Source organism: Balearica regulorum, chromosome 1, assembly GCF_011004875.1.
Source record: "Balearica regulorum gibbericeps isolate bBalReg1 chromosome 1, bBalReg1.pri, whole genome shotgun sequence".
In the NCBI taxonomy this organism is placed as follows: domain Eukaryota; kingdom Metazoa; phylum Chordata; class Aves; order Gruiformes; family Gruidae; genus Balearica; species Balearica regulorum.
In genome coordinates this window covers 63,855,063-64,063,509 of record NC_046184.1, presented here as the reverse complement: position 1 = coordinate 64,063,509, position 208,447 = coordinate 63,855,063, and the positions used below count along the sequence as shown (strand labels likewise).

The 208,447-nt window shown below is 43.4% G+C and overlaps 6 protein-coding genes and 1 long non-coding RNA gene across 14 annotated transcripts; 5 read left to right on the top strand and 2 right to left on the bottom strand.

Annotated features, from left to right (window-relative positions):
- The first annotated feature begins 6,987 nt into the window (after positions 1 to 6,987).
- Positions 6,988 to 12,503, top strand: MRPS33 (mitochondrial ribosomal protein S33). 2 transcript variants are annotated; one of them, XM_075755425.1, is made up of 3 exons: positions 6,988 to 7,086; positions 9,706 to 9,961; positions 11,699 to 12,503. In XM_075755425.1, the coding sequence occupies exons 2-3, from the start codon at positions 9,747 to 9,749 to the stop codon at positions 11,802 to 11,804; spliced, it is 321 nt and encodes a 106-aa protein (XP_075611540.1). In that variant the 5' UTR covers positions 6,988 to 7,086; positions 9,706 to 9,746; the 3' UTR covers positions 11,805 to 12,503. The 2 variants fall into 2 exon arrangements, with proteins under 2 accessions (XP_075611540.1, XP_075611532.1); XM_075755417.1 differs by lacking the exon at positions 6,988 to 7,086 and adding an exon at positions 7,107 to 9,617.
- Positions 12,504 to 25,013: 12,510 nt separating this feature from the next.
- On the top strand, positions 25,014 to 113,800 carry BRAF (B-Raf proto-oncogene, serine/threonine kinase). The gene is made up of 19 exons (XM_075755461.1): positions 25,014 to 25,339; positions 41,517 to 41,618; positions 51,940 to 52,203; positions 68,888 to 68,991; positions 69,715 to 69,817; positions 71,142 to 71,290; positions 72,411 to 72,530; positions 81,030 to 81,189; positions 82,801 to 82,837; positions 87,037 to 87,173; positions 87,865 to 87,982; positions 88,697 to 88,781; positions 91,067 to 91,243; positions 92,737 to 92,783; positions 93,329 to 93,447; positions 94,225 to 94,356; positions 97,060 to 97,194; positions 98,084 to 98,237; positions 105,762 to 113,800. Exons 1-19 carry the CDS (start codon positions 25,196 to 25,198, stop codon positions 105,782 to 105,784), a joined length of 2,310 nt encoding a protein of 769 aa, XP_075611576.1. The 5' UTR covers positions 25,014 to 25,195; the 3' UTR covers positions 105,785 to 113,800.
- Positions 113,801 to 115,141: 1,341 nt separating this feature from the next.
- Positions 115,142 to 115,749, bottom strand: NDUFB2 (NADH:ubiquinone oxidoreductase subunit B2). The gene is made up of 3 exons (XM_075755602.1): positions 115,602 to 115,749; positions 115,364 to 115,508; positions 115,142 to 115,286 (listed from the first exon to the last, which is right to left on the bottom strand). The coding sequence occupies exons 1-3, from the start codon at positions 115,670 to 115,672 to the stop codon at positions 115,212 to 115,214; spliced, it is 291 nt and encodes a 96-aa protein (XP_075611717.1). The 5' UTR covers positions 115,673 to 115,749; the 3' UTR covers positions 115,142 to 115,211.
- A 453-nt stretch (positions 115,750 to 116,202) lies between these two features.
- LOC142602135 (uncharacterized) lies at positions 116,203 to 128,131 on the top strand. 2 transcript variants are annotated; one of them, XM_075755395.1, is made up of 11 exons: positions 116,203 to 116,447; positions 116,687 to 117,040; positions 118,956 to 119,047; positions 119,256 to 119,427; positions 120,551 to 120,779; positions 121,373 to 121,941; positions 122,857 to 122,998; positions 124,166 to 124,401; positions 125,993 to 126,156; positions 126,873 to 127,122; positions 127,436 to 128,131. In XM_075755395.1, the coding sequence occupies exons 1-11, from the start codon at positions 116,328 to 116,330 to the stop codon at positions 127,658 to 127,660; spliced, it is 2,553 nt and encodes an 850-aa protein (XP_075611510.1). In that variant the 5' UTR covers positions 116,203 to 116,327; the 3' UTR covers positions 127,661 to 128,131. The 2 variants fall into 2 exon arrangements, with proteins under 2 accessions (XP_075611510.1, XP_075611520.1); XM_075755405.1 differs by lacking the exon at positions 127,436 to 128,131 and having other exon boundaries at positions 125,993 to 126,200; positions 126,873 to 126,975.
- Positions 128,132 to 128,549: 418 nt separating this feature from the next.
- Positions 128,550 to 139,854, bottom strand: ADCK2 (aarF domain containing kinase 2). Its single transcript, XM_010301291.2, has 8 exons — positions 138,900 to 139,854; positions 138,041 to 138,187; positions 136,379 to 136,507; positions 135,627 to 135,722; positions 133,349 to 133,600; positions 131,767 to 131,895; positions 131,084 to 131,137; positions 128,550 to 129,864 (listed from the first exon to the last, which is right to left on the bottom strand). Exons 1-8 carry the CDS (start codon positions 139,812 to 139,814, stop codon positions 129,721 to 129,723), a joined length of 1,866 nt encoding a protein of 621 aa, XP_010299593.2. The 5' UTR covers positions 139,815 to 139,854; the 3' UTR covers positions 128,550 to 129,720.
- LOC142602130 (uncharacterized) lies at positions 129,860 to 138,524 on the top strand. Of its 3 annotated transcripts, none has more exons than XR_012835859.1 (4): positions 129,860 to 130,077; positions 132,915 to 133,678; positions 134,439 to 134,603; positions 138,441 to 138,524. It is a non-coding gene; the product is annotated as an uncharacterized LOC142602130 (long non-coding RNA). The 3 variants fall into 3 exon arrangements; XR_012835853.1 differs by lacking the exon at positions 138,441 to 138,524 and adding an exon at positions 135,252 to 136,418; XR_012835842.1 differs by lacking the exon at positions 138,441 to 138,524 and having other exon boundaries at positions 134,439 to 136,418.
- Positions 139,855 to 141,648: 1,794 nt separating the features above from the next.
- On the top strand, positions 141,649 to 202,664 carry DENND2A (DENN domain containing 2A). 4 transcript variants are annotated; one of them, XM_075755433.1, is made up of 20 exons: positions 141,649 to 141,803; positions 165,679 to 165,777; positions 167,505 to 168,716; positions 169,779 to 169,906; positions 173,208 to 173,329; positions 175,707 to 175,904; positions 178,841 to 178,934; positions 180,199 to 180,249; positions 183,224 to 183,411; positions 184,121 to 184,230; positions 184,442 to 184,511; positions 185,147 to 185,224; positions 185,726 to 185,866; positions 188,052 to 188,200; positions 196,456 to 196,633; positions 197,440 to 197,481; positions 198,819 to 198,936; positions 199,575 to 199,814; positions 200,942 to 201,028; positions 201,938 to 202,664. In XM_075755433.1, exons 2-20 carry the CDS (start codon positions 165,707 to 165,709, stop codon positions 201,967 to 201,969), a joined length of 3,309 nt encoding a protein of 1,102 aa, XP_075611548.1. In that variant the 5' UTR covers positions 141,649 to 141,803; positions 165,679 to 165,706; the 3' UTR covers positions 201,970 to 202,664. The 4 variants fall into 4 exon arrangements, 3 of the variants coding, with proteins under 3 accessions (XP_075611548.1, XP_075611559.1, XP_075611554.1); XM_075755439.1 differs by lacking the exon at positions 141,649 to 141,803 and adding an exon at positions 146,384 to 146,606; XM_075755444.1 differs by lacking the exon at positions 185,147 to 185,224.
- Positions 202,665 to 208,447: the final 5,783 nt, after the last annotated feature.

The window sequence follows — 208,447 nt, the reverse complement described above, 5'->3', positions numbered from 1 at the left end:
GACAGATCGGGCTCTTAGCTATTATTGACTTAATTCTTCCTGTCATTCCTACGCACACTATAAATGTTTTCAAATTTGTAACCATAGCATCTACACCCCAATGCGTCTGCTCATGTTGCTCTTTTGCAAGTTCCAACATAATTTGTGGGGTCACTATTACCTGATTTTCTGGTGTTACCCACCATCCTTCTACATTTTGGGATGCCTTTAAATGCTCTGCCAATTGTTCGTCTAATTTACCATATCTTACTTTTACATTTGGAATTTTTACCTGTTTTACTGGTACCAGTGCAAGGATACCTCGTTCTGCAGCCTCTTTTGCAGCTTTATCCGCCAACCGATTACCTATATTAACAGCCGTCTGACCAAATTGATGAGCTTTGCAATGCATTACGGCCACTTCCTTTGGTTTTTGCACATCTTGTAGGAGCTGAAGAATTTCCTCCTTATGTCTTATAGGTGATCCTTGGGCTGATAACAGCCCTCTTTCTTTCCATATGGCTCCATGAGCCTGGATCACACCAAATGCATATTTGGAATCAGTCCATATGTTTACTCTTTTCCCTTCGGCCATTCGTAAGGCCTGCTTCAGCGCCACCAATTCTGCTTTCTGTGCTGATGCATTTGCAGGTAGTGTCCCTGACTCCAATATCTTGTCGATGGTGACAACAGCATACCCGGCCATTCGCCTTCCTTCTTGCACAAAACTGCTTCCATCTGTGAACAGTTCCAGATCAGGATTCTTCAAGGGTTTGTCCTTCAGGTCCGGTCTGCTGGAATAAACTTGTTCAATGGTTAACAGACAGTCATGTTCCAATTTCTCAGCAGGATTTTCTGTTGACAGAAACATTGCTGGATTTACAGTTGCTGTGGTTTTTAATTCCACATCATCTTGTTCCAATAGGACAACCTGGTATTTCAACATTCTGCTAGGGGATAACCAGTGACCCCCCTTTTGTTCTAAGACAGTTATTACCATATGCGGTACATATACCACTATCTTTTGGCCCATAGTCAATTTTCGGGCTTCCTGAATCAGCAGCACCGTTGCTGCCACGGCACGCAGACATCCCGGCCATCCTTTACTCACTGTGTCAAGTTGTTTGGAGAAGTACCCCACCGGTCGCTTCCAAGATCCCAGCCGTTGCGCCAGCACTCCAAGGGCCAGATGTTGCCTTTCGTGTACAAACAGCTCAAAAGGTTTGGTTAGATCAGGTAGACCCAGTGCAGGGGCCGTCATCAATGCCTTTTTGAGTTCTTTAAATGATTTATGGCATTCAGGTGTCCAAGTCAGGTATTGGTCTTCAGACTCCCCCAGGTATATATGAAGCCCTGAAAGAATCTAAAGACCAACACCCAACCTAGAATCCAGAGTCGGCACCATCCAATCATTCCCAAAAAGGCTCTCAGTTCCTTTAGACTGTTAGGTTCGGGAATCTGACAAATGGCTTCTTTTCTTTCATTTCCCAATTGTCTCTGTCCTTGTGATATCTCGAATCCCAAGTAAATCACCGTTTCTTTCCCTATCTGAGCCTTGTCTCTGGAGACTCTATATCCTCCCTGGCCCAGGAAATTCAATAAACTGATAGTCATTTCAAAACATGTTTCTTTACTTTCTGCTGCTATCAGGATGTCATCCACATACTGTAGTAATATGCCTCCTCCTTGATTCTGTTTCTTCCACATTTCTAATTCCTTTGCCAATTGGTTTCCAAATATTGTAGGGCTATTTTTAAATCCTTGTGGAAGTACAGTTCATGTTAATTGCGTTTTCCTTCCTGTAGTGGGACTTTCCCATTCAAAGGCAAATATGCCTTGACTTTTTGTATCCAGAGGTATGCAAAAGAAGGCATCCTTTAAATCCAGCACAGTAAACCATTTATGTTCCTCCCTCAGAGATGTCAGCAAGGTATATGGATTGGCCACTACTGGGTGTATATCTTGAACTATCTGATTTATGGCCCTTAAATCCTGAACTATTCGATATTCCCTGCCTCCTGATTTCCTTACTGGTAATATAGGGGTATTGTATTCTAATTCACATTCTACTAACAGCCCATATTCTAAAAATTTTGTGATTAATTCCTCTAGCCCCTTTCGGGCTTCCCATTTGAGAGGGTACTGTTTTTGTCTTACCGGCTTGGCTCCAGGTTTTAAAGTCACCTTTACCGGTTCTGCCAGTTTGGATCGTCCCGGAACTCCACTTGCCCATACCAGGGGGGTAACTGCATTGTCCACTACTTCTGAAATCTGTTCCTCCTTGGGGGAATCCTGTAACATAAACACTCTCGCCTCTATAGCTTTTGATTCTGGTATTAGTAATCTAATTTCTCCATCTTTAAAAATAATTTGTGCCTCTAATTTGCTTAATAAATCCCGCCCCAATAAAGGCAATGGACATTCGGGCATATATAAAAATTGATGTGTTATCCACTGTTTTCCTAATTTAAATTGTAATGGTTTCAGAAAAGGCCGGTTCTCCCTCTGCCCCGTCGCACCAACAACCTCTACTGATTTATGGCTGAGCTTTGCTTTACATGTGTTCAATACCGAATATGTAGCCCCCGTATCTACTAAAAATTCCATTTCTTCATTCCCTAGCTTTAATGTAACCAGGGGCTCAGCTAGGGTTGACTCCCCCAGTCCTCTTCATGATTCATTATCCAAAGTCATCAATTTAATGGCCTGAAGCGTTGGATCTAATCCCCCAGCTTTGGGGCAATCCTTTTTCCAATGCCCACGCTCCTTGCAGATAGCACATTGGTCCCCTGCTAATCTGGAGACCACCCTTCTCCTTCCAAGCCCCCGATCAACAACGTTCATTCCTCGTCCCCTTCCCATGCCTCCTTTATTATTTTCAGTCAGAATGGCCAGAATTTTCCCATCCCTTCGCATTTGTCTAACTTCTTTTTCCTTTTCCCTGTTGTTATACACAGTCCAGGCGATTTCAAGCATTTTGCCTAAGTCTCTGGACTCAGCCCCTTCCAATTTCTGAAGCTTTTTCCTTATGTCTGGGGCTGATTGTCCCATAAATATAGAGGCCAATTGTGAAGCTTCCTCGGGTTTTTCTGGGTCCAGATTAGTATATTTTCTAGCAGTCACCTTCAGCCTTTCCATAAAGGCCGAAGGGGATTCGTTTAGTTCTTGTCTTACTTCATATAATTTAGACCAATTAATTGCTTTTGGCATTGCATGTCTAACGCCAAATAAAATCCACTTCTGGTACCTAGTCAACATTCCTCTGGGCCCCGGCTGATTAGGGTCCCATTCAGGGTTTGTGGATGGAAAATTCTGGTCCACCGACCCTTGTATATTTCCGTTAGCATGGGCTCCTTCTACTTGTTTTCGGGCTGTATTTAATACCATTTTCTTTTCAGTGTCTTCCATAAATGTATCCAATATTACTTGCAAATCTTCCCAATCAGGATTTTGGGTTCTAATTATTGTTTCCATTACTTTGGCAACTCTTTCTGGGTCATCCCGATAGGTGCCTGCAGTTTCTTTCCATGCTCTTAAATCGGTTATGGAGAAGGGGACTTTCACCATTACCGGACCCTCGTTGCCAACAGCCTGTCGAAGAGGGGCCTGGAGGGGAGTTAATCCATTTCCTCCCCCTCTTCCCCTTGTTCTCCCAGCAATTGGGCTAAATCCTTCTGCCTCCTCTTCCATAGGAGGGGCGGAAGCATTATTGGCCCCCAAATTTTGACCCCCTTGATCATTTCCTAACCTTCTACGAGGCGCAACTAACAATTCAACATCATCATCTTCAAATTTACATTTAAAACACCGTTTACCACTATCACAAGATGAGCAACCTGTTTTTAAATCTTTACCAGGTTCCTGCCCCTTTAATGCCATTACCGTAGAACTAGATGAAACCAATTCACATTGCCTTTGCCATTCCGGATGGTTTCGCAGGGTGAAAAACAAACCCACATATGCCACTTCATTCCATTTACCTTCCCTCTTACAAAATAACATTAGTTGCAAAATTGTGTTATATTGCAATGTCCCGTTTTCCGGCCACTTTTCCCCATTCTCTACAGTGGCCACCAGTGATTACAATATTCAATCAACTGTTTCCGAGTCAAAGGATCAATGTTTCCCAGATCTTTCCAATGTTCCAAAATACATCCCAGTGGTGTTTTTCGTGGGATTGGTTTCTTACTCGGAAAAGTACCCATCTCCCAGGGACTTAATGGTTGTGGTTGTGCACTATCACAAGCACTTAGTCAGAGGGACCCCAACCCGTGTTAGAGCTCCCGCAGGGATTTCCCCTGCCACTGGAAATCCCAGGGATTTCTCCTGCCACCAGAAATCCCAATCTTGGAGGCTTCCCCTCCCCAGTGGGCCCTGCTCCACAGGCTTTTGCCTAGCAGAGACTTTTACCTGAGACGTCTCCCCAGCCCAACTCTGCGCAGCTTTCACCGCGCCTTACGAGCAGGCCTCCCGTGCTCCTAGTGTGGGCCTGTCCCAATGCGGGCCTGTCCCGGAGAGCCACGGGGCTCCTTGAATAAGGCCTTCAACTTGTGCTCTTGGTGCGGGCCTGTCCCGCCACGATGGTAAGAGCAAATATTCAAAAAAACAATATTCAAATCAAATAAGAATGCCTTTACCTCTCCCAGGGGTCTTGCTCAGAGCTCTTCGGTCCGGGGATCGGAGGTTCTCCCCGAGAATTCCCCAGTGCCGGCTGGAGAACCTGCGATCCCACGGATCCGTCGAGGTTCAAAAGCAGAGTCCCATCTGGGTTGCCAGAAACTGTCACCGAAATCCAGGAATAAACCTCGTAACACCAATGTAGTGTTAAAAGGCAGGCATTCTTTATTGCAGCGCTGGATGCACAGGGGATAGTTCCACCCAACGTGCACACCTAGCCTACCAACATGCACATATTTATATTCTCGATACACACATAGTTACAATTACATCACATAGTTACATAGTTACTTCATTATGATTGGTGTAAAACTTTCTCGCTTTGCTTTTAAAGCTATAGACTTAAAGAAATTCAGAGAGCATGCCCAGTGAGGGGTGGTTGTACCTTGGAGGTGGGTAGCTTTTAGCATGGAGGTGTGTTTTGGTATTATAATGAGATTATAATGAACAAAGTTCACTCAAAGGACATGATTTTGACAGAAAATGAAATATTACTTGGCTCATGTACCAACCACGCAGTTTATCAGCTCCATGATACATACCAACCACGCAGTTTATCAGCTCCATGGTACCACCAAGCTCTCAGGTTCTCATTCCTAAAATGTTTTTCTCATTCCTTACTACTGCTAATGATCTCATCACCTTGATCCCATCACCATGGTTAAAAAGTTAAACACATCGGTTACACTGAGACAGTAACTTGTCCCAGTTAACCCTATTTAGGAGGGATGGAGATGGCTATAGAGAATCAGACTACTTATTCCTCCAACATGCAAAAAGTTTGTTCAATTTGGTGCTGTATGAGGAAAAAGCCCCAAATAGCCAGCAGCTGTGTCTCATTAGAGTTTCTAAAACTTATTTTCTGTAATAGAAGGTATTCTAATCTATATGCAATTAAGTATTTGGAAACTCATAATGTTTAAACTGTTTAACCATGGGACAAAAAGGTGGTGGTTGCTTAGGAGCCAGCAATCACAACTTGATTATAATAAGCAAAAAAGGACAATCCCAGCCAGGGAAATACTCTCCTACACACACAGACACATTTCAAGAAGACTATCTCTGTCAAGACAAGAGAAATTATGAGAAAAATATGACTCAAAAATACAGATAAAAGTGCAAATGAGAATTCTTATAATCGTACTGCATAGTCTACAAGTCATGATTACATAATTAACAAAATGGACAATTTTGGCTGAGCAGCAGGATGAATGAAACACTCAGAAGTTAAAAACATAGTATAGAATAATGTGAAAAGGCAAAAATATAGGAAAAATGTTCTGGGGTATAAAAAAAGACTACAGAAAACGCATGAGTGATGCAACTACAGACAGTAAAGTGGGGAGTGCAGCAATGCCGATGTGTAGCACTATATAGAGATGGTAAAATAGCACAGAAGTGGCAGAAATGGTAAAAACTTCTATTGCCTCCTTAAAAAGATTTAAAGAGGAGGCACTTCACTATGTAAAAAAATTCTAAAAAGCAGCACTTTTCAGTCCATTAGTAAGAAATGAAGATGGTAGACAACATCTACTAGACCAAATTTTTTAAAATTAGGGTATCTAGGGAACTTTTGCATAACAATCCTTGAAGAACTGGCAAAAGAAATCTTAGGAATGTTAATTTTAATAAATCTTCAAATATGAAGGAAATTACAGAAGATCATGCCAATGTTCAAAAAGGGCAAGAGAGGTGGCTGGGGTGCGCAGGGAAGCGTGGAAAAAAGGAATAAAAAAATTAATCAAGGAAAGACAAAAGAATAACAATGTATTTAACACTAGTTAATACACACTCGTAGAAAACAGATCCAGCCAGCCAAACCCCGTTTCATTCTTTGATGTCATGACACGTTTGGCTTATAAATGTAATCACATAATTGTTATGTACTCAGATGTTTGCACAGAGCCTGATTTAGCATCCACTGGCACTGATTAAAAGTCTGCATAAACCGAACACCGGGAAAGCTGAGGTGAAGTGGGCTGGGGAAGGGCCGGTGGAGCCGGAGAAGCGGTAGGAGGCCCGGTGCTCGGCCTCACGCCTCTGGGGTTTCCCGCTGCTCCCCTGGCCCCCACCTCGGTCCAGGTTTGGGGGGGAGGGTGAATGATCACGAAGAGCGGTCAGAGGACCTGCCTCGCCTCCGAGCACCCCGACAAAATGCCTCTTTTTGCGGAGGAAGAGGAGACAGGTCGGCTCAGGCAGGCGGGGCCTGGCGGCACTGAGGAGCCGGCTGGGCGAAGCCGGCCCGTTCCGCGCCCTGCCCTGCCCTGCCCTGCCCTGCCGTTCCGCTCCGCTCCGCTCCGTTCCCGCCCCGCCCCTCACAGGCCCTGACGCCACCCGCCGCGACGCGTGGGCGGGGAAGGCACCGCGCATGCGCAGCGGCGACCGCCCTGCCCGCCGCCGTCCGGGCCTGCTGCGCCGCTCCTCCCGCGGGTCAGCCTCGGGTGCTGCCAGGGGTCGGGCCGGGTGGGGGGTGAGCGGCGGCCGGGGGCACGGCTGCCCGCTCTTGCCGTTCTTGGAGGGTGGGGGAGCGGGGCCCAGGGCTGTGTGCAGCGCCCCGGAAGGGGGGAAATGGGCTCCGGGCGTTCGCCCTGTGGGGTTCGGTCTGTGCCGCCTTCCGGGCCGGGATCTCGGGCCCGCTGGGGCTGCCCGGCGGGTAACGCGGGCCGCTGTCACCGGGAGCCGTTGGCTGCGGTTACCCCGAAGCGCAGTTGCAGCCCGCGGGTGTGTTTCCACGCCTGCCCCTCTGGAGGGAAGTGAGGCCGCGGAGCTGGAGGGGACGGGGCTTTGCAGGAGGGCTGCGCTGGGCCGTGCCTGGCTCAGTGTCCCTCTGGCCGGGCGGTGCTCCAGGGCAGCCATCTCTTCCCCGTGTCGTCGTGGAAAAATCAAAAGTAATTCTGGAAACAGAAAGCTCTTCTGGCATATGCCAAGTGAGAAGGAAGAGATCTGAGACGAGCTAGTGGATCAGGAAGAAAAAACCCAGCCTAGGACAGGGAAGCAAGGCTTTGAGTAGCGATGAGGAGTGGGGAACAGGTGAAGAAGCAGCACTGCGTGGTGGTGTCGGTGTGGTAATTCCCCATAGGTCATCCTGAAAATGCCATCGCTGTAAGCGACAAGAACAAAACTGTGGTGGTAGCATCTCACAGAAGTGGAGGTCACCCTAAAGTAGGCTTTGGATAGCTCTGGCACTTGGTAGTTTGTAGCCTTTGCCTTTCTCATCTCTCAGACCGTCTTAGACTGGCGAGGATTAACAGAGGTCTCCAGCCTTCGCTTGGGCTATTTAGATTACTTTATTGATTCTGAAGTGAAAAGCAGGTCCCTCAGACGACTGGTTTGCATTGTTTAGGAGTTAAAAGTATTTTCATTTTAAGGCAGCAGTTGGGGAAGATTAAGCAACCTTTGTGTTTGAGTTGAGTCTGCTGATACATTGAGAGTGGTGATGTGATGAAGAGTTTTGGGGACAATTTGTTGCTTTATCTTTGAATGTAGGATTTAGGACTGACTGTGTTGAAATGGATGATTTATCAAGACTTAGTGGTTGTTCCCCCATGTAATAGATGCTCAGGTTGTAGTGCTATCCTGTGATCATTTCAGAGCTTGTATCTTCTCACACCAGGACTGCTGCCTTAACTTGAGGTCTCTGACACTTTGCCTTCTCTTTTGTTACTCTTTCCATTATGCTCTTTGACTTGGATTACTTGTATTATTTTCATGCTTGATTTTTTTCCTGCTTCCTCTCTAGTGCTTTGCTAACAGGAATAAATCAAAGTAGGCGGTTGTAAATCAGGTCTTCCAGTGGGCAGATGTGTGTAAGTGAGGTTGTGAATGCTTCAGATTTGTGTTATTAAACAACAGGCTGCCTGTTATACAAAAATGGATTCTGTCCTGTCCTGCTGATTACTCTTGTCCATGCTTCATGTTCTTTAATTTTTTTATGCTCATCTTCTGGAATCAGCTGTGTAATACTACTTAAAACAAGAATTTTAAACTTTAACATAAGTGTAGTGCACTTGAACGAAGCCCACAATTTCTCTGGAGCTTATGTCATCACTTACTCAAAAAGGCATAGTACAGACAACGTACAGCTTCATGTACAGGATCATGGGACTCTTGTTCATTACATCCCATTCTGCAAAGAAAAAGTAAAGGTGCAAAGAAGAGGAAAAAATGGGAAGGGATAGGAAAGCTGAGAGAAAACCCTTCTCTACACTCCTTTGATGGTGTGGATGTTGTCTCTGGTGGCTGTTAACAATGGTTTTGTCCTCAGAGCATTTTTGTTGCACAGGTGTCTTTAGGTGGGAGATGTCTGAAAGAGAATGGGAAGCTGCTGATGTAAGATTTTCTTGGAAAAAAGAATCTAGCATGGGGGAATGATTTCTGTCTTAAAAAAGAATAGATATCAGGAGAGACTGAAAAGAGAATGGAGAAAAAGCTGATGGAAATGATCAAGGGAAGGGAGTTGTGATGGGAAAAATCTGTGTGATTCATACAGAGAAACATGATTTATTTTATTTATTTTTACAGTTAATAGGCCATTTTTGCTAGATGGACTATAATAATGTTCACACAATGTTTTAAATAGGGTGAGAAATTTTCATGAGAAAAACTTCCAAGTTGCTTCCTCAATATGTTTTAAGTGGTGTCTCACCTGGTGCTTGTGTGGAAGTCAGAGGCACCACAGTGGACAGCATTTTTGGCAGAGTTTACAATGTAGCTGTTTCTGTGACTGGAGTTTAAAGGTAGCCTTAAGCAAGCTGAGTGGGATCCACTAATAAACTAGCCATGGTAAATTATGGTTCAGCGTAGGTACTTTTATAGTCTGTATTGCTGTCTGGAGTGTCCTAGTTAGGCTGCTAATTGTACCTGAAGTAGTGTAGACATTCTTTATGTGCAGGATTATGTACTAAGAATTAGATTGATTTCGTGCAAGGACTGCATGACTTCAAATGTGTGATCAGTGTATGGTGAGTTGTTTTGCTTGCCTTAATTCTAGGATAGCTTGCAATACTCGGTCCTCTTAGAGTTGTGGCTCTTCCGTGTTTCCTTTTGCAGGAAGGTCCATCTGTCTATGTGTGCCTGCTCTTCCTTGGGAGATGTCCAATGTTTCCAGTTACGCCCTTCGAATGGCCCGGCTGAGTGCTCAGATATTCGGAGAAGTTGTCAGGCCAACAGACTCAAAATCTATGAAAGTAGTGAAGTTATTCAGTGAGCAGCCTTTGGCCAAGAAGAAGGAGGTCTACAGCTGGTATCCCCCTCACAACACCTACTACGCCCTCATGAAGAAACTCCGTTACTTTGGTCTCTACAGGTAATCTCTGTGCTTAGGGGATGGGAGCCGGACTGGAGATGGGAAAGGGGTGGGTGTGAGTTTTGTTACAATTTTTTTCCTCAAGGGAAAGAGTAACATACTAAAAGGTTTAGTTCAGAATATGAAATAAGCACTTGATTGTTGCACCGAGGGCAAGGAGAGTAAAATAAGTGATTACTGTCTAAGTAACTTTTCCCATAATTAGAACCTCTTGTGAGAAAAACTTTAGGTGTAGTTATGGGCAACCAGTTATTTAAGAAACAATTCTTGCTTTGGCTTCATGGGGGAGGGAAGAGAGCTTTCTTTTAGGCAAGAGATGGGTTTGTAGTTCTGAATATGGCAAATGAATGTGCTACAAAAAGGTGATGTTACCTTAACACAAAAATTGGCGCTAAGACGGTCTTACTGTATTCCTCAATCATTCAACAGCTAGTAAGTGAAACTTAGAAGAGAAGGAAAGTCTGTATTAGGCTGGAGGGGCTTTTTAATCCTTCAAAATAAATTAAGTTAAATTAAATTCAAATGTGGTTTAAATAGCCTTGTTAATTCCAGATTCATCCAAACTAGTTGTCTGATTCCTAAATGAATTGCTGCAGTCACGAGTAGGAAAAATTGTACTGGTAAAGAACATCAGCAGGAGTCACATGCAATCTTCTGACTTCAGGTAGCACTAAAGAAATGCCTTAAAAGTGAGGCTGCTAACCCTGTAAAGTCAAAACAGATTAATTTCTATTGCTAGTATCACAGTACTAACCATCAAGGATTGCATCCAGAATCCTTTTGATTTAGGTGGGCATGCAAACACTTTAGAGTAGCTGTTTGTTGACACAGAAAGCCGCAATGATATGATAGCTTTCTTTACTCTTCTCCTTCCCCTCCTTATCTCAAGTTCCTTCTCTACCTGCTCTGTATACAGAGAGCTTCTAGAGGATCAGGTTTGCTGGTCAGAAATATGTAATGAAGTGTTGTAGACTGAAAGGGCCTGATAATAAAAAGAAACAAAAAGCTTGAGAGTTTAGAAAAGTTGTATTTAAAAATAGCAGTGCAGCAATCTTAGAGCACTTAGGATGCAGTTGTGACTTCTGAAAAATATCTTCACGCTGAAAAATACAGGGACAGAGATTAAAGAGAATTTATTAGAACATTACTGAGGATTCATTATCTCTGCCAGCCTCTTTATCCTCCTTCCTGTTTTATTCTCCTATTAAGATTCTACCAGTAGCTGATGCTTTCTTCATAACTCATTCTTGAAGTCACCTGAGAGCCGTGTCATGTACTGTAATTACTGCTCAGCATGCTCCTGTGTTCTTAGAAGCTAATGACCTGAACTTAGTATCTAGCACAGAAACACAATGTGCTATTGCCAGACTGCTGAGCCAGATGAGAAGGAGGAAATTCTCCTTGTCTCTTGCTGATTTTTATATTTTACTGCTCATTTAAACACAGTGGATCAATAAATGCAATGGAAATTATATATATATGCATGCACCATTTGTTGCTGAAAAGGGCAACCTTGTTAGTTCTGAAAGTACCAGAGGAAATCTTTCATGTTATTCTGTCCAAAATTATTGCTAGCAGTAACACTGAGTACATTACAGTGAGTTTCAGTATGGACTTCACTGTTAAAAAAAGTTTTGAGGGTTTTTTTCTTTTTCATTATCATACAATTCAAAGAACCTTTCACACCTAGGTATTGCAAGATATACAGCAAACTTTTTTCTTTCTTCCCCCATCTAGGGATGAGCATCAGGACTTTAAGGAGGAGATGAGGCGATTGAAAAAGCTCCGTGGGAAGGAAAAACCAAAGAAGGGGGAAGGAAAGAGAGCTCTCAAGAAGAAGTAGTGCCACTTGGACAATATAATGAACTACTCTGGAAATGCTGGAGAGCAGCTGTAACCCAGGCTTTCTGCTCCCAGCTGGAGAGGGGTTGGCATGTGAGCTGCGTGTGGCGCACAAGAAACACACTATGAAATACTGGCGTCCATCTTTGGGTCTTTGTGGGTTTTCTTGTTTTTTAATTTCTGTAGTTTGAATATACCGTAGCACGTTAGTTTGTCAGAGCCCTCTCTTACCCAAGTAGTAAAAACCATAGTAAAAAAACCAAGTGCTCCGTGTTTTTCTTGCGATCACCTATAGGTGTTTCAGTTTTTCTGGATCCGGAAAATTGTTTGGTTTTCATTGTCTGTGTTACTTTCTTGGATTAAGATCAACACTGTTTTGCATGTGGCCACAAAAAAAATGAAGGTTTCCTGCTTCTGCTGCTGCTTGTCATCTGGCCTATTATAATGAGTTTCACTTCAGGAAGCTTTAGTGTTAATTTTTTTGAAGTTACTGTTAGAGTCTATTGTTCTGCATTTTGCACTCGACAATGCTTCATAGTCCTTTGCCCAGTCACAGCACTCTTATTGTACCCAGAATATTTAGATACTGCAACAGAAGAGGTTGAAATACAAAGGCTCAAACTGTTTTCCAGTTTGAGACCCCCTTCTAATTAAACTACGATATTTGTTTACTGTAATAAGAGGATTTTGAATTTATTTTCATTGCTTGGAGGACATGTATGAAGTACTTCATAAGGTGCCAAACAGTTTTACTGGTATTCAGTATGTGGTTTTATCACTAGGCTCCTGCAGTGTTGCTAATATTAATGGTTGTGTTGCATCTACCATTCTTACCTGTCAGTCTCGTTCAGGGAACAGAACGTGCAGAATGCAGCTGTGCTGCTCTGCCTGGCCATGTATGCATCTTCCCTGTATGTGCCCTGAAACGTCATCTTTTTAATTTCCAGACCATGTAAGCTTAGAGGAACATCCTTGAGGTAGTAAAGGAGAGCTATTAAAAATGTAGAGTGACTGGAGCAGAAAGTATTGGCACAGTTAGCTTGAGGTACGCTTGATTTTGCTTACAGAGGCATTCTGAAGTAGGGAGCAGTACTAACCTACTGACACTTCTAAACCAAGCTTGTTTAAATTTTAAGTGTATTTGAAGGGATCTGATAATTGAAATCAATGGATCTACAGAAATTTGTAACAGCTCAACAACTGTACTTCACCAAGGTTAGTAATTGAAGAGGTGCTGATTATATGAAAGATGTTTCTGGTGAGCTGTGTAGTTCTTGTTCAGTATCCTTACTGAGTGTTACCTGCTTTTCTAACCTCTGAGAAGCTGACTTTTAGGAGATCTGCAGTGTTGCGGGAGAAGCACCCGAGTTCTTACCATAGCCAACAAAATAGGAGTTAGTAAAATATATGTCTGCTCTGTACTGTAGTAGTAAGTTTCTCTCTTATTCTGATTTAAAATCCTTTTAGTAACTAACAACTTTCGGTCAACTCTAATGTGCCTATGGCATTTTAATGTTCTGTGTGTTGTCTATGGGTTGTGACTTGCCTGGTATTGAAGTACAGACAGCCTGCGATGGGCCCTCTGAGAAGTACTCGGTTCCTAGGACACGTGCGTGCAGCCAGGGGAAGCAGTCTGATTCCCTTGAACTCCTCTTTGGGAAGAAGAGCAGCATAGAGTCAGGTACCAGGTAGGAGAGGGAACTGCCCGAGTAGGAAGGTCGCTGCTGCCTGATGCTGTGTTTCTGGCTTTGTGAGTGATGAAGTTGCTCAGCTGCTTGCTTTGGTGGAGAGAAAGGCCAGTTCTGAACCTCTTCAGCAGAATTACTGCAGCAGCTTTGGACAGCTAGTGATGGCAGTTACAACATCTTTGTCAGCAAGAGCTTGATGTCTTCTAAAATTAAACCAAAGATCAATAAAAATGTTTCCCCTGCAATTTAAGATGAAAAATCAACAGCATCTTTTTTTTATGCCTGTGAAACACTTAAAGCTTTGAAAGTATAAACATGCAAGAGAAAGAAAGTGTGCACGCATCAAAAAGTGAATTATTGTCTCCTGCTCCAGTAAAAAACTTTGTGTGTGTGTGGAGACCTGGTTATGAGTATATGTATAATGATATATACATACTTAGACAGCATGATTGGCCATGGTTATGTTTCCGAATTCACATTTAACCTACTTAAGGACTGAGTATCTTCAGAGCCTACTGAGGGCAATGAAGGCTACAGGTATTCTGTATTTCAGTGTGTCACCTTGCTAGACACAGACATGGGCTCGGCAGTGTAATATCAGATAATTAGGCTTGGGGATTGGATCTTTCTTTTCTGCTCTAAGCCACCTAGTTGTTTATGGATATTGAGAGGTTCTTGTCATGAACAGTAAAGTGAAAGGCTTGTTTGGCTAGTCACCTATAATGATCCCCTTTGTCTGCAACCTGGCCGGAGTAAACCTGCTCTAGAATCAAAGCATCGTCCTGGGAACGTACTTGGGGAAGATACTTAGAGCAGCGTATCCAAACAGGGAGAGAAACCGATGGAAGTGCCTGTGAAGTAAGCAGATGTGAAACAAATGGACTGAATTATTGATTTTCATCTTTTCTCTGCAGTGCTTACAAAAGTGAAGTGGATGGATTGAAAAACTACAACTTTTAAAAAGCAGTGTAAGTACAAGAAAGGTTCATCTGCCTAATTTTTCTTCATCTTCTGTAGTACTCATTTGCTAGAACTAGGTCTTCTCAAAAATGGTTGTTTTCCCCTTCCCTGAGACTTCACCATAAAATAATGATGATTCAGCCATTTTTGGAGTTTATCCTACTATTAGAATAATCCATTGCTTGCTGGGAGTGTTAGTGTAACTATTTTGTTCCGGAAAATACAGCTTTTCCCACTCCACAGCTGGGATAGAAATAGGCACTTTCCTACCTCCCTTCTACACCATGCTCTATCATTTAGGAATAGATATTGCCTGAAGATGACTATTTTTTTGTGAATCACGGGGTCTAGATGAATTGGAAGTCAATCCTGAACACATCATGCCAGGTATTAACACAGCATGTGCATTTAGGAGGGTGGGGAGAGGCTCAGCCATATTGTGAGGGGTAAGGATGGGAACACATGCTTTCTGCAGCTATCAGTGTAGTGGCGCATCTACATTTATCTACATGTACATTTTATCTACAAATAATCCAGTTCAATTAGATTTTTATTTTGGGCTTTCCCCTCACAATGATTCATTTCACCATTCAAGCCCTGCTGTGTTTTGTCACAAAGTTCAGTCTTTCACTGAAGGTGCAAGCTGACTGTCCTCAGCAGATGTTTAGATGGGTGTTTTAATTCTTGATTGGAATAAATCCAGTTAGCTGATCTCCAAGGGACTGAGAGGCAAAACCCTAAACTCTTCCCAGTCCTGAAAAGCTTTATTAATTGCCACTGCTTCCTTATTTTACAGTGCTTTAACTATGTCTGTCTTTAATTATATTGTGGTATAATATAGTCGTAGCTGCTGAGTACTGCCTTCATTATCACAAGTTATTTTGTAAACAGGCTGACCCAGTTGTATACAGTTGTATATTTTATAGATTCTATGCAGGTATTGCTAGAACCTCTTAGTGTTGGAAGTCCTGCAGACAGGCTGAAGTTTTCTTGCATGTAACTGTACTTTGTAATGGGGGGGGGGGGGGGGGGGGGGGGGGAAGCAGTCTTGCTTTCTGGCAAATGTTAAAGTATAGATACATGTGTTTTGCCTGTGAAAGCATTAACTTGAAAAAAAATTTCTCCTAGGGTGGAAAGAGTTTATTCTGTTTATTAAAGCAATGCACTGAGTTTACACGGGTCAGCAAAATCTTACTTGTCTTACTTGCCTGCATTTCCTCAAGAGTAAAATTAGAATAATGATCACTTAGCGAATAGTGTCATGAGGGTAAGCTGCTTCTATGATGGGAATTTACCCCAGGAGAACCTTGTGTAAAGAGCAGCTTAGTCTGGCCGTGGCAGGACTTGTACCTCTGTGTATTTCAGAGCTTTATTTCAGGGAGATGATTGTTTGAAAAGGTTTGAAATAAGCTGTGGTAAGTTACTGTGGTCACTGTTCTGGTTTAGATGTTGGAGAGTTCAAATGCTGGAAAAAAAAAAATCTTGATTTGGTCAGAAATTAAACAAATCACATATATTTCTTAAACTGTAAATATTTTTGAAATTTAAACATATCGGTGTACATATTCCTCTACCATTTTGAGTTTGAAGGCCATTTTAGGATCATTTTAAAAAAACCCCTACAATCAACATAGTATATGTGTTTTGGAAAAGCTTTACAAATCTTAAAGGCTGCTTTGATGAGGGAAAGACTGTGTTGGGGGGGGGGGTTTGTAGGGTTTTTTCCTCTTCTTTTAAAGCACAAAGGATAGTATGCAAAGAAAACAAGTGCTATGGGGATCTCAGATCAATTCCTTCAAACTCAGTTCTCTGTAGCTGTTTGCTTGTGACACTTCTTGTACGATCCCTTGGGAGTAGATCCTGGAAACAAAATCCTCCAAGGGGACGCGCTCTCTGTTCGTTATCTTGATATTGAGATGTGCAAGAGCAGAAACTCTTCCAGGGGCAGCTTTGTTGCTCTGCACTGTCCAAACAACATTGGAAAACTCAAGAGTTCTAATTTATTATTTTTTTTAAAAAGGATTTATTGGGCATATATGAGGAAGCAGAAATGAAAGCAATAACCTTATCATAAATCCTAGAGGTAAAACTTAAATGATGCGTATGCGCCAGATATTTAGAATGGATCTTTCTGTGCCTGCACAGCTGGGGTAGCATGAAGAAAGAATTTTAGTCTCTTCACTTTCCTCACTTTTCTCGTCCTTTTCCTCAAGTGTAATAATAATGTCTTGAGTACAGAGAAGAAGGAACAGACACGAAAACATCTGAAAGAATTTGCTCGTGAAGGTTCAGTGACAGCAGAGCACAGCAACAGTATGTCTAAATGGTGAGGAGCGTGACTGTAAATAGATATTAGCGGGCTATAAGCACCACATTGGCTGAGAAATTATTTAGAGTTGTCTGTGGGGATAAATATGAAATCAACTGGCTAATTTTCATGACACCAAAGTGTCTTTATAAATACTGTGTTGAATTGTTCTGGGTAGAATACTGGGGAAAATTCCACAAAGTGAAATATTTAGAAAAATTGAGAAGCCTCCCAAGAAGTGGGTTCAGCTTCTGTTGTCTGAGTCAGGCAGAGCTAGACTGAGCCAAGTGTTCTAAAACAGAGCACTGGGACCACTTCTCTCCTGGAAGAGGAGGAGGCAGACTGGATGACTTCATACATTTTCTCACATCATAGCTAGGTCTGTGAAAACAAATCTCACCAAGAGCTAAAAAAGGATTTTTATATCCATTAGGTTTTCTGTCTATGCTTGAAAGTACTTTACTTCATCCCAGGGCTCCTAAAGCTGTTTGTAAATATTTCATGGAGTTCAGAGGGTCTCTCCCACTTTAGTTGTTGTTTCTGCGAGTCTGATGTTTGCCTCCTGGGCTGTTTCAGTAAATAGGCTTTTAATGGTATTAGGAACAAAAACCACCTGAGCTCCAGAAAGTCTAAAAAACCATTATACTGCCACATGCAATGGTGTCTCACTGCAAATGTGTAATTATAAATGCATCTCATTCCTCAGTTTCCACTGCAGGCTTGCCTGGGTAAAAATGAATGGGGTTGCTTGGCCCCTGACTTTCAAAAGTAGATGTCTAAAATGTGATTCCAGATTCAAGCACCTACAGCAGTGGTCTAACTTTAGAAGCTGTATGAATATTGAATATCTCCAAATGGTATCAATGAGACTTACCTCTGAAAAAGGGCTAGGTAAATCCTATGCCAGCACACGGGGTTGTAGTCCCCTCTAGCCTTTGAACAGTAGCGGTCTCTTCAGGACAGGACTGATGAAACGATACCTCTCCAAGAGACTCTGTCATGCCTACGCATGCAATAGCTCCTTCCCCAGTGATATTTGGTGTTGGTCAGAATAATATTGAGAAATGTTGCACCTTATCCATCTCTAATTTCTATACTTGCTTGCAAAGGAGGTTGTGTGTGACAGGCAGCATCAAACTGCTGCTCCGGAGGTTTCTGGGGGAGCAGCAGGCAATGACAGAGATCATCTGGAAGGTGTGAGGGTATTGCATTCGGTATTGAGCTGCCTAGTTTACAGAGATGCTTATTATATATTTTGGGTATTTTTAAAATTATTTCTGAGATGTCAGAGTTTATGCTGGCTTTTTATTTAAGTAAAAAAAGAGATGGTTGCGGTTCAGCTGATGTTACTTATGTTCAGTTTGTAGGTATTGGAGCACCTACACGAAGGCTCCAACCTGAAGCAGTGTTCAGCTGTTTTGTCTGAACTGCCACACTTATGTCAGAGAGCAGCCCGTGAACGAGGCAGTGCAGATGCCACCTAGACAGATGACGTTTCTTGCATGAGCGGACGGGAGGGGATTGATAGCAGGCTGCGTGTGAGGCAGCATGTGTTATTTCTTGGCTATGTGTCCTGGGTCTGTTTTGGTGCAACTGACATGCAGGCAAGCGTTGTTCACAGGCTCTAAACTTTGCAAATGCTTTTTGAATGTTCGGCTAGGGAATGTCAGAGTTATTACTGACAACTAGAAAGTAACACCGCAGCTTCTTTATTTTTCTGCTTTTGCACTTCGTCATTCTGCTTATATACTGTGATGTTTGCCAAAATACTGCTCTGATGCCCAGCACCAATACAGCCAACAGTGTGATGTGTCTCTGTATCTTCAAACTCGAGTTGTTTGATAGTATCATCAAGTTTATTAATAAACATTAATGCCCTCTGAGGACAGACAGTGGGGTATTGACTGGGCATGCAAACCACTTTAAAATAAAATAAAACAAAGATCTAAGCTGGAGCCTTGCAGAATTCCCCCCCAGAGGACGGTAACAGAAATTGTGTTCGTTTACCAAAACAAATGTGTCTTCTGGAGAGAGAAGTCATATCATAGTGAAAAGAAATAACCGTGTCTGCAGCATAACTGCAAGCTTCAAGCAATCCACAGCATCAAAAACATGGAGAGGCCATTGAGCACTGCACCAGAAATTTTACCTTTGGCCAAGCGCGTGCTCGCAGGACCGATGAGAACGTAGCAGTGTGGTTTGGAAACCGTCCCATTCCCACATGCTTGGCAGGCGGCTTGCCTTTGTACGAGAGACTAAATGTCTGTGAGGCTTGCGTTGTCTCAGTGGTAGTGAGGATTAAAAGACAAGGATGGATGATGAACCGCAATACCGACTCTGTCAGCAAAAGACACTTATGTTTAAATACGTAAGATATGTATATTGCAATCTAAGCATTCATTTAAAAAGGTTATCCATCCTATTTGACCTATCACCAAAGAACAGTAACTCTTAAAACTCCAGCAATGTGGGGTATTTCCCTGAAAAACCATGATCGGTCACCGCGTTCTCTCTGTCCCATGTCAAAGCTGCTGTTTCTCTATTTGATTCATATTATTGATTTAGTCTTTTTGGACTCTTAAAGTTTCCTTACTCCAGGCCAATACCAACCGTAATGGACTTTTTTTGCTCAGTGAAGAGGCTAGAAACTGAAAGGTGCAGTTACTAACTACACTTTTATTAGATCAGAGATGTAGAGAGTTAACAACCTGTCTGTAAAGTGCTGGAGAATCAAATTACAGCAGGTATTCAGGCCAGGCGAAGCTCAGCTAGCCTGGGTATTTTGAAGGAAAATCCTAAGACTGGAACATAATTTAACAGTCATTTTCTGAACAGCAAAATAATGTGTTTGACGTGGAATCCTTTCCTGCCTGTTCTTGTAACTCACTCAATCGCGTTAGCAGATTTTTGTGCCAAAATGGGACGGTTTTGAGTTATGAAATGCGATTGTTCACACTGGAATAATAATGCTAGGAATCTAAAATGATTTAGTTCTTAAAGCTGATCAGCTTATTGCTATCCAACACAAAGGACTCGGAAATCAGATATCTGAACATGTTAAAGCAATGATGAGGGATGCTAAAGTAACAGGAGGGTCTTGACTAATTCTCTCAAATGTGAGATTTGGTCCCAGTTTCAGTAAAGTACATCAGGCAGGAAAACCAGTGCTCCTTGCTCCTTTGTTTCTCTATTTTCGTCTGCTTCTCGTTTCCTAGGAGAGTCGCGTCTTCCTTCCCCTGGCTACTTCCACTATTTTCTCTCTCCATCTAATCTTTTGCCCCATCCCTCCCTTCCTTTTCCACTGGCTGTTACTTCTATTCTCTTAAAGACAGTTTCAGGACTCATGCTTTCTCCTGATGGTCCCATATATGTCACATCTGTCAGTGTTTCCGCTACTGTTCAATAAAACATGTAGTTTTCTCGGCTTCTCGTGCTAGTATGAAAGTGAAGGCAGGAAGCCAGCAGAGAGAGATGCTAGACCTCGAAGTCACTACTCAGAGAAGGAAGCACTTTGTTCTTGTGATGCCAAACAACGGGCAGGGTATGGAACAGACTGAAATGTAAAGTTGCTCCCATAACCCAGTCCCATCACCTTTGCTGCTTTCCGCCTCCCATAGATTGCCTCCAAAGGAAAATGTTTTGCTTTTTACTTTCTGAAGGTCTGGGCTGTGGTTTAGGAGAGGAGAGCAACAGTTTTATAAATAATGACTCTAAAATAAATTATGCTTCAGTCAAATGAAAACTATGTAAATATTTCCAATACCTTTATCAGAAAATCCAGAATATGCTATTATTTACATAAAAGAAAGCTTGTTAGATCATTTTGATGGTAGAATGAAAATTGAGTCAAGAATGTGGTAGATTCATATTTTCTTCTTTTTTCCCTAGCTCCTTTTTTTTCCTAGTCTCCACCCATCCTCATCGCTTCTGCTCGTGTACTTAACTCAAAGGCAAAGATCTATGAAGTCTCCATAAACTGAAAAAAGATACGGATGAGATTGTTCAAATCACCAAAAAGTTCAAATCACCACCTGAATATTGCCTAATTTGTCACTGAAGGTATGAATGTTTGAGGTTCAGCCGTGTCACAGAATAGTAAATCTCCCGAACTAGAAGTTCTCAAGAAGCTACCAAAGGAAAAAAATACTTATGATCTGTACAGAAATAGTTTAAAGGAAAAATAAAAAAAAATTTAAAAAAGCAGCCTTGTTTTCTCTATTGCCTCACATTGGAGCAATCAGTGATCCCTAGAAATATGAAAAGATGTATAGCATATTTTAAAGTGAGTGGGATAATACACCTATAAAAAGGTGCTAAAGAGAAGTGTGTGTGTGGGGGGGAAATCTGTGTTCTTTCCTCAAAAAAATATCTTCAATATTCTTTTCCTGGAAAGCAAATTAATTTTCTTAAGTATGTATTATTCTGACTGGTAATCAGAAAATGACTGAACTCTGGACAACAGCCTAATTTTTGTTCTGCTTCACATTTTCTGGCCAAGATTACAGGGAACATGACTGTTGTCATTAATATCTGTGTTCCACGATCTATATTTCTGCTGTTAAGATTAAGAATTAATCTCATATATAAACAGTACCATTGCCTTAGGTACATAAAGTTGTGCACTTTTACTTCATACTACAGCATTTAAAAGTGACGTGTGTATTTTAACATGCTTTAGAAGATCTGTAATTATTTTCTCATGATGCAGAATTTAATTCAGCATTTTCAAATGTACATGGGCCAAGCGCAAACACTACAGTGTATGGGGCAAAGACTGGTTTTCAGTGTGTGAAAAGGCTCATACCAATGTGCAAATTGGGTAATTTTTTTGGTTAAGAAACTGGAAGGTTTTGTTATACCAATTAACTGAGAAGGCTGGCTTTTTGCTGCTTTTTTTTGTGTGTGTGTGTGTGATACTGTCTTCTGTTTAAAGAATATCAAATTAGATTTATACTAAGTTTAATATCTCTTTTTGGACATACTCATTTTGGAGCATCTCAGTAAGATTAATTCTTTTTTGGAGGTAAAGGATAAAGTGATCAAATGCTCGCAATGAGACAGTTGCTTTCAGGTAGCCATCTAATTTTTTATTGACACATTGAAACATGGGTCTCTGGAAGTTCAGGCACTGATTAGATCAGATAGATAGATGTTCTGTGGTGGGCAATGTAGCTGAAGAGTCTTTTTGTCTTTTAACAGCTGGACTTGTTTTCTGATCTGAATTAAAATTAAAAAATTCTGAGGAGGATTAAACCCCAGTGCATAACTAAGAGTTTGATGGGACGTGGCAGGTTGTGCATTTACAAGTATGCATTACCTGCTGCCATACCAGATAAACTGGCTGTGCCGCATTGTAGGAATCAACCAGCCAGTGCCCCACGGATCTGATAGCAGAAACCAGCCTTTCACGTCTAGGTTATAAGGTTAATTTTGACCTATGTTGATAATGAAAGCTAGTCTCTGTAAAAAATGTTGTTGGTATCAATTTTTTGCAGATAGGATTTCAGATCACCAAGAAATAGTTACAGTTAACTATTTTATCTTCCATCATGATAGATTAAGCAGAGAGATCAAAGACCATGTGAAGGAGTAGGAAATGCCATTTATCCCTAAGTGTGGATTCCCTCAAATAAAAGGAAAGTATAGCATAAATAGTAGATTTGTCTCGTTCATATACAAATATCTTTTTAAATAGTATTCTGGTTTTTATTTAAAAAAAACCCAAACAAAACAGTGTACCACCTATCTCATGTATTTTGGGTGGTAACTTTGCTGTGTTCCCAGTTTTGGTCATCAGTTGTCAATATTAGAGTTTAGAATTGCAACTCTCCAGGTGGTACAGCAAATGTAATAACAAAAGCTAGCAAATACTTTTTATATGAATGCAAATCTTCTGAAAAAATCAGCAGCTCAAGAACAAAGGCATGCAAGATTAATAAAAGCATTGGGAAAGGTATTGCAAGTTGCAGATTAATAGCAGCCTACTAATTCCACTGCTAGAGCTATGCCCTGTACATGAACTGCTTGGGGAATAAAACAGGGGCTATGACTATGTTCTGTACATTGAGACTAAATTATCCCTTGGTATTAAGTCCATTTGTTTCAGTGACGTTTCTCTGTTAGTTAACCCATATTCCTCTGTTGGGTTTCCGTTAACATCAACAGGCGGTGTGCTGGGAGAGCCATCTCATACTGCTGCTGCCACCTTTTCCTTCAAAGATCAGGGACATTTGTCCCAGCGTTTAGTCCTCAGCATGTGTGTTACTTTCCAGAGCCTGTGTGCACTTTTCACTCCCATTACACATTCCCATCACATAGCAGGAATTGCTGATAATTATCCTCTTCATTAATGTGGCTATTAAGAGAGAAATCTCTACACTTGGCGAGCTGCTTAATTTGTACATTTGATTCTTATGTATTTGCGCAGCTTTTTTGTTGACTGCACTGCAGGCCACCAGTCGTAGGAAAATCTAGGCTCCTATCTCAGGAAAGCACAGCTTGTCAGATAATGAATTAAAATCCATTTAAATATTAACTAGATTATTTTGCTTATTTCTCATTTACATTCAGGAGGTGTTTAATACCACATAGCTCTCTGCAGGAAAGACCTTCAGCTAAATTCAAGCCCCAAGTTCCTTCCCTCCATACCACGGGGTCTGTTATTCCTGACTCCATCTTGGTTTTGCTGTCTCCATACACTAAATTGATGTTGCATTTACTTAACAGTTATCGAACTGAATTTGAAACACTTTTACACACTGATGGCCCCAGTGTGACAGGTAAAATATAAACCTCAAATCTATCATCAGGATCCTTACATTAAGATGATTGTATGGTTACGTCTTCACAACTCAAGTGAAACAAAGATAAGGATGTTTGCACACAGATGTTTCAACTTAGTACTTTAATTGACTACCGTAAAATCTATCAGGCTGTGATAGAACACCCTTTACTTTCTACAAAATCCTGCTGCTGTTCTGATACGTTAGCTTTTCTTTGCAATGCTTTAAAACACTGTTACCAATTTGGTATTTATCATAAAGACCTTTTCAGCAAGAAAGCAACTTAAAACACTTGATTTAACAAACACTTTATGCGTGTAAGCAGCATTTCAATGGCTGTGGCAGACAAGGATGTGACACAGCTCCGTTTTTACTTTAAAGGGGAGCATGCTGCCACTTTGGGGGAAGATGGCCGCCGGCACTGGGGACATGGAGGGAGAAGGCTTTGGGGGGCAGCGGTGGCTGCTGGATCCAGCTCCTCCTTGTTTCTGAGACGGAGGGAGCGGTGTTTCCCAGTGCACCCTACCCGCCCACCCACCTGCCTACCCACCTGCCCACCCACCTGCCCACCCACCTGCCTACCTACCACCTTGGTTTCTCTGTCATTTGCACCAGAGGACCGAGGCCCACGGCAGGTCCAGCTGCGTGAGCCCACCTCTTTCCCTGGCCCCAGGCAGGCTGTCGGGGAAGGTGTGCACGTCCCGTCACGCAGCCGAGGCGCAGACAGGGCGGACGCTCATATTCAGAAACTGGGATCTGCTCCCGAACCTGCAGATTGGACAAAGCTGGCCAAAGGATGGGAGAGAAGTGTTACCAAGGAGAAGGAAGGGGTCCCAATTTCTGCTGAGCTCACGACCAAAGCCTTCCCCCGCCTGAAGCACCCCATGTAAATAAGGCACCAGCTTGCAGCAGCTCAAGGCCTAATTGCCGTCAATGGAAAAAATAAGGATGTTTTATCACTTCCAACAATCATTTATTTTAGGTGTAACTAGAGTAGGCGTAACATTTTCTGATAAAAATGTGATATTTTTTGGAAGTACCTCTATCACTGTTGCATGGTATATGTTTACAAAGATTCATCTTAAAGCCCCAGTTGTTAGTCAAATGATGTCAGACCGGTCCAGGGTCTGGGGGGCCCCTTCCTCCTTTGCCTATTCACCTATTCACCGCACTCCTGTTCCAGCACACCGTTAGCCCACACAGTACGTAAGATCCCATTTGCTTCCGACTTCAATCCTGCCGGCGCCTCACCCCCGGGTTTGTTCCACCGGCACTTTGCGGGGCTCCCCGCGCTGCGCCGCCGTCTGCGCTTCCGCGCCGCCAGGGGTCGCTGCGGCGGCGGGGGGCGGGGCCGCGGCGAGGGAGGCGGGGCCCGAGCCCACGTTCGAGTTCCCAGGGCGACGGGTGGTCGCGCCGTGACGTCAGGGTATTTCCCGGTGACGTCAGGCGGCTCATGCGCAGTGGCCGCGGCGGCGATTCTGGGTGACGTCACAGGCCGGGCGTGACGTGCCGGTGGCGCGGGCCGCTGGGAGCTGGCCGGGAACTGAGCTCGCCCCCCTCCCCCCCTCCCACTACGGGTCGCGGCTGGGGGCGTCCCGGCGGCGGGGACGCGGCTCCCCCCTCCCCCTCCCTCGCCCCAGCGCTTCGATCCAAGATGGCGGCGCTGAGCAGCGGCAGCAGCGCGGAGGGGGCCTCGCTCTTCAACGGGGACATGGAGCCCGAGCCGCCGCCGCCCGCGCTCGGCGCCTGCTACGCGGGGGGCAGCGGCGGCAGCGGTGACCCGGCCATCCCGGAGGAGGTGAGGCCACACGGTGGCTGCGGCGGCCACCCGCCCCCCGCCGCCGCCGATCGCGCCCCCGCCCCCTCCGGTCGGCCCGCAACCGGGGGCCGCCGGCGGGCCCGGACGGGGCGGCGGCGGCGGCGGCACGGGGTTCGCCGGGGCCCCGCGGGGGAGGGTGAGGTGCGGACCCGGCGACGGCGGCGGGGATCCCCGCTCCGGGGAGGCCCTGGCCTCCTCCCCCCACCTCCAGCGGCGGGGGCGCCGCTCGCTCCAGCCGCCGCCAGTGATGCAGTGGCGGGGCAGGGAGGCTCCGCGCCTCGCCGCGGCCTCGCTCCCGCCGCGCACCCCCCCCGGCGCCCGCGGGCAGCGCCCGGGCCCGCTCTGTCCCGGGGGCGGCCCGTGTCGCCGTGAGGAGGCGGCGCCCCCGGACCCGCGAGGCCGGGGCTTCCCCCGCCCCGCCGCGCTCCGGCTGGGGAGGGGTGGCGGGTCGAGGTCTGGTTTCGAACGAGCCCACGTCCGTGCCCCTGCTGTCACGCGTGCTGTTACCTGGTGGCTGCGGCCGGCAGAGCTTTTGCGTGTGAGGGGGAGGTTGTAATCGGTTTCCCCTGATGGTTTTGAAACACTTGAAATGTATTTTAAAACTGGGGTTGGGTACGGTTCCTTTTGTGGGTGTTGGCCTGGCTCACTGGTTCTGTACGAGGAGCTTGAGAAAATGCTAACGGACAGGGCACTGTGCAGGCGTTGAGGATGTCAGGCCTCTGGATGGTGTCTCTTTTACATACTTCCTGTGTTTTGGGGCATATTACTTAACTTCCCAATCCCACGGAGAGCGAGCGGTACTACCTGTTTTGCTAGGGTTAAAGTATAAGTTGCTAACACTTCCGAAATGTTTTCGGAAGGTGGAATAAAATGGTTTGTAACAACACAAGGTATTTTGCAGATTCGAATACTGTAGGCATGGAAGTCAGAAAGAATTGCCAAATGCCATGCAGCGAGTCTGTTCTGGAGGTAAATACAGATGCCAGAAGCTCTGCCTTCTTGTTCTGAGCGTTAGTTGCTAAAGATTATTTCAGCTGAGCTTTGCTGAGCGTGTCTGCGTAATCGGTACAGGACCCCTCATCTGTGAGCAGAGTCTCTTGGCCCTGCGAGGTGCCGAGCCCACCAGGTAACGGCTCCTCGCTGCTCTGGGGGTAGAGCTTCAGGCAGGAAAAATGAGCTGGCTTGGATCATCAGCTCACAGAGGGGTCCAGTTTGACTCCCAACTCACCAGAAAAAGACTATCTTTTGATCCATTTTATGTATTAATAGCATAGTGGATCATAGTGGAATTAATGAGCTGAGAAGTTTCACAAGTACTAGAGCTCATGGTGGGTGGATGGCCAGAAAGGAGAAATAGGGAAGGAATCTGTTCCTGTTGATACTGGTGAGAGGTGAGATTGGTCCCTTCATCTTAAGCAGCTCCTGACTTACTTGCTGAAGGAAGGCAAAACTCAGCAGTATACATGTATTTTACACCTAACCAGCATGATGATTAAATGCTTTGAGTAATGCAAGTCCGGTCTTAACTTTCCTGAGTAAGGAGAAACTCGACACGTTGAGAAACCTAAATACCTAAAGAGTGGGGTTAAACGAATGGTTTCTTTCAGTAGCAAAATGAGGTTAAATGCTTCTTGCTGACCTTTATCACCCAGATTGTGCTGGTGCGACTGTGCATGGAACTGAGTTACTCAGTTATTTCTGCCATGAAAAAAAGAAATCTCTGTGGAATTATTTCAATAACTGGTTTATATTGTGGCCCTAGAAACAGTAACAGCAGTACAGCTGAGTTGGGTAAATAAACTGCAGTGGGAGAGACAGGAGAGGGGAAAGCAGTGGCAGGAGGCAAGAATTTTTTTAAAAATCAATTTTCATACCAAGGAGAGTGTTTGTGAAACTACCATAACTCACTTGAACTTCAGAAATGTGTTAGTCTGTGTCAGTCACTAGATTTGACTCCAAATGCTAAACTACATAGTGTAGCTTCATCCTGGATATCTTGCATCCTATGCGGGAGAGATAGAAGCAGTCTGGTGTCTGGAACACCTGCCAACCAGAGAGTTTGGTACGTTGCAAGTATGGGTGTGTATATTCAAGGTTAGGAGGTATGGGGGAGTATTCTTGTATTATTTAAAGGCAAGCTTCTTATACATTGGAAATACTGAAACATATATGTCTAAGGCAGAGCTGGTGCTAGAATTTTTATTTTCTGATGTGGTTTTGTTCTTTAGTTAGCTAGTTCTTCCTCAAGTCGTAAGTAATTAAATTTTGTTTAAGTACAACTATTACTTCATCTAAACCTGTACTTTTAATAAAGTTCAAGATCAAAAAATTGCTGATATAGTTAAAATGGAAACTATCCTTATTAGTAAAACAAGCCAACCTAAAGTGTAGTGCAAATTCAAAGTGACATAAGTCAGAGAAATACTGAAGTGCTTCTAACTGACTCATGGTTCTAATGTAAGTGCATGTTCTAGTGTTTTGTTTCATTCCTTCAAGACAAGGTAAATCTAAGCTTTAAAAGTAACCTTGCTGTGGAAGCCTGCCAAGGAGCATAACCTCACTTATTATACCTGGAAAGGTTTTAGTTCCCTATAATCTTTCAGGAAATGCAGTCCTGATTTCCAGAAGGAAAAACTTCAGTTGTATACTCAGTTTCTACTTTTAAAGGGGGCAGGGGCAGACAACAGGAATCTCTGACAGACCTCGAAGTAGTCTTACATAAACTTCTAAATTGGAGTCCTCTGGTAAAGGAGGTGTTCTGTATCAAGAATGTAATTGAGTGCTCTGTGTTGGTTATGACTACATCAGTGTCACCAATTCAGGGGTTGGGGTTTTGAAAAGCAAATGTTAGAGCCATATTGTTCAACTCATGGCCAGTTTTTAATCAAATAATGAATTTAGTGCATTAGAAGTTGCCTCAGTAGCCTAACTACTGATAGTAAAAATCTTCTAATAAGTCATTACATAAGAGTATATTAACTGCTAAAGCTTTTTTCTTTCTGTATTACGGTTCAAGATCAGTAAGAGTAGTTGCCTGTGCACTCATGTAGTACATTTCAGAAATAGGTACTTTTTGGAGGCATGAGGATTTGAAAAGGGTAGGGGCAAGTTAATTGAACAGGAATTTTGCTCACTGTTCAGTTTCTGGTGTCGGGAGGCGTAGGATGAGTGCTGGCGTCCGGAGGCACGTAGGTTGGCTTCTTCCCCAGGATGAATTCTCGGGACAAGAGTTTGTTTGGATGGAAGGTTTTCAGAGTATTACAGGGTTGTTGATATAGTAAGGAGTGTGTGACAGCTGGGAGGAAAGGCTCTGTTCTTGTTGCTGGAGATTATTTACACCAATATTAAATAATTCAAATGGGATTTTCTGTACTCAGAGCTTTGTGCTCTGAACTGCTCTTTGAAAGATGAAAATGACTTTGAAGGTTGTGAAGTGAGAGCCTGAGCTGTTGGATGGATGGTCAATCGTTTTCTAGGCAACAATGCTGGAATTTATTCTGTGTGAATATTAGTTATGTATTTAGAAACCTTAATCTTATAAAACAGAAGAAGAAGAAGAAGAAGATTCATAGAATGAAAAGGTGCCTCTAACCTTATACTAAATAGTGGGTTCTCAAAGTAACATAGATTCACAGAGAAAAACTGAGATTATTTTTGTTGCTATAACATTTAGGCAACCTGTCATGCTGGGAATTAGAATAACTTTCCTTTTAAGTTTCTATTTCTCTGAAGAGTTTACAATTAAATGTGCTACTTAGTTGGAAAGTTGAAACGATATAAGCATTTTTTTTTTTTCCTTCATTGCTCTTGTAGTTTTGGGAATAGATTTGATGTTGAATCTCAATTTTGTTTCATTGCATTTGTGTTCAGTGCTTGAGCTAACTTTATAGTCTGTGAATGACATCCTGTTTAATTGTGAGGACAAGTTAAACTTTAACTACAAGATGCTTCATATCCAGCTAATATTCTGCAGGAGTATATCTCAAAAGATGAGTGAAATAATTATTTTGTTTTGCACAGTGTAGGAAAGGTCTTAGCGGAATACAATGTCTGACTTAGGGTCACAGCTTTAAGAAATACATGGTCTCGCAGGGGAGAGTCTAGAGAAGGATAATAAGGGTGATCTGAAGTCTAGAAGATCAGAGCTTTGAAGAAAGAGTGGAAAAAATTGAGGTTATTAAAAAAAAAAAAAGAAATGGAAGTTGTGAAATCTGATACAAAGAAGAATGCAAATAACTTGTTCTCCAGGCTCATGGAGATTACTGCCAGAAGTAGGGAGTTGAAGTGGTAGCAGAGGAGATAGTTTCATGTTACTATTAGACTTTTTCTTTATGGCTAGGTATAGTGAAGCATGAAAATAGACTTTCTTAACTTATTTATAAAATACTCATTAATAGATTCTGTCACTTCCATAGGCAAACATATGTCAGGAGTGATGGGGAAAAGTTGATCCAGGTGTAAAGACAATGACTTTGATGAAAAGCCTAAGGAAAAAAGACAAGAGGTTATGATTTACTTGTGGCAAGGTAGATCGAACGTTAGAACATGACTTTGAAATACTTGAGTTTAATGGGGATATTAAAGAGGTTTCTGCTCATGAGGTTTTTCTCAAACAGCTCTGTCCTCTGGTAGCTTGTTTGGTTATGCAAAACTTTGTACAGTTGTAGCTGCTTCTGAAAAGTTTTGATGTCTCAGGAGGCTTTTTTCTTGTCTCTGTGGATATCCACAGACTGGTTGGATACAAAGTGTTTGGTACTGAGTTTTTTGTTAATTTATGTTGTTACTTAAGCCACTAATGCTATTTCCATTTATACTTGTTAAACTCAAAGAAGTCTTGTTTTTAAAGCTGTTCTATTAATATCCTTCTTGACAGCTGGTTTTAGCCAGGAAAGGCAATTCCTTTGTTGCATGTAGTTAAAAATACTGTAGACCAAATGAGATTTAGTTTTTATGGAGATATCTTTTGATGGTAGCTATTTTTTAAAACAAACTGAAAAAAACCCTTATTTCCTTAAAGCTCCGATATTCCACATTATTATTTTGTTACAAATCTATAGTTCAGTCTAATTATTGTATCTATAGAAAATTTGACTGCATGAAGGATTTTGGAGGGAATTTCAATTAGTAGGAAATAAAATTATTTTTGTCCTTCCAAAGGAAACAAAAGAGGGTTTCAAATGATCATGAAATCAATAATTCTCTTCCAGTCTAGCCTTACATAGAAGCTACTTCAGGGTTAACAATTTTTTATACACTCTTTTTGGCCAGGGGTAAGTTTTATGTAAGTTTTATTTTCAGTTTGAACAAGTCACTTGCGAAGGGCGGTGTAATGTACAATATAGTAGAAATGCTCTGTCATAACTGTAGTCCCCAACGGTTAATGCTGCTCCCTATCACGGCAGTTACACTGAAGTCAATCAAATGGTGCCCTGCCATCCAGAGGGGAGGTTTTGCTGTTTGTTATACCCTGTATTGGGTTGCTCAGCCAGATCTACTCCCTTAGTACCATGTAGGTCCTTTCCTAAGATGATTCAACTCAACGCTGGAGAAAATTGGCATCATTTTTGCTGGGTTAGTTCTCTGCAAGCTCAGTAAACTGAATCTCCTCAACATGGCGCCTGATGAACTCCAAGACTCTTGTGAGGTAGGAGACAGAAGGAATGTAGTTAGGGAGAGTAGTAGTATGGTGGGGTTCCAGTTCCTTCCCCCACTTTTTTCCTTTTAAGATGGTCTTTGTCCCATGAAATTGCACTGGCCTTCATTTTTTTTTTTTTTTAATATTCAAATGAGAAGTCTTGTTCAGCCAAGGCTTCCTGAGCTGGACTTGCCAGGTTTAGATCCTGACACATTAGATCTTTATGGTCTTGAGCTTCCCATGCTGGGTTGTAACAATCTCACTTCATCTCTGTGAATTGCTTCTGACCATACCTTTCACAGAAATATGATTCTGTGCCATAGTTTTGCCAGTATGCCAGGGACATGAAGGTCCTCTATGAGCTTCTTGTATAGTAAGTATACTTTTCCAACAGCTTTGATCAGGTGAGAGTTCTGGGTACGGTATTTAGTTTTTTGAAGTGTGAGATTTTTTTTGTCATTTTCAACTGTTCACACATCTGTGTGTGTGTGAACACAGCTACTTTCTCATCACTAGTGCAGGATTCAGAAGTAAGTATGCAATATACGTGTTTCCTTGCTTCAGCTTTTTTGTTCCAGTTGCTCTTGGGCTTTTTGGGCGTACAATGGAATCCTCTTAATCTTCCCTCCTGCGCACAGCTTCTTTCCAAAATGATGAAATATGTATTTATGCAGCTGATTTCCTCTTCTGTGACCACTGCTAAAGTTAAACAAGGCTGCTTGATGCAGAATTACATGCATTTTCTTTTTTCCTGTTTAAACTCCTTGCTGCAAGTGTTTGTCTTTTTGCTCCACCTTTTTGAGCATTTGTGTGTTTTGAAGGAGCTGCAACAGTGCCCTTCTTTATTCTGTTTCTGATGACATTTAACGAATGTGGACCTTAGCAAAAAAGGGTGAAACAGGCCAAGATCTAATTTTAAACCATTTCCATTGTCTGAAGGTGCTGTCAGTTCAGGCAGGAGTTTTTGGGGAACAGTGCTGCCAGCTATCATCCCACTGTAACACACCCAACTCACCTGAACATTAAAGATCAGAAAATAGAACCTCTGCTCTGTTGAAAATGGAGTTTGTCATGCAGTGCTCGGTATCGGATGAATTCTTCGCACTATCAGTATTGAATTCGGAGGTCATAGGAGTGTGTTTGGGCACTGAAGGAAGCTTTTATTTTTATAAGGTTCTGATCAGGTAAAATATTTTCTGTGGGTTCTCCCAGTACACCTGCACAAAATCTAGTGTGAAAAGGCAATTAAATTTCTACATGAAGAGTAGAAGTAGTAAACGTTCTTTAAAATTTTTTATAAGTAAGGTTGTAAATGAACAAAATGTACTTACTGTTTAAAAATGTGTTGTGTAACTAATTGGCTAGGAATTTTTTTTTGGCCACAAAAATGGGAATACCAGCTCTAATATCTTCATTTGTTGGGTAGTGAGGTCCCTTAAACAGCATAGTAATTACTAAAGCTGCTGCTAAGTGCACTGATAAGTAGTAAATACTTTTCAAATGCAATTACATTGTGTTTGGTCAACATTTTTTTGAGGGTAGGCATTTGTGAAGTTTGAGTAGTGTGTCTAGTTTTTTTATCTCTCTAGTACTAGTTATTGACTAATGGTGTTTGAAAAGCACTATAAAAGCAACATGAAATAAAATATATCATTATGACTATAAGAAGTTGGTAGTATCTAGGTGTTTGGAACTGGATGGTTGTATATTGGTGCCTCAGTCTTTGAACTGCTTTTGTAAATTTATTTATTAAATCTTAATAGGTCAAACATTCTCTCTAATTAGTTGTAAGTAATGTAGATTTAAATGTGAGTCTTTAGCATCATCTGAGGTAGCTTTCAGAACGGATTTCTTTAATATCCGTATAATTTTGCTAGAATACAATTTGTAAGTGCTAATAAAGTCTCTTGTGACATTTTTAAGCTTATGTACATCATTGAAAATTGATGTAACTTTTTCCAGTCTCTGGATTCAGTATTTATAGGGTATAAGTCTTGAAGCAGATTTTATGTACTAAATAGTTCTCCAATTTGATTAGCTGAAGTTTGAGTCAAATAAAAATATCTTTTTCAACAGGTTTGATTTTGGAGGGGGGTGTGTGTCAGTTTTCTAAACTAGATGGTAGTTTTCAGCATCTTCCATGGTAGCTGTTGTATCTTGGTTTGGATTTATTTTTTTTTTTAAACTCACCTAAGTCTACAATGAGTGGCAAGGAGCCAGTTCTGCCTTTTAAATTATTTCCGTTTTTATATTGGTACTAGGGTTACTAAGGCAGCATGGTCTGCTGAGTAGAATGTAGACTGCCATTTGGGAGAATGCGGTTTCTGTGGCAGTTTCTATTTGTTACTGTTTTCTGTGATTGGGAGCAAATTACTTGTGTTTTACAAATAAAAAAACCAAGTACATTTGCTCTGTTTCAGATTTTGAGACCTATTTGTGATAAAAATGGGGTACCTTAGTTACTTTATTGGATCAGAGGTATTTCTGAACAAACAGAATATGTTTGTACTTGACTAACAATTCCAGCTGTCTCTTATATTTTCTAACCAGCTGGTACAAAACACATGCACAGTGTAGTAATAGTTTAGTGGTGGAATATTGCAAAGTTTATAACAAATTATTTTATGGATTGATAACATGAACATTTAAATAGATACTGATTATCTTTTCTGGATAGTCTAATTAATTGTGTGCTCTGGCAAAGAGAGAGCAGAATAAGTTCTGTAGTTCAGCTGAGACTGAGTTTATTTGTTTTGTCACTTTAATTAATGTGACCCAAGCTGTACAAGAGCTCTGCTCAACTAGCATTTGCTTCTTAGAGGCAATTATTGTAATTAGCTGGTTGGCTGCTTGCTTTCCATCACAAATATGACTTGTCTTTAGTTTAAGATGTGCGGAGAAATAAAATCTGGTGCATGTATGATAGTCTGTTTTTAAACTTCATTGTTATATGGATTTAAAGCTTGTTGAGAGTCTCTGGTAGTTACATCTCTAAAGCAAAATTACATTCTTAAATAACTTAGGAAATCTGGATAGGGTTTTTTTTCTTTTCTTTTTTTTTTTTAAACCCATGACAGTCTAGGGAGAAGTTGTTAAATTCATAAATTTAAATACAGTGAATTGTACCAGAGCTTGATCTGTGCGTGATCCTTATGACTACTGAATTAGTACCAAAGTGAATGAAAGGGACTAGTAGTAATGCAACACAAAAGCCTCAAGGAATGTGGAATTAAAGATTTAGTTAGATCAAAGAAAGCCATGTAACTGGTGGTTAATGATTTAAATTAAGGATACAGACACCTCTTACTTCTCACACTCTGCTGTTCTACTGTGGTAGAAAACATTTGTTAACTTTCCTTTTTATAGTGCTTGGAGGCAAATTCTACTTAGCAGCAAGCAGCAAAGATGGCAGGTGATGGAAAAAGTGGGGGAATGAAAGAGAACTGAAACTTAAACAGGAAGGCTGCTGCTTCATGGTAGCCAGAATCCATCCAACTGTGGGCTGTAGAGAGGAAAGGTGACTTTTTCCACCGGCTCAGGTGGTCATTGGGTCCCTTGCCAAGCTGTTTCAGCACACTAGGCTGGCAGAAAACTAACCTTGACAAAGAGAACAATTTTCTGCTTGTGTCGTGTACTGAAATGGTTCAGCCAAAGGTTTTCTCTGGACAAAGAGTAAGGAAGGGAGCAGCGGTAAATGGCCAGAGACAATATGGTGGTCGCACCCTCCTCCTAGGTTGGTGTAAGCTGCAAAGCAGCCACTGCCCAAGGCTCTTGGTGACTTTGTTCTTATAGAAAAACTTCTGGGTTATGTTACAAGGCTAGACTTCACTGAGTTTTATCCATTACAATTTATCATTGTATTTAAAAAGGCTTATAAGGAAGGAATGTTTGAAGTCTGAATTTCTTTCGTTAAAGAGGAGGCAACTTAAGAGGCGAAGGCCTTACAGACTGAAAGGTTGTTTATTCTGCTTTACAAGTAGAGCTGAATGATGAGCAATTAATTTTGTGTTTAGAATTAAACAAAGGAAAAAACAGCGATGACTTTCAGTTGCAGCTGATGGTTTGCAAATAAATGAGAGATGCAGGAATATTAAGTAAAAACTAAGTGTTAGTAATGCTAGGATTATGTGTGATAGAAATCCTCCCGTAAAGAAAGCAAGTCTTTATAGAATGTGTTTGCCTTAGAATCACAGAGTTTGTCTTCCACTTATTTTTTCAGTAGAGTTTCTGCTGCTAAGTCCTTAAGGATGATAGTCTGATACTTGAGCGTTAACTTGATCAGATGTTTCCTACGTTTTTGGAGTAGGGAGGGAGTTGTTGGGTTTTGGTGGGGTTTTTTTGCTTAACAGGAACAGTGTCACAACAGACACTGCATTACTAGTTGTGGGGGTTAAGAATTGACCTTTCCTTTCTAAAAAATTTTACCTGTTAATTGGAGAATGGTTTTAATCTTGAAGCCTTTTTAATATTTTACTAACTGCTGTGCTTACAGCAGATGCCTGCTGATCACATTACTGTATTAGCTGACCCAGTTATGATCCTAGTCATCAGACAGGATGGTATAAAAAATGTTGTACCTTTTCTTGAGGATTTTCCTTCTTGAACATACGGTTATACATCTTCACCCAGGCCATTCTTCTTCAATCTAGAAAGATATGTTCATAGACTTTCGTGGAAAAAGAGATACCAGATCCTTTTTCTTTTGGCTACAGTAACTTCTGTAGATACTGTTGTCTGTAACTTATTTACAATTCTGTTGTAAATTTTACCAGACTCATTCTGAACTGTCTAGCTAGCTGACAATGAAAATACACTGTCAAAGTTTGTGTATCAGACATCATAAAGGAGCTGTGATAAAAATGATTCACCAACATTAATAAAAAGTTGAGGAAGATAAACTAGGAAAGGCAGTTTCAATGTGGATGTTCATATTGTTTGTGTAAACTCTTATGGGAAACCCATTGCACGCTGATTTCAATTCAGTAAAGTTTTTCAACTGTTATTAAATAAAGTATGAAAAATACTAATAAGTTTAACTACACTGTTGAAAATATGGTAAGCCTGAAGAGTTAGCAGAGAGTAGGAAAAATGCAAAAATTAACACAGTGGATGTGCGAGTTGAAATAAACTTCCACTGAGAGAGGGAGAAGAGCTCGAGCTTGAAGTATAGGATGAAGGAATGGACTGTCCTTCCTGCTGTATGTGCGTGTTCCAGTGAATGACTGCAGAAAATGAAAAGCAAGCTTTGTAAGGGGCAAGAAAAGGACTAGCACCATTTAAGGTTGATGCAGGGGAAAACTGTCTCAGGAAAAGATACCAAAATGTGAGGAAGAGGTAACAGTGATTTTCAGCAAAGAAACTGGGAAAATGCAAACTCTGCTTCTTGACATGTGAATGCTGAGATGAGGTGCTGAGTTATTAACCCCAGTTCATATGTCCTCTTGCCTCTCTTTCACTTTTAACACTTCACTTCCAAGTTATTAAGACATTAGTTCAACTAAGAACAATCTCACACACGACAGCTTTCTAAAGCATTTTCTGACAAAACGGATCCTAGCTCAGTGGACCAAACAACTGAATTGATTGTGTAAAAAAGAAGCCTGAAGGGACTGATTATAATAGTATTGGATAGGTATTGATGATTTTGTCCTCCTTATAAAACAGTTTCCAAATAAAATACTTTTTTATCTAGTTGGTTCTATCAGAGTACCCTCCATCATCACCAAGTATGATAATCCAAATGCAGGAATGCAGGACATACTGTGCCTGGACAAATAATGTTTTTTTTTTTCTTTACAGAATAGATTTAAACTTTGGATGTCTTCTACCAAATGTGAATTGTAGATCTTAGAGTTGGCATGTGCCACAAGATTTTGCGTACTGATGGCAGGTGCAAAAAGTATAAAAGTTAGTTTGGTTTGTGCTGTCTCAGGCACCGCATATTTTGACAAGCAGCAAAGGACGCGAAAATAACGTTGTGGCTTATAGTCTCGCGTTTGTGGAGCCATAGTCTTTCCTGAACAGAATGGATTTAGGCTTTTACTGTATCTGACTTGCCTCTGGCTTGAAATAGGTCATCATCTTTATTACATTGCAAGGGAGTGCTTATTTGCAAAATTAATGCACAATTATCCACAATAGGCAGATACAAGTTGATATATTCCAGTATATCTGGAATATTTCCAGTCTTCTGGCTGCCTGTGTCCATGTTAGCATGCGTCAGCTTCCTTGTGTCAGCAGCACTAAAAGGAGAATCAAATCTCATCTCTTGTGATAGAGAATAACCTTAACCTAATGCTACCAGATAAGACAGAAAAAATTATTTGAGGCTTTTTTTGGAAAAATGATAAGGTTATCTAAGCTGTAAAGGTTTCATTGCTTTCTCGTGGAACTACAATGAAATGGTGTGTCTCAAACAACCATGCTGCTTCCTGTGGGAAAGGACAGGACTTGCATGTAGACAGTACTAGGTGCATTACAGACTTACTTCAGAATACATTAAGATTTCTAGCAACTGTCTCTTAGGCTGGCATCAATTTTGGTATTTCTGCACGATACTTGGCAATTGTGGTTTTATGATTTCCTACAGATGGGGAGTTTCATAAGTGTAGTGGAGTGCTCATAAAAGTAACAAAAAATAGGTCTTTCTTAATGACCAGCAGGCTTCTGCAGTTTTCTTTTATTTCTAGAGAAAGTGTGAATACAATGTGGATAAAGGGATTACTGCAATATCTCAAGGAAGGAATGGTATTAGTGTGTATGCATTTAGCTTGAAAAACGTTTGTTCTGGTGTCTAGGAACAAGCTCTTTGGTCCACAACTGATAGCTAAAAGGATTGTCTATTTCATGTTTTTGCTGTCTCTGTTAGGTAGTTCTTTGCTGCTGTCTTGGAATGTACATGCTGACGGGGCATGAGATGCTTACTAAAATCCTAGGCAATTTTTGGACACTTAAGTTTTATCTGGACAGTTGAAAAAACCCTGTACGTCTGTGAGTGCTACTGAACTCCAGAGATTTAATTCTTAAGAACCTAGTGTTTCAGGTTTTTTCCACAAAGATGATGGGGATTTGTCTTGGCTCAGTCTGTAAAACTGGGCACATGATGCAAACTTAGCTGAACAAACAAGTATGAGAGGAGAAAAGACAGGCTGAAGTTGCTGGCTCTGCTGGCTGTGTAAATGCAACAAGTATGGTGTATTTTTTGTGAGGTAGAAGCTGTGGATACTGTGGTGTGTAGAAGCAGAAGTTTTTGAGTTGCATGAGGTCGTTTGCACAGAGCACCAGTTCCGAATTCCAGCTAGGAAAAGACTCAAGTTCCTTCAATTGAATTGTTGTAGTCATAGATGCTGTGTAGTAGGATGCAGTGTACTTGCACAGGGGTTGATTCTCACGTTAAGGGATGCTTTGAACTGCAAAAACCTGTATGTAAGCATATTCACTGATATAGGAAACCAGAAGGATGTCTTCTATAAGTAAAAATAAGTAGAAGTTGCTGCTTAAAGGGAAATTGTGAAGCTTGGAAATTTGCCATGGCATATGTGTTCTTGTGCCTACTTCATTAGGGATAGAATATGCTAGTCAATACTAGATTTGTGAAAGGTTTTTTTTGCTTGTCAGAAGATTTTTGATGAATATGGCACACAAAATAGGTTTTCCATTTTTATGAGCAACAAGTAATTATGGTTGACTTTGATAAATTTCTTTCTTCCTTCAGCACACTTTTACCTGTGGGAATAGCCTTTCTAAGATGATAGAAATCCATATTCAGTTTTCCTGTAAAATTCTCTTGTGGAAAGGCTCTTGGTTTAGTGCACAGATGTATAGTAGGTAGTTCAGGGCACCGTTTTCAGCTCCTCTGAGCAGTGTTGTTTTCCACTAGACTTCAGCTTCTTCAGGTGATGACATTTTTGCCATAGCCTGGCAGCTGGCGGTAGGTTTCAAAATTTTTTATTCATTAGTCACTCAGTTTTCGTTCTTGTCATGATATAACTTAGCAGGAAGATTTCTGCCCTTGTTAAAGGCTGTTTGATTCACTTACAAACATCTCCTAAATAGTATGCTTCTGTTGTGAATGTTGCTGTTGTTTGGTTATATTTGTTATTCTATATCTTTACTGTAAGAGAAGAGAGAAGCAAGGTTGTAGTTATGGCACAAAATAGAAAATAACATATGAGCAAGGAAGTTATTAATTGTGAATCTTAAAAAAAAAAAAAAAAAAAAAGGAAACTCATCTGACAGAGGTTCCTGCTACTCAGCACTGGTGAGGCCACACCTGGAGGGCTGGGTCGAGTTCTGGGCTCCCCAGTACAAGAGAGACGTGGACATACTGGAGAGAGTCCAGTGAAGGGCCATAAAGATGATTAAGGGTCAGTGAAAGAAAGATGGAGCCAGGCTCTTTTTTAAGGTGCCCAGTGACAGGAGCAGAGGCAGTGGGCACAAAATGAAACACAGGAGGTTCCCTCTGAACATCAAGAAGCACTTTTTTAATGTGAGGGTGACGGTGCACTAGCACAGGTTGCCCAGGGAGGTTGTGGAGTCTCCATCCTTGGACATATTCAAAAGCCATCTGGACATGGGCAACCTGCTTGAGCAGGGGGTTTGACTGGATAACCTCCAGAGGTCCCTTCCAACGTCAACCCCTCTGCTGTTCTGGGTTACTGCGCCAGTGAAGCATCTTCCCTCTCCACCTCCCCTATTGCCAGGCATTTAAGTATAGTAAATGGTTGTATATTGGCTGTGGTACAGTACAGGTTTGAGGAAAATTGCCAGAATGACCAAATAATAGAAGTTATGTTAAATACCGATGAAACCTGCTTTTGAAGGTAAACCTGAGGTGATTCCTTAATTTGCCAAGAATTTTCTGTATATGCACCCAGGCTAACAGCATGTTACCAGTTACACAGTAACTAAACATCCTGAATATCTTATGTTCAACACGTTAATTGAAATAGTATTCATTCAAGCTTGTTCTTTTCACCAACCATACAACTAGCTCTTGCCCTCTTGGGAAAAAACTAGCAAAATACTGAAATCCTCTTTGCTACTGGTTGGCAGTCCTAGCTTCAATGTGATAAATTGATTGCAAGTTGAGAAGCAAGCTGACTTTCACAGTTACCTCAAAGGAATCTACATGCAGAATACTTGAGTAGCAGGCTCTGTTTGGTGTCCCCTCTCTCTTTGTAGTTTGGATTGCTTATTCCTGAGCAAACTATTTTTGCTTGACTGTAGCTTCTTGACAAAATCTTTCTTCTGGTATCTGTTCTAAAACTTGGGCTAGAAATAAATCAATTATTAGTTTACTTTAGGAAATTACTGGCAAATAACTGATGTCTAGAATTAGAAGGGGTAAATAAGGTGGCGTGCAAAATGTGAATTCTGTATTTTAGAGTTTGTTCCTTTGTAAACATCTCAAGTTATGTAGTAAAATTTATTTTGATCCAACTTGGATTGGAACCTGTTATTGGTGCCTACTTCAGAATATGATGTTATTTGCACCTTCTTTTCAAAGAGGAAGGTTGTCACAATTTGTAAATCCAGACCTGGTCTTGAGGCTGTATATATTATAATTTGTGAAATGGATAAAAGTTAAACTGAAAAAAGTAACAGGAATCTTTAAAATCCCTTTGGAACAAGCACTGTGTATAATAATTTCTCTCATCCTGGGTCTAATAACTCTGACATAATCATTTTTTCCTGATAAATAGTCTGAATAACAGTACCTATGAATAATTCTCATTTTCCTCCCTCTTCCCCTGCTATAAATTTCTGATTTTGGTTGGACTAATATAGCTTCTTAAATCAGTGTAGCATTATTGCTTTAAGTGTTTGGGTTTGTGCTTTGCCTTTTTTAGGTATAAATTAGGATTCATAATACTGTTCACCTACAATAGTCTCAAAGTCCTAAAACTGACTCTTTCAAGATTTTGTGAAGAATGAGTAACAACCTGAGTTGTTTCTTAGTAGAGTGCAGTAAGTTTCCTCTGTGCACTAGAGGTAGATGTCTTTTTCACATCATGTCCAAGGTCTCTAAGAAAACTTGCAGGGTAGACAGAGTACAGAAGTCAGTATAGAAGGTGGTCGTTAAGCACCTTTATCAAGACATCCTAATCTCTTGCAAACACTAGGTCTAGGTTTTGTGAATGTTGTTTACACAGATCGCTTAAGGTTTGATAGTGAAGGAGTTCTTCCAAATTTTGTAGTACTGTACAAATTGGGTTGCAAAGTCTTGCAAGGAAAACACTTCATATGGTTTTGATAAACTTGAAAAATAGCTGTTCTTAAGTTTTTTTTATTCAATGGCTCGTTAATTTTAAAACCAAACTTAATTTTCTGTTTATCTCAGAAGTATGCCATGTCTTACTGACAGTGGCTGAACACGATAGCTATGTTTCCTCTTTTACTGATAACTAAAATACTTTTATTATGGACTTCTGTTATTAAATATCAATAAAATATATTTTGTTTTAGAATAGATTCTCTAGGTTCCTTTGGGTTATAAAAATCTTTAATTGTCTGTTTCAGGTGTGGAATATCAAACAGATGATTAAATTAACACAAGAACATATAGAGGCACTGCTAGACAAATTTGGAGGAGAGCATAACCCACCGTCTATATATTTAGAGGTAAGTTTACATTTAAATGAATGTTGGTATATTAATGGTGCGTTATCTTAATCTTATCTAAAGCATCTTACGTTTAAGCTGAGAATACCTGTAGTAAAAGAGAATATTCTCCTTGTGTGTTAGAAACTTAACTCTTTCCCTGGAGATGGAAAGGAACTGTACGGGATTCCTGATACGCATCAGTAGGGGAAGATCAGTGGCATGGTCTGATAGTTATGTTGGTGCAACTGAAAGAGAAAACATTCTTTTTAGTTACAGGAGGGGGGGTACGTGTGGAAGATGGTGTGTGTTTAATATAAAAAGGCATGCTCCATTGTTAAAAGCAAATATACCCACATACATGTGAAAACATCTTATAAGACTAACATTGCCTTTAAAGCAGTTGACTTCACTTTTTTCTCTTTGAAAAAATAATAATGTAGAATTCAAAAAAATGGTATTAGTAGAAGGGAACGTCATGAACAAATACATAAAAATTGTAGGGTGGAGTAATATTTTTTTAAGCTGTGTTTAATTTGTAAACTAACTACAAATTACATTTCTGTATTCTTTCATCACTCCAGAATCATAAAGTTGTGTTGACATAAGACCATTAGGAGCATAAAAAAAGACTGCATGCATAAGTTCTGTCTGTTGGGAATCAAATGGGTATTGCTTGCTCCAAACCCTGCCCTTTTCTTGGTTCTCTCAAGTATTGAAATAACTGGAGGTCAACCAGACTTCTTCTGTAGTCTTTTAAATTGTAATTGCTGCCTAAAGGCACTGGGTAATTAAAAGTAAAGATCTCATTATTTGAGGTACTTCTAGTTTTTATCTTAATATGTCAGAGCAGGGCACTAGCTTGATTATACAAATGTTGACATAACGTCCTTAACAATTAAGGTCAAATGAGGTCCTCTATAGTTGCTTTACTTATTGCTGATGTGAAATGGGAGTATTGAATGAGAGCTAATCACTATTTTATACCACTGAATGGTATATAAACACACCTCTGTTTTCACATGAACGGGTTCATTCCATATGTCTGGATTTAATACTGCCACGTGTGTTGGTTTCATTAGACTATGTATCAAATTGCAATAGTAATGAATTTGATGTGTACTAAGCCTGGATTTCAGGTAGTGAAATCGTTAGTTCATTACAGCCATTTGTCACTTGCTTGTATCTAAATTAAAACTGAGATTCCTACATTGGAAGCTTTTTGGTTATTCTGTAGTTCATTGATAGGGAAGAGGGCATATATACTACGTAATCATTTCCTAGTATATATTTATGACTGCAAAGAGTAAGTGTGAAATAGTTGGTGACTGCCAGCCACGAAGCTTCAAGTAGGTTTGCAAGTTGCACGGTTCCATGTGCCGCTGGGATGAAACTGCAACTTGGGCTCATCAGCATGGCAGAGAAGCCCTGCAAGGTGGAGCAGGGTGTTCCTCTGCTGCAGAGAGTTCTGCTGGGTCATGATCTTGTGACAAGTAGCGCTGGTACTGACTAGGGAACAGTAAAGCCATTGGGAGGAAGGTGGAAGTGACTGAGATTCTGCTTTTTCAGTTGAGTTATCCCATGAGACAGCAGTTCTGTGAAAAGAGCCCACCATCATTAAAATGAAAAGCCTTGCTTTTCCCAGCTCTTTGCTGTGTGGTTCTTCCCCTTCTTTTGTTCAAGTACTTACAGTACCAGTAGTGGCTGAGCCACTTCCAGTCACTAACCTGGAAAGAAAATATTCTGGTTTTGTTGGATTAGTTTGCCATCTAGGTAGTAGTTTGAACTTGGTCATCATGATGTCCAGTGAGCCCCAAAGCTGTGGTTAAGTTTAGGGAAGGGGAAGAACTTGCAGCTCTGAGCCAAGAACCTGGAAAATGGGATGAGAGAGGAGAGGAACTTTCTCCTCGGATGGTCATTAGCTTAGATTAGATCATCCTCAGATGAATTGACTGAAGTGAATAGGATTAAATGCTGCAAACCTGTCATTTGTTTAGTGTGTAGATTTCCTGAGGTAGAACTAAAGTGTGAGGGAAAGAAGAAGAAGAAATATGTTACAGAGTACCTGTTGCAGTCACAAGCAAGATTACTGTCTACCCTTGACTATTCAACCCAGCAGCAGTTGTCTGGTGCATCCTTTCTGTGCATTTCCCACCTTTTTGGCTGCTTTTGCTTTGGTCAAGAACAGGAGTTGCTTTCTATTGTCAAAATTTACTTTGCAGTAATTTATCTGAAACTAATCTGTCACTAATGTCTGCTAATGTTTTGACTTTCTGTATTCCTCCACCTGTCAGAAAAAGGGCCAGAATAACCCTGGTTGCAGCATGAAAGGACAAAACTATAAAAAGCTGTGATAATGTGTGGAAGAACATGTTTGCTTCTAGGAAATGTGGAACTAAGAAAATACAATCTTTGTGATAGGAATAAAAAGAACAGGAGAGTATGTGGAATGCGTGTGGGTAGCTGAAGTGGTTCAATAGGTAACTCATCTGTCTGACATCCATTAGAAATAGCAATCTCCCTACGTACAGGGCCGCTGTGCAATATTGGGCCTGTTGCTCAGTTCCGTACCTGAGCATCATCACTGACTTCTATGCATGACTCCTCTTTCCCCTCAAGCTTTTACATCTAGGCTACGTGTAGGTCTTGATGCTCTGGTGTGTATACTATCTCCAGAGTGCTTGAACAGGAAGGTAATGTAACCTATACTCTGTCCATCCTCTTCTGATTTTTATATTTTGATTGTTTTGCTGAAGTCTCATTTCTGACTGTAAAGTGCAATATTGCCCTGCTTTTACCCAGAATCTATATGGGTAATTTTGCTCGTCTGTTACTTGGACCGCATCACCCTTCCCTCTGTTTCCTTCCACTGCTCTGATCTCTTCAAATCTTCCGTAAAATGTTAGCAACTCTTAAGGGCTTCTGTAGATTGTGCCTGTTGATCATAGCTTTCTTGAGTGCTATTAGCAAGCATGTTGTTCTTTTAGCAAAAGTTGGAATTAGCTAAAGCTAATTGCTAGATGAGTACCTGCAAATGAACACTTTTGCTTTCACCCATATTGCCTTTCACTGTTGTAAACATCTAGTTTGTTATTGTAATGCTCTGTGCAAAACCGTGGCTTTTTGTATACCTCTGAAAAGCTTGACAGCTATCCATCCATCTTCTGGTGTGTAGAGTTTCAGTACAATAGGATTTGTTTGGTTCTTTTGTACTTCTGTCTGCCTTTATATCTTTTGTTTCTTATGAACCCTCTATGCTGGCTCCTGGCCTGCGTTGGAGCTGCCTCTGTAGACTTGTCGAAGTTGTGGTTGAACCTGGCGACACAATCACATTTCAATTAAAAGTAGAAAGGAAGGTTTTGGGGGAGCAGAAACATGCATAGGAAAGCTGAAGAATGGAACAAGAGAATTAATTCTGAATATTGAGCATTCAAAGGATGTAGTAAAATTATTTGTGCGTTAAATATAAAACATACACCTCACAGATAGGAATTTATACTTTACAGTTGCTCAAGAAAATAGAAGCTAACAAGCTTCTGTTTCTGTGCTCATCTGAGAGTAAGAAGACAAAACGTTTTTCTTGTGGTAGACTATTTTAAAAAATTCTGATGGGGTTTCAATGCATTTTACATCAAAAGAACTTTAAAACTGACAGCTATTGTCACAGCCATCATTTTGGGATTCATCAATTGCCTAAGAAAGAGGAACAGATTTCTTGAAATATCAAAAGTGATTGACCGTGCTATGTTGAATTCAGCATATATTTAATTATTCCTGCAAGAGGGGGTACTCAGATTCAGGGGTGTCTCCCTGCCTTGATCCATCACTCCTTAGTGTCGATCTTAAAAAGGTGACTGTAGAGCCTGGGCAGGCTATTTTGTCTGCAGCTGCCTGGGAGTGGAAAATGTAACGTGAAGCTGGAGGGCAGCAGGTAGCTTCTCTCTGTCCTCTCAGGGCAGGAAAGGAGACCAAAGCTGCACAGAGACTTCTGAGTGTGTATATAAGATACAGGGGGAGGAAACAATGAACAGAAGAAAGAAAAGAACGTTTGTCCTTAACCACACAATTTTCTTCTAATTGCTGTAACTCATAATAGCTTCGGGAATCTTATCAATGTTCTTTAATATGATTACAAGAAAAACTTTTCTGTTTGTTCCATCTGGAAGAAATAATAAATGTAGTAAACAATGGCTGTATTAAAATCTAAAAATGTCTTGTAGCTAAAATTCTTCCTTAGGTAATCCTAGTTCTTAACTTCTTCCGTCCCTTGTTTGTGAGCATGCATCTCAGATCTAACAGACTCCTGGAAATCACTGTCAAATATTTACAATAACTGCTTGACTCAGTAGATGTAGAAATATCACTAATAGCATTTTTCTTCTGGAAAAGAAGCTGCAGGAGCTCTTTGGTTGATCTTACCACAATTTTTGGAAGCACTCTGTATCACAGCAGCTGAAAACATCAATGGTTTTTGTCTTCCCACATGATTTCTTAGTGCATTATATCTGTCCTTGAAGTGCTGTTTCCCAAAATATACAGTTTGTGATTCACTGTGGAAAAACCCTTTTCTTAAAGTTTAAGCATTGCAAATATTGGAAATCTTTACAGCAAAGTTGTCTAATATCAGGATACTGGGGCAAGCTGGGATTCAGTTAGCAAAAATGGTTAAAATATGCAGTTGTGTATTCTTCTATAATGGCCATCAAAATTAAGTGATGAAAAGGATAACAAAAATCTGTGCATTTCAACTTAGTGTTGGCAACAAATGCTCTTTACAAACTGAAATGGGTTGTATAGATCGAGACTGGCCAAAAGCAGTCAGCTCAAACTTAGAAAGGAGAGATCGTGTTTAAATGACTTAATCAGATTTGTTAGCCTTTGTAGACTCTTAATGACTGTTCAGGGAGGACTTACCTATTTAAACTTCCAAAATGCATTGTGTCCCCTTCTTGCCTCGTAGTTATGCGTACAATATTATCTATGAACACGTCATCTGTGAGAATTTGATTGAACGGTATTAGCCCATTCACATGTAAACAGTTCTACCTGTGGTGTGAAGCTGCATCCTGGACCTGTACGTTATTTCAGTTACCGGTACAAGAGTAAGCTGCCTGCTTTTTTTTTTTGTTTTCATACAGACTCCACACGAAATAAAACAGTATACAGATGCATAGATAGAATGATAGTGGTATCAAAATAAATTTTAAAATTCAATCAGCTTTCTAGTACTGTCTTGAAGGAATCATCCTCTTTCCTACTCCTACTCTTGGAAGCGATTTAAAATGAGAATCATGGGGGTAGAGGTATGTTTGTCTCCAACTACTGTGATTTATTTATTTCCCCTAGCTTTCTTTTTTCCTGAACTATTAAACATATTTTATTCAGGGGCCTTGCTGTTGCCATTTTTGAGAGTTTGACTGTTGAATTTGAGGAGAGTATTTAATTCCTTATTCCTGTATATCTGAAGAATCCACGTAGGAGGTCAAATTAATTAATTAAAGAAGATTACCTCTTTGCTGATCTAAAGTATGCTTATTGCAACAGCAGGCAGATGCAGTTTGAAATGGATCTTAGTGCTGAATCTCAGGTTATTTCAGACTGGATTTGGGATTCCAGGGAAATGTGAACTCTGGGTGTAGGCACTGGGAAACATGGTGGTTCTCTGGGGAAATTCAGATTAATTTTTACCAGGCTCCTAACAGATGCTGATCAAATATGTTGGACCAAAACTGGAGTGTCTAAAGTTAGACTAAGTACAGATTTAGGAGTCTTACTAAATGAAGAAATCCTGACGTACGTTACTGTCTATCTTCAGCTCCCATTTAACTTAGTGGGATTTGCATTTGATCAACAGCCTAAAAGGTCAGACATCTTTTAAATAGAAACACAATCTCAATTTCAAAGACCAGGAAACTGTAGTTTAGGCTTTTAAGAGTCTTACAATGTATGGATATTATCTAAAATTGAGGAAGGGAGAGAGCATGGTAGAAACAGTTAATCTGCTTGTTTAGACTGGGTTTCTTACCAGATGTGGTAGGGGGCAGGGAGAAGGAGATACCATATTTTGCTACTTATTTTTGTCCTGAATTATTTTTTTTTTAAAATATTTAACTTGTTCCTTTTTGTTTCTTAGATTTTATTACTAGAATGTATAGCATGGTTATGGCCCAAGAAAGCAAATATCAAATATAAAAGATATTTAATACAAAAATGCACATATTTTTGAGAAAATCCCATGTCATCATCTTGTCAACAGAACTCTGTTGGAGCGTCTGTGTAACATCATGCAAACTTTGTTGACTTCTGAGGTCAGTTTTTATTTTGTCAACAGGTTGCAACATTTAAGAAGTAACTTTAACTCTGCTGTTCCTGAATCAGCAGCAGTTGTATTATGGCACATATATACATTGTATATAAACATGCCAACTTTGGATGGACTTGGCAGCTTACCAGGCCTTTATACATTTTTTTTAGTTGAAGCCTCAGGAGTGTTTTCACATGTGTGATACTATAGTATATGATATGCGGACATAGTGATATGCAATATAATTAAAATTGACTTTTTTCTATTTTAGATAGCCATAGAATTATGCCATAGAATTATATGTAGATTGACAAGAAGTGCCCATTTGAATCTAATAGTCAGCTTTTCAAATATATATGTTCCTCTAACTTTGCGAAATACTGTAAATTCACATTAAATCAGGAGACCCATAGTGATAGAACAAACAGATAAATTTGTTGAGGATAATATGTGTTATTTTTGGCAACTAACAAACAAGCTGGAGGAGTTGAAGAACAGAAGCCTCATGAGAAGCAGCAGCACGACAACAAAGACGAATGCAGCATCTTGCACCTGTGACAAGGTGGTTGCCCATCAGTGCGGGCAGCTGGCTGGGTAGCAGCTCTGCAGGAAGAGTACCAGGGAACGCTGGTGAGCAGTAAGCTGAGCTGTCAAGTTGCTCACCCTCACGGTAAGAGCAGCAAACTGCAGACTGGGCTGCGTTAGCAAGCGCGTAGCCAGCATGAAGAAGGACCTGTCTACTCGCTAGTTGTGTGACTGCATTGGAGTGGTGTTTAGCGTGGAGAAGAGTAGGCTAAGGAGGAATCTGGAGGTTCTGGCAACCTAAAGAGAGGGCTGGACTCTTCAGGCATGCACAGCAAAAAGGGAAGAGGCAATGTCACAAATAGCATCAAGTGAATTTCATAAGAGAAAATTCTTCATCATGGGAGTGGTTTTTGAGCCCTGGAACTGGTTGCACAGAGGTTGTAGAGTCTCCATCCTTCAAGACTTTCAACACTTGCTTTGGCAAAGCCCTGAGCAACCTGATTGAACTTAAAAATTAGCTCTGAGTTAAACAAATGTTTGGACCAGGTGACTTCCAACCTTTTTCTTATTTTTCTTTTTTCTCCCGTGATTGTATATCAAGCTGAAAGCAAGATTTAAGGTTTTTTTGTAGAACATTACTCGCTTCTTAATAGGAATATGTAAACTTAATGGATTTCTTTCTAGATTTCATAAACTTTTCCTTCTGAAATGCCTTTAAAATCCTTAATTTAATTAATTGCTTGAATGTTCAGCTTAATCTTCTTTATGCTGAACAAACTTAATTTTAAATTTTTGTTTGTTTTTGAAAAACAATGTTAGAAATCAACCTTATAGTTGACCCAGAGGGCCTTGGCTGACTTGCATGAACAGCTATACAAACCTTCCTGTCTGCTAATATGGTCTTGCAGGCCTCTGTAGATAGGGCAACTCTGTGGCATAATCTTTCTTTTAGGTAGAAATACTTGCCATAGGTCAGCTTTGCTGTTGTAATACGCTTTCAGTGTAACTCCATGGGATAATTCTAGGTCTTGACATGGTGCTGTTGGCTGTGTAAGGTCTGTGGGTGCTAGTCATCAGCCAAAACCGATGTCTTACCAAAGTACTTAATTTTTGTGACAATGAGATTTTATTGGAGTTATTCTGTTTCTGCTGCATGTACTGTTGTTCCTTCTGTATAAAAAGAATTTATTTTTTAAGAGAAAAATGTATTTAAAGTCTACTGATGCATTTCCAATTCAGTTATGTTTTATTATGGAATCTTCTGCTGTGACAGTAAGTAACAGTATAACACTTGAGAGCTTTTGTCTCCATAAAAAAGAGAGCTTTTCATTGAGAATTTGATGGTATAGAACCCAAAGCCAGCAACAGCTCCAAGCTTTCCATGCTCATTGTTTATTCTCTTAAGATAAATCATTTGACTTTGAGTTTGCATTAGTGACAGATTAAGCTGCCAGTGTAAACATTGTAGGATTGAGTATTTTGAAAGATGTGTGTAATTTTGTGAAGGAACTAAGCCCGCAAGTATCCGGAAGCAATGTAATGTTGCATGTGTTCAAATAATATTTTGCAATGTTCATGAGAAAAGGAAGTAAGTATTTAGAAAAGTATTGGTGAAATGGTAACAGTTTATGATTCTTAACTTTTGTTTACTGAAAATAATTCTTGACGCATGGAGCTTTTACTGGAATTTACATGAAAAGTTGATCCTGGAAGTAGGAGACACACACTTGTGTTACTGCACAGTCAAAAAATGCCATTATTTATATTTGGGTAACCTTTGAATTTACTTTTGACAGTAGAATTGGGCTAGAGTGAAAATATTTTAAGTCTCCAAGTTTGAGGTCTATTCATGAAACTCTAGGCATCATGAGTTTTTAAAAGAAATAATAAGTAGTTCTCAGTTTCCTGCAACTTAGGTCCATTTATTAAAAATGGAACCCATAAAATTTAAATTTGAATTTGTGATGTTCACTACCATTCTTTAAACTGCTTTTTCTTTCTTAGTCCTCACTGTCAAATTATCATTGTCTTTGTTAACACTGGGGGGATGATGACACCAATTTTGAGCATAGGTCCATCCTGGATGCTAAACCTTCATAAAAAGGGAGGGGCCAACCACTGTTTATTTGACAAAACCAGCCTGGGTTCAGCCAACCTGAACATACAACCTGGAGAAATGAATTCATAGTAAAATGTATTTGTGGCAGCACTACTGAATGCTAGTTATTTCTTCTCATTTTTTTTCTTTTTTTTTTTTCTCCACATGTAGACCCTGCAGACTTCTTGGTCGGTTCAGTTCTCCTAGAACTTTAATTAGCAACACGTTATGCACAGAAAATTTGATGAAAGCAACTTAATAAAATAAAATTTAAAAAAGTATCCTTCCCTAACATAAATATCCTTTGCGGCATTGAAAATTTATGCAGCTTGGCATACATCTTGGTCTTGCTAGAGAGCTAAGTAGAAAGTTCTGTTCCCTATTGCTTAGATGTTAGGTTTGTTAGATCTTTGTCTCTTCTTGTCTGTAAAGGTCTAACGCATCCTTGGTTAACACTGATGTGCTTATGTAGCATGAAACACATGTTCCTTAACTAATTCAGATTTTTGAAGATACTCTGTACTAATTTGTACGCTGAAGAAATAATTCTCATACTTGGATACAGATAAAAATTTTCTTGTTATGAAGACAAAGTTGATGGAAACAAACTTTAAACAAAAATATATACTGATTACATATTTGTATTAAAGAGCTTGGCAATAATGTTTGACTTGGCTACATTTAATAAAGACTTAATGGGCAAATTTAATGTTATGGAATTTTTTTGTTTAAGAAACTTGGTCAATGCGTAATCAGGTTTTACATAAACTTGGAAAATCAGATTAGTTTCATACAGATGTTAAATTCTTTCAAAGGATCACTTTTACATGTTTATGGATGACTTTGTAACAGGGCAAACTTAGTTGTGTTCTAACTGAAATAAAGTTTTTGTACTTTCTGGTATGAAAGGATAGTGCCAGAGGTGAAAGATGGTGAACAATGAGCTAGGTGAGTTGTCAGATACAGATGGTGAAAAGCAGATTTTAGCTTTCTCTAAATTATTGCATTAGATGTGTTTAGCTGTCATTCTAACAGAATGATAAATTTAGCTGTAGCACAGTAATTCGGCAATGCAGCTGACAACATTTGTTAAAGATTGATGTCTTCTTTAAAGTAGTTTTGAATTAGACTATTTAGTGCAGGTGCTTTGAAACTGTGATTTATGGTTTCTTTTATCCACTTATCCATTTAATCTATTAAAAATTAGTTGTTGGTTCAGAATGTTTAACATAATGAATTGAAAGCCGTTTTTTTCTTTGTGTCCTACTGAAAAATTTGACCAGACCATTTTGTTCATTTTCCTGGGAAATTTGAATTAGTTCAGAATATGTTTTGTTTCATGTTAATTCTGAACTTAGATTTCTGGTTTTGTCTGAGGCTACTACATCATTAAAACAGCCGCTCTTCCTTCACAGGCTTATGAAGAGTACACCAGCAAACTAGATGCTCTACAGCAGAGAGAACAGCAGTTATTGGAATCCATGGGGAATGGAATGGATTTCTCTGTCTCCAGTTCAGCTTCAACAGACACAGTTGCATCATCTTCCTCCTCTAGCCTCTCTGTAGCACCTTCATCCCTTTCGGTTTATCAAAACCCTGCTGATATGTCACGGAATAACCCGAAGTCTCCACAGAAGCCTATTGTTAGAGTCTTCCTGCCTAACAAGCAAAGGACTGTGGTGAGTCAGTTTCTATTCACATACTTGTAACCTCAATATTTCCTGTATCTCTCTCCCTCTGTATGCAAAAGTTAATTTAGGAGTTGAAAAAATACCTGTGTGGAGGTCAACAGGGTGGCATGATCACTATTTGTGCTCTGCCGCACTCAGCTTTGATACGTTGAGTGTTTTCAACAGGATTAACACAAAGATGTCCATTATAGCAATAATAGAGAATACAAAAAGTTCATGAGTTTTATAACAATGAAGATACCTCAAGAAATATTTTTCTTGAGTCAGTTTTCTTAGATGATGAGTAATCTAGCATTTTACAATCATTAGGAGGGGGCAGGAAGCTGTGTTTCTTGTATTATACAAAATTATTGATTAGTTTAACAGAACAAGATTGGGGAAGGTAAGCGTTTTCCATGTTGTCAAAGTTACTAGCAGCAGTTAATGCTTTAGAGCAAGTAGCAGCCTTCTGCAGCTAGGGAGGGCTGCAGAGAATTGCTTGGGTTTGGGGTTTTTTTTCCCTTTTCTTCCCCACTCACTGCAGTGAGTGTTTCATGTTCGGACCCTGACGCTGTTAGGCCCTGTGTAGAGAACTGGCTAGGGGAGGGACATGGTTGCTGTTGGGAGGAGCAAGAAGTGTTGCCTGCAAACTACTCAAAAAGTAGTGTTTATCAGTTTTGGCAGTTATAGTGATTCCTGGAGTCATGGAAGAAGAGTTAACTTTTTGCTGGCTGTTTAATTGTCTGTTATAGGCAGAATTTTTTTGTCAGTTAAAAGCTGCCAACTGAAGAGCCTTGATATGTGCTTTAGAATAATACACTGCAAATTGTGGTACATGAAATTACTGACAAGCCATAGTCTAGGCTCTGTTTTGCAAGGCAGTGCATGCTCCTCACTTGGAAGGGGAGCTGTGGTTCCAGCAAAAATGGGAAATAAATGCATAGCACAGCCAGTGTCCCTGTGAAACCAATGCTTTTCGTAACAGTCGGTCAGGTATTGGCTGTCACTGCACTGTGACTGCCTCTGGAAATTGAATTGCTGACAAAGAGAAGAAAACATAAACTGAGTAGTGCTGGGCACTGGGACGTGTTCTTTCACTTCCTCTGCTGCCTGCCTTCCACCCCCCCCCTAACAAAAGAGAACGTAAGACTTATAGTGAGAACAATAGATTAGAGGCCAGTTGTGTTCACCTGATTTTTTAAAAATATTGCTTAATTATTAAAGATACCGCTAAAGATTGAAAGCACTCTTTGGGTTTCAACCTAGAGAATGGGGGTTTAATGTAAACTATGATCACTGTGCAGATGTACAGTGTTAAGCAAGGTGACTTTGTCTGCCAGTGAGGTGTGGCTAGGCACATCGAACTGCCCACATTGTGAAGTTTGGAGAGACGGTAACTGGATTTTGGAGAGACTCTGTTTTCCTTATGCATTCTGTCCCACGCTGTGTGGCTATTGTAGCCATAGCCCCTGTGATGGGCCTGTCCCACAAGCTGGTTTTGTTTCTTTCCTACAATGGGCCACAGTATATCGCTTCCTGCATTGTTCTGTTGCATTTCCTTTTCTGTCTCTCCTGTGTATTATCTCATCCTATTCTCTAAGCCATATAATATATTTCTACTCTTATTCTTTTCTCCTCATCTGCAGTATTCCTCTTCTGCTCCTTTCCCTCTCTTCTTTTTTCACCTCTTCCTCAATCCATTTATCAGAGGTGCGGTAAGGCTTTTCTCAAGTCTGAGCTCTGTTTTGCTTTTGAAGGAATCATTTTATATAAAGAATAGTTTAGAATTATGAAATATACTACATCAAACTTTTAGGCAAGAATGAATTATTATTTTTTTTTAATGTTCGAATGTGTGTATTTCACCAAGTTTAAGTTCTTTCTGAATATGCAAATCTGATTACAAGCTAGGAAAAAGAGGCAACTGAATTTCAGTGTGAATCAGATGATACAATTTTGGGCTCATCTGAGACATGGTTTTGTGCATGTTGCTGTTCTATTCTAATCAAAGTAAACCAGATTGTCTTCAACCAGTGCATCTTTAAGTTCTTAACTAACAGTAATAGATCAGCGTGGTATGGTCAAAAGCATGCGTGAGACTGTGTGCTTTCCTGGACTAGTATTTCTTCTCACTTTTATCCCTAGGAATGTTGTAATTCTGTGGTATCAGTCATGCTCATTAGGAGCTTGCAGATTTAACCGGAGAGATTAAGTTCAAGAGTGCCAGCTTGTCTGTTGCCATGTCCCACAAGTTAACTTTCTAGCTTGAGGACGTGCTGTGATTTCATGAGGGAATTGTAGCGCTTAGCAGTAATACTTAGTGACTGGTGGCAAGGCAAGAGGAGTTTCTTCCAGCACTGAATCTAGATGCTTCTTCCTGGCTATAGGAGGCAAATGTCGTTTAAGTTGGGTGCAGTCAGGGAAAGGCTCTCGCTCCTGTCCGCAGCTGGACATTTGCCTCAGGAAAATCTATAGTCTTGTGCTGTGGTAATTAAAAAGTGGTACAAACAAAAGAGTGGGAGACAAGCTAGTGGTGGAGGGAAGATGCAAGTCTCTTCAGTCTGAAATCCGGTGTGTGTCTGTAGATGCACTTACATAAAGGAACAAACAGATCATAGAATCTTAATGGTGGAGAAGACCTCTAAGATCATCAAGTCCAACCGTCGACCCAACACCACCATGTCTACTAAACCATGTCCCAAAGTGTCTATGCGTTTTTTGAATGCCTCTGGGGATGGTGACTCCACCACCTCTCTGGGCAGCCTGTTCCAATGCCTGACCACTCTTTTGGTGAAGAAATTTTTCCTAATATCCAATCTAAACCTCCCCTGGTGCAACTTGAGGCCCTTTCCTCTTGTCCTTTTGCTAGTTACTTGGGAGAAGAGACCAACACCCACCTGGCTACAACCTCCTTTTAAGGCAGTTGTAGAGAACAATAAGGTCTCCCCTCAGCCTCCTCTTCTCCAGGCTAAACAACCCCAGTTCCCTCAGCTGCTCCTCATAAGACTTGTGCTGCAGTCCCTTGACCAGGTTTGTTGCCCTTCTTTGGACATGCTCCAGCACCTCAATGGCCTTCTTGTAGTGAGGGGCCCAGAGCTGAACACAGTATTCTAGGTGTGACCTCACCAGTGCTGAGTACAGGGGGATGATCACTTCCCTAGTCCTGCTGGCCACCCTATTCCCGATACAAGCCAGGATGCTGTTGGCCACCTGGGCACACTGCTGGCTCAAATGCCGCAGGTGCAGGGAGGCATGAACTACACATATGGGATTGCTGGCTGGAAGCACAGGTTGACAGGATTTGGCTTCATATGCTGTATAGCAAGGTGGAGGTCAGCTCCAGTTCTGCTAGGAGATCCGGTTCTGGTTGAACTTACTATTCTAAATAAGTAATTGGAAATACATATTCAGGTCTGGTCAGCAGATACTGCAAATTAATGGTTCAGCTTTGACTCAGGGAGAGAGCTGACTTCTCTTTACTTCAGTTTTACACACTGCTTGGATCTAGTTGCATTACTAAGTTGAACTTTTTTTTAATAGACCTAATAAATTATCTCTGGTTTAGAGCTGGGAAATGGTGCTTATAGGAACTCTGAGTGTTGAGGTTATCGGCCTTGGAGCTGAAGTTCATTTCTCTGAAACTTGAAACAGTGCTCGTGTTATTAAGAAAATCAGGAATTTCTTGTATGGCGACTCTTAGTGTAGTTACTCTGTTTTCAATATTTATTGATCCTACATGTATTCTTTTGAAAACTAAGGAAATTCCAGAAGCAAACCCAGTTCAGAAGGAATTGGATATCACAATAATGTTTTCAGTCTCTACCTTCAACCACAGACCTACTTCAGGAAGAGAGAAATCTTGTCGGATCCTAAGGGAGTCTTTGTTTATTTTTATCTGGGAATGCAATGTCAGTCTTCAACTGACTTAAAGTGCCTGGAATTAAGTTGATGATGGAGAGCCAATATCCTTATTTATCTTTGATCATACTCTGAAGCAGTCCCAAGTACTACAACATCTTTCTGCTATTTGTTTAGAGCTGTTAAAATGCGGGGGGAGGGGGAAGGGATATGCTTACCTTTTTGACTAGCAACTACCTTGTTACTTGAGTTGCTACGTTTTTTATTAGTAGTATTGTTTGTGTGTAGGATCAAATAAATACATCTGTTTGAGTTGGGTCCAATTAGAGATATAATGTGAGGAAACTAATGCGGTACAAAGAAATGAGACTGTGTTGATCAGTGTAATTGACTTTGGTGCATAGGTAGCATAGCTGATGTCAAGTTTCCTTGTATGTGTCAAGTGAGTGTTGGACAAAGTTCTGTCCTAATGTAGGAAAAGGTGTGAAGGTCCTTCCTTGAATGCCTAGCCAGTAAGTGGCAGAGCCTACTGCTGCTGGTCAATTAGCAGTTGAAGTCAGCATCTTGATTCAGCTGGTGACACAGCAGGGTTAGAATGTAACTTTTTTTGAAAGCAAAACCAAGTAGCTGGCTTGGTTAGTTGGAGGGGAGTCAATTAATAGGTAGTGTCAGAAAGAGAAGATTGTTTTCTTCTGCAGTTGGACTGGGAAGGGAAGAAGAGAAGTTTCCTTCTCTGAACAACCTCCTAGAAAAAACAGCAGATTGCTTGCTGTTCTCTAGTGGGGAAAAAAATACTTATCCCCAGTAATGCAGAGAGATAAATATCTGAAATACATATACTTTCTTCTTCCTCAGTGGCATGGTTCAACTGGCAAGTTAAATGTCCTTTGGAGAAGCATTTTGCGTAGATGTGACCAGGATAAGTCTGTGCGTGTGAATTTTTGTTTTGTTCTAGGCCAGAGAAAAGGATGGTGAAATAAAAAAAAGTGCAGGATGGTAAAAGTCAACCTGACATGGTCAGTTGTTTTGTAGAACAAATTGATGAGGCTTATCCAAACTGTGGGTGGGAAAATTTAGGGAAAAATTAGTTTAAAGCTTGTTTGGGTTAGGAATCTAAACGGCTGTGGAGTGTATAGTGACAAAACCCCTAATTAAGGGAGAGCTTTTGGATAGGAGAGGGAGGTAAGAACTCTGACTTTGAGCTGGCTGCTGGAAGTCTGAGAGATTGTTAGATGCTGAGACTTGGTTTTGGTAGAAGGGAGGTAGTTTTGAATGGGAAGTGGATAATAGTGTGTCGGCATAAAAGCATAGGTTTTATTTACCGGTGAGATTTCTGAGAGAATGTGTGGAGCCCGAAGACAATACAGGCCTGTGGGATCCTTAGATAATTGTGTTGTGGATTAGGAATTTTTTTTTTCCAAATTATATGATTCTATGATTGAAGGTGCAAGCAGAGGGAGAAAAACAGAAGACAACACTCATAAAAATGAAAGGAAGGAGACGCGTAGCTGGTTGTTGGGGAGGGGTAGTAATTCAAGGAGAATGAAGATTAACACTTGATCCAGAGGTATGGGAAGAAGTCATTAAGGATCTCAGCAGGGTAACTTCAGTTTAATGTAAGAGGCAGAAGACAGTGGAAAAAGTTTAAAATGAACTGAAGATGACTAGTTCTAGGCAATGAGCATAAACAGCTTTATATTAGTGTAAAGATTACAGGGATATCGTATTTGCATATAGGACAAGATTTAAGCATTTTGGGGGGATTGTTTCCAGTTATGTGATTTTTATTTTTTTCTTTAAGGTTTGGGGGTTGGTTGTTTTTTGAGCACCTGGGTGAAGTACTTTTTGCATGGTTTTGGAACTGCCATTTTTAAACTGGACTGTTCCAATTTTTGCCTTCCTCTGTAAAAGCTGACAAAATAGCTACAATTATTTAGGAATTTCACCTATTAGATTGCTTGGTTAGTGTAGACCTTAAGACATTAGTAAGACTTTTTAGACAGGTTTCCTGTGGCACATCAGTTGTGGCTGGTCCCTTGCAGGAAAGTGTTCCAAGACCTTGAATGGAATAAATGTTTTGTGGATGTATCTGGAGTATCGCTCTGTCACAATGAAAGAGTAAAAGAATAGGGCAGGCATGTGTATTTTCCCTATGTCATCTTCCAAATTTGAGCTATTTGTCACTTGAGAATTTCATGAGTTTAAGCATTTTCTATTTGGAAACCCTCCGTCCAGTATCCACTAAACCCACACTATGGATACTAGAAATTTGTGTCTTGTGGTAAGGAATTCCACAGGCATGGTTATATGTGGTGTGAGTAATCATATTCTGTGTTGGTCTTTAAATCTGCCACATGCTGTTCCTCTCTATATTGGAGGAAATAAAGGCTTCTGAGAAAAGCCATTTAATATAAGGCCTGGTACAAAATCAAATAGCTAAAACTAGTAATAACTGTGCAGAGGGACAATATTAGGAGGTTTCTGATGTTGTAGTGAAGTCTAGTAGGAAAGAAGAGAATGTGGTAGGGGAGCTTCTAACTCAAGTACTTGATGAACAGCATCATATAACTTGCTTATATTAGCAGCCCTGAATGATTTTGATTACCCAAGAAATCTCTTCCAGCCAAGTACTTGCAGTGAGGGAAGAAACAATCTGAAAGCAGATGAGCAGTCCTGAATGATGGTATGCTGGAGTGTGGAAAGTTAGAAAAAAAATTGTGTTTAGGTGTAAGAAATGATGGGCAGTTAAAAGACATCAGGTGGTGATGGTTCTTGCTCTGAAACTGTATGTAGCCTGTTGCTGTCTGCCACACACTGCTAGGTTTGCTTTGTGTCTTCTGGCCTTCTTGGTGGAGTGGCTGTAAGAGTGGTAAGGAATCCCTGCTGCTCTGATCAGTGAGTTTACAGAGGGTCCTCCTGCAGATCCAGTGCCTGCTCTCTTTCTGTGAGCGTGAACAAGGAGTAGATTTGGTCACTCTGAATTTCATTTCTGTCCATAGTGATCTGAGTAGTTACAGTGAAACTGGGGGGGGGGAAAACCCCCCAAAAACCCAAACAAACAAAAAACCCCCGAAAGACAAGAGTTAGCAGATGCTGTTCCTGCTTTGGGAAAGCTTGGTGGCCTCCAAGTACTTTAGCTGTGTGTTTTCACCCGCCATGAGTTCTGAAAACTTCCTATGGCAGCTTCTAAACCAAAAGTAACACTTTGGTTAGAAAAAAAGGTTCCCTTCCTTCTATGTTCAACTATAGAAGCTTGTGTGGTTTTTGGTTGTTCTTTGTTTTGCTTTTTTTGAAGTTTAAGAGTAATTAGAGGTGATTTGTGCAAAAACTCAGCGTGAATTTGGGCCACTAAAGCTCCCTTCCATTTTGTAATGTTTGTATCCTTCGTGTAGGTGCCATAGTTACATATGTATTAGAAAGTTAATGAAAGTTCTCAAAATGCAAATGTGAGACTGCATTTTTAAAAGGGAGAATTTGTATTTGTGAGATCTGCAGAAACTAAACAGGATTGTGAATGCTGTGCATAGGGACAGCTCTTATTTTAGGTTTCTCACTAATGTCACACCTTGGTTAATTAGTACATCTGCCTTTTAATTAGACAAGCAATCATGTGGTCTTCTGTACTCATGAAGGCTGGAAGAATCAGATACTTCTTACCTTACCTAAACTCTTAGCATAAATTAATTCATCACGCACGCATAACTGGGATCCTTCAAATGTTCTGTTTTTAAAAATGATACTAGATGTGTTTCTTTTGACTTAAGATTTGCATCTTGCTTTCTGCAGTTTATGCTGTGAGTTTGTGCCTCAAGCTTACCAAGTACTGAGCACTGGGTTTCTACAGGCATTCAAGCTGTCCTACCGGTTTCACCTGTCAAGTATAAGGAAAATTCAGAGAAGGGATGTTGAGGCAGCTGAATAAACTAGTTTCTTGCTTTTAACTACCTGATTTAACATGATTAGTTTTTTCTAATCAAAACCAATTAAATTCTTGTGTCATAACAATCGTGCAGCAGAAATGGAGTTTGTTTGTAGCCTATGCCAATGGATGCTTGCTGAATGTATCTGAATGTTTTGGAATTTTATGCATCATATGAACAGACTGGTAGAATGAAGTTCCAGTAAACTTTGCTTGATACATTTATTTATATATTTATTAAATATTTGTATTGTCAAGGAGAACTATTGGCCTACCTATCCTGTTGTTGAAAGGCAAAATCAAATTAGAGACTAAATTACCAGTTCTCATTGGGAATAAATTTAACCATGAAAGACCTCTTCTAGGCTGTCAGTAAGCAAACAAAATGTTGCTACATCAGAGGAGTTGTACAATGAAATAGATTTTACAGCTACCACGAGTAAGTCCTTCATGCCTTGGAAAGCCGAAGAATGTGTCTTTGGGAGGTGTTTAGTGAAGCAAGGTGAGCAGCAGTGTTACAGCAGACTGTACTGGGGGTCTGGCTTGAGCAGAGTTAATTTTGTTCACAGCAACTCATATAGTGCTGCGTTTTAGTCTGGTGACCAAAACGGTGCTGATAACACAGCAGCGTGGTAGCTCTTGCTGAGCAGTGCTTGCACAGGGTCAAGGCCTTCCCTGTTTCCCAGTGCTTCTCCCAGCAAGTAGGCTGGGGAGGGGGCACAGTGGGGACAGCTGACCCCAGCTGAGTGAAGGGATATTCCATGCCATATAGCATCATCCTCCGCAATAAAATGGAGGGGAGTTTTTTCCAAAGCTTGGGGATTTGCTGGGCATCAATCTGCTGGTGGTGAGTGATTGCTTCTGCATCACTAGGAATTTTTTTTCCCTTCTTTTTTTTTCCCCTTCATTTCTTAAATTGTCTTTATCTCGACCCGGGAGTTTTCTTGCTTTTGTTCTTCCAATTCTCTTCCCCTGTCCTGCTGGCGGCGGAGTGAGCAAGCAGCTGGGTGGTGCTCAGCTACTTGCTGGGGTTAACCCACCACCCAGGTTAAACTCAATGTTGGATGAATTGGTGTTGAAAGGAGAATAATTTAATCTACTTCAGTTTTATTGACACAGAGTCTTAAATTGCAAAGTCAAACAATATTGAAAACTTGCATTATAAAATTGATGGCTTGTCATCTGGAATGCCTCGCGCAGCATTGATCACTGCTTTTTAAGAGTATTCCTCAAATAAGGAGAGCTTAGTGATTTCTTACTTCAAGAGATGGAAAGTCTGTCTGTTGAAAGTAATGATTGATAGAGGAAAATATTGTTTGGTGTGTGTTTCCTTTACCTCATGATGTGCTAGGCAGGCACTCGATGAAATGGAATGCAAGTCACAAATTTGAAAATAATCAGAAGAAATATTTTAATTCCATATCTAGTAAGCCATACGTAAATTCATGGCTGCTTTTGTTGTTTAAGCAAACTAACCAATCAAAGCTTTAATATTTGTTGAGAATGTGTATACTACCTGGAAATGAAAGTATCCATTAGGTTTTAGGATCAATTGCAACAGCTTAGAGAGGGATGTGAATTCTAGCCCTTCTGCAGTACGGTTTCTTGCTCTGCTGCCTTTAAAGCATTTGGAGTGTGACCATCTTGAGACAGGATGCTACACAGGTGGACTCTGGGTCTGACCTGTTAGATTTATTTAAACTATTTTGTAACTTAAATTTCTAATGCGTTTGGGTTTTGGTTTGGAGAGCAGCCAGCTGACTCTTTCATCACTTGAACACAAACCTCAAAGTCCTGGGTTTTGATTCCCATATAGTGGTGATGAATACTTTTCTAGATGAACATTTCTCTCAAGTCTGAAGTCTAAAGCCGTATTTTCCAAACTTTTTTTTTATTAATAGGTCACTGTTGTGTCATCTTCACAACTTCTGGCACTGGTATTCACCCTAACTAAAATTTTAAGATGGTGATCTCACTGTCTGCCATCACCTCACAAATGATCAGTGCTTTTCCGAACACAGTTTGGGAGCTGTCCCTCCAAAGCTTGAAAAATATAACAGGGAGGCTGCTGTTGACTGGGCACAGCAGGTTTGATCCAGTGTGGTTTAGTGATGGTATACTCTTGAGCAAATATTTCTGTATTGACATAAGTCAGACCATTGTGTTCTACAAATGGGTACCCCTTACTTGCATTGGAGATGCGAGTTGGTGCTGGTAACTGATGTCTTTGCAAATTAAATGGGATGCATTTGATGGAATGGTAACAGCTTTGTAAACTGCGTAAACTCTGTTCAACTTCCCTTGGAAACAAGATGTAGTGCAATGGAATTGTCTTACTGATGTGCTACGTTTAGAATGTATATTCTTAAATGCTGCTTTCTTCTGGAAGTTGGTCGGAGCATCATGCCCTAAAATCCAGAAGAGCTGTGTCTGAAAGCAGTGTTCTTCATGTTATAGAGAACGTGATGATGTTCAGTATCATCTTATGTCCTCTTCTTCATGTTATAGAGGATGGGATGTTCAGTATCATCTTAGATCCTCTTTGCCACAAAGGGTTTAATTTTATTTGTTAGTGCTGTAAGAGGTAGCTGATTTGGTTAAACATTTGTCCTTCATACCTAAGATGAGAAACTAAATGTGGATCTTGGGTTTTCTGATAAAAATCCAAACACAACACATGGGAAGGCAAAACCAGTTATTTGGCGAAAAGATAGCTTAGCTTATTTGTCTCCAACAGATTCTGTGAGCATGTTGCTGGAATTTTTTTAGTCATGTAGGTATCGGGGGGGGGGGAAGTGTGATCTTTCAGGGTGTATGTGTTGAGATAACTAAATCAGTACTTTGAAGTGATATTTCAAAATCCATGCTACTTGGAATATTCTTGTTATTGTACCCAGTATTCTGTTTAACTGTTTGGAGTTTTTCTGAAGCCTTAAAGCACGTTACATGTTTCTTACATAAATACATAAAACTTCGCTAAAGTGAGCCGATTTACAGTTGTAGACTAAGGGGAAAAATGGAACCAACTAACAAGTTTGGAGAAGTATAATGTGAGTTATTCAGAGCTGTCCAGCCTCTCCACTTTCAGAGAATACCTTTACATTGATTTTGAAGTGCTTGTCAGTCTCTTTATTGCTGTAAAATATTGGAAACTGCATTGGTGTAAGGAAGCATTTTTAACTTACTGAGGCTATGCCTGTTTCTGCTCTCATGTTAGAAAAATGATGTAAGAGTTATTTAAGGATGTAGCCCTGAATTTCTTACTGAATCGGGAATGACCTGGTTTACAGAAATAAATGATTTATTATGCATTGCTTAAATGCTTATGGCTGCAGTACTAAATATATATCAGCAATTTTGTTATGAATACTTACTGTCCATAGAAATAGTTTACGTGAATAAAAGAAATGAGAAAATTAAGTGCTATGGTTCTGTTTAATCTGTCTAGGTAGTAACACTCTGCTTTGACAATTTTTGGAATAACTTTCATTTGTTTGCAAATGTGAAGTCCCAAGGAAAGTTGACCATGTGTTTTCCTGAGTCACTACTTGCCTGATTCAAGATGCACAAGTAAATTACTTTCTCTGGTGTATTACTACATCTGGCAGTCTGTATTGGCAGGTTCTGCACTATTCTTTAGTATTTTATAGGCCATAGTCTTTCATGCTCTTTGCATTTGAAAATTGTTTGCTGACTCAACTTTCAAATTGTTATAAAAACCTAAACCATTTCTGATCAAGAAGTCTTAGGTATATGAGTAACCTAAAAAGAAAACCCTTAGCAATCAAAATTTGGAAACAGATCCACTAATTCAGTAGCATGAATTTCTAGGTGGTAACTGTTGTGAAACATATTTAGATTCTCTTGGCTACAAGACAGAGGAATCAAAAGGTAACAGGTAGACGTGGACAAAATGAGTTTGAAATAATATTAAGTATTCTTTGTTTCAATCAAATGCAAACTTTGTTCAATTTACTGTATTACAGTCTTAAGGGTGCATATTTTGGAGCAGATCAGAAATTTTCTCACAGGGAACCCATTTTGTCAAAAAATGCTGATGTGATTAAGTTAAAATGCTCTGTGGGAATCCTGTCAAAACTCTTGATGGAATTCATAAACCCACTTTGGTGCCTGCCTGCCTGCTGTGCTGGAGCTGCCCCCCTGGCAGGTGGCCCGGGGGCTCCGCGGGTTGGGGGGCTGCACCATGCCGGGGCTTCTGCTCCCTGCACTCCCAGGCTGCCAGGGCTGCACGCACGCCCTCTGGCTGGGGGTGAGTAGGAAGCTGTTCTGAAACTCCTACTTCAGAGAGCCTGTTTGTTAGCTGGAAAAAAAAGAATCTGCTTTGATTTTTTTCTTAAGATTGAGTCGCTCTCCAAATCACTTTCTTGGAGCAGGACTTTAACTTTGCCATAATTCCAGTGTGAGAAGAGGATGGGGGGTGGGGGAAGAGGTTTAGAGGGGAATGCTTTGCAGGGTGAGGTTTCTGCTTTATAGCAGGTGTTGGTAGGGACTGAAGGAGGGGGCTGAAGGGCTACATGCACAGATGGTGATAGACCATGCTGTACCAGTCTGGGAAAGTGATTAATCAATACTACAGGGATTTATTCTAGTATTTAGTTCTTTTAACGTAGCCTTCTGTTTCTCTGCTTAGGAGTTCTGTAAGAGAATGTTCTAAATGTGATGCTGATTCAGGATCTTGGTGATTTTAAGAGAAATCAAAACAGTTCCCTAACTGTTTTTTAGCTGGATCTTTTTGCAAATGGCAGTGAAGAGAACAAATGTTCTATCCATGTTTCTAATTGCAAGTTGCATAAATATGGCTCAGATTTTAATGAAAGGGACTTAGGGAAGTAATACTGAGGAATAGCAAACAATAAGTGAACAAGATGCTTAATGCACATTTTTCACAGTCCTATTGCATTTGCGTTGTTGTAGGCAACCTTTATTCTGATACTTTCCAAGTTTTGAGAACTTGCCTTTCTGACATTATTGATCTCTTGAAGCTTGTAACTTCATAAATCTTGCTTTCAGCAAAATTAAAAAGAAAACAAAAATTTAAAATCACCTGAAGTGGCATTATTTACATCAGTGTAATTCATGGTTCCTGATGCACATCTTTGCATCATGAGGTACTGGAGGATGTTGTCACCCTTTAGGGAGGATTAGTGCTGGAGGGAGAAAATGTCTTCCAATGAGCACAAGGCTCCTTCCCTTTTTCTTTTCATCTCTTCTTTAATGTTAGTCAACTTTTTCCACTGCTTGGCTTTTCCTCCTTGTCCTGTTCCGTTCCCTCACCCAGGTCTAGATTTTACTACCCTGGTTTCTTTTAATAATTACTACCTTGAAGTTTTCTGCCTAAGCTAGAACCTCTCCCCCCTCTATGCTGAGTTCTAGTGCTTCCCTTAGGCACTCCCTTCCCCCTGGTGCTCCTTGACCAAAATAAGCCGTTTTTTCTTGTAATCACAGCATGAAAGCTTCTTGTTCAGGATGTGCTTCCATTGCCTCCCCAGCTGTTTTAACCACTTCTTCCCTACATGGTAGTTTCCATCATTACCTTTGTTTCCTGCCCTCTTCCTCATTTAGCTCTTAGGTCTGTCTTCCCTCTGGCCAGCTTGGCTGTTTCCCACCAACCTCCTGATGGCGATGCCCTCTCCCAGTATACACAGGCTTTGCCTGGTCAGTTCTTAAGTTTGTCTTAAGAAGGACAAGGAACTACTGGAGAGAGTCCAGTGGAGGTCTACAAAGAAGATTAGGGGACTGGAGCATCTCTTGTATGAGGAAAGGCTGAGAGAGGTGGGTCTGTTTAGCCTGGAGAAGGGAAGCCTGAGAGGGGATCTCATCAATGCTTATAAATATGTAAAGGGCAGGTGTCAGGAGGATGGGGCCAGACTCTTTTCAGTGGTGCCTGGCAACAGGCACAAACTGGATCACAGGAAGTTCCATCTCAACATGAGGAAAAAACTTCTTTACTGTGAGGGTGACAGAGCACTGGAAGAGGCTGCCCAGAGAGGTTGTGGAGTCTCCTTCTCTGGAGATGTTCAAAACCCACCTGGTCGCGATCCTGTGCAACCTGCTGTAGGTGATCCTGCTTTAGCAGGGGGGTTGGACTAGATGATCTCCAGAGGTCCCTTCCAACCCCTGCCAGCCTGATTCTGTGATTGTCCTGCCTTTCTCCTCCCATTTCTCCTTCATGCCCAACCACTTTCCTGGCTCTCTTCATTTCCTGCCCTCCCCTGCCTCCACTGTCTGTCTGTCACCCTCTTAGTGTTTGAATTTCTTCTTGCACTGTGGTTATCAGTGGTGAAGTAGCTGAGGTTGGTGGAAAGGTAGATCTGAAGTGTCTGTGGGGGCTCTACCTCAATCCAGTGGGAGCTGTACTTAGGGCAAAAATAACCTTGAGCTGAAAAACACTTGCTCGCTCCATGGAAATGGTGAAATGGCTCATGATTAGAACTGACATGTGTGGGAGGTTGGAACACACCTCTGAAATTCTCAGAGGTTTTAGTCAAATTCTTAAAAATATTTACTCTTTATTTGTAAATATATATGTTGGAGGTAGGGCGAACTTGTCACCTGACACTGAGAGGACAGACAGTTTCTTTTAGGGATCATTAGCAGAATGATAATGGCACTAAATTGTAGCTACAATTAAAGCTTTATTTTCTTAAGAGGATATTATGATTAGTATAGCACAGAATTTATGATTAGAATCGCACAGGATTTCTGCAAGCAGAATCAACATTGTACATTTTGTAAGTAGCATAATACTGAATTTATAATGCAACTTATGATTTCTAATCACCTGGACCCTCTGCAGATCGGGCCAAATCTTTAATACCTGGTGTGTCAATATAAAAATCAAAATCTAGCCTCGAAGTTCATATAAAAGGAGTCACTCCCTCAATCCTGGGAGGAAGCAGAGGACAGTGGAGGCCTCCCTGGCCACTGGTGTGTCCCGGGTCTCACTGTCCAGCAGAAGCTCTGGTCCAGGTTCCCCCCTTAGGACTGGTAACTGCGTGGTTTTACAGGCTGTGTGCTGTCACGCTTCCCTGTTCTGTGGCAGGGCCATTACCAACCACGTAGGGTCTGGCTGCCCGGGACCTTCAAGGCTGGCAAGGGAGGGAGTAATCGGCCTGGCGCCCAGGAACCTTGAGGCTGGTAGGGAGGGGAAGAAATGTTTGGTTAGTCTACTTGGTTCACAGGACCTTCAGGGTCTGATAACAAGGGGAAAGAGAACAAATACATGACCCACTCAGTCACAAAGAATGGCTGCTCACCTCATAAAATGGTGCTAGTTATGCTAACCACACTGCCAGGGATCGGAAGCAGGGGGTACTGGTCACAAAATGACCCTATGAACAGTTGGTTTCAATGTGAACAGTTAGTTTGGTAGAGACTTAAACAATAGAGGACTGAGTTTTACAATGGGAAGTTGTTGACAATAGTGATGATAATAGATGCTCCCAGGATCCCTCTTGATACCAGTGACAGGTATTAGTAACAATTAAGGATGTTTTTATGCTGGAGGAATGACTGTAAGTGATTGAAAGCCAGGGTGCTTCTAGGATGGGAAGAAGTTACTTAGATTATTAAAAGATGCATTAAGAAGTAATGGAATGCATAGAAAAGTAGTCACTTAAGGCTGAACGTCAAGATTGTAAAGCAGAATGCTGTAGGATGTTTTTTCCAAGGAATTAGTAGAAACTATAATTTCTAAATGTTTATGTGTTGACCAGATGAAACGCACAAATATCTTGTAAGAAGTGCTTTCATATTAATGGGAGGAATATTGTAAAGCAAAATACTCCTTTTATTTGTCTTCTGAGAGAGCACGTGTTTGAGTTCTAGAAATGCAATATATAGCATAACCTCAAGTGGTGTTCACAAAGCTACTTGAAATAGGTTGCTGCTTTTCACTGTCATCCTTAAGTAGGACATAGGACCTAGACCATAGTCTGTGGGATTTTCTTTTGATTAATGTTTGGGGTGCTGTCTGTGATTATATATGTCCCAGTGTGTATTCCACCCAAAGTGTTACATCTTTTCACTATTTAGTTCTAGAAATAGTAAGTGGATGATACCACCCTAACTACACTTAATGACTAGATTATGTGTTGTTCTGGTTTTATGGCTTGACACTACACACTGTTAAATCACAGGTATGCCTAGAGATGATGTACTTATATGCCTACAGTTAGAATAGAGTAGAGGCAAGGAAAATATCTTTACTTGGCATAGTTTACAGTTCTTTAGCTAGTTTCAGTGTGCTTCTCCATTCTTCCTGTCCTGTTAGATATTTAAACTTTTCAAATACTGAAATTGAAGAGGGGAATACGTTTTTCAAATAGGAAGTGTCTGCAGAGTCGCAAATATAGGTTGAAGGGAGAGATGATGGTCTGCCTGACTCAGATGATTGTTTTATTTTCCTTGTTTACATGCTTATCTTCTATTTTAGAAATAGAAAATAAAATGTTTCCATTTTATCATGTTTTTTTGAGTGCAGTCCAAGTTCTTTAATTTTAATTCCACTTGGCATGTTGCCCCACTTAATTTTACAGCTTGGTCTGAACTTTCTATAGATGTATATAGTTGTTAGCTATCTGTGTGCTGTGTCTCGACTTTCTTCAAGATGAAGAAAGTTGGAATGTCACTTTTAGAGTTGGGTCAAGATTTCATTCCAAATGTTAATAGAAACGTAGATCTTGTTCTCTCTTCTAGCTGAGCTAGATTGCTTATGTGCTATTCACCAATAAAATTTTCCGCATTACAAAAAAGATTTTGAAAAACTCTTACCTAGCATTCAATAAAGCATTGTGAAAAGTGGGTTTTAGCACTTGAGACGCAAAATGTTTGCATTGATTTGGGGAGATAAATTGGAACTTGTTTTAATTAATTTCTTTTACATTTGACCTCTAGGTTCCAGCAAGATGTGGAGTGACAGTCCGAGACAGCCTAAAGAAAGCTCTGATGATGAGAGGTCTTATTCCAGAGTGCTGTGCTGTTTACAGAATACAAGATGGGTATGGTTTGTGTGTTTATGGTGTTTGCTCTTAGAATATCTTCTCAGACTTAATCAGTATGGCTGATTCTATCCAACATTTTGGAAGTTGTTTTCAAAGTTCAGAAAGATACAATACTTTTCACTAAAACAATTTGTGCCTTGAAGACCTGCCTAGAAAGAATGGCAAACTCCTAGAAAAAGATTTAATCGCTTCAAGAACAGGCATAATATAGAGCAATATGAGCTTACAGACTGCTGGCAAAACACTCGATAATCAAACTTGTCCTAACCAAACAAGCATTAAATAGGTTTCGTTAACTTTTTGATTTTGACTTGGTTATAGTGTGTTCTTAACTGAATGTAGTTCCTGTGGGGAAAAAACATTGAGTTTCAAGTCCTAAGAAGTTTGTAGATTATCTTACTGCACAAAATTAGCCATCTCTTTGGAACTCTTATGGAACAGGTGCTTTCACAGGCACTCTGTTTGATTAGAAGGTATCTGTCACCTTAGAATCAAGGAATCAGCCACTATTGGAACTGATTGAAAAAGTCCATTTCTTTCACATGGTGTGTCCAGGGGAGGTGTGCTTTCCTTGGTATGTACTGCTCATAAAATTTCCTACAGTTAGAGACTGGGTAGCAAACCCCCACAGCGCAACTTTCCACCTGATCTCCCATCTTCAGCAGGACACTTGCAAGGGTTTGTGCGCTGATACTAACGAAGGGCTTATTTACTCTTTAGAGAGAAGAAACCAATTGGCTGGGACACTGACATTTCCTGGCTCACGGGAGAGGAGTTGCATGTGGAGGTCTTGGAAAATGTGCCACTCACAACACATAATTTTGTACGTACAGTTTTTTTATGAAATGTGGAGTAGGGTTAAATCAACTTTGTACTTTCAAATTCAAATTAACAACTTTGAATAATATTTTGTATCTGTGGGATGTGGTGGGGGTTGCAAAAGAAGTTTTTCATCACAATAGATTGAGTGAATTAGATAGAATTGTAATTGAAATAAGTGATGTTAGAGTACTTGATCGCCCTTAAAACTTTCACGTTTGGATGGAAGACACCCTCTAAAATCTATAAATGTAGGGGGGTTAAATCAGCACTGCATTGCAGAGCTGTGATAATAATCTACTATTTTTGTATTGCTGTATCTATAAAATGTATTCTGGGCCTCCCTGCTGGCTCTGCAGCAGCAATTAACTAATGAACTAACTATTCCCAGAGCGGTGCTGACATCATCAATGATGCTAGTGCACAAATATGTTTTTGACCTGATAAGGCACCAAGTAAATGGAAGCTGCTAAGCAGAATACATCTAAATGGTTCCAGCTACATACAAAATCCTGGAAATAATGGTTGTCACATTGAGAAGAAAGACCTTTTATTTAAATAAAAAATCAAAATTCTATTTGCAAGCTTCTTAAACTATTTTACTCAAATGAGCTAGTTTGGCTGTGGCTGGTTAGATGACAGTCTAGTAGGCTTAATTTGTCTTTTTTTTTTTCCTTGTGAAATTTTGTTTGTTACATGTAGTAATACAACTAGAATGTGTTTTTATGCGAAGTATTGCTAAATTTGAAACTAGAAATGAAACTAGATCATCCTCCCCGCTAACAGGGGATAATATATGTTCACGTTTTTGTGCTTTTAAATGCTTCTGAGTTTCAGTAGTCAAAATTACAACTATATATGTAACCATACATAGAAGACATATATATATATATATATATATATAAAAGCCATATATGTATTTCCAGTCCTAGGAGTGTCAGATAGAAATGTCATTTGGCTCCTGGAAAAATTAGAAGATGAGATAATCTTTCAGCAGCTTTTGTTTTTATAGCTTGTATCCAATTAAACACTGAATGTTTGTCTCTGGCATGATAATAGTACACTGTTTCGCTTCAGATTTTTTGCTGTTTTTCTTAGTGCTAATGAAGTGAAACATTAATTCCAATAAATAGTTGAAAGAAAATTTTAATGCATAAAGACTATTTCAAAAAGGAGACAACATTTTATGTAAATGTTTGATATATAAACTGTAGGTCCAGCATCAAAAAAGAGGCTTGTAAGTGTATTTGAGGGAGGTAGAAATCATATAGTCCATCTTAGGCTTACAGGAGGACTTTATTTGATTATGATTATTTTTGACAATGTAGGTACGAAAAACATTCTTCACATTAGCATTCTGCGACTTTTGTCGAAAGCTGCTTTTCCAGGGATTCCGGTGCCAGACATGTGGCTACAAATTTCACCAGCGCTGTAGTACAGAAGTGCCACTGATGTGTGTTAATTATGACCAACTTGAGTAAGTAATCACAATTGGTTTTAAAGTTGAGTCTTTTATTAAGCTTACAGCTGTCAGTGATTTTTGTATGTTAAATCTGTAATGCAAGAAGTCAGAGGAGGTGCCTGAAAAAAATACAGGAGTTCAACTGTTCTTGTGAGACTGCATAATTCATATTCTTTCTGTGCTAGCTCAGACAACCAGTTCATATTTTTTGCTGGACTATGAAATGCTTTCTTTGAAGCATGAATGGGGTGGCTGAGCACTTGACTCTGAGACAGACTTCTCATTGTTCACAGTTGTTATTCTTAATCAAAACTGGTTCTTTATTATGTGATGGCTAGGGCCCTGTTTAAATGTTTAGATGTGGGTTTATTCTTTTCGACCTGAAGAGAATGTTAAGAGACACTAGTATAATATGGTGAAACTGGAGTTGGTTTTACAGTGATTGAAAATAAATTCATTGGTGAGTTTGCCTAGGTAAGAAACATAGAACAGAATATCCTAAACAGTCATGTGTTCCTGAATTTAATTATTGATTTATTTGTGTAAGTCTTTGATGTAGGTTAAGGATCTGGTGTAAACTGGCTCTGTGTTCTATTTGATCAGTTTCAGCAGAGGCTATTAAGTCTATTTAAAAATAGACTTTCATGTAAGGAATCATTTAAAATGCTAGTTTTCCCCCCAAGAATAAATTTAATTTCTGCTTATGTTTGTATTTGTAGCTGTTTCCTTGGGCATCTCTAGAGTTTTTGCTCAGGGCTTATGGATAGCATAGTTCTATCCATTTGGCATTTGGTTCTTGGCATTGCATCAGTGCAAACATTAAAAGAAGTTTGTGTACTCAATATATAGGTATAAATTGTGCATTCTTGAGAAACCAGATGTTTGCAATTTCAATTACAAGATTAAAAAATTACTTTCTGCAAAAGTATGTTTAGGGCATGATCTTTTGATCCTTTGTCAAGTGAATAATATTTTTAACAAATCTTGCAGATTAATGTGTTTAGTGTAGTCTTTATTCTACAATTTAGAATTTGATCAGTGAGGGGTTGGGTTTTTTCAATCTTAATGTGTTATATTGTGAAGCTTCTGTTTTTTGCACAAGTTAGGTTGGTTTTGTTTTGTTCTTGCCTCACAGTTTGCTGTTTGTGTCCAAGTTCTTTGAACATCACCCCATACCACAGGAGGAGGCCTCCTTAGGAGAGACCACCCCAGCATCTGGATCGTACCCCTCAGTGCCCCCCTCAGATTCTGTTGGGTATGACCTTATTCCTGCTGTTTAATAACATAACATTTCAATACTGTATGCTTAGAAACACTCAAAATATTGCTTTGCAACTCTTTACATTTTTGTAATCTGGCTTGTCAAGCAAATATATCCACCTATGCGTAACTTCAAAGAAGTGAATGTTTTCATTCACATGAATGATATAAATTAGTAATGAACCTAAGTTAAACGTATGCATAAGTGTCTGTAGAATTGGGGCCGTAGCTGTTAACTGAGTTCTTCTGCATGGTAGCTTAGACATGGTCTAAACTGGAAAGATTTTATACTTAATGCGAACCAAAACTATATCCTCATATTCTTTTAGTTTGTGTTGTCAAACTACAATTTATTTGCCTTGAAGTGGCATACCTCTGTTTCAGAATAAGCCACGCCGCTATAAGATTGGTGTAAACAGATGCCAATTCCAGGTTCATAATACTGCTTTAACAGCTTTTCCATGTAAACATTGCTTTAGTATCCTCCAGACCAGCTGTCTTCCTCCTATTTAGATGTTGAGATATACCAATAGCATGTTTGCTGCAGATCCAGGTTTTGTAAAATTAGACTTCTAAAACTGACCACAGCCTCCATCCCCTGTATTTCCAACAAAGATTCTGGACCATCTCTCTGTGAAGAGATAAGTGATCATGTTTAGATTGTGTTCCCGGTAGCTAAGAGATCACCGACACCACCCAGCACTAGATAGTTGAACAAATCTCCAGGAAAGAATAACTCAAGGATGTGTATCAAAGTCAAGAAACCTGATAACGGATTTATTAAGAACACCAAATACAAAAGTCTTCAGAAAAACATTCCTAGGACATGTGCTGCATTGCGATGAACTGAATTTGGCAGAGAGGCTCTCATGGAATAGAGAGCATTGTGTCGAAACTAAAGCAGAAACGCAGCTGGAAGCTATGCAGGCACCTATGGACTCTTAACTAGAAGAGAAGTTCCCTGGAGAGCCAAGACTATTTTATGAAAGATCAAATATGATGCCTCCCAGGAAAACAGATTGGCAGTCCTGCAGAGGGAACCTCATTTGGTAAGTACAAAGAAAGATGATGTTCTTATTTGTACTATTTTATGCCATTTCAAGTAAATTTGGAAGTGCCTCTTCCAGGTAGTGGATGTTACCTTTATATCCTGTGGATGTTAGTAAGCAGATTGTGGACAAGGCTGCTGCTGTGGTTCTCTAAGCTAAGCAGGCTCTGCCTTTGTCATGGTACAGCTGAAATGATAACCAGGCTAGAACTATTAATCTGTGAAGAAAGCTTGTTCATACCAATTGTGTGAAATGCCTGCAGATGCCAAAGGCACTATATAGCCCCAATCCTTATACTGGTATATGCTAAATTTTCCTACTTTTTAATTCCCTGTGCCTCACATTTGTGCTTTCCTACCAGTTTATGAGGATACAACAGGATGGGTTATCTTAATTGATACATGCACTACTTCAGGCAGTCTTAGTTCTGTGAAGTGAAAACTGAAAGGAAAAACTGAGACCAAAGCTGGTTAATGCCTTTAGGTTTTTAACTTCACATATATAAAAATGTTAACATTTTTATATTACTTGTCAGTTGAGGTTGAGGAGCTTTTCCTAAGTGTTGCATCTGTAAATGTTTGTGGTTGCAGGAGCTATAAAAGGTATCTAGCTTTCTACTTTTTGGGTTTTTACCTTACTGTACACTTCATTGTTAAAGGAAAAAAAAGGCATACATCATGCCTTCAACATTCTGTTTAATTTGAAAATGGTTTATGATTATAAGCTGTTCATAGGTAGTATGCATGTTACAAAGTCATGCAATTTTCCCCAAGCATCTGTTTGTAGTATTTCCTTTCCAGAAGCAGCTCAAATGCTATTGTATGAGCCTATAGCACTGTCCATACCTTTCTGCAGTTATCCTTTTGCCTTTCTTTAAAAAGCACAGAAATATTATTAAAGACATAATTGTGGAAATATTAATTTCTCTTGAATTTTTTGAGAGTAAAAAAAAAAAGCTGCCCTCTTCTATAGAAACATATATTTGCCCACGGATTTGTTAAAGGGAACTGCTACAATATGGAACAACAGTCAACTGGAATTTAAAAAGTCTGACATTTGAGGTTATCTTGTTTGGGAAGAGAGTAAGGGATTGAAATTTGAGAGCTGGGCAATGGGATTGAAAATATGAGGAACTAGAGCTTTATTAACACGAGTTTAATAATTGTGCCTTTGATTTCTCTGTTCTCCTAGCATCTTGCATGGCACAGCCCACAGAGGAAGGGATGTTACTAATCGTTTGGTAAACCTGAGGAAAGAGAAGGCAAACATCTTCATCTTTAGCCTTGTGAAGGGATTCCAGCGGCAGGCAAAGTGCCCAAAGAAGCGAAGAGTTTGTGTTGCAAGACCAGCTCAAGAGCAAAGGCGTGTGTGACATGCTGAGAAACTGTCAAGTGATCAAATGGAGAAGGTGGAAAGAGAAAGGGACGTAAAGGAAAAGACCATTGGACATGATGTAAAAGCTGCTAAACATGCTGCAGAACTTTGTTTCACTTTGCTCATGTGTAACATATGAAAGCAATGCAGTCCTGTAGGCTTTTATTCTTCCAACTGTAAGCCAAAGGCAGTCCCTCCAGACGTTCCACCCCAGGATGAGGGAGCACATATGGTCCCATTTGCACATTTTTGAACCCCTTATAAAAACGTGTCCGGCCTCCACGTTAGGTCTTTTGTCCCATTTTAGTTCTGTCAGTTTGCACTATCCTCTTGTGCCAAAGCAGTCATTTTAGTCAGAATCTACACTTAACTGGAAAGGACTATTAAAGTGTAGGTCTCCCCAATAATAGCCATTTGTAATAAAATTGAAGTATGCAAACTGCATATAATACATTGTATTCATTTGATTCATTGCACTATCATAAAGTTTCTTCTGTATCTTTACTCATAAAATATGAGCACAGAATTTCTGTGAACCCAATTCCCTGGATCTTACAGATGTATGAAAAGGGGAGAGATTAGCTATTCAAAATATTCCAAAGTTGTCTTTTTCAACTTCCATCTATTCTCTCAGATATTGTGATGTTTGGCAAAACTCAGCAAAGTCATGAGGCAGATGTTATACAGGGTAAGTAACCTGCGGAGTGAGTGGTAAGGGGGTGCATGGTCAGACTTTGAATAGCAGAGGCAGGTTGCACTTGATAGAAACTGAAAGCATCTGCCTTGCTCGAGGTAGAACACTGCTAGTAAGCAGGTTGGCATCATCTTGACTCTTTGAAAAACAACATTTCCCAACATGCTTCATCATCTAAATTTGAGGGAGGAAGGGGGACTGTCTGGTGCGCCATCCTTGGAAACTTGCCAGTCCCTGCCTTAGAGTGAGCTCCAGCCTATGATTAAACTCCTCTGCTTTCCTTTCTGTCTTCCAAATATTCACTGATCACTCTGCCTCAGCTGAAGATATTTAAATGTCTAGAAAAGCTTCTGAAAAGCCAAGGAAACAAAGACGCAGTCTTACAACATTGTACTTAGTACTACAACACCATTTAGATCCCCATGTGTTTAAGTGAGCAAAAGCTTTGTGCTTTATTGCATAAAACAATGATGAACTTTTCCCCTAAAATTCTGGCACCAGACCTTTTCCAGAGCACTCCATGCAAATGTTAACAAACTTCCTACAATATCCAACTTCATATGTGTTTTTGCTGAGCAGAAAAGGCCTGGTATCAGCATCTTTAGAAAAATCATCTTTAGCTTGTACAGCAGGTGGAGGAAACCTCTTGCTCTCCAAAACTTTATTTGCAAAACTGTGCTAGTGAACCGAAACCTGGTTTGGAGGACTAATGACATCTGCACAGGTTCTCTTGATAGGCCCTCATATATGAAGCTATCAGGAACTGATATGGGCCTAATGGCCAGTATAAATGCACACCGTTGTGATAATCCTGGCAGTGGTTTTTCACCTACAAGCCAACATGGATGAAAATAAGTTGTTATGGTATAGAAAAATGCACTAATCCATATGAAGTTATGACTGCTACAGATCTGTCCCATGCTGCTTTTAGATTGACTTCACAGAATGCTGTTAAGAGTGATCTTCTCTAGCTTGTACTTACGAACTTGTACTGCTATCCTCTTCTCCAAATCAACATTTGATTTGGGGTTACTGACTATTTCCAGGCTGCAGAGATGGGGAAAGACCAAAAATTACTGTTTTCTGGCAATATATATGGAGTACCACAAAAATTAAATTAGAACATGTTTGGTTTCCAAAATTTACAGTTTACCTGCTTGCTAGTGGAGCTGAGATACCGTTGTATCCCAGATCCCTAGCAGTCCTGAGAAACTGCTTGTATGTGGAAGTGCACTGTGGTCTTCATTAACAGCAGTAACAAAAAGCAAAGCCAATCATACTCTGGTGTAAACAAAACAAAAAAAGCTACAGTATGTATTGTAGCTTGCAGTAGGTTTCACTTGGGTATGAGTATGCAATCTACCAGGTGATAGTGTGTACTACACTGAGCCCTGTGGCTAAACTGAGATGTACTTGTTCAGGGTGGGAGGGGGGGGAGAAGAATCTCAGTCCAGCAGAGATGCTGTCATTTTAAGAGAAGTGACGCATACCCTATAACTGAAGGTAGATGAATGTGAATTTTCAGTGTTAACTGTTTGCCTACCTACAGCAAAATAAAAAATCCCAGCAAAAATCTTGAAGCCCAAACAAACCTCTTTTAAGAAAAATCTTTCCTGAGTAGACCAGCTCTTAAATATATGAAACATCACATTGGTGAGGTAAAGGAAATTGAGGAAAATCTGTATTCAAATTTTCTTTCGTATTTGTAAAGTGAACTAAATTGCATCATTGCAAGTTCTAAGATCCAGTGGAGGTACTGTATATGATTTTATAAAATTATTTGTTTCTGCGTAACACAGCATGTGTGGGCACTTTTCTGAGTTACCTTCCTCCTTCCCATGGACCAAATTTTGTAGAGTAGTAAATCTGTGGACATGTTGGCACTTGCTGTGATTGACAAAGGGTAAAAAAAAAAAAAACCAAAAACCTATATTTGTCTGCAGTTACTCTTCTCTCCTGACAAAACCTCTTTCTGTTTTGCCTTGATAAAAAGGGAGGAAACAGTGTGTTTATCCCAAATACATGGTCCAAGGAAAAAGCTTGTTCTGTCATACTGCCAGGAGATTTGACAACTCTATCAGCTTGTTGCCTGGGAAGCTGAGAATTGTTTGTTAAAGGACTGCCTACCTCTAAGAGGTTGGAAGAAAGTGTGCAAGATGAGGCGGTACAACATCTCTAATATGTCAGAATATTGACCTTTTTATTTGTAGAAGGTCTCCTCTAGTGAGCAGCTTGGCCGTTAACTGCTCACAAAGGCCACAGGAGCAACAGAAACTCAGATCCTGGTGTTTAAATTGCTGCTTCTTTAAGGCCCAGCCTGCTACATGTGTATGCCACAGTAAACAGTTCTTTGCAGCAGTTGTGTTCTGGTCCTCTTGATTATTTTTTTATTATTATTTTATTTTTCTGGCAATATGCTGGCACTATGTTTGCATAGCCTACAGAACTAATTTTGTAACTTGCCTGGAATAGACAATGTCAGCCTTTTCTAAATGATAATGGGCAGTCCTTTTTGCTCTGGTGTCCCTTCTGTCTTCCTGGAGTAATTAAAATTTAGGAATACTGTAAGAACGGGTTTTTGGTAGCTAAGAGGGTTGCTGCATTTTTTGTGGTGATGGGTTTTCTGTAGATTGAGATCTTGATGCAGATCAAGATAAAGATTTGCTGCACATAGGCAGAGCCTGGTGGTAATCTCTTCTCCGCTTGTGATCTCAGTAGGCCATCTTGGCTAGCAAACCGCTTGTGTCTTTCTCCTCACTAGTTACCTTTTTCAAGTAAAATTCCTATTTAGCAAAAATAACCTACCTTTTTCTCAGTGTCTGGAGGACACCCTTTAATGAAATCCTGATTGTATAGATGGAGCATGTGGCTAACTGCTTATGAGATTCCCATTTCTGGATTCTTTGGTGTCTAAAGCCCAGAAATCCTCACAATAATTGTTTAGAGTCTCAAAAAAAGAGTTCTTTATCAGCCTGTAATTGTTTTCTAAAGATCTGAACCTCCCCCAGTTAGAATTTAATGAGTAGAAAAAGCTATTCAAATTGTTTTCGAACATGATATGACATAGCATGCCATCAGTGCTGGCAACGTGATGGGCGTGATGACCTGTGACCAGAAGTACAGAAGCATTTGCAGATTCCCTTAGCAGATGACCATTTATGACTCAAACGAGGATGTGATTGAAACAGCATTTCTGCAGTTTGGTTTTCTTTCCCTTGGCTTACTCACCATCACAGAAAATCTGATTGCTTCTGTTCTCATCACGTGGCAGAGCTCACAGCGCTGCCTCACAGTCACTCCTAGTGCAATGAGCTGATGTTTGTTGTTACACATTTCCCTTAATTTCCTTATTACTGAGAACTCTTAGGAAGTTTGAGCAGGAGTTAACTATCCCAACAATGACAGTGCTGGCCTGGCTGAGACGCTTTTTAGGCTTTTCTTCTGAAATCTTTCTGTGCAGCATCTGACACACTTGCCTTAACATGAAAATAGAGTGCCTTAGAATGTCAGCCAAGTCGTGTGCTTGTTTCTGTGCAGTGTCCCATCTCCTGATGTGGGTTCTCGTTGCCTGATTTCCTTACAAAAATGGTCAGGAGTTCAAAACTTCCTCATCTACAGTAGAAAAGATTTTACCCGAAGGTATTTGTTAGCAATGAACGAAAACTTTAGCTTATCTATATATGTACATCAACTGCATTTTAAAAATGTTTCTGAAATTCTGAGCATCTTCTGAAATGCTTGTCCGTTCAAGGCCCTTTCCCGGGAATTTGTCTATTGGCAGTTTCAGTTCATTGCTTCCCAGTATCTTCCCAATATTTATATTCTGTGACAGTAGGTAACTATTTAAAAAAAAAAATGTTAAGCAGGGTTAAACCCTCTACCTATTCTTCCCTTGCCCCACTTCCCAAAACATAATCTAAGTATTTTATTACAAGACTTACTAGACTGATATTGAATTAATTTGTAAGCACTCTGTTTTGCCATTCTCAATTGTGAGATTGTTGGCCAGGAAAGAAAAGGTGACAGGTATTTAAGATACAGATAACACTGAGTTCTGGGATCAGTGCCGAACTGTATAAACCCTTCAAGGAAAGGTAGGGTAATAGTCTTTAAAGCAGACCCATTTCTGAAAAAATGTCAAGAGATCCTGTTGAAAATGTTAGAGGCCAAGGAGTGTTCGCTTAGAGGAGGCAGCCCCAGGACCTATTGCTCCTATTGCTGCTATATGCTGCTGTGTGCTTTATTTCTGAAGCTTCTCCTCAAGGGCATTGCCTTTGTGGGCATGGTAACGAACCCATGAGTAGTTGAATGGCTGGAGGACTCTACTCCTCTCTTAGGAGATGTTTTTTCTGTAAGTTCGAAAACCTTGTTGTCAGATGTGATGTATATTTTAACATAAAGTTGTCTTTGACAAAGGTGGCTGTTTCTCGTTGACCTTTTGACTTATATCCATTAAATTGAATCATTACACTTACAATTGACTGACCTTGAGTAAGAGATAAATGCCAATTTATTGTACTTCGTTTATCCATTTATTTTGTTTAAAAAATGACATTCTTACAAATGAAAAAGCAAGTGTTTAGATGTTTTGTCTTTTAAATATATGATTCATGATACCACAAATTAAAGACTTTATCTACATTTGTGACTGGCAGCATTTGTATTTCTTCAGAGAATGTGTCTGTATAGTCTGAACACTTACCTTTCAAGTCAAATCTATTGCATTGCCTAACTGTCTCACTGTAAATAACACTTGAAACGTTGCACTATTCAAAGTTATTTCTTAAACGTTGAGGTTAAGAGGTGACATGTTTATTTTTAGTATCAATAATTTGTATAGCATTGGCGATAACATTAATTAATTATGTTGAGTGACCAGTATGTAATTTTCAGTCTTTCTTTATTGAGCAATAATCTCATCCATACAATTTGTTTCGTGACATCTTCTGGCTGTTGTTGTGTGATATTAAGCATTTTTAGTTCTCAATGGGCTGCCATGAAAAAAGAGTGTATTGCATTAACTCTGAAGTGAGGAAACTGCAGATTATCTTGCTATCTGCAATGCATGTTGGGCTACATGAATTTTTCAGATCAGGATTTATTACTAGTAGTTTGGTATGGTATGTTAGGCTTTTTTGTTTTAACTCAGAACACTTCACAGCCATGTAATTAGGTAGTTTGTGCAGCAGAGGGTTGTTGCAATTGATCGTAGGGGAGTAGGGATCATTCATTAAAAATTGTTTTTATGCAGGCCTTTAGATCAGTTTTTTTTAATGTATGTATTATTATAGTTGAAAAGGACTTACCACACCCACTATGCAGTATTTGAAGCCATTTGTAGACCTAAATCCTCTTTTTCCTTGACTTTGTTTCTCAGACCACCAATTCTCCCTAGTCCTTCTCCTTCAAAATCCATTCCAATCCCACAGCCCCTCCGACCAGCAGATGAAGACCATCGGAATCAATTTGGGCAACGCGACCGATCCTCTTCAGCTCCCAATGTTCACATCAATACAATCGAGCCAGTCAATATTGATGTAAGTATTAATAAAGTTGGGATCGGGAATAGTAGATTTGATATTTCCCTTGTGAATATCAGTGCATTAAATTTATCACATGTACACACGAGTGCTGTGTTTCTAAGCAAATCCTTGGTGATCTGTCAGGATCTTCATAGATCCCACGTTAAGACACTTCTGCTGTTGAGAGCTGTAAGAACGCAAATAACCCATCCTCCAAAAGTAGAAGCTGCCTTTTGACAGTCCTGTCCTTTCATTTGCAAAGAAACATTCTACCACAAACCACTGCTTTTTTTTTGGTCATTAGTCCCAAGGCTCGTGCTACTAGCTCTACCACAGCATTAAGAATATGTAAGCCAGTAACTACTCCTGCAAACAATTATATGTTAAGCATTTTTTTATATGCAAGATAAGGATTTTTAATATTTGTAATTCAAGTGATATTTCTGGCATTGAAGAAAATTAAATTATTGCAGTAAGCTGAGTTCAGATTTACTGAATGTTCCTTAGGATTTCAGAAGCCCAGTATATATTGTTCTGAGCATTCTTGTGGAGTGTTCAGAAACTGGTACACTTAACTCGTGTTGCACAGTTTTTAGATTTCTGGATGCTGAATCATAAATAATAATAATGGTTGATAATAGATATAAGGCAACTAGGACCTTTGAAAATGTTGGTCGCAACAACCTCTTTCTAATTTCGCTGACATATACAGCTTGTATTTTACCCTTAAGTCTACTTGCTAGAAATTAATCATTTGTCAGGCGAGCAGTCTCAAAGTCTGCCTGGACGCTGAGGCACAAAATCGGTTTTGCACCTGAGCTGGGTGAAAGGTGAAATGTTAGTTTAGTATTAAGAATAGTCGCGTAGACATTTGCATATGATGCATGGCAGTGGTGCAGCAGAGAGGCAGGACCAGTGCTTTCGACAGCAGTGCTGGGGTATAAAGGAATAAAATGCTTGTGTAACAGGAAAAAGAAAAGATGATGAAAGTGGAAATACAGAGGGAAACTGCTAGAATTTTTTAAATTATCTTCTGTTTAGAAAATCCTTAGTATAGTTTGCTTTTAGTCTGAATATGTTGTAAAAGATACTCTCAGTTCACAGTGGATTGCAAGTGAAGGAAACCTTTTGCAGTTAGTCATTTCTGAGAAGAACAGAGTGCGCCTGGCTATGCAAATGAGGTGCTTTGTTACAAGAAAAAACTAAGCAGAACTCATTTTACTGATGTATCTCAGTACAGGAAATTGGTGTCCCAGCTTCTGATATGACAGTTCCAATAATTTGTGCCACAAACACTGTAACTGGAATGTTTGGTTGGATGTTTTTTCATGCATTTTGACCGACTGCATGTTTAAATCGGTATTTTCACGTCAGCATCTATTTCGAGTGGTGTACTACACTTTACTACAGAGAGACGCTGTTTTAAAGCAAATAATTTTGAAAAGTTTAGTAGTTGTTATAAATAGTTCTTTGGAGTTGCTACGATTAGAAAGCCAGGGTAGGAAACAACTTTTATTTCATGGACAACATGTGAGGTTATGGATTCTTAATTTGATCAATCTGAATTGATTCTGGAATGTAAATGACAATACATAAATTAAACACTTTTTTAAAATTTATTTATAGGACTTGATTAGAAACCAGAGTTTACGAGGAGAGGGAGGTAAGTAGTGTTTAAACTAGTTACTGTCCTGTATTTAATTACACAACCGCTCTGTCCCTTCCCTTTGTTATACTTCCTTCTACAAAACACAGGCACAAAGGAAAATATGACTAGAACAAAAAATGAATTTGCATTTGCTTGTCCATGAACTTAATATTTGTCTGACAAAGATCTGAGTCATTTGCCAGTCATTCTGGGAGTGGGGGAGACGGAAGGAGAAAAAGTTTTCAAGTGTTATCTAGCTTTTTATTTTTAAAATTGTCTTGCACTGTCACTTTTTTTGCTCTCTCACACACACACTCGTTCACTCACGTGGCTGCACGCAGGTATGCTACAACTTCCCAACTCTCTCTCAAAGATTGTCATGCCTGTTGTTACCTTTCCACTCATGGAAACAATGGGGATTTTCTTTGAAAACCATCAACATGGTAGATGGACCTTCCATATGAACTGCTGCATCCTAAAGCAGCATGAAACACTCCGGTTCTTCTCCCCCTCTACCCCTGCTGAAGATGCTGCTTTGCTGTACTGCATGCCTGTGCTACTCTTGGAACCAGGTTGTTAGGACCTTACACTAAAGCCAGGTCTTTTTATGTTTCCTTCAGTAATACACAGCCCTAATTCACAGTTAAGTCAGAACTAGTGCCAGAAGATTTTTTTTTTTTTCTTCATGTGTTATGCATGGGCCTGTTAAGTCACTTCTCGCACTGGCTGTCAAGGTCCTGAGAGGGCTTCTTATGTGCTGTATTTATTCCTATGAATATAAAAATAATACAGAAATAATGAAATAGTTGAGTGGGCATATGATGATTTTTCCAACTCCAAATCATTAACACAGTCGTCATCTACTAATTATAACTTGCTTCAGCCATAAGTAAAGTCTGAATTACCTTAGTGCACTCTATCCTGATCTCTAAGGTTTTGTGCTGTGGGCTCTCACTGACTATGTTTCTCCCATCCAAATCTGGTAGGTGGTAGGATGGTACCTACATACTGCGTTGTGTTTGGAGCTGTTTTTTCTTATGCCAGCAATAGAACGCTTTTTGAAAAGAAATTTTGTTTAATCCTGCAAGCCTACTAATTTAAAGTTGCCAGTATTTTTGTATGTGTTGATAGGCGTGGCTCTCTACAGTTTTGCCCATTTTGTCCAGCATTTAAATGTTGTGCTATCATGTTGGTTTTAACTTTTGATCATAAACTGTCTGCTTGGCATCTGAAAACAATTGGCTATTCCCAGTCCTGAAACAGTGTTACTAGTAATTGACTTTTTTTTTTTTCCTTCAAAGAACAGAAGCAATCTATGAATAGGAGTCAAAGCATCCTAGTTATTTCCCATGACTTCTTTCATTTCTTCTATGTGTCTGTCTTTCTGTCTCTGCCTGCCCGTCTCTTTCTCTCTAACAGCCCCTTTGAACCAGCTGATGCGCTGTCTTCGGAAATACCAATCCCGGACTCCCAGTCCCCTCCTTCATTCTGTCCCCAGTGAAATAGTGTTTGATTTTGAGCCTGGCCCAGTGTTCAGAGGTAGTTGGGCTCTTCTTTCTTGTTTTCACCCAAACAAAATAAGTAAAACCACAGATGCTGTTTGTGCCTCACCCTCACACCATGTGTATGTAAGTGTGTGAGTTTTATCAAAACACCTCTGGTTTTTGCTTGGCCTGGCTGGAATGCTTTGAATGTGCTTTTCACACATACTCACTTTCACCTTTACACGCTTGAAAATGACTATAAAGTCTGACTTAAATCTTCAAAAGCAAGGAATTTCATAGTTGAGGGTTTTATGCGGACCTTAACATAATTTTTCAAAACGAAGGTCCTTGGATTGCATTGCAGTGATTTTAAAGACAAAGTGATGTCCTTAACTTAGAATTTCCTTGACTGTTCAGTTTAAGTCAGTTCAGTGCTTTAACAGTTTTGTATATTTAATATTCTTTATTTTGAAAAGTAATCTAGGAAATCAAATGTGAATTACAAACATTTCCATTGATATCTTATTAGGTCTCAAGCTTTTCAAGTAATGTGACATGTCAACTTTCAACGAATACTTCATTTTGAGAATGTGCTATTGACACCACAGTGGGGCCCTAGATGGTTTTAGACCATGTAGTTAGTAAATTTCCAGGGAGTATTTGTTTGTGTCCTGTACCATGTAAAATAAGACTCTTCCATTTTCACATCATTGACTCTGGGGGTAATTCAGGCCTAAAGCTGTCAATGGATCTGTTGTATTGCACAAAATCCCCAAAAAACTCCATGGGATTTCGTGTGCTGGAGAAACCAACTATTTAGTAATAGCATGAAATGTAAATATTTGTGTATATGCATATACATGTAGAAGCGGGTAGTTCAGTGCATGTAGTGTGGTTTTCAAATGCTACCATCTTGGCTGTTTCAAAGACTTTTGTTTCAGAATATATCAAGAGCAGTTCACCTTATGAACTTGCAAAGTTCTTCCAGAAGTCTTTGTAAGAAGACAGGTGTTCCCAACAGGCAAACTGGCTACAGAATGGAATACGTTACGTACAGCTTCAGAGTCCAAGCTAATGACTTAAGTCCAACATTATCTGAAGTATTCTACTCTAATAACTTGGAAAACAGGCCATCTGGTATTATTATGAACAGATTAACTGTGTTCTACCGTGTGCTGTAAGCCTTTTTGGTCAAGGGTGAATAGTGTGCTAGTGTTTCTATATAGTGGTTTTAAAGTGTAAGTAGGAGACTTTAGTTACCTCTAAAGAAAACACATTCTGTAGAGCTTTGCTATTACAGAGAAAGTCTGTAACCCAGTAAACTTTTGGAAAATTGCTCATGTTCTAGGAACATCATACATTTAATTCCATATATGTGTGATTTCAGACAAATAGTATAATAAATATATGACAGCTTAGTGACTGTAACAATATAAACAAAAGTCCATCCTTAGGTCACTGGTGTCCAGCTGTTTGTAAATGTAGTTAGAATGCCCAATATGCATCATTATTGTTGCTTTAGCGTGAGGGACAAAGTTTATGGATACTGCATCCTATTTTTGATGTGTTGGTATGTCATTATTTTGTGTTTCCACTTCTGAATGTATGGATTTTAGCTCAGTGAGGACAAGCAGTGATGGATATATATAGTCTGATAAATTAGCACGCAGTGAGTCACTGAACTCAAACAACAGTTTAAAAAGTTGCAAAGTCAGTTTTTGAACTCAAGCTGGCATTAGGAGACACTTTTTTGGTAAGAAGGGGGCTTCTGAAGGACTACGAGGAGTAGTGTTGTCTTCTACCACTCCTCAAAGCACTGCTGTGAGAGAAAGCATTGGAATGTTGGAGGTCTTGTACAATGACATACATTGTTCAGCGGAGCAGCATGAATTTAATTAACAGTTGACCCTATTTTATGTCCTTTGCATTGGGAGGGTCATCATAACCTTGTTACAAATAATTATGGTGTATTTTAAAAAGCAGTGTCTAGTTGAAGTGCTCTATTTGTAAAGAGCCATTGAGGCTCTGAAACACAGCTCTGTTAGCCATGTTTTCCTGCATAGTTTTATTTAGATAACATATAGGCTACAGATGTACTGTTCTTTTTGTAGTTAATAGAATATGCTTCAAACAGCTAACTAAAGTACTTGTTCTTTTTTAATCCTTTTTACAGTCTAATATGTACTTTTAAATAAGAGCTTTCTGCTAAAAGATAGCTTTAAAACAGCCAAATGGTTTTCAGGTGGCACTTGGAGACTCAACTAGAAAACATTTCAGTTTTTTGCACTTAGTCTATTTTGATTCCAAAGTACAGTATTTCAGCTATTTATTTGGTCCCTAAAAGGTTAGCTACAAGAGATCTGAGAGGTAGCTGCTGCTAACTAAAATGGTACTACTTTTTTTCTCAAAGAAATTGGTGGAATTAAAAAATACATTATTCATTTTTTTTCTATTTAAAGAGACATTGTCCTTCTGATAATTCATGATCAAGAGACTGGGGACTATCTGGTATACAGGGATTTTTGCTATAGACTTGTCTCTTCCTGAAATGTAAGACTTGAGCACTGATCTAATATTAGGACAATATTCCTAGTATATGTTTGTTCCCTCTTAACATTTACATTGATGTTTGGAGATACTGCATCTTAAACACAATTCTTGCACCTAATATCAATACATTCTTGTAAGCTGGCTTCTTATAGATAAAATTATCCTGTTTCTGAAATTTAGGCTCAACGGCAGGTTTGTCTGCAACACCTCCTGCCTCTTTGCCTGGGTCACTCACCAATGTGAAAGCGTTACAGAAATCACCAGGACCCCAACGGGAAAGGAAATCATCCTCATCCTCAGAAGACAGAAATAGAATGGTAAGGGAAAGATGTTATTTTCATTCATAGTATGGTATATTCATAGCACAGAAATACTGCAAAACCATGTTCCTCTTGCTTTTCTTTCATCAGCACCTTCCAAGTTATTCTCAAGGTAAGTATAGTAATGATCAAGGACCAATAAATAATGGAATATTGAAATTGTGGGACTGATATATAAATCATTTAAATAATTGACTATACTCACGTTTACTTCATTGCACCCAAATGTCTTGGTGTGCTTCATATTCTAATGCCAGCTTCCCTTCAAATAACAGCTTAACTTTTCCAACCGTGACTCATGAAATTTGAGAATCACTAGAGAACTTTCAAATGTAGCAATACATAAAAATGTCTGCATTTTTTTAATTCACAATTTAGCATTATGATTAAGAATTGAAAAACAAATGAGACTTTCTTTTTGATAAGAGTTTCTTAATATTTACTGGTTTTAACACTGCCAGAAACCAGTGGCAAACATTTCATGCCAGGAAATAATTGAGTATACTTGTGTGCTGAGGTTTTGTGTATGGCTGGTTTGAAAAGTCAAATGCAGTTCCTGAAAAAGAAAGTTCTTTTAGGACTTTAATGATATGAAATGCTGATACTGAATCTTTAACAAAGGAGCTGTTTTCACAGAAATTAATGCACTCGCTTTCTTCCTTTTTGTCGTTTATGCATATATATAAAGAAAACTCTTGGTCGACGGGATTCAAGTGATGATTGGGAGATACCAGATGGACAGATCACAGTTGGACAAAGGATAGGATCTGGATCATTTGGAACAGTCTACAAAGGAAAGTGGCATGGTATGTGGCCATCACGGCAAACAGTTATTCTTAACTAAGTAACATTGCCTGCTGGGGGCCACCCAGCTGGAAAGCGGCTTCGCAAAAAAGTGCCTGGGTGTCCTGGTGGACACCAAGTTGAACATAAGCCAGCAGTGCGCCCATGCAGCAAAGAAAGCTGATGGTATCGTGGGCTGCATTAGGCAAAGCATTGCCAGCAGGTCGAGGGAGGTGATCCTTCCCCTCAGCACTGGTGAGGCCACACCTGGAGTGCTGGGTCCAGTTCTAGGCTCCTCAGTACAAGAGAGACATGGACATACTGGGGAGAGTCCACTGAAAAGGCCATAAAGATGATTTTTAATAAGTAGTGACCTAAATAAGTAATGTTAGAACTTCAAACTGTTTAGAAACTCAACTCTTGCATGTTCTTCTGAATTAAGTAATTATTAGGATAAAGTTAAAACATAATTACTAGAAAGGCCAAAGTATCCATCTTGATGAACGAGGACTTCAAGTATGTATTTGGAAAGCTTTGACTTGGTTAGGATTTCTCAGAGCACAATAAGAATAATGTTTATACATTTTACAGAATATTTACTTATTTTAATATTGTAGTGGTTTATTTCAAGAAAGCTAGAAAATAGTGTATCTCAATATTTCTAATGCTCTATATAGCATTTTGTCTTTAGAGGAATACGTATCAGTGACACTTATTTAAAAATTGCTATTTTAAAGGTGATGTAGCAGTGAAAATGTTGAATGTTACGGCACCCACACCTCAACAGTTACAGGCTTTTAAAAATGAAGTAGGAGTGCTCAGGTAAGAATATTTTTAATGGCATAAAATAATGTCTGTAGATTTATACTTCATTAATCATTGAATTTTAGATTTGCATTAGAACACATTGGTCTTATTTCTCCATGATGATACGTTAGGCAGAAAATATAACTTGCCATTTAAAAATATTTCTTTGTATCCACTGCTAGTTCTTCCTTCCTCTGTATGCATTTGTCTATACACCTATGTTGTGGAGATATGTATGTCCAAATACTCAAGATAGGACTGGTTTTTGCTATTCTATTACCCCCAGGGCACAGTCAAGCCTAAGTGTCAACTGTAGGCCATTTTTTTCTCTCATCCACGTTTTGAGATTGAAGGAGAGCATGACTAATTGTTGGGTTTGAGCTACAGCACTGCTCATATTATCCATTGTTTAATAGTTTCTGTTCAGTAGCATTCACTTCTCTCTGAGATTTTTTTAAATGTATTTCTCAAAGTCACTTCTCTGTTTCCTTTTCTCATGTCTGCTGCTTGTACTTGCTCAGAGGAAGTATTTGTCTTGGGTTCAGCTCTTAAAAGAGGATCCATCAACACAATAGAATAGATTATTTGCTGAGGAAGACCATTAGCATGCAAGTACAATCTTCAGCAGTCTTGAGCATAATTCTGTTTTGAGAATTTTTGCCTCTGGAAAACTGATGTGTTGAGCTGGGTGCCTGTGCTGGAGGAGCATCCCCAATAAGCTACACAGTGAAAAGGGGATGGTCAGCCTTTTTCCCCAGGAAATGTTAGTTCTGAAAACTCTAAGCCCATAGTTGTGGAGGTAGAGGCTTTCTGGGGCATGCTACTTTGGGTATCTCTGCATATTTTTGACATACCTGCTCAGGAGAACTTCATGGAATCAAGTCTTTTATTTCATACCTAGTCCAGATTTCTGCTGGCAGTCCAGCCTTTCTCTGTTGTTGATCGTTTCAGCACTTACAGTAAATAGTCAATTGTCCTATCCTTTGACCCAAACAAGCCAGATTTACCTGTAGTTGTGCCTTTTCCATTATGCTTCATCATTACTCTCTTAGCTTTGAGGTAGGATTTGCAAGAAACCGTTTATTTTTTGTGCACTCAGCAGTTACTCTCAGCATCACTTGACAAACCCTTGAACCTAAGAAGGCACAGTCACATAGTGTAGAACTGTTCTAGTCTGCATTGCTGAGACGACAAAGGGATTCTCACTCTAGGCTCCCATGTTATTTTGTTAATGTAAGAAAAGATAGAGCTCTGCCATCTTCAGCAGCAGCATAGATTTAAGAAGCTACCACAGGTTTTAAGCTTCGTCTGTCAGGTTTCATCAACAGTGAGCTGACTGCCTTTGGTACTGAGCTGTGTTGGAAGAAGATTGCCTTTATTTTTCCTCAGACCCTGGGAAAGCTAGGAAATACTCCCCAATTCTTAGGTACTTCATCTTTGTAATGTCTCATTGGTATGTTTGGAGGTATCTAGTTCTTCATGTGCATTTGATGACAATAAGAATGTGATTGACTTTCCCTAGAGGGTGAGGAGAATCTTTCAGATTTCACAGCATATCAGTCAATTCTTTCAGGCTTTGAATGTTACTGAGATAATGCTACATTCTTCATTGTGAAGTTTTTCTGTCTGGAGTTGCTCCATTTTTGAAATAGGTTTGATTTAATCTGACCAAATCTCTGATGAAATCCAGTCTCTCCCAGTGCTGTTTGGAAACAAATTCATATCCTAACCTTACTGAGGTACAGTTTTCATACCTGTTTCCATCCTTTCTTGTATGGATCCATAGAGAGTACGAAATTCTTGTCAAATAAAGCACTAAGAAAAACCAAAGCCTTGTCAAGGAAGTGTGGTGCTGGTTTCTGAATGAAAGAGTTGTCCTTTCTGGAAGCCTCTGAGACTGGAATTTGATTTTGGATGTCCTCCTCCTGAGCAGCAACATCTCATAGCTGGACTGGGGTTACACAAAAGCAGATCTGCCCGCAAACTGTTGTTGTCCCATGGGGACCTAGTGGTATCAGCATCTTCTGAGCAGTCCTGGGTTGGGTTGCTTGGAAAAGCAAGAGGAAGCGATGCTTACTCCAGAATAGATATTCCGTGTCATTATGATAAGAAGAGCTAACTGCTGGAATAACTTATTAAACTGAATCTAACAACAGGTTTATCATGTTATCTTAGTAAAAGGTGACGATGACCCAACAACTTCTGTTTGGAAAGCTATACGTAGACTGTGAGATATCTGCCTGGGTTTTCCCTGATTTCCTGATCTGCCTGATTTCCTCCTGATTTTTTTCTTCCAACAGGAAAACACGACATGTGAATATCCTGCTTTTTATGGGTTATTCAACAAAACCCCAGTTGGCTATCGTTACACAATGGTGTGAGGGATCCAGCTTATATCACCATCTACACATCATTGAGACCAAATTTGAAATGATCAAACTAATTGATATTGCACGACAGACTGCACAAGGCATGGAGTAAGTATCTTACTACTTGTTTGCAAATGAGCATTGGGGCAATGTTTACTTATCCCCTTTGCACTCTGTCATTGGCAAATAAGGCCAGCTATCTGCTCATTTTGCCAAGCCCAGGGTCCTGACTTGATCAAAGCGTTTGCTTAAGTGTTTATTATTTTGATTAGTAAAACAGACTTTGTGTTCTTTTTTTGGAACATAAGGAAATACAAATCATCAAAGAAATATAGTCTTAGATAGTAAATAAAGATAATTACAGTGTAGTTAAACTTCCAGTCTTGTGAGCAAAGATTTCTGTTCCCGGCTTTACGATCTTCACAGTGCAGATCATCCTATGGTAGGAGGTAAAGCATAGTTTAAAAAGAAACACCCTCTGAACAAGAGGACAGAATCCTGTAAGATAATGCAGAAGGCAGACAGCCCTGTTAGCAGAAGGAATCGATTTTGGTTTTTCTCCTTTCTTATAAGTATCATAGCTCTCTAAATAATAGATTTCAGCATTTGAAGAAAACATACCTATTTGGTTCTAAGGACTGTAAGTAATCCTTATTCCCATAGAGGGCAATTGAGCGGGTTAGAATTTACAAAACTAGCCTAATATTGTGTGTCAAAATCAGAACACTGATGTAAGATCAGACAAATCGCCCTCCAGCTGGAAAACTGCTATGATGATTGCAGTTAATTGTGCCATTTTTCTAGTAAGTATTCTATTACATTTTCAGTCAAGAGGTGTGGAGGTGTTTGCAGCAGCCAGCTTCAGCCTTCTGTTAGCCTGCTCATCTCCCCAGGCTCCCTCTGTAGGTAGTGGAGATGCTGAAGCTGTTTCATGAGCGTGATTCAAAGCAGAGACATAAATTGGGGCTTTTGCAGCAGGTTTGTGCCAATCTCGTTGACTAAACAAAGAGCCATGGGAGACTAATTGCCTAATTTAGGCTATATCTATGCTGTGGGGCAAGTACTCTTCTCTGTGTTCCCTGGAATCTGTTTATCCAGTCTGCAATTAGGGGATCTTTTTTCCAGTCCCATACTAAAAAGCAGTCAGCATACTTGAGTACACACTGAGACTGGAAGCACATTTAGCTCCTGCAATTTAGAAACACTTTACCTAAAGCTATGACTAGCCTGCAAGGGGTCTTAACAGTCGCCATTAAGGCTGGAAGGTAAAACCTTCAGCACTGAATTGCATGCCAAAAACTACTGAAGTTCTTTTTATTTTGAATATTGAGTTAGAACTGAGAAGCAGAAGCTGGTGCATATTTGTTATTTCATTCTTCAGTAGCATCAGGTTTGAGCTGGAAATCTAAGCTTTATTTTTTTTTTTTTTTCCCCTCACAACTGTTGCAGGAACTGTCATGGGTAATTGAAATTTTACCACCTTGATAAATATGTACAATTTGAATATCTACTGAATTTGTGTTTCAGTAATACGGTGAATTTTGAGTTGTTGATTAGTGAAATATCATTTAACCCATCTAATCTGTGATGTTCCTTTTCAGTTATTTGCATGCCAAGTCAATCATCCACAGAGACCTCAAGAGTAATAGTATCCTTTCCCAAAGATGTGGTTGTGAAACATGACAGCATTCTTGTTGTGGTATTTTTTCTGCCAGAAATGAATGTTTTGATGTGAAAAGCTGTTCATGTATGAATATTTGCCAAATTGAATTTTCATTGAGAAAGGGTAATAGTAGTAGTAAAGTAAGGAATACTTACTATGTCTATTGATGTGAATGCAGTAACGTAGCAAGTTTTGTTGTATCACAAAGATTTTTGCATCATTTGGTTTCTACATGTGATGAAAGATTATGCCAGTTCACTCATGAAGTATTTTCAGCTTTTCTTGTACTTGGCATTTCACAAAAGCCACCAGGGCCATGGTTTGTTCAACGCTGGCCCAGTCATTACTTATGTAAGCCTGAAGTTCCATAATTCACCATGCTGGCTACTTAGAACCTGTATTCTATGAAAACCTTCCTCAGTGGTGGTGAAAACCGTTATGTCTAATGTTGCAAATTTGTAGTAATTTATCGTTCGTGTAGGACAGGACCGGTACTACTTGTTTCTTTTCCCTTAACATTTCCCCCATAGATATTTTTCTTCATGAAGACCTCACAGTAAAAATAGGTGATTTTGGTCTAGCTACAGTGAAATCACGATGGAGTGGATCCCATCAGTTTGAACAGTTGTCTGGATCTATTCTATGGATGGTAAGCAAGGGGGAAGTGGTGCGTTTGTTTCGACAAATTTAATTGCCTTTGGCCAAAGTTTCTATGACTATCCCTCCAGCACACTGACATATACAAACTGTCTTAAGCTGGAAAAAACAAGCAGTAATATGGAGTACTAAATGAATGCTTTTCAGTTCTTATTTAAACATATGTTTTCCAGTAGTCAGCAAAAAATCTTTAGTGTCTTCATCCCTTATTCTGAGGTTTAAACTGAAAAGAAAATGGTGGCTAAGGAGAAAGGGTGTGATTAATCCAGGGTTGACGAAAAGATGAGAAAAGCCGTGGCAAACATCCTGCAAAGGAGCAGAGGAACTGGCTCATGTGACAGTAAGATGCTCTTAAGTTTTAAGGATTCAAGCGTGGCTACTCTCAAGAGGTCGTACAGCTTGCTTAAGTCTCAGTTACAACCTCCTGTGCAGCTCCGCTTTCTCCTTTCCTCCCTGAAAAAAAATGGAAGACTGTTAGTTGGCATTGTTTTCACTGTTGTTATAATTCTAGTTTCAAAATAGCTTCTCAGCCTGGACAAGGTAATTTTGCTCTGTCATAGAGGAATAAAGGGATCACCAAGCTAAACTGAACCGATGGATTTTGAGATTTATACCAAAATCCACTCCATATTAGGACCTGGTAACATCTGAAGGCAAGAGTGGGCCTTGCACCTGTTACACTCTGGACAAGTCCATGTTTTGTTCCTGGTACATGAGGTGCAGCCTGACATGGTGAAATAAAAACTACTTCTTTTCTTTTATGGTACAGGCACCAGAAGTTATTAGGATGCAAGATAAAAACCCATATAGCTTTCAGTCGGATGTGTATGCATTTGGGATTGTTCTTTACGAATTGATGACTGGACAGTTACCATACTTAAACATCAACAACAGGGACCAGGTAAGGCAAGGGAAGGGATTGATTTCAGTCAGCTGTGGCCTTAAACAGAGATCAGTTCAGCCTTGTGAAGCGCACGTTCTGATATTTTGTGTGTTTGATTTGTGTTTCTGATTCTGATGTTAGGAGATTACGTTTCTACATTTTCTAGATCTGCCTCACCTCAGCCACGTAGCACCAATTTGCTTCTCTTGAGGGTGTGTTTTGGTTTTTTTTTTGTTCTTTTGTACTTCAAAGTATAGATTTTCAGCTTCTGAGCTGGTTGCCAGGATACTTATTAGGGAGAGAGCAGGTCACTTAATAGTAATCTAGGTTAGAATAGTTCTGCAAAGGCAAAATGATCCTCTGTATGTTCAGTTATTCCTCTTCCCCCTGCCCCTCCTCGCACCGAATAATAGTTTGGCAACAGGATTGACAAAATGGAACAGCAATCATCTCACTGAATGTTTTATATTCATTTCAATCTTGAGAAATACATGCACCACCTAATTGAATTTCAGGATATCAGCATCTCTCAAATCTTGCTTGGAGTATATGACTTTTCAGAGTGTGTGAATCCTGTAAGAAGATAACTTAATTGTGAACAAAATTCCTTAAGTCTAATGATACCACATGCCTGTAATATATCTCCACAGGATAGGCACATTTGCGAAGGCATATCTGATTCATTGTTTCTTTGTCTAATCTCAAAATAGTATCTGTGCATCAAGATTTTTGGTGTAAGCTATTCCATGTCTGGGCGGTGATATATTTATGTTGTATCTGTGTCCGCATCCCTTGTTTTTTCACTGTCAGTACTTGAGAATTGCAACCATAGCAACGTTCATCTGTGAATGCCATTTTATAAGGCTGCTTCCATATTTGTCAGAACACTTCATCCCAATTAATCAAATTTGGAGTGACTTCTTTTTTTATTGTGATTTTTTTTTTTTTTTTTACTTTTAAAATTTTTTTGCCTTTTGAAAGAAGGGAAATGTCCAGATTCCTGGCCAGATGTATATAGCCTTCTAAAAGCAGTATTTGGGCATTGTTTTGGTTTTACCTTTTGAGATTTGAAAGATGAACCCAGTGCTGTAGGTGCTCACAGTTGAGTGCTGAAACAAATTTAAAATTGCAAGTGAAGCCAACGTGTAAAATGTGTCTTGAATTTTGTCACTCCCAGTCTATTGTCTGAAAAGACATAAATATTTCTCACTCTAATGCGTCTACATCAGCTACCATGATGTAACTAAGAATCTTAGTGAGCAAAGCATTATTCTTGTTATACCTCAGAGTGTTTCTGTCACCTTAACAGATTTTTCTAGGCAGAGTAGGACTGTTCTTGTAGTGATATTCTCTTTTCTCTAGTTAAAATAAAAGTTTAGTCCCTATGTTATTTGTAAAGAGAGTATTGGAAACATAAATAATAATGAATTTTGAATAATTTCAACTTAAATAGTGTAATTATTTAGAAAAGAGTAACTTCTAGAATATGATAAGTCTCATTGCAGCAGAGGTAAAGGATGAGATAGACAAGTTTTTACTATGAAATGCTGCTCTGGCACATGGGGATTTCTAAAGAAACCATATGGGAGGTTTATACTCCTTCTTGATGCCAACACAGATGCGACTGAATCAGAAAGTTGAAAAAGGACCAGAATTGTGTTAGTATAAATAACATGTATAGCTTGCTTGAGATGTGGGATTTTTCTGGTTTTGTTTTTTTTTTTTTCCCCTAGTGGCAAGATATGAAATAGTTACATTTCATTAAATATAAGGTGTAATACACCTGCTGGGTCTGTCTGAGATTCAGAAAAGCTAGTGATTATGTGCTGCAGCGTGAATGGATCTTTGATTAGCTAGTTTGAAAAGGGCTTTTTAGTGTCAGCACAACTGCGGTACTCAAACCACATTGCATTTGACCTTGGCTTGACATGATGATGTTTGTTTGGTTTTTTGGGGTTTTTTTATGTATCCAAGAGAGTGTTAACCATATTTATGCTCTGCTTTCCTGCTTGCTATTAGTTTACTTTGTTTTATGCTTAAGTTTTATCCTTAGGTGAAATACAAGCCTTCCATGCTGAAGGAAAAATACAAAGCCTGTATGTCTCCTCTCTGCAGAGGAGAGGCAGTTTCTCTTTTTCTTCTGTGGTTTTTTTTTTTTTTTTTTTTTTTTGGTGGGGTTGGGAAGGTGGTCAAATGTCAAGAATAAGCTTTTGTGGTGGAAAAGTATATGAAGGAATTTATTCTCAAAAGGTAAATGTTTTTAGTATCTAGGGTTCAAGTGTGTTTCTAAAATACCTTTCAGTATGAAATTGCTGTTGACTTATAATATAAAACAGAATATTTATTTTTACAGAATACTTATTTTTAGACATTCTGTTCCTGCCACAGAGTTGCTTGTTTTTGTTTCTGTAACAGTTTTTGACACTGAAGAATCATTCCTTAGATGGTTATTGCTAAAAATGGTCACCATTTACTAGTGTTCAAGTTTCACAGAAATTTCTCTTAGGAGGAGAAGGAAAAATCTAATTTTTTCTCTGTACTGAATAGGTTAGCAAGCATTACTCTATCCGGTATTGAAATTTCCAAGTTTCTTAGTGTTTCCTGGGAGCAGAAAACTTGCTGCTGGAACTAAAATGGTCTAGCAAAATGTTCATCTTTTGTTACTGTTTGTATTATGGAGTCATCTTCTTCCTCTTTCATCTTTCTTCCCCTTAAATAAAGATAATTTTTATGGTGGGCCGAGGATACCTATCTCCAGACCTCAGCAAAGTACGGAGCAACTGTCCAAAAGCTATGAAGAGACTAATGGCAGAATGCTTAAAAAAGAAAAGAGATGAGAGACCCCTTTTTCCACAGGTGAGAAATGTTCCTCTTTCATTCTCAGTAGACTTTACAATTCAAATATTAAAAATAAAGATCAGTTATTAACTCACTGGCCAGTTCAAAATTTTTTTGATTAGTGCTATAGAATGATTTCATAAGAGTACTGGTTCAGTACCTGGTTAGTGCTGTTTAATTAGAAATGCTCATTTTCAATTCAAAAAGCAGGTATTAAAATGACTTGCGTAGTTGGAAAAGCAGTTGCGTTGGAGAAAGTTTTAACTGGGAGACAGTGAAAGTAACAATTGCAATTGGACACACAAATTAGAATTTGTTGTGGATGTTGTCAGAAATCTTCATACCCCTCTCCTTGCTCTCCCCCAAGTGTTATGAAGGGAAACTCATAGTTTTGTCACAAAACTTGATTTATCATGCCTGCTGAGCAAGGTTTGGATTCTAAAAGCTGGGGCAGGGGGGCAGGACACGACACCTTTTTTTTTTTTCTTGTTCGAATGTAACCAAGTCATTTTCGAAAAACAAGGAGCTCCCCCTGCTGACTGTCTAGTAAATGGTATTAAGCAAACTGCTGCCAAAGCTGTGTTTATTTGCAGTGATGGTAGGTAGAGGTACTATTGCATAAACAAGGAGGCAAGTAAAAGGCGACTATATTCATTATGCTTACAGAGCGAAATCAGTATGCCCTTTTAAAGGGGAAAATGAGACAGTTTCTTCCCAAAATGTCCTTTTCAGCTTGTTGAGGATGTAAACATCAGAGTGCAATACAGTAATCTCTTTTTAGAAGTTTCTGTTTGATTTTGTGTATAAATATTTTTCTGTAGTTAATTGATGTTCCGCCTTTTGGTTTTAAGAGATTGTTACAAGTTTGGAACAACAGATTTGATCACTTACTTTCTGCTTGTTTCAGATTCTTGCCTCCATTGAGCTTCTGGCCCGGTCATTGCCAAAAATTCACCGCAGTGCATCTGAGCCCTCATTAAACCGGGCTGGCTTCCAGACAGAGGATTTTAGTCTATATGCTTGTGCTTCTCCAAAAACACCCATCCAAGCAGGGGGATACGGTGGGTTTCCAGTACACTGAAAAGAAATGTGAAAGCGTGTGTCTGTGGGCTGGTGTGTTCCTGTGCGTGCAAACCGCGTGTACGTTCTCAGTTCCTACCAGCTATGTTTTTAAGGTTTACTGAGGGGATGAAGACTCATTTCCTAACAGCGGGCATCGAATGTCCTGAGCACAAAGTCTGTGTTCGTAAGGAATGCCCTGGGAACAGCTGGCACAAGAAGAATTAAAAGGTCAAATAAGAGAAATGGGAAAAGTCACTTCAAAACAAGCAAAAAATCCTCTTAAGGTTGTTGGGTGTCATTTTTGCTTGCCTGTGTCATTTTTGCCTAGTTTATTGATTGGAATTAGTTACTCAGGAGTATATATTTGATTTTAATCTACTTAAGCTGTTGTTATTTGGGGTTTTTTACTTCAGTTGAGGTCATTATGTTTGAGCAATAGGCTTTAGATTCCTCACTTAGTAACACTACTCATATGTGGTAAACAATTGCAAAAATAAACTTAGCTTCAAGGCTGAGCACAGTCAAAACTTTTTGTGGTCAGCCACAGTGAGCAGATACAACACAGAATCCAAAGAAAGACCTTAGTGACATGTGACTCTTATTTTGAAAGTTGAAGTTTAAAATAGTGCTCTTTAGATAACATCTCTTCCTGCAGAGGAGTGGTGTTGTGGTTTGGGTTTTTTCTATTTTTGCCTAAATGCTCTGACCTGCTATAGTTTAGACCATCTCAAAATGTTCTGTTACAATGCAACATAGAAAGTCTGAATCTGCTTTTGCTGAATTGCAACAATATTACTGGTAATGGTGCATGTATCTTGCAATTAGCATGACTTTCAAAATTTAAAAAATATTTTAAATCTCAAGCATAACCAAATACTTTAAGAGAAAGAGACTGCTAACACCCATAAAAGGAAAAGAGGATTTGAAAAAGCAGTTGTTTTCATGGAGTCAGTATTAGACCATGAATTCTGTTAAAATGAAATGTTTTTGTTACTTTAATATTGTTAAGAATACCACTGAACATGCTTCTGCTCAGTGACAATAGAAGCTGCTAGTTTGACTAGAGGTGAATCAGTTAGACTAGGTATCTAACTGAGAAAGCTAGACACCTTACCAAGATCCTGTCAGCTCATTTTAAAGGACGTATTTTTCTCCGGAGCATTCCTCTGGAACAGGTGAATCGGAGTAGCAGTTCAGGTTATATCAGTCTTTGATGTCAGATATGAAAACAATAATGTTATTGACTGTGTTCTTGCATATTTTGAAATTAGTTATGTGGTTTTGTTTGTTCTAAACTGCTAAGGTATTAATTTTCACAGACTCTTCTGCATTGGAAGCAAGCTATTGCTGCTCTTGTTAGGACTTCAAGGGCCAGAAGCGTTCTTAATGGCTTCTGATTTACATACTTATGGAGAAGTTTGCATGTTGCTAGCAATAGGTTTTTGAAATTAGGAATTCAAAAAAGGTTTTCTTTTCTGCTGTCTGGCAACTGAGCCTTTTGAAACAGGAGGCAGAGTTATAGAGCTCGAAGAGATGTAGGCAATTTCTACACTTTCTGGCTGGATTCAAATGGGTTTTTTGGCTTCGGCTGTTGGAACAGTTTGGGAACTAACTTTTCTCATTTTGTTAGTCAAGAAAATTCAGCTGTTGAAATCTATCTCTATGGAAATAGTTATGGAGGACAAAAGTTGTTATTGTTTTAGAAAATGTTTCCCATCTTTCGGATAGCTTCACCTCATTTTGGCAGGCTTATCTTAAAATGAAAACAGGACTTAAGTGGGGGGTTTTCCCCTCATTCATTTTTAATTATTCTAGACAGTGAGGAGGAATGCTTCTTAAGCTTTGAGGTATGGTATTCAGTACAGCCTACAATGTCCATCTCAGTAAGAGCAAGAGTATGCTGCTAGGTCTCCTGCAGAATCTGGAAATGTGCCATCCCAGACAGAAAAGGTTTAACCACACGGGGAGTTACGGAGAGTGCAGAACCATCATCAGTGCCCTGCCCAGGCTTACTCTTTTTCAGATCTGCCGGATAAGTTCAAACAAGTCATTCCTTGGAGTAGTGTTTTCCTCCTTGTTGTTAAGATTGTTGTTCTGTGCTACAGGAACTACAGTTATGGGGGGGGGGGCAGAATCCTTAGACTCATTTGGCCTCATTTTCTACTGTATAGTCAATGCATTAGAATTCTTCCTGTGTCACCTGTTCTTACATGTTGAGCACAGTTTGGGATCCATGGCCATAACATGAGCTTAGGTTCTCCCTAAACGTTTTATGAAGCCTAAAAGGAGGCTGGGTTTTTTGTGGATTGTTAACTTTATCTGTCATAAAGGTATTTTGGGGTTTAACTTCTGTAGTGTGTAATTACTGTTTCAATCAGATTTTGGAACATATGTAGGATGAAGATGCCTAAATACACCTGTGGATTTTGGTCAGTGTTCTCTAAGATGCAACTCAGCTATATTGTTTAGAAACAGATACCTATTGGTTCTTTGCTGGAGGGGCAGTTTATGCTGTGTGAGATTTCTTTTTTTTTTTTTTTTTTTTATTTTTTTTACTTCCCTGTATCTCAGTAGAGAAAGAAAATCTGTCTTGGTACCTTCTAGAAGGACCAGATCCTCATAAATGCTGCTGTATATTTGTGGTGGGTTGACCCTGGCTGAGGGCCGGGTGCCCACCAGAGCCGCTCTATCACTCCCTTCTTTAGACAGGGGAGAAAGAGTACAATGAACAGCTTATGGGTCGAGATAAAGACAGGGAGCGATCATTCTCTAATTATCATCACGAGCAAAACAGACAGAACTTAGAGAGGGAATTCATCTAATTTATTACTAGGCAAAACAGAGTAGAGGAATGAAATAAAATCAAATCTTAAAACACCTCCCCCCACCCCTCCCATCTTCCTGGGCTCAACTTCACTCCCGGCTTCAACCTCCACCCCCCCTCAGCGGCACAGGGGGACGGGGAATGGGGGTTACGGTCAGTTCGTCACACGTTGTTTCTGCCGCCTCTTCATCCTCAGGGGGAGGACTCCTCTCATCGTTCCCCTGCTCCAGCATGGAGTCCCTCTCACGGGAGACAGTCCTTCACGAACTTCTCCAACGTGAGTCTCTCCCACGGGCTACAGTCCTTCACAAACTGCTCCAGCGTGGGTCTCCTCCATGGGGTGCAGACCTTCAGGAGCAAACTGCTCCAGCGTGGATCCCCCATGGGGTCACAAGTCCTGTCAGCAAACCTGCTCTGGCGTGGGCTCCTCTCTCCACGGATCCACAGGTCCTGCCAGGAGCTTGCTCCAGCGCGGGCTTCCCACGGGCCACAGTCTCCTTCAGGTGTCTCCACCTGCTCTGGCGTGGGGTCCTCCATGGGCTGCAGGTGGAATCTCTACACCCCCTCATCCTTCCTCCATGGGCTGCAGGGGGACATCCTGCTTCACCATGGTCTTCTCCATGGGCTGCAGGGGGATCTCTGCTCCGGTGCCTGGAACACCTCCTTCCCCTCCTTCTGCACTGACCTTGGTGTCTGCAGAGTTTCTTACATCTTCTCACTCCTCTGGCTGCAAAAGCTCCCTCTAACTGTTTTTTTCCTTCTTAAATATGTTATCACAGAGGCGCTGATTGGCTTGGCCTTGGCCAGCGGCGGGTCCGTCTTGGAGCCGGCTGGCATTGACTCTATCAGACACAGGGGAAGCTTCTAGCAGCTTCTCACAGAAGCCACCCCTGTCGCCCCCCCCGCTACCAAAACCTTGCCACGCAAACCCAACACAATATTCTTCTGAGGATACTAATCATCCACATCAGTGCATATTCCAAATTTTTATTTAGCCAGTGGATAGTATCCATACTAGAAGATCTGTGCAAGATCCAACAGAAAACTGCCTCTGTCATACTTTTTCTGTGCCTGTTAATGTAATCCAGGCAAGGTGCTGGAATTTGGTGTTTCCCTTTGATAAGTCAGTTATTCTCTACTTCAGTAGACAAGGCTGGCACAGGCCTGAGAAGGGAACCATTCTTCTCCTTATGATTCTTCTGAGAAACACGGCATCTATCCCAGGATAAGGATTACAGTTAAGATGTTGTGTAATATACCTTAGTAACCACATAAATCCAGATAACTTATTTGTGAGAGTAGAGATTGGTAACTGCACTTTAAATCCTTCCAGGAATCAGGGGCAGCGGGTTTGCTCAGAACATGCCCTTATAATACATTGTTTGGACACAATGTAAAAGTGGATCATCTTTTTACTACAGATTTTTTGAAAGCTTGCATTTAAAATAGTTTCCACTTGCTTGCGTGTGACAAGCGTAGAAAGACCATAGCGACTAACCTGAAAGGGTTCTGTAAGAATTGTAGGTTTTCAAATGCTGTCCATCCTTTGGGAAGGAATTTCTTTGTTACCAGTCAAAGCAAGTGTCAGAAGTTCTGCTTGGTAAAAAGCACATCAGATGTCTGGCTAACAATGAATAAAAATGTCTGGTGTGTTTTTCACATCCCAAATTGCTAAGTATGTGGTGTCATAGCTTCATAGTAAGCCGATCTCATTTGGAGCAGCCATGGCCCAGATCCTTACCCTTGCACTGGCAGATGCTCTCCAATTCCATAAGTCCATTCCATGCAGTTGAGCAGATTCCCCCCACCACCAACAGAGCAGCTCTCCAAAAACTAGTTAGAAAACTCTCCTTGCCCACCAGCCTGAGCTACCGTTTGCTAGATCAGCTCCTTGAGCCACCGTGCCTCAGGGCCAGATCGTGGTAGTGTGGTCATTGCTCTACAGCTCAGGTCAGGAGGGAGATGGGACTGCAGTAGTCCCAGTTTAGGTTAGCATTGGCCGTTATGGAACGGCATCCTAAGACTTAGGGCAGAATTGGGATGATCCTGTTCCTGCAGGACAGGGCATATCAGGGCAAATTCCTAAAGCTGTCTTCATTTTGCCCATTCATTGCTCTCAGGCAAGACCTTCCTGTCCTGCTAGAAAACAGTGAATTCACAGTTCAGGTTACTTCACTTATCTGTGTGCATCTAAGTCTTGGAAGAGATGGCCCGTATTCTCTTTCCCTCTCCTACAGGTGGGATTTCTTTCAGAAGATAAAAGAACCAGCTACAGACACTTTACATCTTCAGAATAGAAAGAGTAACGTAAAGCGTTTTAGCTGCTCCTCAGAAAGTCCAGTTGACACCTAACAGGATGGAGGATTCCTGTACGTGGATAGGTATAGCCTTCTACATCCCTCATGTAGAGAAAGTTGTTACTGGTAACTGCATTTTATACATGTTCAATCCACATAGGCCTATTATTAGATGAACATGTTACCTATTTTTGGTCTCGGTTTGATTTAAGATCAGATTAGCACCTGCATTTTGAAAGGGGAGATTTAGCACTAGCTTGCCAAAGAAAATGTCTTTGTTAAGGTCTTATTTAAATGGCAGAAAAGTCTGAAAATCACCTTTTTATAGCTACCATTCTATTTGAAATGCTTCTTGACTTCTGATCCTGTTTTTTTCCATTGCCCTTTCCCAATTAATGGTTCATCTTTTCTTCTGAAATCCCTGTATGACTATTAAAAGCTGAATTATTACCAGAAATGGGCAGAAGGACAAGATGAGTAATGAGGGAGCAATCTCTTGTTTATAAATTGATTTTTAATCAGCAGTTTAGGAAAGCAGACTGAAAAATAAATCAAGTAGTGCATGTTTTGAAAGTGTAGCTAAGCATGAATGTCATTCTTGAAAATTAGCCTCACAGGCAATACTTTGACTTTTTTGTCCTTCTCTTAAAAGAAAAAAAGTACAAAAATTGAGGTGTTTCTAGAAGATACTGTGAAGAGAGTTGGGAGATCAGTGAAATGTGCTGGAGAGAAGTAAGAAAAATTATCAAATATTTAGAGTATTTTAGAGCAGGGGTTTTATCTGTTGGTAGAACTAGTAAAACAGGCAATTAGATCCATTGTAAAGTTTTCATTCTTTTGTTGTTATAACTTAGACCTACCACCACAGTCTATTAACACACATTGAGCTTGAGGTCTGTCATAGCCCCTGTGCCAGCTATCCTTACTTCAGACCTTGAGTGTACTCCCTTCTCATTTCCTATGACACGGAGAGCCCTCTCCTCTCTCCCTGCTTTCTTCATGTTCCCTTAGATCAGCTGTATCAGCTGTTCCTACCAGGCCCTGTAGATGCCCTTTCCTCCCTCTCACCATGCAGACTGCTGATCATTTTCTTGGTTCCCTTTTTTTATAGAGCAAGACATTCCATGGAGTTAATGCTATCAGCCTAAAATTCTATTTGCAGGGATATTTCCGATTTGTTTCCAACGTTCAGAATAATCTTAAGGAAAACCCAAACCAACAAAACACTTGCTCTTGAAGGGATGGAAGGACATGGAGATAGGGAGCAATTGTCTGGCTGTAATGGTATTCACACACTTCTGTTGAACAGAACAAAAGGTCTCTTCTGTTGACTCATCAGTCCTTCATTTTTCAGAGAGCTCTGAGGAGTGCTGTCAAGAAACTAACCCAAAATTCATGTAGATCCCAACAAGAGGAAGTTACATGTATGTTTCTTTTTCTCTTGCTCCTCAGTTATTTTGGTCCAGCATAGCTGGACAACCCTCCGTAAAAATCCTGTGGAATACAATTTCTTTGCGGATGGCAGGGAAATTTTTTGGCTAAAGTATGAGATTAAGAAGACAAGTATCTTTGTTTCAGATTCTATTCGATTCTCTGGCAAATTTCTTAAGACTTTGGGCAGCGATTTTACTCTGTGCCATAGTTTCATCATCTCCAAAATGGGACTACCAGTCTGTCTTGCGGCATGCTGACAGAATTTCAGGAGATCATTGCATGTGAAAGCACCGCATAGTATTATTGTTTATTCAGTGATTCTGAAGAAAGCATGAGGTTGCTTTATTTGTTGTGCTCCCTATTAGCGAGGCCTCATTTCTGGTCTGGCAGTCAGTAAACAAGCTCACCATTCTTATTTTTCTCACAGTAGATTGAGTCTCTAAATCAGGTTCTAGTATTCTTTAATACTGGTTTAATATTCAGGCACTTTACTGTATATAGTCTTTAAAGGTTAACGGGTGTGTCAAGTAGTTCTTTGTTATTAAACCAGTTTTACAGCAGAACAGAAATTTGTTTGCAGTGTGACACATTTATTGCAATTGTTGCTTTTCAGGAGGATATATGTGCAATAAGGACTTTAAAGTGAAATTAAACTGATGCATTTTATATTCGAATGCATGATGAATTAGATTTTGCTTGAACTTTTAGACCTCTGTCCTGGGAAGAATGGGTACTGCTTGCTTTCAAGAAATTCTTTTTTTTTTTTTTTTTTTTTTTTTTGGTAAAATATGCTGGGTCTGTATTCAATGTTCTTTCACTATGTATTCTTTTGTGCTTTAATTTTAACAGTTTAGATTTTTTAACATCTTTTATATTCAACCTAATGTTCAGCTAGTCTGGAGAAAATCTCTGACCACCTAGTAACTGAAATCACCTTTTTAAACCAAGCTCTTGTCCTCCCTCTACAGGAGAATTTGCAGCGTTCAAGTAGCCACAGCACCATGGCAGCACCCACTCTGTTATTTAAGTCTTGTGTTCCTACAGTTTCGTAACATCAAAACTCTATTCTGCTCCGCAAAACTTAAAGTAATTTAGAAAAGATATCCATAAGCTTAAAAGTGGAGCAGAATGGAACTGCCAGTCCAACACAATGGGAAAAAGTACCTTTTTGGGAACCAGAATCCTCTGCTGCCAGTGTTTCTCCTTCAACACAAACCACCACGTGCGTTCGGAGACCCGCAGTGGCTGCCTGTGCCGTTGGCATCATTCCCAGGAGAGAGGAGAGGGCGCTCGTGGTGTGACTGCGGTGCTCGGGCATGAGGGGATGGAACTGCTGCTGCAACTTAGGAGACTTGCTTTGGATGGTCTGCCGGTCGGCTTTCTCCCTCTAACAACGTACCATCAGAGGCTGAAAATCTGATGAGTGCTAATTTAAAAGAATCATCCTCCGTTCTGATCTTTTTTTTCCTGGTGTACTCACTGATTTACGGACAATGCAGTATCCCCTTTTCACTGTAGTACAATGTCAAACACCTAAATCTGTCTATATTATTGTGGTTTATTCCAGTAAAATTAAAAGTGTGGGGTGATGGGAGCTGGAGAAGATGTTACTCTAAAGGCAAAGAGGTTAATCTGAAGGAAAAGGGGATGCTGCTGCACCTTTTTTCAGATTTACTTTATCACTTCTTCAAAAAACAAACAACAACCACCAACCTTAACCTTTTTCCTTTTCCAGTATTTTCTTGGTGTGTGCATATACATCTTTTAGAAGGATTAGGAAAATCCTTCTTTTGTTGGTCCAGCAACAAACTGAAGTTAAAAAAAAAAAAAATGTAGCGAGATTGTCCTCTCTTATTTTTTTCTTTTGTATCATATGATACAATATATTTATCAAGGATGCTAGCACAGCATCTAAAGTCTGTAGAATTCCTGATACAGACTGTGAATGGTGTATGTACCTACTTTAAAAGTTTTATTTTAAATGAGGGTGCAGGTTAATGCCAGGTACCTTACCAATATGTAATGCTTTCATAAATGGGGAAAAAAGTTCTCAGGTTGAATTAATACAAATACAAAAACCCCCTAGAATTAGACATTCCGAAAATTATGTTTTGGTACTTTCAAGAGCTTTTTTTAAAAGGATTTTTATCCTGTTAAATAAACGTCCTCCGATAAGTGTGTGTGTAAATGTGGAACATCTTGTCCTAATGGCAAGTTGTTAGATCAAAACAAAACGGTACTTGCTGGATCCACACTGACTACTCCTCTCATTGCTTTCTTCCCTGTCATCTCTTCCCTTCTGTTTGTCTTTCCCTTTTGTACACTTTGCAAACTAGGATGAAGGGTGGCGGTATCTCCATTAGAGCGCTTTGTTTTCCTGTCCTCCAATCCTGGTTTTCAAATGGTAGGTGACTTTTTGACAAGTTACCCAGTCAGGGAAAAAACAATTCAAAGTTCTGCACATCGTTTACCTCTAGTAGAATATCTTGTGATGTGATCTGTTTGCAGAGTTCTCTGGTATGTGGTATTACATGTAAATTATTTGTACAGAGGCAAGTCAGACCACATTAGAAAGAAATTCAAGCTCAGACAGTTGTTTTCAGAATTTAATTCATATCTGCCCTGTACCACTCCAGGTGAGGCAGGAGAACCGACCCCCCCTCTAGCAGGGAGGTTCTTGCTGGGGGCTGGGAAGGTGTTAAACAAAATCATGACAAATAAATGAAGGAGTTAAATGTGTGTGAATGTGATGTCCGTGCTAAATGTGGGTGTATTGGGTGAGGACACTGTCCTTATCTCCCTAGGAGAGTCGGACCGTTTCTGTCTGCAGAAGGTTGCTCCCAGGCGAAGGGAGAAACGCACGTCGGTAGTGGAACATGCTTTTAAAACCATGGAGTTCTGCAGTGTTGCTGGTAGTCTGTTATGTTTGTCAGTAAATATTTACTGGGGTTATAGGGACCGGACTAATCTGAAGTGGGAATTATAACTGAAATACTGTGTATTCATATTAATTCCACAAACATTAGCAAGACAGCAATAGTGAATGACTTAATAGTCACTACAAGAATGAAGTGATTCATGTTGGTACATGAACAGAATTGATTTTGTGTACAGGATGCATTTTAAAAAAAAAAAAAAAAAAGCAAGCACAAATTTTTTCTTGTCTGCTGTGGGTCTTCAGATGCTGTAAGGTTTTTTCCTTATTGAGATTGACAGGAATTTAAATAATAGCAATAGCCACTTTCCAGTGTGGAGAAGCTAATGAGCGAGCGGTGGTGTGCAGACCAGTGAAATTGGAGTGCCTCCCCGGTGATCGTCTGAGGCCAGTACCGAAGAGGTGGAAGGAGCCTGGGGCTTCTGGGGTCAGCAGGCAGGTAAAAGCATTTAGGGATACAGACTCCCAGAGGGTGAAGCAGTCACTGCTCATTCTCCTTCCACCCCGCACATTGCTCCAGCCCCTCTGTGGGCCGTGGCCTAATTTGTACATGTCGGGCATACTGGAAATTAATATTGTCTCGAAAGAAACGGTTATCGGAGCAAGTATGTACAGGCGTTTCAACAGTCATTTGTTTCACAGAGCTTGTTAAAAGCCCTAGTTTCCTTCTACAAGGTCATGCTGGCAGAAGATAGTCTGCTAAAATATAACTGTTAGGAATTTCATTCTATCTTTGCTTAAAATGATCTTATTTTTGTGAAGATTCATTACCCATTAGTCTACAATATGCTTCTTGAGCCCATAGGAAAAGCACAAGGAAAATTGCTATCCTTGTCCATGCAAAGCACTTTATAAGTAACACGTGATCTTTGGGGGTTTTATTATTGGGGTTTGTTTGTAGTTTTGTTTTTCTGTTTGTTTGGGTTTTTTTTTTTTCCCTGAGGAATGTGCAAGTTGTTTGGCTGCTGTTTAGAGAAGTCCTTTCAGGATGCATTTCTACTGGTCTTCACCTTTGTTTCCCTCCAGATAGCTGTAGTAATGTGTGTTTGTCTGTAAGAGGTCCCATGTAATACTCATGCAAAACTTTGGAAGAAATTTGGTTTGTAAATAACTGGGATTATTATTTTTTTCATCTTTTCCCTCAAGAGTTTTTCTGGATGTCTTGCATGCCATCAGAACCAGTCTTAAAGGTGCTCTGTAGATGTTTAGTGACTGGGGAGATAACAGCAGACAAGAACTGAGTGCCCTGTATAGCAGTGGGATGAAGGAAGTAAATGGAAATGACCAATACATTCATGTCCGTTATACCAAATTTCTTAAGCTTCTCTGTGGTGTCCCAACCACCAGCACATGCCGTAGTATGGAAATGTCAGTGTATGTTTTGTGTGCATGTGTTGGGACAAACATCTGGACAGTCACACTGCGTTTAGCTCTACAGTACCTAAAAATTATTTGCGAAACCACCAGTATCCAATCCCAGCTCTTCATGTCTTTATTAACCACACATACACCTTCCCCTCTGCCCTTCCTTTTGCATAGAGTTTACTTCCTGCATAGAGTTAGGAGAGGCCTGTTATCTGTTACATCTTCCCTGTCAGTACATGATTGTTTCCTGCAGCATATTTGCTGGAACTGGAACATTGTAGTGGAGCTTAAACCAACTGGTATGAGCAGAGAGGCAACAGTAATTTCTGCATTAAGTCCTACGTGGCCCCTGACACAGTTAGCCCGGTCATTTCGTTTTTGCTAAACTCATGTGGGACATTACGTGAATCCACTTCTGCTTTTTATGCTTATGTAAAATCATCTTTTCTTGTACTCGAATGCTCTAGCATCTGATGATGACGCAGAATGTTTGAGGCCAAATATTGCCATCTGACCGTGGCCTCTCAACATCACTTAGATTAGTATGTGCTCATTAGAGGCAGAATTTGGCCTTCATGACATACAACGAATGAAATGCTGACTGTTGATAAATACCACATCTTTCCACAAATGCCCAAATCAGGGGGAAAAAAATACACTGAAGATGACTCATAAATAGGTTTGCTTCTGTATTTGCCTGGTGATATAAATGCATCCAGCATTTTACAGAACATTTGGAGAAGCCAGATCCCCAGAAACCTCACAAACAAGTCCAGGTTGAAGTTTTGATAGCTGGAGGGGTTAAATTTAGGGAAGAAGCATGTAGACATTTCACACTTCTGCAGCCTATAGATTTCATTCCCTTCTTGACTGTGAGTGCAGCATGTGTAGCACAAACTATTCATAGTACTGTAGACAAAGTGTCTTCTGTCTGTTGGAAAAAAAGCATCACCAATAGCACAATGCGACAGGCAAAGCTTCTAGGTACAGTCAAGTTCAGTTAAAAAGCAGTTGCATGAGTGGACTGTTACGGCATCACTTTGAAGGTGATGGGTGTTCTAGTTTTCTGTTAATGCTTTTGACATAGAACTTTAGGAAACAAACTTTCTGTTTACCGCAGCCTTGTTAATATGCGTTTGCACTTCGTATTTGTTTTGGTATGCATTTTAAGTATCTATCTTCATTGCTTCATTACTTCTTACCTAGTAAATAAAATCAAAGGAGCAGAGCAAAGTTGTTAAAACCTTTTCTTTGCATTTAAGTTCAAGGATGCTAACACAAAAGCTACTAAGTCAGCACCATGATGGCAGTAAATAACTACGAAACTGTGGAAGGAGGAGACTATTTAAAAACTGCAGAATATAGAGTACACCAAGAGTGAGTTCAAGTCAAAACTAGCATGTATCTTTTCTGTAGAAAAGAGAGCTACCCAGACCCTCTGTTAAATGGTTTACATAGGGACCCCCCAAAACAGTCTTTGCAGTTTGCCAAATGATCATGTGCCTTCGCAACTTTAAAAAGTACAAAAGAATGTAAACCAGGTGCTTTGTAACTAGAGCCATGGCTTTGGTTTACTTCTGATGCGGTAGTTTTGTATACAGCTATTAGTATAGATAGGTAGTTTGGAGTTGGTAAACTTCTGTAAAGGAGCAAGGAGGGCAGAGAGCATTCCCCAAAATACCGACGATCATTTCAAAGCTAGGAATTGAAGGATACCTAATTCAGTTACAATAAACCTGCTGCTTGAAATCTGCTCTATTAAAAATCAAATGAGTTTCATTTAATTTAAATAAGCCCTCCTCCCCCTCCAAAGACACAAAGATCTTTTTAAAGAAAGTCAACAGAAAGCTCCAAAGAGGCCCAAAGTTACACTGTCATGGCACCTTGGATTGAGACAGTAGATGAAACATGAGAGCTAGATGAGGAGAAATTGATGGCTAGTCCTCATGTAATCAAAGCCCACATATATCAGACCATACAGTTAATTCCCTGGCCAGAAAGTGCGATTAATTTTGTTTTCTGCAATATCGGCAGGTTTCCTTAGTTCTTCCTCCGGCCTCTTGCGGTTTCTCAACAAAGCAGGCTACTCTTCAGTGACCGCTTACTGTTATTGCACGTTAACTGTGGGAGATGGTAGGTGTCTTGTCAGCTGAGGGACAGCCAGTATGTTTGAATTTGATTTGTTCAGATTTCAAACCGGTTATGTAGACTTCTGGCAGTACTTACACACCAGTGTCATATTTAACCTGCTTGTCCACAAAGGACAAAATAGTGGGTTTTGGTATTAGTGCTTTTTCAGATCTTTTCCTTTTCTTCTTTGGGGCAAGAGTTTGGGCATAATTGTAAATTATAAAGTTATGTCTAAATGCACAGTTCATACAAAATATAAAGACCAATTTTAATTTGGTTTTGTTCCTTTTAGAAAGCAAAGTGTAAAACTGTTTTACTAATGTTCCAGGAACTATCTGGAATCCTTCCACCTACCCCGAACTCTGCACTAAAGGTATACGTGAGCAGGTGGCGTTTTGTCTGTTTTTAAACAAAATCACAAAGAAACTATTTCCCTAAGAGAAGGGAGCTGAGGGGAGTGTTTAGAAACTTCTAAACTATCTAGGCATTCGCTTCATAGCGCATCACAGCAGCAGTGGGTTCAGCTCATCCAGCCTCCTTAAGAGCCAACAGTGGCCTGTCCAGTCATTTTGTCTGGTTTATGGCATTTGCAGCAGCTCTACTTTAGAATAAGCCTTGTGTGACATTTACTTTTGAGCAGGTAAAACATAAAAAAATAACTATGTTGGGGGTTTTTTGTTTGTTTGTTTGGGTTTGGAAAATGGTTGGGGTTTGTTTTGGTAAATGTCATTCTGTGTAGCATTTGTGTATTCACCCTAGTTGAAAAGAAAATCTGTGTGTTTGGGAGTTCAGTGGAATGTTAGGAGAAGAAATGAAGCCCACCATCTGGGCATGAGTGTTGAGTCTAGGAGGCAAAATGGACCAAACTTGGGTGTTGGGTTATTTTGGGATGATGGGGGTTTTGAGGGCATAATTTAAATTAACTCTGTCTAAAATAAAATGTAAGTGCAATAAATGTGCTTTTTTTTTTTTTTATTCAAAGCTGTGAACCTTTAGGAAAAAAAAAAAGAAAAAACACAAAAAAAATCAACAAAAAAAAATGCACATCATTCCTTCATGAGCCTTGTGTCCTACCTGCCTCCCCTCCTTCCCCCTCCCCACACTTCTCCTCAACTGACAGAAACCTGACAGTGGCCAACTTGCATGTGTTGGCAGCCCAAATTAATGTTGCTGTTCCTCTGATCTCGCTTGCTGGGATTGGGGAAAGTCCTGCCCCCTACTTCTTGCCACCCTCGAAATCCCTTTGGGATCCCACGCTGAGCCGTGTCGCTACAGCTGGGTCTGCCCCCATTTGGGACGCATGAGACAGCCCGGCCGCGCTGTGGGCATCCTGACTCTGCACCCAATGCTCCTCCCAGCCCTCCGGGTGTAACTTCCCTCCCTGCCCCGTTTCAGTTCCAGTGATGGTCTCCCAGGGCTGGGCAGGTGATGCTTTTTCTTAAGCAATTGCAAAAGTCATCGGTCATCAGCTGCTTAATTGGATCCCTCTTGCCCTTTGTCAGAACACACATGCAGGCTGGCCACCGTTGCCTTCTGTGACTCTGCCTTGTTTTGAAGGAGCAGGTATTGTACGTGTTTGTGATCTGTTGTGTGTTACTTGCACTGTCTTTCTCACTCAAGCGCCTGCTGCTCTTCCTAGGTTAGGAAAGGTGCACCGGTGTCTTGGGGGGAGGCGCCATGCATTACATGTCATTAAAAAGCGATAGAAGGTGTAGCACTGTAGACGGACCCTGTGGCGGGGAGTAAGAGAGGACTGGCTTGTTTAAAGTTTATAGATACACAGATCTATATCCTTTAAACTTGATTATTTTTATATGTAGTCAAGACAATGGCATTACCTCATAATACAGAGGCTCATTTAAGAGAGGCAAGGTATCTAGTAAGGAGAGGAAAGGGAAATTTATATAGAGATTTGATTTCTTTTGTTTGTTTGTTCCTTAGTGCAATGAAACGTATGTCCCACCAATTTAAACTCTGTGCTAACACAACATTCCTTTCAGCTGTATTTTTTTTTTGACCACCAGAGGTTTGCGAGGGGCTTACAACTGCAAAGTAGAAGGTCCAGTCTGGTTACTTAAAAAAAAAAAACAAAAAACAAAAAACAATTGTGTTTGTTAGTAGATTTCCATAGCTGCTTTTTAAAATCTACAATGGAGTAATTGTTTTGAAACTTGTATTTATTTTTTAATTCATAACAAAATGTTTATTTTCAGTTTCCTGTTACATAGGTCATGGCAACTCCCCTTCTTTCCTTCTCAAGTTTCCCCTGTAATTGCCAATACAACTTATTTTTCTTCCTTGTTCCTTCCCCCTTTACTTTTGTTGTCCCTTCATTTGTACTTTGGAGTTTTTCTCATGTAAATTTGTACAATGGGAAATATTGTCCAGTTTGGTTAGAGAGCATGGAGACTTAAAACCTATTAAAATTTGATAGCTGAATTCAGATCGAAGAAAACTATTTCTGTGTAAAGTTATTTAAAAACTCTGTATTATATAAAAGGCAAAAAGTTCTATGTACTTGATGTGAATATGAGAATATGAGAATACTGCTATAATAAAGATTGACTGCATGGAAAAGTCTGCAGGAGATTGTTTATCATGTAATTCACAGCAACTCCTCTCTGTGAAGTTCCAGAGGTGCAACTAAGGTGGTTTAAGGGGAGTGAAAAATTAACTTTAGAATGTAACTCTGGAAGGAAGAAAGAAGGAGGGGGGGGAATAGCCAGGGATGCTGGAGTGTAACTCCACCTCCCTTCATCTTCCTTATGCTGGACTGCTGCCCCCTTGACCACTGTGCTTACCCCCAAGGCGCTTTTACCTCTATCTTTTGCTTCACAAGGATTATTCTGGACTTTAGTAATAGCCAACAGCCCTTCCCCCCTCACCCTGGGGAAAGCTTGGTACCACTTGCTCTGGGTTCTCTTCAGGGTAACTTCCCCTGCTTCTGTGGCAACTGTTAGTCCAACTGTTGTTTGGTGACAAGATTTCAGTAAAATGTCTTTTAAGTTAGTGTCTCTGCAGTTCTAACATGGACAAGTTTTATTTCCCTCCACCCTTTCAGTGGTTATTTGGCAGAGCTTTAATGATAGGATTCCTACCTACTCTGCCTTCATAAAAGTTTTAAATCACTTTGAGCATGGATATATCACCTTATTTCTCAGGGGCAGTACACCACGTGTATTGCAGCAGCTCACATGGACTCACACAGCTCTTCCCCCCCGCCCCCCCCAGGCTGTAATGGTCACTCTCCAGAAGTCCTACAGCACTCAAAACCAAATTACAACATAGTTTAATTTGTTTACAGTTAACTTTTATTGAAATGAGGACTGAGGAGCCTCTTCAGTTCCAGGGGCCTGCAAATAACAGAAGAGAGGCCTGAGAGGGTAATTAAAGAATTAGAAACAAGCAAAAGCTTCAAACCTTTAAGGGGAGAACTGCACAGGTGTGTCTCAAAACAGAGAGCGTGTCCCCAAGGTTAGGTAACACTGGGTCTACAGAACAGCAAGAAGATAATAATTTTGAACCGGTAGCAGTTAACCTGCAACTTGACAAAAAAGCTGTTACGCTGCAGGCTTAACAAAAGCCAAAGCCAGGTTACCAGGACTCGAGCATTTAGAAAAGAGCGTGCGAAGGCAATAAACAGTGCAAACGTATCTGCATTCTGTACGACAGATTTGCCACGTTTATCTTTGGAAGCACACGAGTGATTGCTGGAAGCAGGGTACTTCGAGCAGTACCAAGGGAAGGCGGTCAGTAAGCAGAGCCAGCAGGTGCGATGCCCTGGCTCTGCATCACAGCCGGGAGCTTTGAAACAAGTTAAAGCACAATCCCGACGGCGTGCGGACCGGTGCCTGCGTTTACCGCCGTTCAGAGCAAAGCCCGGCCTAGCTGCGGTCCCCAGGGGCAGCCGGGCAAGGGCTGCGCGGAGGGGCGGCAGGAGACGTACCGCTGTGCTGCCGGGAGCGCCGGCACCCGCGGCTGGAGGCGCCTATTCCGCGTCGTCCGGAGGGATCCCGAGCTCCTCGTCCGTCCACGCCGAAGGGTCGGGGTAGGGGAAGTGGCCCTGGGAGAAAGGCACGGTCACAGGCCGGCCCAGGCCCCGCACCCTCGGTCCCCGCTCCCCCGCCGAGCCGGCCTCACCAGCACCATGTCCGAGCTGTGCCAGAAGTGCCAGAAGATCCAGAACCACATGAAGCCGCTGAGGAGCTCGCTCCGGATCACCTGGCTCCGCGTCAGCTCCGGGAACTGCCGGTACCGCGGCTGGATGTGCACCCCACCGCCCGCGCTGCAACAAACGCGCCGCCGCCGCCTCACTCCCGGCCCTGCCGGCACCCGGCCCGCCCCGCCCCGCTCCGTTCCCCTCGCCCGCCCCACTCACTGCCGCAGCCCGGTCACGCCGCTCCCGGCCCGCAGCAGCCGCCCCGCCGACCGCCCCAGCGACGCCAGCATGGTGCCAGCTCCGCCGCCGCCCCGCTAACCCCAATGTCACCCCTGCCACCTCCCAACAACAGCCGCGGTGATTGGCCCGCCCCGGCGCCTACCAACTCCGGGTGCGGAGGGGAGAAGACCGTGGGCGGGAGCCAGGGAAAGCGCCCCGCCCCAGGTGGCGGCGGGACACGGCGGCACGGAGACACCCACCCACCCGCCGCCGCGCTGCTGCCGCCGCCCCGCCGGTGGGCCCGCTGTGACTGCGTGGGCACCCCCGCCCTCCTCACCTCTCCCGGCACTTGGGAGTGGCGGGACGGCACCAAAGCACCCGCGGGGGGGTTCCTCGAGAGTGCCAAAAGTTAGGCGCAGAGGATGGCGCGGGGTGACCTCCCCAGCCAAACCGCTCAGTTCCGAGCGGAGGAAGACGGTAACGCCGGCTGCTCGTCTTTAAGCAAGGGGCTAAAGAAATAACCCGCCCTTCTTTCCCCCCCCCCCAGGCGGCTCAGGTGGTTCAGCCCACAGCGTCCGGTTGCGTAGCAACGGAGCACGCGCGCGGCAACGGAGCCGCCCGTGCGGTCCCGGAGAGCCCCGGCTGCGCCTCCCCCCATGGCGGGCCCGGCCGGGCGGACGGGGAGCGGGGGGGCCCCGGGAGCTGGGCCTCACCTTCGTGGTCGGGATGCGGGCGGGCGCGGGCCCCGCCGCGGGGTTCCTGAAGGAGCGCCTGGTGCGGAGCCTCTTCCTGCTGACCGGCGGCCCCACCGGCGCCTTCTTCAACGTCGTGGCCTTCTCCAGCAAGGCGAGGCGGGCGGGGAGCACTCGCGGCGGGAGGGCGCCAGCCACCGGGGCCGAGGCAAGGCCCTCTCTGTTGGCCGGCGGCTGCGGCGGGAACGCAGGGGCGAGCTGTAGGGCGGCCAAGCGCAGAAACACCCAGTAGAGAATCCTAGGCCTGCCCCGTGTTAGCAAAGACCGGCACGTGTGAGTGGGCTTTTCTTACTCCTTTCTTTCTTTTTCTTTTTCTTTTTTTTTTTTAAATAGGTGTTAAAATGGTGCAACTGCCTAGTCGGATGTTCGCTCAGTAGCGTCACTGAAGCCGCAGCCTGGGTTCGATCCCTGAGGTTTGAGAAGGGCGCGAATGCTGCGAGCGGCTTGGCTGTGGCGTTTGAGGACCCAGCCTGCCAGTCGGTGCATCTGTTCACTGACCTACTCCCAGAGCAAGAGTCGGAGGAAATCTGCCAACTTCTCACGGAGAACGAGTTGCGTCCAGTACACGTTGTATGCCTTCTGGGAGATTCAGATGATCGTGAAAGAAGCAAGCAAAAAATAATGGAAAAAGTAACCAGACAATCAGGGGGGTCCTTTCAAGCGATCAGACTCCTCCCTTCTGAAAAGGTATACTACTAATATAAGATTAGCGCATACTTATTAGTTCCTCCTGAATCTTTATTAGATGACATTTCACAAAGTAGAACTGGGGAGGAGTTTTTGTGACCTTCTGGAAGGGGAACCCTGTTTTGCCTGGCAGCTTATGAACAAAGCAAGCTGTGGACAAAGATTTGAAGCAGGTTTGGCATCTCTGTGGACAGGCCGTACCCGACATCCCAAGCTGGCATATCCACCCTTCTAATTGTATATTACTTGTACTATAAATCTCTGCTTGTGAGGAAAGAGCGCTTCACATAGCCCCTGAGCAAAAGGCATCATCGCTAACACTTGGGGTCAATTTCAGGTATATCTCGGTCTAGCTCCATTTACTTTTGCTGGGAAAGACTTGCCCTGTAAAGTGATTTCACTGAACTTTACAGACCAGCACTTAAAAAGAGGTGTCTCTGGCAGGTGAAGATCCCGATGGAAAGAACAAATGCCTTGCTTTGATTTTACATTTTCTTTGCTAGGTGACTGTACAGCCTTGCCTACAGCCAGCGTATCTTGATTCACAGACTTCAATGTTGTTTTACTCTTAGGCAGGTGTGGTTGAATACTGTATTTTCCATAAATAACAGTATTTTCTAAATCTGTTAACATCCCAAACAGCTGACATCCTCGGGTGAAACAGCATAGGTTTTGCATGTCTACCCTGTGGATGTCCTTGTAGTTAAGGGATTTTAAGTTCCCTGCTCTTCTGAGTCTCATAACAGCCCTAATGCGTTGAAAACAGTTTACAAGGAATAGCGGCAAACTATTCAAGCATTGTTTTTACTTAACACATGGCTAATGCAAGGTGAGTTTCTCTTTTTCCATAAAAGTTGAATGCTTTAATATAAGGTTCATAGTTTTGTCATCGACTTCACCTCCCAAATCTCTTGCATTTTGTCCTTCTCCCTTCTCATAGTCCCTGGCATATTGTTTCCCGTGTCATTGTTCTCAAACATTTCACATTTTCCATCCTGCTTAGGCCAGATGGCTGTACTCTCCACTGCTGGCTTTGACCTGCAAACGCAGCTTTGTCTTCTAGACTCGATCCCCACCTTCTTTATTCTTCCTTGACTTCAGCTCCTTTCATTGACCTTACAGCTCTTCCTTGCTCGGAGAGTTTGGGTGGCTGCGTAGGACGCAGGGTACAGGAGGAGGCAATGCACGCGGGACCACTGGCTGCCCATAAGCTACTGTTTGGGAGCCGGGGGGCAGATGGACTGGGAGGAAGCCAGCAAGGTTGATGTGCCTGCATTGCTCCTGGGGATGGGAGAGGCAGCCCCAGAACCCCCACCTTGCCTCCATTCTGCTGCCTGTTTCCAAGCTGTGCCTTGTCCTGAGAAATTGAGACATTTTCCAAGTTCAAATCTCTTTACTAAAATCAGTTAACTAAAAGGTGTAAGAATTACTAAGAAAGTAAAACTATTCTGATTCAAGAATCACATGCCTAGTGCCTCCTTCACAGTAGAATGATGATAGGATCTGAGGTGGGCCAAAAGGGATATCTACTATAGCTTTGTGTATACTTGAAATAATACGTTGTCCTTGGAACACGTATCTCATCATGATTGAAGAAACAGTGATACACCTGCTACATATCTAACAGCTGAATACAAAGCAGGTGAAACAAGAAGAGTTTTATCATATAGTTCTTATATTTTATTTTTTATTATTTCTTCTTTCCAAGCTTGATTTCTTAAAATCAAACCCATTTGAAACGAGCTTACAGATAAACAACGTAGTACCACAAGATACGATGGAAGAATTAAAACAAGAGAGACGTAATATACTGGAAAGTAAATTTCAATTTTATAAAGAATATTTCTGTTTAAGGATTTAAGTGTTCAGAAGTCATGCTTATCATCTGCTTCCATCTCCTCCTTCCCCCCTCCAGGTAAGCTCCATGTCCATCTCGCATGTCCAGTGTTGTCACACAGCTAATAAAGGTCCCTGTGGCTCTCTGCTGGCAAGATGTCCAGTCACACAGTAAGTTCAAAAACTACAGATGGGTCACTGGAAATGCAGAGAAGAAAAAAGTTCCCTTCTTAGGAACTAAGACAATTAGGAAATAAAGACAATTATTCCAGGGGTGGGGTGGCGGTCCCGTATGGATTTAGTTTGTTTTCATTGCAGCAAGTTGCAGAAGTTCTGTTACCAAGGTCTTAATTACTTCTTGTATTTTTGTTTTCTACAGCTTTCCTGTTTGTGCTTGGAACCCAGATTCCCTTTGTATGCCCTTGATATCCTCAGCAAAAAGGAATTTCATTGATTCATCCCCAGAGGCTTCCAAGTTCATGAGGGGGGCTCGTGTGTTGGCAAGGAGAGAAGCTGATGGCTATTACTACCTGGGCCACATTGCCCAAGAGGTGAAGGTAGCTATTTATTTTAGGAACTGTGCTTGTAAAAGGCTTCTCCCTTTCTCCTGTTCTTCCCGTGCCTCGCCAGTCCCACGGCCTTGCTGTAGGGTGGCTCTCCTGTGATACACTTCTATTCTTGTCCCACATCCTATTTTCATCTATTTCCCGATGATGACTGCCTGTTTACTGTGAGGAGTCCTGCAAGCAGAAGCAGCCTGGAAGTCAATCCATTTTACTAGTTATAAGAAGTTAAAACAGGTCCCTTATTGTCTACTTCTGCCCAGGCTAGCAGTAGAGTCAATTATCTAAACAGCATTAGTAACAGTAATCCAAAATGTCTGCCTCCAGGGACCACCCTCCTCCTTACCGACCTGAGAGCTCTCCTTGTTCTCTTCCTTCCATGTTTCTGGGATTTTTGAGATGATTTTGGATGCCAGACAGAAAATCCCCCTCTGCAGGCTTTCTTTAAAAATCCAGTGCATTTCCCAGTTTGCAGGGTAGTTAAATAAACAGCGATGCTTGTGTAGCTGAGGAGGGCTGTAAGCTCCAGTGTGGGGTGGAACAGGTGGGGACAGCTAGTGGCATGAGTGCCGTTAGCTGGAGTTGGGGCTGACAGCATTATTTGTGTAAGTGCACTCGGATCTGCAGAGAAGGCTGAGATTTCAGTAATAAATCTGCCCCACGCCCATTGCTGGAGGCTTAAATTGAAGCATTTAAATTTATGGCAGTTATGATGTTTTACTGGTTTGTTTTCCTTTTGATTACTATATAACAAACTGCATCATAGATGGCAGCTTCTTTTGGCTGCTCTTTTTCTAATGGGAGGTTTTCCTGGTGAAGTTCTGCCTTAGCGTGCTAATTGCGTTCTTACTAAAATCTAAGTCCAAAATGAAAGGAAGAGAAAGGCTGTCAGCCCCAGCTTTTTAATTATTTAATTGATTTAATTATTTTAATTACTCTTAAAGTCCAATGTGGACACAGTACAGTAAACAACCTGGTAGAAGAGGAAAGCTACATTCCCAGATCACGTTCCGCTTCCTGGGATTTCTGCCACTTCCCTCTTAGCACTTATGTTTGGCTGTTAATTGGACCCAGATGTCTGTCTTGCAAACCGCATGTTTTCCTCTTGTAGAGCTCCAGGGAACGCTTTTTAATTGAGTTTGACAAAAGTCGCACTCTGAAAGGCAAGGTACAGCTTCGCATGCAGGAAACGCCTCTCTATGACATTCTCCACTACGAAGATGCCAGGCAACAGCCTCTTGCTCCAGGAGACAGGGTCTTGGCGCCATGGGAGACTAGAGCTGAACGTTTTGGCCCAGGCACTGTGCTAAAGGTTATGGAGAACAAGGAGGCACGTTTAGGTATGGGGTATTGACTTTCTTAATAGTGCTAGACTCGCCAAAGCTGCTGGTCACAGTACAGAAAAGAAAACAGTCTCAACCAGGGAGAGAATTCAGGACCTGCTGCTTGGTTTCTCTTCGTTGTCTTTTTTTTTTGTTGTTGTTGTTGTGGGCACTAAGCAACCTGATCTTTTTTAAGTGCCAGAATTAATACAGCTCCTAGAATTAGCCTTTGCTTTGTTCTGTGAGTGAAAACTTCCTAAAATGTTGGGGCCTGGGGTGGGGGGGAGCCTCCTAAGACAAGGAGAACAAAGTTCCTGGCCCTCATGAGTATTCACTTGATTATCTGTTAGTCTAGTTTCCAGCTTTTGCAGGGTAAAATCCTGGCTCGCTGTGACAAGTGAGAATTTTGCTATCTGCTGTCTCTTCAGAGGAAGTTCAAAAGAAGGTCAAATTTTAAACCTATAAAGAAAAAATCATGGAAGCTGTTACAAAATTGTCTGAAACACAAGCTGTTACGTTTATCTCCTGCTTTCTGAGAGATAAATCACGCAGGTTGACATGCTTCTAATATGTTCTTTGCCTTTTTTTTTTTTTTTTTTTCATATGCACAGGATACAACAGAAGGGGAGTGCTTGTGAATTTCTGGAATGGACAGACTAAGGAGGTGTCTTCTTACCAAGCTCTGCGGATCCCTCTGCCCTTAAGCGAACGCATCATCCTAGAACTGCAAATGCCTTTAGCAGCCAGGCAGATGGTGGTAGATTCAAGCTTGGATTACCCATACGTCGTGACACCAGGTTATAGAGCCTCAGGCCATTACAGACAGGGTCACACAGAGCTGGACTACTGGCCAAGGGGTCTGTATTCGACTCAGCCGTGTGCTAAGTGCAGCTGCAGGTGTACCTCGCTTCCCCATTGCTGCCTTGAAGCCTGGGAACCCACACGGCCTACAGGGTGCAAAGTGCAGCAGGAAGATGCCTTCATCCCAGGAGCAAGCTTGACTAAAGAAGAGGTCAGCAAGAAAATAGAAGAGCAACTGTCTGAAGTGAGGATTTCGTCTTCAGAAAGTGTTTCCAGAGAGGAAGAGAAAAAGGAAGATAAGAGATTGAAGACAGAAAACATTTCAAAAGATGTTCAGTCTTGTTTGGAAGAGGACAATGGTGTTATAGAACCTAAGAAGGTAAAAAGTGCTTCACTCTGGCTCTTCTGTTAACATGTGATCTGCTATTTGTATAATGTCTGCTTTGTTACCTCAAGTTTTCTGCTCTTGGTACCAAAAAGTTACTAGAGGTTTTAGGCCTGCAAAAGAATGGGGAGACTTTGCTCTGCACTGTCTTTCTGATCCTTTGACCTGGGAAAGAACTAGAAGCTGTCTTTGTCACTGTCTGGAACATACTCCTAGAACCTCTTCCACCAATGCAAAACATAAGAAGTGTTGCATAGCCCAGTTCCTCTACATCCTCCCTCTGTGTGACAGAGGTAAAGGCAGGAAAAAGTGTCAGGCAGAAGGCTTTACACCAGATAGATAAGGGTTACAGTAAGGATTGTTTCATACCAAGGCAGTCCTTGGCGTAATGCTACTAAGATATTTCTCCACCCATGGTAGAGGCATCACCTCTCCCAATCAGAGACCGAAAGAGACTTTTGTGACCCTCAGTAGTTGATTTGGTGCTTGTGAACAGGGCACTGGATGAGGATCAGTAAGAAGGAGGTTAATGTGCACCAGCTACTGCCAAGCTTTTCTCCATTGCTCTGCAAGGATTAGAATCCTGATTTCTGGCATGTGCCAGAAACGTGACTGCCTTTCAGCCAGAGCTTCTCTGGCCTGATCTCTTTTGTACCAGTTTGGACCCTTCTAGGCAGAAGCACTGCCAGTTTTTAAGTCATTTGAAGATGTAGAGAAACCCACAAAGTGATGAGAAATTTCTCTACTTAGAGTTCTTTGTTTCTTTAGTAAAGAACTCCCCCAGAGTTTTTTTTAATTCTTTCTCAAACTTCAACTGCAACTTCAGATCTTATGTCGTAAGTTCATGAAACGAACCTGTACTTTTCCTTATCAGGTCTGGATTATGATTGCATTTCTTGTTATTTCTAGAGTCCTCAGAGGGAGATGGCTCATGCCATGGTTGATACTGCTGTCAACACAGACAGCTGCTTAATGGAGACAGTCTACAAGGAAGAAGTGGACAGCAGACAGCAGGATGCTGAAACCGAGGCTGATGTTAAACATAAACATGGTAATGAAATTGTAGTTGGTTTAGCCAAACATAAGACTTGCCACACAATATCATGTCTAAGATCTGTTGCCATAGTTCTTGATGTTTCAAAAGAAAATGCCATAATGCCATGCTGAATATAGCCACTAAAATATATTATTATTATATGTAGGTATTAATGGTAGTTGTTCATCTTCTCAAGGTGAAAGTATTTTCAGATGGAAGCTGGCGGGGGGGTTGGCTTTTTTGACTGCTGCTACTGCAGTAGCAGCTTTTGAGTTTTCTTAACCTTTATCATAATGGTGACTATAAATATTATTTATTATAAAATTTCCTTTCTTTAAAAGTTAATCTGTAACATTAACTATGACTGCCTTTAGCAAAAATATTTCACCAGGACTGTTCTGCAGAACACTCCTTCTCTTCTCTGTGCTGAAAATGATTGCTTTATAATGTCATTGAGTAAACTTTCATTCCCTTTTCATCCAAAAGGGGCTGGATGATGATTTTAATGAAATTGTTGCTGTTCTCATTTAAGCTAGTTTTGTGACAGTTGCAGGCATTTAAGTGAGGACTCTGAAAGCTTTCTCCAAGTGTCACTGCTGGTAGAGGGAGAATAAAAAGTCTAACAGCAGTGCACATTTCCTCCCGGCTGGTGCTCCAGCACCGTTCCATGCAACAACTGCCACTCAGGTCCTCACTGTCTTTAGCAGAAAGGTGTAAGCAAACTCTGCCTGTGTCCTCAGTTACCCAAAAGCTTGTTAGCAGTGTCGTGCCCAAGCTAATTTCTCCTGTCTCTCAGCAGGATCTATAGCTCAGGCTTTGCACTATCAAGAAATTTATCATTTTTACTTGTCTCAGAACATTGGCAGAAGCAACTCGTGTCTGTCTGTGAAATACCATGTAAACAACCCCTTAGCCTGAGTAGCTGTAAGTGCAGTCAGTGATCTTGTGTTACCAGGCAAAACTCTTGCTTGACTGCAATGGCAAGCTCGTTTTTTGAAAGCTGGGACCTGTTTTGTGGAGACTAAAAAATGTCCCACTTCCTCAGAGGAAAATGTTGGTACTAAGTTACAAAGGTCCTGCTTGAATATGTTTTATATGAAAAGACTTTTTTTTTTTTAATTTGCTTTCTTTTTATAAGCTGCCTGTAACCTGTTAATGTCCTCACCTTAATTTATTCAAAAGGTCTTTTTGAGTCCAGAGTGGCAGAAGCTCCAATCCCACATTCCCAAAGGAGCCCTTCTCTGGGAACCAGTGCTTTGGTTCCTTTCAGGCGCCAAAGCTTCTTTGACCGAATGAATCAATCACTAGAGAAAGATAGCCTGACCATCATATCAGCTCTACATGTGCAGAGACCACACAGCACCTCCAGTGTGCAGGCTAGGAGATCCATAAATCTTCTAAAAGACAAAAGCATTACAGTAAGTATTTGGTCCAAATGAGATTTAGCTATTAGGATCAAGTGGTTTGTTTATGTCATGTGAGAATATACTATCCTTTGATCTCTTTCTCAAAGGTTTTTACTGCAACAAAAATTATGCCTATGTAGAAGAATGGCTATGCATAAATAGAAACTTAAGGTTTCCACTTGGGAACCAGTGTTGCACAGGAACAGGGTGCTTCTGGTATTTTTACTCAGCACTTTTGATAGAGTTTTTTATTTCAGATCTAATCTTTTCTAACTAAACCTCTCAGCCAGCTCTACTAGATGATAGCAAAACAAATTATTCCTCTTTTACAGATACTGAAAGCAAAAAAGAGAAAGTCTATGTAGTCAGCTGAATCCCTTAGCAGAGAGTGCTTGTCAGGGCTGGGATGGAACTTCAAGTCTCCTAATCCTTAGGCCAGTCCTTTACCTGCTGGAAAACAGCATTGGTTCACCTCCCACCTATGAAATACCTTTGATTCTTTCTTTGGTCTCTCCCTCTGTATGTCATTAAACACAAACCACCCACAAGGTACAATTTTTGCATAGAATAGCAATACATTGGAGAACAAAGGTGTTTACGGCCCCTAGGAAGCCATACAGATCAATGTGTTAAGAGAAATCAATCAAAATGTTACATGAGACTGGCAGGGACATTTTTTGAAGGTTCTGTAGTGTTTTCCAGCTTGTGGTATTAGAGATGTCCTCAGGAAAGAACTGGAAGGAGACATTCTGTTTGCAGAGGAGAAGCTAATGGCAGGAACATGCTAATTGCAGCTGGGAATTGGAGAAGAGAGAATGCATTTGAGAGAGAAAAATATTTTGTTCCAGCCCCAAACAGCTCTAGCAATGTAAACAGGAATGCCTATCTAAGTTTTGGTGATGTTTCCTTGCTCCTTCCCTCATACAGAGCACTGTAAGGAGTACAAAAGAAATAAATATTGCACTATGGCTGTGAAAAGAAGCCTTGTAGGTGCTCCTTCATCTCTTTATGCAGCACAGTGCATTTAAAAACGCAAGTTAGGAACACTGCCCACCATTGAAATGCAGCTACTACTGAAGAAAACACAAAAACTGCTTGACTGTGGGTAGAAATCTCAGACAACAGGAAGTGAGGAATTGTACACCTGCACAGAACTCCAGGAAGATTTTGTGTTTGGCCAGAGGGAGGCTGATATTTATCTTTCTAATAAAATCTAGTAAGGAATCTGTAATACGATTTGTGGTCAGAACCTGTATTTTCCATGCAATCCAGAAGCCGCCACAAAGACTGGGCAGTTGTAAGCATTGGCTCAACACCGGAACAAACCAGAACAGTACAGCCTGAAGACTTACAAAGAACTCTTAAAACTGGATTTTCAGGCACCCCTTTGTTACTTAAGCCTAATCTTCTGTAGAGGTTTTAGCATCACACTTGGTGTTTTCATGGATGGGAAGCACAACTAGAGTATTCGTGAGCCTGTGTGTCTTCCAGAGTTCAGGAATGACATTAGAAGACTAAGCTGTTCTGGTTTTGTAGGTTTACAGTTTGCATTAGTAAAATATACTGATGAGATTAAGGGTTTGGTGTCTTTTTTTTCTCTTAGAAATCAATTTTTAATGGTGCATCTCAGGAGAGGTGGAAAGAGATGGACTTCAGCAGAGCCAAGATTGAGCACGAAAGGTGGCAAGAGAAACAGAGGCAGCTGAAGAGAGAGCAGCAGCAAGAGACAGATGGCATCCGACGCCAGCTGCGCTGGGACAACCAGAGGTGATACCTAGGAGCTAACGGGTTTTTGTAGTAAATGTTGGAAGGTTGGTAATGTCTACTCCCTGGTGCTCTCGCTCAGTCTCTGAACATCACGCATTGTGCCTTATGCTAGTCTCTGCAGAGGGGACATGGTGGTTTACTAATGGGAATAAAATTGACTCTCGAGGTTTGGGTGAGTGGGTACACATAGACTCCTCGCCTTTAGCATTACCTCCAAGGGCAAATTCCCTTCAATCTTGTCCTCAGACCCAAAGTCCTTTTGCCTCCCAAACCCCTGTTCCCTGCCCCCAGCCCCACAGTCCACTTAAGCTTAGCAGGTCCTTGCCCCCATGAGCCATCTCCTTCCATCCCTGCTGTCGCCCCCGTGGCTCCACCACCAATACACATAGCCACCTGCTTGTCCAAATTAGTCCTACAGCCCTGTCCATGCAACCTGTTTCCTCGATTCCTGGTCTTCAGGGCCAAGAACTCACAGCTGCACCAGGGTATGCGGTCAGGTGAACAGATGACTGCAGTTACCTGACATCAGGCACCAGCCCATTTGGGGCATTTGCCACCTGTGTTTAGGACACAGGTTTAACCCTCATAACCTAACAGAGAGTCCCGGAATATTAACCAAGCAGAGGCTGCCAGAATATCTGCTTTGTGTCTTATGCACTTTTTCTTTTATTGCTCTTTCCTCCTGAGAAATTTGAGAAATTTTGTTTTGGAAACAGGCAGCGATTGCGTCAGAGAACATTGCAAGGGCTGAAGAAACAGCTGGAGCATGAAGACAGAGCTTTGCAGCGCATGGCACTGCTCCAGGCTGCTGGGGCAGAGAGGAGCAGGAAGGAATCTTTCTTGCCAGAGGAGGAGAAAAGGAAGACAAATCAGAGGATGCAGTTCTTAAAGACACAGCGTTTGCACAGAGAGAAGTCACAGGCAGAACGCAATGAAAGGAGCTTTGAACAAGAGAAAGAAAGGCTGGTAAGGGCAATTTCAGAAATGTTCTTCCTATTTCCAGCAGTGGCACCATCCAGAGTATTTGTCTTTCACCTGTGTGTCTAATTATAGCATTTAGAGCTAAATAAATGAAGGGTAACACTTGTTTTGACACATGCATAAAGATGAAAGATGGGAAGTAAAATTCTCTGTCTTTGCAGTAGAAAGTGTCTTTCTGTATGCAAGGAATGAATTTCCGTAGATTATACCCATTTCTGACTTCTGCCAGTGACAACTGTGGATGAAATTCAGCACGAAAGCTGACTGTACAATTGTAAATATCTTTATTTTTATGTAGGATTTTCTCAGGAGCAGAATGCAGTCACGGCAGGAAACGTTGGAACAGGAATCACAGGAGCTGGATAGGCAACAAAACCAACACCAGGCTGCAAAAGGGAGAGCGTTCCAGAGCAGGGAGCATTCACGCCAGAAGATGGAAAAAGGCAGCCAAAAACTCTGTGACCTCCAGCAGTACCTCAGAGAACAGAACCTCTCGATGCTCCGAGCATCACTGCTAGCGTAAGGAAGCTGTGGAGTGGGTGAGCAGGTCCTTGAGCAGTTCACAGACCTGCTCTGGATCTTGTAGGTGTGAGTCAGCGTGCTGGAGCTTGGGTGCTTGAGTGCAGTTGTGACAAGTGGAATTACGATTCCCAGAGAAGTCTTTACTCTCCCTTCCATTGCAGCCAGAGTACCTTTTCACCGCTCCATCCTTTACATACCTTTCTTCCTGGAGTTACTACTCTAGTCCACCTTTGCCAAGTGAAGGGGTGGAAGTGCAGGCACGGGTTACGTCCTGCTTATACAAGCCTGCAGGGAAATCAAATACAGGCCTGGAAAGGCTTCCGCTGCTGAATTCTGGGAACTTTCTGCCCTGCTGTGGTTCTTCCAGAGCAGCACCAGAAGAGCACATTTCTTTGAGGTCAAGGACCACATAAAATAGGAAATGTAGTTGCGTGATGCTGTCGTACGACTTACCTTGCTATGTTAGTGTTACATGAAACTGGGCACTGGGCACCTCTACCCACCCAGCTGGGTGGAAATGGGAGGGGGCACACACACACACGGCTGAGTGGAAGCGGGTGCTGGCAGCACATGGAGATTTTCTTTAACGTAAGGCTTGGGGGTTGCTTGCTTTTCTGCGTTCTCTTCTACACAAAATCATGTGCTAGTTAGGACAATAGTGTACCTAGTTATGAGTTTACTAGTCTAACCAGACTTACAGAAACAAGCCTAAAACTCAAAAGATACTAAACTCTACTGCCGCTTTCATCCTTAAGCATTTTGAAATGGAACATGTAATGATTAATGGAAAGTACATGAAATATATTAGGCAGAATCTCAATTTATTTTTCAGATTTCATTTATATATCATTAATCATTATTTTATAATCACCATAAAACAGCAGATTGTCTGCTTATGTACTTTCTCTTTATTGCTTAACCATCTGAAAACAGACCACTGCAGCCACCCCATGCTGCTGCAATTTCACATACAGTATATCTGCGAATAGATTTAGTATTACAGTATTTCCAGTCATTCACAGACTAAGTTTCTCACTATTTAAATACAGCCATAAAATAATTTTAATAATATTATTAAAATATTTGACTGTAAAACCTATGTATGATCTAGATCTTTTGCTGGCTTTATTTAATTTTAAACATTCACAATGTATTTTCCATCCACTAGGAAAACACTTGGATTCCTTGTTTTGCGAACTACTGGAAACAAAACCCAAGCATTTGCGTATTAGTTAAGGTTTTGAGTCGGGGAGCAGGGGGGGGAGGGTGGGAGGAAGGAACCATACAGAGAAAAAAAAGATTTTTTTTTTTAAAGGTAAAAAAAAAAAAGACAAATATACCCAAAAGTTGTTTTTATTATGGAATTAGCTTTTCTGCCTAGGCAAATATTTTCTTTTGCTGTTTATAATACAAACTCCTATAGTATTGTGCTAGAGTATGGAAGTCTGAAAAATCAGATTGACTTGTCCATTTTTATCATTCAAAATGACTAAGAACAGACCACTCCATGCAGGATCTCAATAAATTTCTACAATAAAAGTGGAAGTTAAATGTACAAAAGACAAGAAACTTTATTAGCTTTTTTCAGCCTGAATTAGTTGCTTAGGTAGTGACAGAACATAATTTCTCATACCACAGTGACAGATAAGTCAGTAAATTAAATACTTAACCTGATATATTTAAAAACAGACTTGATCAATGAACATCTTTTAAAAGACTTTAGACAAGTAAGACTGCTTTTCTCATCAGGTTGCAGTGATCTTGTGCAGCTAAACTACGTATGTCATTTTAAAAACTACCAGAGTGCATTAGCTCGTAAAACTGTGTAATGAGTCAGAACTCTCCAACTGTGCAAAGTCTTCCTGGTTTCTGGAACAGACCTTCTAATCATCCCGTGCCTGGTGCTTGGCTGAAATGACTGAAGGCAACATTAGTGGAGAATAACCACTGCATGGCATTTCCCAGAGACAGGTGTGACTTCTCACCTTCAGCTTCTCTCTGTGTCAGCTCACAGACAGCACAGGTAACCCTGCACAGTGAGAAGGCAGCAGCCACAGGAGTCTATTCGAGGACAGAAGCTGCAGTTTTGATGAGCAGCGGTTTAGCTGCCTCTAGGATGTCCAGTTCAGGGTCCAGTGAACGACCAAGACCTTCCAGAACCATGATGGCAAAGATGATGGAAGCAAAATTGCTCTCAAGCTTCACCTGGAACCACAAGTGACTGAATGAACTCAAGTGGACCATTTCTTTTCCTGAGCCCATTCCACAGAGGTACCAGCTCTGGCTAAGCTGAGAGGGAAGGAAAGAGGCTGGGGAGAGCATACACACAGCTGAAACTATACTGCAACTCCATCACTTGGAGTTTCAAAATACACTGAAATCCAGCAGCAGGCCCAAAAATAAGACAACAGTTTCAGGGTAAGTCCCCTAAGGGAAATGAAGAGTTTGTTTTTCAGTTCCAAGAAGGGGGATTTATTTTTTTTCTTTCATACTGGAGTAGCAGGAGCTTAGGAATGTCACCACTGGTAGTGTAGTTATAACCTGCAGTAGTACCCAATGTACTTGGACGCATCCACTTGTGTAAGGGGGAGCTCACCTTTCAGATAGCCACAAAAGACCCACACACATCAGAGGGGAAACGATCCTCTGCTCTGCTTGTGAACAAACTACTCCCCCGTTCCCAGCCAGGCATACCAGGGCATTAAGAATTCATGGAGTTGGGAAGACTTGCTTTGTAAGGGCCTAAATTACATTTCATGTTATTAGAAACAAGCTTAATGAGGCTTAATGACAAAAATCTCTAACTAAGGAATGTTTAGGGGACCCTTTGCAGGCTGGGCAGCCCTGTGGCTGACAACCTTCCCATCTCCTGTAGTTCAGGCCACCATAGCTCTGTTGATTTCCAAAGCTGTTTGCAACCATGGAAACTTGTCCCAAAATACTATGCGTTATAAGAAGGAATCTCTGTTCTGTGAGCAACTCCTCACTGTTGAGGCCTCTAACAAACCAGTAAAGTGGCCTAGTGCTGTTACCTAACCACATGTCAAGAAAGAGGTCCAGGGAAGAAAGCATACAATAATATACAAGTGGAACATACATTAGATTTCATTTTTTGCTTCTAAGGGACTACAGAAAAAGATAGGAAAAAAACTATGGGTTATAGCAATATTCCTTTTAGTAAATAATATCAACCATTAAATGCAGTATTAAGACAAAACCCAACAAAACAGAAATTGGTCTTGGTAGGGTGCATGCCAAGAACGGAGAAACACTATGCCTGCAACACCTAGTCCTGCAGTCCCCCTCCTAGTAGTTTGTTTCAGAAGTCACAGTCCCCCTCCTTGTCAGCCCTTCATGTTCCGAGTAGTTCTCCCTCCCCAAATGAACTGCCAGCTACTGAAGGCAGACAGTGACAGGACCTCACCTTATGGGTCATCAATAGTTTAAAGACATTCGAGAGGAGATTTGCCACCTGAAGCTGGAATACAAAAGAAGTTAAAAACTGATCAAAAAAACTGGTCAAGACTGAGCCGCATGAGTGGCAGGCAGGATTCTTTTAAGTGTTTGTTAGCATTTGGTTCTGGTGGTGGGACAACATTATTGGGCTGACAACGGCCAACATCATGGTATGACGCCCCCCCACCCAGGTTAAGTTCAGCTGTGACCCACTGTTCTGCTTACTTGCCAGCCCAGGAAGGCTGAGAATGTCTGACCTCACAGCAGTACACATGCACCAATTTGCTCAATACCACCATACTACACACTCTGAAGTGGGCAGGCTGGCCTTAGCTAACAGGATGCAAGCTATAATATCAGGCTCAGCAGCTCCTCACAGGGGAATGCAGATGTAGGGTTTTATTTTCAAATCTCTAACAAGCAAAAAAACCCCACTATACAAAAACCCACAAACAAAACCACATGGTTTTAACAAGAAGGAAAAAAGAAAGGATTTTATGGACTTTTGCTGCACCTGAGAGACTAGAAGCACCCAGTACTGGTTTGTGGTGTTGATAAGATCAGAGCGGGCCCTTCCACATGGATCATTCCAAAAGCCAAATTGCACTGAATTACAGGTAAGTGAGGGTGGGACATTGTTTGTGCACTTGCCTTTCCTAGGGCAATGGTGTTCCCCCGGACCTTGGTGACTAGTTCCGCCATCTCGGCTTTGAATCGCTCGATATCCTGACACTGGTTAGCACGGGCGTGATGAAGGATCAGTTCTGCCACTCTCTCCCCCTGTGAAACAAGTGGAAAAGAAGAATCAGAATTTGATCACTGGTGCCAGCAGGCCTACAGGGAGGCCTATCATCCCTGAAGGCCTCTGCTGCACAGGTCCCTGGTGGGGACTGCCTGCAGACTGCAGGGAGAACTCCCAGGGCCATGCTTTCCCATTCCAGCAATGGAGACCCAACAAATCTACAGAAGCAGGTGCAGAAAGAGCAGAACTGGTTCAAAAGTCTTAGCTGCTACATGGCAAAACCTTGCTTATTTTTCTTGCATGCCTTGTAGGGTAGAACACAACAAAGATATCTCTCAGTCAGAAGTTCCGGGGAGGGGGGAATAAAACCCACAGGATTGGCACTTTCCTCTTAGCAGAGGAGATAATGGTGTAAAGAAGAACATGTATTAACCTCCCTTAAGGGCTAAGTCCAACCTTCCATTTGCAAACTGTGGAAAAAGAGCAAGCTCATTCTACACCAGCAGATGCTTGGTGAGAAAGGTGGGGAGCCATATCCAAGCTTCACTTGTGAGGGGCTTTATAGCTCTTCTAAGAAGACGTGTCTGACAGCAACATACAGAGCCAGAGGGCCCAGGTTTGGCAATGAGACTTGGTGTAGTTTTTCACCTGTACATCATTAATTGCACCCAGCCTGACCCATGAAGGATTTGCAATCAAATGTTTGCAGTTTTTGCTTAGTAGCTGAGAAGTACGTCTGGCAGCGCAGGATGGGCCTGAACACACGGTTTAGCACCGACTCCTCAGTATGCTTCAGCAGATTAAACAGACCAAGTTAGAATGCGTCCCTCTTGAGGTATGTTGGTGAGCCACCCCACCCACAGCTGAGAAACAGCAACATGCAAGTATGAGCAAAGATGCTTGTTCTCAGAATGAACAGGAGACATCAGCACTGGATTCTCTAAAGAGTGTATTTTAAGTAAGTGGGAACGAAGACAAAGTAGTTCCCCTTACACAGAGGAGCCTAGCAGAGGCCAGATGCCCTCACCCCACCTGTTTTGCTTCCTCTTCTCTACAGATGCTGACACAACAGTAAAATTGGATGGCATATGGGCTTTCCAGCAGCAAGGGTGCAGAAGAGAACTTGTGTGGAAGACCAAGATGTTAATCCATTTCCTCCTCTTCTCTAGCAAAACCTGGCAGATTCTGCAACAAACCCAAGTGGCTCCCAGACAGTCCTAACTTGCATCAAAGCACTCCTAACCAGGGAGTGGCAGCTACTGCTTCCCATTTAATACCTTCTGTTTCCTGGGCCACTGAAATTGCTTGACTCTGGCAGCCTCCTTGCTGTAGCTGAACATCTAATCCCTGTGTCTGGTACAGCTTCCACGCTAGCAAGTCTCCTCTCCCCTCTTAGGGAGGATCATAAGGGAAAATAGAGAGAAAACTATCACTTTGGCTATCAGAATCTCCAGCTGTCTCCCTTCCCCAGCCCCATGACAGAGGCCTCACCTGTCCCTGGACCACAGCCGTGAAAACTGCCCGGAAGTTCTGCATGTCAGCGCTCTGCAGCTCCGCCACAATCCCCGCATCCAGCAGCACCAGGCAGAGCCGCCTGACAGGCGGCTGCACTTCCACCACAAGCGTGTCACACAGGTCCACGATGGCTGTCTGCTCCTTGCAGCTGGTGCTGACATGGGCCGTGCCTTGAACCAGGATGTTCCCAGGGTGCAGGTCAGCATGGACAAAGTTGTCAACAAAGACCTAGAAGACAGGCAAGTCTTAGAGCAGCTCATTCCAACCAAACCTGCCCATGTCAAAACTCCCAGGCAAATAGCTGAGGTTTGTTTCTGGTCTGTTTGCTGTCATTACTAATGTGCAGCACCTCAGGAAGCAACACAGCAAATGGCTTCTGCTGGAGACCAGCTGTGGTGAAACGGCATGGGTGCTGCTCACTCTAGGGGAGTCAGCAAAACTGTGTGAAGCAATCCTGTGTGTTTGCTAGAGGTCAGGTAAGACAGCCAGGAGTCCCAGCAGGAATGGTAATTGCCAATGAGCACTAACCCTAAACTGGGGGCATAGCGGGATGCCTTGGCAAAGAATAATGCACTAAGAATAGACCATTTGCTATTTGGCAGCATGGGGTTTGGTGAACAGTTAAGTTTGCCGAGTCTGGGACATCAACCCACGTTACAACTGCATTGAAAAGTAAAGAAAACAAGAGGAAACAAGTGTATGTAGCACTTTTCTGCCTCTGCTAGCGGTTAGTAGCAAAAAACACTAGCAAGAAGGCAAGCACAAGACAGTATTTCCCCACTAACCCTCCTGACCCTGTGGGACTGCAGGACTTCCTGCCTCAAGGAGACTATCTTTGTATTTTATGGATTTCTCCTACAAATTTGTCCAATTGCCACATAAATAATTAGAGCTGTGTGAAAAAAGGGGATTTTTTTAGGTGTTGCCTGAAAAAATGACCTCTGATAATTTTATGTCCTCTTCATTGTTCTGAGAAACCCTACTACACAATAGATCCATATTCACTCACATGCACTCATGACTGCACGTATCTCTGTCATCAGCTACTCATTTCTCTGCTTTCCAGAGTTAAGAAACCAAATTATTTCACCATTCCTGTATGGAAGCCATTCCACACCAGTAATAATCCTGGCTGCCTTCCTCTGCACCTCTTCTAGTTCTATTACAGCCCTTGAAATGGAGGGTCCTGGACAGCGAGGGACTAGAACTGCACAGAGTATTCAATGAACAGGTATTTATTTTACTTACAGCCATAATGTTGTTTCTTTGCTCTTTAATTCTACTCCTAAAATTTGGGGGGTATGCTTTGCTCCTAACCACTGAATCCAACATTAGCATAAAGCTATTATAGTTCCACCATTGATTTTCTGACTGGTAAAAGCTATTTCAGAGTCTGTCACACTACACAGAGTCACAACTACAAGCCCTCCCCATCGCCCTTGTATGATGTTGCAGTTATCAGCTGAATTTCATCTGACACTTAGTGCCCATGCACTCAGAACGGTGAGGTTCTTTTGCAACTCTTCCCACTAGTTCTCATGGCTCCTCATGAGCCAATTGTGTCACCTCTCAACACTCCTTTCCAGAGCATTTGTGATTATTTCAACCACAAAAGAACTAGAGCACCAGAAGCCGAATCGGGCCAGGTTTGTTTTCTTTACTCCATATTTAGTTCTTCCTTTAAAAAGGCAGTTTTGGAGGAGGGGTCAATAAATGAAGAAACTAGGTGGTTGTGTTCCCTGTGAGTCACATTCATAGTGCCTGCATAGAGCATGATATTTGCTAATTACATTGCACTTTATAGCACTAGGGCAATATGTGAATATTCATTAAATGAATTAGTGGGTTTCCCAAGCAATGCCCTGATCGAGTTGCACAGGAGGACCCTACCGTGTGCAACCATATTGCCCTTCTGCAGTGGAAGAGACTCTGTGTCAGCGTCTACAGTAGTGGTGCATGTAGCCCAGGCTTTACTTGGACCTTGTGTTACATTGCACAGGAAGCACAGACCCTCCCTCTGCCAGTTCAGGAGCTGCTCAGTGCCCTAGCAGCCCAAGTCCTGGGGTACCACAAGATACCTGGCATCCACAGGCTGGCTCCCAAAGCCACAGCTGTATCCTTGAGTCCATGGGGAGAAGGGTAGGACACGCGGGAAAGAAACAGGTTCTCTCTTTAGCCATATTGGTTTATTACCCCAACTGAATAGCTTCTGCAGGAAAACAAGCCTCACTGCCAGCCTCTACCAAGTGCCTACCATCTTTAGCAGCATGTCCATGCCCATCTTTGCAAGTCTCTGCCTCAGCTCTGTGGCAATCTCTGCATGCAGGTAGTGCGAAATAGGCTCACTCTCCTGAAATAAAGACAGAGCTGGAGTCAAACACACTCTATGCCCCACCTTCAACCACACCTTTACCTAGGTGCCCAGAGTTGAGGGAAGGTGATAAGAATACCCTAGAAAGGACCTGCTCAGTAGAGGATGTACCTGCTGTGATGGAGAACATGAGAGAAGCAAGGGTTTGTTCTTTGGAAAGGGTGTGATACAGCCTGGGGCAGAAATATTCTTGCCAGGATCACATGCATGAAAACTAAGGCTGAGAGTAGCTTTGGTCTGTGACTCAAACATCCACAAGGGAAGTGAGGCAAGCATCAGAAAGCATCAGATTGCTCAGCTCCTTGCTTTGACCCACCACAGAGGAGAGTTGGAGCGTGGTGTTGGTTTGCAAAGCACAGGCAAGCACATGGTGGCTGGACACTGCTGATCTGCTTGGTTTCAGGCCAAGTGTTCACTTCTATATGGAGATGTCTGCCACCTGTCTTCTGGGATGCACTGTTTACAAACAAAAAGAGTGGAAGAGACACTGAGGAAGAACACCAATCTCTTTAAGCAAGTAAGAGAAAAGCATCCTTCTGCCTCTGATAGCTCCTTCTCAAAAAAACATCTCCTTGGCATGTTCTCCTAAGGGCCTTCTCACAGCTACCACCGCTCCCAGACCCCACAATTCTTACCTCAAATGTTTCCACTAGAACATCAGTCGTTACCAAAGGCCGAAGGGGACTTGGAAACTTTACAAAATCGACATCTAGAAAATTTTGTCGGAAGCGCTCCAGATTTCTGGCTTCGTAGCGTAAGTCAATCTCAAGGGAGATAAAGAAAAAGCGGGTTGGAAATTAGATGCAATTAGAACTAGATCTTCAGGATCCCATATGAAGATATGACTGTATGGTGCAATACCAACAAAATAGTTAGAAAGCCAGAATGAAACCAAAATAGAGTGATGCTTCTTACACGCTTATAGCTTTCCTGATGGAAGAGTAGAGTAACAGACTGGGTAACAGACGGCTCACAACCCAGCACCTTCAAAACACAGGTGACTCTTAGTATAGGCACTGTCTCTCAAAAAAGACCAGGACTGCATTATTTTGAAGGGTAAGACAGATCCTGAACCAAAGCTTACTGTCCAAATAGCAAGCTAGGCAGGCAGGATAGAACTGCAGCCCTAACCTCACTTTACAGATAGGCAGCCATAGCAGGAAGAAATTTAATGTAACACATACAAAATAATCCACTACGCAAAGTCCTGGCCCCAGCTCTTCAGTGATCCAGTGCCTTGATGCAAGGGCATCTCTCCTGCCCACTAATGCTGCTCAAGGAGGCAGGATAACTTTGCCTCACCTCCCTCATCTGGCAATGGGAAATATCCCAGGAATACTTATTGTTCGTTCAAAGAGAAATTAAAGGAAATTACAACACGCCTATCAAATGCTCTCCTAATCCTCAGTCTTTGGAGTACCCACCAAAAGCTCTGCCAAACTGGTACTAATGACATCAAGTCACATCTGAATACAGTCAACAGTTTACAACACGGATTTGCCATGTAGATTTTTTGCAATAGTAGAAAAGAATTAAGGCTTTCAAAAGCTTGTAACAGACTTCACACTCTGCAATCTAGACACAAAAATGAAATTAGCAGATAATGGTTCATTTTAATAGAAATGTAAGCCTAATTAAGCCTGTAGTAAAATCTTTGTATGTTTGGTAGTAAGGACCTTTCAGTACTGTGTCTTTATAAGACATTAGCAAGTCAGAACATGTTTTCGGATCTGTTTGCAAAGCTTAACTTTGCCAATACTGAGTCTGATAATGACACAATATAGAATGTACTGTTAACTCATGTAAAAGTACATTAGTTATGCCAATATATATACCTCAGTGCTAACAAACATGACCAGTAAGTACAGACTACAAACATATATCTAGAATTAAAGAGAAAAAAATGCATCTGAGCACTTGTTTGGAGAGATTATTTGCCTAAGGAGAGGCCTCTCACCAGTGTTCATCTTTCACAATGCTGCAAAAAGGACTGTGACTATGGTTATTGAGCTGTTCAGGCTGTTCACTAGAAAACATACTCAAAGTCTTTAAAAGAGATTTAAAATATCTAATAAAGATTGTTAAATTTTTTTCATTGCTTTGCTTTTTTACTCTGTGAGCATGTAAGCTTTCCTACAGTAACATTACATGACTGATGAGAAGAAAGAACATAACTGACAAGCAAGCCTTCCTCTAGCCCTTTCAGAAGTAGCGGTATGAACAGAGTTAGAGCCAGCCACTAGCAAGACAAAGGGCAGTTTTGTTTCAGTATGTGGAGACCATGGCATGGCACGCACCTGCTGAATCATAAGCTTCTCAAACTCCTCCACGATCTCTGTCAAACTAAGCCACTTGAATCCAGGGATAAGTCCAATGATGTGGCTACCCATCTTCATGAGGAACAAATCCATCTGGACTTGGTGAACTAGCCCAGGGTGCAGGACCTGCACAAGAATGAATGGTGGCAAGATCAACTCCCCAAACACTCCATTTCAATCAGCTCAAGTGATACATTCCAAATAGACAGAACTCAGCCTGCAAGACTGGGAGCTAACAAGGCTTCCACAGCTAGTCCTCAGAATAATTCACATTTTGCCATGGATTAAGTTGTAAAGAAACATTTTATAATTGTCAATGGAATATACCTGTGCTGGAGACTACAGTCTCACCCAATGCCATTTTCTATTGCTTTTGCAGTCCCACCCTCTCCATGCCATGCAGTACTGACCAGTTTTTGGAACATCCTGGATATAAGATTTCTTTAAATAAATTTTGCTGGAGAGAACTTATCTGTTCCAGATTCCTTTATGTGAGCAGTAAAAGGGGTTCATTTTATGGAAGGTGAAACCAAGCTTAATATTTATTCTTTTCATATAAACTGGGCCCTTGCAGGCCTTTCTGGTATCCACATGCCACGTCAAATGGTGCCATAGGTGGTGTGCGTACTCAAGCTTTCTGGGCTGGGAAGAGCTGGGGCCACCGCAAGCCTGGATTGCAGCTGGCTGGAACCAAAGCACTGAGAAAAGACACCGAGACAAGCATCCCTTCTCTCACTCTACCTTGCCAGCCTACACGTGTCCCTTGGAATTAAAATCTAATTGGCCTTGTCCAGCACACTCCATTTTCACACATCTACCAGTCAGATGCATGACTTACTTTAATGGCTACAGGTGTGAGATGTCTGGCTGATGAAGGATTTGCATTCAGGAGTGGTTTGGCCATCTGCTCCATAAGGGGCATCCCACTCACAGGACTTCCTTGGAAGCAGTCTGCTGGGCTCAGCTCCTCCCTGCTCCTCTTATCCTCGCTCTTCCTCCTCCTCAGCCACCTGAGGAAACCTCTAAAGCCTGACACTTCCCACGCTTCAAAAGTGGATCTTAACTCTGAGCATCGTGCTAGCTCCTTGGCTTGGGAGCCGGAGATAGCAGTGAGGTCAGCATAGGCTTTATACACCTGGGCGACACAGCCTGAGCCAACAGGTTCCCGGCTCTGGAACTTGAGGATGCCCGTCCAGTCCTCACCAAAGGCCTTCCTTAGGAGCTCATCAGTGTGGCCCCACGGGTGTGGGCTCACCTCAACGTGCAGCTTGGAAAACTCATCACAGAAGGCCTCAGAGAAGAGGTCCCTCCGGGTACTGGCCCACTGGCCCAGCTTGACGCAGGTGGGGCCGGCAGCCTCGGCCGCCCTCCGCAGCAGCCGCAGCCACAGGGCGCCCAGGCCGGGCCACAAGCGGCTCAGCGGGTAAAGCAGCAGCAGGGGGCCGAAACGCAGCAACAACCCGCAAGCCCGCAGACCCAACCGGAGCACCAGACCAAAGCGTCGCAGCAGCCCCCGGGGCGACCGCTCTGGACCGCGCTCCCCTACCCACACCGGCCCCCGCTGTCCCGGCCTCTCCTTCCAGCCGGCCCCAGCGGGCACCGCCAAGGCCACCGCGACCAAGCGCCCGGCACGCAGCCCGCCGCGCCCCGCGGTCGCCCAACCAGACAGCGACCCCCTCGTCCCGGCAGCCCGCCCAAGGAGAGGGAAGGGACGCGGGAACGGCAGCAGCCGCACAGCACCGCCCGCCACCATCGTCCTTCTGCCGCCGTTAACGGCCGCTCACGGCCTCCCCGGGGGTGAGGGGGGGGAAAGGAGCGCGGCCAGCGCCAGCCAATCAGCGCCGGCGGGCGGTAGCGGCACGCCCCTTAAAGGGACAGGAAAGAGCCTCGGAAGAACGTTAGGTGGTTCTTCCCGCCTCACAGGTAGCACCGGAGCCGTGTGAGGGGGAGAGCTTGCCTGAGCTGTAGCCTGCTGAGCAGGGGCGTCCCCTCAGGCCTGGGCTACACCGCAGGAGGAGAGGAAGCCCCTTCCCTCTTGTCACGGGGCACCCGCAGGGATGCAGATGCATCCCTGCGGGTGCCCCGTGACAAGAGGGAAGGGGCCCGTGCTTAGGCCGGTGTCCTTCATTTCTCCATCCATTTTGACAGTTGAGGTAGGCCCTTTCCATCTGGGTTCTGAGCCCGCCTTGGTTTGGACTGGTGCGGTGGATCAAGCTACAGGTGAAACAAGGGGGCTAACATGCGGGGGGTACTTCAGCCACTGGAAGGTGGCAGCTGCCTGTCTTTTTTTTTTTTTTTTCCATTTCAAGAGAAATTGGCGATGGCCTTTTTTATTTTTAAGCAAAAGCTGAGCCTTTCTAGTGGTAGCCTGATGCCATGTTGCGATTATTAGTGATTTCCTTAGCAAGGGTATTAGTGAAACAATCAGTGCTTGGGTAATGGGAGTATCTGAGGGCACATAATGGCGCATCACTACTAGCAAAAGAAAATGAAAAGGAAAAGCCTGCTGAGGTGATGACAGTATCTCAGTAGAGTTGAAGTTGTTTCATCTTCCAGGCTTGCTCTGCAAATTGGGCTTTCCACTCCACAGAGGGGCTGCTGATGGCAGTGCTGGATCTCCTGCTTATTCCCGAGTCAGCTGGCAACACATCCACCTTGTTTGTAATGACACGGCTACAGAGGATTGCTCATTTCCTTTGCAAAAGACACGTACGTGCCTTTCATAAATCGAAACTCACAAACACGCTGCCAAGGATGCAGCTGATGATGACATCATCCATCTCTCCCTTTTGGGAGCTTTTGTGGATGTAACGTTGCCACCCCAAAGGTGAGGTTGCAACTCATGTTGCCATCACTGCTGTTCAGCAAAGCTACTCTCTGGCACAGGGAGGCTTTGGGCTGGGAGCTGTGACCTTTCACACTGGGAGTTCAGTTGGTTCCCAACTTTGGGTGTATGTTACTGTGTATTTCTACTTGGAGGCGGAAAAAAAAATCTCCTTTCTAATATTTTTAACATAGCCTGGGCACCAAAAACCTGCAGGAAGAATTACTCCACTTTCCACTCCAGATGCCTCTCTCGCTTTAACGGATAGCTCAGGTCTGACCAAGTAAAATTCTGTGCCAACAGGGCGCTGGATTACGGCCCTGCGCAGGTGAACATCTCTGCCGATGGAAATTGTTTTGCAGGCTGGAGGCTTTCCTGGCCAGCGGTTTCTCGTGAAGTGTCTGTGAGCTGATCAGATGTTGTGACAGGTTCCTTCAGCAACGAGAAGCTGCCGGAGTAACTGGTGCTGGTTTGGTAGCAAGAAGAGACTTTATCTACTTTCCCTCGGATATTTTGTTTGCAACCCGAAAGGCGCCTTGCACATCTCATCTCTTGTTTTAATTTCTGACCTTGCCACAGTCCCCCACCTCCGTGCACCCCTCCCCAGCCTTGTCGAGCGTCCCACGGCCCGGGGTGCCCGTCCCGACTAGCAGCCAGCGCAGGACGCGGTATTTCCCGGAGCGGAGGGGCGGGCGCGGTTGCCATAGCGGCGGGGCGGGGCGGGGCGGTGCTCCCGCCGGAGGGCGGCCGGGGCCGGGGCCGGGGCTGGTGCCGGCGGGGGGCGGCGGCAGCGGCGCGGCGCTGCATGGCGCGGCGGGCGGGGAGCCCCCAGCCGCGCGTCCGCACGCCGCCAGCCCGGCGCCGGGCGCCGCCGCCGCCGCCATGCCGGAGCACGGCCCCCCGCTGCCGCCGAGGAAGGTAGGGGGCGCGGAGTCGCCCGTGGCGGGGCCGGGGCAGTGGCCGGGGTTACCGGAGGAGAGCGGGCAGAGGGGCCGGGAGGCAGCCCCCGCCGCCTGCAGACTGCTCGTCTCCCATGGTGGCGGTCGGGGCGCGGGGGATTGATGCCGCTCCGAAAACTCGCTAATTTTTTTTTTTCCCTTTAGACCCTAAATTGTTTTTCTCTTCCTCCGTTAATGCCTTTAGAGACGGAAACCGAGGGGTGTGAGCCGAACCCTCACCCACCCTCCCGGCCGCTGAAGGTACCGCCGCTCGCCCTCGCCGCTTTCCTGCCGGGACGGGGAGCGCTGCTGCTCCCTCTGTCCCCGCCGGGTGCGGGTGGGCCGGGTCGGCTGCCAGAGCGGCTCTCGGCCGCGGGCGGGTGGGAGAGGAGCCGAAGGGACGCGGGGAGGGCGACGGCCCCGCTGCTAAACAGCCGAGCCAAGTGGTTCGGGAGCGACGGGGCAAAGGAATGGGGGCAGCCCAGCCACCCAGCGTGAGGCCCGCGGGTGGACTCAGCTCTGCCTCGGTCTCCCGCAACAAAAAAGACAAGGGAACGCTGAGCAAATTCTTTGGGGGGAGCCCAGGCCCTATCAGAGCAAACTGCAGGGTTCCCCTCAGTTTCAGCAAAGCCCTGAATCTGTGGTCTTAGCTTTTCTCTCTTTATGCTCGGGATAGCCTGCTTTTCTCCTGCTTTGCCCTCGGCAGGAGGAAACGTCTGCAACCCATAGCTTAACAGGGTGGCATTTCTGACGCCTGCTTGGGATCCACGAGAGTATTCACCTGTCCCGAGGCGAGAAACACCAACTTGCCTTCCTGTTGTGGTACCCAGGGATGATGGCTGCTAATGGATTAGGCACAGAGTCGGGGGAAACAGCAGCTGGGAAGGGAACAAGGAAGAATTACAGCTGTCTGACGCCTTGGTCCCTGGGTGTCAAATGCAAAGTAGAGGGTAAACTGTGCAAGGTGCATTTGGGATGCTTTCAGAGGGTTTGGTTTTAGGAGTCTCCAAGAAGCCTGGCTCTTGATGCTCAGTGCTGGAAAAGGGATGGTCTAGGGGGATTGAGGCTTTCTAGCTGCTTGGGGCTGCACTGGAGCCTCACAGGAGCAGGTAGTAAGGGCTAATCCTGCTCTTTACAAGAGCGCAGTTTGTTTCCTGGACAGGTCAGCAAGTTGTATGGGAGCTCTTCCTGACCCTGAAGTATTCCTGGCCACTTTTGCTCTTGCCATTTAAGCAGGGTTGTTGCTTTTGGAAAGGAGTGTCTGTGGCACAGAGCTCAGCTGGGAGGATAAAGAGAAGAGCTGAGGGATTTCCACAGGGTTTTCATTTGCTACTGGGAGGGGAGCTGCTGGTGTTGCTGGTGAATTAAAAAGTTGTTTTCTATGTTGGCTGCCACATTACTGGCCACTCATTCTTGGTGTGTGGTAGTGAAGTCCAATAAAGTGTACTGGCTCTGTTTCTGAACCACCAAAAAGGGAGTTGTTACGGCATCCTGCCAGAGGAAAGGCATGCTTTTCCTCGACTCTTGTGTTGTATTCTGAATTGTGGCAATTGGGGTAGTGTTTGTGGGGTTTGGTGGTTGTTTTTTTGGGGTTTTTTTTTGTGTGGTTGGGTTTTTTAAAATGATCCAAACAGTGTTTCAGCATGTGAGAATGAATATCTACCATGTGGGGACAGACTTGGAAACAACTGAAAACGCTTAAGTATGGAAATGAGAGGAAAGCCACAGGATTTCCCAGGGTAATACAGTGTCTCTTTGAGAAACGGAAGAGAAAGCACTAAAAACAAAGGGCGCTGGAGCAACCCGGGATGTAAAAAGCAGGCTAAAGATTCATGGCTCACATGGGACCTCTGCCTGTGGGTGAGAAGGTTGTGTGCTGAAGCCTGGGTTGGCCTTCAGCACATCCCTGTTCTGACAGTCCATGCAGAGGTTGGTTCCTGTTCATCAGCTCAGATCCCCAAGCATGATCCTCCTTGTAGACCAGAAGTGTATGTGGAGCGTCCCAAAGTGCTGCTTTCGGTAGTGTCCCCAGCTCACTGCCTTGAGAAATCTTTTAGGACATTTTGTCTGCGGAGACAACTACGTGATAGTCTCTGTTCTCCAAAAACAAGAAGGGCATTTAGATCCTTTGTCAAGCGCTTATAATATGCTTGTCGTTCTCCCATGCCTGGTATGTTTACATGATAGAAATCTTCATTTTGACAAGAAGATGATAAATAAAGACCACGTAAGCTGCAAGGCTGTGGTTTTCAGAGGTGATCTTAATTCAGTAGGAGTTTTTCCACTGAGTTATTCTGAATATCATCCATAATAACTAATTCATATGGACGGGAATGAAAACCTCGGATTTGCTAAGCGTTCTGGGGGCACAGAGGCAAATGCAATCCTAGTCCAAAGTTTAAGAAATTTGCCAATGAGATCTTCACGCAACAGAGCCAGACTGTTAAACATGGAGAGATGCTGGGTATTTCAGAAGTGCCTGATAAGTGCTGTGGTTTTTTTTTGATTCCTGTGAATGCATCATCCAAAGCAGCTGGTTCTGTCTTCCCTTTGTAGCACCTGACATCTATTTCCTGACTGGAACTGTGCTGAAGCTGCTCCTTTCTAAGTGGAGGCCAGACCAAGGGGAGAAAAGGCTCTGTAGTGCACCATTAAGCCCATGAGAGTGGAGAAGAACCTCTCTTAAGCTCTTGTTGAGGCTGGTTAATTTTGATGATCAGCTCTCTTAGGCATCCAGAACTGGGGTATAAGCTCTTTAGGGAAGCATTTTTTTAGTGGAAGGATTTAAGTACTAGTGGCTGATATGTCTGTTGGCAGGATCCCAAGAGCTGGCTGGAAGAGGCCTCTACTCTGAAGGAAATGCTGAAATAGGACTTTTAATGAACTTGGATAGCAGCTCCTTAAGGACTGAGAAGGCTCTCCACAGGGAAGAAGGGAGTGGGATGTAGCTAGAAAGAGATTCCTTGTTTTATTCAAGTTCTGACAGTAAATGAGTGAGCCCAGTTTTGTCTGGATACAGCTCAAATAACCTTGTATCTGAGGGGTACTGATCTGTAAGCACTGTTTTACCCAGACAAGGCTGGAGAAGAGACAGAGTTTTCTTGATTGTAGCTCTGAAGTGCAATGGAAAGGACAATAGCAAACTTACCTTGCTTATGGGATTTTTCTCCGGCTTTCACCTCTGCGTAGCTTTACCAACTACTGGAAATGAAAGCACGAGGCGAAATGTGTGAATATGCATGCTGTTTGTTGGTGGTTTCAGCCCAGGTTTTAGTGAAGAGAAATGGAATCACTTTAATTCTCAGTGTCTGTGGTCAGCCTTGTGACGCCCCATCCCTGGAAGCATTCAAGGTCAGGTTAGACAGAGCTCTGAGCAGCCTGCTCTAGTTGAAGATGCCCCTGCTTATTATTCTAGGTTGGACTAGATGGCCTTTAACGGTCACTTCCAACCCAGACCATTCTGTGATTCTGTGGCAAGACTGCTCTGCGCAGCTCTGAACCATATCATGTGGCTCCACTGTGGTAGTTGCCAACAGAAGTTGTGCTCTTGTGATAATCCTGGTGTGATGGCCAGGATAATCCTATGCTGGAAACCCCCTGGGGTTTTACTACTCTGAGGTAAATATGTCGCCTGAACATCTTTGCTGGTCAAATGTGGGGTGCCACATATGTGCAACAAAGACCCCAAAAGGAGGCCCAGGAGAAATCTTCCTCACAAGAAGTTTGAAACAGTAGCACTCCTTACTTTGGTGCAGGTAACATGCATTGATAACATTTCTGTCTTTTCTGCCAATAGTACTGTCCCACAGTAAAGCTGAGGGGAAGTCTACTGTAGCTGGAAAGATAGAAGCTTGAAAGAGTAATGTTCTGCTGGAACGAATGCTGTGAGTGCTCGTATAATCTTCACCCTTGTTCAGTACCTCTTCCTCTCCCCAGGCTAGGGAAACCAGCTGCAGCTGGCATACTGTTAGTACCAGGCCACATTCAGTAGTTGCAATGGTGATTAAAGGTCAGTTTTTGCTAATTAAACTTGTTAGGAGTTAGTATATCTCTGAAGCTTTCTTGTATGTGTTGGGCGAGGTCATCATCCCACCCCTGGGATTTGCTTGGCGTCTTTTGGTTTTCTTTTTTAATCGCTCGTGCAAATGAGAATTTGGCTTGAACATTACCCGTTATCTTTATGTGCTGTTACATGTGGTCCTTTGCTGAATGTGAGATATGTCTGTGTCGGCCATCTGACAAGCAGCTCATGGGTGGCTGGGGCAAAGCCTTGGGTCACTCCTCAGGAGCAGCAGGGCTGGGGCCGGGAGAGGAGGTGGTTGTCCTGCGGCCAGGTTGCCATGCTTGGCCCAGGCAGGAGGTGCTGGTCGTCAGGTCCCCTGCGCTGCAGCCGAAGCTCTCGCTCGGCCCTGTGCTCCTGGGATGGGAACTGGCAGCGTTTATACAATGAAAGGGAGCTTTTCCTGAGCGCTGCCTTTGCCCATACATGTGCTGGCCCAGAGCCAGGATGGAAACTCTGTCCTCATGAGCAGAGAGAGGGAGATGGGAGGGGCGAGAGACAGAGAGGGGCCCAGAAGCAGAGTGAGTTAAAATAAAAACACCAACCCACGCAGAGAAAAACCTCTAACAGATGGGCCTGGCCGTCCCCTGGGTTCTTCATGCAGTTGGCTTCACGTGCAGCGCTGACGAGGTCTCATCTACAAGTCTGGGTATGGGACATGGATCATTTTGAGATGCGCGATGGCAGATCAGAGTAAAAGGCAAAAGGAAGCAAGCTAGACAGGTAAGGTAGCTGTTGTGCAGCTCTATTTGTGATGCCTGAAGTGGAGTTTGTGAGTTGCTACTGGTGCTGCGCCACTAATAAGGCAGATGCTGCTGTGTGAGCCGTTGGAGGGGCATTACTTTGTTTTCAACTGTGGCATCTTTTAACTGTGGCAAGTCTTGTCTCCTCTGTAAAACAGTATTGCTAATATTGATAAAGGTTTGTTTAATTGGTCCTGTTCCTTCGAGCACATGTACAGCAGAGAGCTATTGATCTGGATTGAGACTAGTGTAAAGACAGGTTCTGCAAGTAGATGCTGGCAGCTGTATTTTCCTATGCCCAGCTCCTTATTAGGCATTGCGGTAAGTAGTCATATCTGCTGAACAGTTCAGCATATGGGGCACCGACCTTGCTTGGGGGTGTCTTGCCTTGGTTAGATATCTGTGCAGGAGACTCTGCCTGGCAGAAAATCTGGTCTCAGAGAAGCAATCAGAAAAGCTTGGCTCTGAGCTTGTTTGAAAATCTGGCCCAGACACTTAAAATGTCGAGAGCTGATGATAGTTAGGGGCAGCTTGAGTGGGGAAAGGTGCCACCTCACTTGGAATTGGACAAAAGAATTCTGGGTGAGACCCTGCCAGGCACTGAAACTCCTGATCCTGCAGATCCCTGAGAGCAGATGGCTCCTGACCAAGTTCAGGCATGTAAGTTGTGTTTCCAGAAACTTACTGGGGACTCTGGCAATCCACCAGAGAGACTGTTTCAGGGGAAAAGGACTTATTGCTCTTTGTAACCAGAAAAATTTTAAAAGGCTGGGTACTCTGTGTTTTAATTAAATTTCCCTTTGGGAATAAAAGTGGTGAAGTGTTTCTGTGATCCTGCTATGCTTAAATATTCTGTACAGCGCCCCCAGTTTGGCAGATCGTTTAAGCAGACGTGTAGGTCTAAGCGTGTGCTTAAGTCCACCCAGCAGAGCACTTTGGCTCCCCGTGCGGTACATAATTCCTGCTCAGGGAAGTTTGGACTAGACTTCATGCAATCTAATTGAAGATAGTGGGGCTTTGAGCATAGGCTTAAAATTAAACACCTGCTTAGGTGTTTTCCTCAGCACAAATGATCTCTCACACACCCAGCTGTATTCTGTAGAATCATTTTATATTAGTGATGTCCTTGAACATTGCTTTCCTCTTAATATCCTGCGAGACTTCTTGCCAAGTGCTTGCTGACAAGCCCTGTTACTGTGAGCAGTTCAGGTGAGATGCTGTCACAGCCCTGGTATTTTGCTAGCATTGTGAATAGGCATGCATATGTGAATGATTAAATCAACCCATCAGGGTGTCATCTGGAGAGAAACAAATGCTGAGCTTGCTTTGCAGGCGGTGGGAGGGGGGAGGAGGATGAGATCCCCTCTGTATTTTTTGCTGAAAGCTTTTCCCCTCTGCAGATGTGCAGCTGCTGAAGTTCGTTGCCAAAAGCCGGCCGTGACTTACAGAGCTGGGGAACGTGCGCACATCTGCAGAGGAGAGCAGTGAAGGGCTCGGGTCTCCTGTCCCAGGGGATTATGTTCTCGTGATAGATAGTGCTGACTGTCATGGAGGGAAATGGCAAATTTCACAGGGCACCATGAGGGCACTTCATAAATATGAGTTCGCTTGCCAGTGTCAGCCAAGCATCACCTTGCTAAATTAAAAAGGAAAGAGCTCCCAGAGACTTTTCAGACTATTGGAGCTTTTTTCTTTAAAAACGTTAAGCCCCCCAGAAGATGGATATGTTTTCCACATACAAAAATACAATGTGTTTCAGCTGCAAAGCATGCTGTAAATATAAACTTCACATTTTCTTTTAGGTAAGAGTCAAGTCTTGGGTTATCCAGGGCTCAGAGTGACGTAGTAGCAAAGGGAAATAAATGCCTCTTACTAAAATCGAGAAGGGCATCTTCTCCAGCACATGTAGCACTTCAGAAATCAACATCTGGCCAAAAATAGACCCTGAGACATCCTTCACAGTCTACTGAAGTCCATGGGAGCTCATCATGAATTCAGGGAGCCTGGGGTCAGGCTGTAATTGAGAATCTGTTTTTCCCTGCCTTGACGTGCTAGGCAGGATGTGCAGCAATCTGTAGTCGAATTCTGCAAGCTTACTGAAGAGAGATGTGTAAGGTATTGAGCTTTTTCCAGATGATATAAGAAGCCCTGTTCTAGCTGGCTGCCATTTTTCAGCTTTGTCAAACTCAGAGAGAGGCCCGAGACGTTTCCTCCTGGGAAACTAACACGTGGTAACTGGTTTTTGCATCAGATTTCTGTCTCTGTCCCCCAAGATGACTACGAGTGACTCCAAGTTAAAGTTTTGCCATGGTGTCACCCCTCACGTACAACAGTCCTGTACGTGTGCTGGTGAAGGTCACTGATGGCTATTGCCACTTAGTCTGTGCTAAAGCTTGCCTCGTTGCAATCCTCTTGTTTGCACAGTAGGAAACCTTCCTTGTAGGATGATTTAGCATACACGAATTCAGCGGGGAACCAAGGTTTGCCCTGTTAAATTCCTGAATTCCTTCACTAGTCAGAGAAAGAGACATTTGGGCGTGTTTCAAGGAAAAATAGGATCATCTCTAAAAGGCACAAATTTCATAAAACATCAGAATTTGATGAGGTTGTGGATTGTTTTCCTCTAACTTATTCTGACATATAATATATTGCTTCACGTTCCACTTGCTTAATGTTTGCTTGCATGGGGTAAAATTATTTTCCTGATCCAAAGGAATCTGGAAGCGTTATCAGAAACAGAGGACTTGCCCTGTCAGCGCAGTGAAGGACTTCAACTCTGACCACCAATTGCTGCAGGAATAAATACATCAAACCAAACTAATCACATATGCTGATCCCAGTCCCTCTGCTCATTCACACTCAAGGCAGCTTTCCATTCAAGTTTTAGTAGTAGTAATGTTAGTATTTTATTTTTACTTTAGGCTCCTGGTGAAGATTTGCTTTTTAAAAAATCAAGCCTGACCTTGGATTACATTGATTTTTCTTTCTTTCTATTTTTAAGTGAAAAGAAACTTTAAAAAAGGCCTGGAAACAAGTAATCACCAACCCATTCTTTTTTCCTGAGGAAATAAAAAATTCAGCTGTCTCACTGTCTCTGTTGCACGTGTAACTTTCTTCTTTTTTTATTAAGCTTGTGAACAAATTTTGCAACAGAGGAGATTTTGGTATGACTTGCCATGAAATCCTTGAATGCGGAATTAAGCAGGAGATTGTATAATGCAACTTTTCCTAAGCAACTGCTTCACAGAGTCAGCATAACTTGGTGATACACTGATGAAGCATGATGAGATGTATGTGGATGAGATCACCAGAAAAACAAGGTGGCGTCAACTGTTGTTGCTCCATTAACTTTGGCTCAGCAATGACCTGGAAGTGAGGTTTGGGGCTTTTTGGTGCTTTGGAAGAAATTTTGTGGTATTTCTTTTTAGTTTTGTGGTTGAATAAAAAAATTATATAAATAACTATTTGGAGAAAGGTGGCAGGCTGGCCCTGTGTCTTCCTTTCCCTCCTTTTTTCCCTTCCAAAAAAATTATGGTGGGAGGGAGGGGAAGCGTAAACAGAGTGTTGTGTCTCCCTTTGAAGGGAAGGTTTAACTCATACATACCCAATCTAGCTAAATTTTGGTTGGTAATGTCATTTCACAGTAAAGAACCTAACTCTAATTGAAGAACACGTTTGGGGAATTTCCCCTAAAAGATCAAGTTTAGGTTTAGTTTGCCACTAATGTCTGTAGACATTCTCTTTTCAGTAAAGCAAATCTGGACATTATCAAAAGATCCACTATGTTCAGCCATGGGTACTTGAAGCAACACGGTGCAGCTTCTACCTTTGCATAAAGAAGGTGGTTCTGATGAGGAATATCGAACTGGTCTGTTTATAAGGGATCTAAGCCAGGGAACACATACATTTGTTAAAATCACCCATCTTCTGCAGGGACAAAAACATTTATGGACAGGCTCTTTTCCTGAGCCAGACCTTTAGAGCTGAGTGTGTAATGATATTTTTGGGGCGGGGGAGATGGGAACTTCACTGAGGGACCTGCATATCATCAGGGTGTTGTACTGGGAAGGTCACATGTCTCCTAGTGCTGGTCATCTACTGGGGGAGACCTCATCACTCACCCTGCGGGAAAGCTTTGTATTCTTTAACACCACCTGAAAACCTGTAAGACTTGTCCCCTGAGGAAAGACTTTATGGACTTGAACTGAGGGGGCTCTGCTTGGGTTTCTGTGGACCTGTGTTGTGAGGAGCAGAAATGAGGTGAATGTGGACACTTGGGTGAGTGAAATGCAAGCTGCATCAAAATCACTGGAGTCAAATCAATAGCTTCAGTAGAGCTAGGATTTTGCCTTGTGATGGACTGGAACGAGATGTTTATGAGCGTTTAAGATGAAAGGGGATAATGTTTATTGAATCGTTCAGGGGACAGGGGCTTCTGCAAAGGGTTTGACTCCAGAAGACTCCTACTTTGATATTTTGTTCTGGGTCCTGTAAAATGTGCCCTTGTGAAGTGCATGCACTGCTGGCTGCTTTGTAGTAATGAGCTTTTCCTGTGCACAGTAAACAGTATCGGGGCCCAGTCCAGGACAACATTCAAACATCTTGGGTGGAGTATGCCCTTGTGGTTACCCTGGAATACAAAACTTGGATGCACATTCTCTAGATTGGAAGCTTCTGTAAGAATAGATCTGCTTCGGTTGTGAGATAAGCAGGAATCAGTGGAGGAAATGGTACATGGGTGCTCTGCTTCTGCTCCATTAATCAACAGTTTGATGTATGTGAAAGAAAGTAAACAATGGATATTAAAATCCTCTGGAGTATGCATTGCCTTTAGCACATCCCTTGGAAGAGAGTAATGAACAATACGTGTCTGTTTGATATCTCTCGAGTTTCTAGGTTTTCTGCCATGAGAAACCCAAAGAAATACTTCAGCAAAGAAAACCCCCAAATCTTCCAAATAAACACTTTTCAGTATTTCTCAGAGTTTTTTGTTTTGGGGAGGGAGGTTTGGTTGTTTGGGGTTTTTTTAAATTTAGTTATGAACTAACTTTAAGCTTTTCAAAACATTGTGCCCTGATGTCTCTGAAAGTGGAATGAATTTGGGAAGAAAATATTTTCTTTTTCTAACAGTGAGAATTTACAGCACTCATCAGTATTTGCCAAGGCAGCCTTACTGCTGGATTCACAACCTCCCTCATAGCTTCCACTGAATAGTTGAAGTTTTTTTAGACACTATAGAAATACTAGGACAAAAGACTGTGAAAGTATGTTAGGGGTAGCATAATTGTGTATCTTGTTTTAGCTGCCATTTTTTACTGCATGCTTGCTGGTTAGTTGGAGAAAGACAAAACTCTTGGGGAGGAAAAGGCACCTAGCCATAGTGTTTTGAAAGGGAATTTTTCTGCAGTTTTTTGTGGTTTGTTTTGTTTTCCACAGAGAAAATAGGAGTGAATTCTCTGGTTTACAATAATCAATGACAGGTTATCATAGGATAATCCACATTGGAAGGGATTGCAGGAGGAATCTACTCCAGCCTCCTGCTCAAAGAGATTCAGGTTTGAGCTCAGAATGGGTTGGTCAGGGCTTTGTCTCGTTGGGTTTTGAAAAGCTCCAACGTGTTTCAGGGCTCTTCCAGAGCTGTGTTATCCTCATGGTGAAAAAAAAAATTCTTTATATCAACTCTCTATGTTGTTTCCACTTGTTCCTGTTGTCTGTCATCCACTGGAGAAAGAAGCATCCAAGGAAGTGGCTTCAGGTCACACACTGTGGAAGTTTTGTTTTTATGAGAAGTAAAATGTTTAAAAAGTCATGACAGAATGTGGAAATTTGAGTCTCATTTCTGAAAGGGACTGGGACGCATGGGGTGGCAGTCCAGATCTGAGTTGGACATACTTAGGTGCATAGCGTCACTGGGTCAGTCTGTCTTCTGAGCTGCTAGGACATGAGGAAGCTCTTTAGACCATGTCTGGATTAATCAGTTCTTCTGGAAGTACCTTTTCCAGACTGTGACCCGTTATCTCGGACATCTCCCACATTAGCAAGTTCTGCCAGCTCTGTGGGAAGTGCCAGAGTTTGCAGGTATGTAGATGCATAAGGTGCAGATAGATGTTTTCTCAATTTTCCCAGCAATACCTAGACAACATCTCCTGTTGCAACCAGTGAAAAAGTAATGCGTGCTTACAATTCTTTGAAAATGTTAGCTGCTTTTACAATGTTTGTTTAAAAAAAAAAAAATCTGATCCTCAGTTGGTTTTGAAAATGGGTCTTAAACTTCAAAGTTGTATAGTCACTTCTGAAAACTCTAACTTCTTGATTTTGTTTATTTGTTTATTTCCCCAGGACTTTTCTGCCAGCAAGGTGGCAGAAGAATGTGCCACCAAGCCATGGTGGTGTCTTGCCTGCATTTTTGTCTGACAGTACCAGAAGATCAAATCGTTTTTCCCTCCTATTACATACTTTTATTTTATAGTCAGAAGCTCTACCAAAGCAAACGGAGGAGAATGTGTGGATGGTTATAAGCAGTAGACTTACTCCTTACACTCTACCCTTGTCTGTTGGGTCAGAGAGCCAAAGAGCAAAGGGTCCTTCCTCAAGCTGTTTTGTGCTGTGGTTGCTAAATGCCTGGTTACTGGGAGGGCACGGGCAGATGAACAACATGTGAGTTGACTTACTGTTTGTTTTGCTTTCTTGTCTGGGGGTGCCAGTGTCAGCGTGGGGGGAAACCCTTGTGTTTCCCCGGGCCATCACCCTCCTGACACGCTGCTCTGCCAAGCCCCTTCGGCAGTTCCTGCACTCGGCATCACCCTGGGAGGGAGAAAGTATCGAACGGCACATGAGAGTGAAAGGGTGGAGGAGAAAGAGCTGTTTTCCCTAGGATTTGGGATTTTTGGTTAGGGGTTTTTTTCCCACTTTTATTGGCTGTGAGTGCAATGACCGCTTAACCACATGGACCGGGCTGGCTCCCTCCCCCACGCTTCCTCTCCCTGGCAGAGCAGAGCCTCTCAGATTTCCTCCCAGCGCGGGCGGATGGCGGCTCGTAGCTACATTCCTCTTAGTACAAAAGAAAAGGAAAAACTGCTCTCCACGCGGGCAGATGGCCGACTGTTTCCTGGCAGCTCTGCTCCAGTGTCCTTTTTCCTATTGTCCTGACAAACACACTCATGCACGCACACACCCACAGGGAGCAGCTTTCCTCCTGGAAAAATAAATAAACGCAAGCCCTCTTTGCAGAGGTTTATCTTCTTTGGAGCTGTGCGGGTTTCCTCCTCGTGATGGGTGAATCTTTGGCAGCTCACGTGCTGCCTGGCCCTGCTCTCTGCTGAGAAAGGTTGAATGAGGGGGCAGTGTGCTGCGCTGAGGTTGAAAGATTTCGGTAAGAAATAAGATCTGCAATAAACAGATTCTGCATTTGTGATGGCCAAGATATGTGGAAGAGCAAGGGTCGGAGGAAAAAGGAGGTTGAGCAAGGTGGGGGAGAAGTGGGGTCTCCAGCACCAAAAAGCAATCTACAAGTGACTTTCTGCTTCAGGAGGGTGATGCTTAATAGAGACAGACTGTAGCGGCAGGGCATGGACTCGGAGCTGGTACAGGAAGGTCTCCTGGAGTACACAGCTACCAGGGCTCTGCAGGTGGTGCCCCAAGGTTGTGGTGATGGAACCCTTCAGGAAGCTGTGTGCTAAATCCTCATCAGGAGGGGCAAGAGTCAGCATCCTGCAGGGTGAAGGCCACCAAAGAGAGATTTGTTGAGGCTCCGTTTGTCTTCCCTGATGATAACTTATTTTGGAAGAAGTTGAGGTTCTTCATTTTAATGCTCTCATTTCCTTTCTGAATGTGAGACAATTTGTCTTCCTGCCAGGAAATTCTTTGCAGAGTTGCTCCTCGAAGGGACCTCTTTGGGTCCCGCCTGTGGTACTGTAGCAGAGGTTATCTCACCACATCGAAAATGAATTCCAGTGTGGTTCATGAGCTGAACACTATATTTTAGTGGCAGTTTGTTTCCTATGCTGTCAAATGTTTGGGTTTCTTATAAGCATAATAATAACAACCCTGAATTCTTTCCAATTATTTTTACACTAGAAGTGGTTTACTGTTGTAGTAGGACTGGTATATTTGTAACACAGCGTTCCTATCAGAGGAGGGAAAGTATCTACACCAGTTGGCTATGGTGATAGAAATGCATATTTGCCAGTGTAGTTTTTTGTCTTTGTTGGGGACTGAAGTCAGTTCCACTGCATCTCCTAGGAATCCTCCCTCTTTGTGTGGCTGGTAGATGGTTCTGCTGGCAAATGTCTGCTCGTGTAAATCTGGTCCATATTTCTTTTGTTTTATTCCATATTGACTACAGTCATCTCGTATGTGGGTAATTTCAAAGCCAAAGAAAACAGATATGAAACGCCGGCTCCACTGATGTCATCAGCAAGCTCGTGTTTGCTTCAGTAACACAGGATTCACCACTAATGTCTTCTTCAGCCTTGATGTAAAGTAACTGAATTTTCATTTATTAGGCTGCAAAGCATAAGTAAATATTATCCCGCTTTGAATGGGGCTGAGCAACCCCCCTGTGTGTGCACATGCACTAATGCAAGATCTGAAACACAAGGAGGTGATCTAGTATTGCCAAAAACCGTCACAGAAGAGCTGTCCTCTACTCCTGCCAGTGCTTCCCAGGGTCTTGGTTTCTCCATCTGGAATTGTATTTTTTTTAATCTTTTGTTCATGACTTCCTTGCAGAATGCTTAGCTTGAAACATGTCATTCCATTAAACATTGTAATTAGACTTCATTTTAGCAGCCAAATTGGGAAATACTGAATCTTTCTCTTCCTTCCCATGTGAATTTTTTTAATATTTGTTAACCTACTTGCAGGAGTGAAGACTCATCATGTCTCTGAACAGTAATACAAACTGTACTTGCCACCACAAAGAATAACAGTATTTACTTTCCATACATGCAGGACTTAATCTGTGCTTGTGAGCTGTGAATTAGAAAAAGAGCATTGCTATTTTGTTTGACATGGTCATGTAACATCCCACCACTAACCCTGGAAATGCTGTGTTTCCAGCCGAGGGTGTGGTTGCCTGAAGGAGACTGGAGGGATGTCAAATACCCTTGAGTTGTTGAGCTTTTTTTCTGTTTGTTATGTGTTTAAGGGGAGGAACAAAGGGAAAATAAGACAATGGGAAATGTGGGACAAGCTTAATAATAGTGGATACCACGAGCCCCACCTTGAACAGAAGACAATTCACATTGTGGGACCCTGTTTTCAATTTCTGACTTCAGGTCAATTTTTTTTTTTGTTTCAGTCTGCAGTTTTCCATGCTGAGCATTTGCCTCTGGCTGAATTACTTTTGAAAGCCTTCAGCCAAAATGTTTCAGCTGTTTCAAAGAGTGAAGCTAGGGGAGAACTATGTGCTGTTTCCCCTGCGTTAGAAAACGCATCGGGCTTTTCTTTTTTGCTAAGACTGATCTTATGCTTTGAAAGAGAAGTGTTATATGCTGTTTGGGTCCGGCATTTGTTTTTCTCTTTGTCTGTCTTCTGTGTCATTTCTACCTTAACTCTTCCAAGGTTCTGTGGGAAGAAAAATTCAGCTGGCACATAGTCAGCAGAGGTTTTTATTTTTAGTAGCTAAATCTTCATGGTCACCTTGTTCCCAAATGTGCTGTCCTCCCAGCTCCTTGTGCCAGGCAGCTGACACTGGTGCTGTCCCTGTGGAGCTTCACCTACAATCTTCAGCGAATGGGTGGTGGAGGGAAGTAATGGACAGGAGACGAGGGTAGTTTCTCAAGGGTCCAGCTGCTTTACTACAGAACAGGGATGGCCTAAGGATGCAATTGAGACCCAGGGTGACCCACCAGGGCACCCAGTATTGCCCACAGCAGGTCCTGCTGGTTCCTCTCTTCTCATTGCTGAGGGTTAGCTTCTTTCCAACAGAGCCTTGTTGCCAACCCAGTCCTAACACTGGTCCTATAACAAAGCCCCAGCCTGGGAGTCATATGTGGATGGATACATGCCATCTGCAGTTCAGAGCCAAAGGCTGGCCACCTAACCAGCAGTTCAGAATATGTTTCTGGGGTTTAGTAGGACCTCCTTGTAAATCTCTGCCCAGGAACAGTCAACTATACTACCAGGAGTTTTTCTCCTGTGCCATTGATTATCCCGCTGGTAGCATAGCAGAAAAGAGGTGGAAATGGGTTAATTTACTAGTATCCAGAAGAGGCGAAGCCTGGACTAGGAAGGAAGGAAAAGATCCTTGGTCCTAGTCAAGGTCAGTGATTTGGACATAAAGATACAGTCACTCTGCTTCATAAGAAATAATTGCTACGCTGTGCATGCATGGGTATTCAGTGAGGGAGAGGTGTGGGATCCACTCAGGATATTGACAGTGGAAATGTGTGTATGGAGTCCACAGTCTTCAATGTGTAGGTGCAGACCGTCTGCGTAGGGCAGGTGTTGTCTCGGAGAAGCACTGTGGACGTGCAGAGGCTGTATGCAAGAGTTTGGGATGTTTGGTAGCCAGGAGAGAACTGTAATGGATGTAAAATCTGGGGAAATGTGCAAACTCTTCAAGTTGGGCCCTGTAAGGGCAGGCAGAAAGGAGGTGCTCAAGCCAATGTGGTGTCAGATGGCCTTGGTTTGGGGAGACTAGGCCTGGGGGCAGGTAAAAAAGCCCACAAAACTGGTAGCTTCAGGGAAGCAGCTTTTAGGGTAGTAGATTGAGTGGAGGAGGCTTCCTGAGACTGGAAGTGTGGAGGGGAGGCTATTTCTACTGGAGCACGGAGGTAGAACAGGGGTGGGCAAGGAAAAGTGAGGCAGGGCTGGGTAGATCTGGGAGAGCCCTTGGTTTGGTCAGGGAGGGAGAAGTAAAGGGAAGAAGAGTCTGCAGCTTGCAGCCATTGTAGAAAGTCCTTTGGATGGAAAGAAGATATTTGGACATCTTCGGGTAGAGAAGGACGGGCTAAGGAATGTTTTGTCAGGACAAGTCTGGAAAGAGAGGGATGCAGGGAAATGGTGATGAGCAAGGGCAGAGAGGGCCTGACTGGGACAGCTGATAGTGGGAGGAACATGGGATTAGCAGTGGGTAAGGAAACTGAGACTTGAATAGTGACCTCAGAGTTAAACCTGGGCTGTCTGGGCAAGGTGGGACCTGGGAAGCAGGGACTGCTATTGAGTAGGTGAGGAAGGCTCTATGTAACAAGGTTCTAGTGTGAGGAGGTGAGTGGACAGAGGACAAACTTAAAAAATAATGGTGTGTCCCCCCCAAAACCTGCTTTCTTCCAAAGCCTGGAATGGAGCCCATGCTTCCTGAAGTCCCTGTGCCCCTGGCAAGTGTGTGCAAAACCTCTGGCAAAGTGTCTGTCCCATCCTCTTCCACGAGCTGCTGCTGTTACCAGCTATTCCACTAACTGAGGTGCCAGAGGTCCCTGTGGTGGAGCCACAGCATCCAGCTGTCCCGGAAACTCCATGCCATCCCACACCATGGGACTCCAGTGGGGTGGTTTTCCAGTTTGCCTTTAAACCAAACCAGCCAACTCAAAGCTAAAACTTTGTGTTCTCCAGATGGGGAGGGGGAGAGAGAGAGAGAGAAAGGAAGGAAGGAGTGAAGCACTCAGGAACTGAGAAGCGCCACATTTATGGTTGTCCATGCCGTTTCAGTTGTGTCTTCCATGCATGTGTGCTGCAGCGGTCAGGCTTGGCTGGGTGGTCACAGGCATCTGTTTGGTGCGTCTGTGGTCTCCTTCAGTGGAACAGAAGGGGCCTGCTCCAGAGGCGAGAGAGAGTAATATAGGGAGTGAAATGAGTGCTGCAGGGATTCCTTGCTTAATTTGGCAGGTAATGAAGGAGAAATTGCCAGGAACCTCCTCACTTGCCCTTCCCACAGCTCACCATGATGTTGGACAAACCCTGAAAGTAGAGATGTTGCCAGCTGCAGCCAGCTGTGTGTTCCCTGGCCTGGGTGCCAGACGTCGGGCCATGGGGCTGGCCCCATGGCTGCTTGTGAAGACAGTGGGGTTTTGCAGTGGAACAGTCTGAAAAATCAAGTCTTGCTTGTCTCTGTACTAAAAGCAGATTGTAGTTTTGCCTGTAGTCTCCACAACCCAGTTTGCCGTTTTTATGGTTATATAGTGAGCAACAAAAGTCCTTGAAAGGAAGCAGTGAGGAGAAAGCAAAATATTCAGTGAATCTCTCAGCAATGTGATTTCATCCCTTCCCTTCCATGTGCTTCAGTGCTCATCAGGTTTTCCATGACGGGTGACTCATGTCACTCTCTGAGCAGAAAACTTCTTCCTTTTCCCCCCTTTTATTTCTTTGCTGGTTTAGCGAGTTAAACTAGCTAGCTTGCTAGCCCTTGCTACCTCAGAAAGGGCTTTACAGGCATTGGAGCTGATACAAAGGAAGCAGGAGCAAGAAGGGAGGAAAAAATAGGCACATCCTTAGTCATTGGCAACTATTGGATCTGATCAGACATGCCCTTTACCAAGGACAGGGATGAGACGGCATTGCTGGCAGCCGAAGGAGGAGCAGGGCAGTCCCCTCAACCATAGTAATCCTTTAAGTTGGGTTAGTGACATATAAGCAGGCATTTTGTTCTGTGGGCTTAGAGAGGGAGAAGGTCAGTGGAATTAATTATATCATCAAATTAAAGACATATCGTAACACTCAACACAGCTTTTCTGCACGCAGGCTTAACACCAACACTGCCAGTTTCTGCATTCCTTGCATTGCAGTGTTGGTCCTCTGACACAGGGTGCATGCACAAAGAGAGAGGTTGCAGTACGTCAATTCCACTTGGGTTTTTTGAAAATACAGTTTGTTTTGACACATGGGATTCTTCTGACCCCCTTGTAAGCCCTGTGGTGTAAGATACAATACATCAAAGAGAAAAGTTAGGACAGAGTGAAGCAAAGGGGGCAGGCTGTGTGGGATCTGGCTCTAAAAGGTACTGTAGGAGCATATTGCTTCCCAATCGTTGGCCATTCATGGGTATGTTTAAGTAAGTTTATCCTGCTTTTTTTTCTTTAATAAATGACCTGGGCCTGGCAATCCACAATTAGGACCTCATTACGAGTGTGATGAACTGAACAATCCTGCTGTTAGCAGCTTCAGTCTCCATGGCTCGCAGGAGACTCACACGGCCAGGATAGTCAGAGCCTCCAAAGAGGTGACAGCTCACCTTGCCCCAAACTCACTGTGCACAGCACAGGATGGCAGAGTAGCTGAGGTGGGAAGGCACCTCTGGAGATGGCCAAGTCCAACCACTTGCTCAGAGCAGCAGGGTCATATAAAGCAGCTTGCTCAGAACATTGTCCAGTCAGGTTTTGAGTGTCTTCACGGACAGAGACTCCGCGGCCTCTGTGGGCAACCTGTGCCAGTGCTCGGTCATGCTCTCAGTAAAAAAGATTTTTCTTGTTTGTAAGCTGAATCATCCTTTCACTGGATGCCACTGAGAAGCCCTGCTGGTGTAGAGGTGGCCCATCCTCTCAGACCTTGGGGTGCATCTGCAGGGCTGACTGGGAGAGGAAAGAAGTAGAGTTCATAGAAGTCTTCTGAGGAGAAACTGTTGCTGCTGTCAGCTGGGGAGGGCTCATGGCATATGCTGTGGAGCTTTGGGTCAAACACCCTGAGCTCAAGTTTCAGAAAACCCTTGTATCTGCCAGCAAACACCCTTCTCCATACCAGAAATGGCAGGAGGGCAATTAGCTGATGTCCTGAGTTGCTGCACCGTGGTACATGAGACTGGAGCGCCTGGCTGTGAGACTGGCATGGACACTGTGGTCCTGGGGTCTCGCACTGGAGGAGGCCACGCAGTGACCACCGCTGCCCAAAGGCGCCAGGCCACCTGCGGGAGGTCAGCTCCGGGAAGCACTTTCCAGCAGCGCATCCCTGTGCTGCAGCAGGGAGCTACCGCCTCCTGCTCTTGGGAGCCCTCACGGCAGAGGGAAAGAGGTAGCAGTCCAGGGCTGCAGAGAGGTGAGGAGCCATGGCAGGGGAGCACGAGTCAGCAGTCAGGCCTTTGTGTGCGAGGCTGCCAGCTCCGGGCGGGCTGGCCTTGCCTTGCCACTGAGTTGATGTTGGGCACCTCAAGTCAGTGACTCCTCCACTGCAAGCATCTTGTTTCACCACAGGAGCCTGCTCTTGTGTGCTGTTGTCCTTCTCGGCTCTAGCAGTGTTCCTGCTTGGCTGGTGTCCTCCTTGCTCTGTGAACACTCGTCCCCTGAGTTTGCGCTGCTGCTGGGGACCTTGGAAAGGCAGCGTGCTTGTACACAGGCCCAGGGATGCTGCCTGATGCTGGGACTGTGCCCGGGGGCCCGTGCAGTGGCCTCTGCGTATGTGTGTTCGTGCACAAGCACCCGTCCTCATGCCTGCTTCTTCCCCCAAAGGGAAGTGGGCTCCAAACAGAGCAAGGGCTGGGGGAGGGATTCTTGAAGTCTGTAACTGTTGGCTTCCCCTTACTCACGATTTTCCTGTTAGTGTTTTGTCTTCTTGGCATCCTTCCTGTTCTTTAAATATGTATGTTATATATTGTTGTCTCGTTGTTGCTGTCTGTATGTTGCGTCCTTTGTTCTGTAAAGCACAGGAGCGGAGAGGTGTTACTTGCAGGCTTTGTCTGGCTGCTCGGGGTTACTCGTGAAAGTAACTGGAGAGACCATTTCTGTGAGCACCAGGACGATAGAAGCATGCATAGGCTTTAAACGCAGCATCTTTTTTCTTCTCAGAGGAGAGTTTGACCAGCTGCGGGTCGCTGCTGATGCTGTGAAGCCTTACTGTTTATGTGCACCAGTGGTGTGGCTAGTATCCAGTTACAAACTTAGATCCAATTTTTGTGTGAGGTGCAGAGTAAACAGAGCAAAGAAAATCTTGAGACATGGCCTCCAGCACACAGCAGTGGTAATACCCATCCCCAAACCACAAGCCCCTTTGGGGTATGCTTGGTTTATTCCCCACGAATGAAATATCAAAGAAGGGAGGCCTGGAAGGCTCGCTGCCATCACTGCCTGACCTTGTTGTAGGCAAGACTCCATGTGTGTGACCTGCGCACTGGCTGCGTATGTCTCTGATGATGTGGGCTGCAGGGTGTTGGGTGCTCCTCTGGCTTTTGTCGTCTGGTGGCTGCACCGAGTGCAGTGGGCAAAGCTGGTTTCTTTCTCTCCCTGAAGGAGTTTAGCTTGTATTCCTCTGGAAGACTTCTCTATCCTTTGGGGGTGGGAGCATGCCTACTGTCAGCGCCTCTTTTTTATTTGCTGGTTGCTTTGGAAACATCATGTAGTATCTAGTGCCCTGAACCAGATGTGCATACTCCAACCAGCATTTTGATCGGAAGTGGGGAAGAGGGCATCGAGGAAGGGGGGGTGGGAGGAAAACTTAAATTAGAAGAAAGCCAAACAGCTATTGCTGGAGACAGATGATTACAGCTCATTTCAAGGCTGTTTCCTGCATGCCAATGATAGATCAGTAAACAAACGCCTCTTTGCAAACACAAAGCAGGCAGGAACTCGTGTTTGGAAGAGAGAGGTCGGGATAGGTCTCGCTTCGCTTGGTAGCAGGAAGCCCCTATCACATGGCCCTGGGAATTGTGAGGCCGGGTGCGTGTGGGAGATACAACGAGAGGCTTCTACTGGGAGACTTCACATCCTTCCCAGGGTCCGGCCAACAGGTCTGAGAGCTCCCTCCCCTCCCTCTTTCCTCCTGCCTCCTCCCCTGTCCTTCCTTTCTCAGTTTAATTTTGAAACGATATCAGATGACTGCTTTGTTCCCCCAAACAATGGCAGGCTTTACTGAATAAATGGCAGTGGTGAGGCTCTCCAAATGGGGCTCAGCATCTTCTCTCCCCTTTTATGGTCTTGCTGCTCCAGGATGTACGTGCCAGGACTGGTGGCCCTGGGCTTGGGTTGCTGCGGGTCTGTGCTTCCCATTGCCAGTAGAAAGTTCTTGTGTGGTTTTTAGAGAAACCAGCAATCGGTCCAGAAGTACCAGCTTGATGTATGTATGTCCTTCTCGAGTCGGCTGCTAACTGGACTCAGCGCCGCATGTTTCTTCTAGGCAACTTGGAGGGCCCTGGTCATGTTGCACATGAGACGGCAAAGCCAAGCATTTTAGATAAGAGTCCTGAGCCTCTGGCAGGTCTCCCTTCCCTGTGCCTACAGGCACACTCTTGTGCTCTCTCTCCCCACTTCCCTCCCTTTTTCCCTCCTGTCCACACAGTCTCATCACCTCTTTTGTACCAGATCGGGACAAGAATGGACCCCTTGTTGGACCCCTTCCATGAGCTGCTTTGTCTAAAACTCTCAGCGAGCAGGAGACAGAGGTGCTCCAAAGAGAGCCCAAGCCAGCATGCAATCAGGGTAGAGTGTGGTCAGTTGTAGCAGAGATGTGGGGAGACAGGAGGCACAGGAGCTCCCCTTGCCCTTCGCAGTGAACTGTCATGTTAACTCTGGGTGCCTTGTGGAGCCAAACATTGGTAGAGAAGATCAACCTTGTGTTTTCCAACTGGAGGCAATTGTCCATCACTGCTGTCCCAGCTTCCTCTTGTCAGGTGTTGGGAATGCCTGTGGGTCAGGCTTACCAGTCATTTCTGGTGACATTATTAATCGAAGAGATGATTCCATCACCTTTGAAGTTCGATTGGGATTGGCCCCAAGCAAATTATCTGATTGTTGTACTAATTGGGAGGTACCTTATTATTTTCTACTATTTTATTCCAGAGGTGACTCTTTTTTTTTCTTCGTGTCTTCCAGTGTGTTTGGATAAACATTTACTCTTTTGGGCAGGAGCAGCTAATGTACTACAATAATCCCTTAGGTGATGGTGAGGACATCCTGCATACCCCGCTGCTCAAGGGTGAAGGCACAGCAATCTGTGTATCTCTTAGGGATGACTTTACTCCCCTGAGCAGCGTCTGTTGTCAGTGGGTGTGTCGGTGTTGGCAGGTACCTGGTGGTTGTCAGGTTGCAGCATCTGATGTGTTGCTGTTTTGGAAGCTTCTGGCCCGCTCTTCAATCTGCCTAGTGTGAGTGCTTTGCATTAGTTACTCCTTCCACACATGGTGGCTGGAGGAAACAAATCTCCCTCTGGCCTTGACTCCAAGTCGTGCCGATCTGCTGATCGCAGCAGCGCTCCTTTCACAGGAGACCCTTTTGCAGCACTCAGCAACTGTTTTGTCCTCACCGAGGGCAATGGGGTCTGTCCCATCCACTACAGACGAAGAAATGAGCATACCTCTTATTCTGTGTTACCTTCTTTTTGGCCTCTCCCACAGGAAGGACATCAGGTATGTGACTGTGCCGAGCACCGGCATACATTTGCTCATACCCAGATGTTCATTTTCAAGACAGTGTTTGTTAGGAAAAGGATGAGAGATGGAGTTTCCTGATGGGGAAATTGTGTGATCTTACCAAGACAGACGAGCTTATCCCAAGCGAACAGGCGGTGTGGCGGCAGAGCCATGGGTTGTGTGTGCGCCAGCTCCCGTTGTTACGCTTCTTACTGCTAAAGGCAGTGCCAAGGAGTTCCGGCCGCTGACCCTGCTGTGCGAGGCACTAAATGAGCGATGAGTGAAGAGACCGTCCCTGCTGTAGGGACGTTGTAAACCAAGCGCAGAGCAGCCCCTGTCGCAGCTTTGCAGGAATCTGCTCTGGCTGCCTGGGTGAGTCATTCTCTGGCCAGGGACGGGCGGGATCATTAGTTTTTCATTATTCTCAATCCATAACAGTTAACGGATGGATGAATAGATTTTGTTCCTTGGGCTGGTAAATTTTCTTGACGGTGTTGCAAGGCTGTTCTGTGTCTAGAAGTGAAGTGGATGTTTGTTCCAGTTACTAATGAGGAAGAGAAGCCAAGGAGGTTTATTGTCTGGGGAAAGAGAGTCCGCTAAGTGGTTAGCAATGAGCTACACATTGAGTTGACCCAGAGTTCACTCCTTGCTTCAGGAACGTTGCCAGTGTGGGATAAAGGGAGGGAGAGAAAACTGGGAACAAACGAGACTGGTTGGGTTTTTTTTCCCTTTTTTTCTCTCTCTCTGCCCAAAACACTTGAACAGTAGAAACAAGAGATCCTTTTGTTCTTTACTGTTTCTGGTGTGGTGGGTTTTATTTTTTTAATGACAAGAACCTACTAAATTTCCCGAGGCACTCAGTCTCGTTGCCAAATGCTCAGCATCGCGGGGCAGCATCTGGCAGACCAGCCAAGTGGACAGATTTGAAAGGCTTCAGATTTTCCAAATATTGCCTACAAAATGGTGAGCCCCATGTCACTGCAATGCTGCAGATCAGGCAGACCACCCTGAAAAGTGAGGAGAGATGGTGCTGCAGAGTAACAAAATAATTCTTTTATTTTTTTTATTTAAAGAGAGTATTGTGGGGAAGTAAAAAGAGGATGGGGTCTGTTGCATTAACCGGGTAGCAACAGTACTCAAAAGGAAGAGAGGGACAGTCACTCCATGGATGCTAGAAACCATGAGGTAAACAGAATGACTCATTTTTGTGACCGATTTATCTTACCTCCACAAGGAGTAGTCCTCTGAAAGCAGATCAGTAGCAGCCTAACATGGCCCACCAGAGAGAAGGAAACCAGTGGTTGCAGTGCAGTGTCTCTTCAGCCTAAAAGATTTTCTGTCCCAAGCTGGGGACGTTGTGACAGTGTTGCATGCACAGGGATCACTTTGGTCATGTGGTCTTAACACAGGTTGTTTTAAAATTGTTTTTGTTTTAGTCTTCTGCAAGGGAAAAAAAAATCTAAATCTGCTGAGATTTTGGCAATAATAAAAGCCTTCATAAAAAGTGCTCCATGTTTAAGTCATGGTACAGCAGTTGATGCTGAGTCAAAGACAATTTTTGCCCTCCAAACCCGTTGACTCTTCCCTGGGCTTCTGAGGGGTAATGCTATCGCCCCCTTCCCATTTCTCAGAGGAGGAAACTGAGACTGTCCTCAGAGAGCTGTCATGTCTTGCTTCTGCTCTTCTCCTGGATTTGAAGGAGAAACGTGTGTGCGTGCGCGCAGGAGGAAGAGAGAAGGATGCTGAGCACAGAGCAACACCTCTTCCTTGTGTCTGTCTGCAGGTGACCTGCTGCCCTGCTGTGTGCTGACATGATGACAGCTAGCAAGGTGGCCGATGTGAGCAGCAAGTCTGAAAGCAGTGTCTGCACATCTGTTGAGAGGTGAGAGCTTTCCATGCTTTAGTGCCAGGGTGCTTTGCTTGTGGTTATTATCTCCAACACAAAGAAAACCAAAGGAAGGAAACGTTCTCTCTGCTCTGCATCGTCCCTCTCTCCTCACATGTTAAAACACACCCTGTAGGTCTCAGGTGGTTTCCTTGCCATCTCAGGACTGTGACGCTGTCCATTTTAGCATCCAGTCAGACTGATAATGTCTAGACTCGCAGTGCTAGAAGAGGTCTGCCCCAAGGCAAGTGTGCTGATGACATGCCTGTCAATGTTCACCCTGCCTGCACTTCAAATCTTCAGTGCTGGAGACTCCAGACTTTTACAACATCCCCTACTGTCCCCACCCATTGCAGGTTTTTCCCAGTGTTCAACCCTGATTTCTGTTGTGCAGTCCAACCACCAGTGGCACTGCGATGCCCTGCTCCTTGGGGAAGGCCGTGGTGTTCGCAGTGCCAGCTCTTAACCAAAGCATGATGTTGTCACTGAGACAGCCAGGAGTTAAATATCTGTGAGGCTAGGGAAGAGCAGTATCTGGCTCAGGTCCCATTTCTGCTCAGAAACCCACCCCAGACTCAATTTGCACTACAACTGAGCCTGCAATGGCTGCCAGTGTTGCTTAACTCCAGGACAAAGCTCGAGGCCTGCCAGCACGCAGGGTATCCATATGGATGCTCTTACAAGAGCACTAAGTTTGGGAAGAGGCACACTTGATACATTTAAGTTAATAGAGCAATTTCCTGAGTTGAATCTCAGTGTTGGGATCATGGTAAATGGGACTAATGATAGGGATTTTTTTCATCCCTGTAACTACCTTGTGTTGTTGTGGTGCTCCTTCCCAAGCCCAGGCAAAACTGAAAGACATGGCTAAGTGCTTTGGTTCAGACACGTTTTGTGTTCAAATAACTGTCTTTTCAGCTAGAACTTTACTATATTGATAAAATACCACAATATTGATACTGCGATATCATGTACTTGGACATCCCTAGACTAAATAAATATATTAGGGATTTTTGGTGCAGTTTGGACTCAAACAGTGAAGATGTTTAATCCTTTGCTCTGAGAATGTTGAATCTGGTGTTTGGGTGCTACATCAGGTGCACTAGGCTGGAGGAGGAGTGTGCCTGGGTGCATGGAAGCCCAAGCCCACTTGTGGCCTGGGATGGTAGGGCCATAGAAATGTAATAATAAAAGTGCAGTCTTTGTGCATTAACATGCATTTGGAGAACATTTGGATGGACCACGAAAGATCCTCTGAGCAGGCCCTAGAGCAATGCCAGCTGTATCATATGTTTTCTCCTCTGTTTAACAGCAGCAATTTTGCTATTGTTTGCAAGTGGTCCATTTTGCATTTCTTTGCAGTGGACCTGCTTAATGCCCTCACGATGTCCAAAACTCTAGTGCACTTCTGAACACACATGAAAATGCTGGTGAACCTGTCATTGGTATCAACATGTCTGATGTACGAAAACTACCTCTCTAACCTGCCACAGAGAAAGACTTCATTTCAAACTCTTAGTCATAACAAGAGGGGAGAGCATTGTGTTCTGGCTGTAAGGACCGTTCCCTGAGCATCCTCCCCCATAAGCCCATCTCTCAAGTGCTTGGTTCGAGCATCCTCTGCTGTTACCAGCTTTACGAGTAGAGCTTGTGGAGCTGATGGTCTAAAGCAAGGGTGAGCAATTGTGGTGAATGTTTCTTCTCTTTTTGTCTTTGGTGTATAGGATCAAGCTTGCAGATAAAAGCAATACAGCAGCTGTGAAGGAATTAGCAAGTCCTTTGCGTGGATTTTTGAGTGAGACATGTTCTGAAGGTTCCTCTGTCACCCTGGACTTAACTCCTGAAGCTGAACCAGTTTCTTCTGTGGTGAAGAACCCACTTGGAGCCTTGGAGAACTTGATGCTGGATCCAAGGCTAGACTGCTTTCAGCAGAACATGCTTAGTCCCAAAATGATCATCAGTGACCCATCCGTGGATCTGAATGTTAAAGAAAACAGTAAAATCATCAGGAGACAGATAGGAGGCACTCAGAATATACAATCACCAGGAAAAATTGGCTTGAGGAATAAATCCTTCAGCATCAAGGACAAAATTTCAGAATGGGAAGGGAAAAAGGAAACACAGTCTGCTCCTCGCAGAGAGGAGGAGCAGGGAGTTAAGGAGGATCACAAGATGCCCTGTGTTACTGAGAAGACGAGTGGGGAAGCACTGATGACTCGGAAAGTGGAGACCAAGAAACTTATGAACTGGGAACTGGAGTGCAAAGGGGCAGGCAAAGAGAATGAGCGGAAAGCAGGAACTCCAAAAGGCACAGGGCAGGCAGCAGAGCGAAAGGGGGAAACGCAGAAGGATGAGGAAGTGGAGTCCAGCCTTGGGAAATGCAAGGAGGTGAAAGGTGGGAAGTGGGAGGTCCAGAAGGAGAATCTTTCAGTGCTTAGTCAGGTCAAGAAGCTAGAGAAGGCTTTGAAAGACGGCTCAGCAGAGATGCAGCCACAGTTGCCTGGTACTTACTACTCCCCACAGTGCTTGCAGGAGAAGGCAGCACAAGGACACACTGCTCCTGAGGGCCACGAGAGCATATGTGGGGCTGAGCTCAACAAAAGGCTTCTTGGCTTGGACTCTGAAATCAGTGAGCCAATTTTTGGGACTCTAGAAGAGGTAAGAACTTCTCATGTGAAATCCAAGGACTGCACAACGGAGAACGTGTACACAGAGCCTGGGGTGCCAGAGAAGAAACCCTTCATCAACCCACTGCCAAAGCCCCGACGGACTTTCAAACACGAGGGGGAAGAGGACTGGGTGCCAGCAGCTAGGAATAAAAGAAACTTACCCCCTCTGCCATCCATTCCTCCTCCTCCTCTCCCCTCCTCTCCTCCCCCATCAGCTGTCAGCAGGAGACTCTGGAGTGGGAAGCACAAGAACAACGCTGACCACAGGTATTCGGGCTGTGTTTCACAAAGGTGTTGGTCTTGATGGTGGAGTCCTGCCTTCCCATATCTCACTGGAAGAGATGGATCTTCCCTGGTCACTCATAATCCCCAGAGAACCTTGTTGGCCATAACAAGCACTTAGTCATCTCTCTGAGAATGTATGAGTGGCCGGCACAACTTCACAGGATAACTGTGAAGGGATAAGTCATGGCAGATTTGAACTTTAAGGTCACTGTATTGTGTGGCTGAATCTTCAAGCCTGAAACAGAGGGGTTGGGGTTTTGGTTTGGGTTTTTTTAGCAGAAAGTTTATTTAATTACAAAATTACTACAGCTGGTCTGGAACTGGGTCTGGAGTGATAATCTCTAGACTCTACCACAGCATTTTCACTGTTCACAGTAAACCTATTCCTCTAACTGAATCTGATGTGTATATATTCTTCTGGAGTGCTTTCTTGTCTTTTCTCCCTTCTCACATGACTGTCACACATTTTTGGGGTGAGGAGCATAAAATACATAGCTGTTTCTAATGCCCTCTGCATAAACTGTCACCTAAAAATTCCTGGCTTGGGTGCAGGAAGGAAATTTAAACTTTGAAGGTTTGTTGATGGAGGACACTTAATTGTTTTTACCCTTTCTACCATCCTGCACGCAAGTATTACTTTCCTGTGCTGCTCAAGAAGAGCTGATTTTGGGGGCCCCCTATTCCTGCCAAGAGTGGGATCGGTGCTGTAAATGGGACCTCTCACAGCTTAAGGTTCTGTGCCGTGTTGCAGGATGTGCCACTTAACACTTGCATCTGCACAGTGTGCTGTTGCCATGACGATCCAGATTATCTACAGCATCCCTGAAATGCCTTTATTTGTGTGGCTGATAAAAATAACCAATCTCAGTGTTACTTTTTCGTGCTTTATATGGGATGAGGCTGTGAAATGTTCTCTTCTCAGGAATTCATTTTCCCAGCTGCGTGGCATGTTGGAGAAGTGAATTAGCTGTGATTTAGCTATAAGTGCTGGTTAACTGTATCACTCTCTTCTTCGTTCCTTCTCCCCTCCCATCGATGGTGCAGGAAGTCATATGAGTTTGAAGACTTGCTGCAGTCGTCGTCAGAGAACGGCCGAGTGGATTGGTACGCGCAGACCAAGCTGGCCCTCACACGCACTTTATCTGAGGAGAACGTCTATGAAGACATCCTGGGTAGGAGCTTTGGAGAGGGGAGGGATTTGACTGTTAACGCTGAATAACTGAGAAGACTTGTGGTCAACAGGCACTCACCGGAGGTGCTCAGTAAAGTATCTGTATTATCCAAATGCAAACCAAAACACATTTTACACAGATTATTGGCAAGTAATAAGAAAAATGGATGGAATATTTCAAAATTCATCAGCTTCAAAGATGAACCTGAGGCATGTGGGAACCAGCTTTTGTTTTTTGCTGGCATCTCTCCTCTGTCGTCCTTTTGTCCTGTGGACTAATTCTCACAGCTCTGGTCTGTCCATTGTGGTGAGCTTGTCACAGCTGAGATAATGTGAACAGTCTGAAACGATAGCCTTGCTATCAGTTCCATGGCTCAGAAATAGGATTGTGTATGGCTCCAGGTACCGCTGAAATTAAAAAAAACTATGCCCCACAATCTTTGAAAATGAATTTTATTTAATTCCTCTAACTTCAGTGGCAGATCAATGCCATTTTAAAGATTATTTCCTGCAACACTCTCAATTTAAATAGTGGTTTTTAATATTGTGAGTTAGGTGGCCTTTTATGGAACATAGAATCATCCCTCTTGAAAAAGCCTTAATAAGTTTTAGTAGCTGTAGGCTGGTGCTGTGTAAAGCTCTTGGCTGAGTTTAGCAGAATAGGAGGAGAGCTGCATCAGCTCTCACCATGCAGCTGTAATCCTACAGAGGTGGCCTGTGTTGTTCAGCGTGGGAGGAGCTGCGCTTTCTCAGGAGCAGGCAGGGCGTTATTATTTTGAGATGAATAAAATCTGATCATACTCGATGAGAAAGATCTCTCCAAGGAATTGTGTTCCTTTGGGATCGATGGCAGACAAGGTGATGCCAGTCCATCGTTTTTGATGTTTTTTGAAGCTTTCGACCTCTGTGGAGCTAGGGGCCTGTGTTTGGCTTTTTCTTCTCTTTACTTGGGGGCCAAGGGAACAGGGAGTGCCTGAGCAGCTGCTGGGGCTTTCTGTGTTGGGGCGTGGTGGGAGGTCTCAGAAACCACTGAGTAAGGGTCACCTCATCAGCTGGAATAACATGGATAGCATTACAGAGTGGCTGTGTAGGCAAATACATCCATTCAAACACAAGCACACCCTGGTGTCCCAAGCTTGCAGTGAACTCAAATACCAGGCTGAAATTCCTCTCCCCTCCAGCTTTTAGTTGCAAAGATTAAAAGAAAACAAAGTTATGGGTAATTGTCAGCTAATGGGGCATGTTTGGATTTTTGTTTTCTTGCTGCATGTTCAGGCATTGCCTGGAGTCAGTGATGTTTAATTGGTTCCTGCAGTCCTGGTGGTGTTACCATGGAAGCTTGGGAAAAGGAGTGGACAGGAATAACTCCAAAAACGGCTAGTTTTGTTTTTCAGAAGACCGCGGGTGGGTATAGTCTGCAAAACATAAACATGTGAAAACCACACCAATGGAGGGAGAAGCAAGACTTCAGCCTCACGATGCTAGTGCTGACCCACAGATAATCATGTGTGTCCATCAGTGCACGCAAGCACACACATACACCTCATGTTCATGTGCATGACTTCGGGAGGTCAGCTGTTGGTAGGAGAACCGTTCCCATTCCCAGCAAGAAAGTTCCCTTCATGCACCATCTATTTACCCGTTTGCCATTGCTTACCTGGAATTTTGGAAATTGTACTGGGCAGATGGATGACAAGGTTTATTTGTCAAAAAGAGAGAAATGGTGTTGTTCTAGACTGAGGCTAATTGGACATGCTGCCGAGCAGTTTGAAGATAGAGTAGGCAACAGAACACAAACTTGTTCTTTTTTTCTCCAATCTGCCCAATTATGTGACAGCTGAAGTATATTTTCAGTACTGAAGTGTGCCATTGGAATTAGAAAGCGTAGCCACTTTCAGGGACAGAAGCATGTTTGTTGACAAAAAGTTCACACAGACTTGCTTTGCTGATGTCACGCATGTTTACCTTCTCCTTGATGAATTCAGATCCAACGCTATAGTGCTCAGTATTGCCAAGCCACAGATAGAAGACAGTGTTGGAAAAGACTTGGTTTTCTGTCCTTGTCTGAAGACTTCAGCTGCACTCCTGCCCCAGCAGGGCAGGCAGGTGGGAGTGTGCCAGTCAAACAGATCCTACAGAGCCATTACCAGCCTCTGCTCCAGCGGCTTGCAGCATCACTGACCTCCAGTCTTTGCTCTCAGCCAAGCATTACATGACAATAAGAGAGAGGCAGTTGCTTTGAGTCCCAGCTGTCCACTGGGATGGCATGAAATGATGGCTGTGAAGAGAGAAATCTCATAACAAATTGCCTGCTGATGCTTGGGCTAAGCCTTTGTCATTGGTTTCTTAGATACTCAGATGGAGATGTCATAACCTGCTTTTTTCAGAGTTGTGTGTTTTTGAACACACTTGCATTTGGATTTCCCAGCACTGCTGAAGAGTGGGATGAAGGAGGTCATTATGTATAATTTTGAGTGTTTGAAACTCAGACTAGTTCTGTGCCTTATCTCCAGAACCAGTGGAAAGAAAGGGACACCTCTGTGTGGTCATTCAAGCCTTGTGTTTTTGAGGGGATCCTAGGTAAGAATGAGCTGAATGTTACTTTAGAGGTGTCCCTTTCCTGCCCTCCACCCTCCAGGGAGAGAGCATCCTGACTTTCAATGGCTTAGGTTAGGTGAGGTGAATCCTTCCCTCTTTCCAAAGTGGGGCATGTGAGATTGAGGTGTCCGTGATTGGTAGATGTGTTTGAAAACCTATGTTGTGTGACAGACATCCATGTTCAGAGGGTGGATTTAATCTTTCTGCAAGGTCAGCCCAAGAGCAGTGCATCACTTCAGCCTCAATTAAATGATGACCAGAGGTTCCTCTAAATATGGGTTTTAAACAGAGGAGAGAAGACCCTTCTGCTAGCTTTCAGTTCACAGTTTCATTTGGAGACAATTCTAAGCAGAAGACTGGAAAGAAGGAAATACAATTATGGACTGATGTGCATGAGAACCTCACAGCTCCTCTGAAGACGGGGAAATGAACTTGAGGACTCGCTGGGTCTTTTCCATCTGTAGTATCTGTGATACATTCCTATGGCTGCATATGTCAGTGTCAAGGTTTGGACACTGTCCAGCAAGCAGCTGGACTTCTAGGGCTATGGAGAGAATGAAGCAATTGTAGGAATGCTTGAGAACAGGTCTTTATGTCTGATGTGGGAGATGGGAGAAGGCCATCAGATCCCCAAACAGATTTTTATGGCAAACCTCAAGGATTTTCTGTACTTACAGTTTCTCGCTTGTGGCTTTTTGCTGCAGATCCACCATCAAAGGAAAACCCTTATGAAGACATTGAGACCAATAGCCGCTGTTTGGGGAAGAAATGCGTCCTCACCTTCCCAGCATCCCCCACCTCTTCTGTACCCGGCACTCCTACTAAGGTACTTTGTTTGATTCAAGTGGCCACCTCTCCTGCTCCAGAAAGTTTTTGGGAGAAATCCAGGTTCTATGTGGAAAAAGTGGAGTTTTGCCAATGACTCATCATGTCAGAGTTTTTTCCTTTTTGTCTTTTACCATGGAGTATGGTGTGATAAGAGGGGATTTATTGCCCTTTAGCAAGGTAAAAAACCAGCATGCCCTTATACAAATGGTTTGTTGGCTTTCACTTTTTTTCACTCCGAGGCTGCCTTCCCCTGATAGGGGGGAAGACCTTTTGCTATTATAGTGCAGGAAAGATCTTCCTCCCCTCAAGGAGGCATTTTAGTACTTGGGTAATCAAGTGTCAGTGGGCAGTACGCGGTCTGCCCACACTGATGCCAAGATGCCTCTGCAGCCCCCTCCTTTAGGATGCTTCTTTTGCTCTCTGCTCGATGAGACTGATTGTTGGTAACTAATGCAACGCCAGTCCCCTGGTTAGGAGGCTGATACTACAGGGGTGTCCCCGCTAGCAGCACAGCTCACAGCCTAGTGCCATTTTCCTTGGCAGTTTAACCAAAAGAAGAGGTAAAGCACTGGTCTGCACCTCTTACTCAGAGCTCAGGACTTACCAAGGCCAGCCCTGCTCTCCGCCTCCTGAGCTGTTTTGGTTGATTCCTGTTGTCTATGTATATAGCCCAAGCCTGGAACAGCAGGAGCAGTGTGACAGCAGAAGTCATCTTGGCAACGACTGGGTTCAGAGCAGATAGCAGGGATCTAAACATGTTTTTTCCGACCAAAGGGTTTTCCCATGCTCTCCAAGTTGCAGCTATTATTAGAGCTGTTACCCAGCATTTTCAGAAGTTTGATGTGCAGCATTTCTTCACATGTTGCTCTTTTCCAACCAGCTTAATGAGCTGAATTATCTGTAAATAATTCAACACTTAAAAGTGAAAATTGTTCTGTTGTTCTCAGTCCATTCTCCTTGTTGCTAGTTAGGTCTAGAGCAGCACAGGTCTATATACAACTGTTGGAATGCAGTTGATTTCCCTCAGAGAGCTTTGCTATCACCAGTGCACCCTGATTTCTCACCTGTGCTGTCAAAAGGGGGCTGCAGTGTTACACAGGAATGCCTTTCACCATAGATGTTGTTCCCAGCAGGATACACTTAGTAAAGAGCTGAACAGGAGTAATTATGTTACACTGTGGTGCTTTCACATCTAAAAGCTGTGATCTGCATTAGTCAGAAAAGAAGCGCTGCAGCTCTCTTGGCAACTAATGGGTTTGCAACTGCAGTGTGAATCACGCTGGAGAGCCTGCCCAGGCTACAGACTGTGAAGAATGAGTCTGGACAGACTTTTGGTCTTATATCACTAGTGCAGGGTGGGATTCTTCAGTGCTAAGGCTCTTCCCAGACTCATTTTAACATGTGACGTCTCTGGGCAGTAGGCATTTTTGTGAGTTGAGTGTCTTCTCCAAGCCATTCGGAGACACCTGAGCTAACCTGAAAGAATGAAGTGGTCTGGCTAATAACTGTGCTGAGTGCCTGTTGATGGAGGCAGACCATTATGCTGCCTCAGCTGTAGTGCTGCTGTGACTTGCTCAGAATTAGCTTGGGTACCTCTCTCCCACACCACTTAGTGCCGTGCAGATACAGTGCCCACAAAAAGTGCAACTTACCCTTGTCATAGATGCTGGGAAATTCTGTAGGAGAAGACAAAAAGAGTTCTTATTGAGCATCTTTCTGGTGAGAAGTGATTTGTCTGTCTTTATCTGGAGCTGAGCTTTCTGCTTCTCTGATTCTGTTTTTGGTCAGGGACTTTAAGAACTTTATTCTGGTACTTAAATGTCTACTGTTGTGCTCCCACTGAACTTGCTAATGTACTTAGGAGGAAACCAGTGTCCATAATTGTCTATCATGGCATTTCTTGTACCCTCTTCCGAAATACTTAATTCTGGCTACTGTCAAAGCCAGCCATACTGACAGTGCTTTTTGTCTGGTTTTACTGTTTCTCTGTTCCTCCTGGCTAGCTGCTCCTTGTCCCAAATGCTTGTGGTTGACTGGTGTGGTTAGTCTTGTCCTGTTTACAGTCCCAGCCTCTGAGTTACACAAGTCCGGGGAGATTTCTTTTCACACTGGAACAAGGCTTCTTGGCCAACCCCTGAGATTGGTCTGGAATAAATATGGAATGGTTCAATTGCTGGTCAAGATAGTCCTGGTCTAGCTCAAGGAACTGGGTGAGTTCCTTGTGTGTGCAGAAATCTGTGAGCATTCTCAGAATTTGGGCTGCTTTGCCAGCTGAGTGCTGTGGCTGCCCCACTGGATTTACCACCATGACAGTGTTAGCAATGAGGCAAAGGTGCTTAAGGCCCTGTATTCATTCATTACTTCTCCATTTCCAGTTGCTTTCCAAGCCCATATTTTTCCGCCAAAACTCAGAGCGGCGGAGTTTCAAACTGCCAGACATACGGAAACTGAGCCGTGATGGGACGGGGTCACCATCTAAAATCAGCCCTCCCTCAACCCCCAGCAGTCCAGATGACACCTTCTTCTCTTTGGGAGACCCTCAGAATGGCAAGAGGAGAAGGAAGATTCCCAAGGTAAATCTAAGGCTTTATTTCTTTTGCTTGGCTTCTTCCAGGCAGGAAGGTGAGTATGAGAGAATGTTTTCTTTAGTTTCCAATGTGGCATCCCTTCAATTTGGCTGTTGTCCTGGCAGGTAGCTTGACTTGTGTGTAGCCCCCTTTCTGCCTGAAGGAGAAGGCTCACAAACATCTCTGCAAGTTTTGAAGAAGTTGTTTTTCCATCTGAGATACTGTGATTGTCAGGAGAGATAAAATAAGAAGGAAAAAAACCAAACCACATTTTAATTTTTGAATAAAAGTTGACGTTTGTCGGGGGGGGGGGAAGCAATTAATATCTTTACAAAAAACTTACCCCATCATATTTTCTTCTTTGCTTGATGCATAGGACAGTCAGAAATAGTGTGTTGTGTTGGTGTTTCCTCCTGGCAATCTGTTGTTCTTTGCTAGGTCTAATTCACGCATTGGCTGTTTCTTAATTCAAGGGAGGGTGTGATTGTAGATGAACAATGAAAATAGTGACATTTGAGTGACGAAAGGAGTTGTCTGGAGTCGTGAGCATTTTCTGGATCAACATTTCCTACTTCACATTTGGATACAGTACGACTCCGTTTCAATTTTATTTTCTTGCAGATCTAGCAGGAAGTGTATTCAGCCCAAATAAGGCTTGGCAGCAGTCTATCTATTGAATGTTTCAAAAACACAGTTATAAAAACACAGTTGCTTATCCCAGTCTTTGCAGGACAAGCAGAATCTACCAGGGACTGTCTGTGGTGACTTTTTTCTGAACCCACAGTTTTCATTTGAGGAAAAAGGGATGTGTTTGTGTATCTTTTTTTGTTTCCTGGTTGCCAGATTTGTGTTCATGTTTGCATATCTGATTTATATCTGATATATATCTTTGTATACCTCAGCTCTTCAGGAATGAGCCAAAGACTACAAATGTCTAGGGTCTTCTTTCCCAGTATGCCTACGCATCTGTGCATGTGCTTGAGCTCCATCACTGTGTTCACACATAATTTTATGTCAGCTGAAGGGAAGATTACAAGTATGTATTTACCGGGCAGTGCCCCTGAACAGTCTTGCAGAGCAAGCTCAGAACAGATTTACTGTTTACTCAGAACAGACCCTGACAGGCTGGAGAGGTGGGCCCATGCGAACCGCATGCCAACAAGGCCAAGTGCAAGGTCCTGCACATGGGTTGGCGCAATCCCAAGCACGACTATAGGCTGGGTGAGGAATGGATTGAAAGCAGCCCCGAGGAGCAGGACTTGGGGTGGTGATTGATGAGAAGCTCAGCATGAGCCAGCAGTGTGCGCTTGCAGCCCAGAGAGCCAACCATGTCCTGGGCTGCATCAAAAGAGGTGTGACCAGCAGGTCGAGGGAGGTGATCCTGCCCCTCTACTCGGCTCTTGTGAGACCCCACCTGGAGTACTGCATCCAGCTCTGGGGGCCCCAGTACAGGAGAGACATGGAGCTGTTGGAGCAAGTCCAGAGGAGGGCCACGAAGCTGACTGGAGGGATGGAGCACCTCTCCTATGAGGACAGGCTGAGAGAGCTGGGATTGTTCAGCCTGGAGAAAAGAATCTCTGGGGAGATCTAATTGCGGCTTACCAGTTTCTGAAGGGGGCCTGCAGGAAAGATGGTGAGGGACTGTTTATCAGGGAGTGTAGTGACAGGACAAGGGGTAACGGGTTTAAGCTGAAGGAGGGTTGATTTAGATTAGATGTTAGAAATTCTTTACTGTTGGAGTGGTGAGGCACTGGAACAGGTTGCCCAGGGAGGTTGTGGAGGCCCCATCCCTGGAAGTGTTTAAGACCAGGTTGGATGAGGTTTTGGGCAACGCGGTCTAGGGGGGGCTGTCCCTGCCCGTAGCAGGGGGGTTGGAACTAGATGATCTTTGAGGTCCCTTCCAACCCTAACTATTCTATGATTCTATGATTCTACTGTGTCAGTGGCAAGATCGACCTGAGACTTGAGCTGGGCAGCTGGGTGGAGGTTGCACTTCCACACCAGAGCATCCTGCCTCTCACTTAAATATTTCAATTCACAGTTCTCTGACCAAGTGCGTGGTGGGCCTGTCTTACCATGAGCTCTCAGGACATGTGTGCAGGAATCCCAGACTTTCTGGAACAAATCTGAATGCTGTGGCCATGTCTTGCTGTTCCTACCTGAGACCTTGACAAGGAGGCAGCTCTGCTCAAGGAGGCTTAGGGCAGCTTGGCATGGTCCTTCTGCAACTACACACCTTCAGGGACAGATAGGGAGACCAGAGGCACTGAATGAGCCACTAAGCCCAGCTATGCCCAACATTGAAATGTCCTCTCTCCTGCTCAGCTAGGAGGCCAGGGATTAAAGGATTTGCAAAGCAAAATTCCAAAGCACTAGTATAAAATACATCAACATCATTGGCTCCCACCCATCTCAATTTCTTCAGCATTCCTTGTATGATGTGTTTCCCCCATGCTTGGTATGAAGGCTCTTCCAGCGCATCCCACAGCAGATGTTAAAGGCATCAAGACATTAAAGTTTGCTGTCGTCCTCCAGCTGGTTTTCTGGTTTCAAACCTGCAGACCAGGGCAGGTTCTCAGGGGACCTTCTGGTGCTCCCTGGAGCGTGGACCATGGTATGGACAGGCCCAGGTGGGCACCATCAAGCTCGTACAGCCACACAGTGTGGAAGTGCATTAAGGCTTGGCCTTTGATCACAGCATGTTCCCTTGGGCTCCTGCCATGCCAGCATGACTGTACTGCTTCCGTACTAGAGCGAGCGTGGCCGTTGGCGGTGCAGGGTGCTGTGCAAGGTAGATGGTGGTAATTGTCAGTTCTGGGCCATCAAGTGAAGAGTTTCAATATGGCCAGGGTTGAGAAACAGAGCACTTTGCATGAAATTCTAACTTACTTTCTTGCCTGGGGAAGAAAATAACCTTGTTTGTTTGTGTGTTTGCTGAGCAGCTTGTGCTGAAAATCAATGCCATTTATGAGGCACGAAGGGGAAAGAAACGTGTCAAGAGACTATCGCAGTCTACAGAGAGCAATTCAGGGAAAGGTAAAGGAACTTTGAATCATCATATATCTAAAACATTTTGAGGACTTCCCTTAGAGTTTAGGCTAGCTTAGTGATTTATGTGATGTTTTCTAGCGCTTCTTCCAGCCCAGGGTGAGACTGAGTTGGGACTTCCACCCTTTCTTTTGGGAAGATAAAGGCTGTTCCTCTGCCCAAAAGACTTTCATTAAAACGGAACTTTTTTGTTTTTCTTGCTTCGTTTTCATTTACATGATAACCTTATAGGTCACACCAAAAATGTCCCCCGCTTTTTGATGTTTATTTCTGGAACAGGCTGGAAGCTTTGGAGAGGAATGTTCTGTCCAAAGAGTGTGATTTGTTGAAATCAAAATATTTTGCGGGAATGTGTCACTTTAATGAACTGTCCAATGGAAGACAGTAGATTTTGAAGCAGTCCTGGTTCTTTCGGCATCCCAATAAACAAATCACCTCAGTTGGGAATCAGAGTTTCTAGAATTGACTGTAGGACCATCTCCATCATAGCAAGGTTGAGACTTTCAGCCTCCCACTGTCAATCAGCAACAAGCCAGAAGTGTTCAGATACTTCAGAGCAATTAGTTTAAAACATCTCATCTCCATAAAACTTAAAATTGTCTTTCCAACATAGTATTTTTTTCCAAAACACCTTAATTGCCAGCAAAAGGTGACCACCAGCTCTATTTGTTTCCCACAATTACTTGTTACTGTATATCCCATTTTATATAGGAATTACACCCACAGGGTGGATGAATGTGTTTATATGAACCTTCAGGGGAAGCATCCCAGACTTTTTTCTACGTCATTTTTTATACCCCTCTCTGAAGCATCTAAGGCATCATTGACAGAAACAGGCTATTGGACTGAGTCTGATTCAGTCTGGCAATTGGTTTTTTGTTTGTTTGCTTTTTTTTAATCCCTTATCCCACAAACTACTGCATATTAATCTGTATTTCACCTTGGTGTCATGCTTATACAGGCTTGGATAAAATACTGCTCTGGCATTTTATTCTTTATGCAAATATTTTGGCTGTGCAAAATTGATTTTGTTGTTTGGGGTTTTTTATTATTCCCTGAATGAATGGGAAGATACCAAGGTTGGTGAGCTAAATGTCAGTGGGTATGTGCACCCCTGAAAAGAGCAAGTCTTTTGGGATCTGTACTGTCTTCCCCTGAAGCTGTCAGGCCTGGCTTTCTCATGCCAGTGATAAGAAATGAATGGTTATAAATAGGCTTTACTTACTTCACTGTCCCCTTTCTTTTTTCCTAGTCACAGATGAAAACAGTGAATCGGACAGTGATACTGAAGAGAAGCTGAAAGGTAAGGCAAATGTGTGAAGAGAGCAAATGGCTCCTGATAAACTCTGCTCTGAGATCCTGGGTCAAGATCTTTCCTCTGTTCTGCCTTTGGAGAAGGAGCTTGTTTCCACTCGGAAAACAAAGATCTCAATGCTACAGAAATAAATCCATAGCGTATAGGAATCTAAACCATACATCTGTTCCAATTCCCATGAAAGCTCTTTGCACTGCCTTTCCTAGGAGAGGGCTTGGACGCTGTGGAAATACAGTGAGGTTTTTCTAAGTATGCAGCCACAGATGTGTGACCAGGCTGACAGAGGCAGTATTGCATGGGACAGGGTGTTCAGAAAACCCATTACACAGTTGCTAAGGGAAAAAACCCACCAGCCAGACTGGCTAGCTGGGAAAACAGAATTGCACTGTATGATTTATTGCTAGTTAGACTCTTCTGCATTGGCTGAGTTGGGATACAGCGCTGCGTTGCTTGCTTCATTCCACTAGAGCTATATGGTGTACTGATCTCCATAATACTCTTCTGAAATTTCTTGTACTGGTAATTAGCCCTGTGACATGCTGGTGGCATTATAGTCTTTTGGGAATTTGTACGGTAAATTCAAAGTCCTGGCAGAGTTGGAATGCAGGATGGAAACTCCCTCCAATTCTAAAGTTTCCTGACTTGCAGGCACACCTGATCTGGGTAGCAGGTCAGTTCCCAAGCTGAAAAGACAAGCATAAGCAGCAGTTGGCTCTGTGTTAACCACAGCACGTTGTGCTTAGGAGTGCTCGTCCTTACCGTCTTTCAGGTTTTTAGAACTGAAACCTCAAACTGAGTTCCCTCTTGTGAGCACAGCTTCCCACACAAGAACTACTGTATGCTCTTGCTGCCCTCTGCATTGGGAAATCTTTTATCTGTACTGCTGCGTTAGCAAGATCATGCTGAAAACCGCTGCCACCGCCTACCTTCTGACAGGTTCTCAGGCTAGCCTGGAGGCAGGGAGAGAGGGTTTGTGCCCAAGATTGCACAGAAATTACATTCACAACTGTCTTGAAACACAGTGTTGTGAAATACAGTCCATGTTCAGATGTAGCTGAGAAAGACAGTGTAGATGTGGCCAGAAAGACTCAAGCTCTTGTCTGTTACGGGTTGCCGTAGTGAATCATGTGCATCATCCTGTGTTTCTCTGTAACATCTGTATAACTGCAGCTAGGAACTGCCTATAGAGAGGATGATGGAGATTGTGTGAACTCACCTCAAATCCAACAGCACTGGACTCTGAATAATATCCAGATGCCTACCTGGCTCTGTGTGACTGTGCAAGTCTAGGTAACTGTGAACAGGAGTTCTGGCACTTGCTGTTTGCACTAGCTACACCCATGTTTTGCTTTATGCCTTGTTGAACTGTCGACTTTCCTATTCTTACATAGGGAAGTGAGATGATTTAGCAAGTCTCTTTTATCTAGGACTTCTGATTTTGTATGTTTTAATTAACAGACCAAACACACCAGCCAGTTACCTCTGCTTAGCAAGTCACTGTACATCATCTGAGACACAGCAAATCATCAGACAGCAATCATCAAACTGCATGTCAGAGCCAAAAGTGCTGACCCTTGGGAAGGAATAACATTTAAAGACAAACTTTGTCATGATGACAGCAGTACAATCCTGGTATCTTTTAGTAGGTTGCACAGAATATAAACAATGCAGAGCTTGAGCGAGCTCTTCAGAAGCGCTCAGCATTGCTGTGACACTGCTCCTTTTGAAGTCTCTGGTAAAACAGAAAACGCTTCTGAAAGGTTTTGAAGAATTACAGCCTTAGAGCAAATAGCATAATAGGCGATGAGAGAAAGGAGTCTAAGCCATCTTTCCAGGGCTTTAACTACCCAGTGATTGTTACGCCCTCTGATTTAAGAGGCACTTCAAGATTACTTTAAATGTTATTGTCTGGAATAGTCCAAGAATGGCACAATTTTACGAGTTAAAAGGTCAGGAGTATGTCCTAAAGTATATCCCATCTTTCAGGAAGCCCTGTTTCCCAAGGAGACATCTTATCTATGTGGACTTCCCGCAGTATCCTGTGGTGGTTGTTTCTGTCAAAACGTTGTGTTGCCACCCACATTCACAAAAAACACTGCTGTGAGAATGTGCTGTAGTCTCTGCTTGTAGTTAAGTCTTTCTTTTGTAGTAGGAGTAAGGGAGATGACATGGAGATTTAATTTGGGATGCGACTGTAAAACAAAGCGGGGGGGTGGTCTTAGGGAATCTCATCTGGTCTTTTCTCAGCACGCAGCTTTTCATTACTTTCCATGCTGGAATGTTTATTGTCCCACAGCTCATGTGTGTTGCAGTTACAGCTTGCTTGGCAGTTTTTCTTGCTTTTCTATTGTCTTGGGTGAACTTGTAGAAACATGGTCCTCAGAGATTAGTTTTAGGCACAGGAAGGACTGGCATGAGCCAGCCTTTTTCATTCACACCTCTTTTCACATTTTTTGTTATTGGCCTACAGCCCAGCCTGCCTTGGGAGTCCTTAGCTGGGAGTCCCCAACGTTACTTAGCTGGTGGGGTCCTGGCCTGACCCAAGTGCTCATCTTGTAAAACCAAGGGGATCGCTACCCCCAGACTCCTCTGAACGGAGGTGATCAATCACCTAATGCCTGGCTTTGAAAGATGCATAAGTAAATGCTAGGATGAATGCCCAGACATTATCTGTTATACCATGTCCCATATGGATATCAGTTTGGGTTGTCTTCAGCTGTAAAAGCTATCCATGAAATCCTGCTCTTGCCAGAGCTCTTCAGGGTGATGGCACTCACAAGATTGTGTCTCATCTCTGTCGATATTTACAGTACAGCTTTCAAATGGTTTCCACCTCTTTCTCAGCCACTGACAAAGTAAATGCAGTGGGGTGGTTTCGAGTTTATCCGTAAGTCTCTGAAAAGCGCTGTTGGTGCTCTGTGCAAAGAACCAAAGTCACAATCTCTAATCTTTTTCTCCATAGCTCACAGCCAGCGCCTGGTGCATGTGAAATCTCGCCTGAAGCAAACCCCACGGTACCAAACCTTGGAACGGGACTTGATCGAATATCAAGAGAGGCAGCTGTTTGAGTACTTTGTCGTGGTGTCACTGCACAAGAAGCAGGCTGGGGCTGCTTACGTCCCTGAGGTTACCCAGCAGTTCCCATTGAAGGTGTGGTGCCTGTCGGGAACGTCTGGTTGACATGTCTAAGACTGTGTGGTGCGCTTGCACAGCTGGAGAAGCCACAGCTTCTCTGGTGACCATATTGTATCAGTGACCACTCTGCTATGTCAGTGTTCAGTGAGACTGAAGATAGAGGGGCTGCAGTCATTCCCAAGAATTGTCATGGTGTTCCTCACTGTTGGAAGAGCAGCTGATCTAGATCTTTTGCTGCCCTTGGCTATGACTTTTATGTGGTTATTCCCTTTCTCCCTCTTTTCTCTTTAAAGAAAACCAATGCTTGAGAGAAGACATGTTCTTAAAGGGAAGGCACAGCTTTCACCAATAGTCTAGCTCAAAATGGGGAATGAGAAATGGAAGAAACATAGAACCAGTGTGACAGTGTGTTTGTAGATGGGATGTAACCAGAGCTCTCCTCAGACTTCAGTTCTCTCACCCCTTGCTGGAAGATGTGTCCCAGATTGGAGGCACAATATAGCAGGGGCAGGTGCTGCAGATGCAGGGCTTGGTGGAATTGGGAGCACAGAGTTGCTTTAAGATACCTAAAGATTAGGTGAGCCAGAATCACAGAAATTGTAATATCTTCCAGGCAGAAGCTTAGCTTCTGTCATCACCTCTTCATTTGTCACAGGAAAAATATTTGAAGTCATTCCATCCCCACATGACTAATTGGAAACATTCCTTCTGTCTGTTCTGCTAGCTTGAGCGCTCGTTCAAATTCATGCGTGAGGCAGAAGATCAGTTGAAAGCTATTCCCCAGTTTTGCTTCCCTGATGCAAAGGACTGGGCCCCCATCCATCAGTTTGCCAGGTAAGTACCGTACTTTGTATCCTGATTCATGAGAAAAGGATGTAAATGTCAAGCTAATTAAATATGAGAACTGTTAAGGCAGAAAATTGGGCAGACCCCTGAGCAGGCTGTATTGGAAATGCAAAAAGATTGTGGGTTTATTGGGTTTGTATGTCAGAGACTTTTAATGTGGGTGATGGGTATCTGGTCATTCTGGTTTCTTTTTCTGCAGTGAGACATTCTCATTTGTCCTGACGGGAGAAGATGGAAGCAGGCGATTTGGATACTGTAGGAGGCTGTTGGTAATTATCCGTGTTTTTTCTTTTCTTAGAGATGCAGCCTTCTGTGGGGTTGGTGTTATACTGGCACCCATTCTGGAAAGTGGAAAGCTGCTGCTCTTCTCTTTCAGTGTGGAAAGAGCAGCAGCAGAACAGCTTTGCTCTCTTCTGCTCTGCTCAGTGCCAAAGTCCCTCATGGAGTACCATCCTCCACTCCAGGCGTAGCTCTTTTACCTTCTCCTTACACCAGTGCTTAATGTTACGACCATGGACTGTTGTTTCACCACTAAGCTGAAGATAGGGTTTGTTTTCCTTAGGTTCACATAGCTGCTAAACAGTTACCTAAACCTGTGCTAGTCCTGTAGGCTGAGTTGTCTCTGTAGAGCAACATGCCCTGCGTTAGTCATTTGACCTAAGAAGGTTGGGATCATATTGTGGTGGATGTGCCCGCTTCTCCCCACTGTTTCTAGTGTACCGGGGTTTGAGCCAGACTTAAGGTATTGTCATCAGCAGCATGTTGTTAAATGTCTGCCAGTTTCTGAGCCAGCCAGCAAGCTGCAGAGCTAAGAGACTGGCCACTGCCTCTGCAGTAGTTATAACTCTGACGTTTTCTTGGTGGTTTTTTTTTTTGGTGTATGTATTTGCATTTGTCCTGAAAGCCCAGTGGGAAAGGGAAGCGTCTTCCAGAAGTTTACTGCATTGTGAGTCGCCTTGGATGCTTCAATCTCTTCTCTAAGGTGAGGGGGGAGAGAAAGGGAATGCGTGATGTAGGCCAAAAGGGACCTCAAAGTGAAGTCAACACCAGAAGAATGGGGATCAGGGAAGCTGATGGCTGAAGAAAAGGGCCTGAAATGGTGTTGTCAAGGCAACCGCATGCTAATTCCAGTACCTAGCAAAAACACAGTTAAAAGCAAAACTAGATTGTTAGCTGTTGCCTTGTTCTTTCAGCAGAACTACCAAAACACAAGCACTGAAAGACTAAAAGTTGGAAAACTGACTCCCAAGGGTGGTGGGGCATTTGCAAAAGTAAGCTTCCATTGACCTCACTGGAGCTGGGTTTCTCTTGCTGAAGGAAATTAAGGGTCTTCAGTTGCACCTTTTACCTTCTTCCTTATGATTCAAGGCTCCGTGTCAATGCTGGCTTAAGGAGAGAACGTAGATGCTGGTGCCCTTTATTCCTGGTGTTACCTCCCTCCTCCTGATGTACGTGTTTTTGTGTCTTCATGGTTTTATTTCAGATCTTGGATGAAGTTGAGAAGAGACGGGGCATTTCCCCCGCCTTGGTGCAGCCTCTCATGAGGAGTGTCATGGAGGCACCTTTCCCAGCTTTGGGCCGGACGATTACAGTCAAGAACTTCTTGCCAGGCTCAGGAACAGAGGTAAAGACACCACCCTAGAGAGAGGGAGACTTAGGCCAGCAAATGGTGCAGGACTGGTGACTGGAAGTTGGGATGGTGACATAGCAGTGGGGATCTTCAAGGACAGATTGTCTGGCAACTGTGTGGGGAAGCTAGGAAGTAAAATAGGGGACTGGAGGGGATGAGATGGAGACTTCAGTGACCTCAGAATCAAAAGGGAAATCGTATGGTAAAAATGAATGTAAGGGCACAGCCATGCTAATAGGGCAAAATGAAAAAGGGCATTGCCCTTGAGGCCAAGTGGCACAGACTGGTGGGCCCCTTGCTGCATAGCACATGACCTTGGATCTGCTTGAGGCCCCCCACACTTCCTGATGACAGGATTCATAGCACGTGCTCCAGCACCCTTCACGCAGAACCACTGTTTGTGTGGGACAGGGCATAGGGTTCTGGTCAAAAAATACCTGGAAGCACACAAGGGCAATGGTGCAGCCTTTCAGAATGGCATTTTCACAAGATGGAGGTGAGGGTACATGTTGTATCTTCCACAGTGTGGTGTGAGGACAGTGGGAGGGTTTTAAGAGTGCAGAGCTTTTGGGGATTAGCATTGAAGGACTGTGGGAGGATGGAAGGAGCCAAATTGAACATAGTCTTGTTGGGCATGGTATGCCTTGAGCACGAGGGAGAGGAAAGTGAGCGAGTTGATAGCAGTTGTGTCTGAGGGCTTTCAGCATAGCACTACATGACGATGTTCTCCTCAACAAAACTGAAAACAGTCCAAACTAAATGAAATTACTGCAGAGCACATGCATAGCTGGTTAAAAATCTGCACTCGAGGAGTAGAGTCCCAACGGTGTGCTGTCAGGCTGTGAGAATGTTTTGGCTTTTCGTTTCCAAGATCCTTAATGTTCATTAATTGCCTGATTGATGGCATAAACCTCACATTTGCACAATGGGTAGGTGACAGCATTGGGATGGGCTGCAGGCACTTTGGACAGTAAGGGATTAAAATTCAAAATGACCTTGCTGAGTTGAAGGTTTGGTCTGAAATTCGATATGGACAAGAGCAAAATGCTGGGAAGAAGAAATGAGTAGTCTAATACAACATGGAAGTAACTGAGTGAGCAGCAGTTCAGAAAAGGGTCCGGTGATATAGTGGGCCATAAAGTGAGCAGAAGTAACAGTACGGTATTATTTAGACAGACTCCTGCATTGTGAAAGAAAGTGAAGGCATGAATAATGAATAAAGCATTTTTATTCTGCTTTCCAACATTGGTGGAAATTTATTTAGAGTATAATTTTCCAAAAAATGCAAACACTAAGAGAAAGCCCCAGAAGAATAGTTCCACTTATTAAGTGGTTTAGAAAATACAGGCAAAGCTTGAGAAAATTGTTTGCTTAATATAGAAAACAAAGGACAAAGGAGGACATGTGACAATAACCTTCCAAAATACAAGTTTCCTACAGAGAGGAAGGTGACCAATTGCTCTGAGTCTATACTGAGAGTTAAGACAAGAAGTAGTTGAAGTAATTTGCCACTGAGATGTTTCAGCTGCAGGCTTGGTGTTGGTCAGGGTAGTTCAGAACTAGAATAATTTTCTTGTGGCATTTATCAACTGTCTGGTGTTGGAGGCTTTTAAGAACAATTTAGATAAGTTTTTGTCTAGGGTAAGGAGTTTGAAGTGCTAAGGTGCTGTGACAGGAATTATTTATGTAGATATGAAGAAAGGAAAATACTCACAGGCTGCTCTTTTCTGTAACTGATATAAAAAAATTATAGTCGGTAGGTTAGGCATCTAGATTCTTGCAGTGAAAGAAATAAATTGTAACTGTAAAAATAAGAGTGCAAGTTTGAAAGGTTCCATCCCATTCTGCTGCTTGAATGCCAGAAAGGCTGGAAACCACTCCTAGCTGAACACAAATTAGTTTTCCTCCGTATGAAGATCTCCCTGTCATCAGTCCAGTGGGGAGAACTTGTGGTTGGTCTCATGCTGTGCCCATTGGAGTGGACTCTGGGTTGTCTTCATCTGGAAGAAGGATTTATTGGAGGTCTTTGGAAAGATTGTGTTTGAGGACCTAACGCTGTGCAGTGTTTGCCAGTGCAGTCAGTAAGGCTTGTTAGCTGTGAAAATACCTGCTGGGTCCTTGCTTGCCACAGTGTGGGTAGACCGTGAGAGCTGACCTGTGGTCTTTTTTTCTCCAACAGGTCATCGAGCTGCGGAGGCCTCTTGACTCTAGGCTTGAGCATGTTGATTTTGAGTCCTTGTTCACATCCCTCAGCGTGCGGCATCTGAGCAGAGTCTTTGCCTCCCTGCTCCTGGAAAGGAGGGTGATCTTTATCGCAGACAAGCTCAGGTACCCTCTTGCATTTCCTTAAACAAAATGCTGCCAAAGAAGGGAGGCTGAGAAGACTGCAGTGATGTCTCTGCTTTGTTCTTTTTTTCTTTTCTGGCTTTTCCAGCTTCTTATCTGATGTGAGTAGAGCTGTACTTCTCAGGAGTGGTGAACTCAGACCATGCACCATAAGTGTGCTGCTTCTCATCCCCAAAGAGAACCAAATTCCCTTTCCTCCAGTTTCAGAGCAGATTCCCAGTGCTAAGGAAGCAAAAGCCCTCCTTTCACTCCACGATGCTCTGGTGTTCCCAACTGAGCTGTGCTGGAGTTTCCAGGGATCAAGCCTCAGGCAGAGATCATCCCTTCTAGATTGCTCCCTGATGGCACAAAATCTTCTTAAATCTTCAGCTTGTATTTTTAATATTGGTTCTGAAAGACTTTTTTCTTGGGGGGGATGAAATTAAATGGTGTGGTGAGGGGGGAATGAGACAGAGGACTTCCCCCTTCTGTTTTGAATCTGCTCAATTTGCTTTTTTTAAATTTTTCTCTTGTTGTTTGCTCTCCTAAATCATGAAAATAGGCCCAGGTTTCTTTAAGATCTTCTGCAGCTGGTGGCTGGCAGCTCTCCAGCCCTTGAAGCACTTGAGGATTCAGGGAGGAAAGTTCGCCAAGGCTGGGGAAGGAAAAGCTGCCTGGATGAGTAACGACACTTAGGAGCACGCTCAGGTTTCAGGAGCGTACAGTGCCCCTAAGCTGTCTGTTTTCACAACTTCCAGCCAGCAGGCTGCAGCTCTGGGACTGAGCGCTGGGACAAAGAATGGGGAGGCCCCTTCTACAGGAAAGCAAAGGGAAAATTCATCCTGCAGGGATCCGGGGCTCTTTGCGGGCAGAGCTCGGGCAGTCTCATCACAGGAATAGGATGGCTGGAGAGAGGGGAGCTGTAGCATCCAGGCAGCACTGGCTGCTTGCAGTTTTTGGCAGCTGCCTTGGGTCAGAGAGGGGAAGATTTGCCTCGTTATAATCACCAGTACATTATATGTGTAGATATTCAGTGTTCTGGATACTTAAGCCACACATTTAACACAGAGCATTCAGACTTGCATTGAAAATGAGAGAATTCATCCAGACATTGTATTTCTACGTAGCATATATGATTTATGTGATAATTTATGATGACAGGCTTTGTTTTCAAAAGTTTTTCTCCTCCGCTGTAGCAGAAATTTTGCATTCTGAGAAAATCTGTTAGGGGGACAGATAACATTGTAATCTCAACATAAGGGCTGGGTGGTAAGAGTAGATGGTAGGGAACTTCTTTTTTTCCAAAGTATCCCTTTAGAATGAACCTTTATTTACCAGATCTTTTCCTATCACATCTTTATATGACAGCACAGCACCATGTATTCTGAGCATGGTATCTGTTACAGAATATCTCTAATTCAAAGCACTTCAATGGGTTTTGGTGGGTTTTTTTCCTCGGTATCTTGTGTCAGTATATCCAGGGTCCTTAGGAATGAGTCCAGCTGCCCAGGCCTGTAAAAGAGAATAGGAGAGAGCTATAAAATCATAGTTTCTAAAATTCTAAATATGCCATAAACAGCTTTCTTCTGTGAAAAAATATTGTCACGTTTTAAAGATCCAGGGTCTGTTAGGCCACAGGGCTCAGATTCAAATATTTATTGTAGATTTGCCAGCTCTCTACAAGACTTTTAATATTTGACGTTTCTGAGAAGGCCTTGCTCTGAGCAATTTCAGGAGAGTCTTTTTCTTTTCCTATAACAAAATATAAGTTTCTCTGGCTCATTTTTATGGAGAAAAAACTTGAAAATGACCCCAAAGGACTGTAAAGGCTTGAAAAACAGAAAACAAAGACAATAACCCTCAAAATGAAATAAACCATTGTATTTTAATCCAGTCTAGTGACTTGAGTGCGCTGGATTGGTGAGCCTTTCATAAGGTCAACAGTCTCTTCTGCTTGTTGGTGGAAATTCCATGTTTTGAAAGGTGATGGTATTGCAGATACAGGATCTTCTGTCCAAATGATACTTTTCCTGGGACAGGAACACATTGAACTCAATGAATAGTAAGTAGTATTTACTTGAGAGGTGAAAATGCCAATTTCAGAGGAAAGAAAAGAAACACTTTTTGGCAATAGCTTTGGAGAAGAAAAAAAAATGATAAAAGCAGCTGTTGGAAACTGCTCAGAGGTTAGGAATGCTAGAAATAATCCAGCTGAGATGGATTAATGGGGAGAGTGCAGGTGACATGGTGAAAGATGCATAATAAATTACATTTGTCATTCATCTTCGCAGTTCTTCATGTGGGCACTATCAGTAATTATCTGTACGTGTGTGTAAAGGTGTGTCTGGGTGTAAGTGACAGAGAAAATGATGTATGCAATTTATTTACATCTTTAAATTGCTATAAAATCAGTCTATAGGAAAAGAAAGTTGAAAGGTTTCTTGCCAAATACTGTGTGAACTGTGAAACATTTTCAAGCTGAGCCAAAAAATGCATCTAACAAGTGTACAGCAAGTGAAATACTTTGTCTTTTCCATCTTTTTTAATGCACATTGAGTGTTTTTTAAAGACCTGTCAATCCAAAGCTTGGCAGCGGAAAAGGAAAGAATTTGGTTTATTAGGTTTTGGGTGGGTTGGGGGTTTTTTCCCCCCTCTATCACTATGGAAACTGCAGTATACATTGCCTCGCAACCCAGGAAAATGACTTTGTTAAAACCTTTTATCTGTGTAGTCTTCCCTACCTTTTGTTCGCTTCTGCATTGTAAACTTTGGTCCTGGGGCAGTGAAGGCCACGGCACAGGTTAGGCGCTGCAACACAAGAGCTGATTTTGTTTCCAAGTGATGCTGCCTGGCACGCAGTTCAAGGCAGTGCAAACCAACCTTTTAGAAGGCATCTTCCAAATACAAGTGGGCTGATTTCACAAGGTACCTAAAGCTGGGCAGGTTATACTGGCCTGAAGGGGAGAGGTGTTAGATTCAGAGGGCTTTTTAAATCAGGAAAATTTACGCTGGTTTAAAATGAAGGCACCCTTTTTCCAGATCTCCTCAAAAGCCTGTTGTGGATCTGACCAGCTCAAGCAATTGCCTCTGTCCCTGCCAGAAACCACAGCTGTGTCAACAACACAAAGTGGTCATTGTTATCAAAGGCAGATCTGAAAGAATTAGAGTAGACACTTTAAATGTGGTCATCCCCAGTAAAAGGTAATTAATCATCAAAAAGAAGCCTTTTCTATGTGCTACAAAAACAGTCTGATCTGGCACTGCGAATCCCAGCCTCCCAGATTTCTCCTTTTTATATTGTGGTTAGGGAGAAGCAACAGCCCAGGGATGAAGTTTGGATGCCAGATAATAGCCTTGTTTCTTCAGAGCATCTTAATGTTCGCTTCTTCACCTGCACTAACCTGCCACATCAGTGGGAGGCAGTGAGGTCCCCACAGCTGGTGCAACCTGGCGTCATCCTGGCAGCAACGCTGGGCAAAGGCACGGGGCAAAGTTTGGAAGTTCTTGTGCCTGTTAAATGTTGTAAACAAGATCTGTGATCCATCATAAGTAAATCCACATGTGACACAGCATCAGAAATCCAAAGATGATTGTAAAATGAATCCTGTAGCAGAGCTTATAAAAAAGAAAAGAAAAAACCCCATGTAATCAAACCATGCTAAATCACCAAATGCCAGTGTATTTTCAGCAGTTTGGTTCATGCAGGGAGCAAAGGGCTTCCCGGCAATAAACTCCAAAAGGCTGATTGATTCAATAGTGTTTTTCAGAAATCATAAAGTATCCTAAACCCAAAGAGGGATTCAGGTTGGGGGGGTCTTTAGCACAGGTTCTTGCCTTTGGAGTGGAAAGCTGTAGTCAGTCTGACATTTGGGAGGAAAGCAACCAATCTGAGCAGCCAGTATTCTTCCTTAGAAGCTGTTGCAAGTTGTCAGGGTGTCTTTTTTAGAACAAGTCAAGCTTGTCTTGGAGGAAGTTTTGCCAGGAAAGGAAGAAGAACTTGTATGTAGTTGCAGCTGTTGTGTGCAGAATCTGTATTGGCCGCCTCTGTCAAGGTGACTACCAAGAAGCAGCAGCCACATACGGTGCTGTGTGATACGTTTTTGCATAGGATGCTGTGTGATGGGAAGGCCTGTTGTTCGAGCAAGCAAAGGTCACAAATTGCTGCAAAATATTGTTCTGACCAAGGGAGTGCTCAGCCAGAGAGATATATGTGTCAGTCTATACTCAAATCAGCCCTTTAGGGAGAGATCTGACACAGTTCTTTGAGTACATCTATACTTCTTAGCTATATATCACTCTATACTAGTGATATCTATCTGTCCTGCAAGCTGCTGTGCCAGTGACATCATACATGCAGCTCAGCCACGCTCACTACAGGAGGCTGAATGAACCCATGAAAATGTGCTCAGGATCTTAAAAGTGTACTTTAAAGATCTGCAGTATTTTAAGGATTAGCTGTCGAAACCAAAAGCCTTAAAAAAGTGGTTCTGTGTCCCATTTGAACAACTAGCATTGAACTTCCGTGGCCTGAGAGTAGTGCATGGCATTCCCCAGAGCACACTGCAATCACCTTGGGTAGATCTCTTCATTCCTGGTGGCATCTGGAGTGCACCAAGCAAAACACAGCACCCTGGGTCAGTATTATTCCAATGGCAGCAGTCATTATCGTGGTTAAGGTGCATGTGTCCTGGGATATCAGGATTTCAGTAGGGACACTGGCTGTAGCTACCCAAAGTCATTGGTACAAGAGCCCTCACAGGGCCGATCGACACTGAAATAGTACTTTGAGAGCACATCAAACTTTTCTGGTTGTCTTGTGCACATCAACCGTGGTTGATTCTGCACACATCTCACAGAAAGAGACATCCAGCTTGAGTAGTGCCCAAAACTTCAGTGGCCGTATTCCCCTTCTACACAGAGGGGTACCTGTTGTGTTACCACTGTGGTGTAGTTTGGGCAGCCTTCCCCATCGCTGTTGGCTGAAGAGCACACAGTCACACAGATGGCATGAAAGAAATTTATCATACTGGATTCTTTTGCAAGACTTAGTAGCCGTGGTGTGAATCAGCAGTCCCTTAGTGCTCACTGCAGTGCCGTATGCAGGAGGAGGAGGGAGCTTAGGAGTCATTCCAAAGGACTTAGGTTCTGCTGAGCTCCTGGCAAGCTGCAGCTCCCCGAGACTATCTGCAGAGCAATTATGACTGAATCAGATGGGGAAGAGACACCTCCTCTGTGTCCATCTCTGAACTGCTCTGCCTTCAAAGGAGGCTCACAAACCTCATTCCTATCAGTGCTGTTCCCTGAAAATGTCTTCCACAGTGAGAAATGTTTCAGAGCAGAGATCACTAGGATTTATCCTGGAGATGATGAGGCATTCGCAGATGGAAAGGTGGAAGGGGAAGCTTTCTTTTTGACTTTCCGCTGTGTGGTGCATATAATTTCAGAGTTACACAGCTCTGTCTGTGACTTCCACTAACTGGACCTCAGCCATCTTTCCTCCCACTTAATCTCTCACGTACCATGTGTACTCACTGGGATTTGAGAGCAGGGTTGAGGGAAGAACAAGCCACCATAAATATAGTAGGAGACAGCATGCCATAATATCTCACCATGCCATAAATAACCATGTACTTCAGCTGCTCGCTGTTCCTCTGTGGAGCTACCTGGAGTCACAGAGATCTTTTCCCTTGGTTTGCAAGTGCTGTCTGTAAAGGCAGTTCCCACCTTTAGGCAGGAAAGTTGGATGTGCCTTCAAGATGGAGGATTTGTGACAAAGGTGAAACTTCTAACACTTGTACCTTCGACTTCTCTTCAAAGAAGAGGAAGTCCAGTGGTGATGGTCTTAGAGCAATGCCACAGTGCTGTGCGCAAGGGAGTTCTTTCACTTTCAGCATTATGATGTTGTTATTACTGGGGCTGTTATCAGTCAGAAATTGAGGAGTGGAAAATATGCTCTGTGGTAATGGAGGGTAAAGAAACCCCTGCTTTTGCATCTGCTATCATAGTCTGAAATGTATGGGTGCACAAGTAACACTACCTTCACTTTTGGTGCAGGTCCTTTTGAGATTAGCTTGTATGAAAGATGCAAGAAAAATAATCTACTCTGATATTGTTCCCACATTTTTTTTTAGTGGTTTTTTTGTGGGTTTTTTTTGGTAAATGTTCTTGTTTCTTACTAGCTCTGTGTTTTCTCATTATTTTCATTTTGTTTCTCTCAGATTCATTACCTACCTTGCACGTGTGGTAGACACAGCAAGACATGGACTTGCTGGTGAGGGCAGGCACAGCTTGAGTGCAGGGACATAGGGGCAGCCAGCAGGAATGAAAGTGGAGAAGGGAGAGGGATACTCTTCGGACCTTCATCAACAAGGATGTGGAACTGAGGTCTTTGTCCCATCTAAAGGCTTAAAGCTACCAGTCTGTGACACAGCCTTTAAAGGGTCCTCCTCTTTTTTATGGAGTATCCCCTTAAGAAAAGACAAGTCTCTGAGAGCGCAGGGAGAGGAAACTGTCCCCATCTTGTGAAGTGACTTTGTCAGCACGCACATCCCAGCTGTCCCTCCCAAGCGCCTGTTCCCTACCTGTTGCAGTCCTAGATAAAATTCTCACGTTAAGCAGATTCCAGCCTCTCCCCTGAGATTTACTTATCTTCAAAAAGCATCATGTGTTTAGCAATGTTTACTGCCTGATTTCTTCATACGGTCACACTGATGTCCCAGCAACCATAATTGTGTTCTGCTAAACTGAATTTATCTGATGAAAGCCAGCCAGCTGTAGCCCAGCCACCACTCTGTGCTCAGCATGTGTTAGTGTTACAGCTCAGGGATTCAAATCCACCAGACTTAGCTGGAGCAGGCGGGGAGGGAAAGCAGGCTTCGCTTTTCAGAGCGAGCTTAAGTCCACACCCATCAAACCCCTTTCCTCTCAAGTCAGCAATAAACTGCCAGATCCGGGTTGCTGAGTGTAAATTCCCCCGTGGAGTTTAACAGGAGCCAGCTGGGCGCCCTTGCTCAGCAATGTGACTCCTCCTGGCCGCACCAGCCTCTCTCCCCTCCTCCAACCCTTGGAGACCTGGATGCTAGTAAAACAAAATGACGTTATATACAGGGCTTATAGGGGCAAGCCTTCCCCCTCCTTTGATGCACACAAATGCTTCCAGACCCAGAAAGGATGAGTAACTGGTGCCCTGCGGCAAGCTCTGCTGTGTCTGACTTCAGACCCTGCCCGCCTCCTGCCAGAGAGCTGATGGCATTTCTGGATGGACCCCCCTTGGAAGGTGTCAGCAAAGACACTTACAGTTGAGCCAGTGGTGGCATTGGAAGGGGGAAGAAGGAAAGCTGCGGTCCCATGAGCCTTGGGCAGCATCCCGCAGATGTCAGCCGTGTGCTCCCCTCCAGAAATTTCACTCTCCCATGGTTCTGAGTAGCCTTGGCAGGCTCCACAGGCTGCGGGGTGCCCACAGAGCCTCTGGCTGGAGACCACCGCCTTTCTCCTTCCCCTGTGCTCCAGCATGGCTGCCAGGAACTATCAGTATGATTGGGACCGATAGAAAAGCATGCCATTGGCATGCAATTACTCCTGCTAAGGGTTGCCCAAAGGCAAAGCATATGTGCTGCATAGGTAGCAAGCCAAGGGGTAGGGACGGACCATGGCTGGAACGACCTGCAGGCACACCTGGGGACCTTGCGGCTGCAGGTTATGCCCGGGGCATTGCCAGGGGGTCCAAGCAGGCCATCCAGCTGTGCTGATGAGGCCAAGAGTATGGCCAGTAGGTAAGTGAGCCACAGTACAGCCCAACAGATAGCTGCTGTAGTGGTGGAGCCGTCTTCTGCACCTCACAGCTGTGAGCTGGCTGTGCTGGACAGTATAGCCCCTATGCATGCAGACCTATGGCTTTCTCATGGGAACAGCCATAGAGGCACGCTGTGAGAGAATAAACTCATTTCTCTAATGAGAGGCAGTAGCATGGAAGACCTTATGTCTGTGTGGTATTTCCTATCGGGGCACTGGAGGAGCAGATCCTGGATTCAGTGGGACCCATCTCTTGTCACACACGCATGGGCCAAGATTGTCTCTTGTAATCTGGGCTCCTGTCTCGAGTCATTGCTCCCAGGCCTGAAAAATGGGGTCAGAAGCTTGGGAAAGCCTCTAGTAATCAGAGATAAATCAGGGAACAACTGAAAGAGCCCCGATTTCTAGGAAGCACTGCTCATCTCCTGACTGACCAGCCATTGCCCTTGGTTGTGTTTCATTTCCAGCACTCTCTCCAAGTGTTGCCACGCCACGGTGGCCCTCCTGTACCCCTTCACCTGGCAGCACACCTACATCCCCGTGCTGCCACCTTCTATGATCGACATCGTTTGCTCGCCCACCCCCTTCCTCATCGGCCTGCTCTCCAGTTCCCTGCCCCGCCTGAAGGAGCTCCCTGTGGAGGAGGTGAGCGATGCACCCCCACTGTGGCCTTGCTCTTGGTTGCTTCCAGTGGGCTTTGTCTTCTGAAAGGCTGTGCTTGAGAGTCTGCCTTTGCAGCTGGCAGCGTGAAGGTGCCACACTCTCGTCCTCTGGCTCCTGCGAGCGTGGGGTGAGGGAGGAGGTCAACATCCCCCGAGCAGACGGAGGTCTGTGCTCTGCCTTGTCCACAGCTTGGGAAGGCAAGGGGCTGGGATCTCTCACCATGGGGCTGCTTCGAGTAGGAGATGATTTCATTAAAGTTTCTGGTGGTTACTGCATAGTGTTGTCTAAGGGATAAGTGCAAAGTCTGCAGGGCTTGAAGTATGATTGCTACAAATTGGCTAGGATAGCTGCCCCTCTAATTAACACAGGTGCCTAATGAAAGGAATAAATAATTAAGAACCAGATTCATGGTGCACGAGGGTGAACGCAGCAAGGCTGAATGTGGTCAGGGAGGCATTTCCCTCCCTGCCCACCCAGGGGACAGCGGTGCAGTGCGCAGGGAGCAAAGATGGAGCTCTGACCCCGGTGTGATGGTGAGGAGCGGTGGGCTGGGCTTGGAGCACAGCCTCCTGCTGTCCAAGCTGTTCTGTGGTTTGCGGCAACGTTGTTAGCAAGCCGCAACAAGGGCTCCACTCTTGGCTCGTGCTTGGGTGCCTGCTCCAGCTGTGGTGGGTGGGAGGAGCAGAAGCAGGGCCCAAGTGTTTCCTCCAGAGCAGTTACAAGTTAAGATAAACTCTGATGATGGAAATAATGACTTCCCCTTTTTATTCTTGCTCTTCTATTTTTAGGTCCTCGTCGTTGACCTTGTAAATAACCGGTTTCTGAGACAGGTGAGCAGAGCTATTTCATATCGTTCGTCTTCTATCCTATTTTTCCACCACACCTTACCTCCATCTGTGTTTGTTGACCTGCCCTCTCCCCACACAAACTGAGGCAGGATTTGTGGCTGACAGTGTTATAGGGGTTGCTGTTTACGTACATAATACCAGAGTCCCAAACCACAGCTGTTGAGGACTGAATCACTGTGTATTATCTCCTTCTCCATTTTTTCTTAAAGAGGGGAAACGGTGGCAGTTGAGCACTGTCGGTCCTTAAGTGGCATCCTGTAAGGCCGAGGGCAGAGCTGAAAAGCCTTGGCTCATCGCTGTCTGCTGGGGAGCAGCACGGGCTCTTCCAGCCTGTGTCTGTCAGTCCCTCTCCTATTGCATACCTGGCCCTGAGTGCGGAAGGGAGCCTCGGTGATTTCTTCAAATCCTTCCTGCCCAAGGAGCTTGTGGTTCCTCACTCCAGTCCTTGCACTGGACAGGTCACAAGTAGGAAGCCTGTATGTTGCTCTGCAGACAAGATTGCCTGCTGGATTTTACTTCCCTTTGTTGTGGAGAGGAGGAGCGGGATATTGAAGCAAAGAGGATAGATGAGCGAACATACTCCTGGCCCGGGAAGCTGGTTTTGCGCCAGAGCTCTTTGGCAGATTGCTGAGCAGTGCTGGCTGCATCGGCCTCTGCCGTGCCTCAGGTCCCGCGGGCAGGACGGGACGAGCGCACCTCCTGCTGCAGGGAGTAGCGTGCAGGCGAAGGCCACTCCTTCAGTGCAATTCTCACTGGCCAGCTGCCTTAGCTGCAGGGAAGTGCTTTACCTTGCGCTTCTCTTTGGAGGTTTAAGCTAAATCACGCTGTCTCAGCCAGGGCCAGTAGGAGCTCACACATGGTCACCGGCAGTTCCTTGGTCTATGGGAACTGGTTACACCTTCCTAACACAATCCATGCCTGAGCGGAGCAGGGGGTTGTGCTCACCTGGCTGCACGCCAGCATTGTTCAGATGTGTCCTCTTTGTGGTGGTGCCAGTGCTCACAGGCAGATGGTGGGGCCATGGGTGAAGCACTACTCAGTAGCCTCTCGGATTGAACACCTGAAATTCTTCCAGAATAGGAGAATATTTTGAACAAGACATCCCCTTTCTCTTTCGTGTCATGCTTCTTGATAGTACTGCGCTGAGAGCTGCTGGGAACGTGCCAAGTGTATTATGAGTTCTCCTCCTTCCTCTCCTCCCAGTTCATTTTCAGTGCTCCCCCTGCCGTGCTGGTGATGGGATAGGAGCTGGTGAGGAGAAGGGCAAGGGCCGGCCACGTCCAGGCCCCAGGCCCTGAGGAGGTGGCTCTGTTTTGCAGATGGAAGATGAGGACTCCATCCTGCCCCGCAAGCTGCAGGCCGCCCTAGAGCACATTTTGGAGCAGAGGAACGAGCTGGCGAGTGACAAAGAGGAGGGCCCTATCAATGGCAAGCAGGGTAAAGCACAGTGCCTTTCAGCTTAAAACCACGTCTCTTCCCGTCCCTTTTCCTCCTGTCACTTCTTAGGGGAGAATTAGGCTTGTACTGAATTTAACACCACAGACACTGGAGGCAGGTGAGGATTTTGGTTGAACCTATGTTAAATATTCCATTGCACTGGGGACAATTCTCTTTGTGTGAAGAGAAACAGTACTTACCCCTTCCTGGGTCTGTTCATCCTTCCTTTATGGCTCCAGGGAACACCTGTACTCCTTTCTGGTGGGGGGGGTGGGGTATCCCACAGGTCTCTCTCTGCTGCTGACTGTCTGAGTGATGCATGCTCCTCTCAGGGACAGTCCACCCTCAGAGCTGCAGTCTCAGAGGTTGCCATGCAGCTCACAGGAGACTGGGCTGAGACAGCCTGGGCAGTATGGGCATCTCCTGGTTGCAGGGGAGCCAAGACAAAACTTGCTGGCTTTCAAAGTAGTAGCATCCCAGTCCTCTTCATGGCAAGCACTTCCTAGGATGCTGTCTGTCTTGAGCAGCTTTTTCTGCTCAGGCTAGATCTTAAAAAAGCAGGGGGTTTGTGCCCAGGGCTTTTCGTAGCACATCCTTACAGCACTGTCCTCACTGCTGCTTCTTTCTTTTCTCCTTAGAGACCAGCCCTTTGAACGAGGTGGTGTCCGAGGCCTTTGTCCGTTTCTTTGTGGAGATCGTGGGCCACTACTCCCTCTTTCTGACCCCCACTGAGCGAGATGAGCGGACCCTGCAGCGTGAGGCTTTCCGCAAATCCGTCTCCTCCAAGAGTCTCCGACGCTTCCTGGAGGTCTTCATGGAGACGCAGATGTTCGGGGGCTTCATTCAGGAGCGGGAGCTGCGGAAGCAGGGGGTCAGAGGTGAGGGGCTCTGTCTGGGCTTCTGCAGTCATGCAAACTCCGCTGTTGCTCCCACGAGAGCCAGGAGATGTTCACCAGCCGCCAGCTCCATCCCCAGCACCATGGCTGGAGGCTGCAGTGTCCGTGCAGGGACACCAGGAGAGAGGTGGTAGGGAAGCCCTAGTGCAGGCCGATGGTTTGTTCTGACACCCCTGTGTGGCCTTCAAGGAGTCACTCGGAGATTTTTTTGTCTCTGTTTCCTTATCTTCCCAAAGGGGCGCATCGCCTCCCGGGAGCGTGGTGAGACACAGTGTTTGCACAGAGCATGGGAGCTGGCTTTGGAGAACAGGGGCTGTTTGCACGATCTGGTAGTTTCTCATCGAGGCTGGGGTTACAGGCACCCTTCACCCCTGCAGTAAGGGATATAAGCAGTTTCCTCCATGTATATGCCTCTTCGTTCCATGCTGAATTCCCATCAGGACCGTGACGGAAGGGGTACACTGCTGGAACGATGTTTATCCTTGCAATCCCTCATGTCCCCTTCCCATGTCTAGAGGAAGAACTGGCTGGATTGGTTATGGCTGTTTTGGCTAGTAGAAAATAGGGATGCTCATGTCCTTCCCAGAGCTGCTCCAGTTGTTTCACTCCTGTTATCCCACAGTCCCGAGGGCTCTGCTGGCAGCTGAAGTTTCTCGTCCCTGCTGCTGCTGAGTGCTGGCTTAGCAGTTTCCTCCCAAGCACTAATGAGCAGTGGGCACTTGAATAGGTGGCTGAGTAAAAGAGGTTTTGCAATGCGGTAAATCCCGCGTGACGATTCCCCAGATGGTCTCACTTTCTGGACTTAGCTGTATTCGTAGCAGAATGGACAGAGGTTTTGCCTCTCCCTGTGCGACGTACAAAAGCTTAGTCAGCCCTGCAGTGGTGGAGGAAGAGGTGGTAGCAGGGTTTCTTTGCTGGGACCCCTACAGATGTGGACCAAAGCTCCCATCCCAGATCCAGGCTCACCTGGTGGAGGAGGTGGGGTGAGTTGTTCCCTCTCATGCGCAACAGTTTATTGGTAAGGCAGGACAGTATGCTTTCAGGTAGACGTTCTTACTTGTATTTATAGGGAAGCAAAATAGAAGTTGCTGACTTCTTTCTTTCTGCAGGTCTGTTTGAGGTACGGGCTCAGGAGTACCTGGAAACACTTCCCAGTGGGGAGCAGAGTGGAGTCAATAGGTTCCTGAAAGGCCTAGGTAAGGAATCAGCAAAACCCTTGGCTTCTCAGAAGGCTTGGGCTTCTTGTTGCCTTCAAGTTTGGTAGCAGAGAAGCTGCTGAAGGGTGGCAGGACTCTGCTAGTGACTGCACGTGTCTTCTTGCAGAGCAGTGCTCTGAGCCTTGAGCGATCAGCACCTGGCTGTGTATCCCTGCTCTGGCACGCTGTGGGCTCTGCCCCCTGATCTGCCACTTGTCTGAAGGCTGGTGGGGAAGCCAAGTTTGGGCCATGAGCTATGTCTGTGTCTTCCAAAGGAGACAGGCAGGTCTGAGGAGGCAATGGAGCAACCAGTAACTCGAGGGTGGTGGAGACAGTTCCTGATGGGGGGAGTGACACAGTCTCCACGGCCTTTGGGTTTGCCCTTAGGGATCAGCGCTCGGAATCGCCCAAGAGCATCTTAAGATTGAATCCTTTTTCCACTGTAAGTGGGGTTTGACAAGAGCTCCAGACTGAGGTTAGAAGTCCTTGATAAATCATTGGACATCATGGCTAAGAGACTTTGATCTGTTCAGATCGCATCCCTGGCCCTCTTGTCTTTTCTTGGCCATTTAAGAGCAGCAGTGTCCATGGGACCGGTGTACCCTGCCTCCTTCCCACACACACTCTGGCCAGGTGGGCTTAGTAATGCATTCACTTTCCAGCACCGCTGGGCAAGTGGGGTCTGCAGCGTCCCAGTCTGCAGTATTGCTCCCAGGGGTTGGGCAGAGCTATGGCCTGCTCTGCAGGCACCTACTGGAGCTTTGCAGGGCAGGTGGCTGTGGATAAGGACCCAGGGCTGGCAGCAGGGACGATTCTCTGCATAGGCTGGCTCAGCCAGTGGTGGTGAGGAGTGACACCTGTTTTGCCTGTCACTGTGGGAAGTCCATTTTGCTTTCTCCATCTCTCCAGGTAGCAAAATGAAATTCCTCCACAAAAAGTAAGAGCGAAGCACATCGTCGTCCCACAGAAGAGAATGGCTTTACCATTTAACAGCAATAAATCAGACTATTATCAACCATTCCCATTCGGCCTGCTCCCAGGAGCCAACAGCCTTGGGCGAGCTGACCACGGCCGAGATGCACTTGCACAGACGTGTGGTGCCGCAGGAAGATTTGATGGCTGTGGGGCTACCGGGAGAGGTTTCTGGATATCTACAGTACCATGCACTGGACCAAGCACTCTCTGAACTCTGCACTAGCACGTTGCAGGCATCCCAGTGGATTGGATCTCTTAGCTAATCAATTCTTTGTTTTGTTGTATTTTTCTATTTATATTGGGGTTAGAACAATTATTAACCAATGACTCTTGCCCTGCCTCCTCTTTCCACCTGGTGCTGCAGGAGGCCAAAGCAGGACTCCCACGGGACTGAGCAGGCAAAGCACAGGCACAGAGGAGGGGAGGAACAGAGATGCATGGAAACAGATCTCTGCAAAGTGAGGACGGTGAGGACTGCAAGGATGATGTGGACTGAGCAGGAGGAGCTTCCAAACAAGGGACAAGGGTGAGGGGGTTCCACTAAACCTACTGAGGACTTGATGGGCCAGCCAGCTCCTCGGGTGGCTGTTCTAGGGCGTCTTGGCACGAGGAGAGGCCTTTCCTTATGCAGTGTAATTAAAAGTGAGTGGTGTAAAAGGCATGCGGAGCCTTGGTGTTTTATGGAGGGAAGAGAGCTGTGTCTGCCCGCCAGCCTGCCTGGCACTGAGCGTGAGCTGGAGAGGACATCTAGCAGCTGAGGCCAAGCCCTCAGCTTCTGTGTGAGCTTTTGGAGCCCAGATGGCCACATTTCTTTGCCCAGCTGCTTGCTCCCCAAGGGTCAGATGGGCTCTCCTTTCCCATCTCTGGTTGGAACTGTGGTTCTTAAGGTCCTTTCCAACCCAAACCATTCTATGATTCTGTGATCTTGAGTGTTGCTGCTGGGGAGCACAATAGGAAGCAGGCAAGGGGAGCGTGCCTGCTGCTGCCTTCTGTGCTCCTGGTTGGAGAGTAGGTAGGACCTGCCATTGCCCCCCTCCTGCTCTCCTCTTCTCTGTCCAAGTGGGGAGAGGTTGGGAGGTGTCAGGAGAGGCATGTGGAGGTTGAGGTGGGGGTGAGGGCTCTTTTCCAGCTGATGGAAAGCTGTTTCCCTTGCACCGTTTGTGAGGGCACAGTCAAGAGCAGCTGGAGCATCCTTGGATCTCCTCTGCTCTTCAGAGGGGAAGGCAGAGGGTGGCTCTGCTACAGCCCGAAGGGAAATCTCTTCCCCAGCTCTGGAGGGATTGCAGAGTGAGAGCTGCCTGCAGGTACCTTTGCTGTGGGCAGCTGTGCTATGCTGGCCTACGCAGGGCTGCCAGAGGTTTTGAAAGTGGTCTGGACGCCCCTGTGGTCAGTGGGCTTTCCCAGGCAAGAGGGCCTCGTTGACTAGCAGTGGGGTTCAGAGGAGCTCACCTCCCCACGGTAACAAAGGGGGAGCTGTGGGTTCAATGATGCTCTGTGAATCTTTTGAAGCCTGTATTTCCGAAGTTTCCTACAGTGACAGCCTCTTCCTTTGCTGTGGTTAAGGACAGAAGAAATGGGTTGTGACAGGTGGTGGCAGGAGCGAGTGGGTGGAGAGGTGGAGGGGTGAGTGGAGAGACACGGTGCTTCGCTGGCTTCCAGTGTAATGGGGCTTGTTGTGGCCGTGACGTGTCACTACCTAGGGACCAGATAAACTGGGCAACCTGCCCCAGGTGGCCCCACTTGAGCAGAGGAGGTCGGCCCAGATGACCTCCAGAGGTCCCTTCCCACCTCAACCCCTCCGTGATCCTGTGGTGAGCACCATAAATGCAGGACAGCAGCAGTGCCATGCTGGGCAGGGGGCAGGTAGGCAGCACCTGCAGCTCTGTGCTCCCCGACCCCTATGCGGGGACAGTTGAAGCAGCGATAGAGGGGCTCAGAGAAGGCAGCAGCATTTATCTCCCCTCTGGGAGTCAGGCTCCTGCAGGGATGGCCAGGTGGGGGATGCAGGAGGGCTGCCCCTTGGGTGCGTTGCGCAAAATTAGCACCACTTAACGCCTAGTCTGTCACAGGAGGGGGTGGTGGTCTGCCAAAGGAAACTGCGGTGGAGTTCAAGGTGAATCCAATGCTGCGTTTTGGTTCTCTTTTTAAAAGGTGTTTTTAATGGTAGCAAAATGGGGTTTTGCAAAGCTGGGATGTACCCAGACATGCACCAGGCAGCCAGGATGCCTGCAAAGCTTTGTGGGGTGCTAAATGAAGCTGATCCTGTGGTTCAGCTCAGGCCTCCAGAAGCAAGTGTCCTACGTGGTCTTCCCACCACCAAGCCCAGAGGCTCCACATTCCCCTTCTCAAGTGACGTTTCTGACAGCGTGGGACTTCGCCTTCCTCGGCGGGAGCCATGGTAAGGAGCTGGGAGGGTTTCCTGGGGTGCCCGATGCCGACAGGCTCCTTAGCTCAGCCTGAACTTGTGTGTGAGCGTGCCAAGGTACTCACAGCTTTTACTGCAACATCCTACTTGCTCAGATCAAAATGGGCTGTGAAACAGCCCTGTTTGTCTCATTTGGGGGCTCCAGGTGGGCTCTGCCAACACCAGGCTCTGTGGCCATCAGTGCTTTTGTTGGCAGCTCTCAGGAAAGCGGGAATTAAATGTACATAGTGTACAAAATCCAAGGGGGTATTAAAAAACAGCGGCATGAGAAGTGCAGTGAAAGATTTACAGCTTGTCATTAAGGATTTAAAATGAAACTCGGACAGAGAGCATTGGCCTCCAGCGGCAGAACAGCGTCTCCAGCTTTACGCCGAGCCGTGTTGCTTCAGGATGAGCAGGACCCCGCGCCCCTCAGGGCTCTGGATGATTTGGAGGAACCCACCTGTGAAGAAAAGCCGTGAGGCCAGCTGTGCTGGGTCTGACCACAGGTCCCTGTGCTCTCCCATGGAGACCGCCAACAGCAGGTGCCCAGGGAAGACTGTGTGAACAGAGCGCGTATACTGAATACACCCTATATACTATAAATGCACACACTATATACTATATATACCCGGAACATTATACTTACATCCCACAACCGAGGGTTTCCCACACCAGAGCTGGTGTCTGTGTGTTTAGTAGCCTTACATGAGTTTCTCCTCCATGACCGTGTGTACGTGGGTATAGACAAACTTGCTAAGGCAAGAGTCCAGCCCAGGGGCAGTACAGATTTACCGAGGGGTACTGGGGTATCAGGATGCTTGCTCCGCGCGGTTAAACGTTAAAAGCTGCAATCCCTGCTCCCTGCCGGTCCCTGGTTCATTAGGCAGCTCGCACATGCTGACGCGAGCAGCTCTGTGGGGTTGGGAGCGCATGATGCCCGGGAGAGCTGCGCTTGCTGACTCCCAAGCCACCAGCTAAACCCTGAGCCCTGTTCCCTTCCTTGGCTTCCCCACATGGGCTGTCAGCATCCTGTGAGGGCTCAGGGTGCCGGACAAATCCCAGATCTAACAGATACTTATCGGCATGTCCCATTCCCCACACAGTCGTTCGTTCATCATTGATGGTGGCTGGTGCTGGCAGGACAGACGGGGAGCCCTGTGCAGCCAAGTTTAGGGGATGAGACCCTGCTCTGCACAGGGTAGCTCTGATTTGGGTTTGGAGAGGTGTGGCCGAAGGGCTGTGCTTGCCGGCAGCTGCGTGTGGGGGTCCCCAGTGGCAGTGGCCGGCGGGCTTGCAACCTACCTCTCTGCCGGGAGACAGCTTTCAGGTCGCAGGTGCCGGCAGGCAGCTTGCAGGTGTAGAGCCCCAGGCAGCCACCGCAGTCAGAGGGCTTCTGGCAGGGCCGGGACTGGATGCCATGGCAGGAGTGCTGCAGGGGGAGGGAGAGAGGTGGCCGCCATGCTGGCGTCGAGCCTTGCCCAGCCCTGACTCATGACCCCCTCCCAGTCACAGCCATGTCATCGCTCTGTGCTTATGCTGCTGAGAGCCCCCGGCCCCAAGGAGCCCATGCCATATGCAGGCTCAAAGAGACACTTTCTGTGCAGGCTTGGGCTGCCTGAGAGCAGCCTCTTGGAAAGTGAAGAGGTTTCTTTTTGGGGTGTGCATGCCCACAGCCGGTCAGTCAGTCGTTTTGGGGTGACATGAACTGCTCAGCCCTGGTACCACGCTTGCCAGGGGCCATTGGCTTCAGAATGCTCAAGCTGACAGCAGTGCAATGCCCGGGGCTGAGATGAGCTCAAAAGAGCCTCGTCATCTCCCCCAGACAGGCAGGCTGGAGAGGCTCTCATTAGAAAGCAAAGCCAAGTTGCAGAAGATGAGATGATATGATATACTGGGATGAACATTTGCTGGTGAATGTTTGGTTTCCATTTAAAATGGTAAAATAATGCAGTAAAACCTGTGGTGGTGGGACAAGCTGTTCACCAGGCAGCAGCTTCATGCAAGGAGCTGGAGAAGTCAGGGGCCTGAGGAAGCAGTTTCAGGGGCAGCTTGTTTCTGCTAAAAGCAGTAAGTGTCTTAAGTGGCTGGTCCCCGTGGCTGAAGGGCTGCTGCCTGCGTGGCACAGGCACACCTCCCCAGCCCAGGCATGGCAGTTTGGGACACACACCCAGACCTGCGTTCGCTTCCTGACCTGCTCACTGCCTGCGTGCACGGCCATCGGCTCTGCTCTAAGCCTCACCAGGTACCAAGTGGGATTTGCTAAAAATGTCCTGGGAGCTCTGGTGATGGTGCTGCGCTGAGAGGATGCTCTCCTTTCCCTGCACTGTAGCATGGCAGGGCATTTTGGGGCTGTCCTGCCTGGTTTCGGTGTCTCTGTGCTGCACAGACCTGCCAGAGCCGCTGCCAGCTCCTTGCTGTAACAAGTGCCAGGGGCCAGCAACATCCCACCTGCCCTGAAGGAACCCATGGAGTGAAGCGGAGGGAATGGACCATTTCTTTGGTCCCATCCTCTTCCTTAGGCACTTGTAACACCATTATGCATAGCCCCTCGATGCCCTGCAGACGGGTCAGCTGAAGGGGCTCACCAAGCTGCCCGGCCCGAGGGTCAGGGGTGGGGGCTGGTGCCTCCCCTCGCTCCCGGTCCCCCTGCAAACCCTCCATGCAAACCCTCATCCTCACTGGCCCAGGGTGGGTTGTACTTACCGTGTCCCCGTTGAACTTCCCATGGCCCTTCAGGCGATGGCTCAGCCCCGGGCTCCTGCTGCGGGAGGGCTGTGGCGGGAGCCTCCGGGGCTTGCCGGGGGGGTCCTGCTCACCACTGCCCAGCGGGGGCTTGGCCGCAGCCTTGCTGGGGGACCTGGATCTGGGGATGCCCTCTCCCATCACCTCCCATGCACTGGCTGGGGGGTGGCTGCCCTCTGTACCCTGCCCAGGCAGGTTGTTCCCTCGACCTCCAGGTGGCCAGGAGTCTTCTCCAGGGCTGCCAGGTCCTGGCTGTCGCCCTGGGGCACCGGCCCGGCCCCCCAGTGCCTCAGATGGTGCCAGGGCTGAGCAGAGCAGCACCAGGAGGAACACAGCAACCATCAGCACCTGGACCTTCATCCTCAGGGCTTGGCTTTGCTCAGGATCCTCCTGCCCAGGCTGCTGGAGGCAGGAGCACAGGTGGAAGCTGCCTCTCTCCCTACCACTGGATCCAGCTGAAGTCATTTTTATAGTGCAGGGACCTACCCCAGGGGCACAGCCCTTTTCCCCCGCCCCTGCTGTGTCCCACCTCTCCGCTTGTGAGCAAAAACCCAGCTGATTGTGTGGGCCCCCAGCCCCCTCCCTTGCTCTGCCGAGCGCCCCAGCACCCTCCCACCACGGCCACCCCGTCCCTGCTTCGTGACGGGTACGCGCATGCCTGTGCACGGGCACGCGGTGTCTCTCACTTGTGAGCACAGAGTCTTTTAGCAAAACAACACTTGCAAGCAAGGTGTTAGTAAAGGAGGGGCTGCCGGTAAATGTGCGCAGGAGAGGGAGAGGGGATGTGTAATACCAAAGTGGGTCCCTTTGGCCCCTGAAAAGGCAGCCGTTCTATTTTCATTTTGGTTTCCTAAGGAGGTAGCGCTGATGTGATACAGCTTTGTCAGCTCTCCAGCCAACCCCTCATGCCTTCTCGGCTCTTCCCTCAGTTTTAGTCAAATCTGATGGAAAGGTGGCAGGCTCAGAGGGAAGGAGATGCTACGAGCCTGGTGAAAGTGGTTTGGGTTGAGGGAAGACACCCAATTAATGCCTCCATCCATCGTGGTGAGAGCTCATTTCTTATCAAAGAGCAGAGCCCACACGGGACAGTTGTGTTTGTCCAAGCTTTGGTTGGCTTTTGTGCTGTGTTAGATACCAGTGATCCGCTCCTCAGTCAGGGCTCCTCACCAGTGGGTGACTTCTATATGACGCGAAGGATGAGTCCATGCTCCAGGCTTACTACCATCAGGTTCAAAAACCAGCCAGCACAAAGACCCAGCTCCACTGGAAATTAGTTTTAATGAGTGTCAGTGTTC

Bases quoted from the DNA above. Each gene is read 5' to 3' on its own strand.
- MRPS33 (XM_075755425.1), top strand. From the start codon at position 9,747: ATGTCCAATGTTTCCAGTTACGCCCTTCGAATGGCCCGGCTGAGTGCT. The intron at 9,962-11,698 runs GTAATCTCTGTG...TCCCCCATCTAG, and splicing joins CGTTACTTTGGTCTCTACAG to GGATGAGCATCAGGACTTTA.
- BRAF (XM_075755461.1), top strand. From the start codon at position 25,196: ATGGCGGCGCTGAGCAGCGGCAGCAGCGCGGAGGGGGCCTCGCTCTTC. The intron at 41,619-51,939 runs GTAAGTTTACAT...CTTCCTTCACAG, and splicing joins CACCGTCTATATATTTAGAG to GCTTATGAAGAGTACACCAG. The intron at 93,448-94,224 runs GTAAGCAAGGGG...TTTATGGTACAG, and splicing joins CTGGATCTATTCTATGGATG to GCACCAGAAGTTATTAGGAT.
- NDUFB2 (XM_075755602.1), bottom strand. From the start codon at position 115,672: ATGCTGGCGTCGCTGGGGCGGTCGGCGGGGCGGCTGCTGCGGGCCGGG. The intron at 115,509-115,601 runs GTGAGTGGGGCG...CGTTTGTTGCAG, and splicing joins GGCGTGACCGGGCTGCGGCA to CGCGGGCGGTGGGGTGCACA. The intron at 115,287-115,363 runs GTGAGGCCGGCT...CCTTTCTCCCAG, and splicing joins ACAGCTCGGACATGGTGCTG to GGCCACTTCCCCTACCCCGA.
- LOC142602135 (XM_075755395.1), top strand. From the start codon at position 116,328: ATGCGGGCGGGCGCGGGCCCCGCCGCGGGGTTCCTGAAGGAGCGCCTG. The intron at 119,428-120,550 runs GTGAAGGTAGCT...TTCCTCTTGTAG, and splicing joins TGGGCCACATTGCCCAAGAG to AGCTCCAGGGAACGCTTTTT. The intron at 121,942-122,856 runs GTAAAAAGTGCT...TGTTATTTCTAG, and splicing joins GTGTTATAGAACCTAAGAAG to AGTCCTCAGAGGGAGATGGC.
- ADCK2 (XM_010301291.2), bottom strand. From the start codon at position 139,814: ATGGTGGCGGGCGGTGCTGTGCGGCTGCTGCCGTTCCCGCGTCCCTTC. The intron at 133,601-135,626 runs GTAGGCACTTGG...CCTGTCTTCTAG, and splicing joins TGGACATGCTGCTAAAGATG to GTCTTTGTTGACAACTTTGT. The intron at 131,896-133,348 runs GTGAGGCCTCTG...CTTGTTTCACAG, and splicing joins CGGCTGTGGTCCAGGGACAG to GGGGAGAGAGTGGCAGAACT.
- DENND2A (XM_075755433.1), top strand. From the start codon at position 165,707: ATGATGACAGCTAGCAAGGTGGCCGATGTGAGCAGCAAGTCTGAAAGC. The intron at 184,512-185,146 runs GTAATTATCCGT...TTGTCCTGAAAG, and splicing joins GATACTGTAGGAGGCTGTTG to CCCAGTGGGAAAGGGAAGCG. The intron at 198,937-199,574 runs GTAAAGCACAGT...TTTTCTCCTTAG, and splicing joins CCCTATCAATGGCAAGCAGG to AGACCAGCCCTTTGAACGAG.